The sequence below is a fragment of the Plectropomus leopardus genome, chromosome 24 (genome assembly GCF_026936395.1).
Source record: "Plectropomus leopardus strain MGB_pleo_1.0 chromosome 24, ASM2693639v1, whole genome shotgun sequence".
Lineage (NCBI taxonomy): Eukaryota > Metazoa > Chordata > Actinopteri > Perciformes > Serranidae > Plectropomus > Plectropomus leopardus.
Window position 1 is genome coordinate 5,708,708 of NC_142199.1, and position 288,358 is coordinate 5,997,065.

The 288,358-nt window shown below is 39.1% G+C and overlaps 10 protein-coding genes, 1 long non-coding RNA gene and 10 other non-coding genes across 40 annotated transcripts in view; 13 read left to right on the forward strand and 8 right to left on the reverse strand.

Annotated features, from left to right (window-relative positions):
• Window positions 1–23,223: 23,223 nt before the first annotated feature.
• On the reverse strand, window positions 23,224–31,341 carry LOC148185471 (uncharacterized). Its single transcript, XR_015775965.1, has 4 exons — window positions 31,164–31,341; window positions 26,319–26,422; window positions 23,641–23,687; window positions 23,224–23,543 (listed from the first exon to the last, which is right to left on the reverse strand). It is a non-coding gene; the product is annotated as an uncharacterized LOC148185471 (long non-coding RNA).
• A 14,143-nt stretch (window positions 31,342–45,484) lies between these two features.
• Window positions 45,485–58,128, reverse strand: arl13b (ARF like GTPase 13B). 6 transcript variants are annotated; one of them, XM_042513255.2, is made up of 10 exons: window positions 57,537–58,128; window positions 54,255–54,325; window positions 53,687–53,936; window positions 53,093–53,198; window positions 51,986–52,188; window positions 51,545–51,659; window positions 50,576–50,729; window positions 49,790–49,912; window positions 48,141–48,209; window positions 45,485–47,401 (listed from the first exon to the last, which is right to left on the reverse strand). In XM_042513255.2, the coding sequence occupies exons 1-10, from the start codon at window positions 57,593–57,595 to the stop codon at window positions 47,325–47,327; spliced, it is 1,227 nt and encodes a 408-aa protein (XP_042369189.1). In that variant the 5' UTR covers window positions 57,596–58,128; the 3' UTR covers window positions 45,485–47,324. The 6 variants fall into 6 exon arrangements, with proteins under 6 accessions (XP_042369189.1, XP_087930691.1, XP_087930692.1 ...); XM_088074565.1 differs by lacking the exon at window positions 57,537–58,128 and adding an exon at window positions 56,167–56,329; XM_088074566.1 differs by lacking the exon at window positions 57,537–58,128 and adding an exon at window positions 56,167–56,326 and having other exon boundaries at window positions 45,485–47,259.
• Window positions 58,129–59,786: 1,658 nt separating this feature from the next.
• On the forward strand, window positions 59,787–62,215 carry LOC121963007 (gamma-glutamylaminecyclotransferase B-like). Its single transcript, XM_042513365.2, has 2 exons — window positions 59,787–59,939; window positions 61,204–62,215. The coding sequence occupies exon 2, from the start codon at window positions 61,222–61,224 to the stop codon at window positions 61,690–61,692; it is 471 nt and encodes a 156-aa protein (XP_042369299.2). The 5' UTR covers window positions 59,787–59,939; window positions 61,204–61,221; the 3' UTR covers window positions 61,693–62,215.
• A 1,481-nt stretch (window positions 62,216–63,696) lies between these two features.
• On the forward strand, window positions 63,697–66,937 carry LOC121962945 (gamma-glutamylaminecyclotransferase B-like). Its single transcript, XM_042513284.2, has 2 exons — window positions 63,697–63,915; window positions 64,847–66,937. Exon 2 carries the CDS (start codon window positions 64,871–64,873, stop codon window positions 65,342–65,344), a length of 474 nt encoding a protein of 157 aa, XP_042369218.1. The 5' UTR covers window positions 63,697–63,915; window positions 64,847–64,870; the 3' UTR covers window positions 65,345–66,937.
• Window positions 66,938–67,128: 191 nt separating this feature from the next.
• Window positions 67,129–138,250, reverse strand: LOC121962944 (FERM, ARHGEF and pleckstrin domain-containing protein 1-like). The gene is made up of 28 exons (XM_042513283.2): window positions 138,009–138,250; window positions 129,231–129,446; window positions 101,098–101,202; window positions 99,346–99,388; window positions 99,074–99,152; window positions 95,424–95,521; window positions 93,075–93,189; window positions 91,213–91,360; window positions 90,199–90,294; window positions 89,914–90,080; window positions 89,754–89,822; window positions 89,595–89,670; window positions 88,386–88,596; window positions 80,220–80,422; window positions 78,810–78,899; window positions 75,827–75,960; window positions 75,033–75,114; window positions 74,815–74,876; window positions 74,555–74,730; window positions 74,019–74,149; window positions 73,800–73,868; window positions 73,620–73,709; window positions 73,338–73,420; window positions 73,067–73,179; window positions 70,184–70,338; window positions 69,273–69,380; window positions 68,096–68,247; window positions 67,129–68,016 (listed from the first exon to the last, which is right to left on the reverse strand). The coding sequence occupies exons 2-28, from the start codon at window positions 129,402–129,404 to the stop codon at window positions 67,941–67,943; spliced, it is 3,105 nt and encodes a 1,034-aa protein (XP_042369217.2). The 5' UTR covers window positions 129,405–129,446; window positions 138,009–138,250; the 3' UTR covers window positions 67,129–67,940.
• Window positions 138,251–139,133: 883 nt separating this feature from the next.
• On the reverse strand, window positions 139,134–139,207 carry trnai-aau (transfer RNA isoleucine (anticodon AAU)). Its single transcript has one exon. It is a non-coding gene; the product is annotated as a tRNA-Ile (tRNA).
• Window positions 139,208–139,470: 263 nt separating this feature from the next.
• Window positions 139,471–163,472, forward strand: LOC121962846 (N-chimaerin). Its single transcript, XM_042513152.2, has 15 exons — window positions 139,471–139,579; window positions 139,945–140,051; window positions 143,001–143,039; window positions 143,188–143,243; window positions 146,562–146,593; window positions 146,706–146,819; window positions 148,689–148,815; window positions 149,747–149,908; window positions 154,307–154,384; window positions 156,065–156,149; window positions 156,842–157,015; window positions 158,553–158,630; window positions 159,483–159,620; window positions 159,857–159,962; window positions 160,822–163,472. Exons 2-15 carry the CDS (start codon window positions 140,033–140,035, stop codon window positions 160,991–160,993), a joined length of 1,380 nt encoding a protein of 459 aa, XP_042369086.1. The 5' UTR covers window positions 139,471–139,579; window positions 139,945–140,032; the 3' UTR covers window positions 160,994–163,472.
• A 2,310-nt stretch (window positions 163,473–165,782) lies between these two features.
• Window positions 165,783–165,855, forward strand: trnam-cau (transfer RNA methionine (anticodon CAU)). Its single transcript has one exon. It is a non-coding gene; the product is annotated as a tRNA-Met (tRNA).
• A 15,946-nt stretch (window positions 165,856–181,801) lies between these two features.
• trnak-cuu (transfer RNA lysine (anticodon CUU)) lies at window positions 181,802–181,874 on the forward strand. The gene has a single exon. It is a non-coding gene; the product is annotated as a tRNA-Lys (tRNA).
• A 69-nt stretch (window positions 181,875–181,943) lies between these two features.
• Window positions 181,944–182,014, forward strand: trnag-gcc (transfer RNA glycine (anticodon GCC)). Its single transcript has one exon. It is a non-coding gene; the product is annotated as a tRNA-Gly (tRNA).
• Window positions 182,015–182,225: 211 nt separating this feature from the next.
• On the forward strand, window positions 182,226–182,296 carry trnag-gcc (transfer RNA glycine (anticodon GCC)). The gene has a single exon. It is a non-coding gene; the product is annotated as a tRNA-Gly (tRNA).
• Window positions 182,297–182,439: 143 nt separating this feature from the next.
• Window positions 182,440–182,511, reverse strand: trnad-guc (transfer RNA aspartic acid (anticodon GUC)). The gene has a single exon. It is a non-coding gene; the product is annotated as a tRNA-Asp (tRNA).
• Window positions 182,512–182,668: 157 nt separating this feature from the next.
• On the forward strand, window positions 182,669–182,741 carry trnam-cau (transfer RNA methionine (anticodon CAU)). Its single transcript has one exon. It is a non-coding gene; the product is annotated as a tRNA-Met (tRNA).
• A 208-nt stretch (window positions 182,742–182,949) lies between these two features.
• Window positions 182,950–183,022, forward strand: trnam-cau (transfer RNA methionine (anticodon CAU)). The gene has a single exon. It is a non-coding gene; the product is annotated as a tRNA-Met (tRNA).
• Window positions 183,023–183,501: 479 nt separating this feature from the next.
• On the reverse strand, window positions 183,502–183,573 carry trnad-guc (transfer RNA aspartic acid (anticodon GUC)). The gene has a single exon. It is a non-coding gene; the product is annotated as a tRNA-Asp (tRNA).
• A 284-nt stretch (window positions 183,574–183,857) lies between these two features.
• trnam-cau (transfer RNA methionine (anticodon CAU)) lies at window positions 183,858–183,930 on the forward strand. The gene has a single exon. It is a non-coding gene; the product is annotated as a tRNA-Met (tRNA).
• Window positions 183,931–184,210: 280 nt separating this feature from the next.
• On the reverse strand, window positions 184,211–188,625 carry LOC121963078 (adenosine receptor A1-like). 2 transcript variants are annotated; one of them, XM_042513445.2, is made up of 6 exons: window positions 188,498–188,625; window positions 186,970–187,032; window positions 186,664–186,881; window positions 186,412–186,546; window positions 185,405–185,589; window positions 184,211–185,224 (listed from the first exon to the last, which is right to left on the reverse strand). In XM_042513445.2, exons 3-6 carry the CDS (start codon window positions 186,841–186,843, stop codon window positions 184,531–184,533), a joined length of 1,194 nt encoding a protein of 397 aa, XP_042369379.1. In that variant the 5' UTR covers window positions 186,844–186,881; window positions 186,970–187,032; window positions 188,498–188,625; the 3' UTR covers window positions 184,211–184,530. The 2 variants fall into 2 exon arrangements, with proteins under 2 accessions (XP_042369379.1, XP_087930584.1); XM_088074458.1 differs by having other exon boundaries at window positions 186,412–186,881.
• A 349-nt stretch (window positions 188,626–188,974) lies between these two features.
• Window positions 188,975–190,000, reverse strand: LOC121963079 (uncharacterized). Of its 2 annotated transcripts, none has more exons than XM_088074522.1 (4): window positions 189,775–190,000; window positions 189,449–189,559; window positions 189,182–189,300; window positions 188,975–189,111 (listed from the first exon to the last, which is right to left on the reverse strand). In XM_088074522.1, the coding sequence occupies exons 1-4, from the start codon at window positions 189,859–189,861 to the stop codon at window positions 189,048–189,050; spliced, it is 381 nt and encodes a 126-aa protein (XP_087930648.1). In that variant the 5' UTR covers window positions 189,862–190,000; the 3' UTR covers window positions 188,975–189,047. The 2 variants fall into 2 exon arrangements, with proteins under 2 accessions (XP_087930648.1, XP_087930649.1); XM_088074523.1 differs by having other exon boundaries at window positions 189,449–189,579.
• A 703-nt stretch (window positions 190,001–190,703) lies between these two features.
• Window positions 190,704–201,713, forward strand: gtf3c3 (general transcription factor IIIC, polypeptide 3). Of its 2 annotated transcripts, XM_042513302.2 has the most exons (19): window positions 190,705–191,015; window positions 191,980–192,079; window positions 192,439–192,797; window positions 192,876–192,999; window positions 193,084–193,275; window positions 194,312–194,477; window positions 194,634–194,781; window positions 194,931–195,102; window positions 195,825–195,925; window positions 196,078–196,249; window positions 196,555–196,757; window positions 197,502–197,603; window positions 197,846–197,978; window positions 199,087–199,312; window positions 199,404–199,458; window positions 199,600–199,735; window positions 199,962–200,086; window positions 200,162–200,314; window positions 200,629–201,713. In XM_042513302.2, exons 1-19 carry the CDS (start codon window positions 190,923–190,925, stop codon window positions 200,749–200,751), a joined length of 2,883 nt encoding a protein of 960 aa, XP_042369236.1. In that variant the 5' UTR covers window positions 190,705–190,922; the 3' UTR covers window positions 200,752–201,713. The 2 variants fall into 2 exon arrangements, with proteins under 2 accessions (XP_087930778.1, XP_042369236.1); XM_088074652.1 differs by lacking the exons at window positions 199,962–200,086; window positions 200,162–200,314; window positions 200,629–201,713 and having other exon boundaries at window positions 190,704–191,015; window positions 199,578–199,703.
• Window positions 201,714–201,829: 116 nt separating this feature from the next.
• Window positions 201,830–240,848, forward strand: hecw2b (HECT, C2 and WW domain containing E3 ubiquitin protein ligase 2b). 8 transcript variants are annotated; one of them, XM_088074645.1, is made up of 33 exons: window positions 201,830–201,983; window positions 203,042–203,147; window positions 204,211–204,618; window positions 215,355–216,673; window positions 219,440–219,547; window positions 219,721–219,815; window positions 221,486–221,561; window positions 221,641–221,810; window positions 222,772–222,914; window positions 223,438–223,538; window positions 224,079–225,001; window positions 225,106–225,247; window positions 225,519–225,680; window positions 226,509–226,610; window positions 228,136–228,286; window positions 228,377–228,480; window positions 228,590–228,714; window positions 230,052–230,237; window positions 230,869–231,021; window positions 231,142–231,244; window positions 231,347–231,443; window positions 231,590–231,673; window positions 231,965–232,074; window positions 232,983–233,103; window positions 233,185–233,298; window positions 233,534–233,686; window positions 233,790–233,888; window positions 234,792–234,921; window positions 235,081–235,227; window positions 235,418–235,532; window positions 236,191–236,276; window positions 236,434–236,546; window positions 237,744–240,848. In XM_088074645.1, the coding sequence occupies exons 4-33, from the start codon at window positions 216,277–216,279 to the stop codon at window positions 237,853–237,855; spliced, it is 4,722 nt and encodes a 1,573-aa protein (XP_087930771.1). In that variant the 5' UTR covers window positions 201,830–201,983; window positions 203,042–203,147; window positions 204,211–204,618; window positions 215,355–216,276; the 3' UTR covers window positions 237,856–240,848. The 8 variants fall into 8 exon arrangements, with proteins under 8 accessions (XP_087930771.1, XP_087930774.1, XP_087930775.1 ...); XM_088074648.1 differs by having other exon boundaries at window positions 204,427–204,618; XM_088074649.1 differs by lacking the exon at window positions 203,042–203,147 and having other exon boundaries at window positions 201,852–201,983; window positions 204,427–204,618.
• Window positions 240,849–248,745: 7,897 nt separating this feature from the next.
• The window catches only part of LOC121962894 (fibroblast growth factor 14-like), a 95,598-nt gene continuing 55,985 nt past the window's right edge, over window positions 248,746–288,358 (forward strand). For 2 of the 5 annotated variants that reach the window (XR_015775905.1, XR_015775906.1), the window contains exon 1: window positions 249,717–250,134. Coding sequence is in view for 2 of the 5 variants with exons in the window: in XM_088074653.1 (XP_087930779.1) it covers window positions 249,939–250,134 (196 nt within the window). In the remaining 3 variants the exon portion in view is untranslated. Of the gene's footprint in view, window positions 250,135–279,206; window positions 279,882–288,358 lie in introns of those variants that run through there. The other 3 variants (XR_015775907.1, XM_042513215.2, XM_088074653.1) reach the window with 2 other exon arrangements.

Sequence of the window (288,358 nt, forward strand, 5' to 3'; positions counted from 1 at the left end):
CTTTTGCTTTCTTTTTCTAAACTGCTGTTTAGCAACACTGTTTTAAGGTTTATTCAAGGTTCTGACTGCTTTACTTTTACGTTATAAAAATACAACCTTGACTAATTTCTATGCCAATTCACTGATGGTATTTTGTAGAAAGAGTGTCCATTGTTCCCTTTGTGAGTTACAACAGAATAAGCTCTCGCATCTTCTTTTTTTGAATCCCCTTGAGAACGCCCTTATCCTTAAATCACTAACTGATTGATCCAATTTTCTGATTAACACCACTCACCCAAAATCATTCCAGGACTCACATATGCTTAGCTGACTTAACAGGGCACACTCCCTTCAAAACAGCTCTAAATGAGACACTGGAGCACTATTGTTTTGTTGCCAGCAGCATTGTTGGTCTCACAGGTAAAGAAGTTCTGAGTAGATCAAGAGTGGAGCAGACGGTCTGTCCAAGTCCTTTGGCAATGTCTATTATCCCGGTTTCATCAGGTCAAAATCCTGTTCTTGAGATCAAAACAATCTTTGAAGTCTGGGATGGTCTTTTGATGTAACAAAAAAAATCGGGATGACCGAAGGTTAACCACTCAGGTCTTTAAAACAGTAGTTAAGAAGAAATTGCAATACTCCGGAGACTAAGTATGTCTCCCTTTGCAGCTTCTTGATTCATGGAAACATGTCAAGAAGCTGTCATTCCTCATGAAAAAATAAAACTTGACTGAATAAAAAGAAAGCTGAAGGTTCAGGCTTGAAGGTTTCTCTCAGTAAATCACTTTTTGAAAAGTTAGAGAACAATTTACTTTTCATTATGAAATGCAAAGACGGAGCATCTTTGTGACAAGAAAATTAAATTACAGCTTCAGACTGGTGAAGTATCAGATGTGACATATCTTGATCCACTTTTGATCAAATTTAACTTGGATTGACTTGAGCAAAATTCAATGTTCAGTTTATATTTAATACTGATTTAAGCAATGTTACACAAAGGTGAACTTTGCCATCATTATTGGTAAAAAAGTTTGCTCAGTCTGATTAACATTAATCTGACATCAAAGATTTCATGGGATGTCTTTTTATAAGATCTGGTGTTCACATGCGCCGAAGCATGTAAACAGAGCCGCAGTGTGACACGCTGCACAAATTATGAATATAGTAACTTGACAGGGCTGCCAACTTTCACACTGACGATGAGACACACGCAATCGACACTTTTCACACACTTTTCACTGCATTTTCTCACAGTGAAAAACAAGTAACGGATATCTTCTGGCAGCAGCACAGCACTCTCTCCCTCTCCTCTCTTGCACTCGAGCAGGAGTGAGAGAGTTTCTATGGCTACGGGGACGCTCGAGCTGCTCAAGCCTCTTGTCTGCCGCCCAACCTGCAGGTCAACCCGTGCATCAATACAACACCATAAATTAAGACAGCTGATTTAATCAAAAATTAATGACAAATGACCAATTTTGGATCAATATTGTCACATACTGGTTTTGGATTGAGCTCTTGAAGTTACTATGTTGCCATGGAAATGGCATGAATGATTTTGGTGATGAGGAAGGTGTCCGTCATGCTGATTTGATCATGTTCTAATTGTCTAGTTGACCAATCACATTGCCAAGTCGGTTCTACTTGTTGCATAATTCATTTTTCAACACATGGACATGAATACATAATTTTCTGCCTTTCATCCACAGGAATCAAAATCTGGACCAAAATCTGATTATAAATGCCCCAAAACCACCTTTGTTTCCACACACTCACTTTCAAAACACTATTTTTTATTTTATCTTAAACTGCTGCTCATCTCTCTCTGTGTCTCTTTTGAGTCTTAAACTGGTGGAGAAAAAAAAAGGATTTGTATTTTAAGACATCATGCAGGGATAAAAAAAATCCTGAGCTGGAGCTAATGAACACATTGTGGTTTAAAATTGATCATTCAGATTTAATCAGAGGCTCTTCATGGATAATCCAGGAAGAAAATACACTTCCTACTAATTTAGTTTTACACCTTGAAGATGGGAGACTTCAGATTGAGACTGCATTTATTTTAATGATGTCTTGTCTGTGCAGTACATGTAAGTAGAGCCAGTGATGAGCAGCTGCTGATATCAGCCACTCAGACACTGTATTTAGAAACCAAATAAGGCATTTCAAAACAAATCCACTATCTCCTAATACAGGAGAGGTCGGGGATTTTTACAGAACAGACTGCCCCCTTTTTATTCCATTTCTCAGTTACAGAACTGGGTGAGTGCTGCGAGACGACAAGGCAGCCGTGATCAAACACAGACACATTCAACTTCCCGCGCCCTCTTTAACTCATTTGTCCTCTCTTTTACTGTCTGGCGTAACGTGGCTCAGAGCTGCAGAGTCTCCACTAAAAAGGAAAGGTGGTAAAGCACACAGACCCTCTTGCTGAAGGAGATTAGGCTGAAAATATTAAAATCTTACATAAGGTCTGGTTTGAAGAACTTTCACAACATTCAGGAGCTTCAAAGAGGCTGAATAACACATTAAAGACCATCTGCTAAGCCCCCTTAGTTAGTGCTGCTCCGCCTATCAAGCTTTTTGTTCTTGTGTGGTTCATTTGCAGTTTTCAGTGATTTCTCTGGCTGCTTTGCTTACAAACTGGTTTCTATTTTAAATAACCTGTAACCCCACTAATTGATGAAACAAAGGTGGTTAATGATGTGTGCTATAGTTAAAAACCAGTATTTGCTATGTAAAGATATGGTGCAGTAATGGCGTCCTGAGCTGAGAATAAAGTCCCTGTGTGTGTGTTGCAATCTGAGCTGTTCTTTGTTTTGGTAGAACGTCAGGTGGCAAGTACAAGTGTGTGTAACTTCCTATGCATGTAGTGAATCATCACCGCACACAGTGGTTACCGCTGACATCCGGATGTACATATCGTGGTTAGTGACTTTGGCATCAGACACAGACGTCAGTTTAACGCAGCCAGACAGCACTTTTTGTAGCAGCATGATATACAAGCGGGGTCAGTTTAAAACACTACCAGTAACAAGGTAACTTGTAAAGTAAAACTGTAAAGTCGCTATAGTGCAGGTGGGGGGTGTGGTGAAGTGGGTTAACAAACCCAGGGCTTTCACTCGGTAGGAATATTAAGACAAGCCATATTGTTTGTTCTAAACCTAACCAGGTCTTTGTGTTGCACAAGGAAATAACTGTTAATACGAGTGTTTTACCAGCGCTGCAGGGTTGGTTTGTGTGTTTATTTTCTTTAACTGGATGCTTCTAACAAGCAGAAACTGCACTGTGTATTTCTTATAAATGGAAATGTGTTTTGAAAAGACATAATGCATTTAAGGCATAAATTGACACGTCTACAACAAAAGCACGAGGATATGATAGTTATATGAATTATAATTATATTTATTCTTCACATTCATGTGACTGTCAAGTTCAAGTCAAGTTACTATGGGCCAGTTTAAAACTACGACTACTAATTACTCCACTTTTGAATGTAACAGTTTTTAATGGTGTTCGGTCTGTTGTTGTTGTTCTTATTTGTTCTTTCTTTGTGTTTTTTGTGCTCTTGACATTATTGAAAATGAGGACAAGCCCTCAGTTCATCGAGATTTCAATAAATTTTGAATGAATGAATGAATGAATGAATCCATCAATCAATCAATCAATCAATCAATCAATCAATCAATCAATCAATATGTAGACATGAACAGCACTAACCAAGTGATGGTATTTGATGATCTGGGATGAGAATGTGTTGGAGAAACGGTCTAACACCACGACTCAGTACTGTAAATTTCAGTCTATTCACGTTTTAAAGTATTCTCGAGCATGTATAATTACTTAGAAGAAAGAAAAAAGCGTCTACTTTGCCTGGACTTTAAAGATTTGCTTCATCCAGTCTACTCACTTCTGGTTGAACAAAAAAAAGTGCATTAACTCCCTGGATAGAGCACACAGCTGTTGTCAAAGAAAAAAAATTCATGCATCTCCAGCCAGGCTCTCAGGGTAGTTACTTTCTTTTAAAAACACGTTATTCATATACTTAGCAGCTGGACTTTCACAGAGGCGACAAATGTGCATGTGTATAAAACCTGCATCATAAAATCAGTTAACAGGGACTTTCCTAAAACCCCACGGACCCATATAAAAGTTATACATCACTGATAAACAAAATTAATTGCCCTCTCTCTTTCCCGGAGTTAATTGCCTTTGGGCGTTTCATTCTACAGCTTAGCGCCGTGTTTGTTTTTAAATTATTTATTCATATAGCAAATTATCATTCTTTACACTCCCTTCTCTCTCTCTCTTTCTCTCTCTCTCCTTTTACTCTAAAGTTTGCTCAGTTTTCAGCCTAATCCAGAGGTTCAAGGTGAGCAGCTGAAGAATTTTTTTTATCATGAATAAACCATTTTATGCGCTCTCTCAGCACCACTATTAAGCAATTTACTGTTTGAATCAGCGCGGCTAATATGCTCTCACGTACCGCCATGGGAAATGTACTATATTACTTTGTGTTTTAAAGAGTTAGCCAGTGTTTAAGATGAAATACTCCTTTGTGTTAGGAGTCTTATCATATATACACAATAACGTAAAAAACACTTAAACTTAGCAACAACAATATCAACATTTATTTTTCTGCCACTGTTTCCTCTATATTTTTCACCTGTTCTACAACCAGCTACATCAGGTTGGTGGGTGTCTATCTTTTATTAAAGATGTCTCTGGCAGTACTGTCTTCTCCCCATATCAAATGAATGCACACACACGCTTTGCATTCCTGCCATGTTTCAGATACATACAGGATTCTGCATGAAATAGCAAAATGATACAATTTACACCATGACCTGGGCATAATTTTACACTAATAGGCTGTGTGGATGTTATTTCAGATAGCTTCAGTAAAAAACAACTGAGCAATGTTAAAAATAAATGTGCAAAAATAACATGATTGTTAAAATGCAGGCTTAATTGCAAAAATGTAAAAAAAAAAAAAAAAAAAGGGGGGTTTGGGATGTGCTTTTTATAATTGGCGATTTAGGTATAAAGCAGAGTTTATTGCAGGCTCCAGGATATCATAATGAAAAGCTTTTCAACACCTTTTACAGGCTATATAAAATAAATGTTTTTAAATGTTCAAACAGAGCTCAAGCAAAAGGTCTCTAAAAATACCACTTCAGTCAATGAACTACAGATTGTTGAAAGTGCAGCAATGAAATGCAGAGCAGATCAGCTTTGTAAATTTCAAGTGTTAGTCAAGTGATATAAGTGGTATTTTTTGTGTCTTTCTTGAAATCAGATGCTGCAATAACACCAAACAACAAAAGTGAGTATAGCAGCAGTTGATTTAAGGAAGCCAAATACCAAATCCATCTCTATTTATTGCTCTTTCTCTCTCCTCAGCTCAGTGAGTGCAGTTTCTGTAGCTGCATGTTTGTTTGTTTTTTGTCTGTTTTTTGCTTATTCCTTTTTTCAGTCTGCAAAACTATTTTTCTACTATAAGCAAGAGACATGATCTTTAAAGTACAAGAGAGGAGGTTGCTTCTCTGCTGCTCATACACGTAAACTGCACACCTGGAGGATTAATGCAGATGTTGGTCTTAAAGAGATAATTTACTAGTTTTCAACCAGCTTCCTATTATGCAGCAGCGGCATTTTCAGGGCCTGAAAACGCAAACGTTTGAAATTGGGTTGCAGGGTGTAATCTTTTGATAACGCACACCATTCTGTCGCCGTTTAGAGAATGAGAATGGTGATGTCGCAGCCGCACTTTGCACATGCGTGTTGGTTCTTCTATAACGTGTCATTACAAAGTTACACTGCCAACGACTGGTTGCATACTACAGCGATTTGGGTTGTTTTGCAGATCCGTGTACACAAGGATCGTTCTTACAATGTTATCATATGAGCATATGAGATTTTTAAAGGAAAGACTTATTTTAAGGAGGGACGTTCTCGTGTAAATGTGACCTAAATGCATCTCTGTCTTTGAGTGTGCACTGCTGTTAATGGTGATGCAGCGCACACATGACCACGCATGTTACGCACATCTCTCCCAAGGCTGGGGAAGCAGACGCAAACACTCTCAACCAAGTCTCTTTACAGCCCTTTTCTTTCTCTCTCTCTGTCTCATTTTCCATCACTTCTTCTCTCTTTACCTATTGATTCACTCCAATGTAACTCCTTTCATTTATGCACCAGAGCTGCCCGTAACATAAAAGGAAAAAAACACCTGCAAAATGGTTAGAAATCAACAAATTCAAACTGCGGGAATGCTGAGAAATTACAGCCCGAAGCTGGTGGGTCCGGTCGGGCCCAGTCAGGCTCAGGCAGAGACGTATTTGTAAATGACTCGTGGTAATCTTCTCTTCATGTTTCCAGCACCCAGATCTCCCTGCTCATCTCCAACGAAATACACCATCCAGGGGATTTAATTCTTTTCTATCTCTCTCTTTCTATCACAGGGCAGTGCTGATCAAACGAAGAAAACATAAATATGTAACTGTATTGCTTAAAATGTCTTCAGAAACATATTTCAGTGCACTGTTTGACTGTAATACGAGAGTTTGTGAACAGAGAGTGAGTGCCATTCTGTTTTCTGGATTGTAAAAATGGAGGCAGATAGAACTGACAAACAGTAAAACAAAGCAGCGCTGATCAAATAACAGTCTGTAACTGTGGTGGCTTTTTTTGGTCTTGAGCAAGAGCAAATCCCACAGCCCTTTTTTGTGGTCATGTAGCAGAAATTTCAACAATATTTGTACCTTTCTACTGTATATACCACCTAGTTTTATGAAAAGACCATCAGCACAACAACATTCATCTTTGAATGTGTGTGTGTGTGTGTTGTGGGGGGGGATAAAAGGAAGATTGAATTTTCTAAGAGAATCCAACCCCTCACGCTGCAGCAATTCAATAAAACAAAATCCTGGAGAATCAACATCATCCACAACATGAGTCACATGTCTGACAGTGGTGCTCATATGTCATGTTATACACCGCCAACTGAGCTCACCACACCCGTCACATCTCTCTATGAAGGACTTCACACTCACATTACCGCTGACATCTGCTTACAGCTGCATCCACCAAAAAAAAAAAAACCCTCTCCACCTGCATCAGTTGCGCTCAGTTTGAATGCACCCTGGAGGGCTGTATTGTCTATGTTAATTCACACTGCCGGATTATCATAATGCTCCCCGAGTGTTAGTTAACATGTTGCTATGGATTTCTTGCTGTTACACTGAATTCCCACAGCAGGGAGCATCCCCTTGAGCTGAATCATAACGACACACTATACTGTAACTGCATTTCACTTTGCGACAGAAAAAAAGCTGATTATATGTCAAAAACACTGTCTGAGGCTCGTTCACAATGTCCAAGTGTCTATTTTTGTACTCACTTTCTATAATATCCTCTGTGGCTCTGAAGAAAGCTTTCTAAAGCCTGAAAAAGTAATACAGATTATCTCAGCCTATATCGGCCTTATGCCAAACAACATTTTAAGTGATTTCACTGTATTGATCATGAGAGTTTTGCTAGAGTTGTGGCTCGCTCCCGTGATTGAAATTTTTTGGTGTAAGTGGTCATAAAACTCAGTCCAAAGTGTCTCAGTCAGTTTCTCTGAGTCTGGACGCTACCAGAAAATCAAAAATGTTTAATATCATCGTTAGTTTTTGGTCTTGGCTGATGCACAAAGTGAAGTAAAACGACGGAAACATTGTCAACAACCAACTAAACTAGAAGCAGCACACTGGGTACACAGTAAACATGAAGGAGACTTCAGGGAGGCACAAGAGCACAAACAAGTCTCAGCTCCCTCACTGAGTAAAAGGAGGAGTAATTGGTGGAGTTGTGGAGTGAACAAGAGTTGAATTTGACACATATCTGATCTACAAACAAGCAGTTATTTTGGTCAGAAATCTCAATTTTTGAAATTCCTTCTACTAAAATAGCACAGCTAACCAAAGAAAACTGGTTACAGTTTGACAGAGGGCTGCATGATCAATATTGAGATCACTACTATTTATCATGATTATTCATTGGTATTTGGGCAAAACTATTCTCAGTGCATTTTCATATTTAATCATCAAATACTCTCTTGCAAATATTGACCCTGCAAAATTTTAAAAACTCACAATGTCTTTGGATGTGAAGACAATGTCTTTTGAAAGTCTTCCAGTGTAAAGAATTAGGATTACAGGCTACAAATTTGTAACAGTGATTTTCCACAAAAAGTTGGACATGTGGAGTTTTAAAGAAGTGGGTGCTTTCCAGGCAGGGAGTAATTGATGAAGGTATCCAGTTGCATTATGGGAACTGTACGAGCAGGTGTTTTAGAAGCTTTGACCTATACCGGGAACTTAAACATGTCAAGTTTGAATAAATTAACCTGTAGTTTGCCACTTTTCAGCCACTAACAGTGTTTTCGAGATTTTTTTAAGCTATTATTCTCAATACGAGGCACCACTTAGTATTTGAGTCAAAGAGCAACATAACCAGAAATACAACAATTAAAAAGTCACAGGACTCAACACTATTTACAACCCTGAATCTCACAAAAAAGCTTGCAGAACAGTTGATGCATTAATGCATGCATTTACTTGCTCTCACACTAAGAAGCTTCCGATCGAGGACAAAGAGTTAAACAAGGACAGATGAGCTGTCCATCAAACCACTTGTGACTGCGCCTTTAACCAGATTTTTTTTGAAAAAAACAAACAAAAATGTGCGACCGCGGCATGAGAGATTCTCATCACGGCTTCCCTCACACACACAACAAAATCACAGTGCTTAAACACCCCCCACCCAGCACACCCCACTGGTGTCCATGTCTCAGAGTGATTAATGGTTGTTCATTGTACCCCACACTCACCTGCATTCAGCTGTTTGATTGATGGGCCTGTATGCTTGACAGATGGACAGATGTGGCATGGCAGAGCACCCAGGCAGGGAGCGACACCTCGGTCCTGAAGCCGTCAGCAGCCATTCCCTACTTAGCAAGTGCAGAGAGAGGAAATTATGAGAGAGAAAGGGAGAGAGAGGGAGAGCAAATGGCTCAGATTTTGTGCTTTATTACATGAGGTGGTCAAAACAGCAACTGGTTGACATTTGGTGGAAATATCAGTCAGAAAGCATGAAACAAAAGTGACAGGCGACCAAGTTTATGTGCTCTCAGAGGGTATATTTTTACTATAAAGCTTTCTGATAGAAAAGCCATTGCCTCAGGGCTTCCTGGTGGCTCTGTTGGATGCAGCGTTTGCTTCAGAAGCGCACCATGTGAGGTTTGTAACACAAGTTTACCAGACATATGTGATATGATAAACACACTCTTAACTCAAATCAAACAGGCCTTCAGTCTGTGCAGGCAGACAGACTGAGAAAGCAGCAAAGAAATCCAACAAAACATAGTCTAACAGCCACAATCTGAAGTAGAAACTGAGATGTAAACCAGTGGGGACAGGAATAAAGACTGGAGAGCAACATAACATGAGGAAAGTTTGGCAAACTAACCAGGACAATGAGGAAGGACAATTCCAGGTGCAGTGCAGTTGAGCAGGCATGTTTAAAGATCAGCTGACAAATAGGACAGGTAAATATGCTGAGGCCATCTAGTGGTCAGGAGGGGATGACTCGTGCTCTCAATTCAATACTGATGCATATTGGGCTTTTTTTGTTTGTCTATTTTGTGCTTCCTCCTCCTCTCTCCTGCACCCTCATGCCTGTGACTCAAAAATCGAAACGCTAAGCTAAAAACAGTAGCCGACAAGTCCTGCAAAGTGTACACTCAATCTATGGTCAAAGTGCCTTTCTGTGTTACCAAAAAAAACATTTTAATAGACTTGTTTTTATGTGATGTCATCTATTTTAATCCATCTATTTTTGTTTGTCTTTTAATTATCTTTTGATTCGTCTTTAATTCCGTATTGATTGTGTTAATCTATTAATAGTACTATTATTTCTGTGTTAACTGCTTTCATTCTTTGAATTGTATTTACTCTTATTAGTATGGGCTGTAGAGCATCACCTCTGGTTTGTGTTGATAAAATGTGACATATGTAAAAGTAGGTCATAAGACACGCAATTACTTCCGACTTGCAGCAGATTTTTTTTGACACATTTGTCCACAGAATACAATAAATGTGATACAGGTTCAAAACTGATTTGTTGTTTGGAGGTTTTCGCAAAATACAGCCTGCCTGTGCCAACTCTGGTGATTGACATAGAGGATGTCAAAGGTAAGATAATATTCATGATGTACTAGTGGCTTGTCATGTCCTTGGTTCCAAGTTATTGTTATAGCTGTCTGAAAAAAAACAGACTTTTAATCTCAACAAGGCAGCGCTTTTTTCTGAATTTTTCACATAATAGTGGAATACTGTGGAACCTCCTGAAGAGAACTCATTCTGCACATATATATGAGTAAACCAATATGCAATAATAGCCTCTGTATCTTTATCTCCATTCATCATTCCTTCTATTTTTAGAGCAGGTCTTATTTAGTGTTATGTGACACCATCTCTCCACTCTCCATCCACACCACTAAACCTCACGGCGCTGCATTTGAGCTACAAGACAGCAGCAGAGAGAGACTCTCTATTCTGGGCTGCCGCTGAAGAGAAAGCGGTGGTTTCTGTTCGAACGGCAGACAGAGCCATAAATCATATGTCTACTAATGGCAGCTCCAAATGAGCTCTCTCATCAGACAAGACAAGTGCCTTGCTTTGTGTGCTACTTCAGGCTCCACTATAACATCTGGGCGCTCTCAAGCAACTGTGCATGAGATATGTGTCGCCCTTGTATTCATTAGGAATTGTCTACTGAGCCCTAACAGTTCAATTTAGCGTAATTTAGAGCGTATCTGAAAAGCATGCTCCTGCAAACAATCAAGAGCAAAGAATTCTTGCTCCTATTTCTGCACATTTTCTTCTAAAAATGTCACATTTTCAACACCCCAAAAAAAAAAAAAACTTTCCCTGTCGTTGCCATGACAAATTTGAAAACTTCAATTACATTTTAATTGAGAACTTGTCATACAGTTTAGTGCATTGGCTCTGACTACTTCAAGATTTGTTTTTTTCTTTTTCTCTTTTTTTATTAGTCAAGAAATATAAAAAGTTATAATCACAAAGCTCACATACAAAGAAGAAGTGTGCTCAAATATGCTTAGATTTGCAAATCACAAACATGCACTGCATTCTTATGGGATCTTTGTAAAATATTGATGTTTTAAGGCAATAACCAGAGAGAATATCTACTTTATGGTGCTACAGGACAATAAAAAACTAGAAATACTGCCTCACTGTTGTATACCTCTACAAAGCAGTGAAGTTGCGATTTATCGCCATGTTTGTGAAAACCTGGATGCTGCACACACATCTTCCCCTCGGCAGCACAGAAGATCGATGCAACCAGCACAATTTCAAGGTGAACAGTTGATCTTGATCCATTTGGATTAAAAAAAATCATTGCTTCATCATTTTATCCTATTAGACATCTGTATACAATTTTGTTAGGATATTTAGGAAATTAATTCTTGAGTTTAGGCCAAAAAACATGTTTTGAGAGTGCAAAGTGACCTTGACCTTTGACCTACGATCGCCAAAATCTAATGAGTTTATGGTTGATTCCAAGTGCCAGATTTGATGACATTTCTTTACGTCGTTCTCGAGATATCGCACTCACAATGATGGGACGGATAGACAGACGGATGAGTGTACAGACAGCCCAGAAACATCATCCTCAGGCCACGGCTATGGCCAGCGCAGAGGCATAACAAAACCAGATTAATTTTTAACTGACCTGAACCCGGTCACAGCAAGGGCTTTTCGAGCGTACTCGTGCCAAGATGAGGATAATCCAGCTGTTGATCCGACACCCCGCTCTAAAACCATAAATTAAAAGTCATACTGTATTCTGCAGCCTGCGAGACCGTGGCACAATTTGATGTCTAACCCCAGAAGGGGTCAGTGTCTCTTTTTGAGGGCCAAAAGCATTGAATGTTGGGCCTTTGTTCCATTTGGCAAGCGTATAATGGAGTTTGAGAGGGGTATGCTGGTGCTGTATGGAGATAGGGACTGAATGGAGGAGAATGTAATTACTATACCTGTCTATGCAACAATGGTTAACCACCTTTGTCGCCCCTCACTCCACTTGAAGAAGCCAGACAGCAAGTGCTGTTGGATTGTGGGAGCACAAAAGCCGCCCTTGCTGCGACTCCCAAATCAGTGTCTTGCACTCGCACTCAGACAAGAGAAAAAGGATATGTCAGAGTCCTCTTTAAGAAGTAGATGTGTGTATCTGGATGTCTGCTTTTCCAGCAGCACTGGCAAATGTATGTTTTCTTATTTATTTATCTGCGTTGTTGCATAAAAAATACATTTTCTAAGATGATTTACGACTGAGAAATTATGGCAGGCATAAAAGTTGCAGGCATGCAAACATAAAAATAACTGGGTGATAAAAATCTTAAAGGGAGGGAAAATTATATTAAAAACAGTCTACAATTTTGCTTGACATATTTGGTATCTTTAAAAACTTTGTGATTGCTACAAGAACTTTAAATTAAGCTCTGAGGATTTTATTAATGTCTGGCTGAACAGAATGAGTTTGTAATAAGTGACCCATTTACCCTTTGAAACATCGACAAACTGGCTTGATTTCTTTCAAAAACATGGAAAGAAGGCAATGAGCAAGTTAAGAAGAAATTACCCAAGAAATAAAACCTAATTTTACATACATAATGATATTAATTATAAATATGGTTTTCTTGACATTTCTCTCTCTCTCTCTCTTTTTTTTTAGCTATGGTTTTAGCAATGGTCATTTTCTTGTCACCTTTAACGAATGTTTTGCAATTTGCAGAACATTTCATGCCAAGTTGCTGATGTTTTTCTTAAAAAAATCAAACCAATTTTCTCATGTTTAAAAGGTTTAAGTGCTTGTGAAAGGTGTCTGAGTGCGGCACAAGAAAACTAATGTCAATCCAGGATTCAATGGTTCATAAGAGAGGGGTTAAAGCCAGTGATACTCAGCCTATAGCCCATAGCCAAATAAGGCAAAAATAATAATCCTAGAAATGTACTAAAGTCCTAGAAATGTCCTAAATTCTACAAAAATCCAAAAATTCTGGAAATGTCCTAAAATCCTAGAAATATTCTGAAATCCTAGATATGTCCAAAAATCAGAGAAATGTCCTTAAATCCTAAAAACGTCCTAAAATCCTAGAAATGTCCTGAAATCCTAGAAAACGTCCTCACATCCTAGAAACATCCTAAAATCCTACATATGTACTAAATCCTACAAACGTCCTAAAATTGCCAAAAATTTGACAAAATGTCCTAAACTACTAGAAACATGTATAGGGTTGCTGTGTGGCCCCTGACCTGCTGTCATTTTGCAAAAGTGGCCCCCAAGCAAAGCATGTTGGGTATCCCTGGGTTAAAGGCTGGGTTTGGAACTCGGGTCATGCCTCTGCACACCTCTAATGGCTCTCTAAAACTCTCCATCTGCTCAGAGGTGGAAGAAATCACTTTAGGCAGTCAAGCAATGTAGCATCTGATAAGTCAATACAGTCTCCTCCCCCTCCATCTCTGCCTGTCTTGTAAAAATTAGATGCTCCCCCTCAAGGCCATAACTGGTTATTGCAATAAAATACTGTAATATACTTTTACATCATTTACTATCCTTCCCCCTCTGTTATATGTGTTGCGTGAGAAGGACGAGCTGCTCATCAGGTGTCACCCCCCTCCCACAGCTTGTTTGAAATGCTGTCGTTAAGTCCTCTGGGTTATCATGCATGCAGCATGAGCGCCCGGCCTGCTGCAGCCAATTACGGAGGAAATCCACTGTCAGTGCATGATGATGTCACTCTGTGATCAAGCAACACGATACATGATGAGAAGGAGGAGTGAAGGGAAGAGGATAATAATGATCGTCATTATAGGCGTGATGATGAATGATGTAACAGCATGAATAAAATGACACAAGATATCATGAAATTACATAAGATCTCATTGTGGGCTGCTTTTTAAAAATTATTATATCAGTTAAAAAAGCGTTCTATAAATAAACCTTGGTCAACCTATGAAACGGCTGTCCTTCAAAGCTCACTGCTGCTTCAGTCAGCACTTGAAAAAAGAGCAGGAGCAGATGCTGTGGCGGCTTGGCAGGTAAAAGCCACTTGTCTCGTACACAACAGAGCATCAGGCTTCAAACTCCAGCTACGATCATACACCGTCGGAGGCGTACCTGCTGGCAAATGCAGCCACACACTTGAAGGTGTTTCCACTCCTTATGGTCAAATTCGATCTAATTTGCATTTTAAGTCTTCAGCTTGTTCTATTAATGTATCCTGAGGGGACTTATGTTTCATAAAGAGACACAGCGGCTGTTTTACGGATCAAATAAGTGACATTTCAATAAGCTCTTATCATTCAGCCTCACACTGACTGCAGCTCTTCGCCATTAAATCTATTTTATTGCTGCTTTGACTCATTACAAGATTGATTTTCTTAATGCACCAGGTGAAAATGCTTCCACACAGGGCGGAGAATGACTCTTTTCTCCCATGTACTTGATTTAAATGCAGTTTTGACAAACCTGATTTAGCTGAATACCTTTTATTTTAGAAATTAATTTAACTATTATTTGGAAAGTGTTCAAAGTTGTTTTATCGTTTCTGCCACCTAAAAAACACACCGCAGTCACAGCTGCTGTTGTTAACATTATTATGGTAACAACGGATGAAAATCTTCAATTGTAGAGTGTTTTTTAGTATTTTTTGATCCATTGTTTTGGTTTTACAACTCACAAATCAACTATTTTGTTTTTAAGTGTCTTCCTGGCATCAAACAGCAGAAGACCAAAGTTAATGATCTGTTGGGGGAAATGTGTAATGGAGCATTTAGCAGCTAAAGGGTCAAATATTTCCCCGTTGCCAGAGTAAAATGTTGGTATTCAAAGTTTCTGCAAACCACAGATATGTCCTATTTGCTTGTTTTATACATATCAAGTACTTTAGATTACATGTTTTGAGCTTCAGGAGGAAGAGAGGATTGTGGATGATGTGACAAAGAGGTACGACGGCTGCTAAACAACAGAAAACAGCAGACCAATGTTTGAGAGCAACAATAAAGCAGATATTTTTTTAACAAGAAGCCAGGACATTCCCAGCTGCATTTATGTGACAAAAAGTGGGTAATTTTAAAGACAGTTTGGGAGATTTCCAGTCTTTTTTGTGGAAACAAAAGCATTTCTTTACCAGAGACAATTCCAGCCTTGCTTATAGCACTAAAACCAGGTATTTTAAGCCTGAAACCTAACCACACATTAACCACAGCGCTGTCGCAACAAAAATGTGAAAATTCAAAAAATGGTAACCTTTCTTTTATGACAGAAAAAATTTTAGTTTTTCACTTACTGCAGGATAAAGTTTTCTGTAAGATGTTCGTAAAGTTCATAAAAATAGAAATGGGGGAAACACATCAGTAGAAACCAGGATACAAAATATAATATCTTTTGACTGGAAAATTTGGGGCAATTTTCCCCCCCTTTGTTGGAAATTTGGAAGCATTTGCATACACAATGACACATTTTTTCCCCTCTTGATTTTGTTTTAGGGGCAAAAAAGCTAGAATTTGGTGGCAATTTTTCTCTTTTCCTTGATTATTTCTGCCACTATCAAAATTATTTAGATAAAATGTCGATCAAACATCCATAGATGTCTAAAAAGAAGCATTTTTCAGTCTCGACATACAGTATGGTATCTTACCACCGTTTTTGTTTCCGGAGTCAGAAAATCATCTTGGATTGTGGATGAAGGTGAGGTGAGTGAACATCTGAGCTTGATGCACCTGTCAATGAAACAAACATGAAATACAATGAACTGTAATTCCTCTGAAGAGTTAGTACATCTTTAATTGATCGGATAATCCTAAATAAAGACCTTTAATTTTAAGCACTGCCATGAACACAGCTATACAAGAATCTGACATAAATTAAAGTTAAGGGGCTTTATAGAGATAATTTAGATGGACTATCGACACTCATTAAGAAATGTATAAATAAGAGGCAGATAATTTAATTAAGATATGTTTTTTCAGTTGTTGTTATTGTTTGTCTTTTTTAAGATAAGCCTGTAAAATTAATTTTCCTTTTATGTAAAAGACAGAAACCCTCTCATAACATCTCACAAGTGTATCACAATAATGTTTTTTACTCTGTAGTTTCTGGCAAGCTATCCTTGTGTTGTGTATTTTTACTATGATTATTTACATATATTATTTTTATATTTTTGTTTTATGTTTTGTATTAATATTATGTGAAATGTAAATTAAAAAAAATGTAAAGTAGAATAAAATATAAGTGGCCAAATTCTTTTTTAAATTCTGAATATATTATAAAATTAAACAATTAATCAGATATTGAATGCCACATTTCAGTACTCAATATTTTGTGATACTTGTGCAGACACATTTCAGTCAATACCAACAAAACATTGATAGTTGATACCTAACTTTAAGAAGTGAAATCAACTTTTCATACCCAAAATTATTATGCAACATAATTTCTGACTTTATGTATTGACAAGTAGTTCAGAGTTTGGAGCACCATCCAGCAGACATCTCTATTTAGCTGTGGCACTTGCAGTCTGTTAGCATCCTTGCAGCCACTCGGGAATCGGTGTCTTGCTCAAGGACTCTTCAGTCGGGAGGATACGTTCCAAAAAATGCGGCTTGAGTCTTGTTCAGACACAAGAGTCTGTTTACCCACTGGGCCTCTTTGCCACTCCACGCTGTTTTGCCATTCTTGCAAACTTGAGAAGTGTCAAGCAAGAACAGATTTCTTTTCATACTCTGGCCTTCTTCACTTTTTAGGTGACAGCTGCTGAGTTGGCACATGTGCATCATGCTCTTAAGCACAATCCGAGCGACGACAGCAGCGCTGACGGTGCACAGACACACAGAGGACACTCGCTGGATCTTTGTGGCGCTTTGTGATTGGCAAAAAGATATCAAGTGGAAGGACCAAAGCAAAAGCAATTTTCAGGAGCTGAGGGGGAATATATTGAGGTCAAGTGAACTTCATTTTTCCCACATTCACTTTACATGAAGTCTGGTCTCTAACACATTCATTATGTCAGAACAGCGGCCCCATAACAGCTTATGGCACAGTCCTGAATACTGATTTCCTCCGCTCTTATGATGTATTCATGCAATACTTATGTTACATGTGACAGCGGCGGGGCAGGCTCAGTGGGAAGTAGTGTCGGAATATAACGGCTCGTTATATTTTTTGACCAAAATGTGAAAAGGGACATGCTTTTCTGCCTTTCTGAGCTATGATTTGAAGCTAAATTGACAAACATCCAATGTCAGCAATGTCACATGCAATAAAACAGAAAATCTGAGGCGATGAAAATCAAAACAAATGTGTTTAACCCTTTAAAACTTGGAGACATCACTTTTCCTGTGCTGCCTTCAGACGAGTATTAAAACCGTTGAATTATTATAAATTATTATATTTTAAATTAGAAATTGGTGTAATTTCTTTCAAAAACGTGGGTAATAAGGCAATGAGCAGCTTGTTAAGAAATGTTTCACAAATTGCAAGAAATGAGTAGATTTAGAACATTTTTTTACAAGCTAGGGGAAAATGATATTTATAATCAGCATAATCACATATTTAAAATTATGTTACCTGTAGTCAGAATCAGAAGTACTTTATTGATCTCCAGGGGGAAATTAGGGCTCATTATAATCATTACACTCTGATGCCGTGCAGAGAATTATAGCAAGTAGAAATAAGTACCAGCACAAAGGATGTCATAAGATAAAAAAGAAATACAGTAATAACGAAAACAATTAACACTAGCATGTACATTTAAAAAATAAAAATAAAAAATATAAGAATACATAAAATAAACACAATATGAGTAACATGTTAAATATAGCCTGCATTCATGGGTTGAAAGAATATTGCACATTTGAATAATTGCACAGAGGATTGCTATAGTTGAATTATTGCAATTCAGACAGTGTATTATTGCACACTGAATATAATAAATAAATTATGGGAATACAGTTGAAGATAGATACATTAAGTCCGAGTGTAATTTTTAAGCACTTTAGGTCATTTTCTTGTGGGTTTTTTTTTTTTTTTTACATAATTTTCAGGTAATTTTCTTATACTTTTTAGTAAAATCTTGATCAGTTTTGAGTATTTTTTTCTTTGTAGCTTACTGCCTTCTTCCAATGTTTTTGAAAGAAAACAAGCCTATTTGCTCAGTTTTCAAAGGGTTAAACTGCTCATCAGCAGAGATCTCAATAGTCACAGAGGAAAACAACCTTCTCGCTTTTAAAAAGGAATCAAAAACCCAATAATTGCTCACATTCTGAGAAGTGGGAGCTTATTTTTCCCAAGTGCTCATCTATCCTTGAAGAGCCTTGAAGAGCCTTCACCCCACACCCAAACACACTCAGCGACAGAGTGACAGAAAGAGAGCAGAAAGGTAAGATGTGCTTGGATGCATGATTTTACGGGGGCCTGCTTTAATGTCTGCCTGCGATTCGGCAAAAGGCATCTCACTCTCCAGGTTTATTGACCGGGGCCTTTCTGCCTCGGCTGCAATGACCATCAGATCAGCCATCCTTTGCTTCACAGTTTATGAACTTCAAAGCTTTCGCGGCAGAAGCGAGCAGATGATGGACTGCGGGGACGTTAAAGGGGAGATAGCAAAAGAGCCAAGGCTGTGCTCCTAGCTGTTTAATTTCAAATGAGGGGGATGACAAGGCATCCTGCCTGTGGAAAGTACGGGTGGGCCGAGCTCGTAAATAAATCAGAGCAACAGCACGCCGAGCCACAAGGCCCTGTGATGCTTTGTAAGTAGTAAGTGGGAGTTTCTGATCAATACGTACATTTATAGGGAGGCTAGCAAAGAGGAGAGCTTGTTTGCTGGAGTACTTTGGCTGGTGAGTTTTGTGTGTGTGTGTGTTGGATATTTATACGTGAGGAGTTAAAGCAGCAGGGGAGGCAATTTTTTAAAAGTCAAAAAAAGAATCAGTTCCTTTTGGTCAGAAAATAAGATATTTCCAGCTAGAAATACACCCTCGAAACAGACTTTTACACTTCCAGATTAAAGAAATAGTTAGACATTAGAGAGATATGTTCATACGTATTTTGCATAGATTAGAAGATCAATTCTCAAGTCACTGTGGTAAATATGAAGCTGGAGCCAGCTTAGCATAAATGCTGGAAACAGAGGGAAACAGCGAGAAGGGCTCAGTCCAAAGGGAACAAAGTCCACATGCAAGCTTCTAAAGCGCATTTCAGACCAGAGACATGCACTCTTACAGCGAGCAGCAGCAGCGACCAACCATACGACACCACCAAACCAAGAGTACGGAGTGTGACATATGTATCAACAGCCGCAAGGATGTAAATGAGACGGACTCTGGCATCTCGGCAGGGACAGAGGGCAAGCAAACATGCTGCGTGCTGACTGTGTGAAACTGACTTGGCTTCACTACAAGCTGACTGTCTGTTGAAACAGGTGACATGCCTTTGCATCAATGATACTCAACATGGCCAAATCTGGCCCGCAATGTCATTTCAAAATTGAAATAAACTGATTCACAGTGGGATTTTTTCATACTTTGAATATAAATTAAGTGTTTCGCTGGCTCTCGAGGCTGTTGCTCAAACTAAAGGCTATACTTCCGCATTTACGTATTGTGCCCCAACCCTGGCACCGTCACCACGGACTAAACGTAACAAACATATGTTATTTCACCATATCACCATAATGGCGAGAATTTGTGAACAGGAAGTTTGCACCATAGTGCTTCCTGCATAGTGAAAACGGAGGCCAAAAAAAAAAAACGCTGATCAAATATAAATGAAGATTTTGTCACCAAGTTGCATATTTCTCACCTTAAATGTTTTCAGAAACATGTTTTAGCTAAATGTTAATAATGTCATACAGGAACGGGCCGGCTGCCACTGTGTCGAAAACAGACAAGGTCGCATTACATCACCCACCAGTAGGACTCCAGTGCACAAGTTTCCTTTTTTTGTCTGATTCCTCTGGTCTTGTAGCACATATTTCAAAAGCATTTGCATCTTTTTACTGCAGAGAAAAAATTCTGTAAAAACTTACAACTTGTGCAGTGCTGCTCCGACTGAATTTGCCTTTTTTATTTTATCTGATCAATATTATCATTGTTTGTTTTTTAATGGGCCCCTGGCCTCCTGATATCCTGCAAAAGTGGCCCCCGGCAATGCAATTTAAGTATCCCTGCCGAACTTTCTAAAGCCAGCCGCTGGATACCTGACAAGCTGAAGTCGCATCACCAGCTGGCTTGATTGAAGGTAAGATAGACCAGTGTGGTTTTTAGCAGTGAAAGACAGTGAAAATGGTGTTTCGATAATCATATTGACATTATATCCTATTTTACCAGAGTTTCAATGTCTTTTTCTGTCACAGACATGAAAAAAAATAGAAATATTTCATTATCAAGAACCGAGTATACAGCGTGCACAGCCGTGTCTTCCTCCTGGGTGCAGTTGAGGATAAACGACATGAACCATAAAGGAAATCAAAATTCCAGCGCACACCAGGATACTCAGGCTGACACTTAATTCACTGACAGCATACATTAAAAGCCAAAAAAAGGAGCAAACTACTCACATGTAGCTTCTTTAGATCCGCTCTATTATTTATTTTTTACTCAACCTTTCCTGTTTGTTTGAAAATAAATGCCCTCCGACAACTTTTCTATTAACAGAACCCCTTATTTGTTGACACAAAGCATTTTATTCTGAAATATTGCTCGCAGAGAGCCATAAATGAGCGGAGTACCAGCTTAAGTGTGGAAATACATTAGCTACAGCAGCAGGCAGCTGCAACAACGCTGTAAGTGTGAACATCGCAAGCGTGCGTGCCGCAGAAGTTCAGTGAGACAGCCGTCACGCACGCTCACACAGGCAGTGTGGCCTGGACGTGAGAGTTGTATCAGTTTTCTTCTCCAACTCTCAGCAAAAAAAACGAACACATTTATTTCCCAACCGCTCCTTTAAAGCCAGTTGATGAAATAAACAGGCATTTTTTTCCATTTGTCTTTATTAGCGTGCATTCCCGGCGTAGGCATACAGTGTAATAGCTGTTTGTTCTACAGCACGGACTGCAGTAATGATTTCCATTAGTTTCCATTTTAATTTATTTCTAAAGATGAAATTCTGTTGGCGTTCATGAGGCAACAAAAGCAAAGCAAACTTTTAAACCTGTCTTACAATTAGAGGAAAGTGCTTTCATAAAACAAGATGCATGGGAGATATTGAAAATCCCATCGCCTCTGAACCTTTTCGATAATAAAACTCGGCAACTCAGGGGACGGAGACTGGAGGAGACCTCATAAATATAACTAATACAACTTCCAGCATTCAGAGTTCAGCACATGGACACCAAAGACCTGAATATGTAAATTCTTCTCCTTTATTTTAGTCTGAATACATTTATTTTGTCTTAAGATCTTGATTGCTAATTTCAGCCAGACAATTGGAATTGGGGCCTGTTGCCCGCGTCCTTATGACGCCTGTAAGCGTTTGTGTCTGCGCGATGAATTTAATGAGTTTAGTCTTTGTGGAGAAAGATGACCTTCTGAAATGACAACGGCAGATAAAAAGACTTTGTCTCTGCTCAAAAAAAAAAATTTAAAAATAACAGCAAACGTTGTCCCCGAGGTCCAGCGGCTGATAATAGGCTTGATGTGCAACTCTCTGATTTCAACTGGGTCTGATTTTAGTTGATATTTTTCCACACATTCACTCTTCACACGGCCACACACACAGTGAGAAACACTCCATGCACAAATGCACAACAGAAGGGCACACAGACACAAACAACCACCCGAGCGCGCAGATTGTCTCGCATAAAAAAAACACTGCAGAGGAGTTTCTATTGTCAGCAATTCACTCCCTGCTCTGAAAAGGCAGAAAATCTACATCACGCATGAAATGAAGTGATGCAAAGGAGCAAAAGGTCCTCTCACATCCCTCTTCACGCTGCTTGTGTTTGCAGTGCTCATCAACGTTATGATCTAATCTGCATAGCCATATTGCACTTTGATACGTTGACTAACGGTGCCATTACGCTCACCGTTAGAAAAGAGTTTTAAATGGCTTTTCTGAGTGTTTCCTGTCCAATCATGCACAACAAGCCCCGTGCAGCCAGAAATATGGCCGAGCCAGGCCTTCACTCATATAATAGTTAACCCCTTCCCAAAATAGCTATGGTTCAGTAATAGCTGAGCAAAGCCTGCAAAGCTGTAGAAGCAGTGTGTAAAGGTATAACAAACTGTCTCACAAACACTGAGGCATAAATCGAACCCTCAAAATGTGTCTTAATATACCCATTTACATGAATCCAACATATTTTGCCTTCTGCAACATCGTATTTTTGTGTAAGTTCACTTCTGGGCAACATTCAAAGAATGATATGTGACAGGGAGGGGGGTTATAATTTAAGAAGAGAATTTTATTTTTCCTTAAAAAAGGCGAGGAGTCTATGTATTTCACTTTATGAGGTGGACTTGCGGGATGGACTGGGTGATGAGTTGAAACAAGGCGCAAATATAAAAAACAGTCTAAATAAACTACACAAAAAAGCTATTTTTGGCAGGTATATGGATGAGGTTGTTGTAAGGGTGTTTTAACATATTTTGTAACAGTGGGTGGATATTTGGATTGTAAATAAACCTGGGATAGCTGTTTGTATTCTAGTTGTAAATACATTTGGGAATTAGTTAAAATACGCTGAAAAACATTGAAGACAGCTGCTCGGAAATACCTTGTTACAATTCACATTTGAATCTATTCAGCCCCATCAAATACCAATTACAAAATACTAGAGCAATTACAATACATATTTCAAATACAAGTAACAGAAACACAGCCCATCTCTGAATATTGTTGTATGGAGACTCCACACAAAGTCAAGGTAACGTCATAATTAACATGAGATTCTCAGGCTGATTTTGAGGAAAACGAATCGCAAAAAAAATAAAAAATAGCCCCCAAAAAAGATTTATTCATTGTTAGTTATTATTATTAACTATTGTCATATTATTTCTATATTTATTTAGGTATTTTACCCAGATGTTTCAGATCAACAGTGATCCAGTTTCTTATAAGATTCTTTATTTCCGACACTGTGAAATGTTTTCGCAGGGTGTGAGGTGGCAAAAGGATTTCCAAACTACCATTACTGTATCGGTATTGAGAAAATCCAGCATCGGTCGACCTCTGCTTTCAATATAACTGCTCATGCACTGACTTTATGGAAAATAAAACCAAACGGTTAACTGGTCGTGTAAACTGAATGCAACGATGAACTGTCAGAAAGGATCCTGGATCTGCAGGCTGTTTAATGGGTTGAGCTTTCTACCCACGCAGCTCCAGGATCCTCCACTTCCCGAGGACAACAACACAACACAAAATGCACCACGGACCTGCTTCTTCTCAGGCGATGATTTCAACCTCTGGTGCCCGTTCTCCTCACCCACTCCTTCCTGTAACAACACAAGAGGAACAATCACACTTAGCCTAACTCTCGGAGAATTGTTTTCCTTTTACACAGGTCTTCCTCCGCCCACGCTGTCCACTCACAGTGCACTCGGTCCAGAAATGTGGATCGTCCAGCAAACGTGGCCCATCTACCTGGAAACACAGAAGTAACAATTCAAGATATTAATTCACAGACTCTTTCTTACAGGAACTTTTTTATTCTGAAACATTTATGATCTTTTGATTTTATGTCCTCTTTCAGGATGTCATTAATTTTAATGAAGCTTGTTAATTTACATAAAGTTATGTGCATTAATCTGTCTATGTTCCCCTGTTCCTCACTCTGTCCTCTGCAGGAATTATCCAACCAGGTGGCTACAAAAAAGATCTGGATTTCATTGTGCACTTTGGGGAACAGTCTGAAGTCTACGTCAATGAATTGGATCACTGCAGTAATGAGATAAAGTGCTAGTTTGCCTCAGAAAACAATTTATACAATGTTAACCGATGGAGCACAGTGTGTTTTTCCTCATTCCTCATCGCTTAAAGGTCCAGCGTGTAGGACTTAGGGGGGTATCTTGGCAGAAATGCAATATGATATAATAAGTACTTTTTCTTTAGTTTATAATCACTGCGTTTACAATCATGTGGTTGTTTTCGTTGCCTCAGAGTGAGCTGTTGGACAAACAAAACACTGACGTTTTTGGACACCACAATTAGAAGCCCGTACAAAGCAGTGTCAGAAAAACAGTGTTTGGTACCATGAAGCATAATTATTATCCTAATTAACGTAATTAGCATTTTAAAGTTATGTTAGAGAGGGGTTTTTTTGTCAGCACTTTTCGGGTTATTTTCTTGTGTGATTTTTACTCTTTTTTGGGGTTTTTTGTGCTTATTTTCTAGTCATTTTCTTGTATTTTCTAAAATATTTTTTTGCTAATTTTTGTTGTTGGTTTTAAATCACCTGGGTCATTTGTTTTGCAGAGGAGGAGACCTCTGCGGACAATTCAGCTCCCAATAAACTTCCCAAAATAAAAACGCTGAAGAAATTCTAACCAGGAGAGATTTTAGCTGGTTGCAAGCTGCAATTGTTGCCCCCAGATGCCACTTAATACTCCTTAATGTCACACACTGGACCCTTCATATAAATTATAGTATTTGTAATTATGTAATTATTAGTATGTTTGTATTTGTGCACATATTTCTTCTTCATAGTTGTGTTTAAAATTGAAGGATTTCAGGGAAAATTCAGTCATAGTAAAATAAAATAAACTCTCAAACATGATTTGAAAAGTAGTGCAGTGCAGTCTTTTGAGAGTCGACACTGACAAAGACGGAGGAATTCGACCGAGCTGAACTCCATCCCAACATTCAACAATGTCTTCCTTCTGCTTCTCCACCATTCTGCCTTTTATTTTTTTACAACCTTGTTTCTGCTGCTGTAAATAAATCCAATTTCCGAGACCTTGGAGTGACTCAGTGTGTCTGTGAACTTTGGCAGCCGAAGATGAAAAGCATGTCTTTGATGTATCTTGTTAGATGTCCTTGCTTTTACAATAGCCTATATTTAGGTGCTGTAATTGCTACACTTGTGGCGTAAATAACCTTTGCGGCCGATGATGACACACAGAGGGTCATACATGAAACAATGATGATGTGATTAGTGCAGCACCACCTGAACTTATCATCATTGGCATATCATTCGCTCTGCTCGGGGGATGATTGGCTGCCGTCCCTGCAGGACCTGCATGCCTCTAGCAACCTAAGGCGGGAAGGAAAAGTCAACCCCAGATGCAAACTCTCTGAAACATTCTCCTCCGGCCATCAGCACTATTATCCCTGTACGCTGCACAATTTCTCCACACTCTGAACTTTTGCACAACCTCTGTTCAATATTTTAGCACATCCTGCACAAAAATGCACAGCTCTCTCATTGTAAAACAGTTAATATTGCACAAATTTGTTATTTTAGAGCAGTGATCCTCAATTTACAGCCTGGTTAGGGTGCCAGGTGCTTAAATCCTAGAAACGTCCCAGAAAACTATAAACATCCTAAAATCCTAGAAATGTCCTGAAATCCTAAAAACATGTATGGGGCCGCTGCGACTGGCCCCGAGCCTCCTGTCATTTTGCAAAAGTGGCCCTGAAGCCAAGCAAATTGAGTAGTTTTAGAGTATCTTTTTCATACTTATATTGCATTTTTTTCTGTCCTATTTTTATGTTTTTATGACTTTTGCCACATTTTGATTCTGAACCTGAGCTGTGCAATGCTGCTGAGTGTCAGGAGAAAGCCACACAGACCAGGTCACTCAAAGTGTACAGACCAACTCTATAAAACATACATCTCCTTTGGGCAGAATCACTCACCCCTCTGTGTCTGCTTCACCCCTCAGGGAGCAATCACTCTTCAGTACCTTCAATACCTTTCTAGACAGTCGTTTTCCTCTGCCTATCAACGTCAGGCACTACACTCCTCTTGCTTTCGCTCCGTTTTGATTTGCCTCGTTGCTTTGATTTCACAGAAATCTGCTCTCAGAGTCACAGAGTCGTCCGCCGCCCACATGCACTCATCATGCAAAATAACGATTTCCTATTTCAGCTTGAATTTACTGCCCAGGCAGAGTATCTGGCCATGCTGAAAATGTGCGACCGTGTATCGAATTTATACTGTTGGGTTTTTTGTAGGCAGGTCAGTGTAAGTTCAAGCTCTAATCAATATTATGATATCAACTTTTGTGAAAGGGGTCGCTCAGGGTGAGCAACCCACAAAGGGATGTCACCTACCTCTGCATTTCCTCGTTCTCCAAGTCAGATTCTGGTACATAAGATCATTTTCTCCACGACATCAACACGCCAACATGTCGAAGAGCGACTGTCTGACTGCCTATATGACAAACAAGACCAAATTCAGTTTAATTTTTATTATTTGTCCCAGGGGGCATTTTGTGTTGCAGCAAGTGTAAAAACATAACAAAAACACATAAAGCACAATTTGACAGAAAAATACAGCAGATGACATTAATCTGTACACAGGGGGACTTGCACAGGGTTAACCTTCTGGATATTATTTGTAACTATAATAATCCAGACAATAGCGCTCTTGAATATCTATTTTATTTTATTAGTCCAAATGCTTAAATTTTTTAGTCACAAACAAAAATTCTGTGGGTCACTTCCTAAATTTTGATTTCTGCTCCTAAAATTAAAGTGATATTATTTTCTCAAATCACTCAGTTTATTAAAATATTAATAAACAGTTATAATGCTATTTTCCCCCAGAATCCTCTTTTCTATTCTTTTTTTTCTTTATTTTTTAAATTCTTTTTCACCTGATTATATGTTTGTTCATTGTTTGTCATAAATACTAGCCTAGATATTTATTTTAATGTCTACTAACATCTACCTGATGTTTTTCATTTTCATTTTGCCAATTTAGAAGACAAAACATTCTTGCTCATTGAAAAAAGAAAACAAACAAATCTTTTAGCTCATTTTTGCTATTTTATAGTCCAGGAACTAGGGATTTCCTTTTCATTTTCAAGATAAATAATGATGTGAAATAAATTACTTCCTTATTATTATAGTATTGTATTTCTCACTAACGAGAGCAAGAAATTCAGGAATTAACAGAAATAAACAACTTAGCTAAGTGACTGCACTGTGGGCTATATATCAAAGGATGTGGGTGGCTGGGGTATTTTTAATCTTTTTAGTTGTTTTTTTTTTTCTTATCTTAACCCTCTCTAAGGCTACAAATACTTTTTCCACTGACCCTCAGCCCTCCATAAACAGCCATATACTTTTAAAAGACACTTGGAATAAAGAGATTTTGATAATAGAAGCCTTAGTCTCACAGGATGTGACTGCTTTTACAGTCTCTGGCTGTGATAAATTGGGAAATTTTGGTGATTTTCAAAGAAAACATGCCTTTTAAACCCACCAGCAGGATTTGGTGTTCAAAGGGTTTTTAAATAAATGCAAAATACAACCATTTAAACTTGCAGTTTCTTCCCCTAAGCACCTTATTTGACATGCCTCCCACACTTTCACTGCCCCCTCACCCCTCATAAATAACAAACAGTCCCTACAACTACACACCCCAGCACCTACGAATAGACACAAAATGACCCCAAAGACACAAAAATAACTACAAGACACAAACAAAAAAATAAAAAGGGCTTAAAATAACCTCAAAGAGACAGGATTAAAACAAAAGGAGTCAAAATGACCAAAAAAGACCAAAGAGACGAAAAATGTCCTCAAAGAGACACAAAAAGACTACAAAGAGATGCAAAATAACCTCAAAAAGTCACAAGTCACAGAAAATGATTTCAAAGAGACACAAAACCACTATGAGACACAAAATAAACAAAAAGAGAAACAAAAATACCAAAGTCACAAAATTAAGACAAAGGACTCAAAATAACCTCAAACAGACACAATATAAACAGAGATGCAAAATCACCAAAAGACACAAAATTACCCCAAAGAGACACAAAATTACCCCAAAGAGACACAAAATTACCCCAAAGTCACACAAATAATTACAGAGTCACAATATATACAAAATGAGAGAAAAATGACCAAAAAAACCCCACAAACTTAGCCAAAAGGGATTTAAAATGACCTCAGAGACAATATATATACAAACAGTGACCGAAAATTACCAAAAAACACAAAAAAATGATCTCAAATAGACACAAAATGACGTCAAAGAGAAAGACAGCAGCTTATGTCCCTTGCAGGAAGATTTGCCTCTGAACTTCTCTGTCCTAATACCTAAGGGGAGTTTGAGAGTGTTGGCGCTAAAACAGTAAAAGCTCGATCCGTGAACCTTTAAAATGCACGTCTTAGGTGCCAGACCTGAAGAGTCTTGCGGCAGAAAAGATCAGAAAATATATATACATATATGTGTGTGTATAACAGAGTCAAACCACGAAGGGCTTAAAAAGCAATCAAAAAACTCAACTAAATTAAACTGAGAAAGAATCTTAAATTGGAGTGTAAAAGGAAAAGGGAAGCCACAGTAAAACAGCCAGGACTGGAGAGATAAGTCAACACCTAAAAGCCGAGTAATGCTGGCTGAGGGGTTATGTCACGTCTTCAAAATCCTCCATTTACACCATCTCACGGTGTGCTCGAGCTGGCCTATGCAGTCTCACTCTTGCATCATCAAGGGTCCAAATCTAGCATTGTCTTTCTTTGTTGGTTTTCACATCCTCTCCCTCTCATCTCTCCTGTCGCTCTCTCCTGTGTGCTCTTCAGCAAAGCAGAAATACTTAAAAACAACAACAACGCCGTCGCCTCGCAGAGCCCACAGAGGACTGACATCAGAGTGTTTTAGGTACCTGACAGCTCCCTAATGATTTCTTTTGGCTTTCCTCTCCTCCGCTGTCTGCTAGCAAGTAATTATGGCCCAACTCAGCACGGATCAGTCGTCTGTTTGTGTGTGTGTGTGTGTGTGTGTGTGTAGGTGTGTCAGAATAACACTTTAGATTAATCTTAGTTGTGTGCACGCTCACACATTAAAAGGCAAAATACACACCGACCAAAGTGAAACAACACGAGAAGCCATAAGAGGATAGCATCGAGTATATCGTTGTTTGAATTTTGACCAGACAAACATCTATATTTGTGATTTTTTTTTTTTGTCTGACAGCAAGAGACACTCAATGAAAAATAAATGAAAGCCGCCCAAAAAATCTCTTTAGTATTGTGCTGTCAGTTTTAGCCAAATTATATCATCCAGAAGCTCTGTTCAGCTTTTTGCTCAGACCTGAATTTACTTCCTTTTCTTTGCTCAGCATTTCTGGCCCATCACATGATTTGCACCTCACACATTCGATTGCGCTGACACATCAACACATGAAATACACTAAAGCCTCTGTTTGACCGTCAAATGCATTTTTACCATCCTGCAAAAAACAACATTATTTCCTCCTCCGGATGACTCCAGCACCTATTGATTGATGCAGCTGTGCTTTAATTAAATCTGTGTGTGCCACTGATGACCTGTTGATCCTGAATATTAAATGCAGAAATGCTGTGGAGATTAAACCTGCACAATCCACTTTGATTAGTTCATTTACTGTCTCATTTCCGTTTCAAATCTTAAATCTGTGCTCCCTAAAAAACAAATATATGCAGCAGAAGATGTTCTATAAAAGAAGATGTACATGATGTGTTGATCACTAAACCAGCCAGAAGATACAAAATTACCCCAAAGAGATGCAGAGGATCTGCCAAGAGACACAAAATGACCAAAAAAAACACCAAATGACCTCAAAGAGACACAACATACCCAAAGAAGGACACAAAATGACCAAAAATGACACAAAATGACCTTAAAGAGACATAAAACGACTACAAAGAAACACTAAATGAATTTAAAGAGAGACAAAACATTTTTAGAGACAAAACAATTACCTCAGAGAGAGGAAAGATGACCACAAAATGACAAAAAATACAAAATGACCAAAGCAAGACACAAAATGACTACAAAGAGACACAAAATGACCTAAAGAAGACAAAAAAATTGAAAAAAAAGACACAAAAATTACCTCACAGAGACACAAAACGACAAAAAACAGAAATAAATGACCTCAAAGAGACACAGACTGACCAAAAGGACAAAAAAATGACCCCAGAGAGACACAAAAGTACCTTTAAGAGACACAAAATAATCCCAAAGAGACACAAAACGACAAAGATACACACAATGACCTCAAAAAGACACAAAAAGACCAAAGAGGTACAAAATTACCTCAAGCAGACACAAAGCAACTACAAAGAGACACAAAACCACCAAAACAAGGAAAATTGGGTGGTGAGACTTTCTGCATATCTGTGTCCAGGGGCCTCTCATCCCATAATTCTCACATCTTGGATGTATCACAAAATACTGAAACGCGCCCTTTCTCAGCATATTTTCTTCCAGTCATAAGCACGGCTCAACAAAGTCTCTCTCTATGATACATGTGAGGCAGACAGAGAGGCCAAAAGGTCAAAGTCAGCTGCAACCACAGCCTGCTGTAAAAGTTTCACAGAGATCCTAAACCTTAAAAAAAAGAAAAGAAACTACAACATTTTGAGGAGGACGTCATTTGAGCTTCTGTAGACGAATACTCACATTTATTCATGTGAATTAAATTAAGCATCCTTTGGCAAACTTTGACCTAAAATGTTGTCAGAGACTGATTTCAGTGAGTAGTTTGAAAGCCTGGGCATCACATTTATGATAAAGAATAAGGCGCATTTATTGAGCAACTTCCTCCCACTCACAGCAAAATGGCAGAGTAACCTTTAAGAGCAGGCCTCAAAATGCTCACATAATTAATCACATGTACACTCCGAGCACCAAACAGTCAATAAAAGTCAAGGATCTTCCTTATGTTTTCTCTCAAGTGAGAAGAAAAAGCTGAAACGCTTGCATTAAGATGAGTAGGAGTAGAAATGAAGCATATTTATCATTTACATGGTCGGGCAAAAATGTGCATGAAGAGGCAGAATATTCTGCGGTTATTTAATGATTTCAATGTTAAGTTATCTTCAGCTAAGATGATTTATCTGAGCCCTGCGACTAAAATGTGTTTGACTTCATATGAAGTGTCCTAACATCGTCTCACTTTTCTCGGCAGCGTAAAGCTCCCGGCTGCTCCGCTGCATCGTGGCTCTCATCATCGGGTGTTTTTATGAGACGCTGTTCAATAAATCCGTGATGATAGATCCGATATCGGGTGTCCACATTTCCATCATATTTCGGTGATAAACGTGCATTGGCGTAGATGCGTAACGCCATAATGGTTTCCCATAGTTCCTTTGGAGAGAGGTCAAAGATTTGAATTGGTATTTTCGTCCAATCCGAAGACCGACCGACGCTTAGTATCCGTAAGTCGTAAGTCATACGTCATGTGGCGCAAACGGCACTGTGATCGGTCTCATCCTGGAATAAACGCTGGTAGCCCCTCTAATAATAATAATAATAATAATAATAATAATAATGATAATAATAATAATGATAACAATAATGATAATAATAATAATAATAATAATAATAATAATGAGACAGGGGTAAATCAGGAGACAGTGTAACAAGCAGCAGGGCCTCATATGGATGTAAACTCTGTGTTGACTGCAGGCAGGAGGATCGGGGCCCTCTCTGAAGTGTCAGGAGTGTGATGTGGCCCTCTGCAGCATCACAGAGAGGAGCTGTTTTGCAGAATGGCACAGATAATGGGATACACAAACTACTGCAAAACAAAAAACGATGGGACTATTTTGGGGAAAGTGTGCCATTTTTTGAACTATAATAGTTTTAATGTTTTTTTTTTTTCACTTTCTGATTGAGAGACTGAAGTTTTAAGTGCATTATTACACAAAACGTCCAGGCGAACCAAAACTAGGTAAAATGGCTTAGGGCTCAGAGAGTTAAAGCATATGGCCAAACAAAGGGGAAAATATCAAAATTGTACAGCTTTTCTGTATCTTCTTAGAAATTTCTATCTATTAAACAGATATGGACCAAAAACCTTGAACGCCTGAGGGAGAATGTGACACTGGATTTGTAAAAGGTGACAAAAAAAAACTACCAGAAATTTTATGGGAAAGAGAAATAAGAGAAAGAAATATTAAAAAAAATATTTTTTAAAGGAAAAAATCCAGAAATGACATACATATAATTATTATTATTATTATATTGAAACGTTGCACTTTTGTTTTTTAGAACTTTACAAATAATTTTATTTGTTCTTTGCTTTCAATGTTTTTATTTATTTATTTTATTTTTATTTTTGTGCTAATTGTCAGGTCATTTTCTTGCAACTTTTTTTTTTTGTTTGTTTTTTTTGGCCAATTTTTGGGTCACTTCTTGTCAAGTTGCTCATTACCTTAACCCCATGTTTTTGGAAGAAATCAAGCCGACTTGCTCAGGTTCCAAGGGGTTAATGAAACATGCCAACAAGGCCATAGTCATGGGGTCAAGGAGCGACCAAATCTACAAATATTAATTAAATAAATAAAATAAAATAAAATAAAATTGATCACAAATAAATGAACATTTAGCAGTCTGATAACTTCAGGCTCACTGCCAGTCTACTACTGGTACGTCAATACTGAACAGGCCAACCAGCCTCCACCTGCGACATGACACAAAAGTAACACAAATAGGAAGAGACTCAAAAAGAACACAAAGGGATGCAAATGAACTGCAAGTAGACTTGAAACGATTTCAAATACAGACAAAATGACCACAAAGAGACACAAACTGAACAATAAATGACTGCAGACACCAAATAACCACAAAATGAGCTCAGAGACACAAAACAATCACAAAATGACAACAAAGAGACACGAAATGACCCCAAAGAAACTCAAAACTGCCACAAAGACACAAAAAAACACAAAATAAGCTCAGAGAGACACAAAACAACCACAAAATGAACTCAAAATAACTACAAAGATTTGTAAAACAACCACAAAGGTGCTACAAAGAAACACAAAATGACCTGAAAGAGACATCAAATCACATACAAAATGCATAACAACTACAAAGAAATACTTAAGAGCAACAAAAAAAAGAAGCAAAACCACCATAAAGTCCATCTGTCTTGCTGGTCTATGGGAGAGGTGTTGGGGCCTTTTGCATGTCTGTGTCCAGGGGCCCCTTATCTCATAATCTGTCCACGCTTCCTGTCCATTGTGTGCCACGGTCATCGAGGCGTAGAGAGGATTCCTGTCCGCATTTGAGCACAGAAGAGCACCTGTCAATCATCTGTCAGTCAGATTTTTGCCTGATATTAGTCTGAACTCTTTGACCCAACAGAAAAAAATGCATGGAAACTGCAGATCGTAGGTTCTACAACTGCTAAATACACACACACACACACACACGCACACACACAACTCTCTGTTGCCTCACAGCTGGCCCTGATGTTCCCTGGAGCCGCCTTCGGTGCACCCTCACACCGCCCCGTCACTCAAAGGCCGATGGCTTCATCTATGTCCTCCCAATCCTGTTAGGCTCTCAGTGTGGCTCCTCTCTATCGCCACTCACACTTTGAGCCGCGTTTTGCTGAGCCTGGCCGGATACACCGCAACCTTCCTGTGCTCCTTTTTCACCTTTATCTCCTCTGTCTCTTGCCCAAATTCCACTCGCCCATTATTTGCGCTTTTTCTTTTCTTTTCTCTATCACTCTTCCCGCGAACACCTCATTATCCCTTATCTGCTTTTCTTATTCTCTCTCCCATCTCTCATTGCCTCCTCCGCCTAATCTCCTTCTTTTCAATGCCTCTCTGCATCTCCGTCTGCCATTTGCTAACCTTTTTTTCATTTTCCCGACCTTAATCAAACCGTGCATTGTGTCCCCATCAGGTGAACAGCAGAGTGCACGTGGCGCATGAGACCGTTGTTTTTGACGAGTGCTTGCCTGCAGCGAGGGTACCAGATCAGAAATGTGATGTGACATTGAAGGAGGGCTGCCATTAGAGCGGCCGAGTACATTTGGAGATAAAGGTGCTGGACAGCGAGGGCTTGCTTTTGTTGAATCTATTGAGACAGCTGTTTAAAGAAATCTAGGAATGCCCTGATAAAGGCATGTAAATATATTACTTTTATGTTTATTTTATATCTTATTAAGTTTTCTTAATATAGGTTGTATTTATTTATTTTTGCAAAGATGTTACAACTTAAAAATGATTAATTAACTTAAGTTATAGCAACTAAGTAAACTAAGTTAGTCAGACTTAACTGAACAGTTTTATGTATTTTGCAAGTTGCCTGAAGCGTGATCAATGTAAAATCTGACGAGTCAATCTTATTAAAATGTTGTTGTATTTATTTAATTTGATGAAATCAACTTAAAAATGAAAAGTAAAACGAACTTGTTCTTTCTAGGTGACAGTGCTTTAATCAAACCAAGTTTGTCTGAATTAATTGAATAGTTGTTTTCACTAAAAAGCTCTAGAAATATTCACACTGAATAATTCTCTTAGAGAAATACAAAAAACTGTTCAGTTAAGTTTGACTAACATGGATAACTTAAAACAGTCACTTAAAAGAGCAAGCTAACTTAACCTAACAATCAGGTATGAAACAAACATAAATTAAAACTAGTAGTTATATTTAATAAATTTTTCAAGACAATCTGTTTCCTAGATTTTTAACAGTAAGATCAGTTTGTGAGTTTACAGTGTAGTTATTATATGGGACACATCAGCAAGTGCCGGTTCTCCTTTAAAATCACTGTTCGTGGGTGAAAACAAATGCATTTGTACATCAATTTCACTGTGATTCTGTGCCTTAAGGCTGCAGCTAATTATTGTTTTGATTCACAATTAACTGTTCAGTAAATAAAATGTCAGAAATCTTTCCCAGAGCCCACTGTGACGTGTTTGCTTTCTTTAACCAAACAGCAGAATGAACCCCAGAGGTATTTCATTTACAGTGATACAGAATAAAGCACAGGAAATCTTAACATTCGAGAGGCTGCAACCAACATGCAATCAAACAGTGAAGCAGGCAATAATGTCTCTGCAGGGGATACGCAGTAAAACGGAAACAGCACATAAAAAGCACTTTTAAGTTACTAAATCTGCATTGCAGCAATACATAAAGGTTGGTCCCATTTACTGCCTTTGTTAACTATAATCAGCACTTTGATAAGTGAGTTTTTAAATAGAGGTAAGTCCAGCTGTGTTTCTAGCAGCTTTTTTAGGTGGGTGTTTTCTAGAAATCTGTTGCTGTTTTTCAGAGTCATGAAAAGTGGTTGATTTGCTGTTTCCTGCCAGTAAAGTGCCAAAAAAAGTTTCTAAAAAACATCAGTCATTTCCTGCTGAGGTAGTGACACAGAAAAAGCGATACTTTTTTACATAGACTTAGCCACATTTCATGCCGCAATAGCGCCACAAAAGGCAGTAGTTAGTTTACTGAGACATCTATGAAACCTGCTGGGATCATGGCATGAAAAGTAGTTGTTTCTCATAAAGACATCACTGCATTTCCTGCCAGGATTGTAGTTGGGATTTTTTTCCAAGACACTGTTGCGTTTCATGCTGGACCAGTGCAACAAAAGAGACTGGTTTTACAGAAACATGGCTGCATTTTCTGCCAGTATAGTGCCATGAAAAGCAATTGTTCTACCAAGAAATAATTTGGTTCCTGCCAGGGTGGTGGCACGAAAAGTTGAGAAACTGCTGCATTTCCTTCTGGGATTATGCTTCCAAAGCTGTGTACTTCCAAAATGTGATCTTTATCTGACAATAACCAAGTGGGTTTTTTTTTTTTTGTGCCATAACCACATGTCAACCAAGCATTGTTGACACACAATGCAACGTAAAGTTGCATAATAACAGAGACATAATAACATGCAAATGTGACATTTCCATGATTTGCAGAAACGTACAATGACACATTTATTCTTGCAACTGGGTTGCATGAAAATCATCAGTTGCATGTTGGGAAGAGGCACATGGAGCATCAACGACAGCCTGTCGTGACAAAATTTCACACTTTAGTCACGTGATAACAAAGAAAACATCCAACCACAACAACATTTTTGTCAAAAAGAAAAACAATCTTACGACAACTCCTTGTTCTATGAGACAGAAAACTGAATATCTTTTGGTGCTGACTAATTTGAAGTTATAAGTCATTATTTGACATATTGTATATCAGAAAAAATAATTACCATCAGCAGATGAATCAACAATGAATGTAAGCATTAGTTGCCAGCCTACATGAAATACTTTTGTAGTAGTGGTTGCTGAAGGGGATTTTAGTCACTCTAAGGTCATTTTACATACAGTGTAAACATTATATTATCTACACATAAAATCTCTTCACCTCAATACATCAATAATACTTCACCCTTCACCCTTCACTCTCCCGCTGGCAGTATCTCTATATGCAGCATCATTAAATGTACATTTAACCAGCCATTGTGTGCATTTAGCAGCTGCTCTGTAGACTCGGTCAAAATCCGCTTTTCAACTTTCCCCTTTTCCTCCATGTTTAGTTACATAATGAGACATCACATGGCTTCCATTAAAGCATGAAAGCTTTTAGTTAAAAACCAGCCTGCAGCTCCGGCCTGAATATTTAGTTTCTCCTGGACTACGTTTTGTTCTTCCATTGTCAGCTGGCTCAGGTCAGACGCTTAGAAACCCCCTTAAATTTAGCCCAGATGAATAGCAAAGACTCACAGTTGTCAATAATGTCCAAGTGCTCCCAACTCTGGGTGCTATTCATGTGGAGGAGACATGGCTGGAGCTGCATTGCCCTCTGCAGGCTGCAAAAAACGCCTGCAAAAGTGAGGCAGTGATTGTGTGTGTATACTCCCTATAGGCTCAACCTACTGCTGCGTAACCCCCTCCAGCACACAAGCACACTCAATTACCTATTACCTTTTCCATCTCATTTTAAAGACAGATGCACACACCCAAAGCCAGAACACCACTTGTTCATTATTAGTTCTTTATTTAACCCTCAGGGTGTCGTGACAGGTTGACACACAGCTCACTGCAGGCATTTTTTGAAACTTGTTACGCAGCCTAAACAGAGATCTAGTACTGATTATTCTAGATAAAACACACACATGCAGGGAAACAGAGGCCTGGTTACCCGTTCCCCACTGCGCTTCAACTACTGTGTGTGATGTAAGACGAAAGGCACATAAGCCATCATCATAATGCGCCCTATCTCTCCTTCAGATGAGGATTATTTGTCTTTTTTACAGCAGGACAGCAGGAGCTTCCTGCAGTGGCCGGCTGCCTGCAGCAAGCATTGTTGCAGCATTTGTAGCGAAACAGAGTGGTGTATAATCAGAGGTGGAATGTAATCAAAGTACATTTACTCAAGTACTGTACTCAAGTACAAATCTGAGATACTTTACTTGAGTATTTAATTTAATGGCACTATAAACTTCAGCCCCACTACATTTCAGGAGAAATATTATACTTTTTACTTCACTTCATTCACCTGAAGGCTAAAGTTACTTTCCAATGAAGATGTTTGTATAAAAACATAACAAGAGTCTATAAGAGTTTATAGTAAATTACCAAAATGTTTATACAAGTACAGCTTTTAGGAAAAGGTGATTAATCAATCAGTTGATAAACAGAAAAATATATATATATTATTTTTTTTAGTTTTTGAGGGGTGTTTTTCCCCTATATTATATATTTTTTTCTTTTTTGATGATTTAAAAAAAATTATACTTTCACATTTGAGGTGGTGGTGGGGTTTTTTCATTTTCTTTTTTACAATACTGAACTTTTTTAGGGTGGATTTTATTTTTATTTATTTATTAATTTATTGAATTTTGAGATTTTTGGGGGTGTTTCTGTATTTTTGCAATAATTCTCAGTTTGAGACAGTTTTTTTCTATTTTTGAATGAAATTGTTGGGATTTTTTTCTCTCTTTTTGATAATTTGTAGTTTTTTAGTGTTCTTTTTTAAATATATTTTTAGGGTTTGGGGGTGTTCATTTGTCTTTCTTATAATATTGAGTTTGGGGGAGGTTTTTATGTTAATTTTTCAAATTGTTTTTTAGATTTTTCTGTATTGGGTACTTCTAATTTTAATACTTAAAGTATATTTTCTTGATTAATCTTATTTACTTGTAACAGAGTATTTTCACAGGGTGGTATTAGTACTGTTACTTAAGTAAAGGATCTGTATACTCTGTCCACCAGTGTGTATGATAAATGACACGATATGAAACTAGTATAAAACAGCTTTGAGAGCATTCAGGAGCAGATGCTGTAGAGATATTTGGGATTTGATTAAACAGCCCGGGATGTTTAGCAGGTGTCTTTCTGGCACCGTTTCCACATGGATACTCAATTCTGGTGTCTCATCAATATTAAAATGTTCGAGGGAAGGCTGTGCTGAATATTGTAGATTTCTGAGCATTACTGACAGGCAGAATATCCACATACTGAGTGGTTTCAGAGGCCACAGATGTGATCTCTGCTGCAGTCACTGTCCATCAGCCGACATGTGTCCTTGACTGAGACACCGAATGCCTTTCTGCTCATCTATTATGAGCAGCTTCATATATAGGAGCTTTGCTTCCACTCTTCCGTGATAGGGAGCATATGGACAATCGCTTTATCGAGGCTGCAGATATTTTCACTCCAGTCCCTGGATTCCAAATATAAAAAAGTCCTTCCTTTATCGGACAGTAAAAGTAGATCTACTACCAATGAAAAATAGTAAGTTTCAAAAGTTGCTCGTTCTTGCACCTTTGATTTAACAATGATGCATCAATGCATAGAAAGCATTTTTACTGTTGTAGCTCGTCAAGGTTTTAACTTAAAGAGTGAGGTAGTCCAGCCTGGGGGTCAGGGTCTTTCCAAAGGGGTATAAGATGATAAATCCGGCAAGTCCTATAACCTTTATGGCCACGTGGGTTTGTTTTCACCCTCTCATACAACCCACAGGAGCGTTTCTGTAAATTAACGCTCCTACCAAGTGGCAGGAGATCAACATGTCCTTATACCTAAAGGAGTCGCTCGTTTGCCAATTATTCCTAAAATACATAAGTGATGGCAGGAAACGGTTAAAAAAATATAGTTTGTATTTTTGTTAGGCAACAAAAAAATATAAAATAACTATGTTTGTTACATAACTAAAGTACGTTATGTTGCATGAGTAAAAATAAGACAACGATGACTTTTGGTTTCACACGAGTCACCAAAAGCAGTCTCCTGGATCAAAATCCTGTTTTTGTTTGACCCACTTACCCAGACCAGGCCTCCTCCTTATACTAGGTCACCCACATTCCTCTTTTGCTCCTCTCATAATCACTACAGCTACTGGAGGTCATCGCCTAATTATAAGTGTAAATAAGTTCCTTGTACAAACGACCTTTGGTGTTGTTTTTTTCCAATTCGTCAAATACCGATGCCACACGTCAAACTTTGATACTCTAGGCCCCCCTCTGGTGTGAGTTTTGGACACTCAGGGACAGCAATTCAATTTATGCTCTTTATATGTATTGATCCTTTTTAAAATATAGTGCTGTTTTCACAGGAAATGTACAGCGAATAGTGCAAAACTAAAAAACGAAAACAGGGAAATGACCTGTAACAAAACTGCTGACATAAACACATATGCATAAATATATTCTGATCCGTAATTTGAATATACTGTATAATTACAAAAATCATGAATTTATATTTTCTGAACACTTTCCCTTTTTTGAATATTAGAAAAATAGCTATCTCTCTTCTTCTCTCTCCTTTTTAAAACTAATGTTTATGTTTTGTTTTATGTTTTCTGGTCACCTTTTAGCTATTTCTTGCTTACTGCCTTTTTTAGTGTCTTGGAAGGCAATCAAAGTGATTTTCTCAGGTTTTAAAAGTCTGCTTGTGAAAGGCGTCCAAGGACAGCACAAGAATACTGATGTCGATCCAGGCTTCAAAGGGTTAAAACACATTTGTTGCTCTGGTGAGTGTTTACAGCTGCAGGACTGAAAGAACTCCCATGGTTGTTGTTGAGAAGAAACAAGAGGGAAAAAGCTTTTAGAAAATAATTTAGCTCAATGGGACAGAAAACCTTTCTCTGACGACACTAATAATGCTTATTAGTGGGATCAATTCATTGCTGACAAAAAGAAAAATATTGATTTTTTTTTCAGCCTCATTTTTGTTTTTAACCGACAAAGTGTCTCCCAGATGGAGGGAAATCATTTCTATCATTTGACACGTTAATATGCTGAATTATAATTACATCTCAACATTATATCATTTGTTTAAAGTATTAAATGATTGAGTTTTATGCCCTAGTTTGTAATGTAATTAAACTTGTAAAAATATATAATAATAATGAGATAATTGCATTTCAATCAAAAGAATCGGTTACTGTGAATCTAAAAAATACCTATTAGTCTTCATTTCAAGAAAGAAAATATAGATTTTCAGACTCTACCAGAGTGAATATCTCCTCCAGTCAAGTGTACAGCATATGCAGTATTTTCCACCGTGCTACAACCAAACGTTATGAAGTATCCATGGGTCATATGTGACCAGGTCCAACAGGCTACCTGCCACATTTCCAGTCAACATTCCTCCATGAATGGGAGCTCTACTGGCAGCAAGCACAACTGCCCAGAAAGATTTCATCTCAGTTCACGGCCCTTTTGCTGCTCGCCGTTGCCAAGTGATTTAACACAATAGTGATTCAAGCTATTCCCTGCTCATGAAAGCTTTTATGTTTGCTGTTTTAAACGCTCACTGCCTGCTGCTGTAGGTCATTCTCTGGAGAAAAAAAATGCTCTAGCGCACAGGAAGTGATGCGTTTTATGTTCACAGAAGCTCCAGTTTTATTTCGAATAAACAGAAGAATAAAAAAAAGTGGTGCTGGACACATTTTGATTGAGAAGAGATCTCTATAGAAAGTGGTGCTTGTCAGAATAAAAGCACGACAAATTATGATTAAACTGCAGAAAAATCAAAAGATTTTGTAGAATAGATTAATTTACTTCATCTTCCAAAGAGAAACATCATTTTGCATCATTTTTCCAGTGTACAGCACGTATAATAAAATGCAGAAAGCCTAGCCCCAGTTTCTGCATTTTATATAACTATTAAGATAGAAGAAGGTCACAGGTTTCATACACCATATATTCATGCAGAAGAGGCACAAAAATTAAGTGTTGGTTGTTTAAAAGATTTGCTGGCGTAGGACCAACCAGGCTAGACTGACCATAAAAAGCCAAAAAAAGACCACAAGTAATCCAAAGAGACACAAAATGACCAAAATTGACACAAAACGACCACAAAGACATAAAAGACGAAAAATGACACAAAATTACTTAAAAAATACAAAATGATTTCAGAGACACAAAATGACCAAAGAAGACAAAAAATGACCTAAAAGGGATACAAAATTACTGCAAAAACACACAAAATCACTACAAAAACACACAAAATAACAATAAAGACACATTAAATTATGACAAAGAGTCACAAAATAACCAAATAAACCCAAAAGGACATCAAAGAGACCAAAAAAGACACAAAATCACCAAAACAGCAAAAAAAAGACCTAAAAAAGACACAAAACGAGTACAAAGAGCCACATAATGACCACAATGAGACACAAAACAACCAAAGAACACAGAGGAATCTCAAAGAGCATAAAATGATCTTAAAGAGAGAAAAACAACCAAAATAGGCCACAAAATTACCTTTAAAATACTGAAATTTATCTAAAAGACACACACATTTACAACAAAATTTCCTCAGACATAAAATGACCAAAAAGACACAAATTTACCTCTAAGAGATGTAAAAACATCCAAAAAGGACACAAGATTACCTTAAAGAGGCGTAAAATGACCAAATAAGAAACAAAATTATGTCAGAGACACAAAACAACATCTCATAATACATCTTTGTGATTGGCAGCTACTATTTAAAGGGCCCAAGATGTAAAACTTTCTCTGTCCCATTTTATCTGAAGTCCTAAATCACCTGACTTTACTCTGACCAACACAAAATGTTCTATTCATCTGCATTCATTACATTTCTGCACTCAATAATCAAGATGTCACCAATCCATATACGCTGCAGAGTCTGTGCAAAATGAGCGCGTCATTCTAAAAGTAAAAAGCACACTATAACAGCCCCTCGATGTTTTCTTATGGCCCACAGAGCAAACCTGAAATGTCAAATTGAAATGTTTCCGACGCGGCTACAGTGGAGTTTGATAGCAGAACATTTTATACCATCAAACTCTGCACCTACATTTGCACAACAATGCAGAGAGACATCCATTGTAGCAGAGGTAGAGATACCAATTTCTTCACTGACAGAATCCTCAATGGACTAAAATGCAGTGCAGCCTCATTTTATAATCCTCTCGCTTTTGCTGCTTGTGGCATTTTTGTAATTTTAACAATTGTAAAGGCCACATAATGGTGACGCTTACTTTTTCTTGACACACAAACTTCCTCTCTCTTCGCTTAAAACTTGCTCTGTGCAGATTTTTAAGGGTTTGCTGAAAGGCTTTATAAGAGAAGATCTAAAACAGAAGCAGATTTTGGGGGGGAAACAGCAAGTAAATTACAACACTTCATCACAAAATCGCTCCTGGAATGAACTGGACGTGACAGATTGATATCAAGGAGTGTAAGCATAATGAGCGAGGGATTGATGGTTGAAAGCATCTGCTTAAGGGCACCAGTGCATCTGCCGCTGCTCGTCCTGCAGGACCTGCCTGCATCACTGCACGGTTTCCAGCTCCAGCATCATGACATCACTCACTTAAATGAAGCCTGTCTGTGTATCGACAACAGGGAGAAACCGTAATGAGACAGCACATTTGTGCAATGTTCTGGGTGCGAGTGACATGGCCTGTAGAAGCTGCAGCAGATGTTTGACAATGTCTAAATGAGGATGGAGAACTATTTTTGGAGGAAAAGCAGATTGCTGAAGCTCATTTCCAAATCGTCACGTAGTGTTTACAATTATGAAGAATCATCATCTCTCTCTGGAGCTGTATTTGCCTCTTTTAAGTCCTAATAATGTGCTGGCAGATATTTCTCTCCATGCTGTTGTTGGATATACACATAAAGAGGGCATATGAGGGCATATGAATACAAAGAGAAAAAAAATAACTACAAAGACACAAAAATGAGTAAAAAAAGACAAAAAATTATCCCAAAAAACCTCAAAATGATCTGAGACACAAAATGACTACAAAAAGACACAAGATGACAACAAAAAGACACATAACTACAAAGACACACAAAAGGACTAAAAAAAAGACACAATTATCCCACAAAATGATCTCAGAGACACAAAACAATTACAAGGAGACACAAAATGATCTCAAAGAGACACAAATGACGAAAACAAAGATACAAAATTATCCCCCAAAACCCAAAAATGACCTCAAAGAGACACAAAATGACTACAAAGAGACAATAACACAACAACACATGCATTTTCCTCTTTTAGTCCTAATAAGTCCTGGTATATATTTCCTTCCAGAAGATGAGAGCAGCCCACTCTCATCAGCTCTTTGTAAATGTTTAATCACTTTGTCAACACAGGATTTAAATCACCTACCCACCTTAAAAAATGTTATAATTCTTCATTTGGTGTTATCCATCAGCTCATTTTAGCACGAAGCTTTGGTTGTTTCATTACGCAGCACGATTCCAGGTTGAAAAATGTTTCGGCTCGGGGCAGTTTAATTTGTATCCGTGATAGATCACGACTGTACTGAGTGACCAGAAACAAAAGGTGGTGTGTCCGGGCTGTGTGCGTTTTATTACTGTAATGAGTTCATTCAGTTCGTTGTGAAAGTCAGACAATATCACGTGTGTTTTTTAGGCCCTTAAAGCCTTTTTTCTATCAAGTTATTGGGTAAAATCTGATTTGAATGGAAAATGACTTACCAAAACTTGATTTGTTCTCTTGTTTTGATCTCCTGCTTTGATTCATTTTTGTCATTACTTCTCTCCGCTGAGCTGTGTGACAGAAACATGGAAAGCCAAGGTTATGCAGGTTAATTGATTACCACGCACATCAACCAAACAGCGGCAAAAAGCTGCAAATTATTGTGAAAAAGCTTCAAATTGTCAGCCATCTCTTTTTAAATTATCACATATTTTGAACACTTCCTGAGGTGTTGCCAGAGAAAAAAACGTACCATCCTTATCATCTATTTTTATTCTATTATTAAGGCTACATTTAACGTGCCTGCAGACAAGATAATTTATTAAAAGCCTGTGGGACAAAATAAAATCAGCTCAATTTCAAAAACAGACTCATGATTTAAACACATTTTTACTGATTTTGTGGCATTAGTACATGATAATCATATTTCCATCAAAAGTTTGTGTAATATATTAGCTATGAGAATTTCATGACCATGTGATAAACACTAAAACTTCTGCTCACCTCTTGTATTGCAGGTTCAACTTCCTGTTTGATTGCTTGCCCCACCCATCTACGTGATGTCACACCAATGACATCAAGCTATTTTGATTACATGGTGTACTGCTGTTGTGTCCACCCTCTCCCAAAATAATGACTCGCTCTCCTGAAATAAGAAACTTTCTCATAATAGGTTAGTATGTTAAAATAATGAGTTAAAATAGTGACCATTGTGTCATTATTTTTACATACCGAGTCATTATTTAGAGGAAGTTTCACATGATGACTTATATGATCTTTTTTATATCATATTTAAAGAAATGGGCTTCAATAGAGCACAACAAAGAATAAAAAGTTTGCAGGATTTTCAATTTAACAACAAGCAGACTTCTTCCTCTTTGACTTAAGATTCTCCAGTTAAGTCAGACTAACTTGGTTTTCTTAAAAACTTCAGTTGCCAACACATTTTTAAGTTGCAGCAACTCCACAAAAATAAGTAAATACAACTTAAGTAAACTTAACAAATATATATATGAAATTCCAGCGAATAGTTGTATTAAGTTATCTTTTTCAAGGCAATCTGTTTCCTAGATATCAAAGGTCATGTGTATGATTTGTGAGTTCACAGTGGTCTTCGCTATGATCGTTTTAGCAAACATTCAAACTGTAATGTAAAACATTTTAAGGCGTTTTTAGGATTCACAAACCCTCTGCAAATTGCAACTCTATTGTCTGTTTCCCCTCAAAACTCTTTAAAAGTCTCATTATATCAGCTTCACACGGCTCCCATAATTGACAGTGTTGGGCCATAATCTTAGTCATCATATTAGAAAACCTCATTACAATACTGAAGTACGAGCCAGCACCAGAAACACTGAATAAACATCAGCAGTGACTGACACAGGTGCATGCTAAGCAGGTGCTGGGTGACTAACCAACTGAAGTTCGTGTTGAGCCAAAAATAAAAAAAAATAAAAAAACCACAACAAACACAGCAGAGCAACAAACATTCCCATCTATGTCGAGGCTGCTGCAAACACAGTGCTGACTCAGTCAAGAATATATTTAAAACATCTTTAATTGTGCGGTTATAAAATTCAAACTGGGTAGAAAAAATATCTTTTCAAACCTCTAGCTCATTAACAAGAGAGTGAGTGCTGTACTATATTTTTTTGAATACAATATTGTAGTTTTAAAGTGATATTTCGCGGCCGTTCTTCTGCTACACGTATTCTCATGTGTGCTGACCCGATACGAGCTGTTCCAGGTGAAATGAAACCCTCTCCTCTCTCACCGTCTCTCGCTGCAAACTCTTCCAACACATGGAAACTTAACTGGGGCAACGTTGTGTTTCAAAGTTGTTTTCTGCAGATTTGTGTTTGTGCTTTTTGAGATGCAATTTTCAGTTGTTTTCAAAGTGAAAATGGGTGCAGAAGACTGAGTCAGAAAAGCTGGAACAACAACAACAACAGCAGCAGCAGCAGCAGTGTTGTTGGCTCACACCTCGGGGGCCACCTGAGAGGCAGCGAGTCTGATTCCTGCCTCCAGAGAGAGAAATATCACTTTAAAAACAGGTACACAGTGTAAACAGCAGAACGCGTAAAAAAATCTGTAGCCCTGTCGACAAATAAAGACAAATATATTTTCACATGTTTACATTTTTTAACAATAAATAAAGAGATCCTTTATGATGCTGCTGGCAAAGAGACACAAAATGTTCCCTATTACAGATTTGACAAATCTTTTCATGGCCATAAAACCTTTACAGTATTTAAAACGCCAAAACATTCATCACTATAACTGACCAATTAACAACAATGATGTAGTGTAACACTTTCCATGTACGGTACAGTGTAGTGTAGCAGATACGGAAGCAAATAAGTGACAAAAGTGTTTAAATTTTAACAAACACTGAATACTTAATATTGAATTTCTAACTCCACCGAATTAATAGCATGGTAATGTTTCACTTTGAAAATCATGTATCTGAATTTGTTTGTTTTAAATACATCTCTTTGAAAATTAAAATATGAAACGTCTTGATTTGCAATTTCAAAAGCTGAAATTTTGGATCTGAATTTACAACCACTGGGAAACACATTTCAGCTTTTAAAACTTTAAATCAAGAAAAATAATATTTTGATTTCAAAGAGGTGAATTCAGAGCAAATAAATTAAGACACATGACTTTAAAAAAAAACAATGGTATGAATTCAGTGATATGTAAATGTAATATCGTGTATTCAGTTGTCGTTATAATTAAGGTACTTTTGACACTTTTGAAATGTACTCCCTCATATTATTCTTGTAAAAAAGGGAAACCTCTCTGACTTTAAAAAGATCAAATTTAAAGCACTCAGCTGTGCAAAAGCCACTTAAGACCTCCACCTTTGTTTTAACTACAAAACCGAAGGTGCAAAAATAAACGGATAGAACAGGGTCCTTTTTAATGGCGCCGTGTATAGACATCCATTTTTCAGTAACAGACATCAACATATATAAGGTTTAGCGGACATATTTACATTCTTTGTCAATTAAAAGCATTTCAGTTGGACAAATGGAGTCCGAACCGTCTAACACTGGTATTAACAATAACAAATAAACGTTCAGTCCAGAGTGAAAGAGTTTGTCGAGTGGAGACTGAGCCTGGCGTGAAGTCAGCTCCGGCAGGTTCGACCTTTCACACTGAACTGTGTCAGTTTGTGAACAGCTTCCGAGCAGGACTCCGTTTCCCATGTTGCTCCTGTGTTTCTCACACTTCGGCGCTCACTGGCTCCCGGCGTCAGGAGTCGCCTGTCTGCAGTGTCTCTGTGTTTGGTTGTCTACACACCGCTCGCTTGAGACACAAAGCAAAAAAGGGGAGAGCCATGATTGGACCTCAAACATTTTTAAAAAATGAGGTTAGAAAATGACGTCATGAGCGTCGCCGTTAGGCCGCGGCCTGTTCGCGAGAGGCGGGAGAGGCTTCTTGAAAAATTCTGTGAAAGGGGATGAAAAAAAAAAGGTTTGGCTACGTTAGTGAACGACATCCATCGAGTCCTGGAATAAAAAACAGTCTATTAGAGCTCTATCTATGTCAGCGTGAGCAAAAAGCGAATTAGCGATGCTGCACAGACGTAGATGGGACACGGAGATGAATGAACAGACAAGCCTTTGAGTTGATTAAGATGTCTGCCACCATGAAGGATCCACACACATTCAAACATGCGCCTGGTGAGACGCAGAGAGAGAGAGACACAGTGATGTGGGTCGAGGAGGCTAATTAACAGTCAGCACACATCTCGAGGCAGATCGAGTTCAGTGTTTCCTCTGCAACGCCACGCTGAGGAATTTAGCACCACCGCTGCGAACAGGGGCGCAAACTCATCAGGGGTGGAAAAAAACTGAAGAAAGCTTTAAAATGTGGATTTACAGTCGATTTTAGCATGAAGACGTAGTGAGGAACTCACCCTGGAATGAATGTGATCATACTGGGATAAACGTAAAGGAAGGCAGACATCTGCTAAAAAATAAATAAAAAATACACCAGACCCTCCAGAAAAAACTGTGAGAGGAAACACTGACTCAGTGCTGTGACAGTTAGTCAGTGAATGAATCCACACAGGTTAGTGAGAGTGAATGGCTGATTTGGCTACATAACAAAAAGGAAGTAATGCATGAATTTAAAAAAAGTTGAGTGAGGGATGAAGAACGATCGGACACCACGGACGTCTTTACCAGAATGTCTCGAGTCCCCGAGTGGTTCTAGTTTTGGCAGTCTAGAAACCTTTGGCGTGGCCCATCCCACTAAAAAATAAATAGACAATGATCAAGACGAATGCTGAAAAAGAAAGTTAGAAGTGATGCTTTTAAATCGGGTTCATGATGACATCTGACAATCTATAGCTAGACGGCGACACTGGCTACTTCCTGGACAGAAAACTTGCTTCACTTTACAGTTAAACAATAAAAAAACACATTACTTGTCACCATCCTTGCTAGAGTTTCATCATCTCTTGTGCTCTATAGGCGTTTTTGACAGGTGAAGCCTGTTGCCTGTAGCTCCTCAGCTCACTGTGGTGGTGAACGATTCCTCCCTGCAAGATTCAAAACTGATCCGCTCACCAAACATTCCCAAATGTGCCAAAATCTGGCTGTGAAGAATTTTAGCTCCGTTTACAAGAATACAGATATTTTTAGAACAGATATGTTCCTCTATGTTCTGGTTTTCATTCACAGGCAAGCTGAGTTTTACCTTACTAAAACTGAGATTCTTGAGAACGCCTTCGAAGGTGAAGATTTTTCAAAATGGTGATTACTTTGTATCTGTGATAATGACATCATCTCCTCAATTTGTGCATCAACATGTTGCTTTGTGTAATGAGCAAGCTGCAGAAAGCAAGCGAGTTCTTGGTGTACTCAAATCCGATAATTCAAATTTTGTATGTTTTAGCCTCAAAATGCTGTTTTCCAGACCTCCTGTAGAAATGTTTTAACACAGGATCTGACGTAGGTTTCTGTGCGTCGTCGTTGCTACATACAAACTCATGTGCTGCTGTAGACGCCACCTTAGTTTGGTTACAAAATTCACGCTGTAACACAATAAAATAGTGATGAGGTCTCTAGTAGGTTTTATAAAGCCTGCACATTTTACCACCTTGCTGTCGACGGTTAACACCATCAAGCATTTGGTGTCACTTTAACTTTCATGGACGGATATATTTTGTAAAATCACATTACAAAACATCCCATCACGCCCGGCATAAGTCTGTCCAGCTGCAACCATCAGGTCACCACTATAAAGCCCCTCAGCCAAGAAAAGCACTTATAAAAACTGCTTCATTCCCACTGCCATAAACATCTGAAATAAATGTTAATGATCCACACATCTACACAAACACTGTGCCACTTTGCACACAGTACTATATTGTAGTTTTTATTTGTATTGTTTATTTATGCTGTTTTTAGGAAGACATGCTGCATGTTTTCTGTCAAAGTTTGTTTTGTACTGGATGTTGTATGATGAGCCACGTCTAAGACAAGTTTCTGTCACGACAGACAATTAAGTTTTCTGACTCTGAAGACGAAGGTCATGTGGACAGTTTCTTTTGTTTTTAAACTGAAGAGGAAAATATCAATTTTCAAAAATATCTGTATACATGTGGACACTGCCATAATTGAGGAATGATCATTTCTGCTGACTGAGTGGTTAATACGCTGCATTCCCTCTTCAGTTTGCATTATCTGTGACTCGACACAACTCTGACACGACTGAAAGTGACGAGTAAAAAGTTAAATCAAGCAGATATTTGAATAAAGGGAACAGGAACACAGTAGAACTACACTGGAAAATTTCAAAAGTACTCATTTGAAAAGGACGGACTGACCTGGAGGAGGCGGAGGTGTGGGGCTCTCCGTCGGCCCGTCCTCCGTCCTCAGCGGGTCCACCCTGTGCTTCCTCTTCAGGTGCATCTTCCTCGTCTTCTTTTTGTCTTGCTCCCCTGTCGCGGCTGTCAGACATTTAAAAGAGTTCAACGAAAAGAGCAGATGTTCAAACTTGATCACATTAATAATCATCATATATGAGTTGCTCCTCCCTTCAGCTTTCACCACTAGACTTGAGCAATTACCAACCGATTCCCACTGCCATCTCTTTACCCCTTCATTTATCATGTCATTAATTATGTTTATCCATCAGCACTCGGAGCCTCGTGGAGGAAAAAAAAAAACCAAAACGGATTCATATCAGACAGTTAATTTGACTGGATATCTCTTTCACATTTTGAAACATCTCAAACAAATATTTGTTGCAGTCTCCGGGTGTCTGTTTAATCATTTGCTTTCAAAGTGAAAAACAGATTTAATATCTCGCTTTCTATTTATCTACAAGCTCTGAGTTGATTTTCTCCGTATGGTGTAAAGCCGAACCACAAGCTGAGCGAGAAGACTCTTCAAAAAGGTGCCTGCTGTCCTCACATCGTCTTTACGTTAGTGCGAAATAAATATCTTGGCAGAAAGCACATTTATAAAACTGTTTGCTAAGTGACTGAAATCATGGGGTGTTCAATCAAATCAATCAACCAGGCGCACATTTACAGCCGGCCATATATCGGCATACAGTAACAAACTGAAGAGGAAAAGTTTGAAATGTTTGGAGGTGGTTTCATGCTCACCTGAAGTGGAATTTTCCGGCGTTTGTCTCGTGTCTTCTGGCTCCTCCTCCTCCTCATACTCCTCTTCCTCCTGATCAGCATCTGTCTTCGTGCTGTTGGTGCGGGCCTCCTGCAGCTCTCTTTGCCTCCTCCTTTCCTTTTCTTTGTCCTCGTTCTGAAAGACGTACAGAAGCCAAATGTGATATTTTCTGAGCTCTTTGGGACTAGAAGCCTGAAAGAAGCTGCGTGTACGCTTTAGGAAGATTTAGTGGCTTCTAATGGTGACGATTGCAGATTGCAGCCCGCTGAAACTTTTCCCAATTAGAATTCCTTCAGTTTAAGTTGTTCAGGAAGTTTTTACCGAAAGCTGAATTATCCACAGAGGTCTCTACCTCTCAGAAAACAAATGGACCACGAGAAACAGTTTTACGTTACAAATGAGTGTATATAATATATAAGTCATTGCCGATATGTCAATGATGGTCAAATATCAGTTTGATATATCAGTTGGGATCGAATTAAAACTGATAAAAACACTGAAAAAAGCTGCTTCATGTTACAAATTAGTGTTTCTCCTACACTGTTTGACACAACAGAGAGCACCTGCTAATTTATGCTCACCTTTTCTCTTTGATAACTTACGAATTGAATTATCTTCAGATGTCTCTTTGTCTCCATAACAAACAGAACAGGTGATTAAAACCGATAAAAACACTAAATAAAGCTGTTCTGACACTGCTCGTTGCAGATGGTAATCTAACTACGGTTGGCAAAGCAAAAACGCAAAGGTCTGAATCCAGAGCCAACGCTTGGTTTGTCCATTCTGGGCTACTATAGAAACGTGGCGGTGTCCATGGCGATCTCTGCAGACGAGGACCCGCTCCCTGAGCAGACATAACTGGCACTATAGACAATGTGATTATTATATCATATTTCATTTCTGCCAAACTCAAAAACAGAAATACACCATCACGTGACGTCTGTACGCACCTCAGAGATGACGTTGCTGATTGGCTGAAAGGGGCTGGGCATGTTTTCATCATCAGGCTCTTCCTCCTGGATCTGCCTGCCCTCGCGTTCGGCCTCTTCCTGCTCCTGCCGTTCTCTGTGGGCAGAACAAAATGTTAACTTTCATTTCCGCCGGTCAGATTTAACGATGTTATGTCGACAATTTAATGGGAGTTTTCTGTTTTATATGTATTTTTTTGTTCCATAAGAGCAAAGAAAACCTGGTTAAATCCATTTTTATGTTTTGTGCAGACAGTGAGATTGCTCACTTTGGCATTTTGACATTTCCACAACCATCCTCTTTCTCCTTTCACCATTCCCAAAATGCATTTCTTTCCTTATCTGACTTTTTTTTCTCCACAAAACAGTTCATGTATTGTTTCTATTAGCGGAGTGTGTACAGAGGTTCGGTCGTGTCCTCACCTCTCCGCTCGTAGCCGCTTCACTCTCTCCGCCCTCTCCTTCTTGTCCTGGTCCTCCAGAGCGCGCTGCTCGGCCGTGTCCTTCTGCACACGCTCAGTGATGGCCTCGTAGTCTTTGGCAATGTTGTTGAGGAGCCACTTCAGGCCCTTCTTGATGGACTTGTCGACCTTTTTGCCGTAGCCGAGGACAGCAGAGCACGGCTCCTGGAGGAGGGACGTATATTAGGAGATAAGACTCCAGGAGCAAAAAATGCTAACTTTTTGTTGTGTGTTTTCAAGATTCTTTGGATAGAAGCAGTCATCAGACTAAATGCTATCTTTAGGGAAAAGTTTTGATTTTTTGAAGTAGGGTCGTATGATGTAGTCACTGTATTACATACAGTAGACGGCGTTCTGTGTGCTCCCAGTTTGGAAAAGCAGATAGGAGTACCGACACAGGAACTAGGCAATGCATTTAGCCAAAACAGTTTAAATGCATGCTATACTGAGAGCACTTCTGCTGCTTTACCTTGCAGTCAGACAGAATTTTTTAATGAGCCGTTATGTTACTCTCTAAAAAAGGCAACAAGCTCCACTGAAAAACACAGTAATTTTACCTCTCCTCAGTCAATCACTACGTTTGTGTGACTGAGTGACTTTGGCTTTTAAAGGGTCAGCTTGGATTCACCAAAGTGACACAAGCAGGGTTCCCACACATTGTCATGGAAGAAATGTCAAAACTTTTCCATAACTTTTCAATAACCCACAATAATAAAAAAAAAAGTTTAATTTTTTTAGGTTGCTAGATTACCTTTTGCTGAAGGCCTCCAACCACAGCAGTACATTAATTAACCTCTGTGCCAGGCTCCAGCCTGCTTCTCCAAACTTGGGACTTACCGACTGCCGTCAACCTCAAATAATCAACTAACTATGAAGAACCTCATACAACCTCGCTCCAAAACATTTGAACACTCCCTTTAAGCTGCACTATCCTGAAAAAGGAGAATAAGTAGTTTTCAGAAAACAATCTGCCTCTTTTTCTATATTTGGTTAAACTGAAACCTCAGTTTAACCAAATGTCCTTAATGTCATTCAACCACCTCTCCACAACAGCTGCACAAACACTTACGATCTGACAGAGACACTTGTTCTCGTTCACGAGCTTCTCTAACGACAGGTTCTCAATGATGTCTGCTTCAGCCAGCGCTCCCTCTTGGTCTTGTTTGTTAGCGAGCCTGAAAGCAGAGAGAGGAATAACGATTTATTAATGTTGTGAATAAAAAGCTAAATAAACAAAAACTCTGCAATCCTTCTCCCATGACGAGACTAGCTGCCGGTACAACCAACCGCGATCTTTAAAAAAGGAAGATAAAGTAGCAGCAAGGTGAGTTATCAAACTCTATCTCTGCAGAGTTGCTGAGTGGCTGGAAATCTTATGGAAATCTTATGGAAATATGACTCTGTCCTGATTGTGGATGGTTGATTACGACACTATCTGCATACCTGGAGAAATACATTAAACTCTCCCTGCCTCAGTCTGTGCTTTGTGTCCTGATTACTGATTAAGGAATCAACCTGCAGTGCACGTTTCTGCAGCAAATTGGACCAAGGACTCAAGCGTCAAGTCCGGGCAGTTTCTCATCTTATACACCTCGCCCTTCCTTACTTTTACACACATTTTCAACATAACCACTTAATGTTTTTTTAGCCTCACAACACTCACACTAGGACAGGTTTCCCTGCGATTCGTGGGTGCTGGAGGACCTCGGCCATCGTCTCCCTCGTCTCCTGGATCCTCTGGACGTCGCTGGAGTCCACCACAAACACCACGCCGTGTGACTCTGAGTAGTAGTTCTTCCAGATGCCTCGGATTCTCTTCCCTCCGCCTAAGTCGAAAATGGTCACCTCGAACTTGCCCTGCTTCAGGTCAACTTTGGAGAAACCCACCGTCGGAGCTACATCCTGAGGATTATCTGAGAAAATCAAAACAGAAATCATGTTAGCAGAAACAACAAAGAATCAGCAAAACCTTTTCAGACAACTTTTGTAAAAATATGTGTCAGCTGTGTCAGCTGTGTCAGCTGTGACAGCAGCGAGGCACAACTGTCAAGCAGTCAGATGTAAAATAATCACGATAATAAATATTAAACAGAAGAATAAATGAAGCGGAACAAGACAGAGAACATGGTTCACAAACTCGACACTTCTATTATTTACAAAGGATTTTTTTAAACAAGAAAAATGCAAAACACTAAATACTGTGCTCATCATTTGTAACAAACAGGCCTGACCTCCTTGGATTCCTCGTACTGTGGCTGTCTTCCCTGCATTATCCAGTCCCACCATGACCAGAGTCACTTTCCTGTGGGGTAAGAAAGGGAAAAATGAATAAACATAAACACTGACACTGATATCAGTCAGGCACAGAAGTCCAGGTGAGAGGTGGAGCAAAAGAAAAGGCTTATTTTCATCAACATGTGCACAGAGGCTGCCTGGCATGAGCTCTCGTGATGCATGTGAGGGAATTTATAAGCCAATTAATAATCTGAATGACCGACGCAATCAGAGATCTGTACAGAGTGAGTCAGCAGCGGTCACGTAGCCAGTTAACAGAAATAAACCATGACAGAGATGGAAGTCTCATGCACGCTATGGATAAAGGAAGTTCTTCATTTCTACAAACTGGAAAGAATTGGGTGCATGAAGAGACAAAATTTTGCATGATGTTAGACTCTTTTTCAAGTATTTACAAGTCCTGGATATTCCAGATATCCCTGAATGATTGATTATGTATTTTGGTGATATTAAATTATGATGTGACAGGCAGCTGTGCAGCCGACAACCATTTTATTCTGCATTTGGGTTTTTTTTGTTGTTATCATTACACAGAACTGTTTGCACATTTTTGTAGATTTATTTTATTATTATTTATATATTGTAATACTTATGTTTGTAGTATTTGTCTTGTCCAAGTTATGTATTGTTTCTATTTTAATTGGTATTTGCATTTTTGTTTTATAACTATTGTACTGACCAAATATTATTGTGCGATTTGTCTATAATTGTCATCATGATTTGTCTGTGTGTTATTTGTCACTGTTTTATCTCGTCACTCTCTGTGGTCTCATCTGAATCTTGTATTAATGTTGGAAATGTATCATTAAATTGGTGTTTTTAATTTGTTTTGTGCGCAGCTGTCGGCCTGAGTGTCACCAAAAAATAATCTTGTTGACATCTACAGTTTATAAACAGTAACAACGGCTCGCATAAAATACAAATTAGAAAAAGTGGAAAGGAGGGATTAAAGTACCATCTATAAAGAAAAAGAGAGAGAGTTATTACACTAAAATATATCAATTAAAAAAACACATGAAAAAAAAATTAAAACTGCCAAAAAAACAAAAAATCATAAGGTTGGTGGACGCAATCCTAACTCTTGTCTGAAGGTTTCATATTACTGAAATCTATAAAAGGTTGCCAAAGTTTGGAAAAATTTGCTTCTTGTTTTCCAGATATGATTTCATTTGCAATGCATCCATATTTCAAAGTATTTCTACTGATACTTATAAAAATGCATACTGGTATCAGTCCAAAAGGCACGGTGCATGCTGAAAAGCAACACAGGTGCAGACATCCCAGTAAGTATGTTTGCACGCACACACTTGCATAGTAAATTGAGAGGATCAACAAGTTGCTCAATAGTCCAAATACTACAATTTACTCATGCAAAGTATCATTTTATGCACACTTTAATGTACAAGCGTAACTTTTCTGCAAGATTTACATCATAAACAGAGAAATAATCACAGTCTGACACATTTAGCCTCAACTAACCTCTCCAAAATAAAAGAAACTATTTAAATCATAGCATAATTGCTCTCACAATACGATTAGAGAATCTGGAACCATTTTTTTCAAAAACAGGCTTTTCAAAGACAAAGGAATAGCTAGAAATTAATCACCCTGACAAATCCTTTCATTGTGCTTTTGCTGTATTCATAACAGAATTCTCTTTAGGTTTTCTGACATAAAATGGCATTACATTTTGTCTAGAAGGAAAAGGACCAAAACACAAAAGACAAAAAATAAAGAAAAGAACTGAATTCACTTCCAAAAGACTGCGAAGACCTGAAAAGAGATGCACATGAGGCTAAACTGTGCACATAAACAACACCTGTCTTCGTCTCCAGGATGCATACTTAACTTTGACACTTGCGCCGAAAAGACATCAACCGCACAATCCATCTAACTGTCCTCTCCAGCCAATTGGCCTTCATCGGGGCGGTCGCTTGTTGTAAACCTCCAAAAGGTGACACGCTGCTGGCCTTTTGTCTGCCGCTAACCCATAAAGCTCCGTCTCCCTCGCTGCTACAAACCCCCTCACAACAAGAGGCCAAAAGACAGAGACCCACTGAACAGACCTGGCTGTAGGATTAGGTGAGGATTTCTGGCTAAGTCCAAAGGATCAGATGCCTCACAGGCACCACGTGGGGTTAAGCACTCACAATTACATTTTGCTGGTCCTGCTGCCTCACACTCACAATGTTCTTTATGCGTCGTATCCAGTCACAAAGGGATGCTTGGCTAAAAAGTACTGAGAATAAAGATTGCAGAGCAGAACAGGAACACTGCATCATTTCAAATCTAAAAGGTAGAGTTGAAATAAAGCATGTATATGATTATTTTCTAAATGTTAAAAACATTTTCTTGATTAATTTGATTGGAAGACTTACTGTTTGCTCTATGAAATGTCACATTATAAAATAAAAACAGCCTTTACTGATCCACACACTTGGGAAATTCACGTTACAGTTGATCAGTGCAGCATTAAACATAAAATGAAGACTTTTTTTTTAAGTTGACTATAAACACAAAGATAGAGAAGAGGATATAAAAAGTATAACCTGAATTTGACAACTCAAGAAACTAGGTTAAACAAATCAAAGTGAACCACATGAGACAAAGAAGGATAAATTTCTTCAAACTCAACAGCAATCAACTGATTGAACTGTTTTAGCTCCATTAATATCTGTAATGAGCCTCAGTTATGTACATTTTGAACATCATTTACTTTACAGTTATGTACATTTTGCACATTTTTTACTTTAGATTATTATAAAACATGGGCCGTACTTCATACAAAATAAAAGGATCTTCAACATTACTAGAGAAAATTATTGTTAGACTATTTTAAAGGACATCTAGAGCATACTGCAAAGTGCTTTCCATGCATTTTATTTTCTGATTGAGATGATACAAGACTAAAAAATAAGAATATTGCACATTCATCATGTTTATTTCTTTATTATTGTTTATTTCTTTGGCCAAAATCAACTCAACTTAAATATGTCTGTCTAATATATCAGTGGCTATATTTATTTTAATATGTTTTGAAAAAAAGCTGATTATAATTGAGTGTTTTGATGCAAAAGATCATATCATGAGTGAAACAGTGACTACAAGCTTCATCTTCTGACACTAGATATTTGCAAACTACTGAAAAACACTGATTTGAGCTGTATGAAGGACAGCAGGAAGGTATATTTTGGTATCATAAATGAAACCAAACTCACCTTGCAGGCTCTCGCCAGCGTTTCAGCCAGTTGCAGCAATTCGCCATCAGGCTAAACATCGCAGTCCGAGTCCAGATGACTGAGATCAAGTGGTCATCCAGCCAGCAGCGTCACCACGATCCGACCCTGTTTAGCCAGCTGATCGATTCTTAACCTAAATTGGCTACATATCGAGCTAACTCATGATAGCATCGACGTTAGCAGCTTTGAAAAATAGTAGACGTACCCAGCACGGATGAATCAAGTAGCGGTTGTGGTATTAATGAAAGTTATTTCAGAAAACATCCATCTGCAGATACACCAAATCCCGTTATCTAAGGTTAGCTAAAGCTAAAGTAGCTAGCGAAAACGGTGTCTTGTTAACTCGTTTTCTTTCAGTCTCAGCACATAAATGAGGCTCTTACCACACGAATTAAAGTTGTGCTCGCCAACCAAATAAAACAAAGTTTCATAATTTGATCGAATGCCGCTACAATAAGTGTTTTACTCACGAAGTATGAGCTAACGTAGCGTTAGCTGACTTGTAGCTCTCTGCTTTGTTTACGCCGTCTTTTCTGCTGCTAGGCTGCGGACGTGCTTGCGTCATCGTGCGTAATCGACAAACCAACGCCGTGTTCGCACACTGACCCTTTTTTAAACCAAAAATAATAATTAGATATTTCGAGATTGACCCTTTAAAGTATAAAATTAATTATAAATTGCCAGGTTGACCCTTTGTAAAAACAAAAAATAATAACTTGCTGTCAGGTTTGCCCTTTTTTAAAAAACAGGAAAAAATAATAAATAACATATTGCAAGACTGACCCTTGTTTTAAAATAAAAAAAGTTATATATTGCAAGATTGACCCTTTAAAAATGAAAAAAAGATAAATGACATATAATCATATTTACCCTTTTAACAATAATAATAAGAAGAATAGTAATAATAATAATAATACACTGCAAGTTGAGTGCTCTTTTTCCCATATTTAATTGAAAAATAGCAGAATACAGAATGACTATAGATATATATAGCCTACAATAATTATCATTTAATTTTAAACACTGAAGGACCTTAAAAAGCTGAAATACATCATGCAAGCTCACATTTTAAAGTGGTTGTAAAGCTTCTGCTTCCAGTCATTATTGCAGGATGAAGAGTTTACCAAGTCTGACAGAGGAAACTACAACTTCAACTTCAAGTTAAATGAGATGTGTCTGCTGTGCTAATAAAGCCACAGTAACAAACTTTATTTGTTTACTGGGATCCATTGTGGTAACTGGCTGAATGGACACTAATGAGGCCGTTGTCCTTTTGGCTCCTATTTTCCAAAGAATTAAAGAGGTGCTGAACTCATAACTGAAAATTAAAGCCTGGGTGTAATTCTCTTTAATGTTTTTCCTCTGTTATGACCATATAATTGTTCAATGGCCCGGTAATATTTCTGTTATGTTAAGTGGCTTTTAATGGAGCCAGCATTGCAAAACTCCCCTTTAATATAAATGAATAATAACTGAATATTGTCATGGTGTGTGGCTTCTCTCCACACACCATCAGCTGTGAATGTTTCATAGTATATACACATTATCTATTGAGGATGTTTAGGTGGTTGTGCTATTATTTTTTACAATAAGTAGGCTATTATTGGGCTAGTTTTTTCTTAGTCTTTTTAAGTGAGTTGCTTTATTATTATATTCTTCACTCAGCATTTTCATTTTAATATTTGATTTGTTCACTTTCATTGTCATCATGTTTTTTTATTTATAACTGTTATTATTATAATTATTATTGTAATTATTATTATTATATTCCGTTTCTTATATCAGCTCAAACTCACTGCTCAGAGTTGAATGCTATGTCTCTACGATAGTTGTTATTTAGTTAATAATGATAATAATAATAATAATAATAATAATCACAATAAAAATAACAACAACAACAACAACAATAATAATAATAATAATATAATAATAATAATAATAATAATAATAATATAATAATAATGATAATAATAATAATAATAATAATAATAATAATAATAATAATAATAATAATAATAATAGTCATCATCATAATCATAATCTTGATATTAGAGCTGTCATTTCATAATAAAGGCAAAAAAGCCAAGAAAGAAACGTTTTTGGGTTTTTTTTTTTTAAACAAGTCATTATTCGTATTAATTATCATAGAGAAATAGCATTCAAATACGAGCAATGAGTTTGATCTGATATTAGAAGTTAAATATAATAATGACTTGATCGTGACGTCACCATGTGGCGTTACTTGGATGTCGTCCGGTTTGTCGTTTTATGCGCATGCGCCGTCCATGCAGATCGCAATATAACACACATCGAGAGAGAGAGAGACTGTAGATTTTTAATTAATCGAGGAGCCATCGTCTCCTTCATCTTTCTACATCCCCGGTAAGATTACACGCATAAACTGTGTGTCAACTGTGTATTACAATCGCTTCTAGTCGCTTTGCGTCCTAAAATAATGCCCGTATGCGTTTTTAATTCAGCTTCTTTTTTTGCGTCTGTTTTGATACGATAACATTTTTGACTTTTCCAAGGTGAAAACGTGTTGCAGGGTTACTTTTATGAATGCATGCAGCTACTGTGTGTTTCCGTTATCTGTAAGCGTGCATGCACGTGCGTAGCTTCATGCGCAGCCTATGTATATGTTTAACGGTGGTGGAAATGAACTAAGCAGATCTGCTCGTGCACTGCGCTTGATTACAGTTTTAAGGCACTTGCAGGTATACATTTTTCTTTATTTTATGCTGGGCTACTTTACTACTACTTCACTACATTTCAGAGGGTAATATTGTATTTTTTTTCTGTGTAACAGCTCTTACTTACTTGTTACTTCGCTGATTGCATTTAGAGTTAATTCCAATTCCATTATTAATTTATTATATTTTAAATGTGCAATAGTGATTTAAGGGTACAATAATTCTTTATAACACTGTCTAAACTGTGCCGTAAATGGTGTAATAATTCAACAACAGCAATACTCTGTGCATGTATACAACTGTGCATTATTCTTCTCACTCCTGAATGTATTTAACACGTTGTATACATTGTATATATTTCTCATTCAGATTTTTACTTTTGTATTTATTTTCCTGTACATTGTAGCATTGTTCACAAATTTTAATATCTCTAACTTTACATTTTATGCACTGTATTGCAGCATAAGGAACATATTTTTACACACTTTATATACTCAGCATGCTATACATATTATGTTTTGAACACACACACACACACACACACACACACACACACACACACAGACACACACACAGTCCCTCATAAATAATGAACCATCTCTGAGTATATTTTGACACACAATTTGCTTACTGATCTCTTTGTCTGCACATGTTGTGTTGTTGACCTCTCCCCGCTTTAATGATCTTAAGACAACAGTGAGTTTAGAGATTAACTCTGACAGTGAATTAATTATTGAGCCGATGTACTCCACACTAACAAAGTCCAAAGAGCTTCGATAAAAGGAGGCCTTAAGGTCGCGGAGGCGCTTGTGCATCTTAAACACCTAAAGAATGTGCTCAGAGCCGACAGAGAGAAGTCAGACCAGTTCTGCACCAGTTTCATATCATCATTTACAGTACAGAAAATGTTGAAAGACAAGCAACCCCAACATTTGCTCTGTTCTGTGTTACAGGTGCCCTCCTGCATCCACATGACTCGAGTCTTCGTCTACGGCACCCTGAAGAAGGGGCAGCCCAACTACTACCGCATGTTTGAGAGCGTCAACGGCAAGGCAGAGTTCCTCGCCTCGGCCCGCACCACCCAGAAATACCCGTTAGTCATTGCCGGCAAGTACAACATCCCTTTCCTCCTCAACATCCCCAGCAAAGGTCACCGAGTCCGAGGGGAGATCTACAGAGTGGACGACAAGATGCTGAAGTTCCTGGATGAGTTTGAAACGGTTCCCAGCATGTATCAGCGGACTGAGGTCGAAGTGCAGGTGGAGGAGTGCGTCAGGGAGACGGACGGGGAGGAGAAGCTGAGAGCAGGAAGCATCATAGAGGCGTTTGTGTACAGCACGACGACGTACCAGCCAGACTGGCCCTCACTGCCCACCTACGAGAGCTACGACGCGTATGGAGATCACGGGCTGGAGTACGTAACCAGAGAGGGACGGGACTGACGCAGCTCATAATAAGAAGAACAGATCCAAGTAGAGAGCAAATAAGTTTTCCTTTCTTCTGCCTCTGTACAAATCAACCTCTTTATAATGTCAGTGAAGCAGGCGGAGAGCATCTATCAGTAACATTTCAAGACAATCACACTTTAAAACACTCCTGTGTCTTAATTTTGACCTGACAACGTTTGTTTGTGGTCCAGTTCCTACAATAAGTACTGTATCTTTAAAAATAAGTATGTTTTCCTCTTTTTGTAGGTTTTTAAGATGTGTCATCGTTTTTAAAATAAAACAAGTACCTGCAATGGTGTCAAAGTCTTTAGGTCTTTGAAACGTGGATCAACGTAACTTTTCTTGTGTGGAAGGTAATAAGCACATGATCAAGAAATGTCCTGCAATTTTCAAGAATTAAGTAGATTTAGAATTAAAAAAAAAAAACTTGGGACAAATGTTCAGAAAACTATATTTCTAATTGTCATAATTGTATTTTTAAAATTGTATTTATACAGATTAAATAGATTTAAAAGAACATTTCTTGCTGTTCCTTTTTTATTTGTTTAATTTTTTGGGCTGATTTTTTGGATTTTTTGTTGCTAATTTCTGGGTAATTTTATTTTTATTGTAATTTTTTTTTTTTTCAAACTCGGGGGGATCACACATCCCTGTTTGAATAAAGCCTGTCTTAACAATAGGGTTATTACAAGGACAGGGATATTTTGGCTATAACATTAAACGGCTTTTTTATCACGGGGGAGCCAATCAAACGTGGGGGATCACACATCCTAATTTGAATTAAAAGAGACATAAGTAAGGGTTATCCCAGAAAAATCGGCTTCTCTATGGTCATAACATAAAAAAAACCTTGGGTAAAGTCTTCACCACTTTCCAAAGAGGAGCCAATCAAACGTGGGGATCACAGCTCCTTGTTTGAATAAAGATAATCATAAAGAAAGGGCTATTACAAGAACAGGGTATTGTCTGTGGCTGTGGTATGAAAAATAAGTAACTTTGGACATTTATTTTTTAACAAAAGCTAAGGAAAAAATATTACACTTGAAATATTTTCAAATATTGTGTGTACTTTTATGTTTATACCAGGGGTCTGGGAGGAAAAGCATTTTAGGCCCATCTATGTCCTGTATATATGGCAGACTTAGCAATAAAGGTTTTTTTTGTAACTTCCCTATTTGGGGTTTTGTTTCTTTAATTTGCTCTTTTTTGTCATTTTCAGGTAACTTAAATTTTCTTGTACTCCTTATCAGATTATTCTTAAGTTGCTCATTGCTTTCTTAGCATGTTTTCAAAAGGTTAATTGATTTGTCTAATCCTAAATATAGTATAAAAATGCATTAATCATAGTTCTTCTGTGTTTTACCCTTCAGTTTCTCATGGGATAAAGTTGCACAAAGCCTGAGTGTGCCAAAACCAGCCCAAATACTTTGGAAGGTGTGAATTTAATTTCTGCCACACCTAAAACATGTTTGCCAGCTGTCTTTCACAACCGATGAGGAGTGAAAAAATATCCAGAGAAATAGTTTTTGATTTCGTTTTGCAATCATGCCAAAGCGATACAGTTTGATATTATATTACCTCGCTGAACACAGGACAGGACAATAACACAAAGTATGTGTTCAGCGCGTTAAAACTGCTGTTTTTGTCAAAGGAGGGCACGGAATAGAGCAAAGATAAGTTTAGAAACTTTCACACAACTCATGCAATATAATTCAAACCTCATTTATCCAATTGCATGCTCAGTACGACTCCCAAACAGCTCTTCTCAGCCAGACTCCATTGACAAAAAACAATAATTTTACCTCGTTCCACACTGGAATTGCCTCTGCCTCGACTGGTACCTTGTTTGTGTTACTGTGTGACTTTTGTGGGTTTTTAAGGGTTGATTCAGCTTCACCAAAGTCACACAATAATTAAATACCAAACATCCGGCACACCTATAACAGGTTTGTGTTAACCCCTCTTTTTGCTGGCACAGAAGGACAGGAGGAAATAGGTAAAGTTACAAGAAGAACAACAGGACAGATGACTGGCATCATAGACGTCTCTGATCAGACAGTAGTGCAGCAGAAAGTGTGCAGTAAGAGGAGGGAGGTTACAGAAGTTGAAGTGGGAGGATGTCTTTGTGTCAATCATCCTTTCAGGGGTATTAGTCATGATTCTTTGTCAATAGGAAGAGTCTTCGTCTGATGTTCGTGAACTCCAGATATCGTCCAGGTGAGTGACTCTGTGCAGATTTATCAGTAAAAGTTTTTTCTGGTGCTGTTCTGGTGCCTCCATCCATCTGAGAAAAATTAAATATTACTTGGTAAAATTATTTATATTGTCATTATATGGTATTTGATTATTATTATTACTATTTAATGGAACCCGGATCGATGCCTGTGTTCTTGTGCTGTGTTCAGATGTCTTTTAAAATCTGTTTAACTATTTGAAACTTTAAAAAACACAACAAGACAATGAGCAACCTCAAAAGAAATAACCCCAAGACAAGCTACAATTTAGTAAAAGCTGCAAGAAAACTAAAAAAAAAAAATAAACAGGGAAATTATCTGAAAAGGTAATGATAATAATAATACAATGTATTAGTATTGTCATCTGGACCTTTTTTCCTTCGTCTTTTGATTCTTTAAATAATTACTTATGTTTCAGATAATTTTTCTTGTCATTTTTTACTTATTTCTTGCAGTTTGTGGGGCATTTTGAGCCAAGTTGCCTTTTTAGCCTTGTTAAATTCAAACCAGTTTCTTCAGTTTTTGTAGGGTTAACAGCTAAAACACAGGCATAGAAAAACACACACAAACATATATATACATACATACATACATATATATATATATATATATACACATATACACATACATACATACATACATACATACATACATATATATATTTATATACATATATATGTATATATATTTGTTACTGATTTCATCGGTAAAACAGTTCGAGATCAATGCTGTGCTAGTGAGATGCAATGAAGTATTTCTGTATTTTTCCAAGTTTTTGTGTCTAATTGACTCGTTGGAATCATTTTTTTTTTTAATTGGACCGGCACGGAGCAACAGGCTGCAATGTAACCACTCTGGGCCAACTGTATTTGAATGAAGACGAGGCCTCTTTACGTCCCTGCTGTATTTTACAGGTTTCAGCCCTCCTTTGAATCCACATGACTCGAGTCTTCGTCTACGGCACCCTGAAGAAGGGGCAGCCCAACCACTACCGCATGTTTGAGAGTACCAACGGCAAGGCAGAGTTCCTCGCCTCGGCCCGCACCACCCAGAAATACCCGTTAGTCATTGCTGGTACACACAACCTCCCTTTCCTCCTCAACATCCCCGGCAAAGGTCACAGTGTCAGAGGGGAGATCTACAGAGTGGACGACAAGATGCTGAAGTTCCTGGATGAGTTTGAAACGGTTCCCAGCATGTATCAGCGGACTGAGGTCGAAGTGGAGGTGGAGGAGTGGGTTGAGGAGACGAAGAAAGAGGAGAAGCCGAGAGCAGGAAGCATCATTAAGGCGTTTGTGTACAGCACAACGACGTACCAGCCAGACTGGCCCTCGCTGCCCACCTACGAGAGCTACGATGCGTGTGGAAATCACGGGCTCAAGTATGAGGCCAAAGGGTCGGGACTGACATAGCTCTCTGGAATAAGAAGGCTGTGTGTGTCACGGCACGAAACGGAGGACAAAGGTTGCCATGGAGGCTGCCTGTGCTCTCGGCTGTTTTACAGTTTGCCAGTATGTTTATTTCCACAATATAATATCCCCTTTCTCTTAAAAGTACTGTTTTATTCTTGTAAAATTACAACTTTAATCTTGTAATAATACCACTTTATTGTTTCTGACTTTTCTCTCATAATAGTCTATCTAAGACTCAAAAAAAAAAGAAAATCCTCAATGTAGCCCCAGAACTCTGTCCTACAGTTCCTGCATTAAGTACTGTATCTAAAAACAAAACAAAAACAAAGCCTTGTAATGCGTTTCAGGTAATTACTAACAGCAGGGTGAACAGTACCTTTACACTAGGGTGAACAAAATGTATGCCACACCTAAACAGGTTTGTCAGCTGTGTACATATGATAATAAGGAGAGATATTTCAGTCTGCAGTCGCACCAAACAACACAGTTGAAGACCATTTCGCCGGCGTAAAGTAGGGCCCCTTTCCTAATTTCTACCGCCCTGCTTTCAGCACTTTAGCTGAGATTACCCATCTTCAAACTTGACCTTCATTTTGATCTCGGCTACCTATACACCTGTGAATTTTCATGACTGCTTGAGTGCAACGTCATCATGTTGACAAAATCCCAAAACACCAGGCATAATACTAAAAACAACTTCTGTGGTAGTTCCTGTTACAAATGCAACAACCACAGGAGCCACAAAATCACAATTTGTCATATTGACACAAAACGGTTATTGCAATATTGTGGTGGTAAAATGGTTGCCAAATCCAGAACCGGTCGTCATCTGTTTATCGTAATTCATAACAAAGAATGGAAAAGATAACTGGAAACATGTTGAATTAGTTTCAGTCTGTAATCGTACCAAAGACTACATGGATCCTCGAATTACACTTTGACTTTGATCTCAACTACACACCTGGAAAGCTTTGTCACTGCATCTTGCAGAGCTGTCGCTTTGACAAAACCTGTTCACATCCAGATTCATTAACACCTGGCAAACACTCAAATAAAGAAGAGAAGGACGTACAGGAAGAAGTATTAACATATATTTTTTTACTTTAGTAAACATACTTATATCACCCTGTAAAAATACTGTTAAAAGTAAAACTCCTGCACTGAAAATCTTACTCAAGTAAAGTAAGTATAACCAGGAATATGAAGTATAAGAAGTTAAAGTACCAAATGTAGAAAAATATTTACAAAAAAAAAAACTACACCCCCAAAAAACTGTATTTAAAAAAAAGACAAAAGAATTGAAAGAGACTTAAATGTTTGTCAAAATCGTTGGTTTTGATTTTCTGTGAATCAGCTGTTTGATTGATCAACTATAATCTGCGCATTTGTACTCGAATAAACTGGTAATCGTGGCAGTTTGGCGATTTGAGCTGGTGTTCTGTGGTTTAGATTCATTTGTTTCTGTCATTAAGTCTTTTAATTTTTTCTCCTGTGGATTTCATAATGTATGCGTTTTCTACTTATTGTAAAAGTTAAGAGAAAAAAACAACTAATAAAAATATTTTCAAAAAAACAACTTAATTCACAAAATCATCTGCAGTCTGACATTTGACTCATGAGTTGCTGGCATAAATTTTATGTTTTACCTGTGATTACTTCCTTCTTTTATATTTGAGTTTTTACTTGAAAAACAAGATCTTCCTCCGTGTGCTGTGTTGTCCTCTTCTCATCTCGGGTTGTGTCTCCAAAAAAAACTAGAGATGAAAACAAAAGACGTCAGTGTCTGTTTTTTTCATATGAACACAATTTTTCTCATCTTTATTCAGAATAGTAAAGTCCAGAAAACTAGAGGAGTACAGAAGAAGAGGGTATTTGGCAAACAGACCAGTGAAATCTCCGTTGGCGTTGTAAGCAGTTTTGAAATCATTTATACTTTAAAATAAGCAAAACGTACAAGAAATCATGAAAACAAGAACATTTCACAGTGTATCAAAGTACTGTACAAAAAGTCACCTTAAAAAAGGAAAAAAGACAGATGTTTTCTTATTGTGTCCAAACAGGCGTCACATTGAATAAATCGAATTATTACGTATAGAAAGCACTGTCGTCAGCTAGTGAGTTCACATGCACACAGTACAAAATCCTGGCTTAGATCTTATTTACCAAGGAAACGTATAAAATGCAAAAACACAACGGTGCACAATCTCATGCTTCAGTGTCCCAAATACTTCTGGTAAATCTTTTTCATTCAGGTTCATCATAAAGATAAAATCCTCCTCCGTGTGTGCACGTGAACGACGCTCAATGGCACAAACACAAACACAAACAGTCAGAAAAGAAAAATGTTGCCGGCGAGACTTTGTGCTGCCGGTTTGGAGAAAGAAAATAAGATCATGAATTACGTCACAGACATCTGTGATCAGACAGGAGTGGTGCAATAAGAGGTGAAAGGAGGTGAAGTGGGAGGACCTCTGTGTGTGAATCGACTGCTCAGAGGTATTAGTCGTGATTCTGTGTCTATAAGGAGTCTTTGTCTGGTGTTTGTGCTGTCTGAAGTCCAGATCTTCACCCAGGTGAGTCTCTCTGAGCACATTCATCAGTAAAGGTCTTTCCTGGTGCTCGGCAGCGAGCGGCTGGCGGAGCAGGTGGCGCTGCGGATCACCTCCATCCACCTGAGACAAAGTAAATATTAGTGAAGAACATTGTTGCTTTTTCGAGATTGTTTTATTGAGTTTGTCACACCCAAAATACCTTTCAAAGGTGTACTCGCTCTCTGATCTGAAGTAGTAGACGTGGGACTTGAAGTGGAGTTTGAAGACGTAGTCTTTGTGGATGTTCTCCGACTCGGACGGGACGGTGACGGAGTAGCCCAGCAGAGGGAGGCTGGCCAGAGGGTAGTCGTCCTGCGAGCCAGAGACACATGAAATCCTCAATAATCATCTTTATGTTAACGTGTTTCCACTCAGTCGCTTTTTCTGATCAGTCCGGTGTGTAGGATTTCGGGGATCTTTTGGCAGAAATTGAGCATGAGAAATGTTTTTTTCTTTGGTGTATAATCACCTGAAAGTAAGAATTTAAATGTTTTTGTGACCTTAAAATAACCAAAGTTTTTAACTGGAGTATAGATTTTTTTTATTATTAGTTTTTTCATACTTGTATATTTCTTGTGCTCTTTTTTAGACTGTAAACAGCAAAGTGGGAGGTATATTCTGATTATTGAGTACTTTATGGGAAGTAATATAACCACGGAATAAATACTTGATAGTGTTGAAGATGAACATGAAAAGAGCAAAATATGGAAAGTATGTGAATTTTTTTTAACATCTTCTCTGTATTATATGATACCTACATAAAAAGTTTTGAAAAAAGCCTTTTTATTCAAATTTCGGAGAAAACAACAGTGTAATGACAATTGCAGATTTTTGTTATCAGTTGAATGTAGGATCCATTGTCTTAGGTTTTGTTTTGTGTTTTTTTTTTACCTTTTTTTCTCATTTTTGAGTTTAAAAATCCTGAAGGAGAGCGGTGTCTGTATGAGTTTTATAAATGCACTAATTATCTTCATGCTGCATGTGTATATTTACAAATAATTACAAATAATTTGCAAATTGACCCCACTCTCAAAGAAATGCTTCAGATTAGAATGAGCTTTTTATATCTACAATGTTGTTCTACAGTAGCCCAGAACGGACAAACTAAACACCGTCTCTAGACAGGGACATTCATGTTTTTGCGTTGGTCACCACAGTTAGCAGCTGCAACAACAGTGTCAGAAGAAAACTGATGTTTTAAGAGTCAAACTACTTTATTGAGTGTTTTTAGCAGTTTAAATCACCGGGTTCATTTGTTCTACAGAGGAGGAGACTTGCTGATAAATCCTACACATTGCTCCTTTAACTCCTGTGTTGTTTCTGTGTGTATATCTGACCTGGTGTGACTTGTAGAAGAAGAGGCTGAAGTTGGTGAAGACCACCCAGAGTTTCTGCCAGCCGTTACTGTTCTTAAACTTCCTCAGCAGGTTACCTGACAGCTGGTTCTGGAAAAATGAGAAAACTGAGTCAACAAAAGACGTACAAGGCTAAATAAGGTTAAACAAATAACTGATATCATTCAAATGTTAGAAATGTGGAAGACAGACAGGAAAGAAAAATCCGTTTTACACTCATGCAAGACCAGGACATAAAATATAACAATTTTTAAAAAATCCAATGAGATTAAATCAAGGATACATACATTTAGAAAACTTTCTTTCACATTTAATTTGTTTCACAGGAGGTTTGGCACAATGAAACTTGTGGAATATTAAATATCCGGTGTTCTTGTTACTAGTAAGTCCAGTAAAATTTAGTTGTCTCTATCTATCAGAAGCTTCGTTGTGTATTTTTGAGACATTGGAGTCAATAAATCCTCAGGAGCTGCGGCTGTTGCAGTACCTCTCTGCTCCAGCAGGTGTCACTAAACGACAGGCTGTGTTTTCTGTTCCAGCAAACCACAGAGAGAGACAGGGGCCCCTGAAGGCTGCTGAGGGGCCTCAGCAACTCACTGTCGGCACTATTACTGTCCTCTAGTGGATGGACAGATGACGAAATGGACAAACAAACAAATGGAAGATGAAGAGACATAATGAGGAACAGATAAAGAAGAGAGAAAAAGGACAAAAACACAGACATGAGAGGGAAGAAAGACAAAAGGACATTGAAGCAATGGTCCTTTGTCTCTGGAGAAGAGGACAGACAACACACTGGACATGAGACTGGACTCCACAGCTGTAAGACTTGGGAAAGGAAACAGGTGTGTGACGTTTGGAGAGAAGACGGTTAAAGAGACACAGTCCGATACCTCCACAGCAACACTAAAGTCCACCATGGACACACTGGTGTTGCGATGCCAGCAGACGTGCACGGTGGTGTTACCACGGTGACCCTGGCGCTCCAGAGACGAGCGTGAGCCACAGAGCTCGTCCTCAGACTCGGCTCCACCGTCCTCGGAAAGCTCTGGGGAACGACGGGGAGTTAAAAGGTGCAGGTTAGAAAGAAACTCTGACATCACCGGGTGAAATTACTTTAAAAATCTCATTGCGTAAATATTAGTAGTAAATAGTAGTAAATCCTACGATACCACTGCAATATTGATATAACGGTATTTTATATTGATATTGATATTCAAGATATTGTGATTTTTTCCCCCCATATCATCCAGTGCTTTTGCACATTACCATGACAATTTACAAAATGATATATTGTGTTGCCCTAATCTGTAGAACACATTTAAAAACAACAAATGTTTGCTTTTTTCTTAAAATCTAAGAATATCTAACCAAAATAACCAACTGAGAGAATTCATAACATCATTTGAAGCAAATCTTGATAATGAAAGATAACTTTTTTAACACTTATTAAGACTTTATATAAACTTTATATTTTTAACTTATTTTTATTATTTATGTTTTATTATTTATTTATTTATGTGATTTCATTTCATTTATTTTATTTTTTTATTTATTTTTTATTGTTTCATTTCTTTATTTTCTCAAATGTTGCCTTTTCTTACCAACTCTAACAATCTTCCCCAAATAACTGACCGGGAGAATTCATAACTTGGTTTGAATCAAATCTGGAATATTAGGCTGTTTTAACTCTGTTATGTGTTTATGTTTTATATTGTTTATTATTGGGGGGCGGGGAGATGATACTGGAATTATTTCACATGTTGGTTAATGAACTGCAAATTTCCCAAAAAAGAGAAATTAAAAAAGAGAGAGAGTAGAGTCTTCATGATGACTTTAAAGGCTAAAGAAAAGAAAGCCGATAGATATTTCAACATTATTGGCTTGAAGATAAATCACTTTTATGAGATACTATTAACACAATTAGTCTTTAAAATATAATACCCTCTGTGTTTTTGATATACTGACAGATACATTGTGTTTTTTCTAATTAAAAACTCCTTTTATCTTCACAAATGTCGCCACAGAAGTTAATGCCAAAGTGTTGACTACAAAATTCCCGAGAAAAAGCTCTGAAACATCCTGAAGCCTCTTTTGTTTTTCATAAGCGGCTGATGTTCTGGAGTTTAACTGGTTGCAGCTGGAGGGGGAGATTGAAACTGGACAACTACACTTAGAAATATTACGCTTGGTTTGGGCCCCCTGCTTTGGGTTTTTACCTGGCTGCTGATGCTAAAGACTTGGATGTAACTTTGTAACAATAATCTGGCTTTAATAGATAACACTACTAGTTCCTGCAGTCCTACATTATCGGATTACACATGGCTGCAGATCTGTCATACAGAACAAAGTGGTGCACCAAAATAGTGATCAAAGCAATTTCAATACAGTCTGGACCAAATGGAGGGAAAAAGCCTTTTGTTGTAACGTGTAAGTCAATACTCTTTAACAGAGTTAAAAATGACACAACGGAGATGTCAAAGCAAAGGTCAGCAGGCGGAGGCCTCATTGAACAACCTGACAGGCGTTTATGATAAAGAACGAGCGAAAAAAGAAGAAGAGAAAAGGGGCTGACAGCTGGTGCCTGGACCTACATATATCAGGTGACATTAAAAAATATGATGAAAGACCACCTGGAACAATTCAGTGAGATTATTCATGAGGCGCTGACAGCAGCCGTCTGTCGAGTTCGAGGGAGAAGAAAGGATTGAAATATATCCTGACTCTGTGGGACGGTCCACTCTCTGTCACATTAACCTCAGCTGGGACATTTTGGCAAGGAAAGACATTGTGGGTGACGAATCCCATGTGGAAACATTTCCGGAAATAACTCCTCCTGTGGGGCTTTTTACGGCGGGACTTTCTGGTTCCCACAGGGTCTCAGACAGTCTGCGATACTGTGATGATTCAGTGAAGTCTGGGGGGGAAGTAGTTTTTTGGGAATGATGGTTCAAAAAAAAAAACTGCGAGAAAATGGACATTTAGAAAGACAGTTACCTGACTCTGGTATTTTTAATCAGGACAAGTGTCACAGATCAGGTCTAGGAGCCGTGTCTGTTCGAGGGCATTTTGTGTTTCTCTGTGGTAATTTTGTGCCCACAGTATTTTTGTGTGTTTTTTGTTCATTTTGTGTATCTTTGTGGTAATTTTCAGCCTCTTACTGGTCAGGACATCTTAATTTGAGTGACATTTTGGGGGTGACGAGGCGGTCCACTTTGGGCACCTGCACCTGATAAATCCATTCAGTAATCCACCTTGTCCCTTTTTTTAAAGATATTTTTTGGAGATTTTTCCCTCTATTGACCGGACAGCTATAGACTGACAGGAAATGCGGGGAAGAGGAAGAATTACACGCAGAAAAGGGCTGCAGGTTGAGAATGAACCTGGATCGCTGCAAAGGCCTCAACCTGCACAGGGTGAGCTATAAGTCGATCCAACATTACATGTCTAACGCGTCTGTGTTATCAAAAAACAACAAGCACAAACCTAAAAAACACATCTTACTTTCAAACTAGAGAAGGAATTCACAAAACACAATCTTATCAGCACTAACATTTAATTTTATGAAACCTATAATGTGTAAGTGTTCATAAAAAAGTGGCCAGCAAATGTGTTATGTATCAAAAGAAGAATATAAAATAAAAATCTAGATAATGTACTTTAAAACAACTATTCACAGTCTTATTTTGTGTCTTTGAAATCCACAAACTGACACTGACTCCACTGTAAGTCTTTCACACATACATGCATTGATTGACAGTCGCAGGCAGACTTACTGTTGTCAGTGAGGCTGGTGGACAGCAGGTCGGAGTTTAAGCTGCTGCTCTGCTCCGCCAGGTCGATGGCCATCCTGATGTCCTCCACCCACCGCTCCATCTCTGACGCACAGCTGGACGCAGACAGAGAAGAACAAAGAGAGAAATTCAGATCAAGACTGAACGTGAAAATGGTTCTTTATGTATCTGCATGTTGTGGAAATACAAACTACAACTGTATCATTACTATTATGTTACAAAATACATGTATTATGTGTTTTTTCATGTATACCTGGCTGCCACCACCACAGACTGGCGCTGCCCAAACAAGGTGAATGAATGAGGGACTCCCCACTCCTCCTCACTTTCTCTGATCTGGAAAAACAAACACTCCTTAGCTGTCGATTTTATCAATCCTAGATTTGGTCATGTAAACACATTCCACAACATCTTCTTACAGCAACACGGGGAGCAAATATATCTAAATAAAACACAATTTCCCCCTAAAACTTCCAGCACAGTGCCTGAAATGACTCAAATTGCTTAAAAAAAGCATGTTGTTAAGGTCACGTACCGTCATGCCATACAGGGGCAGCTGGCCGTGAACTTTAAACTGATTGGACGGAGTCATTCCTCGACTGGTGTACACCAAGGAATCACTGAACTGAAGAGGGAGGAAGAAAAGAAGTGGAAGTAAGTTTTTTTGCCATTGCAGATATTAGATTCACTTTGAAAAGCAGCTAAAGTGTCGTACCAGGAAGAACATCCTCTGCTGAAGGCCCTTCCCTGAGAGCTTGCTGAGGCAGCCGAGCCTGATGAACTCCTGCAAGTTAAAAAACAAAGAGAGAGGAAGCAAAAAATCTAGAAATTAGCAGAATTCTGCAGGTCGTGGCAGTATTTTACACCTCAAACATGGAAACTAACTATTTTAATAAAGTTTCCTCTCTATCAGAGAAATAAATGTGAGTCTAACCCTCCCAGGGATGGCGAGGTTGTCGATGCCGGTCAGATCTTTCCTCAGCTCTAGAAGCTTCTGGAAGTTCTCCATCTTCATCATGGTGCCTTGGACCTGCAGCACCATCTCAGAGATGTCTGCCAGAGCCGCTAAAGTTAAGGAAGATGAAAAGATGATTAAAAAAAACAAAACAGATTTAGCTTCACATACACTGAAGGTACATAAGCAGTGTTCCTACAGCTTAAAGCAGGTTAGATTTAAGACTTTTCAAGATAATTTTAATGCCACTTGGACTTAAATTTAAGACCAGTTTTACAATAAACAAAATTGCGTGATGTTAATGTGGTAGGAATTCAGTGAATTTTAAAAATATCAGACATGAGCAGCTTTTATGAGACTATGCAACTTTTTAATAATGATTTATTATGGCATTTTCAAGACTTCTGAAAGATTAATTTTAAGACATATTAATGCCAATTAAGGCCTTATTTTTAGATGAATTAGTTTATTGCCTTCTTAGACTTTTAAGGATCAGTGGGAACCCTGACATGTACCTCTAGAGTCCCTGAAGTCGTCGTGGGTCGGCGGATAGTGCTTGCAGAGCCGCTCCAGGATGAGTTTGTAGTGCAGCAGGCGGTGCAGAGGCCTGAGGAGGAAGATGTTGAGGGGAAGGTAGCAAACTCTCTGCTGCTCAAAGTCTCGACACACAGCTTCCGCCTTCCGACCGGACCTGAGGAAGACCAGAAGAAAGCGTTGTCTTTAAAAAAAGCTCCTCCGAGGCTTGGTATTAATGTTAGAGTTTCTGTTTGCATACCTGACGGCTCGCTCCAGTTCAACCAGGCACTCTGAATGTTTCTGAAGATGAACTATCAGCTGCTGCACAGGCAAAAATAGACAGAAAAAATAATTATGTATAAATAATAAACAGAGAGAGGAGGGACTTATTTCACAAAGAGGGTGTCTGTAACTTTTTCAAATCTTACACGAGAGCTTTGTGGTGCAAAAAAAGGAATAAAAGTGAGTTTTAGTTACCCTCAGACCCTGAATGTTCTTCAAGAGAACGTCACCAATTCGTTGATAGTCTCCTTTAATGTGGGCGTTAGAGCGACCCTCCCTAAACAAGAGAAAATTGAGACACAAAATGATCCAAAAAGACTCAAAATGACCATAAAAAGACACAAAATGAACCATAAAAGAGACAAAATTAGCAAAGAAAGATGAAAAATTACCAAAAAGAAACACAAAATTATGACATAAAGACAAAAAAGAACAAAAAAAGACACAAAATCACAACAAAGGCACACAAAACAACTACACTGCTTTCACACACAGACGTAGCTTCTTTCACATGCAGTAACAAGTTACAACCACTAGGTGTCAGGCTACAGCTGCATTTCCACCACACAACTGGAAAATCTTCACTGGATTCCCACAATCCCATTCATTTTACCAGCAAGTCCTTGGGCCCTCTCCAAAAACAAGGTTTGTGTGTGTGTGCGTGTGTGTGTGTGTGTGTCATTACAGAAATAACAGACGGGATTCCCATAGGAGGAAATGAGGACTTTAAGTTCTCATGCAAAGTCAAATTAAAGCACCCTATTTTTCCTTTTACAATGAACTTTTTGCAGCCTTGACTCGCTCTGCAGCTGAGTTGTATGTGAATAAATGCTCTTATGTGTATTTACAAACAGTATGTAGGTGCGTTTAAATGTAGGCGCTCGCGTTATGAGCCATGCTGTAGATGCTCATGTCTGTAATCATTTTCTGTCACCATGGAGATGTAACAAACTTTTGGTTTTCTGAATGAGGAACAGACAGACACTGACCACTGTGCCAGCCGCTGCTCCACCTCTTTGAGGAATCCCTGGTGGAACTTGTAGATGGGATCGTAGTTGGCGGAGATCAAGCTCTTCACAGAGTCTGGGAAGGACTCATCTTTTCCCGCAGCGCTCTGGAAGGACTACAACAGACACAAACAGACAGACATACAACATTGATTTCAAATGTAGGCTTGTGGAAAAACAGAAAAAATGCATCGCTTGCAAGAATATGATTAAAAAAAGTTTTATCTGATATTTCAATTTTCCTATCTGGACCAAAAGTTTATGTTTTAGTGTTTATCTATGAGACTTTAAGGGAAGTGACGTGCAAACAAAATCGACAAATATCTACACTGCTACAATGTGACATTGGAAACTGTGATATTTTGGCTGGGGGGTTCTGACAGTTTGTCAGACCAAAAATAAATAAATAAATAAATAAAATAAAATAAAATAATTATTTGAAGAAGACACAAAGAGTTTCAGAAATTATACAGTTTTTTCATAATTTCCAGTGGCTCTCCATGTAGACTGGATTGTCCACAAATCAAAAGATCGGTTGTTTGATCCCCAGCTCCTCCTGTCTGCATGTCAAAGTATCCGAAGACCTCAAGTTGCTTAGAGAGTGTGTGTGAATGGTTAACTGAGCAGCAGGAGGCACCTTTCAGGGCAGCCTCAGCCACCGGTGTATGAAAGTGTGTGTGTTTGTGTGCTGAATGGTCAGAAGACTGGAGAGGCGCTATACAAGTACAGGTCCATTTACCATATTTATAGACCAAATAATTAATCATTAACTGAGAAAATACTTGCCAGAATAATCTATGATAAAATAATAATAAGTTGCTGAGGTAAAACTACACCTGTGCAATGAAATTATGCTTTAAAACAAATTAATATACTATGTACAAGATCTTTTGGGGTTAAAAATCACATGAATGAAGTTTAAATTTGATCATAACTCATCTAAATCTCCCCAAAAGCAGACACAGACAGTGACAGCAAGTGACATATATGAGGAGCCACACACACACGGACACACACAGTGCTGGTTTGATCCCACCAGATGCCTGAACAGCAGGTCGGGGGGTCAGATCGAGTGATTTCACTTGAAAGCACAATGCCATTTGTTTGCAGCGGGGACAACCATCATCTCACAAACACACACACACACACACACACACACACACACTGTGACCCTCCTGCCCCCTGAGCGACTGCACTTCAACCCCTGACACAGAGGTGTTATATTCCCCTTCAGAGTAAATCGCACACGATTATGACGGCTTCGGACAGGAGGCCGGCCAGCTGTTTCACAGAAGGAGCCGCAGGCAGAGAGGGAGGGTGACAGCGAGGAGAGAGACGAGGAGGAAGGAGGGAGGGAAGGTTGTGAGCGGTGCCAGCCAAAGAAAATATTTAAGAGGTTTTAAAAAAGCGCCAGCGCACGCCTTCCTGCCACATCAAAGGCGGGTGGAAACTACTGTTGGGAAGAAAAAGAGCTGAGAGGGTGAAAAAGACTTGAGAAAGGGGAAATATGATATTTTTCCTTCCACAGCGAGGTCAGAGGTCAGCTTCTTCATATTCAGGTGATGCAGGCAGGTGCCTAAAGGTCCGTCTAATGCTTACAAGTTCAATTTTCCACATTATAAAGGAAAATGAGAAAACTGGAAAATCAAATTCATTTTGCTTGTAATTCTGTTTTTCATTTGTCAGATCAATGTAGAAATAAGATTTTAAATTTGTTTTTCTAGTATCCTATTTAAGAAGAGAAAGGCACATAGAGCTCACCCTCTCAGGCAGTACAACACACAAAAAGAAATAAAACTCTGATTTTCCATCTCTCAGCTTTCTTTTTTTCATCCAATATTTCACAATTCAAGTTTTTTTTTTAATGTTTTGTGAAATATTGGATAGAAAAAGAGAAAAGTGAGAAAGTGAAAATCAGACTTTTATTTCTATTTGTGTGCTGTGCTGCCTGAGAGGGCGAGCTCTATGCGCCTATCTCTCTTTTTAGAAAATTATCTGACAAACAAAAAATGTAATTCAAGAAAATCTAATTTGATTTTCCAGTGTTCTAATTTTCATTTTTAAAGTGGGAAATTAAAGTGGCAAGCATTACACTGACCCTTAAACATGTGGGGATCTCTATTTATTGCCCTCCTGCTGCTGATTTTCCCTTGTTTGTTAGTAACAGACAGTAAAAGCTGAATCACATAAACAGCAAAGACAGTCTGACCCACATTAAGCTAGACCAGATTTAAAATGCAGATGTTGTATTTATGCATGCAGAGTTTTTCCTGTGTGTTAATTTGAGTGGTTTTGCTTGTAAACTAAAACGCTGCGAGCTAATAGTCTGAGAGAACAAACAGGCTGCAAGTTTCTTTAAAGAGGACGTGAATTATAGCACGAAAAACAAAAGAGAGTGTCACTTAAAAAACACAAGTAACTGCACAAGAAAAATGCTCAAAGTGTCAGATGTTGAACCTCAGTTTTACGTTGTGGGCCAAACTAAATGCACAGAAAAGCCCATTTTCGGGATGTGAATAAAACAGGGCAGCTCCAGTAACCCCTATATAATATTAACGTCATTTGACAGAAAAGGCCATCAGCTTGTGATTTTGGTTGAATTTTCCCAACATTTAAGCTGTAAAAACACCAAATTCGTACCGTGATTCCAGCACAAATTAACTCTGACTCACTGTCCAAAGTCATAAGCTTTTAAAAGGCCAGCTCTGGCTCCAAACGTCCGACTCTGAAAACTGAAATAACCAGCTGTGACTCACTATTCCAGCAACACAGCTTTAAAGAGACCAACCTTGGCTCTCTGTTTCTCTTGGGCTGTGTGCTTTGGAGGATGTGTTTACGCTCGGCCAGACAAGCTCCTGGTTTTAACACAGATGGCTTTTCAAAGATTTCTCTCTCTCTCTCTCAGCTGGTTGAGAACAGACGAGCAGTTAGCGTGGACATGAAAGTAGACATGCGTCCTCCTTACCTCTGTGATGACCTGCAGGTCTTTGAGGTAGGTCCGCTCTGTGGTCAACAGCTCCTTGGCGATGAAATAGGCCTTGTCTGTAGGAAACTTCTGGACAAAAACAGGAAGATGTTTTTTTATTACCACCCCAACATCAAAAGGTTTTGCCTAACATGGAGAGAATATTATATTTTCTCTTTTCAGTCAAAACACCACAGGAGCGGGATATGGGAGAAGAAGTTAACAATAATCTATGGGATAATATTCTTCTGTGGGCACATTTTTTTGTACATATGTGCCAAAAATGGTCTAATCCAATGTAAAATCATATGCCTCAACACTTAAATTTACCCTGATGTTAAAGGGATACTTTGCCGATTTTTCAATTAGCTTTGTATCACAACAATGTTACGATACTGCTGATGCTAACTTGCATTATGTCTTCTGCCTGTTGCTAGGCAACCAGCTCTGAATTGGTATGTATGAAATATCTATTTTAGTAACAACATGTCTAACTTAGTGGTGCATAGTCTGTTTTAGTGCATACGGACATACTGTTAAGCCGTAACTGCATCTTTAACATTTTATTAAGGTCTACATTATGATTCTTGTATTTTATCTCTGCTTCTGTCTATATGCTGTTTTTTTTCTGCATGTTATGCTTAGCTGTGTGTCATTGCTTTATGTTGCTACTGTCTGGATGTAATGGCAGTTTCAGCAAATATCACAAAAGTTATTTTCATAAGTTACCAACTATAGCCTAATTTTGCCACTTTGATTTCCCCTGTACTAATCTGAAGCACTAACAATTTACACTAAAGATCATGCTTTTTGTTTAGCAATTTATAATTGTCTTGTTTGGAACTGCTCTTTTTTCATATACTGTGCCATTATTTTTTGCACTTATGTTAAAAAAAAGTTGCTGAAAAAATGGAGAAACTTTTGTTAACAATGGAAAAAACACCAATAAAAACAGTTTTGGAGAAAAAAAAGATAAAGAAAAGATAAAAGATAGACAGATATCGATCCATCTGTCCACCACTTTAATAAGCTCCTGATAAATTCTTTATTAGTCCATTTCTTAGATGTTTTATACATCAAGGTTTCCCTTTTTTTTTCTTCTTTTTTTAAAATTCAGATACAGAATACTTAATTAATCCCTGTGGGGAACTGGGAGACATTACAGTTGCTCATATATTGTGGACATAGAGAAAATAAACGAATATAGATAAAAGAAGTATGCAAGAAAATGTGCATAATGCCACAATATATAACAGAAAATATAAATATAACAGTGTAAGAAAAATCTACAAATATAACTAAAATATAAAATATGTAAAAATATGTGCGTCATACTACAAGTGTGCTGATTATAAATACAAGAGTAGGTTAGAAATAAATAAAAGTTGAAATATTGAAATTTATATCTACCTTCCTCCTCGCCTCCTCTTCATCATCATTGCGGACACATCCAGCATCAGTTAGCAGCGGGCTGGTGAGAGGCGATAGTTGCCGACCCTCAGGACTTTGACCCAGGACACCGATGCCGCCCATCCCCTGTCCATTCACAGAGCCGTTCCCGTTAACTACCACATGGGGACTTCCGCCTGGGGAGTCCTCTGAACCGGGACTTTCTGGAAGAGGAGAGGAAAACAGAAAAATAGTGTGGAGGGAGACGGGGACAAGAATACAACAGAGAGTGAGATACTGTATTCATGAAATTCAATGCAAACTTCCTTATCATTTAATTTTCAGTGAAGAAAACGGCTCCTATATTCAAAGAAGATCCCAAAATTATTCTTCAAAATGTAACCAGCGTGCAAGGTGATGAATTTCAAGGTTTTGCGACCCAATCTATCATAAACCACAGGACAGCTGTCAGCTGTCATGCTCAGGCAGGTCGCCACATGACAAAAATTCTACAATCGCTCAACTCTTCAGGAGGCTACATCTACTCTAGTTCTCTATTTGGATTCTCATCTAAAACATGGTTAATAAACAGTAAAAGAGACTCAAAAGATGGAAAAAATATAGCAAATAGTAAGTATGTTAGTACGGAGCTATGGATTTTACAAGCTGTTTTATATGCAAGACATATCTGTGCATTATAGGGGAACCAGAACATATTGCATATTGACCCTTTAACACCTGGAGCAACGTCAGTTTTCTTGTGCAGCATCAAGATGCCTTTCACAAGTATTTGAACCTCTGAAACCTGAGAAAATTGGTTTGACTTCCTTTAAAACACATAAAAAAACATAATGAGTTACTTGGCAAGAAATGTCCTGCTAAAAAAAAAAAAAAAAAAAGTAAACGATGCCAAGGAAATCTGAGAATTAGCCAGGAAGGATTAATAGATATTATTAAAAATTAAATAAAACATGGAAAAATTCCCCAGAAAACTATATTTATAATCTTGATTATACATTTGAAATAATGTTACAGAAAAAAAGGAAATTTAATACTAAATACGTTTAGCACTTGTTTGAGGTCATTTTCATTTGTTTTTTGTTTTTGACTTTTCTTTCTTTCTTTTTTAAAATTTACTTATTATTAGGTAATTTCTTTAATTTTGTACTAATTTGTTGCTAATTTTGTGCCATTTTTCCCATGTTGTTGAAAGGAAGCAAGCCAATTTGCTCAGGTTTCAAAGGGTTAAAAAAGCAGTTTTGTTCTATTAAGCGCATTGTAAAAAAACTGCTGCAATTATGACAGTTCATGAATACTAAATAAGCTTTCCCATTTCCCTTACAATGCACAACAGATATGACACCTAAATTCATCTGTTTTTTTTAAATGGAATCTGATGTGATTGTAGTTGAAATCTACTTTAAAGGTCCCATATTATGCTCAATTTCAGGTTCATTTTTGTTCTTTGGGTTTCTATGAGAATATATTTAAGTGCTTTAATGTAAAAAAAAAAAAAAAAAAAATCATTTTCTTGTACTCTCTGCCTGAATATGCCTGGATTCACGCTCTATACAGCCCTCTAGAAAAAGCCCACTCTGTTATGATTGGTCAGTGTTTCTGGGTCTTTTACATCTGCAATACTGACATATTTGCACTGTCACTGCAGCAACTAAATGACTGTAACGGCACTGTAGCGGCAGTTTCTACTTTATATGGTAAAGTTGTGACATCACAACTTCATGGTAGTCCTGACAAGCTTGTTTAAAGGCACAGTTTCTGAATACGGTCTGTGTGCATTTCTCTGCAGATTTTGATACTTCCGCGGTGTTTACATATATTTATATAGCCCCTTCACCTGATTTACAATATAAAATAAAAAAGACATGGAAATTGAACTTTTTACAATATGGGACCTTTAAAAACCTACTTTTCACTACAGCTAGAGTCACTACAAACATGGTACTAAGTGGTGACTGTATACTTGCCCAGGTGCAAAGTTTCCAAAGAGTCCACTGTTAAACACCAAACTGGATCATGGGTAAAACCAACCACTGAGTGCAGATCTGTGACGGCGGGTGCTATAAAAAGAACTTGCCACCATACGGAAACAAAAACTACTACGACAAAGAACACGTAAAACGAGCCAGCAAACATGAAACAGACAGAAACAGGTCGAATCACAAACAACCGCTACTCTACAATCTAGCTACGACGCCACAAAACAGGGGGAGGGGTCACAGTTCAGGCAAGTTGAAGGGACGTGGGTGGGGTGCTTGGACATCGGTTCTCACTACAGAAAATCCCGGAGTACCTTTTCTTCGAACATACAAGGTTGTTTTTTATTGACACTAGTGCACACAGTTACAGTGTTAAAAAGAGAGATGAAGGGTAAAGAAATAAAGCCTCAAAGAAGCGACAAGAAATAAAAATCCAGCTGGTGTTTTGGAATGGAAATAAAAAGGACAGGTGTGCAGGAATACAAAGTGTTACAAGAGTGACAAAGAAAACCAGTGAGTAAGTGTGAATTCAGGCGATATAGAGAGTGTGCATTAAGGATAAAACGATCCTTTTAATGCCTTCTTTTGTGAGGAATATAGAGACTTTTTGACGGTTCGTCAGCTGGACTTGCAGCAGTTGTGCACCTTTGCAAGTTCAGTATTTGTTGTGATTTTATGGCAGCGAAATTGTTGCCACATTTTCAAATCAGAAACAGCCAAAAAAGTCTGTTTATTCCTATAAAAGAAGTCTGTCAGTCAGTAAAAAGTGTGTTATGTAAACAGAAAGAGAAGCAAGGACGTGATGCTAAAACACCACCTTATGCCATTTAAATACTCTAATTTAAAGCAAAGAGTTTGACATTTTGGGAAATATCATATTTTCCCAAAATGTTAAATTATTAGCTTTAAGCAGCATGATATGAGTTAATTACGATCACTTGATCACAGCATGTATACCACAGAAAAAAACTACCATCATTTTACCTTTTAAATCTAGAAAATTTGGCGTTGATTAACCTCATTAACATACAAATTAAGTACAAAATCTAACAATCTGTTACTGTATGTACAATTCCTTAAAATGACAAAAAAGCATCAATGGAGTGCTGCAAGTGCTATTTGGTGACAGTGAAACGGACTCAGCTCCAGTGTTTGTGTTTATGTTTGTGTGTGTCCATCTTCTGACAATACTGAGACTTTCACACCTTTCAAAACGCCTCTTAAAGATATCTGTTTTTGCACTTACATTTGCATTGAGCTTAACTTTACTTGTGTCTGTCTGCCTTCGCCCTCTCACTCTCCGTTAAAAAGACACACTGGAGTTGAGTCTGTTATATGCACTGTGAGGAAACCCGGGGCAAAGTACAAATGGTTGCTAAATATTTGAAAAAGACAGGGTGCATTGAATTAATCATGACAAAAAAAGGCATGAAAGATGTAATATCCCATGAGAAGTTAAGAGGGAAACATGAAACCAACACATTCCTAGAGTTGTTGAATTTATGTTTTACTGCACCCAAAGCTTCTCAAACATTCAAAACCATTTTTGAGCCCCAAGAGAGAAACACCGAAGTGAGCAAAAACAGAGCAAAATGACAGAAAAGCAGCGACATTGCTCGCCTGGTTAACATGCATTTATAATAAAGAAAAATAGTTTTTTCACCACAACATGCTTAAAAACAGTGCATTTACAAAGCATGAGCATTTGTTTCTGGAGGAAGCAATAGCTGTGAGGAAAAAAAGGTTTTCTGGCTTCAGAAAGTGATTACACATGATTTAATGTTGATGACATCTAGTCATAAATTTAACACCTTAAATCACTGTTCAAGGGAACAACAAGGCTCCCCCGACTTACTGTGGGATTAGAAATTCAGCTCAGTTTCCTGAAATTAGTTATCAATATGTGTCATTTAAATCTATGTTTTTATGGTTTCATAAGCAACTATAGTTCCAAATTAAGAAATATATGCATGCTATATACAGCATACTATACAGTAATTTTTAATGCATGGATGTATGGATGCTGAAAAATGACAAAAGTATCAATAAATTAATTAATCATTAAATGTATTAATAAATGCAAGAATAAAGAAATGAATGACTTAAATATGAAGAAATAAATATAATACAAAGAAATACATATATACATACATTTAGAAATATATTTCAGAAATATATTTATTTTATCCTTTTTAATTATTAAGCTTAATTCATATATTTATTTATGCATTTATGTATTTATCCTTTCTTGGTATGTATTTATTAATTCCTGTATTCACATATACATTTATTTATTTCTGTATTCATATATTCTTTTTTAAATTTATTTCCATACTTTTCTAATCACCCCTGTATTTATTTATGCATTTATTAATTGATTAGTGAATTAATTTATTCTGATATTGATTGCCATATTTAATGATTCTTTTTTGAATATCCTTTTTTTTAATTTATTCATTTATTCCTGTATTTATTCATACTTTTATTTATTTCTGTAATATTTATTTATTCCTGTATTTATTTGCTGCTCTTTTTATTTATACATTTATTTGTTTGTTGATACTTTAGTCATCTTTCATCCTTCAAATTTTTCGTCCTCCATACTAGTAGGTTGTCACAGAAAACAAAAAGTGTGTGTAGCAGTGAGCAAACAGCCAGCAAATGACAGTGATTGAAATGAAGCACCAGCACGCCTTCAATACACAGCATAGTAACAGAAGAGAGAACAGCATCCAAAGCAGGTGAAAAACAATAAGAGTGAGCTACCTGGTTTTTGTGTGTGTGGTTGTGGTGCATGCCAGGGGCCGAGCCAAGCAAAGCAGACAGCTGTGTTTAAGGATGACGGTTGGCGTGTTTGATTATTGCTTATTGTGTGCGTGAGAAAGAGAAAAGAATCATAGAAAGAAACAAAGACTGAAAAAAGCCAGAATGCATCACCAGTAGAAATGTAGAAACAGACGGAGCTTCAGTTATTATCAAAAATACAAATATAAAAGGTTCGGGTCTTTATTCTCTCCCTAACATATTAAGTGATGCAAATCTATTCAAATACTTCCACTAATTGTAAAATACAAAAGATAATTCCTACCCTCTACCACAAACATCCAAATTACAGTGCAAGTTGCTCACAACAGACGGACAGAAGTGAAAGTGTGATAAAAGTGCTCCGAAGAAAATCAGCTCAGCCCAAAATGAGAAAGGCAGACCGGCCGCTAGCCACAGCATTCCTCCTCCGGTAGATCCACACAGCTTTACACGTTTAACTACCAAGTTAAGTGAATTACTCTACAATTCATCGTCTACTAAGAACATTCTGTACAATTAAACAGGGAATATCTCTCAGTTCAATAATCCGTTTTATCCTTAGCACAATCCAAACAACCACAAACAAGTTTTCCCCTTTAAACCTCAACCAAAGTCCCTTAATGAACTCCAGCTATTACCTTAAAGCCCTCCTATTGCACAAGACAACAGTGAAATAATTATAAAAGTGTGATTAAGAGTAAATGCTACATTAGGAGACTAAACATTATTCCAAACAAGAGCTCTATTCAGGCCAAGAAACTCAGCAGCTTTCAGAACAAGCTATCAATGCCACTTTAAAATCTATTTACCTCTCGCTTCAATCAACAACGAGCATTTACAAAAGTGAGCTACAATCAGCAGAATATGACATTCTCCACTTTCATCCACTGACATGAATTATATCAATGCTATCACGTTATTCTTGAATAAAACGAGAAAGAATACAGAAACTATCTTCCCCACAAAAACTACGATTCTACACGTGAATGTATTCGTTCAGATTTCCTAAATTGCCTACATAATCTGTATTTTTCATCTGCACAAACATCTACACTGAATATACAAATTTAAAGTTATGGCACATTGTTAGGAAGGTTACCTACAGTAAAATGATTCTTTCAGTGTACAGAAACCTGGCCAAAGTGCCACCAGGCTTTTAGGATTCATTCTTCCTCTGACAAAAAGACCAAAGTTTCTGCTGAAGTTAGACTAAAGTCAGCAGTTTGCATACAAAATTCAATACAAAAATGAGGATCGTGGAGTTTAGAAATGTTTGACATGTTATCACCTTATCTAAAAGTATGTATTCAAAATTTAAAAACCCACAAAATGTGTAAAAATGTTTCCATACTCCTAACCTCATGCGTACTGAGTGTGAGTATCCCAATTCACAGTTGTGTACCTCTCCTATGTCATTAATCAGCTACTGATTGTTTTCAGACTTCACTTAAGTAGCTGGATGATTACACACGACCAGCTACACGCAGTAGTTTATCTGTAACAGGGCTGGGCAATATATCAATATCTTATCGATGAATGTGATATGACACTTCATATTGTGATACCATAAGTGCTGTCTTTTTTAGTTTTAGGGTGCTTTCACGTCCTACATGTTTGGTTCGGTTAAAATAAACTCAGTTCTGTTTCTTTGTTTCGTCAGGTTAGAGGCGGGTCTGGTGTGGTGCGTTTGTGGTGTGAAAGCAAACGAAGGAACCACAAGATTTTAAAGTAATAATTTTTTTCCCAAAATGAACCAAACTAAATGTGAAAGCACCCTTAAAGCCTAAATTACAGTTAAGTAAAATATTCCAGACTTTTCTATTACTCGCCGTTATATTCACATAACTGATGATTATTTACCAAAATTCTCATTGTGTAAATATTTTGTGAAAGCGCCAAGAGTCAACCTCACAATATCATCGAAATATCAAGAAATTTGGATTTAAATTTGATTTTCTTCGGCTCGCCCAGCCCTGATCTGTAACACACTAATTTGAGATGTTACAATTTGTACATAACAGGATTATATTTATTGTGCGTTATTACGTCTAAAGTGAACTACTAAACTACTCGCATATCTTAACCCTTTAACAGCTGAAAACCCGCCCTCCTATATCTTCCTCATTAAAGTGGTAACACCCTTCCTCCTCCTCTCCATCGCCATCCTCCCCCTCCCCCAGCTGCAGACTCCCGAATGAGAACTTGCTCAGAGGCAGCGGGGACGAGTTCACGCCGTTCGAGTTCACCGAATTCATGGAGCTGACAGCGACAGGATTGCCGTACATTAGCGGCTGGCTATACGCGCTGCTGCCTGTGTCCGACTCTGTGTCGCTGGTGTCGGTGCCGCTGCTGGTCGACCCGTCGATCATTTGGACGGGATGGTTTAGATTAGTGTTACGAGTCGTGCTGTTGCCGGGCTTTCCTTGACGGCCAAACAACCGCTGCACTGTGTTGGAGCGCGCCTGACCGGGAACCACAAGGTTTCCGGTGTGATTGCCGTTGGTTATAATCATTCTTCGCTCCACTGGGGCGGAACACGGCGCTTGGCCGTGTAGCCCGGAGCGATGGAGGTCGTGCTGATGGATTGGCGTGGACGTAAGCTGGCTGAGAATGAACGGATCAGTGTCTGAGCGGTTTCGCATGTTGTTGTTGTGATACGGTTTGGCGAAATGTGGCGGTGTGCGGTTTGTGATCGGGGAGTAGCTACCGTAGTGGTTCAGAGGCTGGGATGGCGGCGGGGGAGTGGGAGTCTCCACTGGAACGACTCCTGGACGTTTACTGAAATAATGCCCGCCGTCATCCCAGCGTGGGCGCTGTTGACCGTTTGTCATCTCGGCATGACTGAGAGAGTTTGTGCGGTGGTGGAAGCTGCTAACCACCGGGCTGGAGCACTGACTACGTGTCCCGGTTCCTAAAGGTCGCCCCAACGCCACGCCTCGCTTATCACGACCCTGAAAGATTTCATCCAGCAGCGTGCTGTGGAGCGGGAGGCGACCGTGAAATGAGCCTCCGTTGGGTAAAATTTCATCATCTGTTAGCTCGTGATTCCCATTAAACTTGTGAGACACCGAAGACTGATCTACAGCGATTTTGTTACCCAGCATACCCTGCTGCTGCAGCCCGTTCGTACCCTGCTGCTGCATCAGCCCCTGGTGATTGGTGTGGTAGAACCCATTTACAACCCCGAACAGACTCCCAGTTTGCCCCCCGTTGCGAATGCTACCCCCGTTCCTATTATTACACCCATCATCCGCATTGCTGTCGTTTGCACCGCTGTGGCCCCTGGGAGCCCTGCTCTTTGTCACGTCACATTCACTGTCTATGTCGCTGCAGTCTATGTAAGGAATAGAGGAGTTGCTGCCTTTGTTTGCCCTGCAGGATGGACCTGGTTGGAGGAACTGCGGGTCCGGCGCTGATCCGTTGCTGTGGTGGTTCTGTCGGGGCTGAATGGGGTCGGTGCTGGGTGCCGCCGGTGTGTCGTGGAAGCCATTGGTGGTTGATGTGGTCGCTGGCGGCTCCTCTGAGCCGTTACATTCAGCTCGATGGCTCAGTCTGGTTGAGTCGGGCTGGTCTGCTAACTGGACAGACATGGCACTCTGAATGAGGAAGAAGAGCAACAGGGCGACAGTTGAGGAGAAGCGTTTTAAACTCTTATTTAACTGAGCTTGTTAAACTGAATTCCTAACTTTGAATAAAGAGGGCGAAGAGAAAGCACATTCAGGCACATTCATTCCCCAGAGCTGCTCGGGACAAAAACAGCTTTGTGCTTTTGGCCACAGAGCAGCTCCAGATTTAAGTGATGGAAGGAAGTAATGAAAACAGACACAAAGCATCTGCAGATGTGTACGACAAGTTAGAAGGAATATTAAATGCAAATAAAAACAGCACTACGGATGAATAAAGGTTAGTGTCTGTTCGTACAAAGGGAATACTGCAACCCCCAAAATATTATTTCTATATCAATTACTCACCCTTTATAATAATTTGGGAAAAAGAGAAGTTTTTCTCGCATGCCTCGACGGTGAACCAAGAATCCAAACATTTAAAAACAGCAAAACTACATCGAAACATCTTTTTACAAACTCACACACAACTCAGGCAGTATAATCTGAGACTCATTATCAAGTCATATTCTCAATACTTCCAAAATGAATACTGAAAGCAAAACTTTTCTATGCCTTCTTCAGAGCCAGACTCCATTGACAAAACTAGTAATTTTAGCTGGCTGAACACAGGAGTTGCTGGTCTACCACTACATTGACCAGCTAGATTGGATGTGTTATTGTGTGACTTTGGTGAGTCTGAACTCACACTTTAAAACACCAAAGTGCCCCAATAATGCAAACAAACTCAGTGAGCGAGACAGCGGTAGACTAGCAGCTGCATTGTTCAGCGAGGTAAAATTACTGTTTATGTCGATGGAGTCTGGCTTTGAAGAGAGGATGGATATTTTCCATGTTTTTGGATTCTTTGTTCATCTTTAGGACATGTGAGAAAAAAAGTTTTCTTCAACAATGCAACATTACAAAGGATGAGTAAGTGACATACAAGTGCTCATTTTGGGGTTGAAGTATTTCTTTAAAGTGTGTATTACCTCTTTTGGCACTTGCGATCTGAAGGACGAAGACTGAGGGGACATGCTGCTGTTGGACAGAATCTTACTGTGCTTCCTGAAAACAGAGGACAGGACCGATGAAATCTTGCGTAATAATTGCTATTTCTTTGAAAATCTAAATAATGGACGGGGCTTCACCTCTCAAATGGGACTTTCTTGAGCTCTGAGTCTTTCACATAGTCGATGATTTGCTTCTGGGTTCGACCACTGCAGGTACAAAGAGAGACAAGCAGGTGAGGAAGAATAAATTAAAGACAAGTGGTTGTTTCCTGTTATTCCCTTTCCATCTTTTCCTTACCTGAAGCGGAACGAGGATCCTCTGGTGAAGAGGATGGGCTTGGGTTTAGGTTTTGGCTCCTCAAAGAGCCTGAAGAAGGCGTGATACTCCACACAGATCTTCCAGAAGATTTTACAGCAATCCCTGCTGGCCATGGCAAACTCCAGCGTGTCATGGTGGGCGTTCTGCTGGAAGAGGCAGCGGCAGATTTTAGTAGAGATGGAGGGAAGAAGAGACACAGGACAGACAGAAAAAAGGGCAAAAAATGAGGGAAAGTGAGAAAGGAAAAATGTTGAATGGACTTACAGCGGGGTCTGCTCTCAGTTTTATCAGGAACCTTTTGCGTTTGAAGCTGAGCTTGCGAACCTTGGACCAGTTGAAGGAGTTAATTTTCGTGTACCCCTGAATGAAGGAGAAGACATTGTGAGAAGCTGATTAATATTCATGAAAAATCCATTATCTCACAGGGGTAAAGACAAATTGGATGAATTCTCAATAGAGATTGGAATTCAAAATATGTAGTCTCAGCCTGACTCATGCTGGCATTTTCTAAGAATACAAAAATACAATCTCCGTATCCCAAAATGTGGATTATTGATTCCTATGAATCAAAGACACATAATATAGAGATACTTCCTAGTTCTCTTTACATCTTATCCCCAAAAACAAGCAAATAATATCATTAGGTGCATTCTTCTCCCTAAGTTAAGAGACTGCAAAGACAAATGGAGGCTTATTTATTACTGTTTACATGTACACTAATATTCCCCTATTATTCAGAATATGACAGTATTACAAATCTGAAACGGGCCATGTAAATAATCTCTTATTAAATATTTAATTCTTACTTCTTCTACTCTTACATTTATATTTTGCACACTTGTAGTATGATGCACAAACTGTATTCATACATATGTATCGTATTTCTTGTGCACATATTTGTACAGATTTAATGTGTTTATATTTGTTATACAGCACATCTCTTTATAAATTTAATATTTTCTTATATTTTTCTTGTACTTTTTTTAATATTTGTAGCGAAATGCTAACTTTTACAAAAGCAACTGTGACATCTTCTAATTTCCCCCAAGGGACCTATGAGCGATTCTAAATATGTATCAAGAAAAAGTAACATGCAACAAAGAAAGATCTCTAAAGCATATTATGCATGACCCTCTACCAGAAAATATTTAAGGAATTTACAGATCATACCTCAAACCTTGAAATGCAGCCTTGTGCTTGACTCTAAGATGACTCACATTTCAGCATAACTATTATAGATTGTCAGTTGGTTGTTAGTTATGATATTTATGGATTTACCTGGAAAACCAGCACCCCGATGTGTGCCACAGCCAGACTGAGTTTAGTCCCCTCTCTGTCCTTGGCTGGGTGCAGACGGACGCCGTACATCTCCAACCGCCGGGCGATTTCCAGCAGCTGGTAGTCCGACTCTGCAGGAGTCTGTCCACTGTGGAGGAGATCAACCAGTCCATTAACTCTTAAACACCTATATCGATGCAAGTTTTCTTTTGCTGCGTTCAGGCACTTTTCATGAGCATCTGATCTTCTGAAACCGTAGGAAATTGGTTTGAGACATTTGGAAAAAACATAGTAAGCAAATTGGCAAAAAATGACACAAAATTAGCTATACAAGATATTATTTTTAAAAAGTCCAGAAAAGCTATATATATCTAATTCTTATAATTTAAAAAACTTACAATTATTGAATAAACAAATAAGCACTTTCTTTGTTCATTTTCTTGTTTTTTTTTTTTTTTTACTTTTCTTTTTCTTTTGCTTATTTTCAAGTAATTCTTTTGTGTCTCCTGATGAAATTTCTTGCTGACTTTTGGGCCATTTGTCATTAAGTTGCTCATTGCTTTGTTTCCATGTTTTTGAAATAAATCAAGCCATTTAGCAGTTTTCAAAGGGTTAATTATCCAATAATTAACATGCCAATCAATCAGCAGCTCTTTCTCAAGCTTAAGCAAGAAAAGATTTTGATTTTTTATTTTATTTCTTTTTTTTTCTGTTAGCCTGTAAATAAAGTGTCTCCACAGCTGTAGGAGGGCACCAGAATGATTTGTCAACATTCATCCCTCACCAAGTGTCACTGTTTGTCCTGTGTAGATATAAGCTGTTCGATGTGACCAATCTCAGGTTTCTCTCAGATTTATTGTGAGTGCAGAAACAACAAACAGTCTTAAAATACACCACAGCATCAGATGGCAATACCCACTGTGGGACGGAAAGAAAAACTGCCACAAAAGAAGTTTGTTTCCTCTCAAATCTGAAAATAGCTTCCTGTTTCCTGTATGAGCTGCTGAATTAGCCACTTCCTTCCTGCGTCGGCTCGGGGAGCTGAGGGATCGGGGAGGAGGGTGTGTGTGGTGTGACTGTGACAAATAATCAACAAGTCTGTGGTTTGGTTTTCAGCTCTTGTCTGTGGTTAAGTATGAGGTTTTCGAGGAATTTGCATCTCCAGAAAACAGGGAATTTATTGTGTATTTGCACACAGTGGTGAGGAAACGCAGCTCTAATGTAAATGCGAGTTGTGTCGCATGAGTGTGTGGTCCCGGGGGCACAGAGGGAGCGCAATGTGGTGTGTTTGCAGATAGCCACCTCTGCGGGGGAGAGATTAAAAGTGTGTGTTTGTGCATGTGTGTGTGTGAGGAGTTGTGGTTAAAGAGATAAATATCTCTGCAGGAGAGAGACTTAATATTATGGGCTGGGTGTAATTGTGTAATGGGTGTGTTTGTGAGCGCACGTCTGAATGAAAAGATATACATCTGTGTGTGTATATGTGTGTGTGTGTGTGTGTGTGTGTGACTTGCTGTGGAAGTTATGTGTGTGGAAGTGTTTATGTGAAAAACTATTTCTCCTGACACCTTCAAGCTTAACGCAAAACAGAAACTGATCCGCAGTCAGACTGAAACTCGGCTTAGTACTGTTTTCCAAGCGAGGATAATCTTGACCAGCTGTTTACAGATAAATACTGCTGCTAATGTTACTTTGGGTGGTTCAAGGTGCAGCTTACACAAGAATAATGTGAAAATTAAAGCCTCCAGCACACATACACTGAGAGTTAAGTATGAGACATTTTGTGTCCACCAATTTACTCTTTAAAACAAGCGCAAATTGATTTGATGGAGATGAGTAATTTAACATATGTGCTCACTCACACATGCTTGCGGTGGCAGTCAGTGATCTTGTCTCTGATGGCGTCCTGGTCGGGCAGGTACTTATTGTGGAGGAGATGCTGCCAGCTTTGGGTCTCATCGAAATCTCCAATCTCGGCTGGAGGAGGAGAGACAAGAGGAAGGAGAGGAAGGAGAGGGAGGTGGCAGAGGGGTGAGAATTCAATATTTATTGACAATGAGGAGAGAAATAAAGGTGAGATCATTCAATAAAGACATTCAGGAAAAGAGGAAATGGCATAGATAAAGAAAGCACGAGTACAAGCAAATAGAACCAAAAAAAGAAAAAAATGCATTGTACTATTTTTCCTTTCTCTATTCCAGTTGATTTTTTATTCATACCCCGTCCTAATCTATTCTACTGTAGATCAGATGAAGTGTGATGAAGCGTGCGTCTCCCATCTGTTCAATACCAGCGATAATAAACCCTCGTCATGTACAGTACCACCCTGCAGGTGCACGTACAGGCTTCAGCACTGACAGTTACCACGGCAACCAAGTGATATTCTTTAGCATGCTGTGCAGTGAGCCCCGCCGCTGTCTGCAAGACTGAATTGAATCCATAAATTCTACATCCTTCACATATGGACCTGAATAACAACGGCTACTGCGACAAAGACACATAGTCTGACGAGTACATGCCCGGCGGCAAAAAATATAGAGTTCACTTAATTCAAATATCTAAATAAAAGAGAAAAACTGGTGCTTTATGTAACTGAGAAGACAATGGAATGAAGAATGAGGGACAGGAGGGCTACATATGAGCTGGGATCATGTGCTTATACTGGTGAAAATCTGCCCTGCTGGAGTGAGATGAATCCTCACAAAAGATTTTAAGATCCTCTAAAAGGGGACCTGCAATGCTTTTATATTCTGTCTGCTGATACACTATGTCAGTTGCACATATTAATCATGGCCAAAGTTTAACACAAAGAGGTAAACATATGTTAAAGTAATCCTGTAAAATAAAGCCTCCAGCTTCAGAGCATTGTGAATATCTGTTTCCATCATTTTTCTTCTACCTTCGAGACAAATTGACGTCAGCTTGTGATTGGTTTCGTTTTTTGGTTATCTGCTCCAGGCACACTACTGCAAGTGTTTACATTACATACATTTCTACCTGTAGCTACACGCTAACTTCAGGGAAACATATAATCCTGGTTGCCTATGTTGTTAATTTCTCCCCAGTTTTGGATTAGATTTTCTGCTAGGACATGCCAGGTGGTACTCGTGATCTTTTACTGTTAATTTTTCCTCAGCAGAAAGTGCCACTATAGGCCTACTGCATCACAGTCATACCCCAACTGCAATAGTTGGGTTTCCATCCAAATGTGGTGCAAATTTTAACTGAAATTTCAGAAAATCTGCAAAGCAAAATGCAAAAGTACGTGCTTTTCTATCCACTATTGTGATGCAATCATTGGGAGTTGGTTGATTGAGGCAAATGTCACTGCAGAAGAGAGCACAATGACATAAAGCTCCCCAGTCAAAACTCAAACGTAGGAAAACAATGGATGTATAACAATAGAGAGAACACTGGGCGATGTTGTTTTGAAGAGAAGATGAAGCTTGCAGTGGCCTAATACTTCATGACTGTATGTCATCATTTATTCGCTGAATCTGTTTCCTGAGCCGCATCTACCCTAACTTTTCTACCTCCCACAAGCGTAAAAATGTTTTCTTCAATATTTTAAGTTTTTTTTTTTTCTAATTTTTACATAGATTTTTTAATGCACTAATTAAAAATGTGCATTAAAGAAGGTAGATGGAAACACCTAATGACGGTACAGAGACACAGAGATGCAGAAGATCCAAAAGGACAAAGGGTGATTACAGACATTTCAGGACAGACTGTATGTGTAAAAATACATTGTTACAACCATTTAAGCATGTAAATGTGTAAATCAAATTAGTATGGACCTGAAAATGAGCAAAATAGATTCCCTAGTGTTCAACTAAATTAGCTACACAAGCTATTATGAGCGTTGTTAAATAGCCCCCAAAGGGAATATCCATCACGTGTTTATGTCCATGCACACATGCTTCTTCATTAAATTGGTTCCCACTGTGAGACTAAAGACCTTCTTTTAGACGTGGAATATGTAAAATAGCTGTCTTCATCAAGCTGCTCAAGTGATGTGTTTTCATTATTCAGACATTGTTTGTGTGTTGTGGCTTTATTTAGCCTTAATGCTTGCATTTACAGCGTGATATCTGTCACCTGGTGTGTGAGAGGAACGGATGAGAACAGCAATGAGTTTTAAAAAAAGCTATGATAATAAGAAAGTGTTTTATTGTTCTTTCACAGACATCTTGTGTGTGTGTTGCACTTACACTGGATGATGTGTGAGACCATGAGAGCAGCACTGGTGTCGTTACAGATGAGACGACCGCAGGCCAGGTCGCGCTTAATCTGCAGGGCAAACAGATACCTAGAGAGAAAGAGAAAGACAGAGGGAATAAAAGACACAGACAGAAATAGAAAAGAGCGTGGGAGGGAGAAGAGTTGGAAAGCAAGGAGGTAAAAAAGGTTATTAGGTTAATGCACGCTTTATAAACTCAACTGTCAAAAGCTATTCCATTACCATCTGGCATAAACTGCTGATAATTTGCATCTACTGACTTCAGACGAATCTCTAATTGAGTTTATGCCCTTTTCTGTTAATCATTACACAGTCAGCCACTCCAACATGATCTGCACATGTTGCCAGGTCATGACGCTGCATTTCGATAAACAGCAGAGACAGCAGTGAAAAAAAAAGCAGTGAGACAGCTGACCTCAAAACTTAACAATCAGCACTAAGACAAAACACACATAAATTGTGTCTGTTTCATATTGTATCTTTCAAGGATTTGTTACATATTTTAGGATAAAGCCAGTAGAAAGGACAAAAATATGAGGACAAACAGTGGACTGACCCCCAGAGGTGCACATCTCTGTGTGTGATTAATGGTGCACAGCAGCTTTTTACGTGATATCCAATTCAACCTTTTTATGACTGCATAATTATCTCTCTAATAAAGTTAATGAGGCTTTGGCGAGTTTCAATATCTTTTTATTTTAGCCTTGAGTAATTCTTGTTATATAAAAACGCTGCACCACTTTCAAGTGAAATACATCATGGCGATTCAAACTCTTAAAAGACACCAGAGTACTGTTTTAATATATTAGTATAAATGCATAAAAAATACAGAAAACTTTAAGAAGAACTTTTAGAAGATTAAGAAATATATATCTGATATTTATTTCTATATTTCCGTGCAACTGCATTTAGATTTTGACAATAGGTAGGAGATACTAACCTCTGCATTTATTTCCTAATTTTTGCATTTATTTATTTATGTCTGTAATTAATTTTGGCATTTTTTCATTATTTATTATTTTACCGAAAGCTGATTTTATTGACAAGAGTCCATGTGGAATATGGAGGATGGAAAGTGACATGTAAATACATACATTAAAATGCACAAATAAATAAAATAATAAATAAATGTGTTTAATATGTTGCTATAATGTATACTGGAGCAGCATGGATTGGCCAGTGTCCCATTTTTAATAAAAAGCTAATTTCAGCGTTTTATATCTTCAAAAATATCTTTCTTCCATCTGCCCGTGTACATATTTGGTCTGTCTGCGCCCACATTGAGCATCAAAGGAAACACTGACAGCAGTGAAATGCTGTGAGAGCCAAACAAAGAAACATAAAAAAAAGCGGCTGTGTGCCACTTCCTGTTTGACGCTGGAGTCAGCTGGCTCACTTCAAGACAATATGAGATCAGTGGAATAAACTGGCCAGCTGAGAGGCAAAACAACGTCAGTGGAAAATATGTAAGACGTTCTGCACTGGCGATGATGTACTCTTATGAAGTCAGAGTTACGATCCTTGAGATTTCAGTCCTTAACTGTTTTGTTGTTTTGTAGGAGCATTTTTTGGTGACTAACAAGTACATTGCATTATTTAATGAAGGACAAAATTGACTATAAATAAACAAATAATCAATAAATAAACAAAAATAATATTAAAAATAAATGAGTAAAATAAAAGTATGTTTAGATACAGCAATCAATAAATAAATGTATCAATAAATACTAGAATAAATCAATAACTATTGAAATAAACAATTTAAATATCAAATAGGTGAATAAAAAAACAAGAAATAAATGCATAAATAAATAAATAAAAGTTGATCATAAAAAGGACGCAGAGAAATATATATATATTATATTTATTTCTACATTTTTATACAACTACATTTATTTTTCAGTATTTCTTCTTCTGTATGTGAAATAAGGTCCTACCATCTGCATTTATTCCTTGATTTTGTTTTATTTCTGTATGTATTGCATTTTATTGACAAAATAATCACAGGAAATGCCAATATATACATATAAAAAGGCCCAAATACATTTTGAAAATGCTAAAATTAGTATGTAAATAATGTAATGAATGCATAAATAAAGAAAGAAATGCAAAAGTTAGGACCTCCTCCCTCATTATGACACAGACATACAGATATCAATAAATCTAGTTGTACAAAAATGTAAAAAAACAAATATAAGACATTTATTTATTTATGTCCTGTTTAATGATCAATATTTATGTATTTATTTTCATATTTATTTTCTGATGCTCGTGTCATTTTTCCTCCTCTATACTTCCTGTGACTTCTAAATAATAAAATCAACTTTCAGTAGGAAATCTTCGGTCTGCCTAGTAACTTATCACAGCTCTAAATCAGATGCAGTGAAGTGAACAGTAAACAGCAGGCCCATATCAAATTACAAAACTGGGTTACATGAATCTTGGCACATGTCAGAGCGTCTGCGGAGAAAAGTTTCCTCAAAAAAGCCTTGTAGGGTTTATAAAAGTCTTGTCCAAGTCCAAGATGTATCATTTTAGTTATTATATCATTAGGAATGATAGTGCTGGGATGTGCAATGCAAAGTGATATAATAATAAATGATTTTAGAAATTATATGTGATATTAAAAGATCTTAAAAAATCTTAATGAAGGCAATTTAAATCAACAAAGGTAATAGCGTACTCTGCCATTAACAATGAAAACTACTACACAGAGAGGTAGTTACAGAATGTAAATACACTGAATGGCTGCTGTTGGAAAAACGCAGATTTGAAATAGTTTTAAAACCAGAGTTTAATTATAACTGTATTCAGTTTCCAAAGATCCCCTCACAGATAAGAGGCTCTACGCTCAATTCCTGCTCGGCACTCGTCTCAAGTGAACCCAGCTGGGTAGCAAGAGACAACCACAGCATTATGGGTAAAAGTGGCCAAATGTTTTGCAAAATGGAGCTGCACTGTATGAGCCTGAATGAGCTCAGACGAGCACAAACTGAGCTGTCAGACTAAACAAAGCAGAAAGGCAGACAAGATGGTGACTGATAATTCACACTTTCTGAAAGAGGAATTGAAAAGGAGGCAAAGAGGGAACATTTATCCGAAACAATCTAATCTCTGGATGTTAACAGGGCAAAAGAAAGATGCTACTCCAGATACAGCTGGATCTTTAAAATTACTTAACATTAAAAAATGTCTTCCAGAGAAAAAAAAAATTAAGTATTTTTACAGTAAAACAGCCAAAAACGATGGATCAAAAGTGGTCCGGGCATTCATCTCCTTTCAGCTGGTTTGGAGCCACGAGTGTTTTCAAGAGTCTGCTTCCCAGATGGACAAAAAAATGTTGTTTGGGTCCAGAAAAGCCAAAAAAACTGTGTTTGATGTTGTGGCGTGTGGATATAAATGTGTAATAAATGTTAATGGCTGACAGAGGACGACAAAAAGTACAAAACAAGATGCAAACATATTGTAACAAGGCGGGTGCTGTATGTTCAGACGCAGCTGTGTGAAAATCCTCCTGAAAAACATTCTGCCCAGACGGCAGGCCAAAATCAAAACAGCGTGTCTTTTAATCTGAGAAGTTCCTCCTCAGATAGGTGTGGTTTCTGTGTCGAGAAGACTTACCGAGTCAGCTCCTCCAAGAGCTGTGTGTGGTCAGGAGGGAAGAACTTCACCACAAAACGAAGGATGGTGTTTTTAGGCCCTGGAGGAAGGAAGAGGAGGGAGAAGTCAGTGATTTAGAGAGATTTCAGTTCATCTGTGTGTAACATTTACTCAATGACTGTGATTCACAAAGTATGACTGGCTGTTCTCATTGAAGAGATGGTCAAGTGTAAGACGTTGTGTTTATTTTGAAAAAAAAAATTATCTGTTTTTAAATCTGCTGAGATACTCACGTCTGATCTGTTTCAGTGTCGGCTTCAGCAGATCCAGCCACACCTGCAGAGAACAGATCACAACTTTACTGTTATTGCTGTGAGTCAAAGCAGGGCTGCAACTGATGATTACTTTCATGATTGATAAATCTGACAATTTTCACGATTAATCAAATAATCGTTTTGTCTTGAAAATGTAAAGAAAATGGTGAAAAATGCTCATCACAATTTCCCAAAGCTGTACCTTTAAACTGCTACTTTCGTCCAATCAACAGTCCAAAACCCAAAGACGACCCCACACTGACATCATGCATCATTTACGATCAAAAATGACAACAAAAAGCAGCAATTTCTCCCATTTAAGAAGCTACAACCAGCAAATATTGGACATTTTTGCCTTAACTGACTATCAAAATAGTTTGTGATTAATTTTCTTTTTGATCAGCTAATCAATTAATCATTGCCACTCCACATCAAAGACTGACATTTGAGGACCTTTACCTAAATATCAAAATCAAAAATCCTTATAATAACCTTTATTATAACCTTATAATAAAAGCCAAATGAAACAGTTCTTTCCAGCAAACTTCCTGCACACTATTTAAAAAAAATATTTGGAAACTGGGGAGCCATAAAATCAGGCTTTACCCAGTTAGGCCTACACCAACTGGAGGCACATTTTAACTGATATGATATGTCGGGGAGTTTATTTATTATACCTATAAAATTCAAACTATAGCTAACAAAAACAAGATAAAACCACTCAGTTATCTACTTGACGTTTAGCTTCATGTATTTCTGTATCTTTCTGTGAATGTTCGCTGACATTGTTGCCGTTATTTCTCCAGCATTACATCACTTATTCCATCGATCCAATTCAAAAAAACAGTTTTTTAAGCCTGAGGCGCTGAAATGCACAGTGAGAGTCCAGTGTTTGAGTACACTGAAGTATTTGTACGAACATTTTGAGAGATGAATGGGTCTGACTGTTGCTCTCCAGTTAACTTTCCCTTCATTAGGAGATTTTTTACGCACAAATGCCGATTCTACCAGCAGATGTTAGCAGCCAGAAATGCAGCAGAGACGATAGCATCTGCAAACACCATTGAAACAGACAGCAAATTATTACAACCAGCTGCTCCGTCGTGAAAAAGGTGGAACAAGTGAGTGCAGGTTAACACCATATTGATGTAGATGAAAGGAGGATAGGCAAATGGGAAGTTTCCATGTGTGCAAAATGTGGTAAACAGAGCTACCTGACTATGAGCATGTCGTCGGGTGGAATTATAAATTCCAAAGGGCTAGAAAGACACCCAAAATATAATACAATGCATGTTTTTATGCTTTGATGGCTGTAAGGTCAAAAATTGCAGTTTGAATGGGATTCAATGGTGCATTTGTTGCATTTAACACAGTCTTCCTGAGTGTATGCCATATGCATAACCACAGCCAAAATTTTAAAAAATGAAGAATGAAAAGCACATAAAATGCACCAAACAGTCCCTATGGGTTAAAAAGGTTTAGACCATAAATTGATGCAGAAAATGCGCATACGGGTGCATTAAAAAAATCACCAGAATGCAAAAAAATCAAGTTTTTGATGCTCTAAATTTTCTGGCAGAGGAGTAATATAATATAATAATAAATAATCAGAGTGAGAGAATCAAAGAAAATACCTGAAATTTTAACTTGAGCCACATGTCAATCTGCAAAAACAACAAGTAAAATAATAGAACATATGTTAACATATCCCACTTTAAGTGAGTCTCATACCGTCATCTTGCGCTGGTCCTGGTACTCCAGTCCAAAGTAGTCTCCCTCCACCAGATTGAGATGAGCACAAACCAGGTCAAAGAGCACTTTGCCGGGGGAACGTTGCTGCGGGAGACGAACAGAGGTGGAAAAACACAAATTCGATTAAAGGTAAAAGAGGAAACTGGAGGGCAGGGGAGGTGAGAGGAGGAAAGTAATGCAGGGAGGCCACACAGTGTCACACAGCATCTCATCACGGGAGTGCTGATAATGGAATTGAGCGGATTATTTATTTAACCTAATAAGACTCCACATGTGTCATCTACCTTTCCTTAGAATTGCATGTTACTTTCGTCCAAAAAAAAGTTGGAGGAAGGTGAGGGAGAAAACTCCTGACTCGTGCATCTCTAACAAGCCTCTCCTCCCTTAACAAGCTGCTGAACTTTGACCTTGACGTGAGGTCTTGGATTCAGGTTTGGGACTAATGAATAGCTGCAGGCCGAGGCTCAGTTGGGAGTGCTCAACCAGCATGCCCCAGGAAAAGTGTTTTCTTCGTCTAATGATGTAGCTATACCTGCTGCTGGCAATGCAGAGGAAGAATTGCTTTGTTGGCAACTTTAACAATACAGAGTCCAGTTTTCTGCAAAACAACGTCGGGTTTGGAGGAAACACAGGAGCTAAATCATGTGACCCAAAAAGAAGAAGATAGTGGAATATGGTGCTTGAGATTTACATTTTACCATAGTTTTGTCTGGACTCATTCAGCAGCAGTATGGCAAGCTCTCCTTCCCTCTTTCATCTTTTTTTGTTGTTGTTGATTTAAATTTAAAAAATAAAAATGAATAATTAGGGGAACTCATTGAAACCTGGGTTGACATCAGTTTTCGTGTGCTGCATTCAAATGCCTTTCATGAGAATTTAAACCTTTGAAATCAGACAGTTGAAATATGGCTAAAAGGGCAACGAGCAACTTGGCAAGAGATGTCCTGAAAACTGCAAGAAATTAGAAAAAGGTGACAATACATGACATGATAATAATAATAACCTCATAATAATAATAAAAATAATAATACTTTTAAAAAGAGGGGAATTAATTTAGCTCTTTTCAGGTAATTTTTTTGTTTTTGTCTAGATTTTGTTTTTGTTTTTTTGCTAATATTGGGCTCATGTTATTGTCACTTTTTACTTTTTTTTGTTGCTAATTTTGGGTTATTTCTAACTGCTCAAGTCCAACTTGTGACTTGAATCCACACCTCTGAATTTTGATATTTAATTTCCACTCGTGAAAATGAAATTGCTGCCAGTCAGCTGTGTTGATTAAATGTTAAAAGGGCTTGTCAAAGCAGCAAGAGCATCACAAGCATCAAACAACCTCTGCTCAAGAATTTCCAAAATAGACACAGACCTGAAACCAAAACCCACGATTAGCCCAGAATAATTTTCTCTGAGGCAAGCTGCATGGCACCACCCTAAAGAGTAACAGCATACAATTATATACATTCAGTGAGACTGATGAGATTTTAATGAAGTGTAGTTACATAATAGTGAGCATTACTTCCTTTGACAGGCAGATTTAATTATAGCAGATAAAAATGTTACATTTGTGTGTTAAATTCACACATTCCTCCTCTTTTGATTTTCTTTGATAATATATATTTTCAATTAAAGGAAGCTGTAGTGGACAAATAGCAGGAGTTTGCAAGTGCTCACAATATTTAAAAAAATCACAAAGCATGCGCTGTTGTGAGACACACCGTCAACGGAAATTAAAAGACTTAAGAGAGTGAAAAAGGCCGAGAAGAAAAATGAGCAGGAGAGGAATCAGAGCGGTGAAGGCCAAGGTGTGAGCCAAGTCTGTCACCATCTGGCTACCGTGTGTGTGTGTGTGTGTGTGCGAGTCAATCTGTTTCTGTGTGGTCAGTCTGTCTGTGCGGACACACCCACATACTGTACTCACACACACACACACGCGCTACACAGGCCTCTAGAAAAAACAATAGCAGTCAGTCACAACATCAGTTATTGTGCTGTCAGAGAACAAAGCTATAAACTGGCTGAATGACATCCTGCGTGCTTTACATGTCATGACAGACAGAGATGTGGAGGGGGGGCTCGGCCTGACAGATGCCATGATCACAAAGCTCAAGGATCCCTGGAGTTTGGATAGGATCCAGTTCTGGATGGTGGTAATCTTGGTTTAAAGGAGGATAAGAGGGGAGAGGAGAAGAAAGAAGTGGGAGAACAGATTGGGAGACAATCTATGAACTCGTTTGCCTACATTTATATGTGTAAAAACCAATTTCCTTGACCCTCATTTGCATTAAACTTGAGTAGGAAATGTCCAACTTCAACAACACAGATTCCAGTTTTCTGCAAAACAATGTTGGGTTTGGAGGAGACACAAGACCTAAATCATGTGACCTCAGATGAGGAATTTGGTGGAATATGGTGTTGGGAGTTTTGGACTACAAGGACTGTGCAAAAGAGGAACATTAGGACAGAATATTACCTTTTTTTCTACCAAAATAAGCATAAGCAAGTTTATGTGGGCTTTTTAAACTCCTTTCCAGATGCCAGTAGATGAGTATGCCTCTCTGTTTGTTTTTACTGGTGTGTGTCATTCAGCCACAAGAATGTGCCAGAAAACAGGGTTAGTAAACAGTAGACAGCAGCATGGAGGCCAGTGAAATGTTATAGTGGTTACTTCTTTTTTTATATCTGGTACTTATTCAGTCTCCCTTTCAAATTTAACTCTGATTACTCAGAAAGATGTTTGAGCACTGTTTGATATAGATGGAATTTGTGGTGATGCCTCATTGTATCACGCTGCAAAATGGCAGAAAATTAGTGCTTCCACCCGGGTGTCATGTTTCCATCACTGCTGAAACAATAATTCTTGTGACTACTGCAGTCACCTCTACCAGAGATTAATGATGATTATAACATTTCCTGAAGACAAAAGCATAAAGTTAGTGGGTTTTAGTGAGTTTTTTGTCTAGTTTTGTCCTCAAAACAAACATATATTTGTCTCTTTACTTGTCAGTGTCAGCCAGGTCCATTCTACTTCTTTTGTGTACCAATATTTACATGTATTTTGCTTTTGATGGCCCCAAACCCATTAACCCGGTAACTAGCTCTACTGATTCAGTAATTACCGGTAGTAACAGCATCCCAGTGGCTGGACGCCCCAGTTGCAGAAACATGAAAGCCACCCTTTAGCATTGTTAACTATGTTTGCACCACTAGCTGTGTTGACACTGCTAATAGTGCAATCTGTGCCAACACTGATAAAATATTTAATAATGCTATCGGGGGTTTGCAGCAAAAAAAAAACAAAAAAAAAAAACACTTATACTAAGAAAAGACCATGAGGTGGTTGCCATGTTTCCACAGCAACACTATTGAGTCGGGATGACGTTACTAGTGGTAATCGCAAAATGAGAGTGTTACCTCGCTCCCACCAGACCCGGGTGGTGCGCAGTGCAGCAAACTGAAGAGTAGCAAACTGAGCCCATAGACCAACATGCATAACCAGTCAAAAATATTCCTGGCAGTTAACCACTGGCATTCCTTGTGCCAATCACTATCCTGCACAGGACCAGACAGAAAAACACGAGAAGAAAACTGAAAACTGAGGGGCAGCAGGTCACGTCAAACAAGACGAACTTATTAAGACTGAGAAAGGTTTCCAGGTATGTTTTTTGACAAAAGCAATTTCCTTTAAATATCTGCAAACCCTTCTCCAATAACTACAGTAAGCCCCTGTGCATGCAGTGGGGAGATATCCCATATCACATTCAAGTAATGTAAGACACTGGAATGCAGTGGGGAATGTCATTGAGGGAACGGTGTTGAAATCTTTAAATATCAAAACCAGTTAGAATAACACGGGCATCACGAACACATGACGGGTCACGAGCCTGAAAGCGTCGAGCCTGAAGCAAACGAGACGCCAAGTTTTCAGTCACGACACAAGCTGGAAGGAACAAGACCTAAATTTAACCTCAGCAGTGTGAAAAGAAGCAGTAATGAAAAGGTGAGAGCAGAAGTGCAGGAGAGTGAGGAAAGCAGGATCCCAAACAGACTCACAGCCAACAGGCGTGTTCAAATTCAGCTCTTTTTGGGCACTGAGGCAAACCGCTAGAAACAATATACTGTAGCTGCCAAGTTCACAGAGTCTGGTCAAAAAGAGTGAAGATAGAAAAGGTGTCAAACTTCAAAGCTGAATTTAAAGAAAGGGACGATACAAGACAAAAATCTAAACCACATTTAGGGTTACCAAGTTTTACTTTCACTAGTTTCAGTAAAGAGAGAGGAAGTAGGATGATGTGAAACCAAATCCCACATCCTGTTTGAGGCGACATCACTGATTAATCACCACTGTGAACAGGCAAAAGAGACCTCAAAATACTGTGTAAGCTTTGTCTTTCACGTGCAGGTTCTACCTACTGTTGTCAGAGATAATACCTGTATGTTTCCGATCCGACCTCCCAGTCCTAATCCCCCTAACCGGCAGAGTAAGTCCACTCTGTAACACGCGATGGCCGTATCTTAACAGCCAAGATCGTAGGGTCAGGGATTCTCTGGCTGCAGAAGGAAAGTCATTCATCTCTTCAATAAGAAAGTTGTGCTGGAGAAGTCAGAATTCCCCTGCTTTTTTAGCTTTTTATGGAACTTCTTTCACTTTCTAGAGGGATGTGTAATGGTAATAATATGGTGATATGATATGTATCACACTACTTGTGTTACGATTCAATATATTGACATATATTGCAATACTGTTAGCGAGTCGGCGGGGCCAGAATTTTAGCACAGGACTGTCTATTTACGTACAAAAAAGGAGTATTGAGCACTAAGATGAAGCACACTAAGGCGGAGCAGGGCGAGTCATTCCTTATATTTCCTCGAAAACACAAATTTATCAGCCAGTGGCCTCTCTTCCTCTTTCTACAAAGCTACATGCCACTTTTGCTGTTGCAGCATCTTTCAGTACCATAGAGACATTTTTAATGATGTGAAGTTGAAGGCTTGTAAACATGGACTGCGGGCAAAAATCATAGCTCTACCCTCAGCGACATCAAGTAATTTTAGCATTAACAATGTTAACGTCAATCTTCAGGCTCGTCAGACAGATAACGGTAACATTACTCAGGCGAAGCCACAGTCTTAAGACACCTTTCAGGTTAACTTGCTGAGAACATGTCCGGTGAAATGAGCTACTGGATTTGAATGCTCGATAAAATGTACTGTGCTGCAGCTTCTACCAGCTGATCAAATAAAACATCAACTTTCAGATGACGTTTCTCATGCAGCAGGGAACGTATAGAGCATGGAGGCAAAAGAGAAGAGGGAGCCTTCAAACAACTTTTAGTCAAAGTAGAAATACAGAAGTATAGAAATACTTTGTTACAAGAAAAAGTCCTGCATTAAAAATCTTAAGTAAAAGTTCCAAAATATTAGCATCAAAATATACTCAAAGACAAAATAGTAAAAGTTCTCATCTTGAAGAATGGCCCATCTCAGGTTGTTATTTAGGCTATTGTATTACTGTATTTTAATTATTGATTCATTATGTAAACAACACTGTAATTTTGCAGATGGAAAAGGTGGGGTTAATTTGTTAAATTAAACTTCTTGTGAATTTCACAAAGGGACCAATAAAGTTTCATCTGTCTCCCCACAATAAATCATAATGTATTTGTTGACTATATTTGTATGAATAATCTGAATGTGCAAAGTAATGTTGTTAAATACAAGTAGTGGAGCAAAAAGTATAATGCTGGTTTGGAAATGTAGAAGAGTACCTCAAAATTGTACTAAAGTAAAGTACTGGAGTAAATGTACATAGTTTCATGCCACTACAAAGGACACTGATGCAGCTCAAAGAGATGACTGTTGAAGAGGAGAAGAAAGAGACAACAAATAAAGGAATTTATGGTTAAATAAGGCAGAGGAAAGCAACAAGATGCAAACCAAGGTAAGAATGAATGTATTTAAGTTAAATAGCAGTGTTAATCATTTGGCAGACCTTTTTAGCATGAAAAGGGCCCACTTAATACCAGCAATTACTATTGTGGACCATCTAAATGTAGGGAGATAAAGCTGCTGTCATGTGCTTTGAGAGGCTCCAGCTGCACCAAAGTTAAATCAGGTAAAGCTGCTTTTATTCATAAAACTAAGGCTGCACAACCTGTACTTCTCCATGCTTCCCACAATGTGTGATAACAAATTTACAATCCAAAGTTTCAAACTTAATTCCAGACAGTATGTGATTGCAATAAGATTTGTTTGTTCAGGCTGTTAACTTTTAAAATGTGCCAGAAAAAAACTGAGCCAATGTTGCTAACTAAAGTGGCACTTAAAATGGAACAGTCTGTTCTCATGATCTGCTCTCCTCTTGGCCACAGTTTCAGAGGAGGAAATGCTCACCCAGCCGAGGTCAAACATGATATATTTAGGTTTTGTTTATATTAAAATAGGAGATTAAGAATAGGCTCGGTGTTGCACCATCTGGGAAACAAACAGGGAAAGTGAGAATCTTCTACCAGGTCATAGTTTGAGAGTTTTATGGTCTAAAAATAAACCGGTGTGTATGTGTGTCGAAAATGTTTCAGCTCTGCGGAGCCCAGACTGGGGTCCTTTCAGTTCAAATCACAATCACTTCATTCAGCGACGACCATCAATGAGCCTTTCTTAGCCGCCCAGAAACTCACACTTGTGCTCAGACACATTTTTATCATATCTTAGAGCGTGATTTTGTCTGGTCTAGCAGAACAATGCTGAGCAAACCCAGACATGTTGAGTGCTTTCTCTGTAACATATGCACACAGTGACACATTCATTGGTGTGTGCACTCGCATGCAAACACACAATTAAAGAGTCTGAAAAGGCTGTTGGAGTCAGATTTTCCTCTGGACTGTAAACCTGCAAAGGCCAAGGTCACGTCCTTAAAGGCAGTGTCCAGTTTCACACAGCTGTCCTTTTAGGCCTCACATGAGATAATTAGAAGGCTTGCAGGTCTTGCAGTGAGCCTTGACAACCAACTGCCCATCAGTGGACTTTGGCTTCAAGACTTGCAACCCAAAAAATAAATCCAAAAGTTTTAAGAAGTCGTCAAAATAGCTCCAGGCATGGAAAATGGTGTAAAAACCAGCATGTCTGCTTGCAATGCATCTTTCCAGTGTGTCCTAGCTGTTAAAATCCAAAATAACTGGGTTCATTTCAGCAAGTGAGAGTCACAGAGGCTGTCTGCAGCTGTGGCGACTGCTTCCTCTTTTTGTTTACCTTTCATAAAATGACTCATGCAGCAAACAAGACTCAAATTATAGTGGTGCCCCTGGAGCAAAATGCATGTTTGGGGGAGCTGTGTGTCACAACTGAGAATAAAAATATCCATTACGGTCAGCTGGCAGGTTGATTGTGGTAGATCCTACGCAGTGAGAGTGTCTGGTTTGCGTTAGAGGAGATAAACAAGAATGGAGTTGACTGTGTCAGCAAAAAGACTCAAATCGATGGTGAAACTGGAAAGCGTTGGTTTAAACTTTCTTCACTCAGTGTCTTGTTCAGTGTCCAGACTCCAGTGGCTCTTTGCCTATCGGGACTCTTGCCAGTAAGCTGTCAACAAGCCTGTCCACTCATCAGACTGTCTTTCTGCCAAACCCACCCTCACTGTTACCCTGCAAAATCATCAGCCTGCAAAAGCAAACACAAGATACAGAAAACACACTTCCTCTCTTACTTTCTTTAAAGGAACCATATTGTAAAAAATCAGATTTCTATGTCTGTTTTTATTATAAACTGGGTATAGATGCTAGAGCTCTGATTCTCTACGTGTCCCTAATTTAGCCCGACCCGAAACCCTGGGCTTGAATTGGGTCGGGTTCTCACCAATTTACCATTGTTGTTGTTGTTTTTAATGAAACTAGTTGTTCTCATGTGTAAATGGCAGGAGTTTCATTGAAATGAATCAAGAGGGAAAGAAAGAGAAAGAGGGGGGACTTTAAAACCTATATCTGCAAATTGGGAAAACAATGAAATTCGGGAAGATTAGCTGCCAGACAACAGAGAGGGTAGATGATTGTTACTGAAATGTTATGTTTTTGTTATTGTTTAGAAAGTGCTACCAATGCATATATTATATCTCACACGAGGCGGCAGACGCTCACGTGTTAAACATCATGTCTCTTTTGATGTATGCTGTGATGCAATGTATAACAACACACTGGAGCGGGCTGATGCCACCATGGTTTTGTTCTGTGTAAAAATACAAGGGCGATATAAAGAGGGGACTTTGTCGGGGCCCTATAGCATGATCTCTGTGTATAACCTGCTATAGTGAGCTCTATAGACGAGGATCCGCTCCCAGATAAAACCGTCTCATTCTGACATAACAAAAAACAACAATTCTTATTTTCCAGGTGATTACACATTACAAAAAAATACTTCTTGAATTATGTCCCATTCCTGCCAAAATACCCCTCAATATCCTACAAACTGAACCTTTGAACAAGCCATCAGGTTTTTTTGTGAAGCTGTAATGTCACAACAATAGTATACAATGATAAAGAAGTGCTGCTTCAGTGCGCTTACATTTTGTGTCCGTAATGATGCTGCAAAGAGGTTGAGAATGCAGATGTATAAGACCCAGAAACACTCCATTCAGAGCAGACTGAGCTTTTCGTGAGTTTGTGTAAAAGAGAAAGGCACTAAAATGGAAACATTCAGACAGAGAGTGAATACAGATATATTTAGGCAGGCAGAGTGAGAAAAATAGTGTTTTTTGATCATTAAATGATGTAAACATGCTCTAGGAGAAACCCCTAATACGTGTAAAAAGAGAATATGGGACTTTTAAATCCGAGTCCTCTTTGTTGCTACATGCTGGTGTCACCGGGATGCTTTATTTCACAGTAATGGCTCCCTATTCTCGTATCCAGTCCCCCCTTTGTCCCTTGAGGCCTTCTGCTAAGAAAACCTACATATTTCATGTCACTTTTTCTCTTCACTCTCTCCTTTTGTTACTGCTCCTCCATTATAGTAAGAGGCCTCGATCTATCTTCCCCAAAAGCAAAGTGGTAGTTCATGAAACAGTCACACCAGTGTGTCTACAACTTTAAGTAAAACCTGAATCTCTCTCTCAGGTTTTCTCAGAAGTCATGTCAGTTTTCCACTGACTATAAAAGTCGACACAGACATATTTTACCTATTAATTACTTTGTTTGTCTTCCATCTTTCCCGTTCTTTGGATCCTGTCTCGCCCTGCAGACCACGGCCAAGTAAAATATTCTCACCATCTGTCGTGGTGTGCTGAGGGTTTACAGAGAGCCCCACAGCGTCACTGATGCAAATGACCGATGAAATCCCCCCAAAAATGAGCCCACATGGCATTTGTAAAATCTATAACTGGGATTATGATAGATTATACTTGGTTGATGTGGTCCGCTTAAAACTTGCAAAAGGAAATTCATTCAATGAAGACTTTCAGTAAAATGAAATCAAGATATCTTTGTAAAACATGCATGAAACAACAGTCTATGACTTGAGCCAAACTGGCCTGAAGTGGGGGATGTTTTAAAGTTACTTCTCTGTCATCCTGCACTCACACTAATGTCAACATGGATAGAAACCAGATGGGTGAAACTGATGATAAGAACTCTCCACAGGGGGAAAAGACAGGAAAAAAAACACCTCCAAGCTGTTTTTGCTTCAGTCCCCTGCTATGAATTCCTGCAGGGATCTTTGTCAGGCACATGAGAGGAAAATGTGTTATTACTTTCAGATATTACTTTAAAATTCTGCTATCACTGGATGTTTTTACTCTCACTTTTGCAGCAATAGCCCAGAAATTGACCTTGCTAGCAGAAAAAAGTCTGGAAATCTAATAATTTGTTCCTGAAAACTTCAAGGTTAAAGAGATAAGGGGAGAGAAGCGAGAGATATGGGAAGAGTGAAAATGAAAGTGATAGTTAAAACCCTGCTGAGAGAGCGGGAGGGAATCACCTGAACCTGTCTGGCTGTGAGTGTGCACACTAAGCAGTTATTTGAGCTGTAAATCTGCACATTTTTTTTTGTATTTTCACAATCAACCTTAAACTATGCAGGTTTCATAGCAGAGGGTATTAAAGAACAGTGTCCTGCTGCTAAACTGCAGGTCAATCGGGCCAAAAATCAGCAGAAAAGACAGCTTAAGTTACAGCAACATAAAGCTGCACAATTTATCCTTTTTAATCATCATTGCAATATCAACTTGTGCGATTACCACTCCAAGAAAAACTGATTTTGCTCTCAGGGATTTAATTGGTTGAAAGAGAGTATGATTAGAATACTGTTCTCTTAAATGTAACTCATTTTCTTAAGTTGATGCATTCGGTTCAATGTGCAATCAAAGAATGTTGGAAATCATTTCCTACTGAGCTGCAACAATTATTTCACTAGTTGTCGTTTTTTTAAAATGAAAAACAAACATGATAATCAGTTATTTGGTTGGAGTAATTTAAAAATAAAAAAGAAGTCAAAATTCTCTGATTCCAGCTTCTTAAATATGAATATTTCTGGTTTCTTTACTCCTTTATGATAGCAATCTGAATATCTTTGGATTTTGAACAAAACACAACGTTTGAGGAAGTAAGCTTGGGCTTTGGGAAACAATGATTGACAAATGTCACCCTTTCTGGGTTGGGCGAGATGGAAAGGTTCAAGTTTCATTCCAATGCTATCTTTTTAAAAGAGCCTTTATGTTTCTCTTTCTGCTTTATTCATTTGTATGCATGCTGCTACTATTTTGTCCGAGACCAGGTCCTTGAGGAGTGTTTCCCCGAGGCAAAAAATAATGAAGTCTTTGCCATGTTTAATAGCCTAAACACACGGGCTATTTTCTGAAAGGACAAAGACACATAGTCCATAAAGTCTGGTTCAGTGGTGTCATGTTAGAGTCATTGTCAGAGCTTTAGAAGTGATGGTACGGTTTTATTTCAGGATGCCTCTTCATCCCCACTGTGTGTGGTTAACCAAGCAACTGCTCAAATATGTCAGAGGATAATGAGTTTTCTCTATAGCCTGGTGTTACTGGCTTGAATGATGAGGTATTTAGGAAAGGAACAGGTTTTTTATGCTGTTTTTCTTTTTTTTTTTAGTACTGCCTTCAATATCCCCCTGATACGAGGCTGAAAAATGCCCAGAGCAAAAACAGCACAACTTCCCCTCGAGCCAAAAAGAGTAAAACCCAGTGAACAGCAGGACAGCTGGGCGAGGCTTCCTCCCTCCTCGACTGTCCACCAATCATATCCTCTCGCTCAGATTAGGTTAAACAGCTTAACCTACTGGCAAGACGTCAGAGCCGGTTCCTCCACGCTACCAGAAGGGAGAGGACTCCACAAACACACACACACACACACACACACACACACACACACACACACACACACACACACACACACACACACACACACAGGACTTACCACACTGTTGAATAAACAGCATGTTGGCAAAATACCTGCACGCATTGTCAGCAAGGCACTGTGGGAAATCAAACTGCCAACACCCCTGATGGGATGATGAAAATGCCGACAGTGTGTCTCAATATATGTGTGTGTGTGTTTAGAGCACACTTGAGGCAGACAATTAAATCGAGCAGCGGAGAAGAACACATGTACAATGTTGTTCCATTAAAAAAAGCAATTGGAGTCTCGTGTAGGATGGCGGTGGGTTTGTACGATGCCTCATGCAATAATGAGGTCTGTAAATCTCACAACAGGGCCGCTTTGTTTCCTAAAAGCCTCTGGAGCTCCATCGAGACACAGGATGATAAAATGGAAATGGTGCAAGCTTTTATCTAAAGCGTCCTACTGTACCATGAGAGTACACTTGTAGCTGCTTTGGGAACGCATGGTTCAGCTTTGACATGCTTAAAATCTTTTATTATTATTCATGGAAGCAAACCTGTGATGCATGTCGTACTTATCTGACATTCTTAGATTATCTATAAAATGATACTCGAAAGCTGAATGTTTCAAACTGATGCAAAGATGCGGTACAGGGTGTATTTTGGTTCGCTCACATACACAGTCAGCAGTCAGAAGTGCAGCAGCACACAGTTCATTAAGGCTATTAAGGTCCTTTTAAACCCTTAGTGCCCGTTTGCTGCATTATGTAAATAACTCAGTCGAATCTGAACACACAGACATGATGCACAATTTTTTACATTCAGTGTGACCTATACTTTCCGAGGATATTATCTCTGTGTGTAAGAAATTGCCAATGTGCTTGAGTATCATGATATTATGTTTTGTGATCAATTCTCAAAATCTCTGTATTTTAGGCACTTCTTTTAACCGATATTAGCAAATGTTAACTCCTTAAAGTGGTGTTATGATGCTGGATGTTACAGGTGATAAAGAGGGATAAATACAAATGCAGATCCAACTGTTCTGATTGAATAAAAAATTTAACTTTGCTTGTATTGGGCAAAACAACCATAAAGAGACACAAAACAAGTGCAAAAATGGGAAAAACAGGGACACAAAATGCAAAAAAAACAACCATAAAGAGACACAAAATGACTACAAAGCCACAAAAATTACCTCAGTAAGACACAATGTTACCTCAGAGAGACTCACATGCCTACAGAAAGTCATAAAATGACCCCAAGGAGGGACGAAATGACCACAAAGAGATGCAAACCACCACAAAGTCTGTGTGTCTTGCTCCTGTGTAGAAAAAGTCATGGGACCCTTTGCATTCTGCCTCAAATCCACCCGTGTCCCTGAAGCATCATGGGATTTGTAGTTCCAAAACCAAGAGCAAAGAAGACAAGGAATATAAGATAAAAATCCATTTCTATTTAATGTTATATTACAACATTTTTTTGACCTTACTCCTGAGGCAACCACAGCTCAACAGCGTCATAACCAATGTGGAAACCTTTGCTGTGGTTGTCTTAAGAGCTTTGGGTCCCTCACCCCATTTCACCCCACAGCAAAGAACCAGCCATTCAAAGCAAGATGCCAATGCTTGGCATGTGTTTTTGTTTGTGCGCTGCACGTGTTGCTGAAACGGATGAATTAGGAGCCAAAAGAGGGGTGTGGAAGCACAATTGAATAATTAAACTATGCCTGTGGTAAACACATATGTGTGTGTGGTAATGAGGATATGCAGATGATTTGCAAGTCTGTAAGAGCATTTTAATTACACCACAGACAAAAATGTTCAGTGTAATTAAACTGGATATCTGAATGACATCAAAGCATGTCAATCAGCTTGCATATATTAACATAAACACCATTTTTTACAATATCTCCAGCTGCTCAACTTCAAATGAAAAGTGTTCAAATAGCACAGATCAGTTAAAAAGCTCACTCAATCCTTTAAAGAGTGAGAACAAACACACTTCAATCACATAAATCAATCACAGCTACTAAGCCTGTAAAGTGCTAACAGTGATTTATCTGGGGAGGCAACACTGGAAATTCCCAATCAGGGCTTTAAAGGAATATTCCAGAAAAAAAGTCTGCAGTGAATTATGATGGGAATGATGAGACACGGAGGGAAAAAGGTGGAGAGAGGTGAAAACCGAAATGACTTTCTCACCAAAACATCACATTTTAGGCCACATTCCTCCACTCGTTTCTCAGAGAAACAAACTGCTGGAGACTCGAGGACACAGCAGGGGAGAAGCCATTGAATTCCACCAAGGCTTTTGGAAAACATCCAGAACGGAGACGAGGAGAGAGATTAAGAAACACTTCACCTATTGAGAGAGAACCGAGTTCAGCGTGCTCCCAACACACACACACACTCAATGATGTCCAAAGACTGCGGGGTGAAGTTACAGGGCCGGGTCCAGCTTTGCGACAGAGATTGAGCGAGGCCTTAGAGAGGTTTAATAAGGAGCTGTGGTTAACACTTATCAAGAGGGAGAAATCTTATTTAGGATACTGAAGCTGACACTTGAGGTTTAAGCGGCTTTCTAAACTCTAAGCATGCCCACTTACACATTTCTTTTCTAATTTAAAAGGACTGGTTCCCATCGCTTTATTCCAGTATACATGTTTCACTCTACAGTAATAGTAATATAACAAAAACATGTATTCCTTAATTAATCACACAAGGTACAACACCAGTGAAATGTGATCATGTCAGTTCCTTCAACTCGTACAATGTAATTTAGTCCTTTTTTGCATCTTTTTACATCGTTGCTGCTTTGTTATTGTCCATTTTCCAGAGGGGCCTGGTAATCCACTGTTTCTGGATGTGGAATAATTCAAAGGTTGTTTTGAATTAAGTAGCTTCCACCATAGACTCAGTCAATTCACTAATTTCATCCATGACTTTGACTGTGGTTACCTGGAAGGGCTCCACACCTGATTGAGTCACCTGATTGAATGACACTGTCCAGTATTCCAGGATTTAGCAAAGTTTCTGTGAAACAAAGGTCACTCCAGTTCATGATATTCTGTTGGAAACTGACGTAGGCATGGAGGTCGTCTGTTCTATTATCATGCGCTTGTACAGTGGCACATAACCAGTGTTTAGCCCCTTTCAAACATGCACCACAAACCTGAAATTATCTAGAAATAACCTGGAGGAGCTGAATGTGAGAATGCAAATGTCAGAATAAATTCAATCTTTATCCTGCCAGCTCCCTGCTACAAAGTCTGTGTAATGTCGGATTGAACTCATGTGAATAGAGCACTGTCACAGCGAGCAAGTGGGCATGTTGGACTAGTGTAATACCAGACAAACACATTCCAGGGTAAAGAATAAGAGTAATTTAAACTAAGATGGCAACAAGTGTCGATCCAGAGAAATAATCAGATTGGGAAACTTCTGTCGATAAGGGCTGAAGCCGAAACTGTTTGACAATTTAAAGGCGCAGCAAGAGACTGTGCTGTTTATGACCACATTACAAACTGCCTACATTACAGGGGTGTAATCCATGTCATGTCTCCTGCAAGCTCTACCCAGGCGCCACACCTTGCTTAAACCAAGTGGACTACTTCGTGCAGAGGAAAACACTTTTGACACGGGCAATCTCCTTTTGCATGCTACATGTGTGACAGAAATACTCATATGATCTCCAGACAATGTCCAGACCTGATTCTAACATTGTCTGGAGTTTATATGAGTATTTCTTTCACGCTTGGAATGCAGAGATTGTGTTGCTTGTGCATGTTGTTGGGGTCGTAGCTGATGCCCATCTTCTGCATCTTTGCCTCTCAGCTTACTGATGTTTACATCCGGAAACCTCGACCTGGCCAGCTAGCAGTCACTCTATGCATCTACATCCATCACTATCCAACCACAAATCACATCATCACCACCACTTGCAAAACAGACATTAGAGTATTAATTTGGCACAAATGGAGAGGTGATGGAAACGTCCACGTCTTTGTCATCAGTGTATTTGATTTTTTAAAAGGTGGTGTGTTTCTGAAAAATATTCAAGCTCTCCTTCCTCTACCACAAGCATCCTTAGCATTGACTTTATCACCTACGCCAAGGGAAACCCCTGACACAAACTGTTATTACAATATATCATCGCGTGCAGATTTACGACAGCAGAGACAGCTGGAAAGAGGAGCCACAAAACCTAATAATTACACACCAAATTAGGTTTTACTTTTCAGGTGGAGGAGAGGGAAAATCAGCCGCCAAAACCTCATAATAATGCACTGGGAATAATCTGATTAGGAAAAACAGCAGCACTGCCTGAAGCTGAATGTCCAACATGTACACCCAAGTGCAGCTACTATTTTTTGCCAGATTCATTTTTCAAATACAACAGGAGCTCCAAATGAGTTTTGGCTTCCTACCAAAGTGTCTGGTGGTGATGATAAAGCGACCAGCGTTTGGCTGGCAGACTGATGTTAATTTCCTATTGTGTTTAAAACAACAACAGTAAGGTACTGCCATGTTAGAGGACGGTAAAATTATTATTATAGCATGTTAAGAATCAAAAAATAATTAATATCCAAGCTGTGAGATTGGAATGGCAAGACAGCTCCAAAAATTTGGTGTAGCATGGTGAAACAAAGGTACAGTTATTACCCTAAATGGGGCCCAGTAGCTCTTCCACTGTTGGCACTGGGGACCTCATTCACTGCAATTACAAAAAAAAAAATCTCATCTGCAGCCAAGCAGAGCGGACAGTGTTTGCTCGCTCACTGGCTGCCGGCGTGCTGCAAAAAGCTTCAGTGGGAGACGGATGTGTGCCTGTATGCATCTTTCTCTCTCTCCCCCGGTGCTGCCATCCCCCTCTTTCTCTATCGCAGCGAGTGTAACACCACGTCTCTTTTTCGTCCCTCAATAGGGCCCCCTTGGTGTATTTCCTACCCCCATCCTGCTCCCTTTCAGGAACAATCTCGCAGTAATTGTTTCTCCATCAGCAATAGCCTTCCACTCACTGAGTAATAATCTCTCTGTCTCATTCGCTCAGTTCCCTCCTTCCTAGCTCGGAGGCAGCTGCGTCTGTGGCCCTGTCTTTGAACTCAACCCGTCTAAATGCTTCCACGTGTCTCACACTCCCACCTTTACAGCGAATAAAAATGCATGCTTCTACTAAAACAGTGCCAAAGTAGTGCTGCACTAATGCTGCAATATTTTCACCTCCTTTAAAAGTGATATTTTTTAACTTTAACTGTATGAAATCCTCTCGATTTGCTCTACAGGCAGGTCAAACTTTGGGGTCAGCTACAGAAGGAAAAATAAGAAGTAGCTGAGAGGAAAGGCAGTTAGAAGTCCCTCTCTGAGGTCTCTGACCACAGGAATGAGACACTGAATGCCAGTCATTACATAATACTGCACAGTTCCTCTGTGTGTGCGCGACTCTGTATGTAAGCATGCTGCATCCACATGGTGGTCAAACGTGTGGTCAGGACACCAAACAGTGTCCCAGAGCATCTCCAAGACTGAGAATTTTAAATGACCTGTTTGACCCAGGAGTCACTTACCAATTAACCACCACAAAAAGTTATGGTAAACAGCGAAAGTGAAAGTAAAAGTCAACCCAAGACTCACTCTCGTTTGACATTATGCCTCGCTATATTTGTATTTTTTCAGTCCTGTCTCTTTTGGTTGACTGCTGCTTTCGGTCTGGCACCTTGTCCCAACCTTATGTTTTAAGCCCCTACCTCACCTGAGCTCTGTGGGGGTACACACGCATACAAGCATCCGCAACACAGAAAATAGGACGAAAATAAGAAAAACACAGGCAGAGGACAGTTTCTCTGCAGACAAAATACTCTCCACACATTTTTAAACATCATAAGCGATGCTTGAGAGGAATTATTTCAGTATGGGTCTATACATTTTTTTTTTAGGAAAATGCTGCATGGTATACATTCAAATTCATATAAATATCATAACATTTAGTCCCAAGTGCTTTAACTTGCTGTGTCCATACTAGAGGGAGAAACACAAGCAGACATACAGTACATGTGTGTTCATGATAGCAAGTCTGAGATAGCATAAGTGGGACTCCCAAAAACCTTTGTATTTCACCCGGATGGGCATAGTTTTGCAGGACGCAGCAGTGCGCTCTTCAGCAACCTCTGTGGTCGTCTCAGCTTGTGAGTCCATGTTCATACTTTGTATGGTAACTTGTGCGTACATTTGTAAGAATGAGGAACCAAAATCCTGAGTTATTTCAGTTTGATTGAAATGAGAAGTTGGACAGAGAGACTTTCTAAAGCTTAAAAAATGAGGGCATACAGAATACGCTATTCATGATTTCCGATCATTTGTTTATTTGGACTCACACATTTACACAGACTTTTATAGTCTGCTTTTAAGTCCACTTTGCCATCTATATGGAAGTTGTGACAGTAAAATCAGAATACAGACCCCTCCATCTGAGTAGATGTTTGCTGTTGGAGATAATTTAGATTTAGATATAAATGTGAAAGTATTTTAGCACCAACTTGTTGAACATAGTTTTCAGTATAACAGTATGATGGTTAATTTGAGGATTTATCATTTGTAAGGTAAAAGTCATTTGAAAATCTTCAGAAGTCATTCCAGCAAGGAGGAGGTGCAGTTAGGATCACAAAAAAAATAATAAATAATGTCTTTCTTTAGGGTTTGAGGTCTGTTGTGGGTTTAATCTTGGAGATAGAGCAAATAAAAGTTTAATAAACAACCTGCAAGCTTATCATAAAAGAGACTAAATGACCCAATGGGAGGTGACAGGAACGCACATCAAGCACACAACAGTCTGTGTGTCGCTTTGTGGTTTTTAGGGAGTCCAAACCAGGAGACTGGAGCTTATCAGGGTCTGTGTAGGCTGTAGTTTAAAAATAAAAGCTCTCAGCTGATAAGAGGAGCTCAGCAGGGTGTCTGAGGAGGACCGGATTTAAAAAAAAAAAAGCCTCACAGGGCTGACTAACAGATAAACTATATATCAGTAGCACAAGGCTAATTGGTAGAACTCAAAATGGTATCTTCACCCAGAAAGAGCCAAGAAACCACAATGTCGAAATCTCCATAATGCATTTTTGTGGAGGTGTGTGGTGTAACTCAGTGCTGAAGAGAGGATGATGCATCACCCCTGTATTTAAATGATTAAAAAACAATACATTATTCATTTACACTCATCCCACGTTCCCATCAATGGGACATTCACGAAAGAGAGGATGTTACATCAGCAAATCTCATCAAATATTTATTTTAATAGGACTGGAATTAACTAGTCTTTAAAGTGAGTGGAACTGCAGGGCAGGTCGTAGCATGCACACATGCACACATGCACGCCGGCCTATAAACTCACAGATCCATGTAACATGCTTTAATGTGACCCTTGTGAGCCCATATAAACAGCATCAGTACAGGTTTAGTATGTAACTGTGCTAGACTGAGCAGGGAGTTTCAACACACACACACACACACACACACACACACACACACACACACACACACACACACACACACACACACACACACACACACACACACACACACACACACACAGCAGGTCTCTGTGGACGGTGATGGATGAGGCCTGCCAAAACTACTGTTAGTTCTGTACACGCTCCAAGAAAGCAGAAAGAAAGGAGATTATTTGGGAGATCAGAGGGATGGATGGGTAGAGAAAGAAGAGGAGAAAAAAGTGGCATGCTGAGACGACGGGCTGTAAACGTGCAGAGATCACAAAGTGTTTGAGCCTCACCCTGAAATAACCACATTTTACTGTCCTTAAACATCACCTTGGCTCTACCCACATATCCAAACCTCTTTAACTTAACTGCCAGGACCCCTGCCAACTTTAGAAGTCATAAAGACATATGATCATAGTTTGGCTCCGAGCTGCAAAATACCACATCTCATATCACTTTGTGCCTCTTCTATCTCCAGTGTAAATGTCAAGAGACAAAAATGCTGGAAATAACTGAATCTCAGCTGAGTTTTAACATGCTTCAGGGTACTGCAGCACAGGACACACAAACATCTCCAAATGTTATTTAAGGATTCTAGCTGAAAAGTTTTGTTGCACAACCCAAATATTAAAAATAACTCTGGGACGTAGTCTGGACAAAATTGTGACTGTCTGGTTCTGTGCACGCTAATTCTCAAATGGGAGGCTGCGTTAAAACTAATTCCCTCTGCTCTTGTTGGGGCCAAACAGCCTCAGCTGTGCAAGCACAACAATGAGGCAGTATACCTCTGCTGTGGAGGAGGGATGAAACAGTTCACCCACACATGTGGAGAAAGCTGGGTCTTAAAGGCGCACTTCACTCCCCCAAATGATCATTTGTATATCAGTGACTCACCCTGTATTATGCTGAATTCAGGAAAGAAACGTTTATTTCCACATGCCTCCAGGGTGACGAAGAATACAAAAAATGAGAAAGTTCTTCATAAATTGAAGATCACGTTTAACAACAGCAAAACTTTTTCAAAACATCAGTTTACAAACTCACCAGACAGCCATTTCAAATGGCTAACTGAACTTATCTGACACTTATTTTCTCTTTAAAGTCAGAAATCATGGACAAAAACAGTCATTTTACCTTGCTCAACACAGGAGCTGCTGGTCGATCACTGCCTCAATCTGAAATCTGAATCTGAACTAACCCTTTAAAACAATAGTTCTAATTTTTCTTGAGGGAGTTCCAGACTGTCTACCCAAAAATCGGGAATAGTTAAGTTTAAATCACGTGCATGTGCAACTCCAACTCCAAAAAAGTTGGGGCGCTGTGTAAAACATGAATAAAACCAGAATACAATGATTTTCAAATCCATTTTGACCTATATTCAATTGAATACAGCACAAAGGCAAGACATTTGATGTTCAGTCTGATAAACTTCATTGCGTTTTTGTGAATATACACTTATTCTGAATTTGATGCTTTCAACACATTCCAAAAAGGTTTAATTGCACATTTTTATTTACGTTATTTGCAGTGTCCCTTATTTTTTTGGAATTAAGCTTGTACATGGAGACTGGATATCACTATAAAAAGGTAAAATTAAATAAGGCCGGTCGTGAATATCAACAGCAGCCTTCCAAATATAAAATAATTAAACTTTCTGCCATTCTCAGCAACTGAATATATAACCGGGTGGTTCGTAGGACATTCACTAAATGCTAATATGAAGGCAATCTTGAATATTACTGGACATAACTAGAGTAGGATTACTGAGATTGGAGTAATACAATAGAATAATGTGGCATTGGCATTCAGATCAAGAGAAACAAACATTAAATGGTGGTTTGAGAAGAAATAAAAAGAAACATCATGTTGAGACAGCCTGTAATTGTGTCTTTCTCTAACTTCATTGCTCCTTTTGTCTTTTCAGACACTTTTTAAAAGGTGAGACTGCCTTGCTATCTTCCCATCTCATTCCTTTCATATCTGCTCCTTCCACATGTGTCACTTACTCCCGAGGTGGCTGACAGCACAAAGGCCCATCCATTTCAAATGTCAACACTTGCACATTGCAGCTAAGGAGTGAATGTGTGTGTGCATAATGTGACGGGGGACTTGTAGCTCGTTTATCACAGGCCTGGGGGGACTGCTAGTCCATCAAATGATGTTGTCTGTAAAGCGCTTCTATCATCCTAATCCTCATAACCCTCCCCCTCTGTGGTCCTAGAGCTTTCCCCTGCTCGCTTTTAGACACACAAGGTCAAGAGCCATGCAGATCTTTATAAAGCCGCGATCCAATCATGAAACAAAAACCCCACAGTGATCTTATTGCACCTGAACGGATACACCTCCCACACACATGAAAACGCACAACCGGACTCAAATGCTATCGGTTTTTAAAGCTTCTGACGTCCACTGAGAAGGTCAGTCTCAGCGTGTGGATATATTGGATGGTCTTGCAGGGATTAAGGTCAAGTAAGATGGCTAGACAAGACAAATATCTCCCAATCAAGACACCACTGATTGATAGAAGAAGCTCATACTGTCTTTGTGTTGTATAATCCTTGCGACTGAAAGCTCCATCAGATGTTATGCAAAAGGTTATCGTCTCTTTCATATCAGACACGACAAGCAGAAGTAGAAAGGGTCATGCTGCCTACAGCGAAAACAAGTATAAAAGACAGTTGTATGCAGAGCCATGGTCGGGTGGAGTTCATTTCCAATCAAGAGGATATAAACCCTTGCAGCCCGCATTAATATTACACACACTCGTATCACTTTGCACACAAAATGCAATTTCCAAAATCAGGCTGTTGAATGGATGCACCAAGCTATTGTTACCTGTGCTAACGTTACAATGTCAAGAACAAAACAGACCAAACATATCATTTTAAACCCAATGTCTCGTTGTTTTTCTCTTCTTCCCATACTTTTGTCTTTCTGTAAGGTTCAAGTTTACTTTGTTGTGGTTAAGGTTTGGGTCCAGATCCATGTAAAGAAAACATCCTGTGAAATTCTTTTTTTTCTATTGTAAACAGACTAAACAAAACAAAAAAAACACCAAACCAACAATGCAGTCGTCCGTCTCTCAGTACTTTCCAACCGTGTCTGTGGTACAGAACCCAAACCCATTCATTCCTGAAGAAGTATATCTTTAAATAGCATTATATATTTTCCAAAACAGCTGAGGAAGGAGTTTGTCGGGACTAATTTCTGCTGCGGATTCATACACGTCTGTTGCTCTAGTGGTCGCTGCAGCACCTTTGTTTGTTATAATGAGGGAGCCAGTGCATGTTGTGGCTCATTAATGTGTTTTTAATGGTTTTTGGACAACAATGGAGCCCCGCAGCACAGAGGAACATGATGCTTTGGATACAAAGGCAGTGCTTAACCCTTTGACACCTGGATGGACATTAGCTGCTGTAGTGCTGCTTTCAGACACCTTTATCAAGTATATTAACCTTTGAAACATGAACAAAAAGGTTTAATTCCATTGAAAAACAAGCAAAAAAAGCAATGAGCAAATTGCAAAAAAATAATAAAAGGTATCAAGAAAACAACATGAAAATCAGTGCTTAACAAAAAGGAGGGAGAGAAGAAAAATACTAGAAAATTATCCCAAAAATAGGGGAAAATGTCCAGAAACTATATTTAGGATTATTAGAATTTTATATTTAAAATATTATTATAAATTATCAATTTTTTGGGGTCATTTCTTGTTAAGCTGCTCATTGTCTTCCTCCCATGTTTTTGAAAGATTTAAGCCACTTTGCTCAAGTTGGAAAAGATCAATTCATTGTTAAGATCTGCTACTATCACTAAAAGGAATATATATATTAAATAAATTCCCTCTGAGAAACAGGTGTAAAGTGCAGTCACTTGTTCCTTTTTGCTGAGTTTTATTAATCCCCACCACAAAACCAAAATGGTTTCCCTTGGAAAATTTCCCTTCATGACTGCGACCTCATGATAAACTGAGGGAAACTGGGGCAGAAAGCTTTACTTTGAATAATCATGCAACAAAGTTTGTCTCCGACATACAAGTAAACACTGCAGCTGTAACGGATTAAAACTGTAATGAAATCACATATCGGAAGGGCCGAGTCAAACGTGTAAACACTGCAGCCGCAGTGACAGTAATGCAGTTACGGTTGAACTTGCAGTAGAATCCGCAAATAAGCTCCCTGACTGGGTTCACTGACACTGAACTACATTAAAACAGGTGAAACCAAATGAAGGCAAATGAGCATCACACATCCACCTTCATTCACCAAGAATACAAATACAGATACACACAAAGCACATCCTCTCTGCCTTCAATTATTCACCAGGACGGAGTGAGCAACTGCACACACACTCCTCCAACACACTGCTTCTATTGCACATTAATAATGGAGCCTCCAGAGTGTGTGTGTGTGTGTGTGTGTGTGTGTGTGTGTGTGTGTGTGTGTGTGTGCGCGCGCACGCGTGTGTGTGTAGCTTCTAATGCATTCTGTGCTAATGTCTTGTCATTATATTTTATTGATGTAATTTATACTCAAGCAATGTACGTCAGCTCAGAGAAAAATGACAATTACTACCAATAAACAAACATTCTACTACATGAAATATGCAGACAGTGACGCGCCCATTTTTCCTGTCATTTCATGAGAAGGAAAAGCTGCATTAGATTTTAAAAGGTATTCCGGCTCCATGCCTCCAATAACACAAGAATCCAGATAAAACTCTGCAGGATCTCCTTTTGATCTAATGGATTTCACGTTACCGCTCATGGGAATCCGGCGAACAGAGTCCGTCCACATTTCCGACTGAGAGCCTGAGGATACAGCTGATTTTATAGAGGCCAAGTTTCATGAGGACACAAAGTTTTAAAGATGAAACCTGGAGCACTCACTGTCAAACCACCTGGATGCAAGAAGTTTAGCTTTATTATGAAGGCATGTCGCACTAAAATGATCAGCATTTTCAGCTGAGATTACATATTGAAAGAGAAAGGGCAGATTTGTTGCGTGCCCATCTGCCCTGGTGAGATATTACAGAATTTAAAAAATGTCACATTTCAGCCTGTTTGTGATGTAAGAAATGTACAAATAATACTGATGGCTAATTTGTACACAAATGCCATTCTGGGCTTTTCTGGTAAGTGAAATAAGTGAAAATGGGTTTAAAATCAAATAATTTTGCTGCTGAAGTGTTACAAAACAGAATGAAAAAGGTCAAAATTACACAGCATGTCAACGCTGTTGCTTAAAGGTATAGTTTGGATTTTTGAAGGGGGGATGTATGAGGCACTTATCAATACTCAGTGAATTATAAACAGTAGATGGAGGTCAGCACAGTTTGGAAGCGCAGGCATGAGTACTGACACAGAAGCTAAAGGGGCTTTAGCATTGTCGCATGTTAACTCGACATCTCTAATCTTTTCAGTGACAGAAAACCGGCAAACCTGGGGAAGCAGTTTTGATCATGGCAGTAGGTTTATGAAGCCACCCATGTGAACATGTACAAAATTCATTGTGTTTAACTTCTGGCGGTTGCTGTCTGGCTTTCGCCGATGAAATCACGGGCAGAAGACAAGATAGAGGGGTGATAATGCTGGTATCTGATGGCGCGAGCAACTTAAAAGTAAAACAAGGAATAACATTTCCATTAAACTTCAGACGACTGGTAAATTGTCCAAAATTTGTAGAATTCTTTGATCATTTAAGTGATTTCTGTTGTCTTCCCACAGTATACAGTGACAAGCTCTTACTTCTGCCAGTGTTTACACCAACTATGAATCTCATACAACCCCACTTAAAAAAACCCAAACGATCTCATTAAAGAATGAAAAAAGTCTTGATAAATCATTAACAGCCCTATGTTCTGGATCTTAAAAATATATTGCTCCTATTCTGCAGCCCCCCAGCTGAGGTTTAAAGATAACAGGCTCAGTTAATGAACCAGCCTGTAGTGACAAAATGCCTAATCGAGTGCCAACGTTAGTGTGAGCTGCAGGCTTATCTCTTGATTCACACGTTAGACTACACCTACTGCACAAATACACTGGCTGGCACAGTAACAGGAAAAAGACAGAGTACGTGAGTCAAGCTCAGGAGACAAAGACTCCCTTATTTCACTGTGATAAGCACCGAAAACATTATAAGTCATTCATTTGGTTGGGTTGCTTTTAATGTGTTTCTCATCTCCTGCTCAGGATACTTATCCTTCTTCCGTCTCCACTTTCCCTTCGTTAGTATTCTGGGTCCAGTTCTCTGCTGGTTTCCATTTCACTCTTGTACACTGTATAATCTGACAAGTTCATCTTCAAAATCGAGGGAAACCGATTCCTTAAATTTTGGTTGTATTTACTTAATTTTGTGAAGTCAACTTAAAAATGACGAGTGACATCATCTTGTTTTTAAGTGCCAGCAACTTAATCAAACCAAGTTGGTGTGACTTAACTATACAGTTGTGTTTATTCAGCAGCATTTAGGAAATTGGTTGTGTTTGATACATAAAATCTGCGCAACAAAGAATGAAAAGTTTGTAAGATTATTTTCATTTTAACAAAATGCCATCCTGAGCATCTAAGACAAAACCAGTGTTTGTGGAAACAAATAAAATTATACAATCACTGAAAAATTAACTTTTTGTTTTACCTTAAAAAGTTAGTGTCCGGGCTGCTTCAAAATTTTAAATTATCTGAACAGAAGAAGACGAGTTCAGGTAATGTTGCAATGATTCAAAACAAATGAACTTTTATGACCAAATAAACTTTTTAATGAACTGAATTTTAATTTAGTTGTGCTTAAAATCTTACAAGTTCATTTAACCAGAAAAGTTTGTTTTGAATCATTACAAAACTTCCTCCACTTGTCTTCTCAAATTCAGTCAATTTAAAATTTTAAGGCAGCCTGGACAGCAACGTTTTAAAGCTGAAGCAGTTTCTTTTTAATCAAGCTTCAGCAAACTTGCAAAATAACTAAAACATTCCATAAAAATTGCATTTTATGCACATGCCTTGAGTTGTAATAAACAAAATAACACTGTAGGTGTTAACACTGTGCTTTATATTTGTATTTTGCTGGTTACAAACTATTTATCACATTTATATTCTTAAACATGTTAACAAAACAGGACTTGAAAAAGCTGTGGAGGTAAGTCCAACTAAGTTGGTTTACTTAAAAGCTTAAGTTGCTATAACTTACAGAACAACTTCATTCACTCATCAATTTTAAGTTTCAACAACTTCACAAAATTAAGTAAATGCAACTAAAAGTATACAAAACCATTAGATATAAATTAAACATAAATTAAAAGAAATAATTATATTTACTTATCTTTATCAATGCAATGGGTTTCCTAGATTTTGAAAAGATCAGTTTGTGAGTTTACAGTTTAAAAGCAACCAAACAGCCTGGAACAACAGAGTGTGAGTGCAGTATTACTGTTGTGTGGTCATGCGGCAGCTGTCAGCTGATGTGTTCTGCACTCCTGTTGTCTGAGCTGTAATATTAAAAGATGTTCCACAGTGATAAGATATTGCATTTGTGTGTGTGTGAAAGACTGAGGACAGAAAAAGATCATGAGGAGTCCTGCTGCTGCTTTGTGGGTTCTTACATTGGTTTGAGAAGACATCAATTTAGGATTTTGAAGGAAAAAAAAAACACATACACAGGTATGCAGATGACACCCCTCTCCCACAGACACCAGCTCCCAGCCCTCTGTCAAACCGTCCAGAGACACATCCTGAGGCACTGACACACTAACAACCACATACATTCTTGGCATTTTCCACAAGAGCCAATTAAAGCTCCCTGAACTGGCAGCTCTGGATGTTCGACAAGCCAGCTGAGACAGCGACTCACTGCAATCTTTCTTAATTATCATCACAAAAAAACTCCCCAAATTCTAAGCTGATAATGCAGCGGCTGGGTTTTCTAAAAAGGCGTGCAAATTGCCGAGGAGGGCATAGAACCAAACTCTGTCAGCTTGCGGCAGACATTAATTCAGAAATTTAAGACTACTCCCACCCGGAGATGACATACCAGAACACCGCAGAACCGATGTCATTAAAGCGGCTGCATGTGCAGCCTCTCACAGGAGCCTGCATTAGGAAGCCAGGGAGCTGCCGTAGACAAACACACGCCTCAGACTCACTTATAAGCAGGCACACACCCTTTCTCAAGCTCACGCAAAGATTCACAACACATACTTTAGATGGCTTTTCAGGGTGAATACTGGCTAATAACTGCAAAGAATGCACAGTTATGCATGTTTTTGACTGAGTACATGAGAGAATGCGAATGACATGGGTGACAGATAGAGGACTACCTATCACAAACATATCATAAAAGCAGATATTTTTAACAGCAGCAGCATTTGTGGGAGATCTGTCTGCATTAACCCTTTAAAACCTGGATCAATATCAGTTTCTTGTGTTACACTCAGATGACAGAAGTTTTTTAACCTGTGAAAACAGAGCAAATTGGTTTGATTTCTTTTGAAAAAATGGTTAAAAAAGGCAACGAGCAAGCTGCAAGATATAAGTAAAAAAATAACAAATAAATAAATAAAAAAGACAGAACCAGAGATCGTAGCCTTAGGTGTTTTTGAAAAAGATTAAGCCAATTTGCTCAGGTTTCAAAGGGAGGGTAAGTTTGGGGTTTTTTTCAACTTGGACCCTATTTTCCTGTGTTTTTGTGTCCAAGTGATTACTAGAAACACAATTCTTTGAAACTGGTCCAGTATTAAGGAGACTGCTGCTGCCAGCAACCGTGAAACCGACTGTGATGTAACAACTTGTGGCATCGTCAATGTACGTCCACTTAAAGTGTCTGTTTTTGCTACTGACAGGCTCAGATTATTATTCTAAGTGACGTAAATTGCAGATGCACAAATGCCCCAAGTAGTTACATTGCAGCCCGTTTCCCGGCTGCAGTTCACACACTCAACGGCGGACCAGTTTCAAAGATTGTTGTTACTTAGACAAAAAAATGTGAAATTAGAGTCCAGGTTCAAAACTACCAAACTTGCCGTTTAAATCAGCTCTCAGAAAAGCAGAGGCTCGGACACAGTGAAAGATGAAGACAGGAAGGGAGCAAAAGCTGCAGCGTTTCTGTCTTTGGGGAAGGATCATTGGTCTGTAGGTGTGGTGTGCTTAGACAGGAAGCTGGCTTCTATCCCACTTCCTGTGTACCTCCAGGAAGCAGAGATAAGACTAAAGGTAAATGGAGCAGATTGAGCCATCCTCTTGCAACCAAAACTAGTCATGGATTGATTAAAAAGTCCCGAAATTATGCCTGTACTCACCGATATCTGGAAAACTTCCTGTGTGTCATCAAGCATCTGAACCCTGATGGAGACTAGTCGCCCTGGAGGCTGGACAGGAGGACGCAGACCTGGCTCCAGGGTGGACACCCCGAAACTTTCCGGGGCGCCAAGCCTCTGTCCGGCTGTAGACGGCCTGTCAGCTGGTTCGACCATGGTGGCAGACGCTACAGTGAGGGGCTCTCGAGCTGTTCACGTCTGGAGGACAAAGGAAAGAAGAGTTTTACTGAAAAAATTTGGGGTGCAGTTTGCATCTTTTTATATGCTTCAAGAAGGCAAAGCCAACATACTGTTCAGTATGTGATTTGGGGGTAATTTGGGCTTCTAAAATACATAGCAGGCTGTCTTATGCCAAAAGGATCAGGCATTTCCTCTCACATCCAAGCTTCTACATCGGCCATCGTCCTAAATAGCATCACATCCTGTGTGTTTGTAAGTTTATATGCTTGTATTCCTGTAATCTTGTCAAATGTATTTTGCCTTTGAAGAAAAATAAAACCAGGCCAAATAAGATGCTTCTTTTAAAAAATGAAGGCTAAAAGTTGCATTCTGGTCTCTTAACCGTCTGAAACCAGAGCAAATTGGCTTTATTGAAAGAAAAAAAAAAAACATGGGAAGAAGGAAAAGAGTAACTTAACAAAAGATGATCCAAAAAATATTAAAAAAAAAACAAAAACAAACTAACAAACAAACTAATAGAAAAAGAGAAAAATATTGAAACAAATCCATTAAAAAACAAGTAAATGACCCAGAAAAGGTGCAAAATTAAATTTAAACCTAAATTTATAATAATTCTTTAATAAATTTTCTAATATGTAGTTAAGATAATTTTAGAAATATTTTATCTCCCTAGCTTTTTAAAAATATTTTTCTAAATCTACTAATATCTTGCAATTCATGGAATATTTCTTACCAAAATGCTCATTGCCTTTGTTTGCACGTTTTTGAAAGAAACTGCACCAATTTGCTCAGGGTTCGATGTTTTAAATACTTGTGAAAGGTGTCCGAAGGCAGCACGATAAAAGTGATTCTGCCCCAAGTTTCAAAGAGTTAAATTAGGAAAAATACAACATTTGTCTCTTATTTCAAAGGGATTAAGAAGTCATGATGAAGAAAAAGTTGCTTTGAGGGAAACTTTGTGCTTAAGTAGCTCAAGAAATGTGCAAAAAATCCTGCCGCATTTATTCAGTCTAAATTAAGTTTGCCTTGCACTTTGTCAAAACCACAAGACATCTAGTCAGTGATTTTTTTTATTAGTTTGGATGATTAAACAACTTAAATGACAGCTTAAGTTAGAGTTTGGCCAGTGCACAAAGAAGCAGACAGACATGTCTCACACCTCGCTAGACACACACTTATTCCAGCTGCCGCACATGCAGGTGGGATTTCCTACGAAGCAAACACAGAGCGCTGTTTAAGGCCAGTTCAGACATGAATCAAAGCTTTACGCACAAGTAGGGCAGATGAGATACGGTCTGAGAACACACAAAGACGACCCCCCCTTTCAGGCACACAAACTTTTCAGCGCCCCCCCTTCTCCATCCCACACTTGATAAACCTCAACCTCAGACAATAAATATGCTCTCAGACGGTTGGTGACATCATGGCTGAGGAATGTTTTAGAAGACAGTCAGGGGGCGATGCACGGCTGAACTGCCCCAGCGTACAAACACAGTGGTTATCTGAGGGCATGGTAAGGTGAAATTGCCATTTTGTCCTTAGTTCAGTCTCATTTGGGCACCATTTCTAGTCAATCATTAAATCAATATGTCATTAGGGACCTATTGGACTTCATGGTGATTAACAGGTCGTTAGATCCTTCTTTAGTCACAGGTTAAAATCCTTTGTCCTCTCCTGAGCAGCATTTAAGGTCCATATATCAAGACCAAATACAGTATGTCATCAGGTTTGATGGGGCTGTCTGATTTCAGAGTCTCCTCCAAATGCCCCTGAGAAACACAGCCTTCTTTTGCCCAAATGTGGAGAAAAAAGCTGGTGTATAATTTGCGGTCTTTTGAAGACTATCCTTACAATCCACAGTGCCGGTCACTTTTCTCTGTGACGCTATGATGGAGCTTCTGTGCATCGTCTATTTTGGGGAGAGGATGCAGGCCAAGGGAGTGGAGCAGACACAGTAAATCGAATAAAGACAATTCATCTGTAAATAATGATAATATGTATGGATTTTAGACTGGAAACATAACATAATTTTGGTCAGGACGCACCAATTTTTAAATTCTAGGCTGATGCCAACATAGATGTTTAAAATGACTATTTAGTTGATAGCTGATAGTTTTTGTATAGTATGTGTCTCCTTTTTTAAATCATTCTATGTCCCCTCTCAAAATTTGGATGTTTTTACAGGTACATGAACACAGCACAATAGACAACAACAAATAAACAGTAAAGTTTCCCTTTCCATGGGCTTTCCTTTCTGCTGCTCTGTTAGTGCCAAGCTCTGTGTCCCAAAAGTATGCTGCAATGAATACCCAAAGGTATAAATATGCAAATTGTGCTCCTTATGAGCTGTTTAGCTCCAGAATTATTAAATTAATTTGTAGCAGCAGATGTTTTGATCCTGGCAGACTGCCACAAATAAATGGATGTGTGGGAAACCCTGAATAAGGCAAATGTTGGCAGATTTTTGTCAGATGAATTAGTGCAACCCAACATTTTCAATTCAATTCATTCTTTCATTCCAGACTCAGGGTCCATATAAAAAACACAAAACTTCACATACAATAGAGACATACACAAACACACTATAAAATCATGGTGTACAAATAAACCAATCAATATATATTAATGTCTTACAAAGAATGGACTTCACCAGTGTCTCCACAGCTGGGACTGGTGATGTGTAGTGCTATACTTTACGTCGGATAGAACTAAAATTATTTCATTAGTAAGCTTTGTTCGAAACCGTCCCCCTTCATTCACTCACTCACTGTTCACTGAGTGTGTATTAAAAAGTGCACTATATAGGGAATAACCAAATGAGATTTCGGACACTACAGTAGAATTTTTTTCCCCCCGGAAATACACCACCGCAGTGCATTGTGGTAGACGGGAGTTAAATGTAGTGTACATCTTATGTACACTCAAATTTGCTTTGCATTGTGGGCATTTTATAGTGCACTGTATAGTGAATGAAATTAATAGCAGAGAATTTGGACACCACTACAAAATGGCGAACACACTATATAGTGCACTATATCCATGATAGGGGACGGATTCGGACACAGCTTTAGAGTCATAAAGTCGGCAGATAAATTTATACAGGAGCTTGGAGGGTATTGACTTCTGCGGCTACAAACATTTCATTTGCACTACATAACCTGGGACTTTAGAGAAATATTCTTAAGGCATTATTATAAGCTGCCTGCAACTTCTTTAAGCTTGCTTTTTGTACCTGCCCACAAGCCAGCACTATGGAGCGGTGGACAATATGCTCTGAACAGAGACATCTTCACTTCATTTGCAAACAAACTAAATTTAGGTGAGAAAGTGTTAGCTTGAGCCTTCATCAACTCATCATCTGATATTCATAGTCCATTATTTTCTAGATTAATTGAGAAAATAACCAGCAGATTAACTGATGATGAAAATAATTATTAGCTGCAATCTTAAAGCAGAGCCTTCAGTCCTCCAAAGGCCCAATAGTCTAAATAAAAAGGCCCCGGATATGGCACACAACCAGTGAATGTCTACAAGCTCCAGGGGAACTGCTCTGTAGCTGACCTCTGACCTCTTACCATAAAATACACTGTATATTCCTCATGGAAAGATAATGATTATGACAAAAATACATGATGATAAAGAAAGTTCCCCATTGTTATTTCACACCTAATCTAGCCTTGAATCTCAAATGAGAGAACAAAACTGTCTTTTGCTAATCCCTCCACCTGCACACACGAACAAGAACCTCACCTCTTCACCTCAGTAACAAAAGCTGAAACTGGAAACTGGAGCCCAGCCAAGGAAGTGACCCGACAATAAAGGGACCTGACATTCAGGTTACTTATTACACCTGTGGGAAAATTCCATTGTTCTGGTGTGCTACTTCCCCACTGCGCCAAAATGAACGCTCTGCTGGGTTGTTTATCAGAAGTTCAGTATCAGGAAGTTTGGGAGAGTATCTGAGAGTCTTGCTTGACAAAAAAATTCAAAGAAGTGCTTGAATAATGTGTTTTTTAAAGCCTACTGTCACTTACCCTTCAAATCAAAACAAGTGTCAGCTCAGAGCCAGCTTTAGAGCTCTACCTTACCATTCACTAACAAACAGGTGCCAATTACTTGACAAACATCAGTGGATCATAATCTGCAGGGTCAGTTTGTCACCTGCATGCATGTCCTCTCTCAGCACTCAACAGGGTAGATTTCAGGGTTTTAAAACCACAAACACAACATAGCAACCACAGAAAGAAAGCACTGTTCTACAGTTAAGGTGTCCAAAATTCTCATCCCTGAATCTGCAATGGCACCAAGACACTAAACTTCCACAGCTCCACATTTTTTAAAAAACTGGATCTACATCTGTTTTCTTGTGCTGCATCCAGATGCCTTTTACTGTTATACAACCCTTTGAAAACTGAACATATTGGTTTGATTTCTTTGATAACACAGGCAAAATAGCAATGACCAACTTGGCAAAAAATGTCCCACAAATTGCAAGAAATTGAATTTAAAAAAGAAGAGAGGTTATTCGAAAATAATCCAAAATATAGGGAAAAATGACCACAAAAAAACAAATATGAAATAAATATATTTTTATTTTTAGCACATTTTCTAGGTAATTTTCTTGTTTGTTTTTGCATTCTTTTTTCCCCTTTTTGTCTTATTTTCAGATATTTTTTAAAAATATTTTTTTACTTATTTTTGGATCATGCCTTGTTAAGTAGCCCATTGCCTTCTCTGTTTTTATAAAAGAAAAAAAGAACAATTTTGCTCAGATTTCAAAGAGTTAAATGAGTTTTCACTCATGTAAACACTCATAAATAGGCTGGATTGATTTAGGAAATTGAGAATAACACACTACTTGTGAATTTAGTGTTATCTCCTTGTTTCACAACTAACAAGTGGAAATTTGGAAGCCCAAGTTTCATCATCTCCTCAGTCGGGCTGGGGGATTATACATGCAGTTGGCTGTGAGGAATACAGAGCGAGCTGGTCACACAGGCACAAAGGAAGCCACTGTGGGAGCTTCCAGCAGAGGGGCTTTAAAACTCGCAGGGGCCGAGGCCTCTCGAGCAGCCTTTGAACTGGTGTTAGCTGAAAGTTTCCCAAGAGTTTGTGAGGGGGAGGCCAAATTCTGGGAGTCGGATGTGAGTGTGTGTGCACGAGTGTATCCACAGAGCTGGCTTTATGGACAAATCTGGTTTTAATCCGACTATTTCATAATAAATGAAGATGGCCCATCTTAAAGTAAGGATGAGCTATTACATAATCTGGGTTTGAAGATTTATGAGAGGTTGCACAATCTGCATCATTTGCTCGCTATAAAACTGGTCTGACAATCAACCCTTTGATAAGTGGATTTTCAAAGCAACATGAGATAAAACAGCTGATTATCTTAAGAAGGAAAAGACAAGACATGCCAAGAATACAGAAACTGCGCCATAAAAGTGGATCAGAGGTCATAACTAAAGAGAAGTGATGGACATGCAGCCTGTGATCGCTGCGCTAACTTCACTGTTTGTAGCAGTGTTTCCATTAGAGATTTAGCACTTTTCATTTAAATGTTTGGTTAATCATTTTAGCTACTTCTATGTTGTGCAAGGCTGTTTAGTCTATAAAATGTTTGAAAATAGTGAAAAAATGCCAGTTACAAATTGCTACAGCCCAAAATGATGTCTTTTAATGTCATGTTTTGTCACTCCAACAGTCTTAAGTCTAAAGATATTCAATTTAATGCTTGTTTCATAGACAAAAATTCACATTTGAGAAGCTGGAACAACTGACTTTTTGATATTTGGTAAAAAGCAAAAGAGTTGAATATCAAAACTTGTTTATTTTCTATCGTGTTACACTGTTAAAGCTTTGTGAAAACTGCAGATTATGTTTATTTTATATACATTTATCACAATAAGATGTAATACCAAGTTCACTTACAAGGAATGCGCTTTAGTTTTTGGTGCATATATAAAACATTCAATAAGCATATTAAGAGGAATAAAAGTAAGTACTGCAACACTCCAGAACATGAACGTAACATGAACATAAACTGATGCAGAAATGCACAAATGGTATGTAAGATTTTGACAAAATGGAGGAAATTCAGTTTTTGATGCTCAAAGTTTTCTGGCAGAGGACCCCCAAACAATGTGTCCTCCACAATGTTGAAACAAAACCTACTCAGTTGGCTTTGGAAAACACTGATTGACATTTTTCACCATTTTCTGACATATTATAGACCACAACACTAATCGCTTACCCGAGAAAACAATCATCAAATGATTCGACAATGATTTTAATCATGAGTTACAGCTCTAAAGAACATCACGTGGAAAAACAATGGCTTTCCATTCAAAAATGACAAGAGTGCTATTTGGTAAATATTCGGAATGCAAGGTCAACAGCTACTCCTGCCTGGTTATGGCTTAAACAAGGTCCTGCATTCACTGAGGAACGATGTGTGCTTGCGTTTTGGAGATTTACAGTGCAGTATGTGGTCAAGAATGAATCTCCATGCTCAGACAAAAAATAACTAAAGCTGAAAAATGCAGATAATAGTTTGGAGCTCTGTGCAATACAATAACATGCAAAACTCCTCACCATAAAGGACCATGAAGGGAGGACATCTATCAACTGCTTGTGTTACTTGTTGCCATTTCAGCATTCAATAAACAGCTGTATCTGTCTGAGAAATGATACCCTGAAGCATCAACTACAGCCTGACAAGCACAGGTGAGGGTGAGATCAAGCCCAAGATAACACACGGCCATCGACAGATCAATGGGCTGCGCTTGATACCACATTTTATCAAGGTGACACTCTGCACCCGCAGAGCCATTAAGCTGCTCTACTGCTCTCAGGAGGGTTTCTATTGTGTTGTTGTGTGCGTGTGTGAAGGAAAGGGGGTGTGACACCAATTCTCCTGGTGTTATGGGTGTGATATTGATTTTAAAAGTGAACTGGCAACAGGGCAGCGTAGTGATAACGCACAACACACTTCGACCACATTGAAGGTCCAGTGTGCAGGATTTGGGGGGATACATTAACAGAAATAGAATATAATAACTACATTTTTTAGCATATAAAAAATAAGAATAATTGTGTTTTCTTTACCTTACAATGTGCCAATTATACATAGAAAGCTAGTCCTCATCTATGGAGATGACAATGCCACCATATTTGTACAGTAGCCCAGAACAACCAAACCAAACACAAGCCCTTCTTACACAAGGATCATGCAAAAGAGCCACAACTTTGTCCCTCCTTTATTCCTCCTTTGCATTTTCATGCAGAACTAAACAACAGTGGCATCATGCCACTCCTCTGTGTGATTTTAGACAGTATGACAGCATTGAGGAACAAAAAGAATCATGACAGGCATGACATTTAACACAACAGCATCAGCCTCTCATGTGACATCTTAATTACATGTCTGCAGCACTTGATAGACAACAACAATGACATGACATGTCAATAATAATCATTTACTGTCCCTGTCATATGACAGCTGTACTCATCCTCTGCTCAGAGGGTAAGGGGTTCCTGAACTTCATTGTGACATTTATGGCTGCTGGTCTTCTGTTCTTAAAATCTTACATGGTGAATCACACACACAACACGTCGTCAAAATCAAACAATCAATGCTGAAGGAATTATAACCGGGAGAAGTTTCAGCTGGTTGCAATCTGCAATCCTCACCACTAGTTGCCACTAAATCCCCCCGAAACTGGACTTTAAACACAAAGCTGACCCTGTGCTGTGACCTCACTCCAACAGCAGGGTGCACAAAAAGGACATGCCCCTCTAGAGAGCAATAAATTAAAGGGATCTGTTTGTCATCTAATAATTTCTAAACACGTTATTAGTCGGTGAAGATTTGCCTATAAAGACACCAAGAAGGATGCAGGAGTGACAACACGCCTCTCTATATAAAGCAGAGAGCACAAGCCCCAGGATGTAGGTTAGCAGAGTAATCCTTTAAGGCCAGAGTAAAGATGTCAGTAGGCTAAAAGGCAACCTGATCACACCCAGGGGACTGCGTTAGTGTGTGTGTGTGTGTATATATATATATATATAATATATATGTGTGTGTGTGTGTGTGTGTATGTGTGCGCGCGAGAGAGAGCTTAATGTTAATGTGCATGTGATGACAATGAAGCTTAGCCTATTGTAACAAGTCTATTGTAAGGTTTGGTGAATGGAAAGCTGGAAAATGCACATTATAAAACACCCAAAGCACATGTCAGTTAAAAATCCACAAAATGTGAACTTTGTTGCATATGTTGCAATGCGTGTGAATGTTTAAATCGCTCACTGGAGACCCTTGTCTGTCATTAATTAAGCTTACAGTAAGAGAAGCTCTGCTGGACCTCATAAAGCTCAGCCGATTAGGAAAACGAACAGGCTGGCTGCAATCGAGGCGAGATTATACTTAAAGATATCATCAAACATCACGCACTCCTGAAGCTAGAGTCGTCAAACCGGAAACGTACATTGCAACAAATGTGGCCAAATGGAAACGCAAGTGAGTGTGAGAGAAGCTACGTGTAACCTCGCTTCATAATCCGGATAGCATGATTTCCTTACCCCCTCTCTTCAGGATCCACAGATTGTCGTTTTATTTCAGACGGTAAATCCGGCACGGTGCAGTAAGTTTGGATCAATAAGTCCTCTCCTCAAAGCCGAACCGCTCCCTCTCAGGTGGGACGTGGTTTCTGTGCTTTAGCCATTGAGACAAATGTGGGAACCGAGCATTGAGCTTTCTGCTGGAACAATAAAGAGCTCCACACACACACACCGCCTCCAGCACAAGAGCCCCGGCGCTCCGGTGTCAGCCAGGCGGGGAGAGAGTGCAGCCAGAGCGGATAAACAGCGCCACCGCCCGGGGGAAGGGACAACGGCAGTGTGGAGGCAGAGCTGCTGCTTCTTCGTCTTCTTCTTCTTCCTCTGCTTGTTGTTGTTGCTTTTTTTCTTCTTCGTCAGTAAAAAAGCAATAGCGGGTTACTTGTTTTGGGGTTTTTTTTTGCACCGTATAAGGTCAGTAAAATGTGTTGAGACTGACAGACTGAAAGTGCAATAGGCTATAGCCTACCCATTTTTTTTCTGTTGCTGTAATTGTTAGTTTTCTTGTTTGTTTGTTTGTTTTTTTTCTTATTTTCAGGGTTTTTTTTGTTGTACTTACTTAAAAACTATTTTCTTGCTATTTTGAAGGTAATCTCTTCATACATTGCCTCATTGCCAGAAATAAAGCCAATTTTCCCAGGTTTCTAAGGGTTAAGATTACATTTTCAGTACAGGGCATTTACAGTATACCTATTTTATAGTAATTTTTTATTTATAATGAGTTTATAGAGTGTTTTTATATTGCAGAATTACTACTTTTACTAACGTTAAGTATCCGACTACTTCTTTTATTTTCCTGGTGTAATCAGCTGTTGTATGTAATATATGCCATAATTATCTATGGGATCAATAAAGTATTGCTGATTCAGATTGTAATATATGAACCAACTATAGGTTGTAGCCTATGTAGGCCTACATAGTTAGAATTGTATAGTGGGATATTAAAATGGATAGGCTACATTGTTTTCCAACATTTCCAAACAAATTCTCGTACTTCATCTACACACGGACGTTATATTTAGCAAAGGAGAGCTCCTACCTTGCGTCCCCTAGCGGTATCTTTCCGTTGTCATCTGAAAAAAGTGTTCCTGGCCCGTACGGGGATCGAACCCGCGACCTTGGCGTTATTAGCACCACGCTCTAACCAACTGAGCTAACCGGCCATGCTAACGTCAGAAAATATATACATTTATATACGTTGAGACTACCATGCTAACATGTTTGATACAACTAGCTTACAAATTGAGACGGCAGCTGTCCACTTAACGCAAATATCTGTCCCGTAGCTTTAGTTAGTTCTCGTTTTAGAACCTAATATTAAAAAATACAACAGTTAGTATATAATGTAACACAACGTAACTGTAATATGTTAATTTTTATATCAAAAAACAAACTTTAGAGTCGGGAGTAACGATGTCTTTCTTGCCACGAAGTCCGCCGGAGCACTGTCCGTTGCCATAGTTACTCCAGAGAGAGGGCGAGACTGCTCACGTGACCCAACAAGATGGCGACCACAATGCAGAATGGATGTGAATGTGAGTACTCCGTATTATTAGCTAACCGTTACATTATTAAATCAGTGTTTTATTTCATACAATTACAAACCGCCGTCGCGGAACTTTCAATGTGTTAGAAAACAATTGTTTTCTTTACAGTTTAGTGTGAAATAAACAGCCTTTGGCGGGTTTTATCCTCGGTCCAGGCTGCCAGCTGAAGTACCGACTCCGCTAACGTTAGCTGTGTTATAACCTGAGCTCGATCATTTATTGTTCAGCGTTACTCAGCTATTTTCACTTCAGCAACCCTACCGAATTATTATCACTGCTTTAATGCTTTAAAAATGTTCATGTTTATTTTTTGTATTCTCTTTTTTATTCTCTTTTTACAATTTCTCTTCCAGGATTTAAACTAAGTGGGTCCGTTTTGCGAGAAATTTGGATCTGCTGGTTAGTTGTTCATCATCATCATCATCATATCACAGAATCAAGATGGCCCTAAATGTCTTTGGTAAGCAGCACCACGCCTCAGATATAATCTTTTTTGTCTTTATTTGAGTGTAGCAGTGGTCTGTTTGTGCATGTATTTTGCTTGTTTGTGTTGTTATTATGACCATATTTCATCATGTTTTGGTAAAATTTGGGAGAGGTCACTGGAAATCTTATGAATCCAAAATTTTGAGTCAAATTCTTACTCCACTGTATTGATTTTGCAATTACAGTTATTGATCACATTGTAGATAAAAGTTTTACATCATACAAATCATGTAGTTATTTAATAAAATACAATAGATTTTTACAGATTAAACCATCCAAAAGTGTATAAAGTAGTTAGAGCAGCATTACCATGACCTATTACAACAATAAATCACTGCTTACACAATAATGCATCTGCAATAGTAATTAGTTACATAATGTATAACAATATATACATGTAGAGGGTTTTTTTTAAATTTTATTTAAAAGTATAGATATAGCACTGATAATGTACTTTTGCCAACTTTTGAATGCAGGACTTTTATTTAATTTTATTTTGTATTACAAAGTAGGAGGTATTGTAGACTAGAAGTGACAAAAAATAGACTAAGGAAGTATTTCACTGCTGGAAAGGTAGTCTTTTCATAAAACTTGGCTGTCTATACAGTAGAAAAATGCAAACATACTTTTTAAATTCACATGACCAGAGAAAACAGAAAAAAGGGGGCTTTAGCAATTTCTCTTGCTAACATTGATCTTTCTTTTCCTTTTGAATGGAACAAACAGATTACATAATATTTTTATGCTTTTTGCAAAAAAATACATGTTAAACCCTAATTTTAAAAGTGATTAAAATTGTCAGCTGTCAGAAAATAAATGTAGTAGGGGGAAAAAGTGCAGTATTTCTTTTACATGGAGCACAGTAACAGTACACAGTCTCATGCTGTAAAAATAGAGATATCAAATAATGCCTTTGTCCTTGCAGTTCTTCTGTAGAAGCACTGCATCTTATTTCTCTTTGCAGACACTGTGAGTTGTCAGCAGTCAATATGTTTTGTCTGGTTTCTCGTGAGTGTGTCTAACTGTGAGGGTCTGTTGCCTTGAGAAAGAGGGAGAGACACTTGCCCGGGGAGGATTCGGAAGTTATTTTGAAGACAGGATACCGGGACGACAAGTGTTGAAAAGATAAGGCTCTCAGAGTGAACTCAGAGTACACCGAGACAGGAAACAGGCTGTTAGTTTTACCCATGCAGAGAAGATGGAAGACCCCGTATTCCTGAATTTGCAAGATGTTTACCAAAGGACAGATTGATGTTATTTTACATCACCAACATTAGACATTTCATACAGATTTTTTTTAATGTACAAGTGGAGCAAATTTAGTTCAGAAACAAAGTTATCCTCTTTGGCTGATTTCAGGAGTACTTTCAGTTGGTCTTGCAGTTTTGGATGCAGACATTTGTGTTGTTATTGCACTGATACAGAAAACAAATATGCATGTTTTAAAGGTCAAGTGTGTAGGATTTAGGGGGATATATTGGCTATCTATCTATCTATCTATCTATCTATCTATCTAGTAACAGGGTAACTACTGATCTGTAACCTACTACATTTCATAACTAACTAACCTAAAGTATTCAGGATATAAATATATTTTACTTGAGTGCAGAGAAATTGAATTATTCTTATTACCCATATAAATCTTCTTTTCTTTCCGAGTACTTCAGGTAGCATATTTTGGTTTCTCATAAGTGGAATAAGGTGTTTACATGCCCAGACACATAAACGGGATATTCGAAAAACTTGATTATATATGGGTTATTCACGTCCATGTAAACACACTCACTATAACCAGATCCGACCCTGTCACACAAATACATAAATAATTTTGTTGGTTGAAATCTCAGTAGGTTCAGTCATTTTTAATGTTAAATGTTTGGAAATGAGTATCGAGCCACAATGAGTCCCTGAACAAAAATGAACAACACAGAATTAGCACCTGAAAGGATTTCACAGTAATAATCCCATTGTAGGATTTCCAGTGAAAATGCTCAGCGGCTTCTGCAGAGTTCAGCCAAAATCCAACTGAGCGCTCGAGGCTGAAAATCATCCCGTTCCTCTCAGTGTCTAATGCTGCAGAGTCTGATATTAATGTCCGTGTTGTTTCTGGTCTGCAACAGCGGAACAAGCAATGAGGACACACTGCTACAGTGTTGATACCCATCTACAATTCATTTTGGACGAGTAGGGCCCGAGGTGGCGACAGCTAAAGCTTGTCTCCATGTAAGAAAGATAAACATCGCAGCCAGAGCTCATTTACAAGCTGTCATTTCAGCAGAGCAATACAAATGAATCTTTCACGGCTTTCTTATGCTTCGCATAGTAGATTTAAGTATTAAGTCACTTAGTTGCCGTTTATACCAGTGTGGTTTTGTTGTCAGAAAAGATCATGCATCAGTGTGAGATAATTGCACACAAAATAAAGAAAATAAAGGAGCTGAAAGTCTTAGTTTCATATGTCACGTCGTCAGTGTGAGAATTACGACATTAAACTGTATTTATCTTGTTTATTTGGCAATGACATTAATAAAACTGCAGAATTTCCTTTTGCAGTTTCAGTTTTTAGCTGTAAAAATGATATGATTGCTCCAAAATCCTTTTCCAGCTCCAACTGGTCACCCTTTTATTGTTTGAGCTTGTTTGATTGAATGTGAAATGTCTGATTTGGATTTTTTGCATTAAGCTCCCCCTGCAAATAGATACTCTGCGTTATGTCATTGATTTAAAAAAGGAAAATGAAATTAAATGAGAGAGCCCCAATCTTATCTGGCTGATGGTTTATATCAAAATTGAGACATGCTGTATGTAGAACAGGCAGATTAAATCCACACTAATCATTGTTGTGTTTTGTCCACTTGAGGGTGCTGTAGCAAAGTGAATTAAGTCATCGTTAAAGACCTCGCTGTGTTTTCTCTGTCCTCAGATCATGATGAATACAGGCCGCCAGTGTGGAAGTCTTATTGTAAGTACTGATGGAACATTTTGTGTGTTATTATCCTCATTTGAACCTTTTTTAAGTGTAATTTTAGGATCTTTAACACTGTTTTTAACTGTTTCTGTATGGTGGCAACAAGCTTTTTTCTGATGTTTTTCTGTGTTTTCTGTGACAGTGTACCAGCTCCAGCAGGAGGCGCCTCACCCACGCAGACTCACCTGCACCAGCGAGGTGAGAACACACTTTCTAACTGGCAGCCAGCAAATGTTAGATTAGTCAGTCATGTCTCACTGTAACAAGTTATGTAATTGAAATACTTTATGGAACTTATATTAAAAAAGAAAAAGTCACTTTTCTCTGACAAGTTACAGGTTAAAGGGTCTACAAGTTTAAGGAGCTGCCTCAGATTACAAATGATCAACCTCATCCAGTGTTTCCCGAACCTCTCCTTGAGTACCACTTGTCCTTCAAGTTTTAGATGTCTCTCTGCTCCAACACAGCTGATTCAAATGATCCACTTGTTATGAGCTCCTGAAGCTGCTTGAGCTGATCATTTAATCCAGCTGCAGGGTGAGATCTAAAAAAATGCAGGACAAGTGGTGCTCGAGGCGAAGTTTGAGAAATGCTCATCTAATTTCCAGAAAAGATGTTGGAATTTTAAGTTTCTGCAAATCAAGCACGTTACATTTCTACACTATTGCACAATGTAGTGGATACGTTGAAATTTCACGATTCAGAAAACACTCTGCACTGTGTTGTTAGGTTTATGCCCAAAACCACCTACTTAGTAGTGTTGAACAGTGGTATGAAATGGTCTTTAGCTTAGCAGACCTCTCGCCTATGTGACACACCATCCACCATCCCCTCTTTGTTCAGAAGACATAGTCAGCTCACGTAAAACGTCATGGCAGAAACACACAAATGTAACATATTCATTGTTTGCAGAGATGCACAACATTGTCTTCTGGTGACTGGGGTGAAATAATGTAGCCTAAAAATGTCCCTTGCAGATGTGCTGCCACTTTCATGCAATAGCAATGGTCCCTTGTGCTATTTGTGTTAACACATGATAATGTCTCTTAAATGAGGATCAGGAGATCTGAGCACAGGTGCAGCGTGTAACTAGAGTAGTCATCTGGGTATATCCTTCCACAGATGTTTCATTTGAATTAAAGCCAAAGCACCCAAAGGGGGTCACTTTGATATTCCATTACCATGTACCTTCACTTATTCACATTTTCTCCAGCATCACATACAACTACCAGCTGAAACAGTATGGTGTAAATGGAGCCTGAAGCAAGCTGAAGATTTCATAGTGTGTCTTTGGTTGTGTGTGTGTTCCTCAGAGGCTATATTCGCTGACTCGGCTTGTAGCGGGGTTGATTGTTTTCGCTGTAGTTCACCGATCCATTGTCTTCAGGGACGGCATCTGTTAAGTCTAAAAATGTTAAGTGCTGCATCATTTTTTATCACTGCGCATTAAACAAGCACCCACTTAACTGAGTAGAAGTTCTTAACATGAATTTAAGCATCTGTATGTTTTTATGAGTTTAGTTTAGTAGAGGCTTTGTCCTCGCCAAAATGCTGTGCAACAGCACCTCTGCACAGTGAAGGGGGAGCCAACAGATGTGTTTTGGGGGACAGCTAGGTTTGGGGGAACCCAATAGGGATTAAATAATGGGGGATTGTGCGTCTGGTGTTAATCTGTTAAAGACATTCCTCACAGGGCGCGCTGGATGGATGTGTTTGTGTGTGTGTGTAGATGCTAAATGAGCAGCTGTTGGCTCTGATGCCGTGGTCTGGTCAGGTAGTCGGTGCTGACCCACTTAAATCAGCAGACAGACGGGGAAGAAGAGCCCCCCTCCTGCTACCAGCAGCTCCTGTTGTCTGCTGGGAGTTCAGCCATATGTGGTTTAATGATGCGCCAATAAACACTTATCTAAGGCTGGTACTTTTTAATTTGTGGCGTGACAGGGTGACTGAAATGAGACTGTCCTTGGGTCACATTATTATTAACACTGGAAACTTTACCCATATAAAAAAAACCTTTTAGATAATGGCAAAAAAACCCAACTTATTACACACACACGAGTAAGAAAGTAGTATTTTTTTAAGGAACAATTACTTTTTAGATTGTTTTTTTTTTTTTAATTTTATCTTTTCTTTTTTTCAAAACCCATTTATTGTTTTTTTTTCATTATTTTTTTTTAATGAAAACACAGCAATATTTGGTTAGTCCAACAGAGATGAAAGAACATAGTAAGTAGTAAGTAAAATAGTAACAATACAAAACAAGACAGTACAAAGACAAGACAAATACTACAAATCAAATCTGTGGCCATAACAATCTTTACGACTTGAAACAAACAAAATATTCAATACAATTAAATAAAACATAATAAATGTGTATAATGATAAAAGTAACATAGAATATTGAAACATAATATATAAATTATTATTATTGTTATTATTATGTAATGGTGGTTGGTCAGACAAATGCCTTTAACATCACAATTAAATGTCCCTAAAATACATGATCATATCAACTAGGCACTTTTTTTACTTTTCCTTGAGTCATTTTTTATGGGAGAAAATGTTCTCTTACTTAGATTTTCAGTACTCTAACTATAACTGACTCCAGCTGCCTCATGCAGGATGTTCAAAAACTTACAGGCAGTGTATTTTCCTGAATGGGTCACCATACATAATTGGAAACTAGCTTTTTACATAATGGCTCCATCTGTTCCAGGTAAACATTTCACTCTGTACCAATTAAATTTAATTAAAAAAACTCTTTATGCAGATGAGACTCACAATATGTTTCCTCCAGCTCAACTCTGTAATATGCAGCCAGGGATATCTATTGAGCATAAATCATAGGTATTTGTCTGCCATGCATTGCTTTCTGACAGACCTCAGAGCAGTTTTGGCTGATTAAAGATGGCTAACTTTGACTTTTACCATCTTGACTATGTTGTATATATTTTTTACATTGTAGGGTTGTAGTTCATACTGGTTTTAGTGGCAGGAGTTTGGTTTTTGGTTATTCACACCACATTCACCCTCAGAATAGGAAGACTGGCATTATGCATGTACAAGGCAAAATTTGTAGCTCTATAATGGAGTGTGTATGTCCCTTATTTTCCTCATTTCCTCTGCCTTTCACACACAAACACACGCACAAATACACACACACTCTCCTACCTTCTTCCACACACACAGAGCATCCAAATTAATATTCAGTGCTGTTTGTTGGATCTTTGTTGATTTATTGGCTCGACAGCAGTTTTGTTGAGGACAACACAATGTTCAGCTTTTTATCTGACTCGTGCAATATTCTCTGCACCCACACACTCACGAAGAGCGCACAGCATGTGTAGCTGTGGTGGCATTTCACACACTATGTTATTCTTTTTTTGTGTGTCCTATAGAGCAATATGACATTATTGGTGTTGTGATACTGTCATGTAACATTTAAGTTTGCATGGAAATCCCAATATTTTCACTTTACGAGTGTTTTACAGACTACATTTTTTCTTTTCCCTGCAGGTGGACAACCGACCTAAATACTATGGAAGAGAGTAAGTTGCCATTGTCTTTATCAGTGATTTATGTCCTGTACATTCACTCATTTCATCTCCAAAAATGAGGATGGTTTGGAATCCATTTGCGTTTGCTGCTCTTCACGTTTAGGTACCACGGGATGATCTCAAGAGAAGAGGCCGACCAGTTGCTGAGTCAGGCCGAAGGCAGCTACCTCATCAGAGAGAGCCAGAGACAGCCGGGCACGTACACACTAGCTCTGAGGTAATGTTTGTGTCTTTAGCTAATTTAGGGAGCTGCAGACAATCAAGAACAAATGTGAGCTCAGTGGAGCCAGTGAAAATGTGGAAGCTTAAGTACTGGAGCAGCAATTCCAGTGCGTTTATTAGGACATTAACCGCCATAACGAGGAGCCCAGCAAAGTCAGATGGAAGTCTAGAAAATCCAGAGTCATCATTTTATGTACAGCTGCAGTTAAAAACAGTAATATATGTTTAATATAACCTGTATGGAGGATACAGCTGGCACGATATCAGATTTTCACCATACGATTGTTGTGGCCAAAACAGTTCAGAACATTATCACCATATCTAAAGAAAATGTAATAAATATAAAATAAAATAATGCTATCAGTTTGCTATCACACAAAAAAGAATGTGTGTAACCCAAACTGAACAACATCGTACAAGAGAATAATGAACATTAATTAATAAGTGCCTACATTTATGTTTAGAATTATTTTTGGTCACATATTAATTTAGTGAGTCATTTCATATTGATTTATTTTAAATGTTGGCAGCTCCCATCCTCCGCTTCATCAAACAGCAATCACTTTACGATAAATTATCAACATTTCCATAGTTTGAATTGAGGTCAGACAATTTTGCAAAGTGTTTTTAAAGGCACTTAACATGTCATTTTTTCTTGAATATTTTTTTGGTCCGTTTAGGAATTAGCAGTGTAATATTACTTTTTATTTTATTTTACAAGTCCTTGGAAAGCAAAGCAAAAGAGATAAAAGAAGATTTTTTGCCTTTACTTTATGTGTTCAGTTTCTCAGCTTCTCGTAAATCCCCTGAGACCTCAGTGCGAACAGTTGTTCGACCTCCTTTTTTCGAGGCTTGCACGTATTTGTGTGACAAGGCAAGAAAAAGAGGAGCCCCGGTGCTGTGTGAGGCATGTCTGATCGTGTGTTCACAGGAGTTGTGGGGGTTTAAAGGCAGCAGTTGGAGCTATAAGCTGCTCAGAGGTGCTCATCTCTGAACTCACATGTCTCTGCACACCTTTCCTCCTGAGGAGAGGTCAGAGGGTGACAGAGGGATAATGTATGGAAGTTTTTCTGAGGTTTTAGATGGTCATAAGTTGTGTTCGTGTTCGTTTAAAGTGTCTGAGTAGCTGGAAATCATGTCTGTTTAACTTGAATGTGAGCTATCATTTTCTCAGAGTGAGTGTCACACTTTTAAATGGGTGCATGGCATAAATTGAATTTGGTTTTGGGTCAGTTTGCTCTATTCATAGCCATGCCGTTCTTCCACCTGCACACGTTTCTCTGTCTTTCACTGCCTCTCCAATCCCATGGTTATAATTACGTTCCATAAATACCCCCTCCATAAACTAGCATCCCACTCTGGGTCGGCAGAAAAAGGAAAGGTTGGATTTTGGGTTAATGATCTAATGGTGCTGTTTTATCTCGCGGTGGTTTCATTGTGATCCACTGAGGAGCAGATAATGTGTTGGCCCAGTTCAGACCATCTATCTGTCACAGAGTTTGTGCCAATTTTTGACTCTGTTTTATCTCAGTAAAGGACTTTTTGTGTTGAAAGAGAGATCATATAAATAGAGTTTGTATAGGCTGAAGTAGGGCTGGGAAATATATTGATATTATATTGATATTGTGATAAGAAACTAGAAATTGTCAGTAATTTTAAACATCTTTTCCTGCATTTTGAGGTGATTTTTTTCTTCAAAGTGACCTATATTTCTTTTTTTTGACACTTTTTGAAGCAAAAGCCAGCCAATTATGTTAAAAAATGGGTGACTTTAAGCATTAATGGTCCAACCCAGACTTGACTTAACTTTAAGTCCACTGCTAGATGCTCCTAAAGCCAAAGCATCCTCCTCTCTTCCATCCAGGTTTGGGAACCAGACGAGAAACTTCCGTCTCTACCACGATGGAAAGCACTTTGTTGGAGAGAAGAGGTTCGAGTCCATCCATGACCTGGTCACAGACGGCCTCATCACGCTATACATTGAGACAAAGGTGTGTCTCACTCTTTCCTTTTTAACTTCACAAACAAAAAAACCTTCCTCCATTGGCTCTGAGAATAATGCTGCAGTTAGACCCATTGATCAGGGCTGTAATCACTGAATGTAAATGCTGATTATGGGTGATTACAAAATGGAAGCATTTAAAGCTTTCAGCTTTCAGCCCACGTTTGCCAGGAATTCAGCTTTAGTCACAAATTTTTACCTTTTGATCACAGTTTGTTTACTCGATTATCTGAGTCCCTGGATTCTAAGAAAATAACGCCTGGAGCATCAGCATTTCCTTGAGCTCACTCCCCTTTAAGTGTTTATTCAGACAATAAGACAGTAGTAAGGGTGGCGAAGCAGTGTTAAAAAATAAAGAATAGTATTATAAGATCCAGATTTAGTGAAGGTTGAGTCTAATTTGGATTCACAGGCAGGAAAATAAAAAAAATATCATTTATATGGTTCAGGCCTTTACACACTGATGGCATGATCGGCACAAAAATGCAAAGTATTTAAATTTGTCATAGAAGCACTTTATTTAATGTTATTATAACAGCACTTTATTTAAATAATTTTAGCAGTATTTTATTTACCTTTATTTGGAACAACTACAGGGATCCTGTTGACCCAGAGCAGCGTTTAGCAGTTTGTCTTAGTTGTACAACCTAAGCTACTTTAAACTGTTTTATTTTATTTAAAAAAATAATTTTCAGGTCATTTTCTTGCCAACTCTTAAAAATTTGGGGGGATTTGCGGAGCATTTCATGTCAAGTTGCTGATTGACATTTTGCCATGGTTTGGAAAGAAATCAATTTGTTCACATTTCAGAGGTTTAAATACTTGTGAAAGTATGTCAGTCCAGGTTTCAAGGGGTTAAGGGAGCTGAAATGACACAAACCTGCAATTGTCGCGTTTACAGTCGCCTTCTCTTCCGTCAGGCAGCGGAGTACATCGCTAAGATGACCATAAACCCCATCTATGAGCATGTGGGCTACACCACCCTGAACCAGGAGCCCACCCTGAAAAAACACTTGCCACAAAGCCCCGAGGCCCCGGACGGACCTGCTCCGGCCAAAGACGACCGTAACACTGAGGAGAGGGTGAGGACAAACACACACGGGTGAACTTTAATGTGGGCAACTTGTCACCAAGATGACAGGATTTTGTTATGCAGCCTTTTCATCCGGCTGCTGTAAGAATTAAGACGCTCTGTGACCTTAAAGTTTGAAATTTTAGAAAATGATTGTCATTCAAGCCTGAATCAAAAGTCTAAGACATTTTCTTTCTTATTATTCACCACCGAGTGTCAATCCGAGAAACTATTTCCGAGAAACTATACTACTAACTTCAGCCATAGAGCGATATAGCGGAGCTTTTAGAAACTGCATAATAATAAACCTTAAGCACTGTGAATACCGATCGCTATCTTCAGAACTCATCACTCTGAAAGAAATATGGAAATGGAAACTGTGTCAGAACTCAGGCCAAAAGCATCTTCCAATTAACATATGTTTCTGGCAAACTGACCTGAAGGCTTCAGGCTTTTTGGAGGGTTGGTTTGAATAAGAAATGGAGTTGTGTTGGCACAGAGTATTGGCCAGAGACCAAAGAATATCCCCTTTAGGAGACGACAGTTTGAAACTGGGCCTTAAAAGTAACCAGTCTGAGACAAACTGAATCATTCATCAAGTCTCTTTGGCTGGGAGTCTTTGCAAACTGTTTTTGCATGTTGGATAGGCCTATACAATGTTGAGGAAATAGTCATGATATCTCAAAACTGAGATCAGTGAGGAGAGACATTTTTGAAGGAGGGTTGTATGAGGAACGAATCAGTGCTCAGTGTAATATTTTCTTTGCTTTACCTTGACATTACTCTCCTCAAAACCACCAGACTCCATTGAAAAAACTGTAATTTTACTTCTCAGAACATGGTCCGTCACTGCCTCGATTAGTTAGTTTGTTTGCATTGTTGTACGACTTTTGGATCTGAAACTAACTTTGTGCCTAGATCAGTACATTGCTTAGCTTCCATGCTTGTCAAGGGGTCAGAGGAATATAACTAATTTGGAAGATTGAGAACACACAATTCTCAGAGGGCTTGTCTCAGTCACAAACAGGCGTATGAGGCGGGCATGTGGGTTTATATGTAGCAACATCATTATGCAGAAACATGCGTCAGAGCATATTTAAATTTTTAGAATAGGAAGTAGAATTCTGACACTCAAACACAAGTGCTTCAACCAAAATTTGAATGTTTGGATTTAAATATATAAAACACATTACTGGGAAACCACGGAATAATATAAAAACTTAAAACAGACAAGAAATGTATGCATTCGAATCCAGATGCATGAAATGTTCTGTTTCATTTCAGCAGAGGAAAGAACCATCAGTTTGCAAGTGGGAAATGAGTGAATTTATGCTGTGGGCAGTATGCAAAACAACTCGCAACAGTCAGTCTCTTAAAGTCACTGGACCTTAGATGCATAAATAAATGTTACGTAAATCATTAAATGTAAATGTTGCTGCAGAGAGTTAAAAATGAGGGTAAAGGTAAAGAAAGTTGCTGTGCTAAGATGGAAGGATGAGAGTTGATAACATGGTGAAAGAAGGAGGAGAAGACGGAGGAGGAGGATGGATGCAGAGGAGAGATGGCCTCCAGCCAAAGGCTCTGCAGCAAAATTACATAACAGCAGTTTGCCTGCAGAAACCTTCTATCTCCCAAAAGCCGTCCTCTAAGTATTCAGGAATCGTTGGTGGCTCATTAGTTTCCATTCGGGTGTGAGATAATTGTTTTCTGTGATTAGTTTTGAACCCAGAGGACACACAGGAAACTTTTTAAAATGCTTTTTTAGAGTTTGGAAACAGAAGTTTGGAGATGTGAGGTTTAACTGTGTGACGCAAGATGCTAATCACTGAGCAACGTTTCATGTAAATTTCAGTTCTGCAGCTGTGAGTTTGTGCAGGTGGGCGCAAAAAACCAAGATTCATTCAGACAACTTCTGTAAAGCCTGCGAGTACACAAACACACAAGTGTAACACAGAACAACAACAGGCTCATAACAAAGTATTAGTGCAATGTGTTTATGGGCTACACCAGTCCTGAACCTCCTGAGGCCTTGTGTGACCTGCAGTGCATGACCACCTACACTGCACCTCATACATCACTGTCTGTGTGTGTGAGTGTGTGAGGGGGGTGGTCCTGTGTACGTGTGTGCTTTCATAATTGGCTGGATTTGCAGACAAAGCAGTTCATACGGCTGTGACATTGAGACCAGAGGTGGCTCTCTGTAGGGAAGATGACCACGGGAAGAAATGCATATTTCATGCAGCTAATCATCTTTTATCGTAATTTAAATGCCGCTTTTATGGTCCCTGTGGGGGCCATAAAGACACAGTCCTGGTGATGACTTTTTAAATTTTAAATTTTAAAGCCTTGTTGTGAGGGTAGATTCACTGGACGAAGTGTTTTGTTAAGAGAAGAAGCTCTGACAGAAAATGCAGAAAAAACAACCAACAAATTTAAAATATAAGGAGCTTAAATGGCCACAGATAAATATATTAGCTTTCAAAACACACACTGCTTTTTTTCTCTTTTCTTTTTCTATTGTTTTTTTGTCTTTCTGTCTTATGTCTATAATCGGGGTGCTCTATTGTTATCCACCCAGCACCCTCCGCCCCGTCGTCCCCATGCAATGAAAACAGTCATTAAATATCCATGACCAGTCATACATATTCACTGTGTTCTGGATATAAGCTGAGGATTACTGATTTGAATATGTGGATCCACATTTCTGTCACTACTTTTCGACAACAAGAAATATCTTGTAAAAATGTTATTATTATGAAGCCCAATTTTCAGCAATAGCAAAATGTGCTATAGCCATGCGTCCTTTCCATGTAAACCATAAACAAGCATAATGTCAAAAGGCACAGAAAAAAATATCTATCTAAAAAATTGATCAAATCACAAAACTTGAGCCTTTTAGATCTCTTCCACAGTAACAGGATTTAATTCAGTCCCAGAGCCCAATTGTTGACAGTTTGCTCAATCCAAAAAATGTCAAAGAAGTCTAAACAACACCCACCAGAGGCTCCGCTTAACAATAAACCTCTAAAGTGCACTTCTTAAATGAAATTTAGCCTTAAACTGCTCTTATATAATATTTACAATGGTCTGGGCCATATGAGGACATGGGGTTGTGTGTATTCTGTCAGCATATTTAAAGGAAAAGAAAAATATTAGGCAGACTAAAGCAGCTGCTTTTATTTCTGGCGGTGAAAATGGAAAACATCGGAGTTAAAAACGAATCAATGTTGGTGGTAGAATGACAAAAGAAGGCAGGGAACCAGATTGTGAGCGAATGAATAAAATAATAGCTTGTTTCTCAGCTCATTCTTTCACTCCCTCTCTTTTTCCCCTTTCTCTCCCGGGACAATTGAGGTGGCAGAAATTGGTGACGAACAACAACAACCTCTGCATTCTGATTGGCTCGTTCTCCTCTCAATGTGACCTGTTAAATTCATCCATTACTGCACTGTGGCTCAGTGCTGCACCCCTCCTCCTCCTCTTTCTCTCTCTCTCCGCCTTTATCACCTCCCTCCTCCACTAGTTCTGCCTGGTGAGTGTGTGGAGGGAAAGAGGATTAACACACACACACACATACACACACACACTGAGCCATGTGGGCTGAAGCGCTCACCTACACGAGACCGCGAGACGGGAATGCACATTCTGCAGCATCAGTTCGGTTTAAAGGATTTTGGGAGCACACTTCAAGAAGATTTATTGAATCAGATTAAGGGAACTTTCTGTTACGATTTCTTATTTTCTTGTTTTTATTGGCTGGATTTTTTTTTTGTTATGAACTGGAAATGCAGCCTGCAGCCCCGTCAGTATGCAGAGCTAATCTGATTGGCTGATCTTTGTCCTGCTTAGACGGCAGGATTGGTCGTGTTTTGGCTCCTCCGTTTGGGATGTTGTTGTCGGATGATGCTTTGAAATGAATGAGCGTCTAGTTGTTCTATTTATTTCTCTTTTTCTTAATTATTCTGGGCGTTTTTTATTATTTTAACACAATCTTTAAAGGAATACTTTTATTTTTTTGTTTTTATCACTTGGCAGTCTGATTGTCTTATTGTGTTTATTAATGGGATTTTGGTTTTGTTTGATTTAAACCTCCAGTGTGTGTTAAATTCACACCAAAAATACAAATCCCATAATGCCGAGCCAAGAATCCTATGCTGTTAAAAAAGGTAAAAAGCAGCCACGCAAGAGAGCAAAAAAGGACACAGGTCAGAAGGGCTCTTTGTTTACAGCCGCTCTCGGTTTGAATGTCAGCGCTGGTTCAATTCCCTCCCTGCCAGTCTCCGGCAGCACCTCCTCGGACCCCAGCTCTGGCTCGGGGACCCGTCTGAAACGTCCGCAAGCCCCCTCCAAACCCACCTCCCCTGCTTCCACCTTCTGGCAACCAATTAGATCTTTTGCCCTTTCACAGCTCACATCGCTGGTGCGGCGGGCCACCCTGAGGGAGAGCGACTTGGCGCCCAAGTATGAGAAGGTTCACAACTTCAAGGTGAGACACTCCTTTGCTTCCACTCCTGTTTTTGTGTGTGTGTGTGTGTGTGTGTGTTGAATGATGCCAGAATTGCTGATTCAGCTCATGGAGTCTTATTCAAATTCACCTCAGAGAGCACAGAGCGCACTACACACACAGAGAGAAACACATATTTCTGCATTTACATTTGAGGTCTTAAAGAGACAGATCACCCTAATATGAAAATATTATTCCTCATACCTGTAGTACTATGAATCAGTCGTTATTGTTTTGGTGTGAGTTGCCGAGTGTTGGAGATATCGGACATAAAAATGTCTGTCTGCTCTCCAATATTATGGAAGTAGATGGCTTGAGGTGCTCAAAACGCCAAAAAAGTACATTTGGAAAACTCAACAGCAATGTCTCTTTCCAGAAATCACGACTCGGTTACTCAAGATAATCCACAGACCTTGTTGTGAGCAGTTTCATGTAGGAACTACCCTCTCTCTGGCGACGACTTTTTGGCTTACTTTTTCGTGTATATGCCTCAACCGGACCTGAATTGGCCTAGTCGTTCTGTGCACGCCCCTAACCGCTGCGCCGGGCTTTGATCCAGATGTCAAATAGCACAAATTCTTAGAAGAAAGCCGAGAAAAACAAAAGAAGGAAAGGAAACAAGAGGAAGGTGCCAAGTGAAACGTAGAGAGTGTCGCCAAAACGTTATCCATGTTCTCATTGTTTAACATGCAGCCCGTTTGCCGCTCGCTAACTTGTTTGGTATGTGATGTAATAGGTCAACAGGAAGAAGGTCCAATAGCAAATAGGGGGAAAAGGGGGATATCACTACCTACCATTGTGGCATTAGACATACTTCCATCAATAAATCGATTCTTTGCCGGTGCATGTATGCTGGGACAAGGACAGTGGTCCAATTAAATAGCCTAATTGAGCTAAAACCGTAGCTAGTCTTAACTGTGCATGTAAACGTACTGATTGCTGTTGAGTTTTTCAGAAAGAAAAATTTGGCGCTCTGAACACCACAAGCCAAGTGCCATTTAGTTCCATTATACTGGAGAGAAGGCAAATATCTCCATGGCTGAAATCTCTGACACTCGGCAAGTCACACTGAAACAACCTTGACAGATAAATAGCACTCCAGGTGAGAGGAAAAATATGTATAATTGAATTGGGGACAAAACTGTCCCTTTAAGCTTTTGTTTGGCACTTTAGATTCACAGATTTCCATTTTACAAGGAGCCATTAGTGAGGAGCACAAAGGTCAGAGCCGCTGTGTACGAAGCTCAAGGGAAATGTGGACGAACACACACACACACTCAAAGAGAGCACTGTGATGTGATGGAGGGTATTAGCATTTCATTATATAGAGCCAATTTATGCAAAATATAAGCAGATTAAAACTCAGTTCTCGCTGTCATTTTTCTATAAACGCCCTTTCAGCACTCTCATTGTGTCTCCGTCTTTCTCTCGTCAGTGTCTATAATTGCCGGTATACTCAGCACATGAATATTTTTCTCACTTTGTTCTCAGTGTAGACTAGTGCAAGTATACCATTTTTAGCGCATTTAACTGATTGATTTTCTATTAGTAATTTTGTCTGACCAAAGCTTTTTTCACTTACACGTTTGTTGTGTGTTTTGTGAAAAATTAACATTTAAAAATGATCAAATATACTTTTTTTTCCTCTTTGTCTAATACCAGGTTCATACATTCAGAGGCCCCCACTGGTGTGAGTACTGTGCCAACTTCATGTGGGGTCTCATCGCTCAGGGAGTCAAGTGTGCAGGTAACACACACACGCAGTTTATAATGCACTTTTTTCACTCCAAAAAAGATTGCATCTCTATTCCTTTTTGCCTCCTTTGTGTGTTCGACGTGTCGTGCCTCCTCTCTAAACCGTGACTCGAAACTGGGACAGCAGGCTTAAAGTTAGTCACTTTTTGCTGTTGACTCATCTGCTGTTTACGGTCGATTTTAAATGTTAAAAGATTCAATTTTGTGCCAGAGAACACACTGTCTGTGTGATTATAACTGAGTGGGTCTGTCTGATGAACGGTGCCTCAGCAGCAACGCCTACACTTGAATGCAACTTTCTCGTCATTATGCCTCGAGTGTTGGACAAAATTGCATTATCCTGATATTGCTGTTGGGTGTTTAAAGCTGTGTGAAGAGCTGAAAGTAGAGTTTTATGTAAATACAGTTACACAAGATGCTAGAGAGAAAATTCCAGGCCACCAGTGGATGTAAAAGACTGACTGTGCCTCCAGACCAGTGATAGCTGTAGCCACAGACATCATGTTTTAACGTAATGTTAATGTATTAAAATGATTGTTTAGATCTTCTGTGCTGCTGGGGGGCAGGTGTGGTGTAGCACACGTTTTCACAGACATTGATCTAAACTGTAACCTGACTGGTGCACAGAGGCATACAATCACATGGTGGTAATTCCAGTTTTTATATTCTGTTTCTTTCTATCAGACTGTGGGTTGAACGTCCATAAGCAGTGCTCCAAAGTCGTGCCCAACGACTGCCAGCCAGACCTGCGACACGTCAAGAAGGTGTACAGCTGCGACCTGACCACACTAGTCAAAGCCCACAACACCAAGAGGCCCATGGTGGTCGACATGTGCATACAGGAAATCGAGGCCAGAGGTGAGAGAATTGCATTGTTCGCTGCGACCTTAAGACAGGAAAAGGGAGAACACCCATGAGGCCGGCATGTGTAGGCAAGATGTGTGGTATAAACGATGTACACAGGCAGAATAAATCCCACATGGGAGAGTGGGTTACAATTTCTCCCTCGTGGGAAGACAGGATTTTATTGACTACGATTCGAGAAACTAATACGTGAGATCAATACAGACACGTGACTTGAAGTGATTGAACTTGACAGGAGCCGGAGAGCAATTCACTCCTCACCCCCACTCCGTCTCTGTTATAGTCTAATCAATCTTAGCTGCCGTCCTTCTCGCTTCGTTTTAATCTCATCTGTGTGTGTTTAACTCCTATTTCAGTTCATTTAAGCTGTTCCACGGGCACAACAGGAGAGAAACCAGTGTTGCAGAAACATTGTTGTATGTCAACATTCATCAGCAGCTGACATCTGCAGAGTAATCAGCCCATCTGAGGGATAGGCAGTACTGTAGAGAAGAATTAGGGCTGCAAATAAGATTAAGATAAGACAGAAAGTTAGGGATGGTCAAACCATGCAATATACAAAGACTAAAATAGCAAAGTAGAAAAGCAATGTTTAGCAAATATAAAATGCAATATACAGCAGATATAAAACTAAATAGAAACTAGATAGCAGTGATGTGCTAAATATAACAAAACAACCTAAAAATACAGCAAAATTAGGTCACTGTAAGTTGCAAAATATAACAAAAATAGCTTACAGTGAGGTGCAAAATATATCAAAAATATATAAAAAAACATAGTCAGCAAAAAGGTTTAAACATGCAAATACATGCAAACAATGTGTACAATAATTGCAATATATAGAATGACAAAAAACATACACAAATAAATGATCATTTTTCTCCTTTGATTATTCTGCCCGTAATAGTCATTGTAGAAGCTTCTACTCATTGTAGAAGCTTGAACCGGTGAATTCTGGTATTTTTGATCGAAATGTGTTCAATAAAAGTCCCTGTGAAACAGAAGTTAGACCATCTTTTTATTTTCCAGTAAAACAGAATAATTGAGCGGTGAATTGTTTAAAAAAGGTATTTAAATTGAATCCTTTACATTTAATTGGACGGCTAAGAAGAGTTTAGTGAAATGCAGTAGCTGCCACCCTTGCTGTCAGATCAGATGGAGAAGGAGGGAGAAATGAATCAGTTTGACATCCATCACATTGTTCTGGAAATGAAAACAAAAGTTTCGCCCACTGATAACCAATCACGAATCTCCTCATATTTCTCTCCATATTAATCCGTAAACTACTACAACCCACAGATTATATAACCGATGGAGCCAGATAGACACCTTAAGTCTCATTGACCAGGAAGAGAAAAGACAGGGGTTTGATGTAAAAATACTTTTTTTGACATGTGTTTGACATAAACAAGAAATAAATGACCATTTCACAAAGGGACACAGGATTAAAACTGGGGAAATGTATTTTTTCAATTCATGGGGTCTTAAAGTTCACTTAAATCATCCCCTCACCTCTCTTTCTCTGCCTCAGGTCTCCAGTCGGAGGGTTTGTACAGAATATCCGGCTTCAGTGAGCTGATTGAAGATGTCAAGCTGGCCTTTGACAGAGGTGAGTGCTGTTTCTTTAAAAGTATTTCTCTTTGAGGATGAGTGAAATATCGATTAATTCTGGAGGCTTTTTCTGGAGGTTTTTTTTTCCAGACTATTGCATAGATTCAAGACTTTGCCAGTTTTTTTGCTGTTGATCACAGAATGTTATAATAAGACGTGACTGACACGGCTTTTAACCAGCAGTATATCTATAATCGTTTTTTTTGTTGCTGTTGTTTCTTTTTTAAACAAGAAAAGTAAAAAGTAAATAAAATAATAGTAATATAACTTGTTTTTAAGTATATAAGATAGAATGTCAAGGAAAACTCTGCACCTTTGTAAGGAGATAATGTAGCATTTTATTTTAAAAATACGATTGAAACTCTTTTTAACCAGCATAACATCAATACTTTTCTTTTGTTTAAATGGGAAAATGTATTTTAAAAAGTATATTTATATATACACACATAAAAAAGTGGATAATCGAACCATAGAACTGGGATATAAGGACCAAAAGTATATGTAGAATGAAAATAAACTTCTGCACCTTTGTAGGGAGATAATAAGCATTTTTTAAAATGATAATGCAGTGAGATCAACAAATACAGTTTTGTTTTCTTTGTACAGTGCAAAGGATGACAATCAATGGAGTTGGTTTCGGAGTTTTTGTTTTAGAAAGTTAGATCTCTAAAATATGTAAACTATGCATTTTGCCCATATCTTAGTGAATTTATCCGTTTGTAAATGAAGTGAGTGGGCGTTTTTTTCCGTTAGGTAAATATCATTGATCGTGTCTGCCCAGTCTGTGGGTGTCTATCTCTCACTGACGCATTGTTTGTCTGCACGATGTATTGACTGATTTGCTCCGCAGATGGAGAGAAGGCGGACATCTCCTCAAATGCTTACGAGGACCTCAACATCATCACCGGAGCCCTCAAACTCTACTTCAGAGAGCTGCCTATTCCCCTCATCACATACGATGCCTACCCACGCTTCATAGAATCAGGAAGTAGGTCTCTTTGTACCTTGTTACGTAAGATTTAAGAATGAATAGAGCTTTTGTAGGCAACATGGAGAGACAAGGTGTCCTGCATATGCTTAAAATCAGGAAAAGATGTGGCTGAAATGTATTTTTTTCCTTGACATTTGATCATATGATCATTATTTGTTGCTCAGGAATTGGACAGCCTGTGTTTCGAGCTCCTGAAAGACTTTAAATCCGTGTTCATTTTTTGTGTGTTGCAGAGATTGCAGACCCTGAAAAACGTCTGGAGTCTCTCCACGAGGCGTTGAAGCTGCTGCCGCCTGCTCACTGCGAGACGCTGCGATACCTCATGGCTCACCTCAAGAGGTCTGAACGCACAAGTCATGGTTTCACCTTAGCACATATTGTGGTAGCTGAAACCCCTTTTCCACACACACGTGCTGGCTTGGCTCGTCTCGATTACAACAGGGCTACCTGCTTTAAGGCGTGTTTTTAACTGATGACGGCTTGTCTTGAACGATGATGTTTAAAAGCAGCAGGATTTTCCACGGCTTAGTGCTGCCTTCATGTGCTCCTCCAAAATATCGTATTTAAGGCCCTCCAAAGTCATAATCACGAGTGGGAAATTGAGAAATTTCAATGACACCTAAGTTGTGACGTTTGTGTGACGTTTAAGGGCAGCAGAAAGCATCGAAAACTGTCAATTATTGCAGTAAGAAATAATTATTATGCTGTAGCAAAAACGCAAACCTCTAACTAAAAAGCACGCCAGGCAAGTATACTAACATTGATAACAACGTTATTTTATAACGAGTTTTTGACTTGACATCATAAATGCATAAACATGGCGGTCAAAAGTCAATGTGTGGTCAATGCTGAAAAACTTTTTTATTAAATCACGTATTAGACATCAATTTTTGATTGATATGGTTTTATGTTAACTGTTTTCCATGTAGAGTGACTTAGATTAAATATATCACAATATGACGCATTAAATATATAAAAATAAAATAAGACAGAGATACAGACGACGTAACAATTGGCCTCATGCAAGAAACAATATACAAACAAATTTTCTCTTAGTTTTGGTTGTAAATTTTCTCTTAAACTAAGAGGAATGTAAGGGAAATTTAAGAGGATGTTGCTGCACGAGGCTCAGTGTTCTTTCATGTCTGTGTGGTGTCTCTGAGTCTTGACACAAATTGTTCGTCCTCTGTCCTCCCAGAGTGACCCAGTACGAGAAGGAGAACCTCATGTCCAGCGAGAACTTGGGTATTGTCTTCGGTCCTACGCTGATGAGGGCCCCCGGGCTGGACGCCATGACGGCGCTCAACGACATCCGATACCAGAGACTCGTAGTGGAATCACTCATCACCAACGAAGACGTGTTGTTCTGAGAAGAAAGGAGGAAAAAACAACTCTTCAAATGAGGAGAGGAAGGACAGACAGAATGGGGAATCTTGCTGTGAAAACATGGAACAAAAACTGTTTTGAGGGAACAACGAAGGACTATTTGCAAAGGAATTGACTGAAAAAAGGAAAGTGGGGAAGAAGTAGATGGAAGGCTGCAGTGTTTCCCTACATTTTAAAGCTAAAACTCAATCAGAAGACCGAAAGCTTCCGCAGAAGATCCAAAATGTGTAAATTAAGGACTATTGAGCCATTACGGGAGAGAAATAAACAATTATGATCATTCTTGATGAGCTGGGAGAAAAGAGATAATTGTTAACACAGCATTGGAGCAACACTACTCTGTCCATGTAGGAGAAACACTGAATGATCCACCTTTATGTTATATTTTTTCTTAAATGGATGCCTTGACAGGTCATTTTTTAGTTTTTAGTTTTCCATCGTGTCAAGTTATCCATTTAAGAAACTCTGACGATGTAACATTAGACAGCTGGATGAATGAATGAAAGGAAAAAGGGAAACTCACTCACAACACGCACTCATTCCTCTGAATGCAACTTAAGTGACTTGGACCTATTGTGTTTTCATTCCTCTTTAAAAACTCTTTATTTTACAGCTCCCTCTTCTCTTCCAGTGACAGAAATGTAATTATACAGTCATTTTACACTAAGTAGTTTTTTTTTTTTAGTTAACATAGAAGAAAATGCAGAGTTACCCCTTCTTGTGTGTCATATTTTAAGCTTTTGTTGCTGGATAATTAAGTTAGGACAGATGGAGCTGTACATTAAACAGTTTAACATTTTTTTCCTCACGATCCCCAAAGCAATCCGGTGTTTGCTCTCTTCTCCACCTACCTGCTTTGCCTCTAAAGGTAAAAAAATTCAAGAGTTAAATGGAGTCTAATTAATTTGGCAATGTCGATTTTAGGGCTGTTTCTGGTTAAAAGAAATGGATCTTTCTGTAGGGATCCTTTCCATAATGTAGTCAGCCACTTATAATAACAATCTGAGCCTGTCAGTGGAAATAACAAGCACTTTTAGTGGACGTAAACTGAAATTAAACAATTAACCACAGACGTTACATTGCAGCCCTTTTTTGCCGCTGCAGCCAGCTCCCTGAATACTGGATCAATTTTAATAGTTGTTGTTCCCTTTAATTACTTGGACACAAAAACATGTGAAAATAGGTGGAAAAAAATACCAAAGTTACCCTTTTAACGGGCTTATTGTCTCCACACATCACTAACTCATTGGCAGGTGGTGAAGAGAGAAACACTTCATAACTGACTTGAAACATAGATATGTGAAACAGCGCTTCATGTTGTTTTTGCTTCGCTTTGGTTTTGTCGCTTGTATGAAACAGTGTTGTAATTAACAAGCAGATGTTGCGCTCGAAATACTAATTGAAATTCTTGATCGCTTTCCCAGCTCCCATTCAACAGATTCAAATAATCATCTCGAAGGTTTTATTGACTTTTCTGGCCTGAGCGGGATAATTCAGACACTTGAATACCGAGATGGGTTCGGAGCGCTCGTTGAAATGTTAATATCATCCCAAAAATTACAGCAAAGAAGCTCATTAAAACAAAAACTCATAATGTTAATTACTCTGTATCAGTGTTTGTAATTAAAGTGGTAATGCCACTTCCCTCTCTCAGTGTGCTGGTTGACAATGAGGCCATATTGTGACTCCACTGACATGTTTGGAGAGATTATACAACTGTGAAATGAGATATAATATTGCTTTCACATAAGTAAAGGCCAGTTTTGATCATTTTTATTTCAGACTTTTTTACAGACAGTTTCCTTCAGATATGTGAAGACGGCTAAACATTTCAAAGGTTTGCTGTAATGTTTTGACCGTGCTTTGATGCGATGAAAGCAGTATTAATTTGGGGATGATGTTGATAATCATCTGTAATATGAAGGAGTGTATTTGCCATGATTTTTTTTTTTTTTAAACTTGTGCCATTTGAAAAGGGTGGAGGTGTAAAGTGGATGCCTTCTGCATGTTTCCCCCACCTTAGCTAACACACTAACTCCACACCCTTCTCATTCATTTCTACCCCCATTTCTGTCGGGGGTCACTGATTACTCATTCCTCATGCGCTTCATTTGCAAAGCAGTGACGACCCACATGACACCATTTTCATAGAGCAAAGACATCTGTAAAAATCAAACGTACCCATCCTTTGCTGGGTGCAAAATGGATGTAACATAAAAGTAACATCAGCATTTTTTTTCTAACAAATCTTGAATTTTCATGTGTTTTCCATTTTAATTGTTTTGTAGACTTTATGTTGTACTAACAACCATCAGCCTAACCCGAAGATAACGTGAGCCTTCAGTGATCTGTGACACTTTTTTTGCATCATGAAATGTCTTTTTTTTTTAAATTGTCATTGCTGTAAAGTATTTTCTATATGGTTTATGCATGGTGAAATTAAATTATTAAATATGGCTCTCACTTGGTGTACATTTGTGTGAATTTTCTTAAGATTGGACACAAAATCAAAATCATCAATCAGTCACTTTTGCACATAAAACTTGACCTTACAAAGTATATTAATGACATTGTACTGAAACATATTAATGTAGTTATTACTTTGGTACAGCGAAGAGACGTTGTGATGTAGTTTTTAATGACTTTTAATAATGTAATCTTATTTGTATATTGTCCATTAACGCGCATCTGTTCACGTGACGTCGGCTCGCGCTCTGCCTCCTCTGATTGGCTGCTGCTCAACTGCTCCTCTCCGTCTGGACAGTTCAGTGGACTGCCAGTGGAGGCGTGAAATGGACACATCGCGGCTTTTACCGTGTAATAACGTTTAATTTAATACTGTTAGAAAAGTTTAAGTTTTAAGATAGACACGGTCGGGAATTTCAGCAAATACTGATGAAGGAAAAGGACGCGCAGACGACGTTTTTCACCGTGGGACATCCGGCCTTCAGAGGTGTTTAGCGGCGGACGGTTGGAGAAAAACATTGAATTCATTTCGACTAATGAGTGAGTTTCTTTCAACATACTACCAAAACGCTTATAACCCATTATACTGTTGTTACTTTGTGTTATTTTACCTTTTAAAGCCGTGTGAAGGCTACAAAATTTGTGTGCACGGTTGAATGTCATGGCGGAACAGCTAGCATCAAAGCTAAGACAGACTGACGGTTGGAGGGAAATATGACAAAGCTGTGTTAAAATATGAGAAGTTTTTACAACCAGTAGGTTGATTACATTCGACATAATATTTAACCGCTTGTGAAGTATGCTGTTGTTGTAATTTTGTTGTATTTTCCGTGAAAAACTTTTGTGCGTCTCCATGGGTTATTTAAGCCAGGCCAGGTTGAATGTCACGAACGAGAAGCGAGCTTCACAGCTTTTACGGTCAGAGGAAAATGTGACAACACCGTGTTGAAATTAGTGATTTTTTTGGATGAACTGGGTGAGTTGTTGTCAATATTAAATCAAAATGATTGTGAAGCATGTCTCTGTTGTAATTTTGTTGTATTGTCCCTGTGTCAGCTGCAGCACATATACAGAAACGGTAGCGTGTTTGTTGACTCTTTAGCTTCAGAGCTAATATTGATATACGGTTGTAGAGAAATATGACAAAACTGTGTTGAAATAAGAGAGGTTAATGCAACCAGTGGGTGAGTTACCTTTAACTTAATACCAAAACGCTGAAGAAGCATGATGTTGTTGTGACTTTGTTGCATTTTCCATGTAAAACTATGTGCAAGGAGGCTAGTTTGTGTGTGCAGTTACATTTAAGCTTGGTTGAATGTCATGGGTAATTAGCTAGCTTCAAAGTTTATTTCTTGCGACTGAAAACGCAGCAAAATATGTTAAAATCAGCTATTTTTTTGCAACCTTTTATCATAATACCTAAACACCTTTGAAGCACATTGCTTTTGTGACTTCGATGTGCTGTGATGTAAAATTGTGTGCAAGGTGTCTAATTTGTGTGCATAGTAAACGGAAATTTTAGATTTGTTGAATGTCATTGATCAGAAGCTAGCTTCAAAGCTCGTACTTTTCAGCTGAAATTAAATATACATTGGATGCCATAGTGAAACCTTTTATTACGTATTTGAAACACTAGCAGTATTTTTTTAACCCCCAATGTTAATGTAATGTTTGGCCTGAAATACCCTGTCATTCACAGCTAACTTTGAAACTAAATTGCCCTTTCTGCAGTGAGGTCATCCTCAAGTCTGTACTCCATTTATGGTATTAACGTGAAGTGTGCTGATGTTAACATGCATTGTGTTGCATGTTGGGTGCATTCTCATAATTTTAAGTTAGAGAAAATGAGCTTGACTTGTGCCATAAGCTCTCTGCTTGTTGAAGTATTTGTGTTGTTGTTACATCATGTTTGCTGACAGTGTTATTGAAGCAAGGGGTGAATGGCAGGTAGCGCTACAGTGGAGAAGCACCTTGTCTCCCTCTAGTGGACAATTTAGGAAACGACAGCAAAGGAAATAAAACAACTCATGTAAATCACTGAAGACAATGTGTTTTATAGCTCAAGTTGATGTAGAAAAGAACGCTTTCATTTGTGCTTTATTTTCAAAATAAGGGCATTTTGGGCTGTTGGTTTGGTGTTTTTTGGACACTCCCTGCTGATTAAGTCGAGTATATTGCCAATAGGACTTTATGTTGTACGTTAGTGATAAAATTGGGTATTATGTCACAGGAAATTTCCATTTTTTGTCAGGAGATAGTCATACTTGTGGTTGCTTCTTAAACACTGCAGGCTTCAGTAGGTGCAGAGCCTCGTTGGCGCAGTAGGCAGCGCGTCAGTCTCATAATCTGAAGGTCGTGAGTTCGAGCCTCACACGGGGCACATGTTTTGGTGCTGGTTTTATTGTCTGTTTTGACAGAGCACACCATATGTAACCGAAAAGTATTCATAATGAACTGACACACTTTTGCTGTACTGCATTATATTGTATGTCATTATATTGTTCATTATTACATCTTTTCTACATTTTCCTTGGTCACATTATTCATGAGTATGGTGCACCCTGTTGAGTGTAAGCTATTTACATCTTCTAGACTTTATGATTCTGATAGTTAATCACATAACTTTCAGTTAACCTTGTGACTTACTTACTTAAGTTTTTTTCACTTTCACATTCCTTTTGTCATTTCTCTCTCTTTTTTTCTGTCTGTATCTACACTTAAGATATCTTTGTGCAACTGCAACAAAACCAAATACCTTATCTCATAATATGGGGGAAAAATGTTACACACACACACACACACAGACAGATATATGTATATATACTGTATATATGTGTGTATATGATTGGAACAGTGATCAACATACAATGTCTGTACGATCAAAGAATGCTGAGGTTAGTCTTGAGCGATTTATGTGATTGTCTATTTTATGTAACTAAAGGAAGTGGTTATGTACAATGCATCTGTGTGCACATCTCCATATAGTGTACAGCTTTTTATAGTTTACATCATGTTTGCTGACAGTGTTATTGAAGCAAAGGGTGGATGGCAGGTAGCTCTACATTGGAGAAGCACGCTGTTTCCCTCTAGTGGACAATTTAGGAAATTACAGCAAAGGAAATAAAACAGCTCATGTAAATCATTGAAGACATAGACAGTACACTTTATGTTGTACGTTATTGTCTATTTTATGTAATTAAAGGAAGCGGTTATGTGCAATATATCTTATAGTTTATTCTTAAATCAAGATTTCTATTGCCACAGCAAGCCTAGCTAGTGCAGTGGGTAGAGCATGAGACTCCTAATCTCAGGGTGGTGGATTCAAGCCCCACATTGTACATCTTCAAGATTTTATGATTCTGATAGTTAATCACATAACTTTCAGTTAACCTTGTGACTTACTTACTTAATTTTTTTTCACTTTCACATTCCTTTTGTCATTTCTCTCTCTTTTTTTTCTGTCTGTATCTACACTTAAGATATCTTTGTGCAACTGCAACAAAACCAAATACCTTATCTCATAATATGGGGGAAAAATGTTACACACACACACACACACACACAGACAGACAGATATATGTATATATACTGTATATATGTGTGTATATGATTGGAACAGTGATCAACATACCATGTCTGTAACGATCAAAGAATGCTGAGGTTAGTCTTGAGCGATTTATGTGATTGTCTATTTTATGTAACTAAAGGAAGTGGTTATGTACAATGTATCTGTGTGCACATCTCCATATACAGTGTAGAGCTTTTTATAGTTTACATCATGTTTGCTGACAGTGTTATTGAAGCAAAGGGTGGATGGCAGGTAGCTCTACAGTGGAGAAGCACGCTGTTTCCCTCTAGTGGACAATTTAGGAAATTACAGCAAAGGAAATAAAACAGCTCATGTAAATCATTGAAGACAATGACAGTACACTTTATGTTGTACGTGATTGTCTATTTTATGTAACTAAAGGAAGCGGTTATGTGCAATATATCTTATAGTTTATTCTTAAATCAAGATTTCTATTGTCACAGCAAGCCAAGCTAGCGCAGTGGGTAGAGCATGAGACTCCTAATCTCAGGGTGGTGGATTCAAGCCCCACATTGTACATCTTCAACATTTTATGATTCTGATAGTTAATCACATAACTTTCAGTTAACCTTGTGACTTACCTACTTAAGTTTTTTTCACTTTTACATTCCTTTTGTCATTTCCCTCTCTTTTTTTCTTTGTGTATCTACACTTAAGATATCTTTGTGCAACTGCAACAAAACCAAATACCTTATCTCATAATATGGGAGAAAAATGTTACACACACACACACACACACACACACACACACACACACACACACACACACACACAAACACACACACACACACACACACACACACACACACAGACAGACAGATATATGTATATATACTGTATATATGTGTGTATATGATTGGAACAGTGATCAACATACAATGTCTGTACGATCAAAGAATGCTGAGGTTAGTCTTGAGCGATTTATGTGATTGTCTATTTTATGTAACTAAAGGAAGTGGTTATGTACAATGCATCTGTGTGCACATCTCCATATAGTGTACAGCTTTTTATAGTTTACATCATGTTTGCTGACAGTGTTATTGAAGCAAAGGGTGGATGGCAGGTAGCTCTACATTGGAGAAGCACGCTGTTTCCCTCTAGTGGACAATTTAGGAAATTACAGCAAAGGAAATAAAACAGCTCATGTAAATCATTGAAGACAATGACAGTACACTTTATGTTGTACATTATTGTCTATTTTGTGTAACTAAAGGAAGCGGTTATGTGCAATATATCTTATAGTTTATTCTTAAATCAAGATTTCTATTGTCACAGCAAGCCAAGCTAGCGCAGTGGGTAGAGCATGAGACTCCTAATCTCAGGGTGGTGGGTTCAAGCCCTATGTTGTACATTTTCAAGATTTTATGATTCTGATAGTTAATCACATAACTTTCAGTTAACCTTGTGACTTACTTACTTAAGTTTTTTTCACTTTTACATTCCTTTTGTCATTTCCCTCTCTTTTTTTCTTTCTGTATCTACACTTAAGATATCTTTGTGCAACTGCAACAAAACCAAATACCTTATCTCATAATATGGGGGAAAAAATGTAACACACACACACACACACACACACACAGACAGATATATGTATATATACTGTATATATGTGTGTATATGATTGGAACAGTGATCAACATACAATGTCTGTACGATCAAAGAATGCTGAGGTTAGTCTTGAGCGATTTATGTGATTGTCTATTTTATGTAACTAAAGGAAGTGGTTATGTACAATGTATCTGTGTGCACATCTCCATATACAGTGTACAGCTTTTTATAGTTTACATCATGTTTGCTGACAGTGTTATTGAAGCAAAGGGTGGATGGCAGGTAGCTCGACAGTGGAGAAGCACGCTGTTTCCCTCTAGTGGACAATTTAGGAAATTACAGCAAAGGAAATAAAACAGCTCATGTAAATCATTGAAGACAATGACAGTACACTTTATGTTGTACGTGATTGTCTATTTTATGTAACTAAAGGAAGCGGTTATGTACAATATATCTTATAGTTTATTCTTAAATCAAGATTTCTATTGCCTCAGCAAGCCAAGCAAGCGCAGTGGGTAGAGCATGAGACTCCTAATCTCAGGGTGGTGGGTTCAAGCCCCACATTGTACATTTTCAAGATTTCATGATTCTGATAGTTAATCACATAACTTTCAGTTAACCTTGTGACTTACTTACTTAAGTTTTTTTTCACTTTCACATTCCTTTTGTCATTTCTCTCTTTTTTTCTGTCTGTATCTACACTTAAGATATCTTTGTGCAACTGCAACAAAACCAAATACCTTATCTCATAATATGGGGGAAAAATGTTACACACACACACACACACACACACACACACACACACACACACACACACACACACACACACACACAGACAGACAGATATATGTATATATACTGTATATATGTGTGTATATGATTGGAACAGTGATCAACATACAATGTCTGTACGATCAAAGAATGCTGAGGTTAGTCTTGAGCGATTTATGTGATTGTCTATTTTATGTAACTAAAGGAAGTGGTTATGTACAATGTATCTGTGTGCACATCTCCATATACAGTGTAGAGCTTTTTATAGTTTACATCATGTTTGCTGACAGTGTTATTGAAGCAAAGGGTGGATGGCAGGTAGCTCTACATTGGAGAAGCACGCTGTTTCCCTCTAGTGGACAATTTAGGAAATTACAGCAAAGGAAATAAAACAGCTCATGTAAATCATTGAAGACAATGACAGTACACTTTATGTTGTACGTGATTGTCTATTTTATGTAACTAAAGGAAGCGGTTATGTACAATATATCTTATAGTTTATTCTTAAATCAAGATTTCTATTACCAGAGCAAGCCAAGCTAGCGCAGTGGGTAGAGCATGAGACTCCTAATCTCAGGGTGGTGGGTTCAAGCCCTATGTTGTACATTTTCAAGATTTTATGATTCTGATAGTTAATCACATAACTTTCAGTTAACCTTGTGACTTACTTACTTAAGTTTTTTTCACTTTCACATTCCTTTTGTCATTTCTCTCTCTTTTTTTTCTGTCTGTATCTACACTTAAGATATCTTTGTGCAACTGCAACAAAACCAAATACCTTATCTCATAATATGGGGGAAAAATGTTACACACACACACACACACACACAGACAGATATATGTATAAATACTGTATATATGTGTGTGTATATGATTGGAACAGTGATCAACATACAATGTCTGTACGATCAAAGAATGCTGAGGTTAGTCTTGAGCGATTTATGTGATTGTCTATTTTATGTAACTAAAGGAAGCGGTGATGTGCAATATATCTTATAGTTTATTCTTAAATCAAGATTTCTATTGTCACAGTAAGCCAAGCTAGCGCAGTGGGTAGAGCATGTGACTCCTAATCTCAGGGTGGTGGGTTCAAGCCCTATGTTGTACATTTTCAAGATTTTATGATTCTGATAGTTAATCACATAACTTTCAGTTAACCTTGTGACTTACTTACTTAAGTTTTTTTCACTTTCACATTCCTTTTGTCATTTCTCTCTCTTTTTTTTCTGTCTGTATCTACACTTAAGATATCTTTGTGCAACTGCAACAAAACCAAATACCTTATCTCATAATATGGGGGAAAAAATGTAACACACACACACACACACACAGACAGATATATGTATATATACTGTATATATGTGTGTATATGATTGGAACAGTGATCAACATACAATGTCTGTACGATCAAAGAATGCTGAGGTTAGTCTTGAGCGATTTATGTGATTGTCTATTTTATGTAACTAAAGGAAGTGGTTATGTACAATGTATCTGTGTGCACATCTCCATATACAGTGTACAGCTTTTTATAGTTTACATCATGTTTGCTGACAGTGTTATTGAAGCAAAGGGTGGATGGCAGGTAGCTCTACATTGGAGAAGCACGCTGTTTCCCTCTAGTGGACAATTTAGGAAATTACAGCAAAGGAAATAAAACAGCTCATGTAAATCATTGAAGACAATGACAGTACACTTTATGTTGTACGTGATTGTCTATTTTATGTAACTAAAGGAAGCGGTTATGTACAATATATCTTATAGTTTATTCTTAAATCAAGATTTCTATTACCAGAGCAAGCCAAGCTAGCGCAGTGGGTAGAGCATGAGACTCCTAATCTCAGGGTGGTGGGTTCAAGCCCTATGTTGTACATTTTCAAGATTTTATGATTCTGATAGTTAATCACATAACTTTCAGTTAACCTTGTGACTTACTTACTTAAGTTTTTTTCACTTTTACATTCCTTTTGTCATTTCCCTCTCTTTTTTTCTTTCTGTATCTACACTTAAGATATCTTTGTGCAACTGCAACAAAACCAAATACCTTATCTCATAATATGGGGGAAAAATGTTACACACACACACACACACACACACAGACAGATATATGTATAAATACTGTATATATGTGTGTGTATATGATTGGAACAGTGATCAACATACAATGTCTGTACGATCAAAGAATGCTGAGGTTAGTCTTGAGCGATTTATGTGATTGTCTATTTTATGTAACTAAAGGAAGTGGTTATGTACAATGCATCTGTGTGCACATCTCCATATAGTGTACAGCTTTTTATAGTTTACATCATGTTTGCTGACAGTGTTATTGAAGCAAAGGGTGGATGGCAGGTAGCTCTACATTGGAGAAGCACGCTGTTTCCCTCTAGTGGACAATTTAGGAAATTACAGCAAAGGAAATAAAACAGCTCATGTAAATCATTGAAGACAATGACAGTACACTTTATGTTGTACGTGATTGTCTATTTTATGTAACTAAAGGAAGCGGTTATGTACAATATATCTTATAGTTTATTCTTAAATCAAGATTTCTATTGCCACAGCAAGCCAAGCTAGCGCAGTGGGTAGAGCATGAGACTCCTAATCTCAGGGTGGTGGGTTCAAGCCCTATGTTGTACATTTTCAAGATTTTATGATTCTGATAGTTAATCACATAACTTTCAGTTAACCTTGTGACTTACTTACTTAAGTTTTTTTCACTTTCACATTCCTTTTGTCATTTCTCTCTCTTTTTTTTCTGTCTGTATCTACACTTAAGATATCTTTGTGCAACTGCAACAAAACCAAATACCTTATCTCATAATATGGGGGAAAAAATGTAACACACACACACACACACAGACAGATATATGTATATATACTGTATATATGTGTGTATATGATTGGAACAGTGATCAACATACAATGTCTGTACGATCAAAGAATGCTGAGGTTAGTCTTGAGCGATTTATGTGATTGTCTATTTTATGTAACTAAAGGAAGTGGTTATGTACAATGCATCTGTGTGCACATCTCCATATACAGTGTACAGCTTTTTATAGTTTACATCATGTTTGCTGACAGTGTTATTGAAGCAAAGGGTGGATGGCAGGTAGCTCTACATTGGAGAAGCACGCTGTTTCCCTCTAGTGGACAATTTAGGAAATTACAGCAAAGGAAATAAAACAGCTCATGTAAATCATTGAAGACAATGACAGTACACTTTATGTTGTACGTGATTGTCTATTTTATGTAACTAAAGGAAGTGGTTATGTACAATATATCTTATAGTTTATTCTTAAATCAAGATTTCTATCACCAGAGCAAGCCAAGCTAGCGCAGTGGGTAGAGCATGAGACTCCTAATCTCAGGGTGGTGGGTTCAAGACCTATGTTGTACATTTTCAAGATTTTATGATTCTGATAGTTAATCACATAACTTTCAGTTAACCTTGTGACTTACTTAAGTTTTTTTCACTTTCACATTCCTTTTGTCATTTCCCTCTCTTTTTTTCTGTCTGTATCTACACTTAAGATATCTTTGTGCAACTGCAACAAAACCAAATACCTTATCTCATAATATGGGGGAAAAAATAGTAACACACACACACACACACACACACACACACACACACAGACAGATATATGTATATATACTGTATATATGTGTGTATATGATTGGAACAGTGATCAACATACAATGTCTGTACGATCAAAGAATGCTGAGGTTAGTCTTGAGCGATTTATGTGATTGTCTATTTTATGTAACTAAAGGAAGTGGTTATGTACAATGTATCTGTGTGCACATCTCCATATACAGTGTAGAGCTTTTTATAGTTTACATCATGTTTGCTGACAGTGTTATTGAAGCAAAGGGTGGATGGCAGGTAGCTCTACATTGGAGAAGCACGCTGTTTCCCTCTAGTGGACAATTTAGGAAATTACAGCAAAGGAAATAAAACAGCTCATGTAAATCATTGAAGACAATGACAGTACACTTTATGTTGTACGTGATTGTCTATTTTATGTAACTAAAGGAAGCGGTTATGTACAATATATCTTATAGTTTATTCTTAAATCAAGATTTCTATTACCAGAGCAAGCCAAGCTAGCACAGTGGGTAGAGCATGAGACTCCTAATCTCAGGGTGGTGGGTTCAAGCCCTATGTTGTACATTTTCAAGATTTTATGATTCTGATAGTTAATCACATAACTTTCAGTTAACCTTGTGACTTACTTACTTAAGTTTTTTTCACTTTCACATTCCTTTTGTCATTTCTCTCTCTTTTTTTTCTGTCTGTATCTACACTTAAGATATCTTTGTGCAACTGCAACAAAACCAAATACCTTATCTCATAATATGGGGGAAAAATGTTACACACACACACACACACACACAGACAGATATATGTATATATACTGTATATATGTGTGTATATGATTGGAACAGTGATCAACATACAATGTCTGTACGATCAAAGAATGCTGAGGTTAGTCTTGAGCGATTTATGTGATTGTCTATTTTATGTAACTAAAGGAAGTGGTTATGTACAATGCATCTGTGTGCACATCTCCATATAGTGTACAGCTTTTTATAGTTTACATCATGTTTGCTGACAGTGTTATTGAAGCAAAGGGTGGATGGCAGGTAGCTCTACAGTGGAGAAGCACGCTGTTTCCCTCTAGTGGACAATTTAGGAAATTACAGCAAAGGAAATAAAACAGCTCATGTAAATCATTGAAGACAATGACAGTACACTTTATGTTGTACGTGATTGTCTATTTTATGTAACTAAAGGAAGCGGTTATGTACAATATATCTTATAGTTTATTCTTAAATCAAGATTTCTATTGCCACAGCAAGCCAAGCTAGCACAGTGGGTAGAGCATGAGACTCCTAATCTCAGGGTGGTGGGTTCAAGCCCTATGTTGTACATTTTCAAGATTTTATGATTCTGATAGTTAATCACATAACTTTCAGTTAACCTTGTGACTTACTTACTTAAGTTTTTTTCACTTTTACATTCCTTTTGTCATTTCCCTCTCTTTTTTTCTTTCTGTATCTACACTTAAGATATCTTTGTGCAACTGCAACAAAACCAAATACCTTATCTCATAATATGGGGGAAAAAATGTAACACACACACACACACACACACACACACACACACACACACACACACACACACACACACACACACACACACACACACACACACACACACAGACAGATATATGTATATATACTGTATATATGTGTGTATATGATTGGAACAGTGATCAACATACAATGTCTGTACGATCAAAGAATGCTGAGGTTAGTCTTGAGCGATTTATGTGATTGTCTATTTTATGTAACTAAAGGAAGTGGTTATGTACAATGCATCTGTGTGCACATCTCCATATAGTGTACAGCTTTTTATAGTTTACATCATGTTTGCTGACTGTTATTGAAGCAAAGGGTGGATGGCAGGTAGCTCTACATTGGAGAAGCACGCTGTTTCCCTCTAGTGGACAATTTAGGAAATTACAGCAAAGGAAATAAAACAGCTCATGTAAATCATTGAAGACAATGACAGTACACTTTATGTTGTACGTGATTGTCTATTTTATGTAACTAAAGGAAGTGGTTATGTACAATATATCTTATAGTTTATTCTTAAATCAAGATTTCTATCACCACAGCAAGCCAAGCTAGCGCAGTGGGTAGAGCATGAGACTCCTAATCTCAGGGTGGTGGATTCAAGCCCCATGTTGTACATTTTCAAGATTTTATGATTCTGATAGTTAATCACATAACTTTCAGTTAATCTTGTGACTTACTTACTTAAGTTTTTTTTCACTTTCACATTCCTTTTGTCATTTCTCTCTCTTTTTTTTCTGTCTGTATCTACACTTAAGATATCTTTGTGCAACTGCAACAAAACCAAATACCTTATCTCATAATATGGGGGAAAAAATAGTAACACACACACACACACACACACACACACACAGACAGATATATGTATATATACTGTATATATGTGTGTATATGATTGGAACAGTGATCAACATACAATGTCTGTACGATCAAAGAATGCTGAGGTTAGTCTTGAGCGATTTATGTGATTGTTTATTTTATGTAACTAAAGGAAGTGGTTATGTACAATGCATCTGTGTGCACATCTCCATATAGTGTACAGCTTTTTATAGTTTACATCATGTTTGCTGACAGTGTTATTGAAGCAAAGGGTGGATGGCAGGTAGCTCTACATTGGAGAAGCACGCTGTTTCCCTCTAGTGGACAATTTAGGAAATTACAGCAAAGGAAATAAAACAGCCCATGTAAATCATTGAAGACAATGACAGTACACTTTATGTTGTACGTGATTGTCTATTTTATGTAACTAAAGGAAGCGGTTATGTGCAATATATCTTATAGTTTATTCTTAAATCAAGATTTCTATTGTCACCTCAAGCCAAGCCAGCACAGTGGGTAGAGCATGAGACTCCTAATCTCAAGGTGGTGGGTTCAAGCCCTATGTTGTAAATTTTCAAGATTTTATCATTCTGATAGTTAATCACATAACTTTCAGTTAACCTTGTGACTTACTTACTTAAGTTTTTTTCACTTTTACATTCCTTTTGTCATTTCCCTCTCTTTTTTTCTTTCTGTATCTACACTTAAGATATCTTTGTGCAACTGCAACAAAACCAAATACCTTATCTCATAATATGGGGGAAAAAATGTAACACACACACACACACACACACACACACACACACACACACACACACACACACACACACACACACACACAGACAGATATATGTATATATACTGTATATATGTGTGTATATGATTGGAACAGTGATCAACATACAATGTCTGTACGATCAAAGAATGCTGAGGTTAGTCTTGAGCGATTTATGTGATTGTCTATTTTATGTAACTAAAGGAAGTGGTTATGTACAATGCATCTGTGTGCACATCTCCATATAGTGTACAGCTTTTTATAGTTTACATCATGTTTGCTGACTGTTATTGAAGCAAAGGGTTGATGGCAGGTAGCTCTACATTGGAGAAGCACGCTGTTTCCCTCTAGTGGACAATTTAGGAAATTACAGCAAAGGAAATAAAACAGCTCATGTAAATCATTGAAGACAATGACAGTACACTTTATGTTGTACGTGATTGTCTATTTTATGTAACTAAAGGAAGTGGTTATGTACAATATATCTTATAGTTTATTCTTAAATCAAGATTTCTATTGCCACATCAAGCCAAGCTAGCGCAGTGGGTAGAGTGTGAGACTCCTAATCTCAGGGTGGTGGGTTCAAGCCCTATGTTGTACATTTTCAAGATTTTATGATTCTGATAGTTAATCACATAACTTTCAGTTAACCTTGTGACTTACTTACTTAAGTTTTTTTCACTTTCACATTCCTTTTGTCATTTCTCTCTCTTTTTTTCTGTCTGTATCTACACTTAAGATATCTTTGTGCAACTGCAACAAAACCAAATACCTTATCTCATAATATGGGGGAAAATGTTACACACACACACACAGACAGATATATGTATATATACTGTATATATGTGTGTATATGATTGGAACAGTGATCAACATACAATGTCTGTACGATCAAAGAATGCTGAGGTTAGTCTTGAGCGATTTATGTGATTGTCTATTTTATGTAACTAAAGGAAGTGGTTATGTACAATGTATCTGTGTGCACATCTCCATATACAGTGTACAGCTTTTTATAGTTTACATCATGTTTGCTGACAGTGTTATTGAAGCAAAGGGTGGATGGCAGGTAGCTCTACAGTGGAGAAGCACGCTGTTTCCCTCTAGTGGACAATTTAGGAAATTACAGCAAAGGAAATAAAACAGCTCATGTAAATCATTGAAGACAATGACAGTACACTTTATGTTGTACGTGATTGTTTATTTTATGTAACTAAAGGAAGCGGTTATGTACAATATATCTTATAGTTTATTCTTAAATCAAGATTTCTATTGCCCCCAGCAAGCCAAGCTAGCGCAGTGGGTAGAGCATGAGACTCCTAATCTCAGGGTGGTGGGTTCAAGCCCTATGTTGTACATTTTCAAGATTTTATGATTCTGATAGTTAATCACATAACTTTCAGTTAACCTTGTGACTTACTTACTTAAGTTTTTTTCACTTTCACATTCCTTTTGTCATTTCCCTCTCTTTTTTTCTGTCTGTATCTACACTTAAGATATCTTTGTGCAACTGCAACAAAACCAAATACCTTATCTCATAATATGGGGGAAAAATGTTACACACACACACACACACACACACACACACACAGACAGATATATGTATATATACTGTATATATGTGTGTATATGATTGGAACAGTGATCAACATACAATGTCTGTACGATCAAAGAATGCTGAGGTTAGTCTTGAGCGATTTATGTGATTGTCTATTTTATGTAACTAAAGGAAGTGGTTATGTACAATGCATCTGTGTGCACATCTCCATATAGTGTACAGCTTTTTATAGTTTACATCATGTTTGCTGACAGTGTTATTGAAGCAAAGGGTGGATGGCAGGTAGCTCTACATTGGAGAAGCACGCTGTTTCCCTCTAGTGGACAATTTAGGAAATTACAGCAAAGGAAATCAAACAGCTCATGTAAATCATTGAAGACAATGACAGTACACTTTATGTTGTACGTGATTGTCTATTTTATGTAACTAAAGGAAGCGGTTATGTACAATATATCTTATAGTTTATTCTTAAATCAAGATTTCTAGTGCCCCAGCACGCCAAGCTAGCGCAGTGGGTAGAGCATGAGACTCCTAATCTCAGGGTGGTGGGTTCAAGCCCTATGTTGTACATTTTCAAGATTTTATGATTCTGATAGTTAATCACATAACTTTCAGTTAACCTTGTGACTTACTTACTTAAGTTTTTTTCACTTTCACATTCCTTTTGTCATTTCCCTCTCTTTTTTTCTTTCTGTATCTACACTTAAGATATCTTTGTGCAACTGCAACAAAACCAAATACCTTATCTCATAATATGGGGGAAAAATGTAACACACACACACACACACACACACAGACAGATATATGTATAAATACTGTATATATGTGTGTATATGATTGGAACAGTGATCAACATACAATGTCTGTACGATCAAAGAATGCTGAGGTTAGTCTTGAGCGATTTATGTGATTGTCTATTTTATGTAACTAAAGGAAGCGGTTATGTGCAATATATCTTATAGTTTATTCTTAAATCAAGATTTCTATTGTCACAGTAAGCCAAGCTAGCGCAGTGGGTAGAGCATGAGAGTCCTAATCTCAGGGTGGTGGGTTCAAGACCTATGTTGTACATTTTCAAGATTTTATGATTCTGATAGTTAATCACATAACTTTCAGTTAACCTTGTGACTTACTTACTTAAGTTTTTTTCACTTTCACATTCCTTTTGTCATTTCCCTCTCTTTTTTTCTGTCTGTATCTACACTTAAGATATCTTTGTGCAACTGCAACAAAACCAAATACCTTATCTCATAATATGGGGGAAAAAATAGTAACACACACACACACACACACACACAGACAGATATATGTATATATACTGTATATATGTGTGTATATGATTGGAACAGTGATCAACATACAATGTCTGTACGATCAAAGAATGCTGAGGTTAGTCTTGAGCGATTTATGTGATTGTCTATTTTATGTAACTAAAGGAAGTGGTTATGTACAATGCATCTGTGTGCACATCTCCATATAGTGTACAGCTTTTTATAGTTTACATCATGTTTGCTGACAGTGTTATTGAAGCAAAGGGTGGATGGCAGGTAGCTCTACAGTGGAGAAGCACGCTGTTTCCCTCTAGTGGACAATTTAGGAAATTACAGCAAAGGAAATAAAACAGCTCATGTAAATCATTGAAGACAATGACAGTACACTTTATGTTGTACGTGATTGTCTATTTTATGTAATTAAAGGAAGCGGTTATGTGCAATATATCTTATAGTTTATTCTTAAATCAAGATTTCTATTGCCACAGCAAGCCAAGCTAGCGCAGTGGGTAGAGCATGAGACTCCTAATCTCAGGGTGGTGGGTTCAAGACCTATGTTGTACATTTTCAAGATTTTATGATTCTGATAGTTAATCACATAACTTTCAGTTAACCTTGTGACTTACTTACTTAAGTTTTTTTCACTTTCACATTCCTTTTGTCATTTCTCTCTCTTTTTTTTCTGTCTGTATCTACACTTAAGATATCTTTGTGCAACTGCAACAAAACCAAATACCTTATCTCATAATATGGGGGAAAAAATGTAACACACACACACACACACACACAGACAGATATATGTATATATACTGTATATATGTGTGTATATGATTGGAACAGTGATCAACATACAATGTCTGTACGATCAAAGAATGCTGAGGTTAGTCTTGAGCGATTTATGTGATTGTCTATTTTATGTAACTAAAGGAAGTGGTTATGTACAATGCATCTGTGTGCACATCTCCATATAGTGTACAGCTTTTTATAGTTTACATCATGTTTGCTGACTGTTATTGAAGCAAAGGGTGGATGGCAGGTAGCTCTACATTGGAGAAGCACGCTGTTTCCCTCTAGTGGACAATTTAGGAAATTACAGCAAAGGAAATAAAACAGCTCATGTAAATCATTGAAGACAATGACAGTACACTTTATGTTGTACGTGATTGTCTATTTTATGTAACTAAAGGAAGTGGTTATGTACAATATATCTTATAGTTTATTCTTAAATCAAGATTTCTATCACCACAGCAAGCCAAGCTAGCGCAGTGGGTAGAGCATGAGACTCCTAATCTCAGGGTGGTGGATTCAAGCCCCACATTGTACATTTTCAAGATTTTATGATTCTGATAGTTAATCACATAACTTTCAGTTAACCTTGTGACTTACTTACTTAAGTTTTTTTCACTTTCACATTCCTTTTGTCATTTCTCTCTCTTTTTTTTCTGTCTGTATCTACACTTAAGATATCTTTGTGCAACTGCAACAAAACCAAATACCTTATCTCATAATATGGGGGAAAAAATAGTAACACACACACACACACACACACACACACACACACACACACACACACACACACACACACACAGACAGATATATGTATATATACTGTATATATGTGTGTATATGATTGGAACAGTGATCAACATACAATGTCTGTACGATCAAAGAATGCTGAGGTTAGTCTTGAGCGATTTATGTGATTGTTTATTTTATGTAACTAAAGGAAGTGGTTATGTACAATGCATCTGTGTGCACATCTCCATATAGTGTACAGCTATTTATAGTTTACATCATGTTTGCTGACAGTGTTATTGAAGCAAAGGGTGGATGGCAGGTAGCTCTACATTGGAGAAGCACGCTGTTTCCCTCTAGTGGACAATTTAGGAAATTACAGCAAAGGAAATAAAACAGCTCATGTAAATCATTGAAGACAATGACAGTACACTTTATGTTGTACGTGATTGTCTATTTTATGTAACTAAAGGAAGCGGTTATGTGCAATGTATCTTATAGTTTATTCTTAAATCAAGATTTCTATTGTCACCACAAGCCAAGCTAGCGCAGTGGGTAGAGCATGAGACTCCTAATCTCAGGGTGGTGGGTTCAAGCCCTATGTTGTAAATTTTCAAGATTTTATGATTCTGATAGTTAATCACATAACTTTCAGTTAACCTTGTGACTTACTTACTTAAGTTTTTTTCACTTTTACATTCCTTTTGTCATTTCCCTCTCTTTTTTTCTTTCTGTATCTACACTTAAGATATCTTTGTGCAACTGCAACAAAACCAAATACCTTATCTCATAATATGGGGGAAAAATGTTACACACACACACACACACACACACACACACACACACACACACACACACACACACACACACACACACACACACACACAGATATATGTATATATACTGTATATATGTGTGTATATGATTGGAACAGTGATCAACATACAATGTCTGTACGATCAAAGAATGCTGAGGTTAGTCTTGAGCGATTTATGTGATTGTCTATTTTATGTAACTAAAGGAAGTGGTTATGTACAATGCATCTGTGTGCACATCTCCATATAGTGTACAGCTTTTTATAGTTTACATCATGTTTGCTGACAGTGTTATTGAAGCAAAGGGTGGATGGCAGGTAGCTCTACAGTGGAGAAGCACGATGTCTCCCTCTAGTGCACAATTTAGGAAATTACAGCAAAGGAAATAAAACAGCTCATGTAAATCATTGAAGACAATGACAGTACACTTTATGTTGTACGTGATTGTCTGTTTTATAATACTAAAGGAAGTAGTTATGTGCAATATATCTTATAGTTTATTCTTAAATCAAGATTTCTACTGCCACAGCAAGCCCGGCTAGCTCAGTCGGTAGAGCATGAGACTCTTAATCTCAGGGTCGTGGGTTCGAGCCCCACGTTGGGCGCATAACTTTTTTTCCCTCCCACCTTTTTTCTCACCTCATTAAAAAAGCCAGTGAAGTAAAGTAATGTAGGCATTGGTGGTTCAGTGGTAGAATTCTCGCCTGCCACGCGGGAGGCCCGGGTTCGATTCCCGGCCAATGCATGATTCTTTTTCAGAATTTTTTTCGTTTCGTTTCATTATTCTTACCTGCGAAAAGACTTATACTCCCCATCAGGTATCGGTGGTAATACTTACCACTATACTAACGAGGAGATATTAAGTGAGCAATTAGTCATTAGTTTTCTGTATATGAATTTTATATCATGAACTCTATATAGATTTTGTCTTCTGGTCAGAGTGTGAGCTGATGTGAGCATTGGTGGTTCAGTGGTAGAATTCTCGCCTGCCACGCGGGAGGCCCGGGTTCGATTCCCGGCCAATGCAACAATGTTTTTTGCTCTTTGCAGAAGCAAATGTGTGGATAAGGGTATTTTGGATGTTTTATATGCCTTTATTATTAATGTTGATATTAAACATGTGTGACAGTAAATGGATACAAAGCTAATAACAAAATAAAAACTTCATCACTCCCCGTCGGGGAATCGAACCCCGGTCTCCCGCGTGACAGGCGGGGATACTTACCACTATACTAACGAGGAGATATTTGGTGTTTTTTTCCTTTTCCTTTAAAGTCATTTATGCTAAAGGAGGGGATACTCACCGTGACTCCTGAAGCTGAAAAATACCTTCTTTCATAAGTGTTGTCCCCATGAATTTGCGCATGGGTTTCACTGTTGATGAATTCTAGACTTTTGTGCCTCGTTGGCGCAGTAGGCAGCGCGTCAGTCTCATAATCTGAAGGTCGTGAGTTCGAGCCTCACACGGGGCAGTGATTTTGTTTCCTAAATATCAACCAATCAAGTGGCAGAAGTTTTGCATGTTTTTTTTTGGTTTTTTTTGCCAGAGGGGCGTACCATGATGGTGGCGATCAACTAGCTTTGTTTACCTAGGCTCTCTGTCCTCTGACCATTAATTTCCGTCTGTATTCATGTATAAACAAGCATGGGTTTCACTGTTGATGAAATCTTGACTTTTGTGCCTCGTTGGCGCAGTAGGCAGCGCGTCAGTCTCATAATCTGAAGGTCGTGAGTTCGAGCCTCACACGGGGCAGTGATTTTGTTACTCTTTTGCCTGTGATTGTCTGCAGCCAGTTGCACAACTGAGCTCTCAGGGTGTTTTCATCCTGGAAGCCTGATTTACTCCCCACTGAGAGGCTGTGCTGCACCGACAGAGGTCATCGTAATAACAGTGAAAACAAAAGTGATTTTGCTTAATCATTTCCTAAATATCAACCAATCAAGTGGCAGACGTTTTGCATGACGCTCGTGACCCTTTTCCCCTTGCTTCTCTAGGGAAAGGAAAGGGTTGCTACTATGCCTGTTAGGTGCAGTAGGCTGCGTGTCAAACCGCCAGGTTTAAGCACGTGGCATCACCGAAGTGGTATTGGCTTTAATGAAAAGGGCATTGGTGGTTCAGTGGTAGACTTCTCACCTGCCATGCAGGAGGCCCAGGTTCAATTCACGGCCAATGCATTTGTTTTTTTGCTTTGTTGACATTGTACAGTGGGGCCTTTTAGAAAATGATCTGCCCTCCCCGTCGGGGAATTGAACCCCGGTCTCCCGCGTGACAGGCGGGGATACTCACCACTATACTAACGAGGAGTTGTGTGTGGGTGAAAGCCCTCCGGACCGTAGACCCGGGTTTGATTCCCGGTCAGTGCAACACCTTTTGGCAAGACTGAATCTGCAGTGTCAGGTTTGTTATGTAGCAAAAAAAATGGTCAAGGTCATTACACATCACATAGTTTGTGCACAGCCCACGACAAGAAGGATCTGCACAAATTTCAGCACTCTCACATGAGCATTGGTGATGACCATTCATTTTCGTCTGTATTCATGTATAAACAAGAATTGGTTTTTATTGTTGATGATTCCTTGCAATTTGTGCCTCGTTGGCGCAGTAGGCAGCGCGTCAGTCTCATAATCTGAAGGTCGTGAGTTCGAGCCTCACACGGGGCAGTGGTTTTGTTACTCTTTTGCCTGTGATTGTCTGCAGCCAGTTGCACAACTGAGCTCTCAGTTGTAACTAAATGTGTAACTGAAATGAGGCTGATTTGGGATGAACTCGTGGGATAGGATAGGATATTAGTATTAGTCAATTGGTTTATTATTGTAAGTTAATTTTTAAATCTATTATTAGCCTGTGGAAAAAGATTACTGTTAAATTTAAATTTAAAGAAGGCTGCAAATAAAAAAGAGACATACAATTTTTAAAATTTGATTTATTTTATTTTTTTTATTTGAAATTCGATTTTGTATGTGTGCAATATTAAGTTATATCAAGCTTTGCTTGTTCCATATTGTTTGAACTTGTTTGGGTCCATTTTCTCAATAAATATCAATGTTGGCCCACGACTTTGTCCAAGTTTTAAATTTTGGCCCACTGTATATTTGAGTTTGACACCCCTGTTTTAGGCAAACCTTGTTTTACAATGCCTGGGAGTCACTGCAGTCAGCACTTACCGTTCTTTGATTTTCAGGAAAGTTATTTTTGACTTTTCAAAAATGAGTTCCTACTTTTTACAAAAAAAAAAGTTTGCCACATACCAACCCTGACCCTCAACACTGAGTGTGTTTTGGCTTAACGTTCCACAGTCCTGTCCACATTCCCATCAGAGTGTGTCTGAATGACCTCATCCTGTATGCGTACAGGATCGGGTTGAGGGCTGAGTTGGCGTGGGAGAGCAAAATTGCTCCGAGAGTGAGAGACATGGGAACCTCGCACTGGGGACAGAGCAGCAGGACGCAATTAATGAGGTGGATGGGCATCCAGCACATCATGAAGAGAAACAGGACCAGGAAGAGAGAGGTGGCCTTACGGATCTCCTGACGGGTGCGGGCATTGGATTTGGTGTCATTGGAATCTCCTGGACGGGGGTCAGCAGGAGCAGAGCCGGAGTTGTTGGACACAGCTGAGGAGATCCTGAACCACGGCTGTGTGAAGACGGCAGTTGTCTCAGTTTCAATAAGAGACCTGATGCCGGACTCCACTTCCACCCCAGCATTACCTCCTGTGGTACCCCCAGCAGCAGCAGAACTCCTTGTGTCCTCAGTCCCAGTGCTCCCACTACCAGCAGCTCTTGTATCCTCTCTGGTTCCCCTGGCCACAGCAATGCGTCTCAGCTGACTGCGGACGGTGAGGAAGATGTGACCGTAGATGATGAACATGGCCACCAGTGGCACCAGGAGGCAGCAGAAGAAGTTGAAGTAGACCATGTAGCTCATGTCCACCACACAGGTGAAGATGCAGTAGCTGGAATGACAGGGAGGTATGTATATTTATTATTGGTTTATATTTGCACAAACATGTTACATGCCATTTTACTGACTTCATTTCATTCTCCTGCAGCCTTCTCATTCAGTCTGTACAAAGATGGTATTTCCATCCATTCATACATCTGCCCTCTTCACTCTCTCACTCAGAGTCTCTTACTCAGAGTCTGGCGGTTGTCTTTTCCAGTCCATGAGCGGCACAGAGCCGGAGATGGCTCCCAGGCCCCAGGTGACCAGCAGGGCCAGCTTGGCGTTCCTGGGGCTCATGATGCGCTGATACTGGAAGGGTAGAAGGATGGCCATGTAACGCTCCGCTGCTATAGCTAACAGACTCAGGATGGAGCTCTGGAAGAGAAAGAAGCATTTTTTAAAAAGGCTGCACAGGGTCTTTAGCATAGTGAGAAACTGTTTGAGTCCCTTTAACTCTCTGCTTCTCCATGTCTTATAGTACAGGCAGCTAGTGAAAATGCTGCACTGATCCCTCTCCTCTATGCAGAGGTCAAAAATCAGATCAATTCTGTATTTAGGGACAGTATAAAAATTGGGAGGGAGTGTTGTCTGAAAATGGAGCACAATTATCCAAGTTCAGCTTCACACGTTAACACCTTGTCCTATTAATGGAGTGAATTAGATGAAATGTGGATTTTGGTCAGTTTGGAATTTGTATTTAGTAGCTCTTGTTTCAAAGAGGGTGTTGGTAGAGGGCTCAATAAACGTGACATGATGTGAGTGTGATAAATCTGTAAGATAGGGGAAAACAAAGTCAATTGGTCATACAAACTGAAAGAAACAAAGAAGATATTTGGATTTGAGTTTAGCAAGTGTAGGAGTATGTTGCATGTATCAACACGCTGTCAGAAGTAATACATTTCGACATTGATTTATTACTATAAAAATGAAAATCTGGTTCTCTATTTGGGCAAGATGCGACCTGAGCTCAAAAAACAAACTATTCAACAAGGCTTACTTAAAGCTAAAACTCCGACCTTAACCCATTAATGGATTATCTCATAACCTTGTAGCCTTCCCTTCAGGCTAATCATTTTTATTTCAGGATGTCTTTCTCCAGCAAGCTTACTAAAAATGTTGATAACTAGCAATGCTATTGATTGAATTAAGTTCAATATCATTTTAGCCCATTATCACATCTTGCGCTGATGTTCCTACCTGTGTGAGCACCATCAGGATGCTGAGCAGCACCAGGCAAAGAGGCAGGTTATGGCGAGGTCGACCCAGGTCTGTCAGCACCGCACAGGGGATGCCCACCAAGCCCACCAGGATGTCCGCCACTGCCAGTGATACCTTCACATACATGCATACCAGGTAAAACAGACTTCTGGCCACAGGCTTACATGTAATGTTATGATAAGACATTTTAGAGAGAGACAAACCAGACTTTAAAGAAACAGATTTCCTCACCAGGAAGTAGTTGGTGACAGTGCGAAGTTTCTTGTTGCGTGTGACAGCCAGACAAACCAGGAAGTTGCCTATGATGGCCAGCACTGCGATAATGAGCTCAGTGGCGATGTAAAGCCCTTTCAGTCGGGGTTGGTATCCATATGGCATCTCTGCCGTACAGCTGCCAAGAGTCGCGTTCATTTTGAGAGAGAGACAGAGGCTCTGCAGTCATGGAAAACCTGGAAATAAAGGTAAAAATTGAGAAAATCCAGCATTTTAACCATGTGTAAAGAGAAATCATACGTAAGAGGTGTGCAAATCTTCAACCTGATTAGTTCTGCTGATTGAGAAGTTCCTGGTTTTCACTTTGATTACACAGACTGAGTTTATCTGAAGAGAAGTAGATATGAAAGAGGAGAGGAACAGTGGTTATTATGAAGCTCAGCCTGTGGCCTTTGTGCTGACCAACTGAGCGGTGAAAATTGTTCCTGATAAGGGACAAAAACAATGAATGCACTAACACACACACACACACACACACACACACACACACACACAAAGAGAGAGACCAAAGCGTTCACTATGTACACTCACAGATATGTACTAAAAGCTACTATGTTGCTGTGCACACATGTAAATAGATGGATGCTATTTAAGCAAATTAGGCACGATAAATTACACAGAACAGAAGGTTAATTTTTGCAATTTTCCTGTGCCTTGAATGAGTAGGGTTGTCAACAAACTGTAAGTGTGGGCTGGGGGGCTCAAACTTATGTTTGACACTTGTTTCCAGGGATATCAATGTTTGTTTTGGACCCACTTGACACGGAAAAAAATTAACCACCTTCCCCTAGTTCCCAACTAAACCCTGGTTTCAATGTTAATCAAACAGTATTGAGTTTCCCCAAAATGCACATTAAAAGTGGAATCAAGAATTGCTAAGACCATAGTAAACATGGCAAAAGGTGTGCTCTCTTTGCTGGACATTCCAGCTGATTTTATCAAATGAAAATATAAAAAATATATATATATAAAATATTTATTTCCAGATTCTAATATTTGTTGCTTTTCTATGTTTTGTAAAAGTTTGTTAAATATCTTTAGGTTTTGTAATGTTGGTTGGACAAAATAAGGCATTTTAAGGTGTTGCCTTGTAACCAGTATTTGGCATATTTCTCTGTTTTGTGGACTTTTCACATGCAAAATGATAAATAAAAAATGACCAAAGAAGCAAGTTTGAAAATAATTGAAAGTTGCAGCTCTATTTTTTATTACAGGTATTTTTTAGTTAAGTCCATGGCATGTTTCATTTTGCCATTCTGTCATAATTCAGATAAAGTAGTTGACCACTATGTTTCCAAAATGAAATATTGATCCTAATCACTCCTAGAAACTCAAGTTATGCTCCATGATTGGTGTTTCTTGCACATAGCAAAATGCATGCATTGTGCACACACAAGATGTACAACATACAAGGGATTTATTGTAATTTTTCTTAAACATGGTTTAAGAAGAAATTAAGTAGCATAGCTATACATAGGCAATTTTGATGTGAGTAAATCTCATTAGAAAGAGTGAATTAAATAGAAATCTGGTGCATGAAAAAAAATTGAAGAGCGCCCCCTCAAAAAAAAAAAAAAAAAAAAAAAAAAGTACCTCTTTACAAAAAGGGAAAAAAAAAAAGAAAAAAAAAAACACAATGCTGCCTGACACCACCTACCTACTAATAAATTCACACAGTTCACACAGACATTAATGAACTGTAATAAGGCTTTATACATGAATAAAGCCAAGATAAATTCCTGTATTTGTTTTTGGTGGATAAAGTCGTTCAGGTTTGGATTATGATGCTCACCTATGTCAGGCTTCAGGTGCAGTCACAGTTTGGAAGATCCAGACTGTCCAGGACATAAACAGTGTGAAGCTGATGGAGGAGAGGCATCACTGATGTGCAGGACACACTGAGGGGAAACTGGGAAAGAAGCAGGAGGAGCCTCACAACCGGTATGAAAACACACCCTCCCCTCTCCTCCTCTGTTCTGTCTGTGTTCCCTCTTTTTTTGCATAGGAAATAAAAGGTTAATATAGAATACGTCAAGCACGAGCCTACTGAATGAACAGCAGAAGTTGCCACACTGCTCTGGATCTGTGTGAAATGGAAAAGCTGATATGCATTGACGTAAATCTCCACAGTGATCAAAACAAACATGTTGTTACGGACAGTCAAACACCAGGACCCAGTTGCAGAGTATCAAAAAAAAAAAAAAGTCTTTTATTACAAATCCAGAAGCAGTACACAAACAAAATAGGAGAAACGGATCAACCAAAAAAAAAAAAAAAAAAAAAAAAAAAAAATCACCTGAAGGGAAAAGTAACAAGGGAGCGTGGCTTGTAAAGCCAGCCAATTAGGGCAGAACAAGCTGCTGGTGTGCCAGGTGGAGAATGAGATCGCCCCACCCCTCTGTCACTCTGCAAAGACAGGGAGAGAAAAGTCAGACACCCCATAACAAAAAACAGCCAAATATCAGACCAGGCTTACCCGGAAACCTCCTGTAGAAATCCATCAGCAGCTGTTGTCTGAGAGTTGGCGCTGGGAGAGGACGGCCCCGACCCCGGAATCCGAGGCATCAACCTCGGCCGCAAACTGCCGGTCAAGATCTGGGTGCACAAGAACGGGAGCGTTAAAACATGTTTTTCAACTTCTCAAATGCTGATTGTTCAACAGGAGACCAAGCAAATCTGAGTTTTGATGAAGTGAGGGGAGTGAGAGGGGCTGCCAGGCGGCTGTAGTTTTTAATGAACCTACCGTAGAAGTTGGCAAAGCCCAAGAAATGCTGCAACTGCTTGCGGGTGGTGGGAGTTGGCCATCCTTTGACATCCTCCACCTTGGAGGGATCTGCCTGTAATTGCCCCTTCTCTACCACAAAACCCAGGAAACTTACAGATGAGACATGAAATACACACTTTTCAGCTTTGACATAGTTTGTTTTCCATCAACCTGTTGAGGACATCGCTAACATGGGTCACATGTTCCTCCATGGAGCTACAGAAAAATCAAAATATCGTCCAAATAGACAAAAACAGTTTTGTTAAGCAGATCTCTCAACACATCATTCACCACCCAAAACTTACAATCATTAACAAAAGGCAGGAGCAGAACACGAGGCAAGAGGCAGGAGATCGCAGGAAGCATGAGACACTGAAACACTGGGGAATCATCCGGAACAGGAGACAAAGGGAGCGTGGCTTATAAAGCCAGCCAATTTGGGCAGAACAAGCTGCAGGTGTGCCGGGCGCCCTGTGCTCCAGGAGATCGCCCCGCCCCTCGGTGCTCACTCTGCAAAGACAGGGAGAGAAAAGTCAGTTTGCTTGAGCTGCATTTTTAAACTTAGTGACATTACGGTAAAGAGCAATGAAGGAGGAAGCCAAACATGTTGTGAATAGCATACTTCATCTGCAGCTAAAAATAGGAAATTTGCATTTACATGAATTACAAATTCTATCTTTACATCAAAAACATACAGCACAGTGCAAAAAGTACACAATGCAGGAAAAAGCATCCACTGATTATTAAACAATTGTATATTGTAGTATTAGATTATCATTACTGACGTGTTTATTTGTAGAATTTTACAGATATTTTTGGTGGAGAAGGATTTAATTTTATCAATTAAACTCAGTTATTGTATTTATATGATATATGTAATATGTAATATGATTATTCGATATATATATATTTATATATCCTTTTTTTCTCTTTTCCATAGACATTTTTTTCCATAAGCTTTTTAAAAACAATTCTCTAAATTTACTTATATATGCAATTTGTGGAACTTTTCGTATCGATTCTTCTCATTGCTCTTTTCCCCCCATGTTTTTGAAAAAAAAAAAAACTATTTGCACCGGATTCAAATCTTTAAATATTGGTTGGTTAACATTTGGTAGGTTAAACAATTTGGGCGAAAAATACACACTTCTAAATACAGAAGTGTTGTGTACTTCCCCCTCTTTAACCGCTAGATGTCTCCAAAATACTTTAGTGTTTCCCTCCATACCGGAAGTGTTTTCAGGTCACGTGACTGTAAATCAGCATGCGGGCTATTTGTGTGTATTGTGAGTGCTGCAGTCAGTATTGATGATGGGTTTTCTCGTAAAAAGTTTATATTATGATACAGCGTGAGCGTGATGTGACGCATTTTGTCTGAAGGAGCATCTTTCGTGCCGTAAGCTAGCTTTAGCCAGAGACGTTAACAGACACAGTAACGTCAACAGACAGAAAGATGTCTGGATTCAGCGCTGAGCTAATAGAGTACCTGGAGGGAAGGATAACATTTGAGGAGTTTGACAAGCGTAGAGACGAGCGGAAAGCTAAGGTAAAGCACAAATTGTTGACATTTAATGCTAAAAGCGTTAACCGGCAACGCTTCACAGCTCAAAGCAGAGCTAAGTTTGCATAGCTAATGTTAGCCGGCTGACGCAGTTAACATCACGTTACATCGTACTTTGCTTCACGTTTGATAAACTTTACGACTATAATCTACCATGTGCACGCTATATTTGTGTTTTGGAATATCATTGGACTGTTTTATAATAATAACAGCTGCAATAGTCCAATAATATACTCGTAGGTCTGCTCTGAAGATGCATTGCAGCAGGGGTGGGATTTATATTTTAAAGGTGGGAGACACAGGTAGTGCAGGCACACTGAACTGTAATTTGCAGCTTTAAGTTTTATCACAGGTAATTTTTATTATAATTCAGTCTAAAGAGAACAAGACCACGAACTATAAATATCCACATCTACTACATACGTTTTGTTACATGCCTGTTGTTGCGTTGGTAAAATGCATCCATGGTGCGCACACAAGATGTGTATTTCACATAACTATTTTGATGTGACTTTTAAGTAAATCTCACAAGTAGGAGCAAAATTAAACGTAAATATGGGACATGAAAAAAATGAAATTGAAATCCTCAGAAGATTTGGGTATTCAGATACCCCTAACTCAGGTTTGAAGATTTCAAAATGTATTTCCTCTTACAATATTTAAACTAGACACCCCAAGCTCTACCTTAACGAATACTGTCACCACTTTTAAAGTTTTTGTCATTTTCATACTCTGTGTTTGATTTCCTCTCACCTGTAAGATACAGACACTGTCCATATTTCATACCCTTTTTTAATATAAGGTCAGTTTAACAACAAAAAGTGGAGGAGTCCATTTTTGCCTTGTAAAAAAGTGTAGGAGACATGTCCCTTGTGTCCCATTTGTTGTAAATTGCTCCCCTTCATTGCTGTAAGGTAATATAAAGTCAAAATTTCCTTTCCTCTTTTAGGAGATGGAGGTATCTGCTGATGGGGAAGATGCTGAAGATGCCGAAGATGTGGAGGATGATGCTCAGCCCACTACCTCTATACAAATCCCGGGAAAAATTGGTAAAACTGTCATCTGCCTGCCACAGGTGTTTTTTTTAAATGTATATTGCAACTAACCATGAGGTGGGTTTAGTTTCAAAAGTGTGACACTAGAGATCATCATCACTAGAGATCAACACTTGTTTAGTTGAGTGAGACCTGATACTTACTGATACACATTAGATGCAAATCTAGATACTGTATATGTTGTGTTTGCATCCTCACTGAAAAGAGTGTTGTGCATTAATGTGTTAAAAATAAGGATTAAACTATTTTTGTTTTTCCTGAAAAGCAGTTGTTGCTATTATTATCATTATTATTATTATTGCTACTTCTTACTGTCGATGACATCATTTGACACAATTCTCGCTTTCTGTCAGAGGAGGGAGTCAGTCCGGGCGTCCAGCTGGCTTTTGCCTCCATGCTGGAAGAAAGGCCAGAACCACCATCCTCAGAAGAGGACGAGGAAGAGGAGGACAGCTTGAGCTATGTTGATGATGAAGATGATAAGGACTACAAGGTGGAGGAAGACGAGCGGCGGAAGGTGGAGGTGGAGGACCAGGAGGAGGAGACAGAGAAGAAGCCAAAGCGAAGGGGGAGAGGAGGGAGAGGACGGAAAGGACGGAGAAACAGGAACAGGAAGAGGAGAGGATTGGATGAGGAAGACGAGGATGTGACAGTGGGGGACGTGTTCGCGCTGGAGATGGAGCTGAACCGGGAAAACAAGAAGATGATGAGGGTGAGGAGGAGGGTGGACTTATTTTCCCAGCCCTTATTGTATGTTAGTTTATGATTTTGTGTGTGTGTGTGTGTTCAGGAGCGACGTCATCGCAGCAAACTGCCCCGAGCTTTGAGAGGCTTGATGGGAGAAGCCAACATCCGCTACGCCAGAGGAGAGAAAGAGGACGCCATCCTGATGTGCATGGAGATCATAAGACAGGGTACGAAGTAACTCGTGTATTTTTGGAGTTATAGATTTTTATATTTTTAATTTATCTAAATGAATCTGCTCCCTTCACTTCTAGCTCCTCTGGCCTATGAGCCTTTCTCCACGTTGGCTATGATCTACGAGGATGATGAAGACATGGACAAAGCGCTGCAGTTTGGTCTGATCGCCGCCCACCTGAACCCCTCAGACTGTGACGAGTGGATCAGACTGGCAGAAATGTCTCTGGAGCAGGACAACATCCGACAGGCCATCGTCTGTTACACAAAGGGTCAGTCGGACACTCAAAATTCAGAGATTACAGTATGTATATAGTTGGGATTGAAACTGAGATACATGCACCCACTGTTCTTGTTTCACAGTTCTGTCCTCCAGGACTCTGTGGTAGTCGTGGGTATATTCGGAAACAAGACACCAGGGTATGGCTGGGCGATATGGCTTTGAAATATCAAAATATTATAAGGCTATATTGAGATACACGATATATATCTCTTTAAATGTCCTTTAAACCAATGTTAACTAATAAAATACCAAATTATTGGATACAATAAAGTTAAATAAAGTAACTGCTGTCATATAATAAAGTTGAATACACTACTGTTAAAATACTATTTAATTAATTACAGTTATAAGGAAGTTAAAGTTATTTTCTGATAAATTAGAAATAAATGAATTGAAGCAGGGCACATTATTCTTTTCCATTTGAAGGACCTGGCTCGCCTTGAGCTGGAAGTGTCGATGTTTAAACTAAACTAAGATATTTTTTTCCACTCAGAATTTAGATTGACGTTTTCTCCGATGAGGTTTACTTTCGCCATTTTCGTCTTAACAAAACAAAATCCAAAAGGAGTCTACTTATGACAGGACGCTGCTTTGACAGTGTGGTTTTTATCCAGCAAAGCATGCATCCCTTGTTTTATGTTGACATTAATCATAACTTTGGTTCACTGGGGTTTAAGGCATAAGGACTACAAGGTGGAGGAAGACGAGTCTCCATACTGATTTGTGGGAATACTTTTGCCCGCAGAGTAACGTAGGACTGCTATCATTGTCTTTGAATCTGGTTCCACAAACTTTGCGGATAAATTTGCTCTTCCTAACCATCACTGGATTTCCACAATCTTCTCTTTCAGCACATTTTACTCTGCTGTCTCAAAAACAATTTAGATTTATTTACATCATTTTTTATTTAAAAAAATATTAATCAATTAATCAAGGAAATGTGATAAATCAATGATGATAATTTTTTTGCAGCCCTACAATAAATATTAACATACTACATTCCCTCTTTTCTTCTGTCTTTGCAGCCATTAAGTATGACCCCACAAACATACGCTATGTGTGGGAGCGCTCCAGCCTCCACATGCGTCTGGGCGAGCACAGACAGTGCATGGACGGCTACCGCAGGATCCTGTCACTGCTGCCGATGGAGGACGGAGAACACTTCATGCAGCTCTCCAAGGACATGGCCAAGTAAAATACACACACCGACTCACAGACGCACACAAACCAGATTCACACATTCTTCCACAAAAGCTTAACACAGTGTTTTATTCATTCATGAATAAAAGGTCTTGATTGCAGGTTGTCAGAAACATTTGTGTGTGTGTGTGTGTGTGTCGTGTTCAGAAGTTACTATGAGAGTAATGACTTGCCCTCAGCTCTGGGTGTAATAGAGGAAGCTCTGGAGCGACACCCCAGCCTGGTCAGCGATGACTTCATCAACATGGCAGCTGAACTCTATATCGCCAACCGCCAGTACAACAAGGCCCTGCAGGTAGACCACTGTGTGTGTGCGTGTTTGTGTGTGTGTGTGTGTGTGTGTGCATTGAGCAAAAGCTTTCTTGTGTCATTTAGAGAAAGAGAGAGTGAACGAGGAAATTAAAGGTGTCTTGGTAATTGTACACGTTGTGTGTGTTTTCCCAGGTCTTAGTTCAGTTTGCAGGTATACTTTTGGTCAGGGTTGAATCCAAAGTAGAGGCTGAAGTATCAGAACAAGAGGAAAAAGTGGCAGAGAAGATGGATGAGGGACAAGATCAGAACAAGGAAGAATGCACAAAGTTGAAGACTGTAGAAGAAAAGGCTAAAGAAGAGAATGGTGAGTGACTCTTTGCCAAAGCGGGAACCAGTATGAAAATATTTATCTTCTCTTTGACTTTAGAGTTGCCTTTTTTTGCCTTTGCACCAGCGACAACAGTGGCCAGAGACATTATGGTTTGTGTCTTCACCGATGGGCTTCGCTTTCTCTGAAAGTAGTTTAACATGTTGAATAGGTTAAAAAAAAAAGCAAAAAAGGCAGACAAGTGCCAGTAGTGTGGGACACACCGCTGAAGCTGAAGCAGTCGCTCACTGACGGCCAAACATTGACTCAGGGTCAACTGTTGGCTTGGTGCATCAGGGCCCTTTTTGATCATGTATGGAATGCAAAGATCAACACTTCAGTGATGCCCTGACATTTACATTTACACATTTAAGTTCATCTTTTAAAAGTTAGGCTTCATGATATCAAGTGCGACATAACCGCCATATTTTTTTGTAATGTACCAAACTAAGGCCTAATGTTTAATTAAAAAATAATTTATTTAAAATGCAACAACAATAACTTGCAGCCAGTTGGGAACAAACTGTGAAACATAAAAACAAAAAGAGGACAGGTCCACTGTCGTTTGCTGTGAAAAATAGCTTTGACTTCACACCTTTTATTTGAATTTTCTCACAATTGACACCCTCTTCCTCTTCTCCAACACCAAAGAAACTGTAATCATAGTTGTTATTTTTGGAGGATAGTAACACTCAGGATGTATGTGTGTGTGTCTCCAGGTGATATTCAGGATGTGCAGGTACCAGACAGTGTCCCAGTGGACCTGAGGGCCAAGCTAATTGTCTGCCTCATACACCTGCGTGTCCTCACACCCTTGGAGGTAAACACATCTTACAAGATTTTCAGAATAAAACAGGTGCAATGTTGAGAAAATCTAACTTCTGCTGAAAATAATGATTTCTAGTACTAAGTCTTAACATTTTGGAGGCTTTTAATACCTGTCTCCATCCCTCTGTACCCACCTCCTTACAGGGACTTGTGTCAACGCTGATGGAGCAGAGTCCAGAGGAGATTGGTGACTTATACCTGGATGTAGGTGAAGCCTACTTGGAAGAGGGCGAGTACATGACTGCTCTGCCTCTTCTGTCAGCCCTCATCATATCCGAGAAGTACAACCTGGCTGTCGTCTGGCTCCGACATGCAGGTGGGACCAACAGAAAGCGAAAAAATTGAATTGATTCAAATGTCCTAAATTGAAGATCAAGTAAACATGTAGGCTTCTTTAAAAGCTCCAACAAGGTAGTCAAAGTCAAATACTAACAGATTTTAGAGTTAACACTGAAATATCCTCTGACTCCAGAACATGCATCCAGAAAATTCTACACTGTGTGAAACTTAACAGCTAAGGTGCAAGACAGGCTTAGCAATGAACTCAATTTGGCTCTGATTACAGAAAATTAAATTAAAACCATTGTTGCATTAATACCTTTTGTCACTTCTCCCACACAGAGTGTCTGAAGGCGCTGGGCCAAATGGAGGCGGCGGCCGAGAGCTATACTAAGGTGGTGGAAATGGCTCCGCTGCACCTGGAGGCTCGGCTCTCACTGGCCACTCTGCAGCAGCAGCTTGGCCGGCCGGAGTGTGCCCTCAAGGCGCTGGAGTCCATGTATGACAGTGACACGTTGGCACAGGACTCGTCAGCCTCGCAAAAGGCAAGAACATGTGTGTTTCTGTGCAGAGGTAACAATAGTCCGCCATCTTTACGTCTCCACTTCTTCAGGGGCCTTAAATATTTAGAATTTTAATATTTGTACACTATTCCCAGTGGCCATGGAAATCTAGGGATATGGTATCGTATTGATTTTTTTGTCACTTTCTGGGAATATAACAAATTTCCCAGGATTTTAAACATTTTGCAATATGCTAAGTATTGTGATAAACTACTTTGCTCTGTATTGTGATTAGTTTTCTTTTTTTTCCAACTATAAATTATTAGATTATACTAGGTAGTTATTAAATTATTCTCCAGAAGTAAAACTTTAACATCTTTCTTTATTAAGATACATTTTACAGCCTGTTGGTCTCACATTTATCATTTTTATTGCAGCGAAATAGACTTCATAAGTCTTGTAGGCTATCAAAAGTTTTATTTGTATTTGAAATAATATTAGTTAATATGATTTAAAACATAATAATACTTGGCGTTTGTGTTTTGATGCAATATTGCCATGCAAACTATCATGATACTACGCTGTATCATTTTTTCCCTCACCTCTAATAACTTTACATCCATATCTTTTTTCTGGAGTGAATGGGCTTCCATGCATACTTTATGAATACTGAATAATTAAAAATCTGAGCTGAGCTCTCCTACTATATAGATTTCAAAAAGAGCGACAGGATTACTTTTTGTGAATGTGTGTTCACTCGTATCTCTATGTATGCTGTGGTTGTAGGAATTAAAGCTGCTGCTGCATCGTTCCACACTGCTGAAGACTCAGGGACAAACCCAGGACTACCTGGATGCTATGATCACTATGATCTCCATGCTTCTAAAGGTAACAACACACTCGTAAACACACACACGCACACACGTGTGTGATGTTTCATCCAGGACAGTTTTCAATGAGTTGGTTATTGTGGAATCATGTTAGCAGACAAATGGTAAAGAAAAGTACATTTTTAACTGAAAAAATGGAAAGTAAATAGTGGTATTGCATTATTTGAGACAGAGTCTATAGTAAATAAAACAAAACACTAAAAGTACTAAGTGTTTTTTGTTTTTCTTTTGGCGTCTTAGGTGGCCATGCAGCGAGCTAAGGTGTGTGTGCGCTCTGTAATCGTGTCAGGCAAGAATCACCTGAGAATAGTGAAGGCCAAAGGCTCACTGCCAGAGATTGCTGACCATGAAGCAGCTTATCTGGACAACACTGGTAAGAATATACATATCTCAACCCTGCTACATAGTGTGACTGCAGTTCATGAGCAGTTATTGACATGATGGACAGCCACTCTCCCTGAAAATGGCCTGCGATTAGCTGAAGTCTCCCATCACAGCATGGATTTTCTAAAGCTTCAAAACCGCACCAAGCAGGGTTGCAGAAGTCAAGTGTTCTCTCAGACCATTTGTATGACAAAATTAAACTGCAGACCCATGTTTTAAGTCTTCATACCTGGTTACCTAGCTGATGTAGAGAGCCTGTAGCTGGCAGGAGCAGCACGGAGCAGTTGGCCTGATATTGTTCACTGTCAGCATTTATTTGCAGTTGCCATATGTGGAAAACAAGCTGTTTATTTCTCTGTGAATGGAAAACATTTGAAGCATGCTTAGCTCATTAACAATAAAAAGCGTAAACTTGCGTATAGCGTATACTTTTGAAAGTGCTGCAATCGCAAGTCATTAAATTACCCAAACATAAAGATAAACATAATGTAGGGCAGTGGTTCCAAGCCTTTTACTTAAGGGATCCATTTTTATCATTGAGTAAACTGAGGACCCCTGACTAAGTGACATATTTTATGGATATTGCATATTGTATTCAATTCATGACTAAAGCAGCAAGAAAACAACCAATAAACTGTACTATTAACCCAAATAGTGAACAAAATAACTGCAGGAAGGTTGTGCAAAATGAGCAGTTTGGATGAATTTTTTTGAGTTTTCCTGTAAAAATTACTTCAAAGATGAATTTTCTTGGTATGTTAGAAATAAGTATTTTATTTAGTTTTCTTCACAGTAAAGAATGGAGTGCTGAGATTTAGGTCCTCACACTCTTTGTGAAGCTTTGGTGACTGGGGGTCAGGATCCTCAGACAGGGAACCAGTGATGTAAAGGACTGATGTGAAATGACAGAGTACTGAACCAACATGAATGATCTTTCTACCTGAAAATTTAAAATCTGTAAACCTCTCTATGAGGAACTGAATGCGGTCATTGGCTGTGTAAGGAAACAAAATGAAGCTTGATCTACTGTGTGTCTCATTTACAGTTATGTGTCATTACAATTCATACTGATGGCATAATCTTGTCCCTGTGCTCAGGTAAAACCAATGTTTTGTCCAGAGAAGACTGGTGGCAGCTGCTGGTGAGCTGCGTGCTCACACTGTGTGAGGCGGAGCGCTACGAGGAGGCCGAGCTGCTGGTCGAGTCCGCCATGGAGTTCTACTCCTTCTACGACAACAAGCCCAGGAGGAAGGAGATGGAGTTCTTCGGCCTGTCCGCAACCATCCTCGACCACAACTACTACAAGGCCTACAACTACATCAGGTAGACCCACGTGATCAGCTACATTAGGCAGAGAATCAGCTGGCTTCTTTTTATGTCTGTTCCAGTTGTCTTATTTTTCTCTTCTCAACAGATTAATGCTGATGGAAAATGTGGATCTGCCTCAGCTTTGGAATATTTTCAACCAGGTCTGCATGTGTCATTCTGTGTAAAAATGCCCTTCTACAACACAATTTCAGTGACACACATATAAAATATTCTTTAATGTCTCTGTTTTTTGTGCATGTGTCTGTTCCTCTAAACAAAGGTCTTTCTTTGATTCCCCAAAGCTGACAATTACCTCTCAGCACCAGCGCCACCATCGCTTCTGCCTGCGTCTGCTGCTAAAACATCCTGACAACCATGCCCTGTGTGTTCTCTGCGGACACAACGCCATGGTGTCTGGGAGCTTCAAACATGCTTTAGGTACGAAATATACACAGGCTACGCCATCCTGTGCAGCTCTGATATACCCTTGTGTGATTGTGGGATTTAGAGCTAATATGGCTCATGCTAATGTAGGAGACATAAATCTTGCACTTCTTTTTGTAACTTATTCATTTTCTATTAGTTGTTCATAGCAGTTTGCGAAATAAAGTTCAAATATAGTTGCAATAATTTGGTTTTCATCTATCATGTTGTGTGTCCTTAGGCCAGTATGTTCAGGCCTTCCAGACTCACCCCAGCAACCCACTCTACAGCCTGTGTGTGGGTCTCACCTTCTTCCACATGGCATCTCAGAAATATGTCGCCAAACGACACGCGCTAGTGCTGCAGGTACAGTATCGTTATGTCGTACTCACTCTATTTGCTTCAGTTAGATCTTTTTATTCTAAAACGTGTGTGTTTCAGGGTTTCTCCTTTCTGTGGCGGTATGTGGAGCTGCGTGGAGAGTGTCAGGAGAGCATGTATAACCTGGGCAGAGCGCTGCACCAGATGGGCCTCACACATTTGGCCTTACATTACTACCAGAAGGCACTTGCAAAGCCTCCTCTGAAGCTGGAGGTGTGTATACTGTAGGGCTTGGACCGTATTCTTATCTCTTTGTTTAATGTCGTCACGATACATGTGTGCTGATTTTATATATATATATTTATTTATATATATATATATATCCAATCTACACATTTTGCAAATTGATATTATGATTTTTGTTTACTTTTTCAAGAAAAAGTGAAATAACATTCACAACTCTCTTTCTTGCCAGTTTTTGTACAGACAGTTTGCGACTAGACCTCTGTAATGCATCCTTAAAAGTTTTTTTCCTCATTTTGTCCATCCCTCTCCCTTCATTGTTTGACCCATGGTCCTCCCTGCAGGGTATCCCTGAAGATCAGGTGGATCTAAGGAGGGAAATTGCCTTCAACCTCTCTCTCATCTATCAGGCCAGCGGGAACATGGACATGGCCCGCCAGCTCATCAACACATACTGCATTGTTTGACATAGCACACAATTGGTTAATTATCTTTGCCAGTGTTTTTGATTATTAATTTTGGGCCTCATATCCAATCCTTGCGAATGCTGCCTTTTAGAAAAATATGGAGGACTAAAAATGATTTATTCATGAAGTAACAAATACATAAATAAGTACTGAAATAAACAAATATTTAATTAACAAATTAATAAATATTTCTGCAAATTACAACTACTTCTGTTATCTCTACAATATTTTTTTTAAATGTATTTATGGTCCTATGAGATGCATTATTTGCATGTTAGTGGTGAAGTTATGAAATGGTCAGCATGGTCTGGTTATTTATTGTCAAATGAACAACAATTGCAAGAGCAGATGTTACCTCATTAACAGATGGAGGTACAGAAAATAAAGTAAAAATTGTATGAATTGATTTTTATTTTGCAATACACACTTTTTTATATATTTGACTACACATTTAATTACAGATTTATGTATTAATTTCAGCTTTAATTCATTATTTTATTTATGTATTGATTGATTTATGTAATTTTTTGTCCTCCATACAAAACAGCTCTCGGGTTCAAATATGTCTCTAGTCGTCGTGCACATTTGTTCTGTCATTTTAGATATGAGGCTGTGTGATTTATTATGTTTTCATAGTATTTATTTTTTTCCAGTTTTGGAAGCACTTCGACTGCTACTAAATGAATTTAGACATCAACAAATAGATGTGTGTCTGCATCACACAGATCGGTATTTGAGACTGAGTCCTAGGTCAGCCATTGTCAGATTTATTTGATTAAATTGTGTTTGTATTATCTGTACGTGAACGCACAGCCATAGCGCTGCTGTAAGAATTCAACTTTTTAAACAAATACTGCTGTTCTAACCCAATTTGTAAAGACAGTGCTACTTTTGTTAAAATATTTTCAGTCACAGATGATATTTTTACATCATAAAAATGAGCATGTTGCTTTATTAATGTTCTCTGTTGTGACTTTTGTTTTTTTTTGTTTTTTACAGTAATGTGACAAAAAGATGAAAGGACAGACTTTTTCTTTTGTTGTTGCAGGGATTAAGGCAGTCGGATTATTTGCCAAATCCCTCCCTCTCCCCTACCCTAACCATCTGCTTCCATCATGTTTCCTCCCTGGGTCACTGCACTCCATCTAGGCCAGGGCCAGCGGCAGGACGGCCTACTGGTGGAAGGGGGTGGGGCTTCGTTTGTGAGCCCTCTTCCCCGGGCACTGAATAATGTAAGCAGTTATATTCTTCAGAAAGACATTATAGAAACTGACAAAGCTTTGCCTCCTGAATCCTGAAAAAAACATGAGACTATTCTCACTTTAGTATTTTAAGCCCTGCACAATATTACACTAGAAATCCTAAAATATCTGGATTAGAACATATGTGATACAGTTTAGCAATTTACAGTGAGCTGAAAATACTGTACAACTTCAACTGTTTGAGCAAAATGGTTTAATTTCTTTCAAAAACATGGAGAAAAGGCGACAAGCAACTTAAGCAGACATAGCCCAAAAATGAGCAAAAAAAAAGTTACAAGAAAATTACCTGAAAATAAGCACAAAAAAGTAAAAAAACAAAACAAAACAATTTTCTAAACCATGCTGAAGGAAAAAAAACCCAAAACATATATATATATACACACACACACATATATATATATATATATATATACACGGTCATTTTAAATTTAAAATCATCGTAATTAAATATTGTTTTCTGGACATTTTCCCTGTCTTAAAATCCTCCTCTGTTTTTAAAACTAATTTTAAGGTAATTTTCTTGTCACCTTTTACTAATTTCTTGAAATTTGTGGGAAATCTCTTGCTTAGTTGGTTATTTGTTTTACATGTTTTAGAAAAAAAAATAAATCAATTTGCATAGTGTTCAAGGAGTTAAATAGTTTCTGAAAGGCTTCTACAAGAAACTTGGTGTCTACCTAAAGGGTTAAATACCACATTCTAGTTCATAATTTCTTTTTTCTCCCATATCTTTTTGTTTGAATCTAGTAATCCAATTTAACTTTAAAGTGTTCATGATTTTGTTGATGTCATACCCCATATAGTGTATCCAATATCATCTTAGCACTATCAGTCATATCATTTATGTACATTCTTTTCTTGTGGTGCAATAGTTAGTTTTTAATATTTCTCTCATATGATATTTACATAATGGTATAGTAACTGTCGGTCTGTGTCCTGCCAAGAGTCTCCAGATATTTGGGAAGACATCTGTCTTCCAGTCACAGGTGCTGATGCAGAGTAGGGGATGACCATATGCTGTCTTCCAGTTACCTCAGAGGTCAGAGGTGGCAATGACATCACACCTGAGTTGACCATGTTCCAGTGCAATGGGTCGGAAACCAAGATGCTGTTATCATTACCAGTTCCAACCAGGTTAGCCATTGTTAACAATACCAGTTGATTATAAATGCATTATGCTGTATTTTGCACATACAAATGCATACAATACAATACAATACAATACAATGTAGCAACATGTACACAGATAGAATTTCTACAGGACCAATTTGATGACACAAATAAGATAGAAGTGGTTTTTAACAGTGTATTACTGCAGCTTTCACTAGTGTTGATGTAAGAAGCAGCCAGTTTGAATTTTGAGGTTGGTGAGGTTCCTCCCACTTTCCCAATCAGAAATCCAACTTCAGGGGGTGTCTCAGTCGAAATTTCTGACTGGGAACCATGGAGGTGAAAACGAGAAAAAATCAGTGTCATTTAGTATCATATCATCAGAGTACAACATATGCGCAGTGAGGTGTTCAAACTTGGCCTTGGATTGATAGATATTTTAAAAGATGTGGATGAGAATTACAATGTTGCAATTGCTGAAAAGGTATTTAATGAAAGACCATAACAAATGATTTTATATGAAAATGTTCAAGTGTATATTGGCAGCCATCCGTTAAAGCATACCCAAAACGTTCTCTCAGGCACGGTGCACACAGGGATGCTAAAAACAGTGCAGCAAAAGAGTGCCTGAGTGGACAAAATCCTTTTATTAGTTGTGCAGTCTGCTGTAACCCTCCACACATTGCAGCTCCGGGTACATTGTGCATATGTCACATCCCATGGCTTACCTCAAAGAGCATGTCTCACCTTCCCAGTTTGAAATCCAACTTAAGGGGACATTACAGATGAGATTTACAACTAGACACTCAGTAATCTGACTTCCCAAAACAAATTGAACCTACAGCTAACTGGGCACCTTGGTTAGTGTTAGCTCCGACCCCTTGAAGATCCACGAACCCCAGTTTGGGAACCCGTGATCCACAAAGGGGAGGGTGGTGGGAGGTGTTAAATCAGTTATTTTGATGCTGAGCTCGGTCAGTATGGACTCCCGCAACAAGGCCTGGCTTCTTAAAAAAAAGTTCCTAACCAGCATTTAGAGGAAATATGTTGTTTTAAGCAGAATGCGGTTGGTTTTATGTCCCTCCAGCATGGCGGAGCGGCAGCCAGATGGGAGTGAAGTCTGTGAAGCGGCGGAAACGGGGAGGCGGATGTAAAGTGGTCCAGCCAAATAAATAAGATATGAACGCGTCTTTCTACCCAGCCTGGCAACATCGCGGAGAAGTAAACGACGTTGTGGCGACGAAGAGACTGCAACCATGATTTCAAAACGGGAATAAAATACAATCAGGTTTCGTTTTGACAGGAGGCTGGACTACCGAGGAGCAGCGGCGCTGCGCCCGGGCTGTGGAGCACTGGATCCCGCTTGGAACCTGGTGAAGGGTCGGTGGTGCCCGGGCCGTATGAAAGTCCGTCGTCCATAATTAAGCGACTTCTTCGGGGATTTTTCTTGCATGCAGGTGTGGTCGTCAACGACGTCTAAATCGCCGTAGCAACGGTAAGTGTGATGTCTTTGATGTATATGTCATTGTGGACAGTTTATTTTTGCACACTTGACTGTGATGTGAATCTGGCTGCCCCATATGTTGCAATCGAGCTGTAAATTGACATTTTCCGCACACGCAAATTCTCAAATTTTTCTCACACATCAATCTGTCTGCAGCTCTATAGGAGCTGCCTCCGACTCGGTTGGTATTGTGAGCCAATGAAGTCATGCTTTGATGTGTTATGGCGAGCGCATGAGCAACAGTGACAAATGCAGGCCTGATAGAAACAACAACAAAGCAAAAATAACATCTTCAGCATCGTGTGTCGCTGTCAGAATGAAAGGAGGCTTTATGCAAAAAACGAAAAGTCAACAGTGATTCGAAGCTGCACACACACTATCAAAGAGCTGTAGTGTGCTCTGCTCATACAATCAGATCAAGCCCAGAATAACAGGGCAGCTCATCTCCTGTTTCCTCCCTAATAGCTTTATGTAGGATCTGAAACTGATTGTAATCTGTGTGTAATAAACAACAGTGTAGGCTGAGGTTAAATTTGGCAGGCATTGATTGGCAGGTCATCTTGGTGCTCCTCATTGTGTTTGCCCCAGATCTGTGGCAAACAATGAAAATACATCAGTCTTCCTCTTGTAGATACATGTTTATCACTAAAAACAGATAGTCTGATGCATTGCCTCTGCCAAACAAAATGACATTTTAGTTTGGATGTGTAGCATCCTGCAGCATGTGATAGTGATGCTGGATAATTCAGGAGCTATATCATTTATCTTTTTCCTCTTTGACACTAGAGCAGGTTTTGGTGTCATGCTACATCTTAGCATTGCACTCCAATAGATTCTCAAGTGTATTAAGCCTATTTTTGACTACTATGACTATTGACCTGATATTTGATACCACTTTCATCACCAGTGCATTCTTCCCTGTGCTTTTCCATGAATTAAACTGCTTGATACATTGAAAAGACCTTTTCTAATCTGATCTTGGATAAAATTGCACTCATACTGTGTATGTTAACAAATTCTCCATATGCAACTTAATCAATTCACAAAAACCTCTATTAGGCACTTACTGTATGTGCCAATAGGTGTTACTTAGGGGTGAGGTAACATATCATGGTGTGCTTCTGGAGATGTTTTGTATCACCTGACTTTGCTGCACATTGAGTCCTTTGACTTTCACTCTTTTTGGCAAGGCAGCAGCGAAGGGTTAAAAGTGGTGAATTTACAGTTCACTGCAGCTTAATACGACATAGTTCCTGGCTTTTGTAGATGCCAGTTTTGCCTTGCCAGTCTGTCGTAAACGCTCTTACATAGTTTGCTATATTATCACACTGAACGTCCTTCTAAACTTCAAACTTTAAAACTTTTTATGGAATAAAACCTTGAACCATTGAATACTCGTATTGAATTGCAGAATCTGGTTCGACTGAATAATTTTGAGTCGGTTAAAGCTCTAGAATTTTTTTTTTTTGTAAAACAAACTAATAAAAACATAGTTATGGATATATGTTATATGAATAATATATGATTTTTGTTATTCTTCCCCCCGGCCCTTCGATCTGAATTTCAGACAGGGGATTTGTTCTTCCCACAGGAAGTGACAAATAAAAGTATAAAGTGGTGGTTTAGTGAGGTTGTTTGGCACTTCTGACAGATTTTAGAAAATGATTAAAGTAAAGCAGCAGAGGCTGAGATATCCTGCTATTTACTTTGCCCCAAAAATGCAAAATGCAACCCTGTCGTCTTTCTGTAAACCCAAACGCCCACATCTTTCACATGTCATATCCTCAGTTTGCTTTAACCCCCAACCAGTCGTTTTTCTTCAAACACACACAGAATCAAACGTCTTTGGTTGGTGGAGCACTGTCATGTCTGTCAGATTGGAGCGGGCACTTTGGTCTGCAGGAGTAGAAGAATTCACTGAAACACAAACATAGACACACAAACTGGCACAGAGGAATGTGATGGGCGTGTAGGGGACAGGAAGCTGTCGCCTCTGACAGGACCGCCTCATTGTTCTCCAATCACGCTACAGCTATTTCAGGACTCAGTGTGTGTGCGTTTACGACATGTGTGACAGTGGTCCTATCTCAGAAGCCTCTTCTAAATTTATACGAGTAAATGTAACTTAATAGACCTTTAATTTGTCATCCGTATTACGTAACACCCAACTGGGAATCCTGTGAGTTGACAGAGTTAGCAGGGGACGGTTTATTTTCTGCCCTCCTGTCTGGCTGTGTCTCTCCGCAGGCAGAGAAGTGTACCATCCGAACACCACAGTGTTATTTGGGCAAATAGGACACATTTCTGGCATCTCTTCAGGGACTGGGTCAGCCCTCTCTACTGGAGCTCCACTTTGTGATTTAATTAGGCTGATAACACTATTTTTTCTTATAAATCTTGCCCAGTTCAGCTTTCAAGCTGTCAGACACTTAAGTGATTCAATAATGCAGCCTTTTCTGTAGAGGCACATAACTCAGGCACTGCCCCACCTAAAAGAACATCAGCAGTATTTTGATTTCAGGAGAGAGTTTTCGAGTCAGAGGGATCAAACACTCCTCCTGTTCAGCCCACAAACATTTCGTTTTTATAGGAAACACTTGTGTATGCTCCTCTACCCATCATTCCTTGGGCTTAGCGTAGGATGAAAGTAAGACCAAATCAAACCCAGGTTTTGGAGCGTATAAGCATTACTAGCCACCACGGGCTGACAGTGTATTGATGTTGGTGCCTGGGTCTGTTTTCACTGGGTTGTGTTTATATTTAGTCACAAAGTCTCATTTATAAATAACCCGCAGACTTGAAGCTGCTGCTCGGGTAATCTCTGTCGTTTATTGTCGGCAGATGATAACACATGGGTTCCGAGAAAGAGTGCGATTTTTGTATTACACATGTAGATTTGGGCATCACGATATAACAGGGTATTACAGGGTATTCAGCAATCCACACGTTCTGATTTTAAGTATCCTCAAAAATACAGACGCTCATCTTTCTTTTGAACTGGTACTGAAAAGCTGTATTAAAGGAATATTTCACCCACTTAGTGGCCATATGTAAATCAGTCATGATGTGTTGCGCTGAATTCATGAAAAAAAACTGTATTGCAAGCCTCCATGGAAAACAGTGAATGTAGTGATTTATTGTTTGACTGGGGACAACAAAATGATATCACAAAAAAACCATTACTAAAGTTTGTTGGTGAAAATTGATTACGGCCTAAAAGAGAGTAAATATTGGACTTAAATTTATTGGGTGGACGCTAACATGGCTTTAAATGAATATTAATGTTGCTTTGTGTCTTGCAGGTGTGTAAATTGGATAACACATCAGCCATAACAACTTTATGAGGTGATTACAGTCAATGTTTGTGACTTGTCGAACTGTCCCCGGCTTTTTTCACTGTCCCCAAGTGGACAACAAAAACAGCACGGGACAATTGAAACTTTAAATCACGCACTTGTTTAGGTTGAGCTTAGACACAGTTTTTGACACGTGTTTCCATTTCTCCTGCCGTGTATTTGTGTGGTTTACCACATGAAACAGTGAGCAGTGAGCTGGAAGGACGTTTGGGGATTTAGAGACAAGAATACAACATCAGTGAATTTATCTTTAAGGTAATGGGGTAGCCCTGCCACTGCAGTAGCTCACCTTCAACATTATAGCGCCTGATCTCACACATTGAAACCCTGCTCAGATGACCACACGCACTTAGAGTCTTAGAGACGGCGGGGCAGTAGGGCAGTAATGAGTCAGCTCAGTGATCCAGTCTACACACTCCATCAATCCACTTACTGTCTCCTCCATCTGTGTGTGTGTTAGTGAAAGCATTTATGTGTGTGCGACTCTACCTGTGTATGTGTGAGTGTGCACGGCGCGATAGCACGGCGCCAGTGCCCCCTCCCCACTTACCTCCTCCTCCTACTGAGTCCAGCCTGTACATAGTTGCAGTCTGTTGAAGCGGAAGTACAACACGACATTCTGCAAAGGGGGGGTTGGTAAATCTATGCAAACTAGAGGACTAGTGTGGAGAGTCACGCTGTGTTCGTTTTCCTCTGATGGCACATTTTCACAGCTCTGTGGTTCAACAAGGGACAAGTGTGGAGATATATTATGAGCTATTGCAAGATCCTGTCATGGCTTTGACTGTGTCTGATAACCAGACGCTGCTATCCTTTCATCCATCATACAGTAGCTGCAACTTCATTAAATTTAAAGACATCCTTAGTATGATTGCATTAGGAATATTTACCTGTTGTGTTTGTCAGTTTGATATGGAACAGAAATGCAAGTGCCCATTGCACCACATGCCAAACTGATCCCAGGGAAAAAATTACAGTCTGTTTTATTGTATTTCAGTATCAATAGTTGAGTTAGTATTAAAGGTTTAGTTTGTAGAATTCAGGGGGAGATATTGGCAGAGATTAAATATAATAAAATAACAATATTTCAAATAGTGTATAATCACCTGAAAATAAGAATTGCTGTGTTTCTCTTACCTTAGAATGAGCCTTTCATAGGAAGCAGGTCTTCGTCCAAAGTGTCGGCCATGTTGCACATTCAATTTTTCACCCAGAATGGACAAACACTGGCTTTAGATAGAGCCAGTTGCATTTTTGTGCTGGCAACTGTAATTTCCAGCCCATCTACAACGAGCTGTGTTGGAAAAACACAGATTTTATAATGTGAAAGGAAGGAAGAGTCCTCTTTTGCTAATTTGGCTCCGGGTAAAAAAAACACCTGAACATCTTGATATTAATTTTTCTCAGAGCAAAAAGGAGAGAATGCAGGTACGATGCTGTTCGGCCCGTCTCTGATGAGCCAAACAGCATCTGAGAAACACTTATCTGAAATCTAAAACTGCTTTATTCAGGAGGAGAGAGGAGGAGACCTTTGGATAATTTGTCTCCTGCTTTAAACCTCCTGAACACTGGAGGAATTCTAACCAGGAGAAGTAAATCCAGGGAATCCTACACGCTGCTCCTTTAAGAGTCCACTACTTCATCCTTTCACAGCATATTGCATGATCTAAAATTGATATCATCAAACACATAGTTTCAGTCCCTGATTATGATTGGCTGAGCCACAATGTTAAAAACAGCCTTGAATCCATTATTTTAATATCACTGATCAGTTCGTCACCTATTGTCATATAAGACGCAAAGATAAAGAGGGCAGCCACCAGTTAAAGCCTGCATCTATTTTTGATTAATTATCAAATTAGCTACTGTTTATTTTTTATCAATCAATGAATCGACTAATAGTTCCAGCTCTACTGCCGCTCAGTGAATCAGCCTTTCTTCTTCTCTAGAGACTGACAGGGCACTGAGTTTAAAAGGCTCGACACACAGCAACTTAGATCTTATGACCAACAGACCCAAATGTCATTTCACTTAATATCAACTAGACGGGGACTTCTTTCCTATTTCCAGTGACGTAGCTCAGTGATTAAAGCTTTGTTATATAAGTGCTGATGGCTAAGCTACTTGGTTTGAGTGAAATCTGGCAGTAGTTCTTACGGATGTTTTTTCCATAATTATGTCCAAAATGGTTTCATCCTGTCTTGAAAATATGCACAATAGTATCATTATAGTAACTGTATTTATCAGTGTTTACTTAATGCTAATAGTGAGGTGAATTCAAATCTAAGTTCAGTGTTGGGTTGTATTTGGGAATGAATTTAGTGCTTGGTGCTGGCTGACGCTCAAAGAAGTTTAGCATTGAGTATTTGCAGAGTTCGATGACCATGCCTAATGTGGAATGCTTGGTTGTAAAAGCCAGGCTGACTGAGGTCAAAGGTCGTCTTGTGGAGTATGCATGAGATAGAAAGGAGAGGAGAGGACAGGGGGTGCAGTTACGGGTAGGTGGAGAGTGGGGAGGAGATATGTGGAGGGTCGAGGATTCATTTCAGGTCATGTATTAATAGCTCAGCCTTTAAATGTGACCTTCAATGCCAGACTGAATGCCAAAAGTAAATTAAATTAGTGTTGGCAGTAATAGAGAGGCAGCAAATGATCTCATTGCACTGACAGACCTGTTGTCTTATCACTCTGCTGCACAAGAGGCGGCATTTCATTACCATGATGACGATGAGTTGTCCATCATTAAATAAAAAAAATAGTATAATATGAAAATACAATAATAATTAAAAATTCAGATTGTTATGGTGCTTTTTGGTGAATGTAAATAATTATATACACAGTGTCTGCAATAAGAGAAACATGCAACATCGGAAACCAAAATTAGAAATACATTAAATATTTTAATAGAAATATTTTCAAATATTGACTGACATTCAAAATATATGATGAGCTTGCAGAATATGATGGTGATTTGTGGATAAATCTACCAAAACTAACAGTATATTACAGAAAAATATATTATCATTAACGGCCTTGCCATAATTTACCATAATTCATAATACCAAGGGGGCCATTATTCTTCAGTGAGTACCTTCAGTTTTCACACTGAAAGTGGCCTCAGTTTTGCTGAAAATGCACACATACTTTGCCTAAGTAAAATACTGGAAATACTGGACTTTGACCTGCAGCTGAGCATTTTTGCTGTGCTTAGCCCTGTTTTCAGCTGTATGACGATGCACTTCCCAGCTAATCCGAGAGAGTTTTTAAGTAATTTATTTAGCTTAAGAAGTAAGAGAATTTTCTCAGTTCATGAAGGAACACATAATCCTTCTGTGTATCAGAAACATTCACATTCAAAACCACCAAATGTATAGATGCAAGGTTTTCACTGGGCAGGAGGGATATGAACTAGTAACTTAAGCTGTCAGACAGCTGTTAAAGAGTAAAAAGTACCTAAAATTGTACAGTACGTCAGTATGTGTACTTAGTAACATTATACCACTGGCGACAGGTGTGTAGGAGGACAGATCACAGAAGCTCCCACACCCTGTCACACTTACAGCAAATTCATTAAGATACATTTTGGTCCAGTGACCCTCTTGTCAGTATGGGACAACAGGTATGTCCACAGTTGAGAATTAGGTTATTCCAAAGAGAAAGACAGAAATCAAGTGACCCAGTACAACTCACATAACTTATCCACTGAATACAAGCTCAAGCGTAATTATGTAGGAAAAGACACCTTGAAAATAATAATTAAATGCCTCCCAAAACCTGAAACCCAGTTGCAGAGGCAGCCGGGGCTGCAGCTGCAGATTGAAGCCGTGTGGTAATGCAGCAGATTAGAGAAGGCATTCTGTCAACAGTTAATCCCCCCCATTCTCTGTTTTAATCCTGCTGCTGGATCAAGGACACTTACCTCCTGAGAGCTTCACGTGCCCGTGTGTGTGTGTGTGCATTTCTGATTAGTTTTATAAAGACAAGAGGCAGCGTTGTGTGTTTGTTGTTGTTTTTGTGCAGCAGTTGTAGTTTGACGCTCAGGATGGAGTGTACTGTTGCTTTTAGAGTGTTTTCTGAGGAGAAGAGAGTCAAGTGTGTACTTGTTTTTACAAAGCAAGCAGACATTCAGCACAATTCTAGGAGTTTGTACCTGTGTGTGTGTGTGTGTGTGTGTGTGTGTGTGTGTGTGTTTGTGTTTGAGAGAGAAGTTTTGAGAGAGAATGTTTGTGGCAGCTATTTGGGCACAAGTGGCTTTAAACTGTGCCAGCAGCACCATGCTTAGCACTGACCTCTCCCCTGAGCTATTTATAAATCTGTCCAGATGTGTGGGCGTGAGTGTTTCTGTGTGTGTGTGTGTCTGTGTGTGTGTTTTGTTAAAATGCTAAAATGATGTGTCACACTGCTTCTCCAACTCAAATTTGACTTGTAATTGTTGGATGCCTATAATGGGACAGACAGGAAGGGCTTTGCAACTTTTCTTCAACTTTTTCTCTGAAAATGAGCCTATTTCTAGACAACTTTCATGAGTAAATTGTGGACAGTTTGTATTTCTCGACACAGGTCATCAGACACGTCTCATTACGAAAAGACTATTTCCTGGTGGTTTTTTATAGTGTTCCTGTGAATAAGAGTTTCCATTGTGTTGTCAGTGGAATATAGTCTGAAGCTGCTGCGACAGAAACGCCTGGACAATGTTTGTCATTTTAGAGGCATGGTGCACCTGCGGAGATTCGCACTGCCATTGTCAACTTTCAAATTGATTTCAGCAATTTTACATACTTTGGTTGTCATATGCTGCTTTTCTGCTTAATTTTAAAGACCTAAAACTTCTGTTACATGATGCAATGATTATGACAAGACCAGATCAAAATCTAGCATACTGTTGAACCGTTTATGAAATGCTACAGGGCTTTTAATTTGAAGCACTTAGTGGTGGCATTCACTTAGTCACAGACTTTGCCCCGCTGTTGTGGTCCATCCAAAAATATTCATGTAAATGCATGTTAAAGTGAAGAACAGTACACACAACACAACCCTCTTCAACTCATCAGCTGTTGTTGGAGCCAAGTTCTGCTGAGAACAATAGTTTTTAAAACGTCCTATGAGCATTGCTTTTATGCTAACATTACAGTAGTTACAAAAAACAAGTTTTCACTCGTCTGATGATAGCAAAGTGCTTTCCTACGCTGTGAGTGTGTGGATGAAACATTTAGTTATAGATTTTACTTATATAGCAACTTGATAGTTAGAGTTAGCTTGACAATTCCCTTTCAGTAACTTTACATTTTAAAAGAGCAACTGTCAGTGCAGACACACCAACACCTGCGTCATCACTCACACCGTCCACTGCTGAAGCTTCTTTACTCACTCACTCGGTAACAGAAAGCCTTTCTCATTCATAGGGCTGGCCTCACATGCTGCAGTCCATTCAAACAGTGACAACAGCCTACAGTTTAGTAAATCAGTGGATCTGAGGGTGAGTGTTTGCTGATGGCTGCATGTAGATGGCTTTTGTATTGATGATGATGATGATAATAATGATGTAATGACATCAAATTTGGCTAAATGAATTTTTTATTGTTCTGTGTTAAATAGACCAAGTGATGAATGAAATAATCGAGAAAATAATTGTCTGATTGTTGGATAATGAAAATAATTGTTAGTTGCAACCCTCGTCATTTTGCCCTGTATTTGCAGTGTGTCAGCAGGTAAATCCTTGACGATGTGTTATCCATATCATGATGTGATAATAAGTAAGTGTTGTGTTTATAGCTAAGTGCTCCCTTAAAAAATTATGCAAGTTTAACCCAAGAATTTGGGCATTTAAAATCCCCTATAATCGACACTGCGTCTCGTTTCTTTCTCTTCTACTTCGAACATTTATTTAGGTCTAGCTCACCTACTCTCTCTCTCCCTCTCTCTTTCTCAGCATTTTTCTGTATTCTTCTCTCTCCCTCTACCTCTCTATCAGCAGCACATTGCACAGCTAATTTAGAGGCCTCGGGGGATGGTATGCATGTGTGTGAGTGCACATTCAGTCAGTTTTATTATGGTAAGAAGGGTGGAGAGAAGAGAGGAAGGAGGGGAGTGGCGGCTGAACAGTAGGTCTGACGTGACTGGTGCGGAAGCTGAGACGCGGTTTGGCATAATCACCTCTCACCATGGCAACTGTAGAGTGTGTGTGTGTGTGTGTGTGTGTGTGTGTGTGTGTGTGTGTGTGTGTGTGTGTGTGTGTGTGTGTGTGTGTGTGTGTGTGTGTGTGTGTGTGTGCGCGCGCGCATGCACGAGACAGCAATGACTGAAAAAAGGGCAAGGAAGAAGAGGGAAAATCAACAGGAGAGGTCGTGTGTGTGCATGCTTGGAAAGGTCGACATGTTAGCGTTTTATTTGTATCCATTCAGAAAGTGGAATGTAACCTGTTGACCTTTCATGTAGCCGCTGGTGGAGACATCTTCACAAACCAGTTGTGTGGCTGACATTAAGGCCCAACTTTGTGTTGTGAATTATTCGTTAAGAGAAATGTGTACAAAATGATACAAAAACCATTTGGAATATATCATTTTTTTAGTGGTACAGTTGCAAAAAACATATTTTTGTGGATTATTTTCAGAGCAAGCATCTTACAGATTCAGGAGATGTAAGTGTGATATTCTAATAACGTGGGCTTTTTTTGACATTTTGGGGAATACTCTTATTCAAAATTTTGCTGAGACTTCGATAAGAAGATTGATACCACACTCGTGGTGCTTTATCTATGGCTAGAGCAGGAAGTTGTTTGTCTTATTTTCTTAGCATCAAGACGGAGAGCTGTTGGCTGTTGAAAAAGTTGAATCAAGGAACAAACCAAACCATGAAGAGCACAGATGCCCCGCTCACACTAAAAGCCTTTGCATATAGAGAACTGCAGTAATGAGTCCTAAAACCTGGAAATCATTTAGCATTTCAGCAGTGTGTGTCTCCATTAGCTGTCGTCCCACACTGAAACTCTAAACGTACTCTAAAATGATCATGGAAATATAGATCACAGAGCCTGAAAAAACTTCTGCATGATCAGATAAACAGCCATAAACAAGCAGCAACAGTGTGGCCTGTCTCAACTTTCTCACCAGTTTACAAAACTATCTATGTGTTTTTGATTTTAGGGTGAACTTTCCCTTCAAGTAATAAAGAGAAAGAAAATACCATGCACTGATTTTTAAAAGAATAGTTACTATTTTGTTTATCAAAGCAAAAGTGAAGATTTACTCCACACAACTGCTCACAAAGTATTACCACAAAATACTGACCATCATCCCTCTTTTTGTCCCCCCTCGTCCTCCTCTTTCCCCTATCACCTTTCTTACTTCCTCTCTCTCTCTCTCTCCTCTGTAGGTTTTCCCTTCACCCCTCTCCTCCCCGTGGATCATAGGATCGCCCCGTCATCACCCCCTCCTCCCTGGACAGACCAGCAGACGGATTCCCGGATCGCCTTTCATCCTTAATTCCTTGTCTCTCTCTGCCCATCTCCCACCTCCACCACTTCCCTTTATCATAATGAGTATCTGGACTTACACAGTGCTCGAGAGCAAGACACTGCTCTGCTGTTGAGTGTTTGTCAGAATGGACAGGTGTCCAAGGGTGTTAAGAGAGACAAATCAAAGTGGACTTTCAGAGTGGGAACGTGATATCCATGACTGATCTAAGAGAGAGAAGAAAGAGAGTTCAGCTATGTCTCAGACTGCCTCACAGCACCTTGAATGACCAGTAGTGGATTCTGGGAACTCTGAAGTGCCTTGTCCAAGGGAACGCCAGCAGGATCAAAGAAATGTACATCAAAGAACTCCAAATACTTTTTTTATAAGTTGATTTTTTAGTTGCTTTGGACAGTGCACTGCTTCCGTGATCGCTCCATTCCTCCATCTTTACCTCCATCATTTTCTCCATTTTTTATTCATTCGTCCTTCAGTTTGATCTAGTGGTGCGCTTTTAAGCTAAAGGACCCACGTGTCCTCCTCTCTTCTTCCCAAACTTTCCTCCCCCACCCTCCCTTTTTGTTTTTATTTTTTGCGGCACCCACCTGGCCTTCACCATTCGCCCCTCTCTTGCAACGGCTGTCCTCCCCCCTCGCTCCCGCCCCCACTCATCCTCCCCCTCCCTAACCACCTCCTCTGCCCCCTCCTCCCCCCACCATCATCACCACCACCACCATCCTCACCCTCAGCCCCACTCCCACCACCACCACCATCACCACCACCAACTCTCCTCCTCTCCCCCTCGCTTCTCGCCCCCTCCCTTTTCCACCTCTGCGGGTACCATGGCGATGGCTGCCACTGCCTCCTCCTCTCCCTCGTCCTCATCGTCGGGCAACAGCAGCGCGCGGGAGCACCTGCTGGCAGTGCGTCGGCGCACCCCACATTCCCGGCCGTACACGATTGGTCCGGACAACCTTCGCAGTCTGTCAGTGCAGGGCGCTGTGGGAGCTTCCGGCTCTGCGTCTTCTTCTTCAAATATGTCATCAGGGAGCCAATCAGAAACAGCGGGGGTGGGGCTTCAACGGGCCAATAGCGACACAGACCTGGTTACATCAGACAGCCGCTCATCTCTCACAGCGTCTACGTACCAGCTGACTTTAGGCCACTGTCACCTGGTCATCTCCTGGGACATCAAGGAGGAAGTGGATGCCACCGACTGGATCGGCCTGTACCACATCGGTGAGCAAACTCAAAAGTTGATCAATTTACTGTGACAAGCAGCAAGAAGCAGCAAGTCATCACATTTAAACAGCTGGAACCAGCAGCTGTCTGGCATGTTGACTATTCTGTCAATTGACTAATCAATTAATTGACTAATATTTTCTGCTATAGTAGGGGTCCTGGGGCACTTTGGGCAACAGGTCACATTTTAAACGTACAAACCAGATAAGATCTCAACTGAATTCAATAGGTTCATTTCTGTTCAGTTATTACGTGACAAATATCTTCTTGCCTTTGATGAGTTTTATATTCAGCATGTTATCTAGAACATTGCAGTATCTTAAAGGGCTGCAAGTAACTTATTTTTATTAATACTTATTAATACTTTTTAATGTTTCTCTCAGTGCTTGCAAAAAATGCTAGCCACCTGACTGACCTTGAGTTAAGATGAATTACCATGGAAATACATAGAAATCTTAACAAATCCTTGAATTCAAACAGCCCGTTTTCAGTAGCCTATTAATTGTGTACGACCAATTTTTAAAAGGGCCTCGATTGTGGTCAGTTCTTGCTTGCTCATCGTCATCATCATGTCCGTCTTCCTGCTTCCTGTCTCTTTGTTTCTCCATTCCATGTTGTCTCTCCCTCTGTCTGCTATCCCGCCTGTCTGTCCACTTGTCTAATCTCCTGTCTTGCAGTGTAGTAGAAATTGCTGTACATGATAGCGCTATTGAAGAAATTCTAACTTGTAACTCGTCTTAAGAATAGAGCACGGCATCAGCCCCACTGCTGCTGCATTAACTGGCTAATGGATTGTGTGTGAGAAGAAGGTGGTGAGGGAAAGGGAGTAGGTTATCCTGATGAAAAGTGATGCTGACTCAGCATCAGTAGCACTTAAGAGCAGTATATGCCGGCTCATATTACACTCCCTCTTTCTCTCAAAGTGAAGTGTGACCAGTCTGTTCCACAACAATACCTCAAGAATACTAAATTCTGCGTGAATATTTGAAATTTGCACTCGTGCAGATTGTGTGTGGAGAGGATAGACTGTAAAAATAATCTTTAAAAGCATTTTTCTATCAAAGTCAGTACAGTCAAATAATAATGAGTATGTTTGACACAATAACTACATGCAAGTGATTTTTATTCCTCTGATTTGTAGCATTGATCCAAATATATATTCCTGTTGTCTGGTATTGTTCATTCTGACATGGTTGCCTGTAAGGGTGTCCCGATCAAGTTTTTTTTCCCCCTGATCTCATCATCTCTGATATGTTGGCTTTTTGCTTGTGCACTTGCAGTGGGGATTGGTGAGTGATGTTGCAGTAACTGTGATAAATAATGTAAATATACAGTCATATTCTGCTTTTTTGTTTATGATGTGTGGTGTATTGTGACGGGCAGGCTCATCCACTGCTCTCACACACACACAGAGCTTAACAGGGGAGAAACACAGACAGCTGAGTACAGCAGAGATGACGAAAGGCGCTCCATGTTGCTGTGCATGAAAAAAAAACAACTGTTTGACAGAGCTGACATAAAACAAAGGATCAGATCACTCTAAAGGCTAAATATTCCTCATCTCAATCAGTCAAAAAATGCCTTGATCGGTCCTGAACCCATATTTGAGATCATATCAGGTCATCATCCCTAGTAGCCTGAATTTAATGTGAGATAAAAGCCAGTCTCTGAAATCAGCTGGGCTCTGTGATGCCCTGCAGTTTCCAGGCTCCGGTGTGAAAGAGCAGCTTTCAGCAGCCAGTGAAATACACACAGTTTTACACAAGCTAAGGTCATCTCAAACCACAGGTGACTGATTTTGTGTTTTTGTGAAATAGAATGATTGCCTGTGGACAACCCTCTGTCCAAGACAAAGAGGCAAAGAAAGCCTATGAAAGGTGATCTCTCCATCTCTACAACCTCTCTGCAGCTCTTTTCTGGTATTGACCCATGCAGGGGGATTTCTAGGGTTTTTCTCCCCAGGGGTGAGCACTGTTTCCAGCCTGGCTGTCAGCCATGCTCCCCTGGAGCCGCCTGAGCTCCATAACCTCACCCTGCTGTCTGACCTGTGTGTGTATATGGGTTTGTGTGTGTGTGTCACACTTCTCAGGATGTAGTTTATACGGTTTGGATGATTGCAAGGTTATCAGGTCAGACAGGTGTGTGTGTGAGGAATACTTATTTACTGTCACCAATAAAGGCTCATGGTTTATTGATGTTGACCTGCTGTGACAGAGGGCAAGGTGTGTACTGTATATAGATGCGTGTGCGTGAGTGAGACAGACATGAGCATTGATCCATTAGGACATGGCCCATTTGTCACAGGACGTACACATAAATGTTTGATAGCTCAACAGTTACAGACAGGGATGTATTTTATGACCTGAAGGCAGAGTTTCCCACAGGAACTACTAACCTCCTTGGTGGTAATTGCAACATGCTCTTTTACCTCTTTTACCTGTGAAATCCCCAAGGAGGTCCAAACCAAACTGTGAACACCACGTTTGAAAGAAGAAGAAAGCATTCCTTTAGATGTCCCTCATGGGGAAATCTATCATTTTTGCTCTGCTGGTACTTTTTTGACAAATTACACACACACAGGCCGGAAATACAATGTAAATGATGTAAAATCAAGAAGTATACCTGTACACAGTAGATAAATGTCAGGGGTGAGGGGACTGCCCATAGTCAGGAGCCCCCAGCAGTTGGGGGTTCAATGCCTTGCTTAAGGGCACCGCGACACAGAGGAACAGCTTTTGAATTAAATGTGTATGTGTTTCACAGATGAGACGTGTGTGGCCAACGTGTGGGACTCCAAGAATCGTGGCGTAAATGGCACCCAGAGAGGACAGATCGTGTGGAGACTAGAGGCGGAACCCTACTTCATGGAGCGTGAGTAGAACCCAGCAGTGCTGTGTTTGTCTTAGTTACAGGGACATCCCATGGATTTAACTAATCTGAAAACCAGTTTACGTGTCAGTTGTACATCTTCAGTGGATATGGAAGAGCTTTGTCAGGCCTGAGAAAGATGTCATGGGGATTTTTGTGTTGTGTTCTCTCCACAGCTGAGACTAAGATCTGCTTTAAATACTATCACGGTGTAAGCGGAGCATTAAGAGCAACAACACCTTGTATCACAGTCAAGAACCCTGGAGTACCGGTATGTTAGTGTGTGTCCCAACTACATCTCCCTTAAGCCCCTACAGTCATTCCTCATCCTCCAATTGTTCACCATTGTCACTTATTTTCTTTTCTGTCCTTTCTACCTCTTTCTCCTCTGATTTTTTTAACTGACTTCTTTTCCAGTTTTCCTGATTTTCTGGTACACAATCTGAAACATCCTTAATCTGCCATCTAATTGGCTTCCAGAGGCCAGTGATCAGTGACCATATTTATCAAGCATTTCAGAAGAAGTAACTCTCAGTAAGACTCCATACACATGAGGATTACAGATAAAAAGTGTTACATTTAGCATTTTTAAACCAAAATGTTGGCATTATATGTTTCTGTGTGTTACATTTTAACTTGCATAGTCTTAGCAGGAATGTCACAGTAGAAAACAACTGTTTTGGTGGCACTAGTGCTAGTGGAAAAACAGTGACAGGATGCAAAAAATATCCACATTCGGGGGTTAAAAAGATACAGGAAATATAGCTATGGGCCATTAAAAAAACAGCCACATTTGGGAGCTAAAAAGCTGCAAGATACACAGCGACGGGGAACTAATAAATAACTACGTCTTTGAGTTACGATGCCACAGGACACACAGCCTCGGGTCACTAATAAACACACACATTTGGGCGGTAAAAAGCCGCAGGAAAAACAGCCATAGATAATCCAAAATCTTTCCTGTTTGTGGACTAAAAAACTGCAGGAAACATAGTTGGGGTCACGAAAAGGCCTATAATTGAGAGCTAAAATGCTGTAGGAAACACGGTGATGACTCACTAAGAAAACTAGTTCTGTTGTTTGTCGGTCTTGAAACAGTGGTCTGCAGTTTGGGAGGCATCTCATGTACTACGTTACTTTAGAGACGCTGACATGATATATGAAACATACAAATCTAACATATTCATGGTTTGCATGAATGTAGAATGCCAGTATTTTCTTATCATTTTACCACTGCCTACTATTTCAAACTGTCAGAAAACGCCAGTACGCCATCATGGTTTCAACTTTGCAGGCATTGCATAACAGCAGTGTCACACGTTGTCTCTGGAGTTGTCCTTGCTCGTCTGAGAGTCAGTGCAGGAAGTCCTACTGTGAGATAGAAGTGTTTTTACTCTGTGTGATTTCTCAAAAGGATTCTGACGCACTCTATAAATATAGTGGCTGTTTGTCAGCTGTAGATCCTCCCTCTTCGTTCACTAACACAGTGACTAAATAAAGGCATATATATCAGTATTCAGCTCAGCACAGGTGGCTTTAAGGAGAAAATCTTCTTAACTGCTGCCTCTTGACCCCCAGAATTTATTGGTTAAAGTATTTTGGACTCCACTCTGCTAAGACCAAAGCTGAAAGCAAATTAAGAGATGGCAGGGATGCAGTTAGTCGGTGGAGAGCAGTGAGTGGAGAAAGTGAACGTCGCTGAGCTCTTGGCAGCACAAACTGAGGCAAAGAGACATTCACTCCAGTTGAGTCAGTAAAATTTAAAGCTGTCAGCTTGAATCAGGACTCCGAGACTCTTATTCCTCCCCCTCTCTGATGTTCCTCCTTTTAACTTTGCATCAACTATCTCTATTTCTTTAAGAGTCAAATCAGTTCACTCTAAAAATGGGACAGGTAGGTTACACACTCACACTGCTCTCCTGTTGGTTGTTTTCTCATCAGGTGGGCAGTGAAGGCCAAGTGGAGGACCAATCAGGGACTGAGCATTGTCGGAAACTCGTCAGCTTCACCCTATCAGGTGCAAGAATGATTCAGTGGAATTGCGTTTTGCTCCAGTATAAAAAAAACATCTTATGAATGAGTGATTTCCTCTCCAGACATGCGGGCGGTGGGCCTGAAGAAGGGCATGTTTTTCAACCCCGACCCCTACCTGAAGATGTCCATCCAGCCTGGAAAGAGGAGTGGCCTCCCCAAGTTTACGCACCACGGCCAGGAGAGACGCTCCTCCATCATTGCCAACACTACCAACCCTGTGTGGCACGGAGAGGTCAGCACAAACACACATACGGAAATGCACACACCATGGTGTCAAAAACAAATTTAATAAGGGTAAACCATTTAACACCACGAGCAACAGCAGTCGTTTTCCTGCTGCATTTAGACACCTTTCATTAGCATTTAAACCTCTGAGACCTTAGAAAATTGACTTGATTTCTTTCAAAAACACAAAAAAATATGATGAGCAAACTGGCAAGAAATGACATGCAAAGTGCAACAAAAAAAAGTAAATGATCTAAAAATAAGGTGATTTAGGCTTTTTAGATATGAAATGTGAAGAAATGTCCAGAAAACTATTAATAATGAGCTCTTTCTTTAGGTTATTTTATTTATTTTTTTTTTGTTTATTGTATTTTATTTTTACTTATTTATTTTTGCTTAATTTTCCTGAAACTTTTTGGGCCATTTCTTGAATAATGTTCAATTATGTTCTTGTAACAGGACACCTCAGAGTGGGTTATCACACTTACACCATGACCATTACGCGATTTTCAACCATACTGTCGATTTCAGAAATAGACTTTTCAAGGGTTTAATACTTAAAACATATAACCCTGGATGTAGTAGCAAACATCAAGTGTTTGGACCTCTCTAGCTTATCTAAGGATCAGGAAGTGAGCCTTAGATAAGCTACAGATAACTTTTTCCACACCTATCTGAGGTATTAAATTTTTATATGTAATTTAATTTGATTTCTGCTTCTTAACCTTCTTATATACATGTGGACTTATGTTCACATAGAATTCACGGTACTTGGAGCTGATCACCATCACTGTTAGAAGTTGAAGGACAAAGCAGAAGTGAAAAAAACAAAACGAAACAAAAAAGGGTGTTAGCATTGCATTTTAATCCAATGTATTTCTAAATGCATACTGTAATCAAAGAAACTGCATGTTTACCAAACATCAACATAGTAAAGATAAAACTTTGCACTGTTGATCCTCCTGTAGAAATACACCTTTGTGGCTCTGATGACTGACGTGTTGGAGATTGAAGTGAAGGATAAGTTTGCCAAGAGCCGACCAATCATCAAGCGGTTTCTGGGTCAGTTGACCCTCCCCGTGCAGAGACTTCTGGAGGGGCCGACAGCTGAGTGAGTGCAAACACACATACATCGAAATGTCAAATTTGGATGCATACAAATGTTGACACATAAATGTGTGTATTTAATGAAAACAGCACCTCCTGCTTTATTTTAATTAGCACTCAGAAAGAAGGAGGGAACCTCTGAGGAGGACGCACAATCATCTGACCTTCAGCACTTAACCACAGCGACACAACACAGTGCAGCCAATAGCAATCGATGCTTCCTAATCAGCTCATTGTTCAAGCATTGATTTGATATTGATCCACAACTAAGGACATAATGTTCTCTAATAAAAGATGTATATGTATAGTGTGTGCACAGGTCAACATTATTTTGATGGTGGGAAGTGAATGGCAAAACCGTTGTTGTTATATATATATTCAACACTTAATTTTAGATAGATGAGCATGTACAGTCTTGTGTATACCTTCATCTGCTTCTTTTATGCCTGAATATATGTTTGTTTACATTTTCTGTTTTCTGTGTGTTCTCTGATAATGTATCTTAACATGTGTGTTTGTGTGTGCAGTGATCAGCAGGTCAGCTACAGCCTGTGTCGTCGTCTCCCTACGGACCATGTGAGCGGGCAGCTTCAATTCAGAGTGGATATCACCTCCACTGGACATGAAGGTGTGTGCGTGTGTGTAAGTGTGTGTGTGTGTGTGTGTGCATTATAATTTTTGGAGGTGATGTAAAGGAGCAACATACTCTTCAATTGTTTTATATGATAAAAACTCATTAGTGAGTTAGCAAAATGTTCTACTATGACTGCCACTTTAACATCATATCAAATAATATGCAACAAAATAGACTGCAGAGCAGTATTAAATGGGCAATTGTCCTGAGTCAATTTACATCCACTAAAAGTGCTTCTTTTTGCCACCAAAAGGCTCAGATTGTTATTCTGCGTCTGACAGCATTATGGATTGGACCCCTATTGAGGGTGACCTTTTTGTGGAAGAGGAAGGTTCTCTTTATTTAACCAGAAACAGCTTTGCCATCGCCAAACACACCAGACTGCATATAAACAGCAGTGTAATTAGTGTAAAACACACTTCATTTAAAGCCTCCAGAAGCACAATAAAACTCACAAAAACTGTCTCAGTTCATCTCTGATGTTCCACAATTTTACCGCTCCTCCTCCTCATCCTCATCCTCTGTTTCTTTCAGAAGCGTCACCAGATGCTGTTGGAACAATCTTAGGCAGCGCTGTGAACGGTGACCCCGGCAGTCCCTCAGATGACGAGGACCTCCCTCATCCATCCACTTCCTCGCGTGTTGCATATGAACCTTCTCCCACAGGATCTGATGAAGGCTCCCTGATAGTTAATGGTGCTTGTTACTATGGTGATGACAGCGTGTGGCGGGATCCAGGGCAGATGGGAGAGGAGGATCTGCTGGCTGTGGCCCTGGGCGGCCACACTCACAGGCAGGTGTCACTCAATGACTACCTGGATGCCATTGAGGCTCCCAGGAGCCCCGGGGACCGTCCTCTGGCTGGGCCTTCGCCGAAACTGCGCTCTAGCTTTCCAACGGACACGCGACTAAATGCCATGCTGCACATAGACTCTGATGAGGATGAGGAGACGGCGGGGCAGCACAGGGAGCAATCACAGGAGACGAGGACGCAGCAGAGTACAGACTTATCGACAAGATCGGCTGCATCTGCGTCTCAACAGGGGAACGAGGGTTCAAAAGAAGAGCCACAGGGCCATACTGGAGCTGGGACTGAGCCCGGAGCAGGGGCCACAACAGAGGCAGGCTCCTCTGCCAGTGGTCAGCCTGGAACAAACCCTGCAGGGGCCGAATCTGGAGCTGGAGTTGCAGAAAGTGCCGTGCAAACACAGGTAGGAGCGTCAGCCGCAGCTGAGACTGAAGCTGGCACTGGAGAGGCTCCTGGAGCATCAAGGGAGGCTTCAGGAGAAAGCGCCACAGCTCCAAGCTCATGTCAGGCATCAGGGGCTGAGGCAGCTGCAGCGGCTGGGCCCGGGGAGTCTGTAAGGGAGTGTACCTGTCAGGAGCAGAGTAGCAGGATGGGTGCAAACCAAGAAGTATCCCTCACTCCCTCACTGGGTCCACTTTCACCCATTCAGGTGAGCAGCTGTAGTTTGGTAGCTAAAAAGTAAATGTCTCAGATGTCATTTGGAACATTGCATAATTTCTTCTCCGCTCACCCTCTTGTTTCTTCCCTCCTCAGGAGGTGGAGACAAGAAAAGAATTGGCTCCGAAAGCGGAGGAGGAAGGGGAGTCATCAAGCAGCGAGGCGAACGGACCAGTAGCAGCAGCTGCTCCTACGAGCAGTGTCATAGCTGATCGAGGAGAAGGGGCTTCTGAAATTGGTAGGTGGTAAATGTTTTTGTTGTTTATTTGTTAGGATCCATATTAGCCGTGCTGTAAAGCAGAGCTAGTCTTCCTTGGATTCACAATTAAAAACACACATTGAACATTAGAGTCAGGGCTGGAATTTGGAGCCCCAAAATCGTATTAATTTAAACATACATATATAATTAATCTACCAGACTCGTGCACACGCAGCTGTATCTCCTTTTGCTGCTTTCATTTGCCTCTTTGTACTATTACACAATTTAAAACAAATGTCATTAATTACAGGAGCAAGTGCCACTGTCAGGAGCAGTCAGGAAGAGGAGGAGGAGGGGGAGGTGTGGAGGAGGAGGCAGTCCATGCAAGCGTCTGGAGGTGTGGCCCAAAACCAGGAGGTGGGCTCGGCCAGGGAGAGTCAGAACGGGTCAGGGGGGGTGGAGAGAGAGACAGGTGAGATACAGGACTGACATGGATTTTTTAAAAAAAAAAAAAAAAAGATAAATCTAAATTTTTTCAGTAAAAAGAAATCATTTATTATTCTTTTTTTATTTTTTAATCAGTAAAATGTATATATATATATATATATATATATATATATATATATATATATATATATATATATATATATATATATAATTAAACTTAAAGGAACATTTACAAGTTTTCACACAATCTTGCAGCTTCATTCCTCCATCAGGTGAGACTGAGCAGCTCCACCAGAGCAGCTGCAGCTGGGGGTTATCTTTTCCAGCCTCCTGCTGCAGTGATTGCGTTTACATGTATGTCTTGTCTAACAGGAGCATAACACAGGCTAACTGGGTTCAGATCTGTTTTTATGTCTGTCTTTTTTCATTTAAGTGTCTGTAAGTCAGAGCATGTTTGTGATTAACACAAAAAAGGTTCCCACAACTAGTATTTATTGTATGCTTGCCAAAATTCAGTATTTGACCCATGAAGCAGGCTGTCTGGACTGCCATCAGAGAAGTGAGCTATCGGGGAGTATGAATGTAATTAAGAGACTAGAGTATTATTCAGATAAGATCACAGTTTGCAGAGAGAACAGTTGTTATTTCAGCTGTTGACAGTAGTCGACGGTGGTAGGTTGTGCTGTGGGGAGAACAAACAGCTGTAGGATCTGATGTCGTACTTCAAAGTCATTAAGTTTTACAGTTTTGGTATTACATGTGACAAGGGAACATTTCTACTTTTTCTTACATTTAAAGTGATGCAAAAATGTTTCGCAGTTTTGATGACAATATATTGTGTATGTGTATGCAGGTGCCACAGCTCAGGTCAATGGCCACCAGTCAGTTCGATCCCTGCCATCTGTCCGCCATGACATCAGTCGTTATCAGAGAGTGGACGAGCCACTACCACCTAGTGAGTGGCTTTTTTTGGACAGTCTGGAGTATATTTTTTAATGTGCTGTGGTGTACGATTAAACCGGGAGGTGGCAGCAATAGTCAAAATAACATCAAACTCTTGCCTTGGCTTACGTCTTTAGCCTTGATCTGTCCAACAACTCGATTTTCTTGCCAAGAATTTAGTCTTTTGGCAGAGTAACATGAGCGCTTTTAATGCTATGGCCTCCCCTGATCGACATTAATGTGATGTACATCTTAAATAGTTCACTGTGTCCTTAATCATAATAAGAGTCTTTCCTGCCTTTACCTTCTTCTCTGGGATCATTTTATTCTGGATCCAAACAAGATGGCCTCTGGGTTTCAGACAGCCAAGTCTCAATATTTTAATGCTCTTTACTAATAATCTTTACTAATCATCTGCAAGAAGAAACAAGCTTCCTTCGTGTCATTAAGATATAACATGTTTTATACATTGTACACAATGTATAAACATACAGTGTTTTATAAATTGTATTGTAGCATAAGGCACATAGTTTTATATTTTCACACTCTTTACACACTCAGCACATTATACATGTTTATAATTTTAAAGATTCACGTTCTACTGCTAATTGTTGGTATTTTTTATTATTACTGTGTTTCTATTTTATTTTTTACATACTCTGTGCTTGTACTTACTTCTACTTTCTGTAATTCTCTATGCTTGTCAGTGACTGTAACAAACCACAGTTCCCCCGAGGGATCAACAGAATATTTCTGATTCTAATAATAGGGAAAAAAGTAGCCCCAGGACACCTCATAGTCTTAGCTTTGAAAAATGTTCTATCGACATCCACTATCTGTGTCCTTCCCTTTCAGAGACAAAAAAGTGGTATAATAATCAACATTGCAGCTACTTAATTCTTACAAGAAACTTGTAATCAAGCAACAAGAAGAAAAGTAAAACACAAAAATAAACGACAAAGAAAATGACCCCAAATAAGTGCAGAAAATTTAAAAGTGTGGGCTTTTTTTCTGCAACACAATTTAAAATATATAATTATGATGATTATAAATATGTTTTTGATAACTTTATAATAATTCTCCCCCTTTATCAAAACTATTTTTCAGGTTATTTTATTTGTCAGCTTTTACTGATTTCTTGCAATTTGTGGGACATTTCTTGCCAAGTCGGTCATTACCTTTTCCGCCCATGTTTTTGAAATAAATCAATTTTAAGGGGTTAAATAGCATGTGAAAGGCATCTGAACACAGCACAAGAACACTGATGTCGAACCAGATTTGAAAGTCTTAAAGGGATCCATTGCTTTCATTGATGAAGTTGTCACTGTGACCGACAAGCCAACAGATGCATAAAGTCAATTCTACATTAGTTTGTATAGACACAAAGCCTCTGCATCTCCTTTTCAGCATGGCCTTGCTATTGTGTGACGCACTCACTTCTGTCAATATGTGTGTGTGTGTGTGTGTGTGTGTGTGTGTGTGTGTGTGTGTGTGTGTGTGTGTGTGTGTGTGTGTGTGTGTGTGTGTGTGTGAACCAGACTGGGAGGCTCGTATCGACAGCCACGGTCGGATCTTTTACGTAGACCACGTGAACAGAACCACAACTTGGCAGCGTCCCACTGCTCCCCCCGCCTCACAGACCCTCCAGAGGTCCAACTCCATCCAGCAGATGGAGCAGCTGAACCGCAGGTCAGAGTTAAATTTATTTAAACTTTCCACTCTTGTCTTAACTTTTCTTCTAAACCATGTTAATTAACACACACATATACACTTTTCCAGATATCAGAGTATACGTAGGACAATAACCAATGACAGCAGACCAGAGGAGCAGCCAGCCAATGAACTGACCGCAGATGAGACAGACATGCACCCCTCCATCCCCGGTAATCCTCTCTCTGCACTGCAATCAGGTCTGTGTAGTCTGCAAAGCATTTACTGGAGACTTGATTAGTTTTTTTCTGTGTGTGTGTGTGTGTGTGTGTTTTGTTGCAGAGCTCCGCAGGGACAACAGTGTGTCTCAGTCCAGTTCCAGGTCTCGTCTCACCCTGCTGCTTCAGTCCCCAAGCGCCAAGTTTCTCACCAGCCCAGACTTCTTCACTGTGCTGCATTCCAACCCTGTATGGACACTTGTTTTCTTCTTTTTTTCCCCTCTGTTTCAACTTATCAATCTCTCTTTTCTCCAAATTCCTCTCATAGATTGCCCTCTGCTGTTTATTTTAGGAAATTGCAAGGCCTTCTCCTTTGTTTCTCATTTCTCAGTTTGTGCATCCTTGATTCCTTTCTTTGCCTCCTCTCCTTGTGTGTTAGTACCTCCCACCTGAGCTGCATGCGGACAGAGGAGTCGAAGCAAAGACATTTAACAAAACGAGACGTCTGTGCTTTGGAGACCTCATTTTAAAGCAATGTCAATTAAATATAAGTTGTTATGCCTTTTTAATGTGTCACAGCTGCCAAAAAGATTTCGGTAAATGGATATGTCTGGCCATCCTTACTTATAGTTCTCTGGCAAGCTTTCCGTCTCCTTTTTCTGTGACATGCTTTTTTTGGAATTGAGACGTTCTTAATGATGTCACACTGAGGTCAATTTTATGGTTACAGGCAGGACGATGGAGGAGAGAGGAGATGAGGAGGCACAAAAGAGAGAAATGAGAAGATCCCACTTTTTTAACCTCCATTAGATCCGCACTCATTCAGGGACTGTGCCAAAAATTTTAGGTTGGTCAGAAAAAAGGGGAGGGTTATGTTATGCTGATCCCAGACTTTTTTACTTTTAGAAGAATGCTTAACTCCCCAAATGACAATTTGCGTATCAAACAGTCTCTCCCTTATGCTGAATTTGTGAGGAAATCCTTTTTCTCACATGCCTTCAGTGAATAAATAATCCAAAAAACAGAGAAAGCAATGATGAATTGAAGTCGAAACATATCGAAACATCTCTTTCCAGACTCTAAATTAATGCAGTATAGTCCAAGTCTCATTTATCTGGTCATAGGGTGAGTAATTTCCAAACAGACAGCCCTTCCTGGGGAACATTTCTGAGAGTAGAACTTCATCTGTGTGCTTTTTCATAAACAGTTATTTTACTTAACTGAACACAGGAGCAGCTGGTCTACCACTGCCTTGATCATGAGTTTATCTGTGTTTGTGTGACGTTGGTGTTTTAAAGGCTTAGTTTGTGTTCACCACAGTCAGACAACAAAAAAAATTAGGTTAAATTGCTGTTTTTGTCAGTGGGTTCTGGCTTTGAAGATAGCATCAATAAGGTTTACTTTTTGTTTGGGTAAGCTATAAATTACATCAGTAGTTTTCTTAATGGACAGTTATTACATGGTATCACAGTGGGACAACTTCACTTTACAAAACTTCTTACCTGTGCCTGGTGCGTTTGGTTTCTCTCTTCTTTCTGTCTTTTCCCCTTCCTCTATACTGTCTCTCGCTTTTTCTGCGTGTCTAGAGTGCCTACCGTATGTTCACCACCAACACGTGTCTGAAGCATATGATCAGTAAGGTTCGTCGGGATGCTCACCACTTCGAGCGCTACCAGCACAACAGGGACCTGGTGGCCTTCCTCAACATGTTCGCCAACAAACAGCTGGAGCTGCCCAGAGGCTGGGAGATGAAACATGACCACACCGGCAAGGTGGGAACCACACCCAAATAAAATAAAGTGCCGTGGGCTTAAAGGGTTCTGGATACAGTACAATTTAGTATTTTATATTCAGTTCAAGAGGTTGCAGTATTGTGTGGATACATACAGATGCAGTCACCCATAATTTCTCCTTCTTTTTTCCTTTACAAAAATTCGTAAAAAGTAATGAAATACACTGATTTTCAGTGGTGAAATATAACTATATAACTATATATAAAGTACATTTACAGTACTAAGTACAGTAGTAAGTACTGTACAGTATGTTCAGCATTTAAAATGTATTTCTGTTGTTATTCCATAATTTTGTTGGGAAATAATCTACAACTGTTTAATGTTTTGTGCTGATGTATGACAGATGTTGTTTCGAGCTGTTTAACTGTTGAAAGGAAAATATTTGCATATTCATTTATGTATTTTTCGGTCAGGGAAAAGGAGTTGTTATGTAGGAATTTTTTTTCTGGAAAAACCACATCAGACATAAGTTATTATTCAAGCAGAATATTTTGGCTGCAGGGAATCAGTCATTTCAATTTTTATTTTTTTAGAAACGAGTATGTACTGTTAAGTCCAGTCCACGTTAGAGCGGACAGTTGACAGTCTCTTGTTTTGTGAACATTTACAGCCTTTCTTCGTGGACCACAACTGTCGCGCCACGACCTTCATCGACCCCCGGCTGCCTCTCCAGAGCACTCGGCCCCCGAGTCTCCTGGCTCACCGCCAACACCTGACTCGGCAACGCAGCCACAGTGCCGGGGAGGTCAGCCCACGACGACTGGTAAGACAGAGAAAAACACACGTGTTTTAGGTGTGTAGCTTACATACCTAAAGCTCTGTATCTTTAGGCTGGTTAAACTCTGAAAATATAACTGCTTCTGTGTCTGCCCTCCCTTTGCAGGTGGGTGAAGACCCTCGTCATGCCGGACCACCCGTCCTGCCGCGGCCTTCCAGCACCTTCACCTCTGCCAACCGGGGGCAGTGCCAAGATGTTGTGCCAGTGGGTCAGTAAAAACACAGACACATACACACACACACACACAGATATACACAACACTTCAGAAATGATCAAATATGACCACCGTGAATGTGTCTTCTTCTTCTAGCTTACAACGACAAGATTGTGGCGTTTCTTCGACAACCAAACATCTTTGAGATTTTGCAGGAGAGACAGCCGGACTTCAACCGGAATCATTCACTCAGGTACACGCACACACACACACACACACGCACACAGAGTCTATACCTAAGATAACACAAAGTTTATATGTAACTTTATTATTTATATGTAAAGCTTCCATATGAAACAAAGTCATCAGCATTAATCTATAATGTCGCTATGACAACAGGGAGAAGGTGCAGCTGATACGCACAGATGGAGGGTCGGGATTGGCGAGGCTGTCAGGTGACGCTGACCTTGTCATGCTGCTAAGGTGAGACTTATTTCTTTCCTCTGTCCCTCAGTGTCTTTATCCCCTTTTTATGTGTGCTTCCTTTTTTCGTTCTTATTTTCCCTCTTGTTGGTCGTCCGAGTATTTTTTTTTAATTTACATCCCTTCTTTAATTTACCTCTATCTCCTTTTCATGTTTTATTGTGTTAGTTGTCCTTTCCCTCTTTTCTTCTTTGCTTCCTCCCTTATGCGTTTCTGTTCTCTCTGTCTGTCTAAGTCAGTCTATTGAATTAATCTCTTCCTCGCTCTTTCTCTCCACTCTCTCCTTTGCAGTCTGTTTGAAGATGAAGTAATGTCCTATGTGCCTCCTCACGCCTTACTTCACCCCAGCTACTGCCAGTCACCTCGGGGATCCCCTGTCTCCTCCCCGCAGAACTCACCTGGTAAGAGACGGAGACACAGGTCACATACATACAGTGCATTTTATTGACATTTATTTCATAAATATGATTGGGTTCAAGTCCTACTGAAAACAGAAAATCAGCCACAAGAGCTTCTATCCAGACTCCTGGTCAACACACACGTGTGCGTGTGTGTTGTAGTGGCAATTGAGTTGAAGAGATTTTCATCGGTGACTCCACAAGCAAAACTACTATATTATACCTAACTTTGAATGCCAATATGGCAGAACAAACATACATGAATTATATGAAACTGTCCAGTTACACAGTGTTTCTCTAAGCACCTTCACTGTCACACAAAATCTGAAGAAGCCTACTCTTTGGTTCTTCAGCTATAACTGGACACTTGCTGTTGCAGAGAAAGCTTTAGTAAATGGTTGATTCTTTCATATGTCTCAGTCTAAAATTGTTACTTGTTTACTTTCCATTCCAACATTTCCTATCAAGAATTGTATCAGAAAAGATGTATCTCTAAATTTGAAAGTCAGCAGAGAACATCATTCAAAATAAACATAGTGTGGTTTTGTGTTTATTATAGAATATTTAATAGTCCATTTAATTTGTAGCACAATTGTTTTACAAGAAAATGACAATATACATTGTTTCATATAAAGCTGTACATAACGTACAGTTGTCAAGTAAAAGCTTTATTTTATCATTGCTGTCCTTCGATGAATGTCTGAATTTGTGAAAAGGTAGTCTGGGAAAGGCATTCAAATCTGCAACTGATTGAACTAAAAGTAGACAAAGAAGGGAAAGTATAAAGAATGTAAACACACATTGCTTATCATAAAGTAATGGCTAGAATGCATCAAGCTCAGCAGATTGCTGACACATGCCAGCGCAGTAAAAACTTCTGTCTCTCTCTGTCTCTCTCTCTCTGCCTGTAGGTACTCAGAGAGCTAATGCCAGAGCCCCAGCACCCTACAAGAGAGACTTTGAGGCCAAATTGCGCAACTTCTACAGGAAACTGGAAACTAAAGGCTATGGCCAAGGACCAGGGAAGCTGAAGTAGGTGGAATGTGTTTGTCTCAAGAGAGAGATCTTGCTTCTCTGTTTCTTCGTGCTTACATTCGTGTGTGTGTGTCTCAGGTTGATCATCCGTCGTGACCATCTGCTGGAAGATGCCTTCAACCAGATCATGTGCTACTCCCGCAAAGACCTGCAGCGCAGCAAGCTCTATGTCAGCTTTGTTGGGGAGGAGGGGTGAGTCTGTGAGAGGGGAGGAGAAGAAAAAGCATAACACCCTCAACACTTGTGCAAATGTGTGTTTCTAAGTCAATCTGGCTATTACAGGATATCTTGTCTAAACCTTTTTTTTTCAACAAAACAATAATTCACATACTTTAACCTAAGTTCTGAATGCTAGAACATTATTAAACATGATTGAGCATTTTAAATTTTCTGGTCGAGTTACATTATCTGAATATTTGTGTTGCAGGTTGGACTACAGCGGGCCTTCCAGAGAGTTCTTTTTCTTGGTTTCCAGGGAGCTGTTCAACCCGTATTATGGTCTGTTTGAGTACTCTGCCAACGACACCTACACCGTCCAGATAAGCCCCATGTCCGCCTTCGTAGACAATCACCACGAATGGTGAGGCTTAGTGTACACACACACACATGCAAGAGACTACGAAGTTTAGATATGATCTTTAATATCCTGATTACGTTTATTTATGTGTGTTAATGCGTTTCAGGTTCCGGTTCAGTGGTCGTATTCTGGGTTTGGCTTTGATCCATCAGTACCTGCTGGATGCCTTCTTCACCAGACCCTTCTATAAAGGCCTGCTGCGCATGTAAGTACAGTGTGTGTAATGGGGCTGTACCTAACTCAGAAAAATGTCAGTCGAATCATATTTGTCTGTTCCGTGCTAATATTGAACAATATGGGTTTTTTTTGTTTTATTCATATAAAGATTTAAAGTTCAAACTGGCTCAGCAGGACGTTCATTGTGACAGTGGCATTTATGAATCATAGTGAACAAGCTAAGTGCTCTAACAATGTGTCGGAAATGTGCAACATTTTTTGCCAACACGAGACAGATGTACATTATTAATTTATGTATTTTTATGACATGATTTTACACTATTTATTTATGCAATGCATTGTCTTTTTTATATGGACCGTGAGTCTGGAATAAAGGATTAATTGATTTATTGATCCAACAAAAAACAGAGACTGTATTGTATTAAGTTGCTGTAAACTGTAAAGTCACTACTTTTAAGCACTCCTCTTCCAGGCCGCTGCATCTATCCTGCAGCTCTCTGTACCAAAGTAGCTTTAAAGTCAAGAGTGTTCACTCCGCTACAAAACGTCTGCAGAAGCACACTGATGAGCAAAAAAAGAATGCATGCACAGATTAAGATTTTTTTAAACGTATTTGACCTGAAAATTCAGTTGGATATCTACGTATACATGCACATATTTGTTTCTTTTTTTTTTTTAAGCATTTTTTAAACATTTTGTTTAATGTTTAGGTTGTTTTTAGGTTTAGTTGATTCTAAAAGGGATAGTGCAAATTAATAAATACACAAGGTATAGAAATGCTAGAATTAGCCAGGAGGCTAATTTTCATCTGTAGTCCCTTGGGCGAGGTGTTACACAAAGCTTCCAACCTTGACTCTGAATGTTACAGGTCACATAGACATTCATACATACATACACACTTACTCACTCACTGTTGTTTCCCACCATGTAGTCCATGTGACCTGAGTGACCTGGAGTACCTGGATGAGGAGTTTCACCAGTCCCTTCAGTGGATGAAGGACAATGACATAGAAGACATGTTGGACCTCACTTTCACTGTCAACGAGGAAGTCTTTGGACAGGTTAGACTCTGTGCATGTGTGTGTGTATGTGTGTATACATTTATTCATAGAGCAAGACAGAGAAAAGGGGACTAAGATTGTAAAAAAAAAAAAAAATCATTTTGCTTTGTAGTACAGAAAAAAGTATAGAGAAAGAATATTTGCCTTTCTTTCTCATAGATAACAGAGAGGGAGCTGAAACCCGGCGGAGCAAACATCCCAGTGTCAGAGAAGAACAAGAAGGAGTACATAGAGCGGATGGTGAAGTGGAGGATAGAGAGAGGAGTGGTGCAGCAGACTGACAGCCTGGTCCGAGGTTTCTACGAGGTATGGCTTAGTGAGACATAATGTAAACTAACAATCTTACACAAGTTCCTGTATTACATCTCTCTATCCAATTGTACTGTAAAAAATATGCCAGTGGCAATGTGATGTGTTCTGTGTGTGTGTGTGTGTGTGTGTGTGTGTGTGTGTGTGTGTGTGTGTGTGTGTGTGTGTGTGTGTGTGTGTTTTCTAGGTGGTGGATGCCAGGCTGGTATCAGTGTTTGATGCGAGGGAGCTGGAGCTGGTGATCGCTGGCACAGCTGAGATTGACTTATCAGACTGGAGGAACAACACAGAGTACAGAGGAGGTATGGAAGAAAAGAAGGAAAGGTTGATTAGCTGTTTATCAGACTAGATTTTAAGCCTTCAAATCGTATCTTGTTTACTGTTGTGGAGAAAATCCCTTGAGGTTTTTGATTGTGATTTGCAAGGATGCATGATTTGTCCACAAGCGTGTGAACCCACCGGTTGAATCTTGTATTGGGACCCCTGTCTCATGGTGTTTTCATACCAAACACGATGCAAAGATGGGATCTCCTTCTGAAAGTCTCTTGTCATCTAATCTAATTATACTTGCCAGATCTCAAACTGTGAGTTTAAACAGAAAAGTTTCTGGTTAAAGGCTCAACTGAGCTTGATTCCGCCGAGGGTTGAGCTCTCGTCATTCACCATCATCACTGAAATTCTTTTTTGTCATATCAAATACAGAGAGGTAAAATTGTACAGAATAATAAAAAAATAAATACAGGGATTAAACATAACAGGTTGCAAAAGCATATACGTGTAAAGGTGAAGTGTCAACAGTGATGAGCTCTAGAGTCCAAGAGTCTGATGGCCTGTGGAATGAAGCTGTCCCTGAGCCTGGTGGCGCAGAGAAGATCGAGACGTGGCAGCCGCCCTCAAGACTGTCTTCTCAGTCTTCGTGATTCACCACCATAGTTACATGACAGTATTTGTTGTGTTCAGGTTACCATGACAACCATATTGTCATCCGGTGGTTCTGGGCAGCAGTGGAGAGGTTCAACAATGAACAGAGACTCCGACTCCTTCAGGTAGACGTGCATGCGTATGAGTGTGAGAGAGAGAGAGATGGAGAAATATAAAGAGGGTTGTAATTTAATTTTTTTTGGTCAGGTTCAATAGTGATATCTAATTCCCTTTTCCCTTCTCTGTCCTTCCCTCTTCTTTCCTTCCTATCTGCCTATTCAGTTTGTAACCGGGACATCCAGTATTCCTTACGAGGGCTTTGCTTCTCTGCGAGGCAGCAACGGACCCCGCAGGTTTTGTGTGGAGAAGTGGGGGAAGGTCACCGCACTGCCAAGGTAAACACAGGGAAGACACAAAGCTCATCAGGGTTTGATGTGGGTCGCAATTTTATGCTTTTTTCATTTTTATAGTGATTTTTGAGTTCATTTAATTTGTTACAAAGTAAAAGAATTTACTTTGGCTGAAGTATCCAAAACTGTCATTGGGTAAATGTACTATTACTGTACTGAAACAATTGTTCAAAAATAAGTGAAAGAAGTCACCAAAACAGTTACTTAAGTAAGAGTATAAAAGTACACACAAAAGTAAAGGGAATTTAATAAGTAAATTAGGGAGTAATATATTGTATAAGGCAATATAGGCAGGCCATCATGTGAGAAAGTATTGTTCTGAGTAAATTATTGATAACTTACAGAATCATAATGCAATAGCCAACCCTCAACTTTCTCTTCACCTCTTTCCAAAATGTTTCCTCAAATTGCACAAATTGAAATTGCAAATATAAAATATGCCCAATGGAAAAACATCAATTTAAAAAAAAAAACATTTATCACTCGCATGAGGTGGTATTTCAGGTGATTCAAAAGAGCCGTATTTCACTGAACTGCAATGGAAACGCTTTTTTCTCTTCAAAAGTTGTCTTTCATGTCATTCTCTCTGTCACTCACACAGCAAGCAGCTTAATCATCACCGCTGCTGTGCTCAGGGTTCTGTTCTCCGGTTTTTAAATCTCTACCGTCGTAATGCCTGGTAAAAATATTCCCCTCTGACAATATAAAGGCCCAACACCATGCCCCAACAACAAGCAAGCGCCTCTGTTTCACCACTGTGCCCATTAAGCATGCACTTCAGTAACATCATGTAAATAACCACTGTACCTTTGAGCTGTGTGCTCATGTAAATGAACCGCATAGCTGTGCACTCAAGATCATAACTAAGCTGTAACCACGTAAAAGATGGGTGAAATAGAAAACTGTTGTTATAAATTGTGATGTTTACTAGAAATACAATATCGTCAACAGCAGGTAGGTTGTTTGCAATGACCATTTCCAGAAACTTTCAGTTCTGGTAATGAGCAGGGTTGAGTGGGGGTTTAAAATGCGCTGACCTGTGCACCGATAATGCAGATGTAATCTTAATGGAATTGGAAGTCCATGATTGGTTTCGATATTTGCAATAAGGAATACCTGCTGCTCACACTACACCTTCTGTGTAGACAGTGTGTAACATCACTTCCTGTGGTCTCTCTTCAGAGCTCATACCTGTTTTAACCGGCTGGACCTGCCGCCATACCCGTCCTTCTCAATGCTGTATGAGAAGATGCTGACGGCTGTGGAGGAGACTAGTACTTTTGGGCTAGAATAATCCTCGTCTCTGCACATCTCAGCTAACCTCCGTCTGCCCCTCAAGGACTGCAGGTGGTTTAAGAGAGGTAGCAATGATTGACAGAGGTTCAGAAATCTGGATTTGAAGTCCAGTTTATGGTTTATGTTTAATTTATAATGGGCTAAATGATATATCAGGGGCTCATAGTACCTTTGATCCATGAAGCTGCACTCTGACCTTTTAAAAAGCCCCATGTACAGACATAAACACTTATTTTTTGTTGCACCTGCACGTATTTCACACCTACTTAGTAACACACGCTCTCACCTGTGTGAAGTGATGAATGACAGACTCTTGGACCAGAATCATGACTGCCGGGATTTGACCAATTGGAGACGGTATTGTTGTTTTTTTTTTTTCCACTTTCTCTTTGATACCAGGAGATTACAGTCTAAGATGTAGGCTACACATCAAAGAAAAAGCAATCACTGCCTTCACCGCAAAGGCTGAGTGGACTCAGCCTCTTTTATTCTCTTGTGGATGGACCTCTTAAAGTGCAGTGACGGCCTCATTGTAGTACAGCGGCACCTTGTGGCCTGTAGTAGTAACTGCACTACAGTTGTTTCTCAAAGCCTTTCGAGGACCATCCAACTTTTGGTAAAGTTTGTGGAATTTTCCTGTGAACTTCTACGGCCAATTTTGGAGTCCAGACAGAAGCTTTGCTATTGTTACAGTATTTTCATCTACGAGAAAAAAAGTGATTTTCTAATGATGTGGCAGTGACATGTTGTGAATTGAATGTAACTAACATTATGATGTAGATTGTGTGGGAAGTGATTATGCACCAGATCTGGATCCACTGGCAAAAAATATGTGGCCACCGCTTACTTGAGTTAATAATTAGTTAATGAGCTGATGGTAATTAAGTTCAATGCAGGATGTAACCATATCCATTTACTTAGATTGTATTTGGTTGATTTACTTTGACCCAAATCTATTTTTTGTTTGTTAGAAGTCACGTTCACTCAAGAAGCGGAGATTGAAGAAAAATTCTTTATCCAAATGGATAAACGTGCAACCACCCGTGGCGGATTTAGAAAACCTGGGTGTCATGGGAGAGTAGTGATTCCCCACTGAAACATACAAGCTACTTCTGCAGCTAAATTTCTGATGAAAACATACAAAGACACATTTCTGAGTGGAACTACATTCACAAGTTGGGCAGGGAAGATTAAAGGTGGACCATGACAAAAGTCATTTATTAGTCGCGTATGCCTTAAACATAAATCGAATAGGTAATATTATGATAGCTTGATAAGAACATCTTATACAGCAGAAACACTCCATTAGTTAGATAAAGTGATAAAGATATCATGTCATATCTTTATTTTGATGATTACGCACTCGATCTTTGAGTGTTGTGCATTCAAATATTAAATACAATGATTCATAAAATCTTAAATTCAAACATTAATCTCCCTTTTTAACACATCCTTTAAGACGATGGAAGGATTATTAATGCCCCAATGATACCATTACATCCCCTTTTCAGATCAAATCCATGTACTTTCTGCATTCAGCTATGCCATGTGTATTATGTCTTGGACAGCAGAGAAGATCCATCAGTTTTTGAGATAAAAGAACATATCAATCGCTTATTTTTGGCAAATTATATTGTTTCTCTGTGGCAACACTGCCTTAGGGTTTAAAGTAAGTTCTTTTATTTTTTGCTAAATCCATGACAACATTTCTGTCTCTAAAGGAGGTTTAAAAAAGGACCTTTTGGTAGTAACAGAGCAATCTGCTGCTAATATCGCTGCTGAATTAGCTCAAATTAGAACATTCTGCAGTGTAAACAAGTAAAACAATGATTGACTCGAACTGGTAGCTGTAAATATTGAGGGTTGATGCCAGCACGAGCAGAATCCAAGGTAATTACACAAGTTTATCCAAATTTAATGACAACAGCCAACAAATGAAATATAGCAAGGAGCCTGACAAACATCCAACAAATTACAACCTCCTGTCCCAAATTTATTTGCCATGCAACAATCTGCACATCATGTCTTGCAAAAATCACATAATTTAGGCAGCTGTTTGAAGCCTGTAATTGCAGGTTAGCAAGTAAGGGCATTAAGTTAAGTTAAAACTGGAAAACATTAAATGCAATACATATCGGTATTGGGTATTTAATAATACCGTATTTTAAAAACATTCTTATATCATTGTTTTTCCCTATGCTAAGTGACAGTTATTGACAAGCACTCTCAAAGGGTCAGGAGTTTTCTATTGTTGTATTCAAAAGTACTGAGAGTTTAACTTACTTAAAAGTACAAAAGTCATCAAAATATATTGGATGCAGTTATGTGTACATTTCTGGAATGTGCAGAGGGCGGGGCTAATTGATACCATGGACATGCTGATTATTGAGCATTTTCATTTATGGATTTTCTCCCGTTTATCTTGGCTGGTTCGGTCTAGACAGCTCAGGGATAAAAGGGTGAAAATGATGTTATATATAATGATTGAAAATCTTAATCACTGCTCCCCTTATGCCTCCCCCTAGATCCGCCACACACACCCAGATCAGAACCGAAAAAAAATAAAATAAGAAATATCTTATGCACTCATAAAAAATGACTATCACCCTGAAATACTTTGAAAACAGATGTAAAAAAGTCCTGGACCTTCTGTGTTCTTTGTTTACACTTTAAAAGAATGTACTCTAATTTAAAACACAAACTTTTATTATTTCTATATGAAGTTAGCACTTGGGTAAAATTTCATGTGCGAATTCAGTTTCATTCAAACAGGATCAAATAACTCTCATAGTGAAAATAATACTCTTTCCCTCACTGAATGCACTGCCCTCTTCTCTGTCTGTCTCATCAGAATGTACCAAAGTTTTAGCCTTAACCGGCTGCCTCACGTCAAACCCCGACCCAACCGACCACTCTCTGTACAGTCCACCTCACTTTTGAATATGAATGTTTGTCATCACTTCTCTCCTAAAATAAAATTTCATCACTCTATGCAAGCTTTTCTTTTCCTTCCTTCTATGTCACTTTGACTCTTTGTGCTCTGTCTTTTTAGTTCAGAATTATGTCATATCTTCTGTTTCCAGTTCTGATGCTTATTTTGCTTGGTTTCTGCTTTGACGTGATGTAAAACAGCCTATGTGACATCAGATAATCTTTTGGAATCAAAGCTTTACTTCGGACACCATGAACAGATAACCCGACAGAACCTCCGGCACAGACGTGCAGAGGACTTCCCCACCTCTCCTGCAAAGAAGCCTGACCCACAGACTCTTGTTTTTTGCCTCTTTTGTTGTTGTTTGTGTCTCATTGGAGTCATTATGAGTCTCCTTGAAGTTGCTTTGCATCTCTGTAGTCATTTTGTAGTCATTGTTTGACTCTTTGCGATTGTTTTGCCCCTTTCTGTAGTTCTTGTGAGTCTCTTTGCAGCGGTTTGGCATCTATTTGAGGTTATTTTGTGTCTCCTTGTGGTCATTTTGAGCCTCTATGTAGTTACTTTGCATGTCTTTGTAATAATTTTGTGTCTGTTTTTTAAGATTAATTCCTTAGCTTTTGCCTTTATTATACAGGACAGCTTGAGCATGAAAGAGGGAAAGAGGGGATGACATGCAGCAAAGGGCCACAGGTTGGCATCGAACCCACGGCCACTGTGGCAGGTACATAGCCTTTGTACAAATAAAATGTGGGGCGCTCAGCAGCTGGTAGTGCTGGAAGAGTAGGTGCCCCACATTTTTTGTCTCTTTGTGATGGTTTTGTGATTATTATGCCCCTTTCCATAGGCAGTCTCTTTGCAGCAGTTTTGCATCTTTTTGTAGTTTTTGTGTCTCTTTATGGTCATTTTGAGTGTCACACTGCTTTGCTGAAGTAAATGTTTTTAGATTTGACTTGTAGTGGTGATGAGGTGTTAACCAAATGTTTTATAAATTCCACATTATCAGCCAGACAGCTATTTTCTCATTTTGAAGGGTTATAGCCTTTGTTACTGCATTTACAAAAGTTTAAAGGAGACTTTCTAATGTACTTGTAGTTTTCTTTGACAACCAGCAGGTGGAGTACTAGTACATGGATCTTGACTCATGGATTTGCTGCAATATGTGGGATGCTCTGAGAGTGATACTGTGCCAGAATTTTTTTGTTTGGGCTGTTGGGTTTGAATAAGAGGTCAGTTCAGTGTCATTTTGAGATAAGAATATTATGGCGGTTTGCAAACATTGGACTTAACTTAAAATTATATTTGTTACATTATTTTGAAGATAACATTCTCAATGAAACCATAATCAGATACGTTTGTCTTGGCTTATCTTGGTTTGTGGTTTCCAAAAATAACCTTAAGTTGTGTGTATTTTTCCCCTTATAAAACATGTTTGATATCACAGTGGATCAGATTAAATTATGAAGCCTTGCAAATCAGGATAATAATGTGAAATCTGGCCTTTTTGTCCTGTTTTTATGTTGCAGTATGTTCTGGGGCTTAGTGGCCAGTTACATGATATTCCCTGGATGCAGTCCATGTGGTGTTTTTCTCTGGGAGCTGCAATCAACAGATCAATACATCAGCAGGATTAGTACTAACCCACTTCTCAATAGCCTGATGTCCACTAGATGCTCCAACAGGCATTCAGTCAGCAAATCTGCCACTCAGAACCAAGTGCTGCCTGTCTTCCAGTGGACAAGTGCAGCGAGGAGTCAGGATACAAGGTATTTCAAACCCATTCAGATCCCCCAACCATTTTATTTGACATTGTTTTTTTAGGATGTTTAGATCTGTGATTACTGTCATCTTACTCCACCCAAATGCACAAACTTATTTGATGGGAGGTCTTTAAAGGAAATCAGTGTTACACTTGATCTGAAGTGCAGTAGAGCCACGTCCCCTTTTTTAACAACCATGGCCAACTGTGAGAAAAGGTGTAAGTGCAAGGCACGTTTTATCATATTTTGAATTATATAATTTGTCTTTAAACTGTGTATAAAGAGAACATGAGATGTTACATTACTTTTAAAAAATCACATGAAATATTTAGTTTGCTTAGGATTTTTCCCTCAAAATATCCGTTGGAAAACAAATAGGGGAAATACAATAAAATACAGTTCTGATTTTTTTTTAAGACATTTTTTTGGCTTTTTGCCTTCATTAGAGATAGGACAGCTCATTACTCATTATCATTGGGTTGGACTTGAGCCCGGCAAGGACAGCAGCCTCTGTACATGGGGCACCTGCTCTACCAGGTGAGCTACTGGACAATCTCTGATTTGGTTTTATAATGATACAGTCAGCTCATAATGCATCTTATCATATCCACACACTACATATGCAATGAATTATAAAATATCACTTTAGTCAGTGATATGAGTTACCCATTCATGATAAATAAATCCCACCCCCTTTTTTAAATTTTCTTTTTCCTTTTGTCTTTTTTTTTTTTTTTTTTAAGGCTAGGATATGTTAAGAGTATTTATTATTATATATAAAATTGCTAATGAGTTATACTTTTTGATTATCAAGTATAAATCATGAGCGATGATAGTTTATGATAAAGATTTCTGACTTTAAGTGCATTTAAATTAGAAATCCATCAGTACGAAGGGTTAACATTGAAAAAACTGATTCAAACCAATGAGAGTTCATGAAAAGTTTCACATCTGAAGTTCTTTGCATTAAGTATTACGTGTTTTGAATGTAAGCTGAAAGAAAATAATTCATACATGACGTAATGCACTGCCCGGCACGCTGAATGAAACAAATCAAACGCACCCACTTGTTGATTAAGACAGGCGCGTGCTGGTCCTTGCCTAGTGCAAATTGTGCGCGTGGTGGGCCCGCGTTGACCCTCTAGCGGTGACTTTTACGTTTGCATCGAGACTTTGAGTTTTCCGTGAGGCCGTGTAGTCTTTTTGCTGTCTGTGCCAGTAATGCGGGTGACAGCTGTGACAGAAGGAAATGCTGTAAATTTGAGGAGCAGCGGGACCAGAGAAGCTGAACGGACGGTTTTATTTTTCGTCGACATTGAAGGAGCAGAGAAGCTGAATGGACGGTTACATTTATTTTTTTCGGCAGTGAAAGGAGCAAAGAAGTTGGACTCTGAGCAGTTTGAGGAGGACTGTGTGGGGCTAACGACTGGCAGAGCAACGTTCAGACGTGAGTACAAGAAAAGTTATTAATGTTTGTAATGCTAATGTTTATTACATTTTTGTGAGGCTAGCTCGCTGCTCAGAGGACGTGGGCTGCGGGCGCGTGATGCTCAACAGGTGTGTAATAAGTGCGCAGCTGTATTTGTGGGTTGGGGCTGCTGTTGAGTTTATAATGACTTTACATGTCTGTGTTGGCTGCTCTGGTAATGCTTTATGCTGCTGTTACCGTTGCAGGTTATTGAATTGATGCATGTTGTATCTGCGTATGTGTTCATTGCTGTTTTTGATTATTATCGGCCACTTTTGACCTTTTTTCCTGGTTAATTGTGGTAAGACTACATTGAGATGGCGGTTACATTTAATGATAATTAGCACAGGCTGCACATGTTTCATAGAGAAGGTATTTATGATTGTTTGGACATATTTAACTTTTGCATTTGTTTTACTTCTGAGTATTTTATTGTAATTTTACTCGTTTACTTGTGTCAAATTTCTGTAAAATAGCGGTACTTTTACTTGAGTAAAACATAGGGCTGGCCAGTGTGTCAATACTCCAGTCATAATGAGTGCAGTATGGGTACATCAGTATCATAATATGAGGTCAGGTATTGTCTTAGGTTTGGGATATTTTAATGTCCTAAGTGTTGTCTTTTACAGGTTTTAAAGGCTGCATTACAGTGGGGTTTTCTCTAAACTTACTGGACTGTTTTAGTTATATTATTGCACTGAATACGTGTTAAAGCTGCCAGTGTGTGTGTGTGTGTGTGTGTGGGGGAGGTTGCTTTATTCTAATTCTATAATTGATGTTGCAACTGCTCATGTGCCCATGGATGTTTTCTTTTTCAGTATTATTTTCATATCTAAGTGTTGTCGTCTTTTCTTTTTAATTCTAGTAAGGCTACACATAAGACGACTGTGTTCATGATTGATAATCAATGTCTTATAGAGAAGGATTTTTTTCACATAATAGTACAAGTATATTTTGATACAAGTCTTTTTACTTCTTTACTTGAGTCTAATTCCTTTAAAGCAGTAGTACTTTTACTTGGGTAGAAAAAGGAGCTGGACACTATATCAGTATTACAGGCTAAAATTATATATATATATATAATAGACACACACATGCAATCAAATTAAAATGAGTCGGGATTTCTAACGAGTTGAGAAGCTTTGGAGTCTTTCTGATGTAAATTATCTCCCTGAGTGTTGTAATTAAAAGCCACCTCTCTTTGGCTTCTTTTGCGTTTATGAATTCCCCCGGCTTTGAGCGTCACTCTTATTTCAGTCCTTTTCCATCTTCTTTCTCCACTGCCCTTGTTTTTCTCTTACACCCTTTTTTACTCTTACACCGTCCTTCTCTGTTCCTATGCCCTCACTCCTGTCGTTCTCCTTCTTCCTTTTCCAGCTGTGTATGATAAACACACACATACAGTATGTGTGTGTTTGTCATCTACAGCACACACCCCTGCAGCTGTGGCTGTTTGCTGGTTGGAGCTGTGCACACAGATGATATTTTGCCCCTTAATGACAGCAATCCCGTGCTGCAGCCTTGAGCCCCTCTGAACAATACAAGTCGTGAACAGAGAGTGAAAAAAATGCCAGGCGTCAGTCATGCTGCAGTAATGACTATGTGAGTGTGTCTCTCATGTATGTGTGGTCCCTGTTGTGATTCAAATGTCAGAATATACAAGACAAGATGAGCAGGAGACGTGGCTGTTAGTGAGGACCATTATCCTGGACTCATTTGCCGATACTGCAATGCAGCTGACAGTGATGTCTGTTCCAGGAAGTTCAGCGTTTGTCTGTAATTGGTCATTTGTGCCACTGCAGAATTTCACTCATTTGAACGTGTGCCTGACAACTTTGAGAAATGCAAATGTCTCACACAACTGCTTTTAGCTGTTTAGTGCCAGATGAAAGATTAAAGGTGCTATGTAATATATGCAATTTACACTGTCACAGTACCATTGTTAGATTAACTGTGCTGGCTTGATTTGATCATCGTGAACACATGAGACCATGGTGTATACAGCTGGTGGTTTACTTGTTTTGTTGATGTTGTTGGTGGTGGTGGCAGTTTTTTGCCTTTGTTTACATGACAGTGATGGTGTGAAAGGGGAAGAGATAATGGATGAAATGCAGCAAAGGGCTGAGGTTGGAATTGCACCTGCGGCTGCTTCTGCTGTGGCATGGACATAGCCTTTTCTACATGGGGCATCTGCTCCACCATGTACTACTGGGTGCCCTGGTGGATTATTTGTTGTTTCTCTAGACCCTGTTTCGCATAAAGTCCTCTTAAATAGAAGCTGTTATGGCTTAACAAGCCACCATGTTTATGTGTATTAAGGAGAATAATGTTTGAAGTTTTCTACTATTAATTTTTCACTTTAGTTTCATCATCTGCATAAACAACACAACAGTCTGGTGGCAGTGAATAAAAATGCACACTTTTGGGGTTGTGACTGGGTGCTGGAAAAGGAGTCAAATTTTGCTTAGAGCTTCATAAATTGGTCCCCTGCTGTCTGACAGAAGCTAGAATTACACCAAATACACCTACTGTTTAATAAATACAATTTGTGCTCAGCTACTTTTGCATTTGTCACATTGTACAGGATATGTCCTCTAACTGCAACTCCTGCAAATTTTAATTCCTGTTCTTGTTGAGAGTACATGGCTTTTTTTACATGTTTGATTTTCATTTCCTAAATTCCCAGGTCCGTACCTTCATTTCTGTCAGCTCAGAGGGGGGATTTTATAACACAGAAAACATCAAAGCACTTTCTGCATGAAAGTCGTTTCCCTTTGCTCAGTAAAACTGCTGTTTTTGGAATTGACTGAATCACAAACAAATGAGCCACAAACCTATCTAGAGAACAAATGGTGTGTTTTAAAAGTCTTTCCAGAAAATACTCTTCAAGGGACTTGATGATGTGTTAGTTTTTCCAGTCTCTTTCAAATATTCTCTGTCATTCACTGACATTCTTATTCATGTGACTTTGATAATTTATATCTGCTAAAAAATGAAGTCAGCTTTTTAACTTTCGCCGTGATTTTGTCAGTTCAGTTAGTTTGAAATGTCACTGACACTGTCAATATGATCATGAGACCTCAGGTGCATGTCATCGGGATAATGAAGCTGGCCATTGATGGGGTTCCTCGCGCATGTCTGTGTGTGTTTGTGTTGAGTTTAATGTGGATTCAGCACCGCGGACAGCGCCAGCTCGCTCTGCTCAATCCACTGCAGCATTTTCAGCTCCGTTTCACCGCGCCACGAGACAGTCTGTAACCGAGATAAGCTTTTTATTAATTCCTTCGTAGCCCTTTCATGTGAGTAATAATTCAACAGCGTCTCAAGTGTAATGATTTCATACAAAATAAAATGCGACGGCAAAAAAACAAAGTCTAAATGATAAGACTTCATTCAGACTAAGTGCTGTTTCGTGGACCATATCATAAAGCCGAGCTGACTAGAAGACCCCTGTGTTAGGGAGTCGTGCAACAGGTGTGTGCATTTGCCGATAGAAAAGGCGGCATCAAACCGCCAGATATTGGACGGAGTTTGGAGCAGCGCCTATCTGATACAAAGAAGGACGCGCTCGTTTAACAGCAGTAAAGCGAGACAAAGGTATGTGGTGAACTCGTGCCCATATTAGTGACGCCATCTCGGCCTCCCTCCTCCCCAAATCTCTCCGGTTACGGTTTATATGCAGTCGGTCCAGAGACTGACGGTGTGGGAACCACGTGTCTACGTAACTGCAAGCAGCACCTCTCGGTAGAGCTGCATCAAGCTGCACAGGCAAACCAGAGGTAACGATTTCCTTCAGAACAAAAGTCGAACATATTGTGCTCTTTTTTAATAAAAAGCAGCACAGCTCTACTGTTTTGCGAGTACAGAAAGACGTCAAATGTATGCATAATTGCCAGAAATTTAAGTAATATATCCATGTCCACTGGCACTTTTATTTATGTTGTAGTTATTATCCTTAGAATATACGGTAATACTTTAGCCCTGCCTTTTTCACTGTAGCACAGTTTGAATTTCGGTTTGTTTGGTTATTTATATGCTATATTTCCTATCAAAATGCATTCATAATAATGCCCCTTTAACCCTTTAGCCCTATGTCTTAAAAAACATGAAAAGAAGGCAGTGAACAATTTAAGAAGAAATGACCCTGAAATTAGCAAGAAATTAGTAAAAAGTAGAACAGTACCTAAAAATGTGCAAAAACAAAAAACAACAAAAGAAACGTAAAGAAAAACAAAAATGGAAAGACATGGAAAAATGCTTGCAAATTTAATTATTCTAAATAATTTTGAATATATAACTATGATGATTAGAACGCTAGTTATCTAGGAAATTTTCCTGAGCGTTTTTTATTAAAAGTTTTCTATCTACTGATTTCTTGCAATTTGCAGCACATTTCTTGCCAAGGTGCTCATTGCCTTTTTCCTCAAAAACTCAAAACGAATTTGCTCAGAGTTCAAAGTTTTAAATACCTGAGTAAAGTGATGTCGGTTTGGAAGTTTGGAAGGATTTATAGATTAAGTAAAATGTAAGAAAATACATACCAGGCTATAATAATCTAAAAAAAGGCATTCTACGTAAATACAGTGGGGGAAAGGAGAGAATCAGTATTCTCAAGTGTTCATTAAAATGAGCTCAATTAAAATGGACGGCTTTTGTTTTGAAGGTGCCAACCGGAATAGGTGTTTTATTTAATTGCTCCCACTTTGTTGCTGGTTGGGTATAGATAGTCAGTGCACCTCCTCGCGCCCCACCGGCCGTCGGTCGTCTCGAGCGCTGCTGAAGAAGACGCTAAAACACCAGAGGAGCGCGAGAGGACCACGAGCCGGACCTGCTCTCCTTCCACTTCCTCTCCATCTAGTTTGCGGAGTAGAAGAGACAGCAGAGCCACAGTCCAGCAGCAAGGTGAGGAGGAGGAAGAGGAGGAGGAGAGAGGAGAGGAGAGGAAGAGGAGACAGACAGACAGCAGCAATCTTGGCGCATTGGAGCTTATGGATTATTGAGAAGTGGAGGCCGAAACGCGGATGAAATATTCATGTGGACTTTTTAAAGAGGAAAACACAGAGTGGGAGAGTGCAGAGATTCCCTGCAGTGATTCACCTGCCCGGTCCATGCGCTCCCACTGACCACAGACCTGAGAGCCAGCGCTGCTGCTGCTGCTGCTGCTGCTGGAAACGATTCTGCATCTCGCGTGTGTGTGTGTGAGTGTGTCTGAGTGAGTGAGTCTGTGTGTGTGTGTGTGTGTGTGTGTGTGTGTGTGTGTGTGTGTGTGTGTGTGTGTGTGTGTGTGTGTGTGTTTGGAAAGGAGCCCCCCTGCTGCAGTACTTGTCTGCTGTACTGGTACAGGGATGCCACCGACTTGCTGACGGACACCCGGTATCCGCACCCCTCCCCTCCTCCTCCCCTCCCGGACGGACGGACGCACCGACCCCTGCGATCCCTACTAATATGCAATGGTTTTTTGTGCAGAAGCCGACAGCTGCCGCGTACCGCCGACTTCACGCTAGCGCCGCCGCATGCCTGTCCGCCGCTGCCGCTCCTCTCCCCGCGCCGCGCGGCAGACGACGCCATTTGAAGAGGAGCGCTCGGGGGCTTTTGACGCCGCGGCGGCCGGGCGGCAGCAGCAGCGACCTATCCTCTGCCGCTGAGGACCACCGGCCGCTGGGGCAGCCGGAGGCGGAGACCTCGGAGACAAGCGCCACAGCGGTTGCTCTTTTCTTGCCGCACGGGGACGACGTCGACGCGGAATACGTGCGGCTGCTGGTCTCTGGGCTCGTGGAGGAACCGGGCGAGAAACCGGGCGACGAGCCGGGCTTTCTGCTCTTATTCTTGTCTATGGTGCAGATTGGGGGCCGAAGCACCGCCGAACTGAGCCCAACAGCTGGCCGGCTCTGCTGGCATGCAAACAGGGGGGCGGATCAGCCCCCATGCGGTGGGTGAATTTTAGGCTGCCGCATCCGGAGCGCCTCTCGTCCCCCACCTCCTCTTCCTCCACCTCTTCCTCCTCCTCCCCCGTCTCGGCCAAATCCATGCGGTTTATTTGGAACAACATTTTCAGCAAAGGATCGCATATGCTGCAGTGTCTTTGTGGCAGGAGCCTCAAGAAAAACAAGAACCCAACTGGTGAGTTTGTTGTGTGTGTCACTCGCTCTCTCTTTCTGCGTGTGTACGTGCGCGTGGGGGGGTGATGGAGAAAGACTTTATTGCGTTTCTGTGCGTGTGCGTACGCGCAGGAGCGTGTGTGTGTGTGCGTGTGTGTGTATTCCCTCTCGAGACTGCACTGTTCGACTGCTTGCTGGTGTTTCTCTGCAATCGCAGTTGTGCAGCAAGTGAGTGCACTACAGGGAGGGAGGGTGTGTGATGGGGCAGAGGGAGGGGGGTGATAACTTATTAGCACAGAAACTGACTACAGTGGCAGTGCGTGTGAAGAAAGAGTGCGTGCGTGCTGTGCGTGGCAGAGATGCTGCAGAAAATCAAGTCTAATGCAGCATGCAGACCCGTTCAGGCTCCAGTAACCTGCATGATTAAACAGCACATGGCCTTATTTAGACTTCCACCGTGAATGTTCAGCATACTGTGGAACAGAAAAGAGTAGAAAGAGTATTTCTTGTGGCTGCAGACATTTCAGTCAGACTGTGGACACAAACATCTCTTCTCGTGAGATTGAATGTGCTCAGCAGAGCTCAGAGCTTCTTTGGGGTCTGACATAAAGGGTTCGTACAATGTTTATTGCAAGTTTTTCATTCAGGTGAGCTGTTGATTATGTTTATGCTTCACTGTAAACTCACAAGTTGATCTTATGTTTAAATCTAGGACACAGATTGCCTTGATAAAGGAAAGTAAATATAATAGTTCGTTTTTATTTATGTTTATTTCATAACAAATAATTGTACTGAAATTTCAGTTGTATTTACTCAATTTTGTGAAGTTGCAACTTAAAACTGACGAGTAGAATTAACAAGTTCTTTCTGAGTAATAGCAACTTAAGTTTTTAAGTAAACCAAGTTAGTTAGATATAGCTGAAAAGTTTTAAGTGTTTTGCAGTTCACGTTCGAACAAGGTGCTTGAAGTACTTGAATTTAACACTCAGAAATTTAAATACTGGAATACCTTAATTTTTTAACTCAATGCTGGAAGAAAAGTACTTTGAGGAAAGCAGAAAGATACACTGTTTTATGAAACTTAGATAAATGTTTCAAAGTAGGAAGCCAATTATTTTCTAATTATTTTCTAATGCCATATGTGTGGTATGAGTTCAGAGCAACAAAGGGTTGGTAAATACCAGTAAATAGTTGGCGCCTGGATGTTTCACTAGCCTGCAAGACACAATTTTGAGCTGTAATTTGGCAGTAAAAAAGCAGTCGTGTGTGTCTGACAGTGGATGATTGTGCAAATTTCTCTTGCACATGATGGTTGTTGAGAAAACAATTTCATCCTTGAAAAAAAAAATGAGTGCTTGAAAAAGTACTTGAAGGTCCTTGAATTGAACTTGCCCCTGTCTCTATGAACCCTGATTTTGTAAGCGGGTGGAAGCTTCATTGAGTATTGACATTTGTTAATGTCAAAGAAAAACATTTAGTCTGAACATTTCTATTTTTTTAATTAAATTATAAGGCTTTAGAGTTGATTTATTTTGTTTGTGTAATTTCTGTCTCAAAATACTCAGAATGGTATTTTGTTAAAATGAAAATAATCCTGCAAACTAAATAGTCTTTATTGTTCTTACTGAATTTAACAAACACAATCAGTTACCTCAATACTACAAGTAAACACAGCTTTTAGGTGAAGTCAGACTAACTTGGTTTGATTAAGTTGCTGTCACTTAAAACAGGTTAATTTCACTTGTCATTTTTAAGTTAACTTCACAAAATGAAGTTAATACAACAACATTTTAAGTAAACCTAACAAACAGATAGAGAGTAAATATAATGCAAGTCTAGTTATATTTACTTAGCTTTTTCAAGGCAGTCAGTTTCCTTTTTTTTAAAAAAAAAAAAGTATGATCAACGTCAATGTCACATTTTATATTATTGGTACACTCACTGGTACATGTCTATCTTGTAAAGTTGGATTTGTGTGTAGATAACTTCAATGATCAGAGCTGGGACACCCATCTGACACAAGTCCCTGCCTGCGTTCATCAGCAGGGTGCAGGGATGATATAATTCAGAGTAAAATTCAGTTTAATTCACCATCAGGCGTTTTAATTCTCTTCGTCGTGTTTTCCAGAGGGAACAGGACACATTTAGACTTGCTAAAAGCTTTGATCAAATCAGAAAGGTTGCTCTGGTCTCCACCATATTTCCCCTCCGCTCTGGGTGAGGACAGGACAAAGATTGACATTGGCATTGCAACAGGAAGTGGACATTGTTGACATTATTGGCATATTGACGTTGCATCAAAAGTTGGCCTCGGTATCCTCAGCACAGTGTTGAGGACAACAACAGGCCCCATGAGGGCACTTTTTGAAGTAACATTATAGTCTGAAATGATATTTTTATGAACAAATGTGTAAGTTAGATACAGGCTAAACTTCCAATCATTGCATTTGTATGATGTCTGCGCTTGGAACAACCCTCTAAACAAAAATGGCGATATCAAGAAGTAGTTACGTCCATCACACTCATGGGGTAACCTGTTTTGGTGGTGTATGCCATCCATCTTTTAAAGTTGCTACACAGCATCTTTGTCAAATAGTGCTATATAGAATATTACATTATAGGTGCAATATTGCACTACATTGTTTCTACATGTTTGAGCCGGGTGCTCGAGGATGAGTCAGTGTGCTTCTTAACACTCTTATTTTAAAAATGAATGATTAATAATCATTTTGTGAGAAAAGTTGGCTTAAAATATTTAGAATCCTGTGCTAAATGCTTGCTGGGGTTACCTTTTCAAATCTGGAATATTTCTGTGAGCGTGGGAACAAAATAGTTTGGGGCCACTGCTTTAGCCCTCTGAAACCCGGATTAGCATTACTTTGCATTCAGATTCCTTTAAGAAGTATTTCTACCTCTGAAACCTGAGTAAATTGATTTGATTTCCTTTAAAAACATGGGAAAAGAAGGCAATTAGGAACTCTGCAAGAAATGTTCTGCAAATTGCAAGACATTAGTAGATTTAGATTAATTTAAAAGCTAGTGAAAATTTTAACCTCTAACCTCAATTTATGACTAAGAACCACTGCGGTACCGCTGTCGTACAGCAAATTACATTTACAAATGGTAACATTACAACTACATGTTCAAAAAGTAAATGTTGATTAATAGATTAACAGATAAACAGAAAATAATTTGACACGGACCTCGATTAAAGAAATAGTACACTACTTTAGCCTAACGATAAACAAGGTCTAATATAGTCATCTGTCACTGGGGTGTTTTCTCCTCTTTTTAAAACGTTTACCCAGTCAATTGAATGTTTGCTTCGCTGTAAGCTGTGTGTAAACAACAAAGAACTCAAAACACAAAAACATGTTCAAATGTACAATTTTGTTGTTGTTATTGTTGTATAAGTGAAAATAGTTTTAGCAAAGTTTTTAAAAGTGTTAAGTGAAAAATCTGCCCCGATACCAAGCACTCTATGATGCATCAACAAGTCTGTTTACACTTAAACCAGAGCTAGCATAATGTAAAATTGTCATTATGTGGGCACTTTAGTGTTTCCCTTGTGCTTTGCTGCATTTCTCTACACATAAACATCACTCTGTGGTGGCATAGAGTAAATATTTGAGTAACCACAGACAGTCAGCACTGAGAAGTGATGAGATGAGGTCAGAGGCATTAATGCTGTGTCTTCTCTTTGTCCCTGAGTGCTTAACAGTCATTTTTTCAGTTGTTTGAGTGATTACAAAGCATTGTTCCTGTGGTTTGGAAGTGATGTGTAAAGGACAAACGCATAAGAAATCAAATCTGTAAAAATGCTGCAGCACAGTGTATGTCAGCTTTTGTCATTGAAGTGACCGTGTTGTTGGCTATAAGGCATATAAATAAATGTCATAAATATCTGCTTAAGTTCACATAAAAGTTTAAGGTCTAATTTGTTACATTTGGGGATACATAAATTGTTTTTTCCTCATCACTGTCTGCTATAACAATGATCCAAACTATAAACAGTTTATGAAAGGCTGATGTATTCCTGAGAAATATATTTGTATTTACCAACAAGCATTTCAAGAAAAAAGGCGTGTATCTGCCAAGAGTGATCGAAGAGTAATCTGTGGGAAAACACTAGAGCAGTAAGACTTTAACACCAAACATAAACCCCTGAAAACAAACAAAATCAATATTGATGTGTTGGCACAGGTGAAAGGACTAATTTGCCGCACAGAACTGAACAGTTGTACTAACAGCAACATTTTCACAGCTTCCTTTCACCGCCTGCCAACACGCCACTGCCTGCAATTTACAAAAAATGTCACATGACTGGTTGTGTTCTTTGTGTCCTCGGGGTGCTGTGTTTCAGCTTTTATTCCTTTTCATATTGTGGCTCCTCTTTGCCTTTTTGATGAATTGGCTTGAAGCTAGACGGGCTGGATTTATGAGAGAACGCGTGCACTCCTGTGATACATAAGCAGGGTATTAACAACACTGAGTGACCTTCTTTCTCATAGTTTGTTGCTCCCTCTTTAGGTGTTGAATGTCATACAATGGACAGACTCTAAGCTGCAGTTTTATTTTCATTATACTGATGTTTATTATAACTTTTAAAATGTCAGTATGTATAGTTGAGGGTCTCTCTATAACATGGGTGATGCTGAAACAATGAGTCAGAGTTCGATGAGTTCAATTGAGTGTGAAAGCTCTTGCTACTCACTAGCTTTTTCTGGAGCTTTCAGCCACATCTCATGGTCTTCACCAGTGGTTAGAGTTGGCTCAGTTGTCAGCTCGACCTGCTGATGAAGACCACAAGATAATAGTAATAATAATAATAATGATAATAACTTTATCTTTGACACATAAGACCAAGCAAAAGCAAGAAAGGTTTCTTGTAGAGGCAACATAACTATAAGAGCCAAACAATAATGCCAAACCAAGGCCAGACAATATTTAAAGTAGAATTAAACTAGAGAGAAACAATTACAAAACAAGAATAACAACAACAACCCATACCAACAAGAGTGAATACAATTCAAAGAATATTAGCAGTAAACACAGAATAAATAGTTACTAATAACAGAAGTAAACACAATCAAGACAGAATAAAAGAATAAAGATAAATTAAAATACAAACTAAAATAGATTAATTAAAACTGACAAATAAATATGGCTGATATAAAATAAAAAGTGGCTGAGAGAGTCCGAGGAGGTTGATCTTGAGTCAAATTGTCTTCAGGGTTTTTTAACCTGGACCCTATTTTCAAGTTTTTAAGCGATTAATGGGAACAACCGTTTTTTGACATTGGTCCAGTATTGAGTGAGAGGGCTGCATCCTTATCCATCCTTGTGTCTGTCAATTTTGAATGAAAATTAGTTTAATAATGATAAAAATACTGTTTATTTAAATGGAGTCTGGTCACTTTGGCTTCAGGCTTTTTCTTGTTAAACAAAAAGGATCTTACTGTCTAACAAAAAGCTCTATCTGTCGGACAGTCGGAGTCCTTTCCATAATGTTGTCATATACTTACGATAACAATCCAAGATGTCAGTGCCAAACATGACAACTTTTAGAAGACGTAAACTTAAAGTGTGTATTAGCCCGATATCTCTCAATTCTAGAAAAAATTACACATGGCCGTTGAATTCATTACCTCATGGTGAAGTGATGGTGACTGGCTCAAGTTTACTTCTCATTTCCTGGTGTAATGCCAACTGTACTGATACATGCAAGAGACAGTAAACATTAGCTTGGAAACTCGGCTTCTGCATATGCCATTTCGTCATGTGAGACGATTAGTTCATGAAAGAATACCTCACCCACATACACTGACACACACACACACACACACACACACACACAGAGTGGGAATGCAAAAATGAATGGCAGTACGTTCTGTACGCTTAAGTTCCCACCAGCATCCTGCAGCCAGGCTCAGAGATTTATATTGGCTAACACCATTTAGTTGTCACTTTCTCTTTTAATTAAAGAAAACGTCCTGTATGAACTCCCTCCTGTGGACTTTTAGTGTGTATGTGTGTGTTTATGTGTGATACACTCAGCAGTTGGTGGTGAAATATGGACCTGCTGTAGATGGGGAGGAGGCAGTTTGCTGACTCAGGATTTGTTGCCGTTTCCCTCTGAATTGCAGTATTTAGTGAAAGTCCAGAGGGAAGACAGAAAAACAGCTTTGTTAAGTGTGAGAGCACGTGCGTGCGTGCGTGTGTGTGTGTGTGTGTGTGTGTGCACATCAGTATGTATGAGGGTGATTCAATTAGAAGCAAGGCCAAAGTTTCAGTTCGTCAGCTTATGTTGTATAATAGTGTATATAAAAGTAGATTTTTTTTTGTTAAAATCATCATCATTTTGATAAGATGAATTTCTATTCAATTTCTACAATTTATGATAAAATAAGTTTACTGCAGCGATTTTTTTTCTTGCGCAGTCTTTATTCCTCCCTGGCAATGACAAACTCATTCAGTGTCAAAGTCATTGAAAATATCTTGTTGTGTAAAACCATTTCTGGTGAACAATAGCATTGCAAACAACTTACAACTAACCTTGATGAGAAATACATTTGACATCCTGTGGCTGCCTTACAATAAAAGCCACTCCGTGATTCGACAATTGAACATTTTACAATCTAAACACACCAAGCAGCTGCAATAATTACAGAATAAAATTAAGATAAAATCAACCATGATATAATAAAAAAATAATTTTTCTACAGAGTATTTTCTAGCAGAAGTATAGCTGAATCTGTGTGAATGGAGTTCAGTATTGTAAATGGGACGCCCCCCTGTTATTTTCAGATGAACCAACACCAGTATCATTCATTGTTAAAAGAAATAAGGCGCAATGTTACTCAATGTCTTGTGTTCCATATGACGCGACCCAGATAGAGACTTTCACCCTTTATCGCCCACGTAGGCGTGCACACCAACGTACGCATGTACGCACACATACCTGCTCGCCTCCTCTGGAGAGTTGCCATTAAGGCACCGTGCTTTATATTTTATTTAAACACTAAAGTGTAGCAGTGGGGTTCGTGCCAAGTCAGATTTGTCTCTGTAAGTGAAAGGCACACACACACACACGCTACACATTTATGCTATTTAAATATATTGTATTTATATTTAAATCGGTGGATATCTTTGGATCAGAAGTATTCATATTTTCCTCAAGCTTGCAACAAAGTAAATTTGTGTGTCTCTTTCCCTGTCTCTCAGTTGCGTGCTGTTACATTGTCTAAAACTGTTGAGTTGACAAAATAGTGACAGTCATAGTGATGTCTGTCCTCTGAGGTCACTTGGAGGGTTTTGGTGCAGTCCTCTAATATGCTTCCTGTGTGTGTGCATCTGTGTGTGTGTGTGTGAGTGAGTGAGTGAACTCATTAGTTCGTGGCCTCATTGTCCAAAACACTCTGAGTCTGCAGAAAAACAGTATGACTTTGCTGGACTGATTTGCTCTCGTCTGAACTCTCATGTACGTCATACTTCACACACTCACAAGCTGTCAGCTCATCACACCCGGCACAAACACATACAGTGCAGTCACACAGGTCATTTATATAATCTTAGCAGAACCAACCAAACTGAACTGAACTTTGCTGGTAAAAATACTCCAGTATTTTGTATGTGATATTCACTGTGGTAAATGTAGCTTCTCTTCATGTCTTATGCACATTTTAGTGCAGTTTAGTTTGTCAAATGTGCTGTTAAAGCTGTGAACGTATTCAGTGAAACAAAATGAAAATTCTGCTGTACACTACCGGCTTAAGTTATATAAAAAATAAACCAAAAGAAGAACGATGTTTTAAGTATTGTGTGGAAAACTAAACTTGTTGCTGAATAACTGTTTTATGTGAGGGACTATTTTTTTGGTAGAATGAAATGAAAACTGTCGTCAGTGAGGTTTGGGGACGGCCCATGGCAAGTAGGACAGGACAAGTTGGGTTTTTTTTTGTATTTTTCAATGTTGTGGCCACAGTGTGTGTGTGTGTGTGTGTGTGTGTGTGTGTTTGTGTGTGTGTGTGTGTGTGTTTGTGTGTGTGTGGATGAAGTGAACCTTAACCAGCACAAATCTGCTCACTGGCATCTCTATTCAACACAGACTCCAGGCAATTTAAGTGAGGTTGTTAGCCCTTTGAGTTTGTGTTTTTCCCAGCAGAGACAGAAATCACAACTGACCACAACAACACAAAGAGTCTTTTCCAAAACAGTCCAGTTTAAAAAATGTTAAGCCAACAAACAACTCTTAATTCTAGAGAAATTGCTCCAAAAATGACTCAGTTTTCATTCCTCCGCTGATATTTCTATACACATCTCAGCTACAAATGTTTCGACCCTGAAACTTTCGTCTGCCAAACTGTTTTCTTTTTTGAAATGACAATATCCAGTTAAATGGCTTCAGTTATTGAAGGATGTCAAACAATGAAAAACTGTTATGAGAGCTTTGGACTGTTGATTGCAGTGTGACGCTGTTCAGCAGAGGAAACACTATAATTTTCAAAATGAAGCAATGAGTAAAAGTGGAAAGGTGAATGAGGGAATGGCTGAGTGTGTTTGGACAGCTCTCGCTCCAGGTTTCTGTCGAGAGAGTGAGTGCCGAGTGTTATTTTTCCAAGTGCACTTAAAAAGCAGCAGGGCATCAAAAGCTCCACTCAGAAGTGTTTTTCGCAGACTGAATGATAAGAAGCAGAGAAACACTTGACAACAACTCAGTCTCCTTCTCTGACTCGCTGCATAAAAAGTGTTTAATTGGCGAGGCTGGAAATGCCGAATTTACACAGTCACTTGATTATGCTGCTACTGTTTTTGAGCATAAGGCCGCGGATATTCAATTCTTAGACAAAATATTAGATAAAACTCAAAGTGTACTTACTAGCTGTCAACCACATTAAAATGTTGTCATCCATAGTGCATTTTTTGGCCCAATACTTAACAGATTTTAACCACCTTTGCCTAGATATCCCTCCTCCTCCCCACTGTCAAAACTTCACTGTATGACACAAATTGATGGAAATTAAGTCATCCTGCTGAGTTTACTGGCTCTCCTGAACAGTTGCTCAGACTACATGCTGTTTTTTTGTATTGCCTGCCACTTATGCTGCCACCATGGTCACAAAAAGTATAGAAGTGCAGCAAGAGACAGACTCTCTCTCTTTCTCAAACTTGGACCAAAATCTGATCAGACAGTAAAACTAGGCTGAGTATAAGTCAGGATCATGTTACTGCACTGCCTATTTCTTGCCCAAAATGTTTTTAAAACACATTTTGGTGCTGTGTTTGGGAACTGGGCGTCATACTGCTTCCTGCACAGTGAAAACGAAGGCCGAAATAATATATACATATGAATAGTTAATATTCAGTTATGAGCAAAATAGGCTTGACGTGGCTGCTGTTCGCCTCCAGCAAAAATAGACTCCGCATTTTCTATATTAGAGCAGAACGGGAAGCTGTGTCTGACGCTCTGAGGCACGCCTGGTGGAATCACCTTGAACATCCACGATTGGCTCTGGGGGCCGTGCCGTGGCCGTAATGTGGCATTGACGGACCTGGTGGAATAAAGGGGTTACTGGGTTGCATGTTTCTCACCTCAATTTTTTTCAGAAATATGTTTTAGTGATTGTTTAACCGCAGTACAAGATTGGTTCTAAAATATTTTAATCTTTTTGCTGCATATAAATCCTAGTTTTATTAAAAGGCCATCCTTCCAGCAGTGAAGTACTTCTTTAAGCATGAAAACAGTTAATCATTCAAATTAAAAAAACAAAAAAAAAACATTGTGAGAGCTAAGCGGCTTACGTTACTGATGAGTTCCCACTCTGTAGCCTTTTCTTAGCACCTCGTCTCTTTATCTCCACTTCTTCCCTTTGTTCCACCTCTCCCTCACACACACTTGGGCGGACTTCTTTCTTGTCTCTGTTAACCTTTTGCTTGATGACAGCCTGGCATGACATAATCACCATATCTGTCCCACTCACTATTTGTGTGTGAGTGTTTGGGGACTCCAGGGGATTAAAGACGTGAATATCAGTGGGCTGGTGTTTACAGGTGTTAGCCATGGACTATGAGTTTATACTGAAGGTAGCAGAAAGGAGAATAAAGGCTGTTTTAGGCAAAGCTGACCCAGGTAAGATACTCTTTACACTGGCAACAGCTGTGTGCATCTGTCCTGAGAGAGAGGAGAGAGAGGGAGCGGGATAATCACATGTGCTTTACCTCTTACATTTGAATATCACTAAAAATACTCAAAGAAATAACTATACATAACTATACAGCTTAGGTAGCAACTGTGCTTGTATATTTTTTTTTACTTAAACTTTTATTTGGCCTCTGCATGATTTAAACTCACCCATTTTATGATATTTGTGACTTCTCAAAAGTTTGCTTAAAATAATTTTACATTTTTTAAAGAAACAATAGGAAGTATATCGCAGGAAACAGGAGACATAAGTATTTCAATTTTAACAGTCAATGAGTACATAATATTAAACTGAATTCATAGCATTGGAGTTTTTCACTTTGAAAATCATGCGTCTGAATGTATGTGTTCTGAATTCACCTCTTTGAAATAAAAAAATGCATTTCTTGATTTTCAGTTTAAAAGCTGAAATTGAATAAATAATTAAGAAAAATAAAAATTCACAAAGTAAGATCCAATGTATTCAGTTTACTCATAATTCCATCCATAAAATTTAGATACAAAAATTAAGTTGACAAAATAAAAAAAATATATCATCAGTCATATTAGACTGGTCAAATTCAGATCAAAAAGGTCAAAAAATCTTTTTTTTTATTTCTGAAACTTGAAATTTTGAATCTGACTTTGTGAAAATTTACAAAAAACACATTCAAATTCATCTTTTGAAATCAAAAATCAAGAAAATTTATAGTTCAATTTCAAAGAGGGGAATTCAGAACAAAAACATTCACATACATGGTTTTCAGAGTAAAATATTTCAGTCCTATAAATTTAGAGGTGTTTAAATTTCAATGTTAAGATTTCTATAAATCTTAACATTAAAATATTTATGCACCTCAACTGCTTCCATAGAAAAAAAAACTCAAATAGACTTTATTTGTGTTTTATTATATGGTAGGCAAAAATAATTTCACGGGCTGTGTTGGCGACGCACAAGACAAAAGAGGCTGTAATTTCTCAGCAGTCCAAAAATACCACAAATATGACTGGCAGCTCTTTGGACGGGCAAAAATCATCCAACCGATGCTGAACTAATCCTATCCAGACAGGATTTAGGGTGCTGTTTGATTTTGAATGTGGAGGGTTTTGGAGTCAGTTCATGATCACTTTGATTCCTGAGCTCAACACAGCTCTGACACAGCTGATGAATTTGTCCTGATGATAAGAATATACACACAACAGCAGTTGATAAGTCAGGCGTCACTCTCAAGCGTCTGTCCGGAGGTCAGTGTGTGTGTGATGGATCGATGAGGTCATGGTGCCCGCCACTGTCACTTCCTTACAAGCAAAGACTTTTTCTCTTTCCATTTTCTCGGCTCATATTTTCTTCTCATGTGAGTCTACACGGCTGAATTTTCTTTCCATACAGTTTATGCCAGTCAGTTTCAGTCCTCAGCTGAAGTATATAGTAGTTTTTACTCCACCAAATACTCTATCTGTCTATCTATCTATGGAACTATTGCAGTTGTTAAGTATTGTGATCGAGGCAGGGCACAATAGATTCATAATGCACCAAAAGAAAAGAAAAAAAGAAGCTGTGTCACTGGGCATTACTGATTACTCACTGGGCAAACAAACTTTTTTAAAATAAGAAAACAGCATAGTTTACAGAAATATACAAAAAAAAGAGCACGTTTAGCAACATGTACCACCAGTTCAAGAGAAACTTTAGTTAGCCAATATGGTAAAATGAAAACAGTTGGGTTGGGGGTGGAGGATGGACTAAGAGGGCAAAACTGCACCAGGCCTGCTGTTTTTTTTCTCATTGTCAACACTTTATTTTGGCTCTCAGCTCAGTCTTATCATAACTTTTCTAAAATGGCAGCAAAAAGAAGGGATGTTCCTTATGACTAATTTCTTTGAAGTTTTGACTGGAACTTATCGACAACTTTAAAAGTAAGAAAACATTCAGTAAACAATCAAAAAATTAAGCACAGTTAATCTATATCGTGAATAAACTTTGTCCCATAAAGTATTACGTATATTATAGGAGCCATTTGAATCGTTTATCACATTTTTCAGCTACCAGGTTGTATTTGAAATGCTGCTGAACATTGCACATTACCCTACAAAACATGACAGCAGCTCACTGTGTAAAAGCAACAAATAACACTTATTTACTGTGTATTTATCATCTTGACACCCCTCAAAAACAGACACTCATGCAATAACTCTATCATGCATCCAGGCCTCTTAGGATCTGCAGTGCGCCCAAAAGCACCTCTTTCCTTCAGTGTCTCATGTCCCATAGACTGCTGTGGACTTGTACAGGTCGTGCGGACATGTACATGTTTCCATCCATGAGAGCACATGTGTTTGTGTATGTGTGTGTGGAAAATGAAAGATAAAGGGACAGCTGTTGAAGATCAGAGCTGCTGGTCTGGCATGCCAATCCAAAATGTTTTCCTCTTGGTACCATTAGAAGTGTAACTGACGAGTATTTCTGTTGCTGACTGAGACGCTGCAACGTTTAATCGACCTCTCAACTAATTGCGCGCTTCCCTAGTAAACAGTAAGTTCATTAAAGCTGACTTGGAGCAATTAGGTGGGGCAAAATTAGATTTTTAAAAGGCTTCACCTGTGATATAAATGCTTTTTATATTGTGTTTTGTTTGTTAACACCAGTAATTAATGCACGAATGAGAATATTGAGAGCAATTTTATGCCTTTTTGTCTAATTTGAAATGAATTGGAAGTAACACATGCAACACTCTGTCTTGTCAAATCCATTAGCCTGTTTTCTCTAAAGCTCTAATGGACGCTGTTGTAACATGGTTGTAGATTCAGTGTTTTCAAAGTCCAGAGTGGGTATGCCGTATTTGTGTCTGTGTCTCCTCTCAAGCCGTATTTGTACCTGTGAGAAGTGATGCTCTTAGATCTGTTTTGTGGCCCAGTTTGGATCAGATGCAATCTGATGTTGGCCTCGTGGTCTGAATGAGGATGAGAGGGATTACTGTACACACATGCACATACTGTATACAAGGTGCCTTTAATGCATCAGTGCGGAGTAAAGATTAGTCAGAGGTCTCTTCAGAGTCTCAGAAATGTGTTGTCACCACCTAGAGAAGTTATTTAAAGAATGTTGACATTATATCCAGACTGCCGTCGTGTCACTCTGTTATTTATCTAAATTAAAGGAAAAAAAAGGGACATATTTGCTGTATCACCTCTGATTTTAAGTTAGAGTTAGTTTTTGCTGAATATGCTGATTCATTAGCTTTTTGAGTTTCTTTGTTTTTACTCAGCAGATCCAGAGATCACGACTAACCACAACAATACAAAGATCCTTTTCCAAAAATCCACCACCTTTTGGTTCTCCTCCTCCTCTATCCAACTGGGAACTTTTCTGCACAGAGAGGTGTGAGGAATAACACATTCGGCATTTAGGCATTATTTTACTCAGACTACTGCTGACTGAACACGCTGCAGAGAAAGATAAGCTCAAGTTCTCGCCCAGCATGTGCACGACTGTGGGTGGCACCGAAAACATTCTGCTTTGTTGAGTCTTGAATGTTGAGCAAAGTTTTATCTCTTGTCACATTATCTACCTACGCTCTCTGTTCCTGTTATTCAAAACTAATTTTGTGTCTTATTCAGTGGGCAGCACTGAAAAATAATGCATCTGTCATCAGCGGGCAAAGCTCTAGTCTTCTGCTTTTGGAAAATATGGAGCATCAGTTGACATATTGTCACCACTTTTCTTGCTGTAACTAGCAAAACAAAATATTTAAATAAATTTCAATTTGTAAAAGCAAAGAGTGAGGGGAATAAAACCAACTCAAGTGGACAGTCGAGTTGTGCATGATGTCAAAGTGTTGTGACAGAATTGCCAACACATTCAAACAATGACCTGCAGGAGACGTGACTGACTCATTACAGAGTCCAGCAGTTTACAGTGACGTGAAAATGCAGAGGCATGAGAATATAATCAGTTGTTAAAGGGCCACAGAAAAGTACTGCTGGCAGAGGAGCTGGGAGCTGTGGTTGAGCTGAGCTTGGAGGAGTGTGACTGCTGGGGAAACCATTTAATTCTAAGTGCCTTCTGACCCAGATCACCGCAATACACTCACAACCACAGCAGAAGAGAGAGTAAATTAATTCATATTGACTGATGCATTATATTTCTCTGTCAATGGTCCAGTCAGTACAGTACGATCCATCTCCAGCGCTGCGCTGGACTAAAGTGATTTCACTTAATTGTTCTGCACAGTACTGCTCTGGACATTATTTTAACACTCAGCTGTATCAACAGATCTGTCACGAACCGGCTCAAGGAATGGAACAAGAGGGGAGGCAACAGTTTGACTTGCAGACATATTTAATTTATACTGACAAGACCACAAGTAAACTAGAGGGTGCATAGATCAGCAGCATTAACAGTCAGTACGTTTACATGCACAGCTCATTCCAGTTACACTTAAAGCTCGATTAAGCCATTTAAGTAGACTACTGTCTTTATCACAGTACAAACACCGGGGAAGAATTGATTTATTGACGGAAGTTTGTCCGACTCCGTCATGGTAGGTTGAGATATGTCACCTTTCAGATAATTTCTGTTGGATCTTCTTCTGGCTGAGCAATTACATCCCATACCAAACAAGCAAGCAAGTGGCAAACAGGTTGCAAGTCAAACAGTGACAACAATGATAACTTTTCTGTGCTATACATTTTTATGTACTTTGTGATTTACTTGGTACCTTTGTCTTGTTTTGTTCTCTTCCCTTCTTCATCTTTTGTTTTTCCTGGCTTTCTTGTACGAGTTTATGCTGTTCGACTTCTGGGATTATCTAGGTGCATAATCAAATTAGTTGGTAATTAATTTAACAGTTATTGATTAATCATTATTAATCATTGCAGCACTAATATCAAGAAATTGATACACTGATATTATCTAGGTGTGTTAGTCCGGCTTCAAGGAATTTGAATTAGTACGATTTCAGTTGCACTAACATGTTTACATATGTTTTAAAAGTACTGGTCAACATAAGCTGCTAAAGTCATGCTTTGACATGCTGAAATGTAATTTTTTTAACAAGCTCCAAGCATTTAGTTCGAGTTTCAGTCCTTGGTAGCATATTGTGGTGCTGATTGTTTTCCCTCTGGTGGGTGTTGTTGTCTGTCTCTATAGGCTTCAACCACCTGCGACACTGACCAATACATCTACCAAATATGGACCTCTTGTGACCTCTTGTGAATTATGACTCATTTTTTCATTCAAAGAAAAGGAAATTAATCTAAGTGGATATATCAGGAGTCTGTAATAGAAATACAGTGATGGCACAGACACACTCTACAAGCAGTAAATGAATCTAGTCAGTTGTCTCATCATGATGTCAGCTCTCAAATCCAGTCATGATGTGAAGGTTAAGTGTTTAGTTAATAGAGAGGAGACAGAGTGGTATCATGGCAGTGTGCTTGACTGATTGCACATCATGGTCCATTTAAAGACAGATTTAGAGAAGATGAAATAGCTTTTCATACACGGCTTACAGTGAATAATCCGTTATTTTTGCTGTGTGTCTTACATTGTTTGAATTTGATGACTTCCCTTTTGTTATCTTTTAGGATTCATTTTTGTAAGTTGATTTTTACCCCATAATTACTTAAAACACTGTTCATTCACCTTTTGGAGACTGAGCAAATTAGTCTGATTTCTTTCAAAAGCACAGGGGAGAAGGCAATGAGCAACTTAACAACACATGCCCAAAAAACAGCAAGAAATTGGTAAAAAAAAAAAAAAATCCAAGAAAATTACCTGAAAATAGGCAAAAAAAAGAAAGAAAAAAACAACCAACCAAGAAAATGGCCCCCCAAAAGTGCAGAAAGCAAAAAAAAAATATGTATTTTTTTTGTGTGACATTTCAAAATATATAATTTAAATGATTATCAATATAGCTTTCTTATACTTTTTTTTTTTTATCACTTTATAGTAGGATTCCCTCTTTAAAAAAAAAGGTTTTAAAGGGTCAAATTATCAAAACTAACACTAAGCACTTATACAGAAGTTAGGTAAAAAGTCATTTTAAATGCATATTTTAACATTTCTAAAATCACATGACCATAGTTGGTTGTATTCTGTCAAATGTCGATGGTGTCATACTAAACAGTAACTGCCTCAGTTTGTGCCACGTTTTCCTCCACGACATTTTTACATTATATAAACATATTTTCAAGCCCTCCGCCACCACCCAGCTTTGATTTTTAGCACCTCCTAAATTCAAACTTGCTTGGAGGATTTCTCCCTTCTCTTTAGTTATCTCTCTGCCATCCCCACAGCTCCTCTTCTCCCCCTCCTCCCATCTTCCTCTGTAGTTCTGACTTTTTTGGGGAAAGATCTGGAGCGATTATGTAACCGCTCTGACGCAGAAGTCTTCCATTTTCAACTTTTAACACTTTTGCGTGGAAAATTGTCACTGATGACTTGAGCCTCTCACTGTACCTGCTGTGACCTCTGACCTCTTTGTGAAAATCCCAAAATAGAGAAATGGCCAACATTATATTTAGATAAAACTTTTAAAATAGCTGTAAGAATGCTTCATGCACATTCAGTGTCTACAGTCCTTTTACAGCTGTACACTCTGGGGGAAAAGGCATGACTAACACGAATTGACTTTCACTGTTATTACTTCACACTTCAAAGTAACAACAACACCAGTAATATTAGAACAGCCCTTCCTGAGTATATCCCCATGAAATGTCTCTGATGATAAAAACAGGGAGCTTTTAAAAGAGAGATCAATAGTTATATGTGAGGTGTTTAGAGGAGCACGGACCATGAAGCACTCTATTACTAACATCCAAGTCCTGCTGTTGTGGAGAGCCTGAAGTGCTTTTAACCCTGGGCTGTAGGCCCATGTGGAGTTGCTCCATTTCTTGATACACTGATATTAGTGCTGCAATAATTGATCGATAACTGTCGAATTACTTACCAACTTATCTGATAATCAAGTGATTGGTTTGGGGTTTTTTTAAGATTTTTTTTGGGCTTTTATTGCCTATAATCGATAGGACAGTGGGAGCATGAAAGGGGTAGAGAGAGGGGGAGACATGCAGCAAAGGGCTCAGGCCAGGCTTGAACCCGAACCCGCTGCGGCAAGGACATCTGCACATGGGGCGCCGCTCTGTCCACTGAGACACCAGGCGCCCCTAAACTTTTTAAGGAGCAAAAAAAGTACTAATCCTCTGATTCCAACTTCTTAAATGTGAATATTTTCTGGTTTTTGTGATAGTGAACTGAATATGTTTGGATTTTGGACAAAACAAGACATTTGAGGACGTCATCTTGGCCTTTAGGGAACACTGATCAACATTTTAGAGACAAAACAATCGATTAATGGATTTATAAAGAATATAATTGACACATAAAATGAAAATGAAAATGATTAGTTATAGTTAGTAGCAGTCGTATCTGATATTTATTGATATATTCTAAATTAAATGGAGTTAAGATCAGTTAATGTGATCTACCTGGATCATTCTCTATTTTTACTAAAACTGAATTTAAAAGTATAACAAACTGACACAAAACCTGTCATGACTATCTGTCACCAAAATGTGAGTTGTAACACGTAAAACTAGTGTAATGGCTGATTGAAAATGGCAGGCTGCCAGGACTAAACAACAGGGCTCTGGTAGTGAAATTCTCATCACATAGTCAACAAGTTAAGTATAGTATATTTCTTACTAAAGCGATGTTTTAATCTCCCAGTCGGAAATAATCTGCTGCTTTGTTTGCATGTTGGTCACAGAAAAAGGACTCAGATTATAACAAAAGTTGAGTGGATGATGCACTGTGTTTTTGAATTTTCTAAATTATGGAATTACTCATGTCACCGTCAGAGTCTGTTTATGGGGCGCCCTTGGCTCTCCTGGTAGAGCAGGCGCCCCATGTAGTGGCTGCAGGTTAAATTTCAACCTGTGGCTCTTTGCTGCACATCATCCCTTCTCTCTCCCCCTTTTACGCTTAAACTATTCTGTCAAAATAAAGGCATAAAAGGCCAGGAAAAAATAATCTGAAAAAAACCTGTGGGGCACCCGGGGACTCTGTGGATAGAGCGGGCGCCCCGTGTATACAGGCTGTGCGCTCCCCGCAGCGGCTGCAGGTTCGATTCTGGCCTCGGCCCTTTGCTACATAACGCCCCCTCTAGTTTTAACTTTTAGTGGATTCCACAAATTTTTAAGATATTTTATTTACATAATAGCCATTTAAGTGTTTATCAATTTAAAGATGCCTCATTCACAATGTAAGTCCATGGGGGAAAAGTGTTTTTGGGCCCCATGGCATCACGTGAGGAACCCGAAAGTGGGAACTTTGTCAGATATTTTGTTTGTGGTTTGCAATTTTTGCTTTTCCTGCTCTATTTACTGGTGGATTACAGCCATGCGTAGCTGACAGCTTCTGATGAAATTATGCTTTGCATAGCCTGGTTTATTTACTCCAAACCTTGGTGATGCAAAACACACTAAATTGACATTTATTGTTCGCAAAAGTTTGCTTATAATTTGCTTCATAACTGAAGGGAAACATACCAAGTGAGGCTAGGTTTTGGTGCTCAAAATTTGTATTTAAGAGAAATAACACATTCTTCCTCTTTCAAATACAATGTTGACTCATAAACAAAACATACTGTTGCTCAGGGGTTAGACTGACTGGTCTTGTATGACTAGAATAGCTTATTATGTTAATTAATGATAGCAAACTTTGCACAGACAATGCTGTGTAACTGATACTTTTGGGTCAAATTGCTGACTATGATTTTTCTCTTCTCACACTGCTGTTAGACTTAAGTCAATCAAACACAACCATGACTTCCATTTAGATACAGAGGATAATTGCCAGTCAGACTCAGTAATGATGCGCATAACTTTGTCTGTAGTTGCTAGGTTACAAGGGCTGGCTCATCTTGCTGCCATAGTTATTTTCCCAGATCAGAAAGTTATACGTGTGATAATAAAGTTTACTTTAACCGCCCTGACTGACAGACCAGTATGAAAAGAAGAAAAACACTACATGTTATACTGTGATGCACATATCCCTGTGAGAAGTCTGACACCCAGTAGATGTGAAGTTGTTCACTGGTCTTTGTGCTGCGAGCGAGAGAGACGTCTGCAGAAAAATTCAGGATGAGAGAGAAATAGGTGTAACAGAGAGAAAGAGGGGAGGGGGATTCAAGACACTGGAGGCAGCAGACAGAGATGGAAGAAAAGAGAGAGGGGATGTGAATGAATAATTCAGTCGCTCCATTCCCTCTCTCCTCCTCCCTGCTGAGTTGGTGATGTTACAAAGATAGATGAGGAGAGGAGAAAGAGAGAGTGGATGAGACAAGATGAGAGGAAGGGAAAAAAGAAAAGGAAAGGAGAGGAGAGGAGATTAGACAAGATGAGAGGAGAGTGGAGGCGGGAGAAGAGAAAAGGAAAGGAGATTAGAAAAGATGAAGAGGGGATGAGATGAAAGCGGAAAATGAAAGGAAAAGAGATGAAAGGAAAAGAGGGTATGACATACAAGGAAAGGAGAGGAGAGGAAATCAGGAAAGGAGATGAGAAATGGGATGGGAGGAGATGAAGGGAGAACAGAAGAAACAAGTTGAGATAAGAAAGGACACAAGAGAAGAGGAGAATAGAAGAGAGAGAACAAGGAAAAAAGATTATATGGGAGGAAATGAGATTAGAGGAAAGGAAAGGAAAAAGAGAAGAGGAAGTGAGGAGAGGAGACAAAGAAAGGAGAGGGGATGAGAGAACAGAAAAGTAGGATAGAGGAGAGGAAAAAGGGAGAGGAGAGAACACCAGGAATTAGTCCCAAAACCTGGAAATCCTTCTCTAAGGGGTCATTCACATGGCAACAGTTCTTGCATGAAACATTAAATCATATCATTTTGTTGAGGTTTGACCTTTCGCCTTCACGACAACCTGAAAATGCAAACTTTTTAACTGGGTTCCAAAGTTTAACTTTTTGCGCGGATCCTATGAGAAAAATGACGTCACAGCCGCACTTTGCACATGCGTTTGGTGTTTAAACCAAGGTGTTCAATGCCAAGCATACATAATACAGCATTTTTGGTTGTTTTTGCAGACCCATCAAGACAATCATTCTCACAGTGTTATTATACGAGCACAGATATTTTAAAGACACAAAAGGAGGAGATGAGAGAGGTTATGAGATGACAGGGAAGAGGATGAGATGGGAGGAAAAGAGAGGAAGAGAGAGGAGGCCACCGTTGTTTAGCTCGATTGTGTGAATATATGTGTTTTATACATTTCAGTGTGTGTGTGTGTGTGTGAGAGAGAGAGAGTGAGCAAGCATCAAGCCCCTCTCACAGAGCAGACAGATAAAGTCAGAGCTGCAGTACAATGAATGTAATTGATGCCAGATATATATGTGTGTGTGTGTGTGTGTGTGTGTGTGTGCATGTGCGTGTGCGTGTGTGCGTGTGTGTGTGTGTGTGTGTGTGCGTGCGTGTCTCTGTGTCTCTGTGTGTGTGTTCAGCATTCAGCAGGTGTTCTCTCGCTCCGTTCGGAGACCCACCTGCGTCACTAATCACTCGTTACCTTGGTAACAGTGGACTTCCCCATGCCTGTGCCTCTGTGAGTGTGTGCGCACTGGTGTGGGCGGGTGTCTGAGTGTGAATTATGACTCATCCTGCTCAGTTCAGAGTGGCTATCCTCACACTCCTGTCTGGGGAACACCCACCCACATCTGTTACCTCCCTGTCTGTCTCTCTTTACCCTCCTGTTTGCTCCATCTCTCATCTCTCCCTGTCATCCTCTCTTTTATCAGCTCTTTTCTCTTCTGCTGCCTGAACTTACAGATATGTGTCACTGTTTGATTCGATGTATCTAAATACATGAATGTGATGTTCACCTGTTGCAGACTCTGTCCGTTCAGAGCCGGAGAGAAACACAATAATTAGCATCAGCAGCTGCAGTCACCATGTTCAAACAAAGAGCGCCACCTACAGAGGTGCGGTTGGATCAAATAGCAGTACCTAAAAACTGCTACGAGGCAAGATTTGATTGATTAAGTGGAGAGTATAAATGAAACCTTATTCTTGTGGGTCACACTGTCGACCACTTGCACCAAAATGATTTTTTGTAATGTAAAGGAACAGTTCAACATGTTGCAAATGAATGCAGATTTATTTCTGACAGTGAGAAGAAAAGATACCACTCACATGTCTGTGTATTAAAGGGATATTTTGCCAGTTCTCAACCAGCTTTATACCAAAACAGTTTAGGTAATATGTGCAGACAGACTGTGGTAAACTTTCCTCCATCTAACCAGTACCTAGACAGACGTAATTTAAGTCAGAGGAATTTTGCTGACTCCTGGGGCTGTTGCTCAGACTACACGCTGTACTGCCATATTAATTTTGATTTTGCCCACTGCTGTACAAAGCTGATCCAGGAACTTACCCGCCCCTCTTATTGTCTCTCAAACTCATATCACCCAGTAAAACTAGGCAGTGGTTATCAAATATAAACCAAAACAACATTACTGCAATGCCTATATCGCTCCTAAAATGTTTTCATAAGGCCCCAATTTGCTGTAATGGCAAAATTTTGTGAATAGGGATGCCACACTGCTTCCTTCACGATGAAAACAGAGGTCAGCCTCTGCGCCAGCAAACTTAATCTTTTTACTGTTTGTTGTTCATTTGTTTTGTGTGTGTATCCCTTTGTATCATTCTGGGTGTGTCTCCTCTCTAAATTTGGAGGATTTCTTCATGAGTTTTCTCCTCAGCAGCAGTTTGTGGAGTTTGATTAAAGGCGTGGATAGCTGATCAGTCAGTCCAATCAGAACTGATCAGATCAAATTGATGAATAAGAGTAGGGACTGCTGCGTAGACAAGTGAAAGCAAACTTTTAGACCCAGTGTAATGAACACTTAGGTTTCACTTGATGCATGGTCCAGCTCCAAAATTAGAAAATCGAAACGTGACTGCAGATGTTGTCATCATGGCAGGCCGCCAGGAATAAATGAATGTGTGGTAAAGCCTGGTATCTACTGCTAGCTGACCTAGCACCACTGAGCGAGCTAATGTTACAGCTCAGCTGAGTTTACATCTCGCACTGTCACGAGCCCCTCATCTCTGAGATTTGCTTCTCTCTGCACAGTGATATGGTCGACAGGTGCAGTTTGGTAGACAGAAAATAGTTTCTACATTAAACTGCTCACAGCAAAGTCTGTGGCTTATCTTGAGTAACCAGGCCATGATTTCTGAAAGGAGACATGGCTGTTGAGTTTTTCATTGTATTTTAGTGGTGGCTTGAGCACCACAAGCTGAGTACTATCTAGTTCCATTATACTGGAGAGAAGATTTCAATCAAATATGTGGGCTATTTCTGATTTTGGGGTCAACTGTCCCTTTAAGTCCATATGCTTTGCTAAACTAAACCCATCCAGCTCCAGTCAAGCTCTGTTCCTCACACACAGAGATTGATATTGCTCCTCTTGTTAGGAAAGGGAACATCTGCTTTTATAAGAAGTTTTAACTATTTCTAAATGCATTTTTGGGTGCTTCAAGGTCTTGTAAAGTTATCAAAGCGATAGAGTAATAGCTCTGTGAAACTAATGGTTATAGTCCAAAAAGTGCTAACCAAAAGTACACAGAAGCTGTAGACAGAACTTCTCAAAAACAAGTTAAAAGTGCTTCACATAAGGCCACAAATTAAAATCGTAATGAGAAAATGTTCTCCGTCTGGCCTTGAGTACAGTCCCTCTATTGTACTGTATATCTATGAGCTTCTTGGTGAACGCACAGAAAACAAAGATCAGAACCAAACAGTCATCTTCATCCTCCCACATGCAACATGTTCAGTACTTCACTCAAGGTAGCCGAGCAGTTTTGGAGCCTGTACTGTACAATGACTTCTTCTTTTCTTGTTGGCGTAGGCAGAACTCCTTTCTTGGTGTTTAAGAACTAAGACAGTCTTGCTTTCAGCATACTATTGCACCAGCCCATTAGCAGCACAGCTCTTAGTCTGCAAGTGTAGTGGTTATCAGCAATATAGATGTAGGTTTGAAGGCTCTTGCTTCACCAGCTAGAATGTCCAGAATGCCATGAACACCTCATTAAACAACTATTAACAAAACATAATGTTTCAGCCAGGGTGTTTCAACAACGCTGGTTAATTTGTTGTTGTATTTAGGCACAAAAAGCACTTGCTCATGGTTTGGAAAAGATAATGTATTGACTTAAAACACCCACGTTTGGGGGCATAAACACTGCAGAAAAAGCAGAGACAGTTCACTTAAAAACACCCACGTTTGGGGGAAGAAATGTTGCTGGAAATGGAGTGACAACTTGCTAAAAACCCACCAATGTTTGGGGGCACAAACACTTCTGGAAACGCTGCAATGTGTTGCTAATAAACACCCACGTTTAGGGGCAGAAATACCTATGGAAAGGCTGAGATGTGTCATTAAAACACCCACAATCTGTGGCATAAACATCACTGAAAATGCCAGGATGTGTTGCTAAAACAAACCCACATTTGGGGGCTTAAACGCTCCTGGAAACGCAGCAATGTGTCGCTAAAAACGCCTTACACATTTGGGGACATAAATGCTGCTGGAAACCGCACTATATGTTGCTAAAACAACCATATTTAGAAGCATAAACGCTGTGGAATTGCTGCATTGTGTTGCTAAAAAACAACCATGTTTTGGGGGCATAAATGCTGCCATAAACACCAAAATATGTAGCTAAAAAAACAGCATCTTTGTGAATCTGTAATAACAATTATAATATAGTTTCATGAACACTGCTGAAAACGCAGGAATGGTGTTTGTTGGTCTCAAACAGTGGTCTGCATTGATTTGCAGCTTGGTACCTATCTTGTCTTTTAATATCTGACAATGGCACTCTGAACATACTAGTCGGTGTAGCAGGCGCCTTCTAATGTATATTTACAATGGCACCACTAGGAACGCCTCTTCAATAGAGGGATAATGTTTGAACCATGTGGCTGTAAATTCTGTGGCAGACAAAGTGAACTGAGCAGCTCAGCGCTGTCAATCAATTCAGTCAAGCAGCCACAAGGGGCCCGCAAATGAGCATTACAGTTTTTAAGTATTATTTTCACCATCACGCTTGGTAATGTAACTGTTACTGATTATTAGTAAATTATACGACAAACTAACAACCAGGAATCTCTATTAAAACTAAATAAATGAGTGGAATAATTGCTTGTTGTGATAGTGATCTGTCTGGCCCCGCTGAAAGCATCTTGAAGACTGAGGAAAGTTACAGAGCAGTGATATCTAATGAGGTACAAAGTGAGGAGTGTATAAAACAAAAACGCAGTCAAGTGTAAGCTGTGTCAAAGCAGAGGATTTAGGAGAAAGGGGAGGTGGATAAATGCTGTTTTCTTTGACTGCCTTTAGAGGGCACTGCTGCCTCTGTGCAGACCCAGAGGAAAATTGTGTTGACACATAGACATGTAGAAAAGCTTCAAATAGAATAGAAAAGAATAGGATTGTGTATCTATGTGTGTTCTCTCAAGAGGGAGCTCTGGTATTAAAAGCATATTCTTTTTTATTTATGTACACTATTGCATATTTCAGTTTATGTGCCCGTTTGTGTGTGTTTATCCATGTGTGTTCTCTTGCAAACCGCATACCGTGAGACAGAAACATTTGGGGTGGGCAGAGTTTTTTTTTTTTTTTAGAGTGAATGGATGGTGGAAGAGAGATGCGGTGCGAAGAATTTTCCGTTTGAAGTTTAAGAGCCGTGTCCCGCCTTCCTCCGATGTTATAAAAAGCCGCAGAAGGGATGAATTTTAATGTAAATGAAGCTTTGATTTATTCATAACTCCTTCTCTTGGACTGACCTGGATAAAACAGCGTACACACCCCCTCCTCACTCACACACGTACACACATCTTTTTTTGTTCTCTCTTTTCTGCTGTCTGACAGAGAGACAAGCAAGGACAAAGCAGTGGTTCCTCCTGTATCGAAATAGTAGTGTGTCAGCAGTATCAAAGATAAAAGAAGGAAAACCTGAGATCCTGTCGAAGATTTTTGATTTACTTGCTGAAATGGCACAAAAGATGCAAATCCAGAATGACAGACTGCTGCTGTTGCTGTGTCTATGAAACTATGAATCTAGGCCATAATGGGATCACGCTTAGCAAAGTATTTCAGGATAAAATAATAATAATAAAACAAGGTAGTGAACAAACATATTTTCAATTTACAAAATACGATAATCTGCATTCAGAGCTCCATTAGGTTATTATAGCGTTTAAATGAGCAGGTGTTTCAATCATTCATGCTTTTATCTTGTCTGTGCGGGAGTGCCACACTGCTACTGATCATTGTGTACCACACACAGTGAGCTGCCACTGTGTTATTGATGAGCTACCACTATTAATACTCTTATCAGTGAGCTCCTGTTGTTGGGGCTGATGTTCACAGAGACGCTCTGGTGCCACCTAGTGGTTATGAAGAAAGACATATATTATACTTCTGAGATACCTCAGAGAAAAGTCCGTCTGTGTCAGTGTGTGTGTTTGTGTGTGTGTGTGTGTGTGTTTGTGTGTGGATGTGTGTGTGTGTGTGTCTATGAATAGCACTCACACACACACATACAGAGATGGAGATAGACAGTGTCTGAAAGAGGTTGTTCGCTGTCCGTGGTGCTGAAATACGTTGGTTAAAGTGCCCTGACCTGCCTCTGACGTCAAGAAGCCCCAAAGCCACATCCGATTATTTTTTAATCGCATATGCTTCACCCATTGCACTTAAGTCCTTTTTGGATCCCCACAACAAGATAGACAAAAAAAACTCTTAAGAAAGAAAAGGACTTTCATGTATTCAGAATGGTTTTGAAACCAATTATTAATAGAAAAGTACAATAAAATGCAGAAATTCCAGGCTGTAAATACTGCTTGCATTATTAGTACTCACTTTATTGTAATATACTTACTCTTCTTGTTGGCCTTTTTAAATGTATCTACACTTCAGTCTTAATCTGTGATCTCCAAGGCTAACATACAATCATTATGGTTGTAATATAGATACAATCTATACCGTGATTGAAAGACTTCATCCCCTGGGGAAAATGATTACGATCAGCATATTGAATAGCAATCAGCCTGTTAAGACAGTGTGATATCTTTTATGCAAAGCTGACATTTGGAATTGACAGTGATGGAAATTGTTCACCCACTGGAAATAGTATAAGTAAATTTCATGCCTATCAAGGGGGGGTTCCACCCTGCCTTCAAAAAACCACCCGGCCAACCTCCACTGTCCATTATTCATTATAAGAACAGATAGATTGGAAAAGGTTTTTTGGGGGATTTTCTTTGATATGACTTTCCCCAGAAGAAAGGGAAAATTCATTTCAGCGTTCTTTGTGTCCAGCTGGGTCCCTGCCCAGCTCTTTATTCTGGAGGGATGGCTGACCTACATGCTGCACTGGACAAAAGACAAATTCGTGCTGGCTTGTGAAATTTAGGCAAAACTTCAATTGGAACATAAGTTTTCAGATATATTAATACTTTGTTTGACTTTGTCTGGCTATACAATACAGTCTCCTTTAATTTAATAACCCGACTTATTTAAAACTGGTTGTTAAACCAACTCAATACAGTGCTACACCTGACACTGCCCCCACATACTGTTAGGTAAGAGCGGAAATGAGTACTCCTGTAGTCCTGTAGTATTACCTTACAGTAGTCTTTGTAAGATATAGGCATGTGTATGGGAGACAACATCACATGTGAGACAGGTAGCCCTCCACTTTATCAGCCTGTCAATCTGGCCCACCTCGTGCATATTTTAAACCAGTCAGTCAGAAAGCCCGTCATGCATAAAGACAGTAGGGATGTATGGGAGGAGGTGATGAGTGGAGCAGGTTTCATTGTCTGCATAATCTCCTTGAAACCTGAGCAAATAAACTAGATTTCTTCTTAAAAACATGGGAAGAAGGCAATAAACAATGAAAGATGAAAGGACCCCAAAATTAGCAAGAAATTAGTGAAAAGAAATTTACCTGGAAAAAAAAACATGCAGCACAAAAAAAGTTAAAAAAAACAAAAAAAACAAGACAAAACACAAAACACAGCAACAAAAAAGAAATGACCTGGAAAAAATGTTTTAAAAATATAATTCTGTACATAATTTTAAATTATGTAATTATGACAATTATAAATGTAGTTTTTACTTAGCTTTTTTCGTTTTTCCATAGACTTTTTTTCCTAGCTTCTTAGAAATATTTTTCTAAAGCTACTAATTTCTTGCAATTTGTGAAACTTTTCACACCAAGATGCTCATTGCTCTTTTCACTAGTATTTCTAAAAGAAAAGGCACCAATTTGCTTGAGGTTTAAAGCTTTAATTATCTGGGAAAGGCGTCAGAAATCAGCCCAAGAGAAGTGATGCTGCTCCAGGTTTCAAATGGTTAAACATATGAGTGACATTCTGCACTTATGTCTTAGTTAAACATAATGAGTATGATGGTGGTGACAGATGTCTTCATATGTGGTCATGTGCGCTGTAATAAGGCAGATGTGCCACGTCTCGTCTTGAACCCCACCCGGTCACCGGCTGCCGGTTCCAGCCGACCATCCGCCGGTGACGTCGCCCCCACACCCCGCGCACACCCCTTCACTGGCCCGTAATGAGGATGACAGGTTGTTTTTGGGAGCGCGTGTGTGCCTGCTCGCTCGGCGCGTGGCTCCAGCGACGGTGTGTTACCAGTGAGCGCTCACAACGTCAAGTCACCGTGAACAAGAAACACGAAGACATCCGGTCGTTACTTTCAAAGTCATAATTAACTGCAAGTGGTACAGTGAGCTTTGAAACATATTTCTAAGTAAACATTATTAATGTTTTTCTTGTAATATCACCTGCAGGTTATTTGAGATTAGTCTATAACATGAAACTTAAGATCAATGTTAAATGAAAGCATATATTACAAATGAGAACTGAAATTATTACTAAGTTTTCATTAATCCTTTGATACCTGGAGCATCTCCTTTCTTGCGCTTTCATTCAGCTTTTATAAGTATTTAAACCTTCAAACTCTGAACACATTGGTGCAGTTTTTTTCACAGAAACATGGGAGGAAAGGCAAAGAGCAACTTGGGAAGAAATGTTACACAAATTGTGAGAAATTAGTAGATTTAGAAATTTAATTTTTAAATTAGCAAGAGAAAGATGTCCATGGCAAAAAGAAATGGCATGGAATAATAGAAAAACTATGCTGATAATTGTTATTATTACAGATTTGAAATGATGTTACAGGCATATTTGATTTTTTAAACATTGTTTAAAGTTTTCTTTGCCCTGTTTTTTTAAAAATTTTATTTACTAATTTTCCAGCAGTTTCCTTGTACTTTTTTTTTGTTTGTTTACTAATTCTTGCTAATTTTTTGGTTATTTATTCTTTTGTTGCTCATTGCTTTCTCCCCATGTTTTTTTCAAGGAAATCAAGCCAACTGGCAAAAAGGGACATGTAGCAGCCAATGTTAATGATCTTTAAAAGTAAATAATATAGCCAAAATATTGTAGTTGGTGGCTGTTTTTTAAAGGTAGGCCTTTAGCAAATGTGTGGAGTATATCTTGTTAATTTTTCTTGAGTCTAAAGCTGATAATTATGTGTCTAGTAAGATTTTACTTTCTGGGATTATTTAGACTGGATAAAAAATGACCACTTGATGGCAGCAACAAGTAGCAAAAAGACAGAATATAACAGTGCAATAGCAGATAAGAATACAGTAAATTATCATCCTGTTAAAAGTTAAATGTTTTGTCTATACAATGACTCGTTAATGTAATCAATTAGAAAAACCCAAATCCAACGAGGCTTTCGCTTTGAAAGGCAAACCGCCCAATTTCCGGTGATGCTCTGGGTAACTCTCGCTGGTTTTACGCAGCTGGAGCGGCTCGCGGCAGCAGTACGCGCGCCTCGCGCTTCTGTCAGAGGAATACAAACGGACGTTTTTCAGAGGAGAGGACAGAACAGCTCTCTGAGGCATTATTCTCCTTTTTCTCCTTGTTTGTTTGTGTCGCCTGTTGACCATGGGAACACAAACTGACAAACGGGCTCCGGTAATAGGCTATCGGTTGGAGGTTCAGTGACAGCTGCTGTTATCTGACTGACAGACGGACCGGTGAAACGTGACGGACAGGTAAACGTTTCAAATCAATGGCCCAGGGAATAACGACAACAGAAAATATGCTGTAACGTCAAGTGTTTATCTCGGACTTTTATGGCTCAAGTATGGGGTCGGTATAGCCGGTAAAGCGGAGACTGGAGGTTTGCGTCTGGTTTTGTCTGCGCTCCGTCCCCTCCGGTGGACACAACTGAAGAGACTGGAGAGACGGACGGAGACGGGGCTGGTTTTGTGTCGGCTGTTTCGGCGGAGACATGGCAGCGGCCATCGCCAGCGGTTTAATCCGGCAGAAGCGACAGGCGAGAGAGCAACACGCCCACCGACCGACTACTCACCGGCGGCGGAAGAGCCCCGGTAAGAAGCAGGGGCTGTGCAACGGTAACCTGGTCGACATCTTCTCCAAAGTCCGGATATTTGGCTTGAAGAAGAGGAGGCTACGGAGACAAGGTGTGCATGGGGGGAATTGGGGGGGGCGTCGGACGCACATGCATGAACACAGGCAATCGCAAATATATTGATATGCAGATGCGCGCGCGCGCTGCTACGCATACACACATGTTCAGAAATTATACACTTTTACGCGCGGCCACACTCATACATAACCACCTTCACACATGCACGCCACGGCTGGTGCACACTGGCGCGCGCTCATACACGCGCACACACCCGAATCATGCACAAACACAGAATGACAGACTCGCCCCTCTTTCTCTCTGTTCCCCCCTCTCTCCTCTGTGGTGACACACACACACACACACACACACACACTGTCATGTCTTGTAGTGCCCTATGGTTCAGTAGTTTCCAGGTACATCCATTATTGAAGCCACAGATTAGTCTGTCTAGTCTCTCTCTCTCTGTCCGTCTCTCTGTGCATCTCTACCTCGCTCTCTCATTTTCAGCCCATAATTCAGAAAGCCCTGTCACCACCAACAGACTTTCCCTTAACACCAGCAGAATGTCAGACAAAAGCACAGGAACAAAACTAAGACCTCTCTCTTATTTTGAAATCACACTTTGCTCCGTGGGATTCTGTTCTGTCTCTTGGAATGAAAAACAGAGACAGGTTTTTGTTCATATGGAGGTCAAAAAGTAAAAAAAAAATCAGTATCAGATCCCATTTATTGTTCAATCACGGGGCTGATCTTGCCATCATTGCACAGAAAATTGATTGGTTATGGTGCTGAATGCAGATTAATGCTGTGATTGTGTGCTATGGTGAGCGTTCAATATAGCCGAGGCGATAAGTGGTGTTGTAATCAATTGATTGTGTGAGAAACCAGCAGGTGCCGGTGTATGAAGGGAGGGATGGATGAAGGGAGGAGAGAAGGAGGCAGGAAATGAGAGGAGGGGCAGAGAAACAGATAGAGGAGAGACAAACAGGAGGAGTCGCGTTAATGGGGATTGTTTCCTCCAGTTTGGTCTGGTGTGTGAGGGGAACATACAGGGATCTGAGAGCCACGTTCCAGCTCCTTCATCTCTTACCTGCATTTTTCTTTTTGTTACCTCTCACTTCAGTTCTCCTGGATTTTTTTTCTTTCATTTTGTCTTCCTGCAAGAGGTGGGCTAAGGATGCACGATATTGGATTTTTCTTGCCAATATGCCAATATACGGCAACTCTTTTCGCCGATAACCAGTACTGATATCAATATATCCACTTTTTTCCCCACCAAATTTTAGTAATCATTAAGTTATAGGATTAACATTATATGATGCATACTCTTATTGTGATGGCCCACCAGCAAATGGAAAAATAAAATACAATGTGCTATTCATTCATTGTGTGAAATTTAGAAACACTGGCCTCATCAGATATGTAATTTTAAAGCCAATATGCCAAAATCGATGATGTGCCGATGTTATCTGGCATCCCTAAAGTGAGCGATACAGCCTCAAAGAATATCATGATATTTCAGGGCATTCTTGCGATTATGATATTCTGGATGATATGACAAAATACAAAAAATATTTTATTTTTTATGACAATAACGTGTAATTGTAGCAAAATGAGTTTGGTGTTATAGCTTTGTGAGTGATTGAGTTATTTACTTCCACTGGTACCTTTAGGCTGTGCCATTTCTCCTCTGACTGGAAATGAATTCTTCCTCAGTGGAGCCGCCAGCAATTTTGCTGATGTTTGTTGTTGCGGTACGGTACAATATGACTTCATTATGTCAACAAGCCAAAGTATTGACATTTTTGAAAAATGTTCTTATCATCTTGAAAATTATACCAGTATTAGCGAGAATGATAAGATATGGCACACCCCTACTTCCTGCCACTTTTCGCTCTTTTGTGTTGCTTTTAACGTACTGCCCCTCCCTTTTGGTGCTTTCCCCTTTCAGCAACAGCCTCTCCTCTTCATCTCGTCCTCCCTTTTTTGTCACCTTTCTCCCTACGTCAGATCTTTTCATACAGCTTTATTCTACTTTTCACCTCCTTCAGGAGGAAAGGGCAGATTCCTCTTCTCTCTCCTTGTCACCCTCCCATTTTTTGCCACGTCCTTTGTTCCTCTGCATTTCCATTCCTCCAGTTTCGTCCTTTTTTCCCCTTTTGTCATTCCTCATCCCTCCTCCTGCTCTCCCACTCACCCCCTATTGACCCTTTTTCCTATCACCCTTTTTATATCATCCAGTCCTCCCTCCCTACCGTAGATCTTTTTATCCCCCCTACTTCCTTGCTCCCTTCTTTCCTCTCTGCAAGAATAAATGGCAACAGTCTCCTCTCCTCTCCTCTCCTCTCCTCCTCTCCTGTCCTTTGCCCTCTCTCCTCTTGTGTATCACCCCTTTTTCTCCCTTCTCTTCCCTTTTCCTCACCTCTCATTCCTTCCCTCCTCTTCTCTACTCTTCATCTCCCCTCCTCCTCTCCACCCCAATCCTACCTTAGATCTTTTCATCCCTTTATCCAGCTTCATTTTGTGTTTTTTCTATTCTATCCTCCTTTTTTGTCTCCTCCTCTTCTCATGTCTTTCCTTTGGTTCCTCCATGTATTTGTCCCTCTGTCTTCTCCTGTTCCTTTCTTGTCACCTTTCTCCCTCCCCCTCACCTCCCATCCACCTTCCTCCTCCACATATACCTCTTTTCAGCCGTCTGTCCACCTTCATTTTACTTTTTTCCTCCCTCTTTTACTTTCTTCCCTTCTTCCCTACCTCCTCCTCTCCCTCCTTCAGCCTCTGTGTTCCCAGCTGTGAGAGCTGCTGGTGAAAGCTTGGCAACGACATTTGTGTGTGCGTGTGTGTGTGTGTGTCTGAGAGAGAGAGAGAGAGAGAGAGAGATTTGCCAACATCCCCTACTGTCTTCCAGAGGTTTTGTGAAGGAGAGACTGACCCAAAATGATCTGCAGCCTTCATTACTTGATCAAAGATGCGATTCAATACAGCTCAAATTTACATGCTTTTAGCAGCTCGAGTTAGACTGACATGGAGCCAAAATTGTCTTTTATTAAAAATGTGATATCGGTCTACTTTTTATATGACAGAGGTTCCTTCTTGTCCACAGCTTGTCTCAGTGCGTTTTTATTGTTAGTAATTAGACGTCTGTGCGGAGAGTTCACAGCACCAGTGTGGGAGGATTTTTACTCAACAGTATTTAGATCCTGCAGCAAAATTAGCCTCATTTAAGAGCCGCTGCTCCACCTAAAACTACGTCATCAGTCTGACTTTGAGTGGAGGATTTGATTGAGACATGACGGAAGAGAGTTCCCCGCTAAATTGAAAGATAATCACTGCCACAACATATTGGCTTTCGTAGCCTCAATCAAAAAATAAATCATGCAGTTTTGAAAAAAAAAATCCCATCAAATGAGTCACAACAGCAGACAGGAAAGGTATTTTGATATTACGTGCCGCCACCGATATGCACCTGTAATATATCCATATCAGACAGGGTTATAAGCCAGTAGAAAGACAGATGTCTGCTGTGTCTCTAGGTCTAATTTGGCCGCATTTTATGTTACATTTTTTAATTTAACACGTCATAGATTAGACATAAAGGACAGGACATGTTCGAGAAAAAAGAGAGAAGACATTAAATCACATATCTAGCAGCTTTTTCTAGTCATGCGTCACACAAACAAGCACAGGGAGATTGAAATGTGACTGATTTCAGTGGCTCTGCAGTGGGCAGCGTGTTGATTTCTGTTATGCTCTGACAGACGGGTGCTGGGCAGGTAAACTTTGAATCATAAAGCTGCAAGAAATATCACAGCTGTCAGTCGGAATGATGTTTACTCGATGCACGAAAGTACAGACTTGGTCGTTTTCATTGGAAAGAGAAAACAAGAAAAGATTGCAGTTAAAAGGAGGAGTGTGTGTATATGGGGTTGCAATAACTGATTATTTTCATGACTGATTAAAATGTCAATATCCTTTTTAAGGTTAATCTATTAAATCACAGTTTCCAATAGCTTGAGACAATGTATTCAAACAACTTTTTTTAGTAAACCCTTTTAAACCTAAGAAAAAAATCTTTCTAAAACATAGAAAGAGGGCAATGAGCAACAGAAGAAAAAATGAATCAAAATTGGCAAGAAATTAGTAAAAAAGTATAAGAATATTACCTGAAAACTAGTGGGAAATTATGAAAAAGAAACAAGAAAAGTACCTGAATGTTAGTGAAAAATCATGAAAGTGAAAGTTTTAAAAACAAGAAAATTATCTGAAAATTAGTAAAAAAAAAAAAAAAAAGGAAATTATGAAAGAGAAAGCATAAAAAAACAAGAAAATTACCTTAATTAAAATGACAGTTGAAAAAACCTGACAATTAGTAGAAAAAAAACGAGAAAGAGAAGAAAGGAAATTGCGTGGAAAAAGTGCTTAAAAATAATGATTTTGTAACATGAAAATAATTTTAGATATGTTATTATTTATAGATACAAATTTTGCCTAGCTTTTAAAAAATAGTTAGTAGTCTAAATAGTCCAAATCATTTAATTATCAAGCTACTGGTTGCCTTTTTCCTTATATTAAAAGAAATCACACCAACTTTCTCAGGGATCAAAGGGTTAAATAGCCATTTCATTTCTTGCGTCATGATCGGTCTGCTCTTTCCCTGCTCCGTAACTGCCTCTCAGCCCTGCCACAGACCCTGATATTTCTTGCCTCCAAATGTTGTAGCCTGTTACCTGAGCCCACTTTGCCACAGATGTCCCTAAAAGGAGCTCTCAGACATTTCTTAACGCTCATTGAGGCATGCAAACCCCTAAACCACAATAACAGTTCCAGGAAGGTTGTGGCGTTGGGAGGGGTGTTGTGGAGGTTAAGTATCACTGCGCCGTATCTTCATGTGACGCTAACAAGGAGCATGAGATTTAGTGCTGCGGCTGAAGAGGGAGCTGAACCACAAAGCTCTTGATTTTCCAATTTATTGATGTTGTGTCCCGCCCTCACCGTGGTCATGAACTCTGCGTAGTGACCGAGAGGATGAGATTAAGGATATGCCAAAATAGGGATTCACTGCGGAGATGAGGAGTTTAGTGAAGCGGGAGGACATAAAAGACGAGTTGCTGCTCCGGAGCCAGTTGTGCGTTTTCCTGCACCTGGGGCCAGATACATAAACGATGTGTACACGCAAAAACAACGTGTTTGCCTTTTCTTAAACATTAACTGGTATTTATAAAGGAGGAATGTGTGGTGAGAATACGTGCACTTCACACATTCTTCAGAGCAGGCGTACGTTCACACAGTTTTAGCTGAGACAGGTGCAAATAATATATGATACAGAAAACAATGTTTCAAGGTTTTTACTTTTTTTCCCCAGCTCACACTGTGTGCTGTAAAATGTTAATAAAGGTGCATTTCTTAAGTTAATATTAAATTATTTATGAGTGATAGGCTACATATCAGCATCATATTTTATTAAATTCATCTCAGTGTTAGTGACCGTTTAATTTTATCATTGGGAGCATTTTGGTAAGTCAGTTTCCACATGAGTGCGATGAATGAGTCATTGACTGTCCTTCTGAACTTTAATGATGATGATGATCGAGATTGCACCGCAACAATGATTTGCAGACACGTGATGAATTAGTGGTACAGATGCTACAAATATCCGCAGCGGTGTGCAGTGACGGCTGCTCCGGCACCATCGGAGAAACTTGTTGATGCAACACAGTCGTTGAAATTGCTCTTTCTTTACTGTATTTCTCACTGACAGGTGTGGGCTTGTGTCTGTGCACCGAGTGCCACAATGATTGAGATTTATAAAACAGAAACAGACGTACACACAGTTTTATAAATCTGACAAAAATATGCATATTTCTGCCTCTGTGCATTCACAAAGTTTCAGCTGCGAGTCTATGCAGAGGTTCATGCTTCTGGCCCCTTATACAGATACCCCAGTCGAACTTTGACTTAATAATTGCTCAGTACGTAGCTCTGTGGTTAACACTGTCACCTCCGTTTGTCTATATGTTTTCACTGTGATGGACTAACTGTCTGCACAGGGTGTTCCCTTGCTATCAATCAATGCATTATAATAAGAAGGTAAGGAGAATCGTTTCAGTGTTTCCCTCAGAATTGTATTCCTGTTGAGGCTGCAAAAACCTCAACGTAACCTGAATATAATGTTTCATTAGCACAGATTTAGGTTAAGGACTTTTATTATTTATTGGTGTAGGTTTTGAACAGACTGCGTCATTGCTGCCATGTTAGAGTTGAAGTACATTTACTGTAGCTGAACCAGATCTGAATGTTCTGTATTTTAACAAGGAGCCCAGCCTTTTCAGCAGCCTAAGTGTTTCTCTAATCACTAATCACTCCGATGTAAATGAGGATGAAATGGCTGCATTCAGTTGCTGCTTGTGAATTTTTCACTTGGGTGCTGTTGTTTAGTGAGATGTGTGAAAAAGAGATAGAGAGAGAGAAAGAGAGAGAGGGAGAGAGAAGGTCTTGAATGCATTGCTTGTATGGGACACCCATGTTGATATTTTATACCGTGTTAAACACTGTATTTAGACTCAGACTGGGGCGAATTAACAGACAATATGACATGTCAAATCAGCGTGGCCGCCTGACAGGCTGACTGATTGAATCAGATCACATTATCATGAAAATACAGCTCTGTGTGTGCGCCGTATGTGTGTGTGCACCGTATGTGTGTCTGTGTGGATGGGGGAATACCCCTCCACTGGAACAGTCTGGAATCACGAGACTGTTGCCGTGGCAACGCGAGAATGGGAATTTCCCTAGTAACAGACAGAAAGTGGAGATACTGGGAAGAGTGGGAATATCACCTTGACTACTGTGGGAATGTCACCGTGGCAACGACTGGCCACGTCAGGTTGTGGATAACTGGATGTTGGAGGGATGAATAGACACATAAAAAGATGATGAGTTGATGCCAAGTGGATGCAGTCCCCTGTGGAGAAGTATTGATTTTTCATCTGGTGCAGCAGGGGGCTATGCAAACACCAACAATAACACCATTTCAGTTTGTAATTGTACTCTTAATAGGGCTGGGCAATGTGATAAAAAAAATGTATACCACCATATATATCCACCATTATATCACATAAGATAAAAACATAAATGCATTATATTCCCTTTCATCTGCAGACTCAGTTCTGATGTTCATACTAATCAATTACAGTATGACTAGTTAAAGATACAGGACTAGACTGTGAACTGATTGCTTAAACCTGTAATAAGTATGACCGTACTGAATAGTTTGAAGGTTTTGAAGCCTCATTTATAATGTTGACATTTAAACTCTAAATCAAGTATACTTTTTCTCCCATTTGTTGTTTATTCATTTGGTTTAATCTTAATATTTCAGCACAGTTGCTGATAGCGTTAGATTCTAGTTGGGCTGTTCTTGAGCACTGTTCATGGTACGTATACCTACTAAGAGTAATGCATTTACGAAAGATGTCATATGAACCGTTAAATGAGGGTACATTGTTCCAGTGGTGTCTGTTTGGGATTGTTTCTAACTCTTTGTGTTGTGAATTCCAAAAGAGAAAATGTATTTAAAAATCATAGAAGTCGTAATTTTCAGTTGTGTTTATGAAACAAAATATTCTGCTTTAATCTGTATCTGTTGGCAATGAGGTCATAAAATATGATGACAGATATTCAAGGCTTCATTAGAAACATCAATGGAAGGTTCAACTATAAAACAAAAATGACATCAGAATGTGGTTTATTGCCAAATAGGTTTTCACATAAAAGAAATTTGCTTTATTGTATTAATGCATCGCATAAACATAGTCAGTGAAAATGAGAATTACGTGAGCTGCTTTGAAAATAATAGTTTTGCAAAAAATCATGAGACAGAAATATAGGAAAGACTCAAGTTATAACAAAAATATGAAAAACTAATATTAAAAGAATATTTACAATATATCCAAATGAAATCATTCAGTACAGCTCTACTGGTTAGTTATGATGTTTTTTGTTATTCTCAGTTTAATCCTTTGGGTTTCACCCAAAACTGCTTATTAAAGTTTGAGTAAACGAGTTTGATATTTGATTTGGTTTATTGTCCAGTCCGAAGTCATAATAAACCCAGACCTTTTTCTCTCCATGTCTTGGCGAAATATAAATGTTGTTTTTCAAGCTCTTTTTGAAAACTAAATTGCGTGCACAGACTTGAAAATTCCCATCGGCTGAGTCATAACACGAGTCAGGAAAGGGGTTCTGATATTACATGTCGCCACCGAACTGCACCTGCTGTTATATACATCCATATCAGACAGATATAAACCAACAGAAAGACAGATGTATAAATGCAAAGCCGGGCTGGGAGGTAAACTCTCCCCATGTGCCTCCAGGTATTATTCAGTAACATTTTAAGATAAAGAAAATGTATTTTACATTATGCTTTATACATTTTACATGTCAGATGGGATATAAAAGACCTGACATATTCTAGAAAAACATAAGAGACAATAAATTACATTTCCAGAAGCTTCCTCAGGTCGTGCG

Excerpts from the sequence above, each read along its gene's own strand:
- gtf3c3 (XM_042513302.2), top strand. The coding sequence starts at position 190,923 with ATGTCTGGATTCAGCGCTGAGCTAATAGAGTACCTGGAGGGAAGGATA. Across the intron at positions 193,000-193,083 it reads CATGGAGATCATAAGACAGG|CTCCTCTGGCCTATGAGCCT; the intron begins GTACGAAGTAAC and ends CTTCACTTCTAG. Across the intron at positions 196,250-196,554 it reads CGTCTGGCTCCGACATGCAG|AGTGTCTGAAGGCGCTGGGC; the intron begins GTGGGACCAACA and ends TCTCCCACACAG.
- LOC121962945 (XM_042513284.2), top strand. The coding sequence starts at position 64,871 with ATGACTCGAGTCTTCGTCTACGGCACCCTGAAGAAGGGGCAGCCCAAC.
- arl13b (XM_088074568.1), bottom strand. The coding sequence starts at position 56,240 with ATGAAGGCCAATTGGCTGGAGAGGACAGTTAGATGGATTGTGCGGTTG. Across the intron at positions 51,660-51,985 it reads AAGCGGCTACGAGCGGAGAG|AGAACGGCAGGAGCAGGAAG; the intron begins GTGAGGACACGA and ends TTCTGCCCACAG. Across the intron at positions 49,913-50,575 it reads GCCGGAAAATTCCACTTCAG|CCGCGACAGGGGAGCAAGAC; the intron begins GTGAGCATGAAA and ends AATGTCTGACAG.
- LOC121963078 (XM_088074458.1), bottom strand. The coding sequence starts at position 186,843 with ATGAACGCGACTCTTGGCAGCTGTACGGCAGAGATGCCATATGGATAC. Across the intron at positions 185,590-186,411 it reads TCCTGATGGTGCTCACACAG|AGCTCCATCCTGAGTCTGTT; the intron begins GTAGGAACATCA and ends TTTCTCTTCCAG. Across the intron at positions 185,225-185,404 it reads AGACAACCGCCAGACTCTGA|CTACTGCATCTTCACCTGTG; the intron begins GTAAGAGACTCT and ends CTGTCATTCCAG.
- LOC121963079 (XM_088074522.1), bottom strand. The coding sequence starts at position 189,861 with ATGATTCCCCAGTGTTTCAGTGTCTCATGCTTCCTGCGATCTCCTGCC. Across the intron at positions 189,301-189,448 it reads GGGCTTTGCCAACTTCTACG|ATCTTGACCGGCAGTTTGCG; the intron begins GTAGGTTCATTA and ends TTGTGCACCCAG. Across the intron at positions 189,112-189,181 it reads TTTCTACAGGAGGTTTCCGG|AGTGACAGAGGGGTGGGGCG; the intron begins GTAAGCCTGGTC and ends CTGTCTTTGCAG.
- hecw2b (XM_088074645.1), top strand. The coding sequence starts at position 216,277 with ATGGCGATGGCTGCCACTGCCTCCTCCTCTCCCTCGTCCTCATCGTCG. Across the intron at positions 225,002-225,105 it reads GTCCACTTTCACCCATTCAG|GAGGTGGAGACAAGAAAAGA; the intron begins GTGAGCAGCTGT and ends TTCCCTCCTCAG. Across the intron at positions 225,248-225,518 it reads AGAAGGGGCTTCTGAAATTG|GAGCAAGTGCCACTGTCAGG; the intron begins GTAGGTGGTAAA and ends CATTAATTACAG.
- LOC121962846 (XM_042513152.2), top strand. Across the intron at positions 146,820-148,688 it reads ACGTACACACTAGCTCTGAG|GTTTGGGAACCAGACGAGAA; the intron begins GTAATGTTTGTG and ends TCTTCCATCCAG. Across the intron at positions 154,385-156,064 it reads AGAAGGTTCACAACTTCAAG|GTTCATACATTCAGAGGCCC; the intron begins GTGAGACACTCC and ends GTCTAATACCAG.
- LOC121963007 (XM_042513365.2), top strand. The coding sequence starts at position 61,222 with ATGACTCGAGTCTTCGTCTACGGCACCCTGAAGAAGGGGCAGCCCAAC.
- LOC121962944 (XM_042513283.2), bottom strand. The coding sequence starts at position 129,404 with ATGGTCGAACCAGCTGACAGGCCGTCTACAGCCGGACAGAGGCTTGGC. Across the intron at positions 78,900-80,219 it reads AAGAGGAGGCGAGGAGGAAG|AAGTTTCCTACAGACAAGGC; the intron begins GTAGATATAAAT and ends GTTTTTGTCCAG. Across the intron at positions 73,710-73,799 it reads AGCAGAGGATGTTCTTCCTG|TTCAGTGATTCCTTGGTGTA; the intron begins GTACGACACTTT and ends CTCCCTCTTCAG.